We start from the raw sequence: 266132 nt of genomic DNA, 5'->3' as shown, positions 1-266132 counted from the left end.
TTGATTCCCGGGGAGATGCCTGAAAATCCTAGTGCAATAAGTAATTTTGGGAAGTGCTGGAGGTAGGTTTGCTTTCTCTGTTAGCAGCAGGGTGGATGGAAACAGGGGTTTGTTGTTCAGATTCTCTTAACAAATGAGGGTGATGAGCCGTGAGACCTTGATTTTTCCAGCTATGAGAACTTAGGAAGTGCATCACCTTGGTCCCTGGCAGTTAATAGTTGCATCACTCAGCTTAAAAGCTTTTTTATTTTGGTTGAAATACCTGACATTCATCAAGTGACCCCAGGCATTCCCTGAGCCTTAGTCACTTCAAACACCAGAGCCCTTTGACTCCCGCCGTGCATCTTCATTACGTTTGTTAAACTGCAGGATTTCAGAGCCCTGGCTGCATGCTGCATCTTCTTCCTCCCTGTTTTCCTGTAAAATCATGGAAGAATTGAACAAAGCTGGAAAATGCCCACAGGTTTGGAGAGCAGAAGCCAGTGTAGGACCGGATGCGTGGTTTCAGGTGGCGCATTAGAGGAGCGTGTGCCGTAACACCGTCTGTGCCAAGGGTGTGCACGTTCCTTACACATAAAATGGCAAGGGAAAAGAAAAATAGATCGTGGCCTCTTCCCACGTCCGAGATGTCACGTCCTGGAGGTACACGGGTGACTTTTTGTGGCCTGTTTGTAGTGAGCGAGGACAGAAACATCTCCTTGCCTGCCCTGTGCTTACCTGGCGCTTGCAAAGTCTGACTTTGATTATAACATATGGGGGAACCAGTTGAGGGGCATTAAAATGGATGAATGTGCTTGGGATGAAAATAACCATATTAAACATGTTGCAGGATCTCTGGCTCGGGGAGTCAGTAACCAGAAGGCAGGAGGAAGGAATGTCTTGGAAACAACGTGTGCCGGGAGGATTCACAGGAACGCGCATCCTTCAGGGTTAGAACCACCAGGCAGCAGAGAGGTTTGGGGATTGATCTTGTTAAGCTAAATACTCCATTTGAGATGTCTGATCTGGGGGGTTATCACTCTCTGCTCCCCCCGAGCGATGGGCACTGGCTGTGTGCGTTTCCTTAATTTTCCGAAATGGGAATTGTCAGCGTGGCGAAGTCAAACTCTATTGAACTAAACCTGCCTAGAGCTCATTGCAGCCCTGGGATGTAAAGAGTGTTGCTTAAGCAACCGTGTAATACAGGATCAATTCCGCAGCCGGTCCCCGGGGCTCCTTTTAGGTGGCTGGTACTTTTCTTGTAGTATTTATCATTTTAAAGATGATCACACGTTGTTTATCTTCACCATGGGGAAAACACTGAACAGTGACGAGTTTTATTTGTAGCTTCCAGTATAAATGAGATTGATAGGTTGGGGTTTTTCCACATTTTGAGCTTCACAGCTGCTTTCAGCGGACAAGCATCTGAGGCCAAGATCTTACCAAGGAGGTGCCATATACAGAGGAAAACTCATTTCTTCTCAGTATTTGGTATTATTAAAGAAATAAGCAATGACATGATGCAGAGTTCATGTGAGGTGATGGATTGGCAGTTTCCACTTGTTGCTGTCGAGGGAAAGGGGAGTGGAAGTTTTGCTCATCATTTGTCAAGTTTGCTGGTTTCTGGTAAATAAAGTTTCCCCTGTTGATAAACATTTCTACCACTTACGAAACAAAAGGGTCAATCACAGGGTGTGCTGTGTTATCCTCAAGTGTAGGGCTGAACTTCGCTTTGGGGAGGTGGATCCAAAACATGATATTGGTTTTGTTTGGGGGGGGTGTTTTGGTTTTGAGTGTTTTTTTTAAGGAACACAAACTTATTCAACTTCTGCTTGCAAAAAAATTGTCCGAGGCTTGTAGGCAGTGACATAATGAGATGTCATGCCTGGAAGCTGGATTTTGAAGAACACTGAGATAGGACGCAGATTTCCATTAATACGCATTAATTGCCGCATTTATTGGAGGGGAAAGCATGGGCATTGTTTGGGTCTTGGCTTCAGAGGGGAGAAAATGTGTGTGCACACGAGAGGAAAAGTGAAGCGATCATCTGTGCTGAGCTTGGAGTCGAGAGGGACTCGTGAAAAATTCAGGGGCAGTTTAGGCTTTTCAGTTTGCATTTGAGACACAAAACTCCCACCTGGGAGTCACGTAGGTTGTCACGTAGCCTTTGTAGTGGGGTGCATGAGAGAAATTAGAATATGTGGTTGGGTTTTCTTACTGCGTAAAGTACTTTGGGCGTGCTGGTGTGTGTTAGAAGAGTGTGGAACTGGAGAAAAATCCTGGGATTTCAGTGCCTGCCTGCGAGGAGCAGATAAGAGCGATTCGGGGGCAGATAAGAGCGATTCGGGGGCTGGGAGCCACTGAGGGAGGTGTTTGACTCGGGGCTGTGACGCAGCAATTCTCCTAAAATTCAATTCTCCTAAAATTCCAGCCCAGCCGCAGAGTCCCCCATCCCACCCTGAGCCCTCATCCACCTCCTCGCCCCCCCTTACTGCACAGGACTCGTTTCTTCTTTTTACAGAGTTTTTGGAGCTGTTTGTTCTCAAAGGAGCGATGAACACAGGTCTGGGTTAGTAGTAAATGTATTCTCGGTGCTGTTTTTGGTCTCGGCTCACCAGACCCGTACCTTTGTGTCGTGGCATGCAGCACTCGCAGGATACCCGAGCGTCTCCCTGTTTCAAACACACTGCTGTCTCATGCTTTCCTCCTTATCTAGAACGTGCAGAGCCCTTGCCCTGCATAATCGTTATACTAAATGGTATTTTTTTGTTATCTTGTTTGAAAGAGTAGGGATAATCCCCGCCTAATTGCTACCCCAGAGGCCCCAACATCTCTGCCTTTGGAAGCTGGGGCTGGCCTGATCTCTACCCCGTTGCCAGGGTAAAATGCCCATTCACAAACTTGACATAATTGGATGAAAACTCCCACGTTTGGATGTGAGTTTTGCTGCTGAGTTGCTCTCGTTGGCTTTGGTATTTGTCCTTGTACCCTCAAACACTCTTCAGCCCCCTCTGGGGATACCCTGAGGAAGAAGAATCGAGTGAACTTTAATGTGAGGGTTGTCTGGGCAGAGACCCTCAGGACAGCTGATACTGGGCAATAATAGGCGTGATATTAAAGTATGTTTAAAACCCGAGGTGGATGGTTGGCTTAATCTAGAGTGCTCTTTATTCTGCTGGATTCATGCTCCTGGATAATTTGAACAAGCTTTTCCATGTGTGTAACCTTTTTCATGGGAAAACTCTGCTTTATTAACCGCGGTGTCATTAAGAAGGTGTTGAATGGTGACCTTGTGTGCCGTATCTCCTGGGCAGCAGACAGGCTGTTCGCTTGGCTTTTTTAGAGCGGTTTTGTTGGAGTCCTGGGGGTCGCGTGTTCCCTCTGGCTCCGAGGGAGTTAAGGAGCCGTGATGTGCAGGAAGGCTGGCACAGGATGGGCGCGAACAAGGGCGTTTTGTCACGGCCAGTGTCACACAAAAGGCACCGTGTGGTTCTTGCCACCGAGTCCCAAATGCTCGCACGGAATTAGCGTTTCATAGATGCATGAAGAAAACTGACTGTAGGAAAGCCCGTTCCTGAACGTCTTGAAGAATTCGTGCGAGGTGGTGTGAAACTCTTAAAAAGAGAGATTTTTTTTTTTTCCAAAATTGTAAACCGTTTGATCAGTTTGGTGTAGGACCGTCGCTGTCCCATCGTGCGCACGTGGACCGAATGGCTTTGGTCACTGTTCAAATCCAGAAACGGTCACAAGGATTTGGGAGGAAATTGTGTTTTGTCCTTGGGCTGATACGCACGAACAGGCACCTCTCAACTGATTTTAAATAACTGAAAGTGGATTTGTACTGAGAAACGACAGGTACTGACAAATGCTTAATCAGAGCTAATATGGTTTATAATAGATTATGATTAATAATGGTTTATATTCATTTTAGGTTTTTGAGGGTTTTCTGCGTAGAGCTGAAGTCTTTGGGTTTTGCTTTTTTCAAACCCAAACCTGTATGTTGAACTGCTGTCAGGCACTTGGCAAAGTTCTCTAATTTCTCTATAAAGTCGTGAAGCTGTAAAGGCAACATTTTTCATGAGGTAGTTATTAAAAAAAAATAATAATTTTTTTTTAAAAAAAAAACAGAGCTCTGGAATATGGTACAAGGTGAGAGAGTTGGACCCTGTCGGTAACTCGGCTTTTGCATAACAATCTCTTCTTCAAAAATAAATTAGGCGACTGATGCCATCCTTTTTACAAACACAGAAGTCAAAGCACAAAAGTTATGGTGTGCTTGTAATGATTTACTCCTAGAAACTTCAAATGTAGCCCCTAAAGCAGCTGAAAATACCTGCTTATTAATCTAGCAGTGAGAACCCGAGGGAATATTTATGGCCATCTGTGAAGCCACTTTTTAACTAGGGCACCTAAGATTTCGCTGGGGGAAACCATCTGCCTGGATCACAGTTTATGGCAAATATTTTCCAGTTGTTTGGGCACACAGAATCTGCCTGGTAGTTTTATTTCCCTTTGAACGCGTTCGCGGAGCCGCCGCTCAAAGGCATCCATCCATCCTTCATTCGCTCTGTTCGGCTTTAGGTATTTTTGGCATATGTAGTGGAGAAGATTTAACGTGAGATCCTTCCAGCATCCTGGGATGCTGAAGTCTGTTACGGTGCCCTGCAAAGGGAATATAAACCACTTTTGTGGGGGAATTGACACCGCATAACATAAAAACTGGATGTGAGAATGTGTTTTGCTATTTAAAACAGGCAGGTGAGGGTTGTCACCGTCACAGCACAAGATGTAAGAGGTTTTCCAGAGCTCATCAGCCGTAGTGTGCAGTGCAGTCGGGGTGGGTGAGCACTCACCTTGGGGGTGGGTGCCTGAATTGGGGTAAAAAAGGTAAAAGCGGGGAGGCAACATGGTACCTTGTCAGGTGTAACAGGTCGCTGTGAAACTTCTGGATGGGTAATTCAGGTTAAATGCATTTAGCTGATCAAAGAACAAACCAGGTTGAGCCAATAAAGTTATATATGTGTGTATATGTATGTCTGTGTAACCTGAGTTAAACTGCTGCCTAACTAAACCACAAAATCTCTGGTTTCTCCCGGATTTGCTGTCCTGCTTTGCAGAGCCTAGCCCAGCTAGAGAACCTGTGCAAGCAGCTGTATGAGACCACGGACACGGCGACGCGGCTGCAGGCGGAGAAAGCGCTGGTGGAGTTCACCAACAGCCCCGACTGCCTGAGCAAGTGCCAGCTGCTGCTCGAGAGAGGGAGCGTACGTACAACATCCTTGTCCAAAACCTATCTCGGGATTTTGGGACGTCCGTAAGGGAAATAGCCCCGAGGTCTGGTGTGCCGTGTTTATATTCTGTACCCAGCGTGCTCTCCCGGAGCTCAATTTACGGGCAGCTTGTGCCAAAAAAAGCATCGACTCTTGATTGCTAATTATGGTTATTACAAATGATTGTCAGTTCTGATGTCTTGTGGGCCTTGCTGCATTCTTCACAGGCTTCCACCCAGACATGTCAAGCTTTAAGCTGAAAACATCATTACAGTGGCGATATTTCACTGGCTGTGGGAACTCCTGCCTTCTGCATGGGCTTTGGGCAGAAAATGGTGTGTGCACAGAGGGATAAAACCAGCACGGATTCTTCTGGAATGTTTCCTTGGAAAATTGCCCCTGCTATAGTGTTGTCTTAATAATCCAGCAGTTTAAAACAAGGAAAATTAGATCATGTGCTTTAGAATTAGTGTTACGGATATGCCAGCAGTAAATCCTGCCTGGCTTTTTTAGCTTTCTCCTTTTGAAGTGGCCATTTGTTCTTTACTTTGTATCAGCACAAATAATGCTTGAAATGGCTTTCCCACATGATCTTGCAAGGTTTGACTTTTGGCAGAATGTGCATCCAGCTTTCATATCTATCAGATTGGAGCCATGTCCACAAAAATAGGAAATATTGAACAGCCTGTTGTAAAGGGTGAGTCCTCCAGGAGGAGGAGAAGGGGAAAAAGAGCAACACTTAACAGGCTTAGCAAACTTACACAAAACAAATTTTTTACTTTTTTGTTAAATTTGAAGTGAATTCAAAACAAACTGATTTGAAGCTCTGCTGATGGGAACTAGTAACTGGCTCACCTGAGGACAAATAATATATTTTTCCAAGGAGAGTTCCTGAAGCCCAGTTTCATTCTCTGTGTGTGATCCGATGCTTTAAACTCAAATTTCCAGAGAGCGATTAGCTTAAAATCCAGCATCGCTACTCAACCTGCCGAAGTGTGCGCTGAACTCCTATTTGTGCTTGTTTTTTTCTCTTTGCAGTCATCCTACTCGCAGTTATTGGCAGCTACATGCCTTACAAAACTCGTGTCACGCACAAACAACCCTTTACCATTGGAACAACGAATAGATATTCGTAAGTACAAGATGTATTTTTTTGTAACCAAACTAATGTGAGTGTTTGTCGTGCGGACTTTCAGCTAACAGAGTTCAAGGCTAAATATAGAGAATTTTTCCAAATGGGAGTGACGACTCTGTGGTCTTGTGAATCAACCAGTTGCATTTAATACATAACTGATAATACGGAACAAGTTGGGCTTGTGGGGAGGAGCTCTCCCCTGTCTGTAGCACCTTCCAGATCTGCTCCACAGCCATAGTATGTTAAAGGCACAAGTAAAAGGTCAACATTTGTATCTAACCTACGACCGTGCTGATTTTATTTTTTAAAATAAGCTTTTTTTTTTTCCAAAAAGATGCTTTTTCCTGCCAGTGTTACCACCTCAGTTCTATCTGTTGAGTTTTTGTCTGCAGATCTGCCTTTTCTGTGTGTTTCAGGGAACTATGTGCTCAACTACCTTGCTACCAGGCCTAAGCTGGCGACGTTTGTCACACAAGCGCTGATCCAGTTGTACGCCAGGATCACAAAGCTGGGCTGGTTTGACTGTCAGAAGGATGAGTATGTCTTCAGGAACGTGATCACAGATGTCACAAGGTTTTTACAGGTCAGATTTTTTGTAAGATGAATACGCACCTTGCGGGATTGGAAAGTCCATGCGTTTTCAGGGTGGTGGGTTTTTTTTTTTTTGCACATTAATATCCTCTGTCCAGTCTTTCATCTGTGCATTTGTTGGTTGAACAGTGACTACCAAGGCTTAAGCAGCTGGCAACTGGCAGGACAGGTCAGTTTTTATAATTTACAGTTTGGTGAGGCGGGGATTTATATCTGGAAACTGCCACCATTACCATTCAATGGTAAGATGTCTTCTAGTGTTCCGGTTGCACAATTCTTCTTTCAAGCTTAAATACACCGTGCCAATCAGTGCAAAATGGTAAACACGTGGGCTTATTGTCTACGAGGGAAATATGCGCCGTGCTTGACTTGCTTTTATGCACTACAGGGGTGATATATCCGTGGAATATATCCCTTTAGTATTTAGCTGAGTTATCATAACAAAACGTAGCTTGAAACCGCTGTGTTACACAAGCATTATTAACTATTTTTGTGGTTTCATAAATACACGTTCTCAGCACAGAACAGGGTTTCATTCCCAACCCAAAAGCCTGTGGTGGCATTTTTATCAACAGCTGTCTCCAAACTGCAGCTTCCTCCCAGAGAGATCAGCAAATCCTCTAACACTACAAATACTGATTTATTTGCTCTGAAATTTGTCCCAAAATCCAATGTTGGAGGAAGACAGCAGAAGAGATCAGAATGACCAGAAGTTCTTCCCAGTGTGGAAAAGGAGACGTAATGTGTACAAAGCTTTATTCTGGAGCGTGGGCATTCAGAAAATAGGCCAACTACTGTTATTTTAGACATTTCCAGATGTCTGCAGTTAAGTAGAATCTATGAGGTGGTAGGTAATTTAAAGATCATGTTCCGTTCTGGGCTGGCAACTATGTCCCAAATAGTTTGCAGGTGCTGGATTCCTCACTCTCCCCGCTCATGACATGGGGAATGTGTTCTTTTTAATCAGAAACCTAATTAAATGGTGTGAATATCTGCTTGCTGTGCTCAGTTTGTGATGGTCTGTTCCTGTTTGCTCAAGTTACCTGTTCAGGCTGCACTTTTTTAAAGACTCAGGTTTTTTCCAGTGGCTGCTGTCTGGATATTATCCTGTAAATACTGAGCCAGTCGTCGAGAGATGGCCCCGGTAAAGAAGTAGCCACGGTCCCAAGCCTTAAATCTATTAGAATTTCCCTGTTGCAGATGAGTTCAGCCTTTGAAGCTGGAGTTCAGGGCAATTTGTGCAAAAGGTGCACAGCGAGGTGGAGCTGGGAAAGGAAACGTCATTGATTAGGTAGAGAACAGAAGGTGGGCCAAAGGACCAATGCAGGTTGTTCCTCTTAAATCATTTGATAAATGGACTACGGTTCCTATTGAAGAGGTGTCTGACAGACTTAGTTCACAATCGGCACCTTGTTGGGAGTTTCAAGTGCCGCCGGAGGCTGAACAGGCTGTGAAGAATAAACTCCCTTCCCAGGGACATGGACTGTTCTGCTTGGCCGGAGGGGCTGTGTCGGAACTCGGGCAGCTGCTCCTCGGGGGATCAGGTCTGGACTTTAAAAAGGGGAGGAAAAAAGATTTATTTCCCAGAGTTTTCATCTGGCAACTTTAATACTCCCCTCAATGCTGCAGAAGTTTCCACACGTTTTATCAGAATTAGGGCTTAACACAAAAATGTTGATCGAGCTATTAAATAGAAGATGCTTATTTTTATTAGCTCATGTTACTGAACTCTAGAACCCTTTGCTTTGTTAACAACATCAAGCACTTTAAAAGCAGATTTTAAATTCTCTGCTTGGTATCACTCAAGCGCTTTTTTCCAGTTGGGATACTACAAAGATAAAGGGTTTCTAGACAAATATGTCTAGAAATCTTCCAAGCAGAAGGTGAACCTTAATGGAAAGGTGGCACTGCTGACTGCTCTCCCTGTCCCTTCCCCAGGATAGTGTCGAGCACTGCATCATAGGAGTGACAATCCTGTCCCAACTAACGAATGAGATTAATCAAGTAAGTGCTACAGCCTTCCTCAGTGAAGTAAGTGTCCAATTTTCTCATTCATATTGTTGTGTCCTGCTGTGTGTCTGTGCATCGTTTGGGGGTTTTTGTTTGGTGGGGGGGGATTGTTGTGTGGTGGGTGTTTCCTTTTTTATTTTTTATTATTTTTACACAGTCACCTATTTTTGTGGTAAGATGCTGAAACCTCCCGTCTTGAGGAATTGTTTTGTTTCACTGGCATCTTCCATCTTCTCTCATATTTTGATGTCATCTTCTGAGCAATACTAATGAACTAGCTGAGCCTACCTAGCAACAAAAAAGCTGGAACGAGCGGCATTATTTGGTGCTATCAAAGTTTACATTGTTTTCCTAATCGGGCAGATTTGCTGCAGCGCCGTTAGTGGCTACCACAGTCCTAGGACAGCGTGAGAGCTGCGACGTGCGTAAATGTCTCTAAAACGCACAGATTTTTGTACAATCCTACCTGCATCTCTGCAGAGGGCCGGTCCTGCACCTCCTTGCGTCAAAGATGAGAACAAGTCTGTGTATAAATCAGTATGTGTCTGTCAGCATCTTTGTGGGGGCTACGGCTTCTGCTGCAGGAGAATGGTCAGCACAGAAACTGTCACCTGGCCCAGAGTCTCGACAGGTTGATACTCAAATAAGCAATGAAGCTAAAGACTTTGAGCAAAAATCTCTTCCTGATATCTCAAAAGTTAGATCTGCCAGTTTACTACTCATTCCTAAATGTGCTTTGTGCCAGTTGCACAGGGCTGGATTTAGTGACTCACCTTGGAAAGCCTAAAACTGCCATTACTTGCAAAATAATAAATGTGCCAACGTGCCCACCCCTCAGAGTGGGGTCATGTACATGTATATAGCAAAAAAACCCACCAAAAAAACCCTTGTGGGGCTTCTCTTCAGGCTTTTTTGGATAACTATTTACACTTGCAGGTACATTGCATGAGAGCTGGATTTTCTAGAGCTCTGTTTACTAAAGCTTTTGTTCCAAAAGCTTACAGTACAAATAAAATCAAGTGCTGGTAACTGTTCTGAAGGATCAGTTTTCATCCTGTTCATACTGCACGAACTTGCCCAGAGGTACCGAGTGTCTGCTGTATTGTAGGAGTTCAGTGATTTAAGCCATGTGACCTCAAAGTGAAAAAAGAATAAAAGGAAAAGCTCATTTAGCACAAGCCCAGAAATAAGTGAGATTTGTAATAACCACGGAGAGAGTAAATAATGGTCATTTTCTTAAAGACCCTGAGATCTAAAAGCATGAGCGCCTGATGTATTCAAGTCCAGTTCTAATCTGCCACCAACTACTGGGCGATGCAGATTTCTCGCCGATAATATAAGAGATAAGAGCGTTTGCATCCCCCATGGGGTTGTTGTGAAGGTCAGTACGTTAAAGTGAGGTCTGCGGTGGTGAGAACCATCCTGGTTCCTGCAGCACTGCGCGGGATATGTGCATATTTAAGGTTAACAGAGGTAGGATTACCAAAGCATAACAAAAATGGGAGATTTAAATTATGTGCCGCTGCAGGAAGGCTCCATCCCAGATGCACCACAATAATCCACTGCCCATCAGATAACTCGTCCTGGCCTGCATTCAAATAAATGGCAGAGATGTAAATTATCGCTTCACTTTTCTTCCTAGAAAACAGTCTATCAAGTGATATTTTGTGCTGCTGTTGGCCCGTGCTAGAATGCATTGGTTGACTCGACTGCAGATTTTGTTATCCAGTATAAAGCAATATGTGTATATTTGCCTTTTAGACCACATATCAGCTTTTTGTTCTGATAGGGTGAGAGGTCCAGAACTAGAGTTTGTAATAGATACAGCAAAGTCCAAACTGGCTGTCACTGGTTAACTCTCCTTCTAGTTTTCTTCTCATCTATGCAGGTTCAGGAGGGGCATTATAATTGCTGGTAGTTGACCATGTGTCTGCCCAGCAGCTTCAGGTAGGATTTAACTCTTAGGAGCTCAGAGCACTTTAGAAAGCAGCGTTCAAGTTGCTAAAATGACTCGAATGCTGTTGAAAATCCTGCTGTTGATCCCGCTTTGGAAGAGATTTAAATGAACTTGAGAGTAAAGCCAACCCTGCTTCCTGGCAGGGCCACAGTGAAGCTGTGCTGTAAGTATCGTAGCTGGAAAGTCCTGTCATCGGCTAGAAATATCATTTTATTTGTGGAAGAACCCCAGTTGCACATCCCCCTGGTTTACACATCACTCTGGGGGGGGAAACCTTGGTGTCCCAGTGCTTAACTGGGTTCCTAAGGGTTCTGCTGCTCTTGTTCCACCTCTGCCTGCCTGTTCTGAGCGCTGGTTTTCTCTCTGCTCAGGCGGATACTACTCATCCACTGACCAAGCACAGGAAAATAGCCTCCTCCTTCCGAGATTCATCCTTATTTGATATTTTCACGCTGTCATGCAATTTACTGAAACAGGTAAGGAACACACATCATTTAACATCTCTCATGGGGATTGTATGATGGGCCAAGAGACTTTGGGCTGAAGTTCCTGCTGATGTAACTCTCCTGGAGCTCTTGTTCCAAAAGCTTTGCTCTGGTCTTGTGTTCCAGGAAAGCTTTGGCTTAGGTTTGTATTAAGAAAAAAAAAAGTGAACATGACATAAATACAGAAATATAACTCTCTTCAACAACTTTGATTGGATGTACATGCCTGGACCATAGGGCTTGGGTTAAACTTTCCTGTCTTAAAGCATCAGGAAAGAGATGAGATGTTTGTTTTACATTTTAAATTTGATATACAGTGCTGGCAGAGAGGTTTCCTGTAAAATAAGTCCTTGTCTCTTTTTTAGCTTCAGTTTAAAACCCACCTGATGAGAGAAAAAATGCTAGTGAAGATACGTTCAGTAGATTGTGGACTAAAGATTGTCCTTGGTGTTTTAATACATGATAAATATCAGACTGTCTTGTATTTCCCAGGGGGTTTTTTTGTGCTAATTATCACACGTGAGAATTTGCTTTAAAAATACCTTGGGACAAGGCAGCAATGCTCTGCTTGCAGGTTGGTTTTTACTGCTAAAAAAATCAGGTTTTTCTTTCAGCTGAAGTAGCACATGTATCTTTTGTAAGCAGGCAGATTGTCTGAAGAAAATTCTTGGTTCTGCATCAGGTTTCTTTTCTAAAAAGAGTTTTAATGGTGCCGGGAAGAATAGCCCTTTATGAGAAAGTCTACCCCAATCAACTGAGTGGCACTGGAACAGATTTGATTAGTTTAACTTTCATCCTTCCAGCTGAGTGAAGTGTCAAAGTTGACAAATAGCACAAAGAGTGAAAAGGAAATTTTATTTTAAAGATATTTCAAAATGAGCAGCTCTGGTTCTGTCAGTAATAAAGGTGGGTACGTGGGTGTAATTTGAGCTTTTTTCTCCTCTCAGTTTCTAAAGGACGGCAGCCTCGTACAGTGATGCCAGGCAGCCTTTCCCATGCACCCATCCTGAACTGAAACAGCTCTCGTAACTTTTGAATCCATTGGCTTATTCCAGTTGCATTTAATGGTCAATCAGAGGTCTTGGAAGTAAAGGGATTCCTCTAGTTTTGTGAAAAGCAGTGTCTGGGGAGGTGCAGGCAGGGCAGGGTCCTTAGAACTGCCCAGATTTGGAGGAGATTCAGCAAGTGCATGTGCTCAACCAGGAGACATAAACCAGCCCTTGTTAACCTGCGCTTGTGCTGGTATCCCCTACGTGTCACTCGTTGCTGTGTGACATGGGGACTCGGAGACTGGAAAGACACAGCTCAGCTTGAGAGGAAACCTCTGGTTTTCCACCCTAACTCTTAATCATCATGCCTTTCTTCCTTGGGATGCTGTGGTTTAAGATGGGTTGGAATGTTTTCTATTGCCTCATGCGACATCCTTGTCCTTCTGTGATTAAACACCAACTATCCAAGATATCTCTTTTTTTGTCTAATAGTACCTGTCTCAAACTACTGTATATAAAGCAGGATTTTCTCAAGTGATCCTTTCAAGTGAGAAGGATTGGGCTGCAAGAAACCAATGCTCAAATCCATGTCCATAAAACAGGGTATATTAAGGCAGCCCGAGAAGAATAAATCTTTGTGATACAGCGGAGAGAGTGAGGAAAATATTCCAGCGACCACTGGCGCTGGTCTTGGCAGGGCTGGCACGGTGCAGCGTGTTATTTGCAGGAGACTTAAGCTGGAACAAGTTAGTTTTGTTTTAAGTACAGAGCGATAATACAAAGGATGGAGGGGCCAGCCTGTCCTTGGAGTACAGACCCAAGTGCGACATTTAAACTGCAGTGAAATGACCTGGCATTTCATGTCCATCGAGTTCTTTGTGTTACTTGAGAGTACCCGCATTTTCCCTGCCCAGAGCAGAGCGGTGTAACTGGAGCAGGACTTACACGGATCACCATACGCACTCGTTTCCATGCCAGGCTTAGGTGGAGCAACAAGATTCCCTGCTGCGAATCGCTTGTCAGGCAGAAAATGTATTCTCGTGTTTAATAAGAACTCCCTTATCTCCTGGATCTCACGGTATAATTGCAGGCTGGCAAGCCTGGCTGCTTTTCTGCTGTGCGGTACGAGCCGAGTGGGAAAGGAAGCGCTGTCTATTTATCCATCTTGTGCAAGGAGGAGTAAGCGTGTAAATACACACGCTCTCTGTGAAAGTGTGATAGCTGGGCTTGGCGCTACGATCCTACCATTGCCACATCCTGTTTAAAACCGAATTACTGCCTCAAACTCAGCTGTCGCTTTGATTTTATTATTTTTACTTTTGTAATCCAATGTATTTCATAGGCTTCTGGGAAGAACCTGAATCTAAACGATGAAAGCCAGCACGGGCTGCTCATGCAGCTCCTTAAGCTTACGCATAATTGCCTGAACTTCGATTTCATTGGCACATCGACAGACGAGTCCTCAGATGATCTTTGCACTGTGCAGATCCCAACCAGTTGGAGATCAGGTAATCTTGCAGCTGGAAGCACGGGTGCCTTGCTAAAGCCCTCGCTGTGCTTAAGTCAGTTTGGGTTGGCTACGGTGAGCTATAAAAATACTCCTCTACCCTTTCAGTCTCACACCTGCCACTTCAAGAAACAGTGAAGTGTTTTTTTTAAAAAAAAGTAAATAACAAAGAACTCAGCACCTGTTCTCAACACCCTTGCTGTTTTCACCAGGCAGTTTGGCAGATTACATTCTTAAAATATTTTCCTATAATTTTGCCCTGGTACCAAGTACCATGGGTTCGCTTTATTTCTGGTAAAGGCAATTGTGTAAAAACGTCACACGAAGCACCCCACTAGAAGAGAATTTCCAAAGGATTTTACAAGTGCTCATGGCTTTGTTGATGAGCTATGGAAAGCAGTAAATGGACGTGTTCTCAGTAAAATGCTCTGTTCTGTTTCAGCATTCTTGGATTCTTCGACCCTTCAGTTGTTTTTTGACCTTTATCATTCCATCCCTCCTTCGTTTTCTCCTCTGGTAAGTTTAGCATTTATTTTCCTTACAGATTCCGCTACCAGAAAGCATTCATAGGGTTCATCTGGGAGACTCATTTTTGGTTCAAATGCCACATGCTGACCTTGGACAGCCGCCTTTTCTTTGGTGACACTGCCTTGTGACAAAGAGCAGCCTGGGCTGGTGCTGCTGCTGCTCCTTTTGACGCATCTGCAGCTTTTGGATTTGACCTAAACCCAGTTTATTTGGTGGAAAATCCAACCTACTTCTTTATCCTTGCGTAGCTTAGGGGTCTGCCCGCTCGCTCTTCCATTTTTGAGGGATGTAGCTGGTGTCATTTCCACTGTACTGCTGAGTTGATCCTAAAACCGAACTGTGAGTAGGTAGCAAGTCTGGGAGCACAACCGAAAAATGTAATTTCTTCTTCCACACTTGAAAACTAGGCCATGTCCCAGGTGGATGAAATGGCCAATAGCACGACTGAGCTAAAAGTTGGGTTATTTCTTCTTGAAAAAAAAATTGCCTGCCAGGCATTTATCTATCAGATAAGTATTATATTTTTCATAATTAATGCTAGGATGAAAACATGCCCTTTGGTGAGGGAAAGAAGGGTCCTTCAGATGTATTTTTTCCACTGAGACTCTCAGCACTCTTCATTATGTTGAAGGGTTAGTTGCTAATTCTGAGTTTAGAGCCTCAAATATTCATGAGAGATTTTAACAGTGCGAGACACTTTTTGTTGTTGTTGTTACTGAATAGAAATCTGAAGCTATTACGCCTTTAATTGTCCTTCGTCTTTGATCAGTAAAGGTAAGAACGGCAAGAACGAGCGGCTGAGCGGGTAATCCTGACAGGGGGACGGGGCTTTTGCTCTTCAAACCCTGCTCAGCAGCCCGATACCACTGCAGCTGCACCTTTTGGGTTTACTCTTGATTTAAATTTCAGAGGTTTGGATTAAGAACAATTTACTTTTTTTTTTCATGCTTGTAGTTTGTTTTTTTTCCTTGCGTAGCATGCAGAGGATCATCAGATTTCAATGGATTGTTGTCATGAAAAGGAAACTTTCTGTTCATTTTATTGTTGTAATCCTTCCCTGTATCTGTTCTCTCTGCCCCCGTTAGGTTTTATCGTGCTTGGTGCAGATAGCCTCTGTGCGCAGATCCCTCTTCAACAATGCCGAAAGAGCAAAGTTTTTATCTCATCTCGTGGATGGAGTTAAACGAATACTGGAAAACCCCCAGGTGAGTGTTTCAGATGCGGTCAGTGGAATTGTCTCTGCTTCCTCTGCATCAAGTTTCTTCTCCAAAAAGACTTTCTAATGTAAACGTCTCGCTTGTGGCACTGGGGAGGAGGAAGCAACGTTTTGCTGTTATTTCCTTTTCCTAACATTCCATCTGTGCTTGTTGTAGCCGACCGCCGTGTGTTGTGTATGTTGTTTCTCAGCTCTTCTCTTTTCCTCCTCTCAGAGTTTGTCAGACCCAAATAACTACCACGAATTCTGCCGATTGCTGGCCCGGTTGAAAAGCAATTACCAGCTGGGAGAACTGGTGAAGGTGGAGAACTACCCCGAGGTCATCCGGCTCATCGCCAACTTCACCGTCACCAGCCTGCAGGTACCACATGCTTCTCCTTACCCTCCATGGGTGTTTGTGCCCCTTGTCTTCTCTTGAAACAAAACTGTCTGTTCTTTGCCCCTTAATTTGCTTTATGTTATTTTACCAAAGAACCCAGCAGCCCCTGTGACAGAATCCTGCGGCGTAGCATTGATTATTCTGTGAATTCCTCCTGAATGGAGCAGGAGCAGCGTGTGGGGGCAGCAGGGGTGCTCTGCCTCCGAAGTCCATGTCCTACCAGAGGGGGAAAAAAACCTTCGTTAAATAAGGCTTATTTTTAGAATTATATATCACTTCACTATTAAAATGCAGTTGCAGGGCTTGCTAGTAATATGAATATCGTGTTATATTCCCACTGAGTTTTCCACTGGTATACAACTTCTAATTACACTCTTGCATAGAATATGGCTTAAAAAAAATTGTATCGCTTACATAGTGCCTTTGTTAAATTTTAATATTTGTCTGGAAAACAACTTTAAACTGTGTATTCTATTTGGGGAGCTGTATGAGCTCGACAGTAGTTTGGGACCAAAAGCTTTGGCTCAGCTGCACAGCATGGAAACTCGGGCTTATCTTTGTCTTTACTGATAATACCCACTGAATGCAGGTGTGAACTTGAAATTCATTGTTAAAACTGGCAACCAGATCATCAGAGCTTTTAGATACTACCATATCCAGTGCTGCGTGAGTCAAAATAACATGCGTGAAATAATCAAGGCCATAACTCGCTGGTTTCTTTTCTTTTTCTTTCTCTCGGCTCCTGGCAGCACTGGGAATTCGCACCGAACAGCGTCCACTATCTGCTGAGCTTGTGGCAGCGCCTGGCTGCGTCCGTGCCCTACGTTAAAGCCACTGAGCCTCACATGCTCGAAACGTATACGCCAGAAGTCACAAAAGCTTACATCACGTCCAGGCTGGAGTCTGTGCACATCATACTGAGGTAAGGAAAGCAGAGAGACGGCAACGCTTCGGTGTCAGCACCAAAGTCTAACGCAGAGGGCTCCAGTGTGGATCTCTTTGGAGTTTGCTTTTAAAAATGGGCGTTACTGCGGGAAGTCTTGTGAGTCTCCGAAGGATTTGGGGCAGCCTACAGGACTCTGTTGCAGTGCCTCAATTTGTGTGGGATGAATTCCACCTCCTGTGTGTTTGTATTTGATGAAAACAAACGGTCTAGAAAAAATAATGTGTCTCTTAAGGAAGACTGATCAGCTTATCCCTTTTTTAGGTGTCTCGCACTGCAAGGGAGGAGCAGCAGGTTTAGCTAGTTCTGGAGTTCTCAGACTTAGTGTTGAGGTTAGTGTATTTAGAAGAAAAGGCAACTAAAACATTGAGAGAAAGGGAAAGCTTTGTTATACAAAGACAACCAGACAGAGACCTTGTTTTTGATGCCACACGTTCTGTTCAAAGACCTGGATAAATGTTAAAGACGTAAGAAGAGCTTTTTCATCCCAGGTCCTGGTGGCCTTTCCACCTGAACCACTACTGTTCTTCTGATTTACGGCTGCAATAATGATCAGATTACATTGGTCTGTGTAGCTTTTCATCATGACAAATAGTAGAGACTTTAGTCGTTGCAGTTGCTGTATAGAACCACAGAATTGTTTTGGTTGGAAAAGACCTTTAAGATCGAGTCCAACTGTTAAGCTGGGAAAGCATCCTGTACCTGATAGAAATAAGCTTGTGTTATGGGTTAGGCTGTCTCTGCAGTTCAAGTCCTTTTCTAATCTGCTCTCTCGCTGCTCAGGGATGGTTTGGAGGACCCGCTGGATGACACCGGCCTCGTGCAGCAGCAGCTGGATCAGCTCTCCACCATTGGGCGCTGCGAGTACGAGAAGACCTGCGCTCTGCTCGTGCAGCTCTTTGACCAGTCAGCCCAGTCCTACCAGGAGCTGCTGCAAAGTGCCACCGCCAGCCCCATGGACGTTGCTGTGCAGGAAGGTGAGCGCCTTCGGAGAACTGTGGCCTGTGAGCTTGGAGTAGGTTCCATGTTCTCAAAAGTACCATTTAAGAAGCCAGCATTCCTGGTGAAATCCATAGATAGGGAGGCAGATCTCACAAACGGTCCCTTGGGGATGAGACCCTATGGCATAGAATATTTTTGGCTGTGGACAGACACTCGCAACACACACAGCAGTGCTGGCTGAAGATATCGCTGTCCTACAACTGACTCCGTTCTTTTTTGGGGAAATCTAGTGCCTCTCCCTGCCCAGGCTTTCAGAGACAAGTTCTCAGCACCACCTGCCCCATCCCTCTTTTATCTCAGGCAGGATACAGAGCACGACGTGGCAGAAACCTCCAGCTGATGAGTAACCAAGTGGGGTTTCTAGCTGTTGGGTGGGTTCAGCGTGGAGGTTTTGTACTTGCACAGCTGGTTGGTTCAGGAATTGCTCAACACCAGCCATAAGGAAGCAGCGGTTCCTTTGGAGGTTGGGGTGTAGCCGTGTTGTGCCCCCCCTCTAATAATGCAACTGGCATCCCCCTTCATGGAGGAGTTGCGCACCGAAAGTATTGTCTGATCTAACACAGTACTTTTTTTTTTAATATGTTCAAAACTCAATATGATGTTGACTTCTCCACCAGCCACGTGTGCTTTGAAAGAATAAACTCCACCTGCTGGCATCTGCACATGTTGAAATACCTTTTTAAAAGAAAGTGGCTCTCTGCAGTGGAATAGCTTTAAATAATGAAGATCTTCCAGGCAGACCTGGAGTTCTTTTTCTAGTGAAGTTGTGCCTGTTTTTCACCAAGTGGAAAATTGAGTAATTTCAGTATAGATGGGCACTAAAGCAGAAAAATACTCCTTGTGAGTCCTGTCTTGGCTTCCTCCGTGTGATGTGCAACGTGCTCGGTTCTGATGTCCTCTCTTGCTTGCAGGGCGCCTGACGTGGCTCGTCTATATAATCGGGGCAGTGATTGGCGGTAGGGTCTCGTTCGCCAGCACGGATGAGCAGGATGCGATGGATGGCGAGTTGGTTTGTCGGTAGGGACGCTGACTGTTTTCTAGCTGCACTGCTCTTGAAGGCAACGCAAGAATTGCTGTTGTGGAGCTGCCACCGTGTTCTTCCCCTCTTTTCACTGAAAAGCGTGGAGTTGGCCGTCCTGAGAGCAGAGATTGGCAGCACTGGGTAGAGCCACTCGGCAAACCTCTGCTGTGGCTTGGCTAAATTGGGAAATCTGAGTTATAAGAAAGAGAATGAGAGGGGAAGAGCATGCAAAAGGGAAATTATGTTGGGGTTAAGTGCATGCATTGGAGTAGAACTAAATGCATGATTTTTTTTGCTGGTGCAGGGGAAAAGCCTTTTCCCTAGTTAATAATCCAAAGTGTGTTTTGTCTGTAAATACGCTGTGAATATTGTAGTTCTTCTACAGCTGTTCAAACTTTATAATGTCACCTAACACGTGCTGGATTTTTGGGATTGTAAAGCGCAAGCTTTATTTGATGGGTGTGAGAACATGCAGCTTACTTAGTGCTCAGGAACAACCTCAAGTCCTGCTGAATTCCTCCTGGCCCAGAGCTAGTGGCTCTGTGAGGAGGCTGGGGAAGGAGCAGGACCTATACCATCAATGTATGGAAGCTGGGCTGTTGGTGAGCCCATAAATAACATCATGCTCTCGCTTCCCATGTCACTGATAAGTTACTGAAGAGGGAATGAGACCCTGTATGTATTTCAGCTGCCTTTAGCACCAGCATATATGAGAAACGTTCACAGAAGTCTATTGACATCTTATCATCTTTCCCACTCTGTTTTGTGGCATTTGCCAAAAAAGAATATCGTTGGTTTTGCTCCCCTGTTCTGCTGCATGTGTTACTCACCCTGAAATTCCTTGCTGCAGTGGGAGAGTTGTTTAGTTTAGTTTAGGGAGGGTTTCTTAGGTGGATTTGAGAACACGATGGCCCGGTCACTGGGTAGACGTGCTAAAGCGCCCCAAACTCACTTCTGCAGCAAATTAAAACCAACCCTTGCATCTCTGTTAGAAGGGACATAAAATCCTTACAGTGGCCTTGCACAGAGGACGAATGTGTCCTACTCAGCGTTTTGTTATCAGTTTTGTCAGTTCTCAACCCAAAATGACAATGCCCACAAAAAGTAGAAACTGGAAACGCCACCGTGTGCCAGAAATCCCTGGTGTCTCCTAGTGCCCCCCAGCAAGGTGCGTGTTTCCCACCTCTGCAGGGTGCTGCAGCTGATGAACCTGACAGACTCGCGGCTGGCGCAGGCTGGGAACGAGAAGCTGGAGTTGGCCATGCTGAGCTTCTTTGAGCAGTTCCGGAAGATCTATATCGGAGATCAGGTGCAGAAGTCTTCCAAGGTAATCAGCCCCCTTGGCTACATCTGTTCGGTAATGTGAAATCCGGTAATAGCTCCCTGTTCTAACTGAAAGCAAGTGGCATTACTTATTTTCTCCTCTTTATAGCTGAAAATATTTTAAGGGACCTGCCTGCTGTGTTTTCTAGATAAGTGTCCAGTGTTAATGTTGCAAGCCCAGAGCTGTTCAGTACGTATCAGGAAGGAGCCAGTGACTATGACAGTAGCCTTGAACTTGAGACCTGGGTTCAGTTTTGTTACCTGCCAGGTCTCTGCTGTGACTTGAGAAGAGTCCCTAAAGTCTGTACAACACCTTGGGCACCTGCAAGGAGCGTGAGACACATCTGTGCCTTGCTTCCTCGGCTCTAAAGTGAAGATAAATATACATTTTCTTCATTGCAAGGCAGTTGTAGATGTACTGGGCTTTGACTGCCTTGGTGCATCTCTAGAGATGCAAAATACCTTTTTTAAATTAAAAAGTAAAGGATGGGAACATCATTAGTCTAGAATGAGCTTCTCTTCTTTTCCAGTAACCTAGGACCTGCCTTCCTCATCTCACAGACTTGGGAGCAGTGATGTGACAAGTCAAATTCACTGAGATACTGCGTTTAGGTGCAGATGGAGGAGCACAGTTGTTAGGTCCCCTTTTCTTAGGAAATCCAAGTGCTCTGGCTTCTGTGTACAATATCTGAACCCGCCATGACTAAGGAGAGAGAAGAGGCAGCGGTGATTAGTCTGGATCAGATCACAAGCATCTATGTGCGTTGCTTGACTGCTCTGGGAAAGCCCAGGGCACAGGCGCTCCCAGGCACGTGTGCCACGAAGGGAGAACAAGTGGAAAACAAGTAATCTTTGATCATTTCTTGACAGCTTTTAAATTGGTGAGATTTTTTTTTTTTTCTTTCCCCCTCCAGCTGTACCGCCGTCTCTCAGAGGTCCTGGGCTTGAACGATGAGACGATGGTCCTGAGTGTCTTCATAGGAAAAATGTAAGTGTTCCTGCTTGCAGGCATCGGAGGTTCCAGGGTTTATCTCAAGGTGTAACCAGGAAAACTGGAATATGAGGGAGTGTTGTTCAGTGTAAAACTAGAAACATCCGACTACTTGAGAGAATTACAGGCTTTTATCAGCGCTTAAGTCATGCGCAGTATCCAGGATTGATTTATCCACCGTGGAGACACAAAAATAAGCCGTACACCAGGATAATGGATTCTCTTTCCAGTGCCTGCTTAGTGAAACCTGAGTCAGAGAGGGGACAGCCTGAAGCACTCGTACCCTATCACTTGGCTATTGGCAATCACCAGCCACGAAAGCTCTATGGGGAGGGAAACTGCTCCTTCAAAGATTTTTTTTCTTTGCAAATTGTGCTGTTCAGTACCAGAGTAGCACCAGTCCTTTCCTTAAAACTCCTCCAATCTGGTAGGCAAACCGACTTGGCCTGTTCCTTGGCAGCTCTCCTCTGGACCGAACCTGTCGACTGGCTTTTTGTCGTATATTTGGCAGCCTCCTTTAGCTTTTTTGAACCAATTCGGTCGCTCTGATGCTGACGCCCAGTGCCGTGCGCCTGGTGCTGTGCAGCTGCCAGCTCCCCCTCGACTTCTTTAGCATCCCCAAGGGTGAAACGGCTCTCCTGGAAGAAGCAAGGGCTACTAGAATTCTGCAGCTGACAGTGGATGGTGCAGGTGCAGAATTGCATACGTCTGCATGTAGTCACTGCCGCAGAATTCTCTTACCCTTGCTGCAGAAACCAGCCCTGGAGTGCCACAGAATTCCAAGGGCCTGGGTATGGGCCAGTGTAGCTTGGGACCCAAGTAGTGAAGATTATCTGAAGGATAATTTTCTAGTCAACCAAATGTAAGTACAGTAATTTTATACCAATATTTTGTGGCTTGTGATGTCTGTGGTTTCGGTGGAGGGTGGAGCCGATGATGTCGGGTGACTTTTGAACTGGAAGAATCCGCCGCACAGCACATGGGGAGGCGAGCAAAGCCCTCTGATCCGTCCTTGTCCTCTTCCCCTAGCATCACCAACCTGAAGTACTGGGGCCGGTGCGAGCCGATCACCTCCAAGACGCTGCAGCTGCTGAATGACCTGTCCATCGGATATCCTTTATGGAAGAGCTGCTGGGGCTGCAGGACGATTAAACCTCAGTGTGGGGGAAGAGTGGCCCAGATGCTCGGCTGGAACAGGAGCACTCTGCGTGTGACAGATTCCTGAACCGCGTCATCTTTTGGGTAGTGAGAAGAGCAGAGTGCGAGTGGTTGGTCAACATCTTACCTGGCTGGTGAATTGAAGTGCTATAATATTGTAGTGTTTTTATTTTGGATCGTAATTGCTTTGTAGCTCACCGTCCACAAATAATTTGTGTACAGACTACCGTATGGTCTTCTACTTGTTCTTCCTGACAGAATAAAATAAAAATGGCCACTGCAGGTCTTTACAGTAGAGATTTATGCAACTTGGTTGCTCCTGAAACAAATGGAAGAGAATATTACAGACATAAGTCCCCTTTCTAGTTTTGCACTGGAAAGTGCTTTGCAAGCATTGTGAGAAGTTTTCTGTTGACTCCGCCGCTTCCTTAACACCCCGTTTACATACAGTAGCGTCAGAAAGCTGGTGAAACTCAGCGCCGTACAGTTCATGCTGAACAATCACACGGTAAGTCCTTTCACCTGCTTCTCATCTCACAGCAAACTCCTCCATCTGCCTTTGTGCAGCCGAGCTGATCCCTTAATCTTAAGAGCTGGACACACTTTTGAAGTTTACCTGTGTTCCAGATGCTTCCATCGTACTAGATGAGCCTCTGGAAAATGTGATGTGTTCCATCTCTCTTTGTTCAAAGCCTGCCCTTCGATTTTGAGGGGCTGTAATTATGTGATACCTTTCATCACTGAAAAGTTCATGTGAGGGTTTCTAGTCCACCGAAAGACAGCTATCTCCAGAGTGAAATGCAGGAGACAGCTGATGCCGCTGTGCATGCAGGCAGGCAGCAGCGAGCACTCTTTATGTAATTTAAAGCAAAATATAACGACATTTCGATGCCTCAGCTTTTGTTCTGAAAGTGCTGATTTGGAGGAAGGGCCGTGACTTGCAGTGGTCAGGGTGGCAGCCGTGTCCCTTGGTCACTGCCTGTGCGGATCTGGGGTGCTGACTGGAAATCAAAAATGTTAGAACGAGCAACTAGAAACCAGCAGCAAAGTATCACATTTCTGACTTGCCTGTGGGAGCATGTGGTCATTTGATGCTGTGACACTGCAGTGATAGCGCTCCCAGCACCGCATCCACAAGGTTTGTATCGACTGACTGAACAATACGCTGTGTTCCTTGAGCTAGAGGATATTTTTCAGACAGTCCCACATCCCGAGTTTGGCCCAGAAGCTGCATTTTCTGTGGCTGCTGTTTTGGTGGGGAGCATAGGCAGAGTAACTGGGGATCTGCCTGCAGAGAGCTGGTTTTCAGCAACCTTAGTGCCTGGAGGTCCCTGTGAGGAAGGGGAGCAGATGCTGCTCTGCTCTGGAGGCAAAGCAAGAACTCCTCGTTCGTCTGGTCCTGGGGAATTCCAAGATGAAAGCTGGGAGCTGGTGCCTTTGCCAGCAGCCAGGACGCTGCCTCGGCGCTGCCTCTGCCCTCTGCTGGCCTGTGCTCTGAGCTGGGAAGTGGTTGGCGAGATAACCGAGCAGCTGGCTGCTTCTCATCCTCACACAGGCTGAGAATCGTGGATTCGGGATCCTCAGCCTTTGATACAGGAGCCCGTTCCAGGTGCTGGTTCCCCTTTAATCCATCTCTTCTCTTCCATTTGCAGAGCGAGCACTTTTCCTTCCTGGGCATTAACAATCAGTCCAACCTGACTGACATGAGATGTCGGACTACGTTCTACACTGCACTTGGGCGTCTTCTCATGGTGGATTTAGGTACTCGGGTCTTTTTTTTTGGGAATCAGAGCAAAATTCTGTGTCTCGGGTGCTGGGTCCTGCTGTCCAGGGAGCTGCAAGCTCCTGCAGGAAAGGATGCTGGAGTGGGATAAGAAAAAGGAGGGGAAAGAAGCCCAAGAGTGGGTTTGATGCCATGTTACAGGCTACAGGTAGCCCAGAGGTGCACATTGCCAAGGCTGGGGATAAATCTTTCCTTCATAATATTGCAAATGTTTTCCTGAGGTGGAAAGGTTTGTTCTAAGTCTTTTCTCAAAGTTGGGTATTGGCAGTGGTGGATCGACTGTCTGGAGACCTGTGTTGTCCCTGCCTTTAGCTCTGTGGGTGAGCAAAGTCTGAGTGTCTAGCGCAGGCAGTACTGCAGGGCGCGGGGATCTGCAGTCTTACGCAGTCTTATTTCCTCCTCGTTTCTTTTTTTTTTGTCTTTCAGGGGAAGATGAGGATCAGTATGAGCAGTTCATGCTTCCCCTCACGGCTGCCTTTGAGACTGTGGCACAGATGTTCAGCACAAATACTTTCAACGAACAAGAGGCAAAAGTAAGTTGGGCAGGACCTTCTCTGTTATCCATGTTCTTTCCTTTAGGCGCTTTGACATTTTTGGTTCAGACAGACAGGAGAGAACAAGTAAATGCAGAGTGAGAGCCGTTCTGCCTTCTGAACGAGGCAAGTCGATGCTGGAGTGATGGGTGTTTTCCCTTCAGTACATGGGGAAGCGGTGGTGTCCCTGTACCCCTCGGGATCGAGTTATAGTTTAAAACTGAAGCAGGGAGGCTCATCTGCCAGCTTTCCTTCTGCTGGGAATGAAATACCCCAGTACTGTCACTGCACAGGCTCAAATTAGGGAGGATTTCTGGCACTGAAGAGGAAGAACTGTGTAACCTAGGGATGGCATCCGGCACAGAACGGCTGTGTTGCTCTTATGATGGGAAGAAGGGAAAAATGGCTCTGGGCAGGGATAGATCCATAAGCGTGTTATGTTTTAACATATCTTTTTGTCTGCAATACAGAGAACTTTGGTTGGTTTGGTGAGAGACTTGAGGGGAATAGCCTTTGCCTTCAATGCCAAGACCAGCTTCATGATGCTGTTTGAGTGGATGTATCCTTCTGTTGCCCTAAAACTTGAGTCATCGGAGGGGAGAACTCTAGCTCACTGCATCCAAATGCCCTGTTTTTCCTGCTAAATCCTGACTGGGGTTTCTCTTCACTTTTATAGTACTCGGTGTCCTGTCTCTAAGCCTTAGAATAGATTTGACTTGGTCTGTCTGCAGCCAAGTCAACCTAAAAATCTGCTCAAAGCTGAACTGTTGGGGTTTTTCCCAGTGGACCTGAAGAGATGTGGCCTGTAAAGCACAAAGGCTTTTAATGGGATGCGTGCGTCCCAGCAGCCACAAAAAGCTTTCCTCTTGCTCGCCGAGGCCAACAACAGTCGGTGTCTTTGTCCTCTCGCTGAGAGCATCGCTGTTCAAAGAGCACCGTGTCTGTGCTCCACATTGCTCTTGGCTGGTGAAGGTCAGACGTCTGCTCAGTGACACATCTTTGTATCTGTCTTCCCTTTCATTTTAAACCTTTTGGGTTCTGGTTTGTCTTAGTGTAAAAAGTGTGTATGCAGCTCTTTCAATTGACTCAAGATCTTTATTATTAATTTTTCTATGATAAAGCAGACCCCAGCAAGCAGCAGCTCCATTTAGCCTTATGAAGTAAGCTGCTTTACAAGGTTCGCATAGACACAAAACACACCTTTTTGGTAGAGGTTATGACCTTTTTATTTTTTTCATAGAAAGCAACCAAGTTCCTTAGCTTTCACCTTGCAGCTACCCATCCTACATGCCGATCCTACAGCGAGCGATTGAACTCTGGTACCATGACCCGGCCTGCACTACTCCTGTCCTCAAACTGATGGCCGAGCTGGTACATAACAGGTACAAACCTCCAGAATCTGAAAGCTGGCAGAGGTTTGTGTGTGTGCGCTGCATGTGCCTCTGCGTGGGTGTTGGTGCCCAGTTGTGTTGTCTCTGCTTTGGTCTGTTGATGCTGTAAAGGCTGCCAAGGGGACAGGGGGAAGCTGGTGTCGTTTCAGCAGGGAACAAAATCTTAACAGTTCAGATATCAGCAGTGTCATGACTCAGACCAAGAGACGCGATCAATAAACACTGAATTTGCTCAGCGTGCGCTTCCAAGGACAGCGCTGTAAGATGGAGGCGGGCGACTCATGTTAATTTTTAAAGCCTGGGTTTAAAGTGAGCCTCGTTCTGTCTGGCAGCCAGCTGACCACTTTTGCTTTAGAGCATCCGCTCTTTCTGCCAGCACAGAGGTACCTCTGATGCTGCTGGGATAATTCAGAAGCTGTCTAATCTGCGGTGGAAGGTTGCCAAGATGCTGCCCTGGCTCACAGCCCAGCTGAATGCAGCCCCGTGGGGACGGACCGTTGTTAGAGCCCGCTGGAAGGGACACGAGGTTCAGGCACAGTCATTTGGGAGTTGGCTCTCGGTGTGGTCAGACTGTTTGCCACATCCCAGCGGCACCTTTGCAGCAGGAGAATCCTTACTGGAATACATCCCCTTGTTTATTTCGGAGGTGAACAGGACAAGTGGCTGCGCTTTGATTGTAAGATCTGTTCACTGTAAGGGTGAAAAAATGCCAAGCTCGGAATTCTTGGTCGTGTTATGAATAGGAGTTAGTCAGCCTGCCCTACAGTGCCGCTTCCGAGATGTGTTTGTGTACAGCAGCCTAGTGACCATTGCCAGGGCAGGATTTCCAGCCTCGCTCTTGTCATATTCCTGACATCTGTGAAATACAAGCCCTTTCTTCTGCGACAGCAGAGCTCGTCTGTGCCTAAGTGGCCGTGTCCTGCCTGGCTTTGGTCATGAACAGCGGTATTTTCTACCAGACCGGGGTGTTTTGCTGAGCTCTGGGGAGGAGCGTGTCCCAGTGCACAGCAGCACATGGAGCTGCTGGATTATTGCCTTTGGTTTTACTCCCAAGTATGTTTGAGCTCAAATTTATTCCCCGTCCTTTCCTTTAGATCCCAACGGCTGCAGTTCGATGTGTCCTCACCGAACGGCATCCTGCTCTTCCGAGAAACGAGTAAAATGATAACTACATATGGTGAGTACCCAGCAGGCGGGATCTGGGCGGCCTTGCGCTGCCCTTGACTCCTCCGCTTGCTGGGGAGTGAGGGCTGGGGCACTTGCCAGCTCCGAGAGCCAGCCCAGCCTGAGAAACGGTGCCAAATCACTTGCTGAATGCATGCTTGGATACAGGGAGGTGCTTCTGCTTCGAGTGCTGGGTCGGCGGGCAGAAGGGGCAGGGTGCTTGCTGTGTAAATGAGGAAGAAAGTGATAGGAAGGGGCAGGAGCCCAGCTGAGCCCCTTGTGCGTGTGCGAGGTGACACGGGTGACCCCGGGAAGCACGTGGACGGCAATCCTGTCCTTAGGCTGTCCTGGTTCCAATGCAAAATTACATGCAGTTGTGTTCTCCTGTGGCTTCCAGCAAAGCCACGCTTCTGACTTTAACGGGTTCCACCTTTGGCTGGGGAACAAGTCTCATGGCGCTTGTGTCTGACTTCTCAGTCACTCCTTATGGCTCTACTTTCATTTTTCCTGCACTCTGGGGGAGAAAGGGTTTGGATGTGGTTGCTGAAATACTGAATCCACTTCTGTGCTCGTGCAGGAAATCGTATCCTAACGCTTGGGGAGGTCCCAAAGGATCAAGTCTATGCCTTGAAGCTCAAGGGGATTTCCATCTGCTTCTCTATGCTGAAGGCTGCACTGAGTGGGAGCTACGTCAACTTTGGGGTCTTCCGCCTCTATGGGGACGATGCACTGGACAATGCCTTGCAAACTTTTATCAAGCTTCTGCTCTCCATCCCCCACAGCGACCTTCTGGTAAGCCTACCCCTGCGATTAGCAGCATAAACACCTGGCGAGGGAAGAGAGAGAGGGCTGGGAGGTGGGACAGTCGAGGGTACTTGAACCGAAGAGACGAGGGGACTTGTGCCGCTTTCTGGGAGCTCATCTATAGGCACAGACCAGCGGGAAATTAAAGCTCCTGGAATGTGCAGCAGCAGGTGAATGGCGTGAAGGCTGTAACCCCACCAGCCCCACTGCTCGGCTTTCCAACTACAGCGTCATTACCAAAATAATTGCTCCTCTACCTGAAAAACACTTCCTGTGAGCAAAGGGTGGTTCTTTCCCACATTGCCTGTGGGCAGAGATTTGGATGCATCAGCAGTTATGGTGCAACGTGCCCACTGAAGACACCCGTCTACGGGGTCTTGCTCCTTTCCCCGCCTCATGTGCAGAAAATCCATTTTGCAGCAGAGCTTGGAGACCCTGGCAGCACAGTCCTGCTTGGCAAAATGTCGAGGAGGGAGGGCAGGATCCATTCCCCCCAAATCTTACCCATCGTATTACCATAGCAGGATCTGAAAGAAGTCCTTGCCATCTCTCTGGCTGCATTCAGCATGTTACTGACCTAATAATTCTTCTTGAGATATGCAGCTCAAATGCAACTCTTGAGATGGGGCCACTTTGCAGGACTCCCAGTAGAGTCCCCCCAGTCTGGGGGGTCTGTGGCACTGATCGCAGTGCAGATTGCTGAGCCCAGCACTGCGTATTTTGATTTTTTTTTTACGTGATCTGGCACTCTGCACTGACACCTGGAGAGCCGTTCCTATCTCTGCATCTCCAGCACCGGCAATAGTCGGCAAATGCTCCCCACTTAGAAAAGAGCAAAGCGATGGGGAGAGATGGTTTGATATAACAGCGTTGGGAACCTACTGGGCTGTTGTTGCTGGAGCCTGTTTGGAAGGTGGGGAAGAAAGGAGGAAAATACGTTGGCCCATGAATCATGCTGTGAGAGAGGTTGGTTTGTTCTCCTTCCAGGAGATGCAGTAAGCAGTTTTCAGGTGATTAATGAATGGGTTGGGTTAGCAGAAAGCTGTAACTGATGGTTACAGGGCAGCCACAAAGCCTTGAAAGTCTTTTTCTCTCTCTGCAGGATTATCCCAAGCTCAGCCAGTCATACTATTCATTGCTGGAAGTTCTTACCCAGGACCACATGAACTTTATCGCCAGTCTGGAGCCTCATGTAATCATGTATATTCTCTCTTCCATTTCAGAAGGCCTCACTGCACTAGGTAACTACTTCTCTGTTGTGCTATAAGGCTTCGATTTGGAAGTGGGAAAAGATTTTGGTGGCTTTGAACACGTGCTATTTCAGGCTAACTGATAAATTAACTTCGGGAATGGGTGGAGGAGTCTCACCTCTGTTAAACCTGGAACATTAGAGATGGTGAATGTGTCAGTGAGGAGGTTGCTGACCCGTTCGGGGTTAGGTGATTCCAGGTGCACCTGAGCAAGGAGGATGCTGGCAGCACCCCAACATCTCCCCTTTCTCCTGTTCCTGCAGACACCATGGTTTGCACAGGCTGCTGCTCCTGCCTGGACCACATTGTCACCTATCTCTTCAAGCAGCTGTCGCGCAGCACCAAGAAGAGAACCACACCTCTGACCCAGGAGAGCGACCGCTTCCTGCACATCATGCAGCAGCACCCCGAGATGATTCAGCAGGTAAGGGCCTTGATGTGGTGAACTCCCCGAGAAGCCCTGGATTCTCATGGCGTGATGCAGTACGAGGGCTGTGTGTTCCCTGCTGTAGAGCCCCAGGCTTTTCTGGAGCAGAAAGGATTTTTTTGCTAGTATTGCATCTCTCCTACACATTCGTCCTGCGGTAGGTCTGATTCAAAGCAATGCCTCATGCACGTGGTTCTCCCTGTGCAAGGAACACTGGGTTTGCACTTTATATATGAAAGGAAGTAGCCAAAAATGAGCTTTTGTATTTTTTTAAAAGAGAAATAGAGTTAGGGGCGGTGCTGGCAGTTCATAGGAATGAAGCCAGGAAACATCTCTTTAACCAGAGCACATGCGTTGTTCTGCAGCTTTACAACAAATCAGGGTTTGTTGAAATCCCTGGAACAACTGCGTGGGTACATGTGTGCTCGCAGCAGAGCCGGCGCCATGGGGTCCCCATGATTTACTGCGTGGAATTCAGAATATGGCAACAACCTCTCTGTGTCAGGACCACGTGGAAGTTGGATTTTCTGCCTGTTGGGGCATGTGCTGCCTTGGAACTCCTTCCAGGAGTTTTATTCACTTCTCCAGGATTATTCACTGCTGCCTTCAGAATGGGGTGAATAATTGAGTTTTAGACATCCTGGTGGCACATCTGTCTACATCCTCAGCACCTCCGACAGACACGGAGTTTGCTGGGATTTGTCTTCTCTCCGTGTGCTGGGGCAGGGGATCAGGCGTGAGCCGAGACATTTTCCTTGCTCAGATCAGGCTTAGCTCAGCAGAGACGTTTTCCTTGCTTAGATCAAGCTCAGCTCAGCACATACCTACACATATCGTGTAGTTTAGATACCTGCATGTCACTTAATGACAGCTGATTCTGCTCACAGAGGCTTTGGTGCTCCAGAGGGCCCTGCGTTGGGATCTAGAGATCCATGTCTCACAGCAAAACACTTTTATGTGCCTCTCACCCAGCCGCGCTGCTTGGGACATTTCTGACGGCGTTATCCAGCTTCGCTCGCTGGTGCTCGGTCAAAATGTCAGCATGACTCCCAGGGAAAGCAGGGAATATTGCACCATCCTTGCTGGTCGATCAAATGCAAAGAAAACCAGGCTTTTTTGTGAGGCTAGAAGCCATATTTTCTTGGGATAAAAGGAGAAACTGCATCTTCCAAAGCAGCTGGATTGGATACTGGCTGTGGAAGGGACAGCAGCTCCTCCACGTGCCCTTAGTGAAGTTCTCCACCAGTTCTTGGGGGCTGCAGAGCTCTGCAGTTTGAGGTTCCAACGCTGGTTCCAAGGTGAATTGTTGCTCTGGAGCCCACACGGTGCCGTGGGCTGGAAGAACCGGTTTTAAACCTCACTTTCCCTCTTCCAGATGCTGTCAACAGTGCTGAATATCATCATCTTTGAGGACTGCAGGAACCAGTGGTCGATGTCTCGGCCTCTGCTCGGCTTGATACTGCTCAATGAAAAGGTAAATGTCCCGGGAGGAGCTGTTGGGACTTAAATGATGCTGAAGGGGAGGAGAACGGTGTCAGAGCAGAGATGGTGTGTCGAGGGAAGAGTGTCCAGCCCTTGGGCTGATTAATCCTGGGCACTAGAAGTCACTTGAGGAGCTCTATGGTGTGTCCCAAAGCCAAGGTGGCTGTTCCTCTGGGGATTAACCCGTTGTGCTCTTGTCTCCCCCCAGTATTTCTCTGACCTGAGGAACAGCATCGTGAACAGCCAGCCACCGGAGAAACAGCAGGCGATGCACCTCTGCTTCGAGAACCTCATGGAGGGCATCGAACGCAACCTCCTCACCAAGAACAGGGACAGGTGGGTGCGGACAAAGCCCCGAGACGGGCCGAGCCCGTAGCCAATGCCAAAATCACAGTTGGAGAGCAAAACGCTGGAGGAACAGGAAACCTCTAACGCGTTTCTCTACCTCTTCCTCAGGTTCACGCAAAACCTGTCGGCGTTCAGGCGGGAAGTGAATGACTCCATGAAGAATTCCACCTACGGCGTGAACAGCAACGACATGATGAGCTGACGTCTCCCGGCTCCACCTTGTACAGAGCAGCATCTCTTTGGCCTGGCCCAGAGGGGTTCCCGTTTCCGATGGAAAGAAAAGAGGGCGTTTCTACATCCCTGCTCTTCCCCAGGGCTGGATTGCGGCGCTCGATTCTTTGGTTTTTTGGGCCGTACTCCACGTCCCGAGGGAGGAGGGAACAGGAGGGGTTGTTGAGCTCACCGGGTGCTTCTGTTTCCGTGGGAGGGGGTGGAAAAGGGCATAAAAGCCAAGTGCAAGAATCCAGCATCTCCCTACCTGAATGTCTGCGTGGAACGCCAGCGCTCTGCTGCAGCCTGCCTTGTATAAACATGTACATTTTTTCATAACATTTTGAACAAGGTTTATATTGACTCAGTTTAAAAAAAAAAAAAAAAAAAGAAAAAAAAGAAAACAAACAAACAAACAAAAAAATAGTGTGATTGAAATTTTTACAGAGTCCTGGTGCACCGGTGCTGGCGTGAGGGTTGTGAATGCGAGCGAGGAAAGTGTGTCCTGCAGGCCTGAAGCTTTACTGGGCGAGGGGTGGGTGTGTGAAAGTGCAGAGATATATTTAGTGACAAGCGTAGAGAGAAGCAAAAAAAAAAAAAATTTAAAAAAGAGGAAAAAAAAAAAAAAGGAAAAAAAAATCAACAAACAAATGAAAAAAAGAAGGCATTGTAAAATTCCAAATGTATATTTTTTCTTATTAAGCCCCCTGAAATCACAGCTCCCCGTTCCCATCTTGCCCTTGTTATTAGGAACTCGAAGCCATGCCGCGTGGTCTCTCATCCGTGCTTGCTCGTGGGTGTCCCCCGTAGCCGCTGTCCCCTCTCCCCCTGTCCCGTAGGGCCCTCCTCCCACTCCCCACTGCTCTCCTCGCTCCATCTTCTCTTTTTTTTCCTTTTTTCCCCCCATTTCAGTCGAGCAGTGGGATGCTGCGGCCAAGGTCTCTAGAGCCGCTGCAGCCACCCCCGGAGGGTTCTTAATAACAAGGTTTGCCCAGCATGAAGTATTTAACACCCCCTTTAAAATTCTTTTTTCAAATTTTTTTTTCCCGTAAGTCACCATAGTAAGTGTTTTGGGTATCAAACTGAGGAAAGCTGATGGGGGAGGGAACCTGTTTGCCTTGTACTTTTTCCACTATTGTTGCTGCTAGTCGTGTGCATCCCCTTGCTCAGCTCTACCCACCGACACTCACTCCTTAGGGCTTCAGTTTCTCTTCCCAGACACCACCTATTCTTAATTTTATTTCCTTTTTTTTTTTTTTTTTTTTTAAATTTTGTTTTCTTTCCTCTGGCGATTGTGTGTTGGGTCCTTTTTTATTTTTTTCGCGTGAGCAGATTGCTGGTTGACTTGTAAGGGTGTTTGCTGCATACAGTGTAAAGCATTTGTGACTGCAAATAAAACTTCAATGGTTTCTACTGAGCCGCGTCTGCCTGGGCATCGCTCTCCTGCCTGCTGGGGAGGGGGGAATTTCCCAAATCAAGTGGGTTAAAGTTTTATTTGATTTTGGGGGGTATAGTGTTCTGGGTTGGGGACTTTAAGTGGTGGAGGCAAAGGATGAGCCAAAATCACAGTGGATTCAGCAATAATTATGTAGATTTTTGGGGGCTGTTTTAAGGAACAACCCTTTCAAAACCTGCAGTAGACGGAATTTATTTTTTAAAAAAAATTTATTTACAGTCTGGAAATGGAGGAGCCAGGGGTGTTTCCCCCCATCCTCACCCCGACCCCTCGGCAGCCGCCGGCTCCCTGGCCCGACCGTAGACGATGCTGTTCCAGCCCTCTCTGTTCCGAGCGATTTCAATGGCAAAAAACTGGATCCTGGTGGCTAAAAGAGGGGAGAAAATATAAAAATGAAATGAGCGGATCCACGGATCCATGGATTCAAGTTCTTGCAGCCCCGTGCTCACCGAAGATGCTGTTCTCCTCGGTGTAGTCCTTGCTGCAGTCCAGGCGGAGCAGCGTCCCGAAGTTGAAATCCTCCACCACCCCCTCGAATTTGAGGCAGAACGGGCGCCATTTCTGGGCGGAAAAAAAATCATCAGCACCCCAGAAACCTGGGGAAAGGGGGGGAAAATTCGTGTCCCCCCCACTTTGCTTCCCACCCACCTCCTTGGCGGGCTCCGACTTCAGCTCTTCAGGGTCGAGAACGTCGATTTTAAGATCCTGGAAGGTTTTCCTGAATTCGCTGTAGATTTGGTCGTCGACTTTCGTGAGGTTCAGGAACTTGGGGTCGACGGAGGAGATGAGCTACGCGGGAAGGGGAAAGACTTAACCGGGACCCCCCCAAATGTCCCCACCACCACCGGACCCCCCCACGGGACTTACGTTGAAGTAGACCTGGGCGTGCTGATGCGCCTTCATGGCCCACGCCAGTTCCACGCGGGGCTGGGGGGCACGAGCGGGTTTGGGGGGGTCTGTCCCTCCCAGGGGGGTCCTCTCCTCCCCTCGGGGGGTGTGTGGGGGCAAAGGGAGTGGGAATGGTCTGGAGGGGTTCAGGGGCGATGCTACGGACCTGCAAACCCCAAAGCCAACCCAACCAACTGCGTGGAACCCCCGAGCTGGGAGGTGACACCCCCTTGGTGCTGGGGACACCCCCTTGGTGCTGGGGACCCCTCTCATGGGGCTGAGACCCCCTTCGGTGCCGGGAACCCCCTTTGCGTTGGGACCACCGACCCCCCCAGGACTGGGGGGATCCCCCCCTCCCCTCGCAGCACCGGGACCCCCAGGACTTACCCCCCACCCCGGGGTGGGATCCCCCTCCCAGCACTGGGACATCCCCCTCCCAGGGGGCTGGGACCCCCCAAAACCGGGGACCCCTCTCCTAGGGCTGAGCTCCCCCTAGAACTGGGGACCCCCCCCGTGCAAGGCCCCTGGGTTGGGACCACCGACCCCCCCCACACACCGCGATCCTCCCAGGCCTGGGACACCCGCTTCCCTGGGGCTGACCCCCCCAGAACCGGCCCCCCCGGGGCTGTGCCCCCGTCCCGAGGCAGGGCCCCCCCTTCGTGCTGCCCCTCCGGACTCACATCGTTCCCGAAGGCTTCGGCCGGCAGCGACAGCGCCTGAGCGGCCGCGGCCGCGTCGCCGGGTCCCTGCGCGGGGGGACGGGGAGAAGCTGCTGAGGGACCTGCGGGGTGGGGGGGACCCCATCCCCTGTGTGTGTGGTCCCCCCCTCCAAAACCGTGTTCCCCCGTGTCCCACCAGCCCCGTGGCCGCCATCGCTGCCGGAAGAGGCGCCGCCGCCCCGCCCACGCGCGCCTGCGCCCACGGGGGACACGGGGGGGGGGGGACACACGGGGCGGGGGGGGACACGGCGGGGGAGACACGGGAGGGGGACACGGGGGGGGGGGGACACGGGGGAGATACGGGGGGGGAGACACGGGGGGGGGACACGGAGGGGGGGTCACACGGCGGGGGGGACACGGAGGGAGGGGGACACGGGGACACATGGCAGTGTGGGGCTCGTCACACGCCCCTGGGGGCTTGATTGCCCTGCGAGAGCTGCTGCTGATTAAGAAAGGGTGCTAATGGGGTGGGTGGGTGCTGACTGGGAGGGGGTGCTAAATGGGTGGGTGGGGTCCTGTGCCTCCATAAGATGCTGTGGTCCCCACTTTTTTTTTTTTTTTGGGGGGGGGGGAGAGGGAGGGAGAGAGAAAGGAAGAGAAGAAGAAGAGAAAGAGAAAAGGAAGGGAAAGGGAAGAAAAGAGAAGGAAAGAAAAGGAAGGGAAGGAAAGAAAAGGAAAGGAAAGAAAAGGGAAGGAAAGAAAGAAAGGAAAGAAAAGAGAAGGAAGGGAAGGAAAGAGAAGGAAGAGAAGGAAGGGAAGGAAGGGAAGAAAAGGAAAGGAAGGGAAGGAAGGGAAAGAAAGAAAGAAAGAAAGAAAAGGAAAGGTAGGGAAGGAAGGAAGCGTTTGAGGTTCTATCATCTCCCTCTCCTGGAACAGGAGGCTGCGGAAGGGTGATGAGCTGTGGGTGCGATGGAGGGTGGGGAATGCACCGGCCCTGCCATGGAGCAGGGGGTCCCCAAACTTCTGGGAGCCCCCGCCCCTCATCCCAGCGCTCCCCTTCTCTCCCGAGTGGGAGCAAAGTGTCCTCTGAGGGCACCGCGGCAGGAGCCAGCGGGATGTCCCCCTGTGTCCCCCACTGGCCCCAGCCAAGGGGGGTGAACATCCTTGGACAGGACTGGGAGAACCTGGGGAGGAACGAAGAGGCTGTTTTGTGATGCTGAGCTCAAAAAAGGGGGGAGAAATCCAGGGACAGGTCGGGCTGGGGGGTCAAGGAGCCTGGCCAGGTATGGGGCGGTAGGATGGGTGTGGGGGTCCCGTGGGCACCCCCATTTCATAGCGGGGTCAGCCTGGGATGCCCATGAGACCCTTTCTCCTTCCAGGTGCAGAAGAGCCTGGAAAGCTGCTGGTTTGGTGTTTTTCCTTCCCCAATAAAGGGTCATTTCCATTCCTGGCTCTGGAGGGATTGGGGGGGTCCATGCGAGCTGTCTGCCTGGGCAGCATCCTTCCCCTGGGGCTGGGGGGGCGGCAGGACCCCCCCGTACCCCCCATCCTGCGCAGGGGAACAAGTGTTGCCTGTGAATAGGAGACAAAGGGGGATTAGGGAGCAGCGGGGAAATGATTATAACCCATTGACCTGGCCTCGGTCTGGGGGCTGCAGGTATTTGTGGAGGGTCTGACCCCCCCAGGAGCATGGGGGGGCTGCAGTGTCTCAGATTGGCTCTGAGAGGGGAGCTGAGCCCCCCGCAAAGCCAGGCTTTAGTCTGCTCCAGGTGTGGGGCAGGAGGGGGATACCACGGCTGGGGGGGGAGCAGGGTGCCCCATTGGGGATGCCAGGATGGGGATGGGGGGGGGACAGGGGGCCACACACAGAAAGCTTTGACAGGCGGCCCTGTCCCTCCAGCCTTTCCTCGCCCCGCAGGGGCCGCTTGCACAGGGCAGCCCCCCCACCGCTGCGGTGACAGCTCCCTGGGACCCTCTGCCCCAAACCGGGGGGGACGCTCCGGGGGTGATGACAGCTCCACGGCCATCAGTCATCCCTGCGGAGGCACAGCCCGAGGGATGCTGAGCCCTGGGATGGGGGGTTTTGGGGTGGGGGGACCCCTGGGCTGGGGGATGCCATGTTTGTCTCTATTTGGGGCTGCAAAATGAGTTTTTTTGGGGCAGAATTCCTGGCCCAGGAGGTGAGAAGGCAGCAGGGAAGGTCTAATTGGGGTCGTTAGCACTGAATCAGGCCCCCCTGCCCTACCTGCTGAGCTCCATCGTGAGCCCTGACATCCCTTGTGCTGATGGGGAAACTGAGGCACGAGTATGCAGGTAAGTGGTTTCTGTACTGAAGCCCTTGTCCCGTGCTCCTGCTCTGGGACACCCCACAGGGGTTTTACCCCCCCTGGGCATTACCCCAGCTCCCTGTGGGGCGTTTATAAGGTACTTAGCACCTCCCTGCCCAAGAAAATGGTGTGGAGGGGCGCACAGCCCCCACCTCCTATGGGACATGACACCTGATGGGGCAGGGGAAAGGGGGGGAGCTGTCGGTGTGGGGGGGGCCATGACATGGTCTCTTAGACCCCCCCGGCGCTAAGCCAGCTGTGGCGCTTTGCTCTGCGTGATGCCTGGCACCTCGGTGAGAGGAGGGTGACAAAAAGCACGCCCCGTGCCAGCGCATCCTTTCCCAAGCCCCCGCAGGGTTTGTCCCATCCCTGGTACCATCTCCCATACCCCACAGCATCCTCCCCCCCATCTCCCGTACCCCACAGCATCCTCCCCCCCATCTCCCGTACCCCACAGCATCCTCCCCCCCATCTCCCGTACCCCACAGCATCCTCCCCCCCATCTCCCGTACCCCACAGCATCCTCCCCCCCCATCTCCCGTGCCCCACAGCATCCTCCCCCCCATCTCCCGTACCCCACAGCATCCTCCCCCCCCATCTCCCGTACCCCACAGCATCCTCCCCCCCCATCTCCCGTACCCCACAGCATCCTCCCCCCATCTCCCGTACCCCACAGCATCCTCCCTTGAGGAGGCTGGGGGCTTCCCTGCCACCCAGGATGGGGACACCCCAAGCAGCTGGGCCCCCCCTGCCTCCCCCATCCCCTCCTCTAGGTCCCATCCTCCTCCTCCTCCTCCTCTCCGCAGCTCCCGGGAGAGGTTCAGCCCCTCTTCACACGGGCTCTCCCCCCATTTAAAGGCTGCACATCCCACATCTCCCATCCCCAGGCCGGGATCTGGGGGGTGCAAAAGCTCGATGGGGCGGGGGGCTGCGGGGACCACCCCTGCCCTGCCCGCGTCCCTCTGTCCCGTTAGGAGCCGCAAACTGGGGAACTAACCCAAGGCCGGGAGGCTGATGGGGTGGGGACGCGGGGGACAGGATGGATCTGGGTGTCCCCAGGGTGTAGGACGTGCAGCCCCCAGGGCTGGAGGAGGAGGAGGAGGAGAGGACCCGACCCTGGCTGCCTCCCCCATGCTCCATCGCCACCCCGCAGACGTTGGCATCGCACGTGGCTTCACCATCGCGGCGACAGCCGGGGGGTATCTCCCGGTGTCGCCTTCGCCCTCCCCAAACGCGGGGGTCACTGGAGGAAGGAGGGGACGGGTTGCTCGGTGGCGGGGAGGGAGGGCAGGTTTGCAGCGAGCCCTGTGGCCGTGCCGGCCGTTCATGCCGCTGGCCAGGGGGCTTCGACCAGCGCCATGCAGCCCATCAGCCTGCAGAACCTCTCCATGTAAGCCCCGCGCGCCGCTTCTTGCGATTCTTTTGCAACCCGGGTTTATCAGTAGTTTTATTCTTAGTGCATTAGACACAGCTGTTCCTCGCGTTGTGGGGGGGCTGGAAAAAGAAGAGAAAACAACTAACCCCGAACAAACCCCCACCCCGTTTCTCTCCCTTTTGTCTCCCGCTGCAGATGTTTCCAGCTCCTCATATTCTCCTGTCAGACCCAGGTACGTGGATGTGTTTTACTAACCCCGTCCGGCCGTGCCATCCGCCCCGCTAACCGCTCGCTTCGGGGGCATCCTTTTGCTCTGTCGGGGGGGCGTCCCTGGTTTTGGGGACCGGTGCGTGCCCACCCCGAGTTGTACCCAGCTCCGGGCAGGGGAAGGATGCTCAGAGGGATGTGCCCATCAGCACCGGCCTCGGGGCTGCGACGGGCTGGTACTGGGGTATCTGCGATGGGGAGGCGCATCCTCCCCGGACCCCCCCGGCTCCCCATCAAGGTCAGCAGGGAAGCCCTCCCGGGCAGGCGATACATTTCTTGCAGCTTTGCCAAGTCCATCAGCCTTGAGCTCTCGGGGCCGGACTCTGTAGCCGAGGCCACCGCCGAGGGGGTTAACGGGGCAGAGCGGGGTCTGGTCCCCCCCACCAGCGGGGTGGTGTGAGGTTTGACACCCCCTTCCCCTCTCCCCCCCACATCTTCTCAGGCTGCACCGTCCCTTTTTGTGCGCTTTAGAAAGGCAGCGGCTATTAAAATGCACTGTTCCATATCAGCACCCTCTGCTCCGGAGCCTGAACAAAACCCCTGTAGCTGCCGGTCCCAGCAGCCTTAATACATGCTCGGGACCTTTTTTCTTGTTTTTTTGGTGTTTTTTTTTTTTTCCTCTTTTTTTCCCAAGGTAAATGCTTTTAGCTCTTTGAAAATGAGAGGGGAAGAGAAGCGCCTTTGATGGCGAGGGGCTGCCCACCTCCTCGGCCAGCCCCAAAGGCTTTAAAGTGGATCCTGGCAGGAAATGAGTCCCCAGGCACACACAAAGGTTGGGGGGTGTGGGAGGGCAGGCAGTGCCCCCCACCACCCCACTGCTCCCCCCCTGCAAGAGCAGCCAGGGCCAGGTCCCCTCGTGCCCCCTTGGCACCCAGCGAGGTGATGCTGCAGCGGGGGGATGCGGGGTGGCTGGTCCCCGCACCCCAAAATGGGCAACCGGCTCCCAAATGGTTGTGGGACAAGCTCCTGGGGGGGCAGCAGGACATGTGCCCACCCCCCAAGAGCATGTCCCATAGCCCTTTTGGAGCTGGATTTTGGGATGGCTCAGCCAACACACACCGAGATTAAACCGAGTCTTCTCTTAAGATGCGTATTGGGAAGCACTGGTCGGAGTCCGGCGTGGGGATGGTGGGTGACCACCAGCGCTAATTCCCCATCCCCAGCTCATCTGCACTAATTAGCTGCTGCTTACCATCCAATAACCCTTGTGTGTTTGTGTTGCCCCATTAGCGTAAGCCACGGAGCTGCTTGGGGTCCATGAGATGTTGTATTCCTCCAGTGCACGCTCAGGGCAGACTGGGAGGGGGCAGCTCTGCTCCTGGGACACCCAGCCCGGCTTTACGTGGGTCTCACCCCCCATGAGAGACCCAGCGGGTGTTTCTTAAGCTCAGCCCATGTGCCCCATCCCGTCCTTGGTACCTGCCCAACAGGAGATGCTGCTGAGCGTCCGCCTGGTCCTGGGACACGGCTGGGAGCGAGAGTCGCTCTCGGGTCGCCACTCCACCCCCTTTGCCGTCGGCTGTCCAAAACAAATTTGATTTTATTTTTCCCTTTGTAAACAAAGGGGGAGAATCAACCGTCTCCTAATTTTAACCAGTACGTGAGGGACCAGGGGGCCGTGAGCGACCAGCTGAGCCGGCGGCAGATCAGGGAGTACCAGCTGTACAGCCGGACCAGCGGCAAGCACGTCCAGGTGAACGGCAAAAGGATCACGGCCACCGCCGAGGACGGCAACAAGTTCGGTAAGGGGCTGGGGTCCCCCCGGAGGGCTTGATCCGCAACCTGGGACAAACATGTTGGGAAATGTGTCTTCCTAGAGGAGTTTTGCAGAGGGAGTGGGGAGAACAGTCGTCAGGGAGAAAGGGAGAAAATTGCCCCAGCTGGCTGGTTTTGCGCCTAAAATAACTCCAGTGAGTTTTAACCATCCAGCCCTGACCTCGAAGCTTCCAAAAATCATGCATTTCTCTAATGCCACGCAGCGTTTATAAGCCCTATATTTAGGGCTTTTGCTTCCTAATCTCTTCCCGGTGTGAGACAGACACTTTTCCCCAAGGAGAATCACCTCATGCCGGCATCAGCATCTTAAATATCCACAAATACACAGGTTTGCCAGGGAGCCAAGATGCCACGCTGATGGGCATCGCAGCCCCACAAAGGCCAGGTTGGCATCTCCAGCATCAAAAAGCTTTGGGAAAGGCTTTGCCAAGGCTAATTCAGCACCTTTCCAGGTTTTTTTGCCCAATTCTCGCTGTCAGGAGCGCAGAACCCACCGGGGTCATCGGTTTCAGTGTCAGCTCCCAACCTTTGCAGCCACGGCCATGTCGCAGAGACACAATGAGGACGAGGATAATTAACCCGCTGGGTGCTGGACTCGGTCTGGCCCCGGAGAACCCATTGAACTGCCAACAATGCGGACGCGCCGGGGCGGGAGGAAGGGGCCGTTGCTCTCCCCGGCGCTTTCATCAAACGCCCGGTTTGACTCTGCTGGGTTTTAACAAAAGCCCTTTAGCATCATGGCTGGGGAGCATCCCCCGGCAAGAGCATCCTCTGGCCCCACGGGTGACGGGCAGGGAGGGATGCTGGGGAGGCAGGGAGGAGAGGATGGGGGTGGTTTGGGTACCGGTAGCTCATGGGGGGTGTCACAGCCCCCCGGGACACTGTCCCCTTGTTCCTCCCCTCGCAGCCAAGCTCATCGTGGAGACGGACACTTTTGGGAGCCGCGTCCGCATCAAGGGGGCCGAGAGCGAGAAGTACATCTGCATGAGCAAGCGGGGCAAGCTCATCGGGAAAGTGAGTCCTGGCGTGTCCCCGTGTCCCCAGAGCAGCCGGGATGCTCAGCCGGGCTGGTCCCCATGTCCCCAGTCACAGGGGCCGTGGGGGGCCTCTCCGTGTCCCCCCAAAAAGCTGCCAGTCCCGCTTCTCCTCCATCACAACCACAGAATGGTTTGGGTTGGAAGGGACCTTCGAAAGATCATCTAGTGCAACTTGTAAGGTTGCAAGGGGCTTCCACTAATGTTGCACACCTCTGAATTGTGAAAATAGGGGGTTTTTAAAAATCCCCATCTATCCAGCCTTTTTTTGCACCCAGTAAAATCACAAGGAGAAGCCCGTGGGGAGCTGGTCCCGGTGCTTTGGGGTCGGTGTCGCGGCAAACGTGGCAGAGATGGGGTGCAAAGGGGGGGCTGGGGAGGGTGTCAGCACCTCGCGGGTCCCATCCCCAAGCCCCCAACCCCATCCCTATGGGTGCTCATGGCCCCTTTCCCCCTGCACAGCCCAACGGCAAGAGCAAGGACTGCATCTTCACAGAGATCGTGCTGGAGAACAACTACACGGCGTTCCGCAACGCCCGCTACGAGGGCTGGTACATGGCGTTCACGCGGCAGGGCCGGCCCCGCCGAGCCTCTCGCAGCCGCCAGAACCAGCGCGAAGCCCATTTCATCAAGCGGCTGTACCGGGGGCAGCTGCCCTTCCCCAACAACGCCGAGCGGCAGAAGCAGTTCGAGTTCGTCGGCTCGTCCTCGCCCACCCGCCGGACCCGCCGCACTCCTCGCCCGCGCACGTAACACCCGGACTCGTCCCCTCGCCAGGCTCTGCCTTCCTCGCCCTCCAGCACTGGTTCTTCCCTACTTTTTGTTTTCTAAAATGCTCTATTTTTATACTTTATAACCCCACGCTGGGGTCCCTGCATCCCTGGAGCATCCCGTGGTACCCGCGTTTACCACCCGCTCCCCTTGGCAACCCCTCGGACACTTGTCCCCATGCCACCTCCCCGTCCCCGCAGACATCCCTCTCGGTGCCAGGGATGGAGGGACCAGCTATGAGACTGCGGGATGTCCCCACCAGAGCAGGATGTCCCCAGCCCAGGGGTCAGCGGGATGTCCCCGGCCTCGGGGGCAGCGGGATGCTGTCCCCATCCCTGCGAGGGATGCAGGGCACTGCGAGCAGCCAGGTGATGGGGAGCGTGGGGTGTCTGTCCGTATGTCTGTCTGTCTGTGCAGCTTGGAGGGTCCCTGGGCACGCAGACCCCGGGCCAGCACTTGTATCCCCGTGGCCGTGGGGTCTCTGTGTTATTTATTGGAGGGGAAGGTCTGTGCCCTCTCTGGTGGCACAGGGACACGTGCAGGTGCCCACCAGGCTCCTCTGGCCAAAGAGAAACTGCCTTTAGGTTATTTTTATTGGGGGTTTTTGATGGGTTGTCTGTGTGTTTTTACAAGCTCCGCTGTTTCCTTTAGGAGTTGGTTTTAGGCCTAAATATTTAGACTTTGGAGTTTATTTGTGTAAAGGAGGAAACCCCAAGGCAAATAAAAGTGAGTGTCTAGACTGACGGAGTTCTCATTCCTGTGATGAGGCTTTGCCGCAGGTTTTGTACCTGCTGGAATGGGGGGTGCAGGGTCCCCGAATGTTCAGGAAGATGCTGGGCAGCAGGATGAAGGTGCCCGCTGAAGGGGACACCCCGTGTTCCCATTCCTCTCTGTGACCCCCCGGTCTGTGTCCTGGGGGTGTCCCCTGCATCCCGGTGCACAGAGCATCACCCTCGGTGTGGTACCCAGAGTGGTACCCGCTGCTCCCCCCACCTGGGGCCACTGGTTGGGGTGTCCCCCCTCATCCCTGAGCTCTGTCCCCCCAGCCCGTGCTGTCCCACCTTCCCCATAATTGCTTTCCCCTCCGACAATGCCCGGGGAGGTGGCAGCCGGCTGGTGGGGAGGATGTAAGAGGATGTAATCCCTTCACCCCCAGCCCCTACAAAGCCCCGCCAGCATAATGCCAGGAGGGGGGCACGGCTGGGGGGCCAATGGGGAGAAAATTATAACAGTTTGAGTTAAATGAAGCTTTAAAGCAGAAGAGAAATGCAACACCCAGCAATTACAGCCAAACAATGCGCCCGACACTGCCTGCCCAGGTGTGGTGGGCAGGAATTAGCAGAGCTACACGGGTAATTTTTTTCCCCCCCCTCCTGCTCTCTTTGGCCCCACAGCCCCAGCTCCTTGTTTCTGCAGGAATTCGAGACATTCTTGAACGGAGAAAGGAGCCGACAGGGTCCAAACCCTCCCTGTCTCCACCGCCCCCTCCCCAATTTAGCCCAAGCTTCAAAGGTAGAGGAGTTCCCTTTGTGTAATCTCCGCTTTAATTTTTCTCCATCCTTTTTTTCCTCCCCCTCCTTCTCTTCTCCTTCCCAAGCCCTTCCTCTCTTTTCTTTCACAGTTTTCCCCTTCCTCCCCTCTCTTTCTTCTCAACCCCCCGGGATATAAAGGACTCGGAAGGGTGGGTCCTTTTTAATTATGGCCAAGGAAGAAAAAAAAAATAAATCAACTTTACACTGCTTCTTTCTTGCTTTTTGAGGTGAGACCCAGGGCGGGGGGCGGAGATGGGGACAGGAATGTCCCCCTGTGCAGAAAGTGCACTGGAGGGTGTCTCCTCCACCACAGTCACAGGATGGGGATGCTCGGGGAGGGGGTTAAGATGCTGGGGGGGGCTGAGCAGCTCCCCAGAGCACCAGCTTTGCTGCAGAGGTGATTGGTGCCAAGCCCATGGAGCTGGTACCCACCAGGGTCCTTGTCCTGACAGAGGGCTCCCATGAGCATCACTGGGGTGGCAGGGACTGCTGTCACCGGGCTCCTTCAGGGCGATGTCACCTGCAAACCCAGCACCACTGTGGTGGGGCACCAGGGGGAAATTTTGGTTCAGGCAACTGCTTCGCAAGGAGATTCAGGGGCTACATCCCCCCCACAAAAAGGCTCCTTGCCCCCATCCCGCAGGGCGGCGAGGCTGAAGGATGCTCCTGCATAGCCTCCCTTGCTCGGTGAGTTCAAAGGATGCTCTTGCCCATCCTTCATCACCCGATGAGGCTGAAGGATGCCCCTGCTCATCTTCCATTTCTCGGTGAGGCCGAAGGATGCTCCTGCACATCCTCCATCGCTCGGAGAGGCCGACGGAGGCTCCTGCACACCCTCCATCGGTTGCGGTGGAGGCGGTCGCTGTAGCAACGTGCCGTGCGGCGCAGGGGAGGGGATGCTCGGCGCAGGCATGGCTCCCGGCGGACAGACAGACCTGCCTGCAGCGGGCCATGGGCTCCTGTGAAGGTAGGGCCCTTCTACCCCGCTACAGCCCCCCAGCAGCGGTTGGCAGCTGCCTGGCTTTGAAAGGCATCACCGGGCTGAGGGGCGACCTTGCGGGCACCTGGGGAGGCTCTGGGGAGCGCATTTGGGCACGGCGGGTGCACATGAGGGTGCAAGAGCTGGTGCGCAGTGTCTGGGTGTCTGTCTGCTGCAGGATACATGTGTTTCCAATCTCCCCCCTCCCTTGGGGCACCCCTGGGTGCTGAGGTTTGGGGGCTGAGCTCCACGGCGGGTGCCACGGCCGGTTCAGACGCCCGAGTGGCCCCGGGCGCAGGTGGCAGCCGCCGAGCAGCCGCTGCGGTTGTCTTCATGCTTGAGAAACTAGGTTAGCAGGGGGAAGGCAGCCGTGATTATTCACGGGCACAGCCCCCGGGGGGGCAGCCGGCAGCCTGGGGCCGGCAAAGCCCCTTCAGCGTGGGGACACGGTGGCATCTTGAGGATGAGGCCATGATGCTCTTGGTGCAATGAGCCAGGAAGGTGCTGGCACCAGAGGAGGGTGCGTGTGTGTGTCCCCAGATGTGCATCTCCCAGATGTGCATCTCTCGACGTGCATCCACCCCAGATGTGCATCCCTGGGCATGCATCCCTGGACCTGCATCCCCCGAGAAGTGAATCCTTGGGTGTGCATCCGTGGGTGAGCATCCCCCAAGATGTGCATCCCTGGACGTTCATCCCCCAGATGTGCACCCCTGAGTATCCATCCAGAGGGTCTGGCAGCCCTTACTTCAGCCAGGAGGGGAAACTGAGGCAGCAAACAGCACGAAGCGCTGGGGAGAGGATGCAGCAAGGGAGCTGCTGTCACCAGGCAGCTCTCTCCCACACAGAGCCGGGAATAGCTGCCGGCTCCCGGCGCTGCGGCACCAACACAGCCCCCGCAGCCCCCCAGGAACTGAGGTGCTCGGGATGCGGGGGGCTCTGGGCTCTCCCAGGCAGCATCTGCAGAGCTCAGGGCTTGATTTTTAGCAGATGCTCAGCACCTCCCTGGCCCTCGCCCTTCCTCGGTGGAAATTCCTGCCGTGTTTCCCCTCCCAGGGGAGCGTGGGGTGGGTACCGTGCTCGGAGCACCCCCAAACCCAGGCTGGGGGGCAGGACAAGTGGGGGGTGCCATCCTCACCTATCGTTGGGTGCTCAGCCCCCCCTGCTCAGCACTGCAGGGCTTGGGGGTGCCAAACCCCCAGCCGGAGTGGGGGGGCAGGGGATGCCGCCCCCAGCTCCATCCCCCAATTGCAGCAGGGGGGGGCGCAGGGCCCACCCAGCACCGAGCGGGTTGTTTCTGGCAGCCGGGCAGGCCGGCGTTATTTATGTTTTCCTCCCTCTTTGTGCCGGGGAAGCGGTGGGAGCGGGAGCCAATACTGCTTCGTCATGATGCCGGCTAATTCTCCTCTTGTTCCGAAAGAGCCTGAGCCAGCAGCAGAGGTGGGGAGAAGCGAGTGGCAACCCCCCCCACGCACCCACCCACGCACCCACCCACCCACGCACGCCCTCCCCGGCGCCCAGCACCGGTTATCGGTGCGGCAGGCGGCACGGCGCGGTGCTGGGGCTGGGAGATAGGGCTCGCACGGCCGCCCGCACCATCGCACGGCCGCCCGCACCATCGCACGGCCGCTCGCACGCTCTCGGATGCGCGCGGCGGCTCGGCGGCTCGGCCGTGGCCACGGCACAGGGCTCGGTAGCCCGCGGGGTGGTTGGGTGGCCAGGCAAGAGGAGGAGGACAGAGGGGTCCCCCCAAAAAGCTCCCCGCAGCTGGAGGGATGCGGTGTCCCCGGCATTAGGTGAGTGGCCGCGGGTCTCGGTGGGGAGAGGGGAGGGAGGTGGCCAAGGGTGGGGGACCCACGGCCGGGGGGGGGCCTGGGGGGGCCGGTTCGTCGGTGTGGGCGTCTTCGCTTTCCCGTCGCTTTTCGGTGCCGCTGCTCCCCCTCCCTTGGTGTACCCCCCATCCTGGGGGGTGGGGACAGCCCCATATCTTGTCCCCTGTCCCTTCCGGGGATGCACTGTGCCCCCTCCCCGTGCCTGGCCGTGCAAAGCCAGCTGCCCTTGCCGGGGGGGCCGCGGGGACAGGAAGGGCGGTGACCCAAGGCGGGGACCTGGGGACGCGGCCTCCATCACCAAGGGGAGAAAAAACCCCTCCCGGGGCTCCCACCTGCGTCCCCTCCATGGCAGCACCCCCACTTCACCCCACACCCCCTGGGACACCCCCTGTCGCAGCAGGGACAAGGGATGAGACCATTCCCAGTGGAGTGAGTTTGGGGGGGGTCTCAGCGCCGTTGCTGGGGGGGCACCCCCATCCCGCTCCCCCCCAGTGCAGGCTGTGATGGGTTTGATGGTCCCTGTGTGCAGCGTGGTGGGGCCGTGGCGGTCGGGGTGTCACCGTGTCATGGAGTTTCGGACCCCCCCACCCCTCCCGGCCCCATCCAGCCCCACTGACGCTGCACTGAGGGGCTGAACTCCCGTCACCCACCACCGTGGGGCAGTGGGGGGAAACTGGTGTGCAAAGCCCAAACCCCAAAATCTTGGTCATGGATGGAGCTATTTCCTTGGAGTGGGGGGGACCAGCTCCTGGCCGTGGGCGTGCAGGGCCAGTGGTCAGGCAGGGCTAAGCCCAGGTAGCCCTGGGCCACCAGCTGCCACATCGACCCCAGGGACCCCCCAGCCACATCCCAGTGTCCTCCCAGGTGGGTGCCCCAGGGACCCCGCACCCCGAGGTGCTCAATGCAGGGCACCCCATGGGGCAGCACCCAGGGCCGGCAGAGCTGGGGGGCTCCTCAGGGACTGGGGGGCATCACCAGCCCCACGCCGGGAGCCCCCGGGGGCCACGGCCTCCGCGCACACCCCCCGCGGGTCCCTCCGTGTTCGGGATGAGCAGGCTAATCCCATTTTAATCCCAGATTACGTGTCACGTGAGCCACTGCCCGAAGCGGGCTGCAGCATGGCCATCGGGGCCGTGCAGGGCAGGGGGGCTGGGGATGGACCCCCCCCATCCAGGAGCTTTAGGGTGAGAACCATGCATCCCCGCTCTAAACTGGTTGGGGGGATCCCAGCATCCCGGCAGGGCTGGGGACCAGGAAAGCAGCTGGGCTGGCCCAGATTCCTTGGGTGGGAGGAACTGAGCAGCTGGAGGAGGTGACAATGTCCCCTTCATCTCCTTCTGGATGGGGTGGGTGTGTTGCTGTGACGCCCCCAGCCAGGGAAACTGAGGCACAGACCATCCTGGCGTCTGCGAGAGGGGAGATGGGCAGGGTGCACCCTCCACCCCAGGGGATGGAAAAATCCCAGGGGCCAGGCACTGGCAGCTGGTGGCTTTTAAGGCCACCGAGGCGTCCCCGTGCAGTGGCACGGAAGCAATGGGCTGTCAATAGCTGAAGGGTCGCTCCCCTCCGCCAAGCGATGCTCCGGTGGGGAGGGAAAGGGCGAAAAAAAGCAGGACAAAGGAGGAACCAGACACCGGTGAGACGTGGGTCGGGGACCCACGTGCTCCCCGCCGCGATCGAGTTGCCGGTGGGGCCCTCGCGTGCCTCGGTTTCCCCCGGCGAGGCGGGCAGGATGCTCGGTGCCTCTCCTGTGTTGTGTTTGTTTGGGGTTTGCTGCAGGAGGAGGAGGAGGAGGAGGAGGCCAGGGCTGGGCTGGGAAGCACCGGACGCCGTTCCCAGGGCTGGCGGGAACCGTCTGTTCAGGGAACTTGTGACCCCACCGTGTCCCCCCGGCCCTGACGCTGGCAGGGAGCCGGGGCAGCTGTGGGAGCGTCGGGGTGTCCGTGCCCAGCAGCATGGCAAGGGCAAGGCGGTGAGGAGGAGGGAGAGGGGAGGAAGGCTGGGGGTCCCTGCCCGTGTGCCCCCCGGACGAGGGGGTTTGTGCAGCCTGGCCCCTGGCCCGGGCACTGATGGCTTTGGCGGCTGCAAAAAGTCAAATCCGGATTTCCTCGGGGTGGGGAGGAGGGAACCGGCCTCTTCCCGCTGCAGCGGCAGCAGCTCTCCCCGCGGCCCCCCCCGGGATGTGCTGTGCAGGGGGGGCTGGCACCCCCACAGCCCAGCAAGCCCCCGCCGGCACGTGGTCTGTCCGTCTGTCCATCCCTCCCTCCATCGCTCTTTTTCCCCTGCATCCCTGCCCAGCATCTCTCCCGGCTCCAGCAAAGCACTGCAGGTACCCGGAGCATCACCCTGGGAGGGGGGCATGGTGTTACCCCCCCTTGCCCCGTTCTCCCTCAGCCTCCTGGCCAGGAAAATCCCAAACACACGCCGGGGTGGCCTTATCTCGGGGAGCAAGGGGGAGCATGTGGGGGACCTGCCAGAGAGCGCTGCGGGGAGATTGGAGGTTGCCATGGGCAGAGAGGCTGCCATCAGGGCGGTGGCTCCCTGGCTGCACCAGATAAGGTGTCCCCGTGTCCCCCAGCCGGGGGAGGGACTGTTCCTGGGCTGCTTGTGCAGTCCCGACACCCCTCGCCAGCCTTTTTGGCTGTGTCGCGGTGCTTCTCCGCACCCCCGGCTTGGGCTTGTTTTCCTTCCCTGGCGGCATCCGCATCCACCCGTCCCCGCACCCACCCTCCCGCCAGCCTCCGCTGCTTCCTCTGCCTCCTGCTCTTTGCCATCTCATCCATCTGCTGGCTGCCACCACTGCGCGTGCATCGCGTCCCCACCGCCTGTCCCTGGCCCGCCCTGAGCCCCCAGCCCCGTGGGGTGCAAGCCGCAGGCGGGGGGGCTGCCCTGGCTCTGCCGCTGGAAAGTCTGAGCTCATGGGTGCTCAGGGATCGCCCGGACAAAGCTGCTTTGTGCCGCACTTCTGTGTCAATCTGGGGGTGTCTGTCTCACCAGCACTGGGTTTTTCAGACCCCTGGGAGGTGCTGGGGATGAGTGTGAGCGGGTCAGGGCCCCCCCAGCACCGAAGCGGGGGGTTATTTGTGTCTAGGTCGTCTCAAAGGCTCAAGGCTCCAGCCTGGAGCTGCTGGCAGAGCATCCTTGTCCCTGCTCGACCCTTGGAGGAGCAAACCGAGGGCTGGACGTCGTGCCTGCAGCTGGAGGATGCTCTGGTCCTTCTCCATCCCTGCATCCCGCAGGGATGGGCTCTGTGCCCACACTGGAGCCGTGGGGCTGGGGGACAGCAGGACTGGGTGTCCCCAGAGGTGGTGGCGTCTCCCCAGCCCCACGCACAGGCTGCTGGGGGGGGCAGGTGGCTTTGAGGTCGGAGGGCTCTGGGTCTGGGTTGTTGTCGCATGAGTTTTTTTCCCCAACGCCCTCCCCTCTGAAAGGAGAAGTTTGGAGGAGAATGGGGAATTTTCCCCTTTGTGTGGGGGCATTGTGAGCTTTAAAGCGCAGGGAGGGCTCAGTCCCGGGGGGCTGCGGGGCAGGGGCTGAGCACAGCACCCCCATCCCGCTGCCGCTGGAGCCTTCTCGAGCAGCGGACAAAGAGCTTCATTACCTCTGCTCGTTTGCCAGTGCTCGTCAGCAGCCGCGGGGCAGCGGGGCCAGCACAGGCAGGGGAGGTGGGCAGCGGGACGGGGGGGTTGCAGGGACAGCGGGAGGACAAGGCTGAGCTCCACGCCGCTGTCACCCTCGCTGTCACCTCTCTCTCGTCTCCATCGCAGAGGCAGCACCCGAGCCCCAGCGCGGCGTTAGAACCCAGAGGGATGTGGAGCCACAGAGGCAGCGGTGAGTGGGGATCCAGCGTGTCCCAGCTCCTCTGCCCTGCCCCAGGGGTGACCTGGAGCCATTCGGCCACCCTGGGGACAGTGACATCCCCTGGCAAGCCTGTCCTGCTGCCAGCATGTTAATATTTGTCAGTGGGGCTGTACCAGCCTCGTGCTGCATTAGGGTCCAGGGCGGGGGGCTGCAGGTCTCAGCAGGGGTGGTGGGGAGCAGGGATGTCACCTCGGGTGCCCCAAACCCCCCGCTGTCCCCATGCAGGACCCTGTGACTGACACAGCCCCGCCAGCCCGCAGCTGAATGGAAAGACTGCAGAAGGTAAGGGGGGGGCATGAGTAGGGTGCTGGGGGGCTGTGAGTGGGTGCTGGGGTGGGCAGGGTGCTGTGGACATGAGGCGGTGGGGCTGGTGGCCAAGGACAAGGGCTGGTAGCCAAGGACAGGGATTGGTGGCCAAGGGCAGGGGCTGGTGGCCAAGGGCATCACCAAGAGAGTCACGTCGGGATGCTGCTGGCAGGGCCCTGCCTTCCTCCTCCTCCTCCTCCTCCTGCCAGCCCAGCCTGGCAGCACCATCTAGTGGCAACATGTCCTGGCCAAGCCACGGTCACCTCCCGGGTGTCCCTTGGCCTGAAGCCCAACTCTGGAGCAAAGGAGACCCCAGCACCCATCCCGAAATCCCACCATCCCCAAGGGTGTTCCACCTGGTGCACTGAGGTCCATGGGGCACAGAGGTGTCCCCAAGTCCCCCAGCCATGCCCTGGGGTCCTGACCATGACCCTGAGCCCCTTCCCAGGTTGGCCATGCCGAGGTTTGCCAAAATCTCCCCTTTTCCTTCCAGCAACCACTGACCTCCCCTGGGAGCGTCTGTTCCTCCCGCGGGTCCAGCGTCCCGGGATCGCCCTCCAGCATCGTGGTAAGTGGTCACTTGTGTCTCCTCACCACATCCCTCCATCCGGGGGGTCAGTGTGTGACTCCCCAAACCCTTTCCATCATTATAGTGGGGCCACGGAGGATACCAGCCCCAGGGAAACCCTCCCTGTTCTCCGATGTTCCCTTTCTGCACCCCAAAAATAGAGATGCTTTTCCTCCCTTCCAGGCTAAGATGGACAACGAGGTTCTGGGCTACAAGGACCTGGCTGCCATCCCCAAGGACAAGGCGATCCTGGACATCGAGCGCCCCGACTTGATGATCTACGAACCCCATTTCACCTACTCACTCATGGAGCACGTGGAGCTGCCCCGCAGCCGAGAGGTGAGGGTGCCCTGGGGCCACCCATGTCCCCTGGTTGATTTGGTGGGGGGAAACCCCCCCAGACAGAGGGTTCCTTGAGGGCAGATGTGTGGCTGCTGGAATAAATTCCTTCTTGGCTTTTGTAGCGCTCTCTGTCTCCCAAATCCATCTCTCCTCCTCCGTCTCCAGAGGTGAGTACCAACAGCTCTGGGATGCAGGCGGGGGCTCTGATGGGGGGGCGTGATGCTGAATATACTGGGGTCTCGCTGCTCACTGCCCCCCCTTGCCCGCAGGTGATCCGGGAGTGGCTGGAGAGCCGGACCCCCGGCAGTGCCCCCCATCCCACCCCTCGCCAGGGCAGCAGCTCGACCCGCAGCAGCGTCCAGCACTTCCACCGACCCGGTACAGCCCCCCCGGCACCCCCAGCTCCCCCTGAGCCCCAGCACAAGCGGGGGGGTCCAGCAAACACCTTTCCAGGACCCCATTCCTAGCCCCCGACTCCCTTTTTCCTTGCAGAGACCGACACGACGGAGCTCAACATCTACAAGAAGCCCCCGATCTACAGGCAGAAAGGTGAGCGGGGGGGTCTGTCCCACGGGATGGGGCACCCTGGGGCGCTGCCTCACCCCCTCCCCGTGCCCCACAGACCATCACCCTGGCGCCCACCATGGAAAGCATCTCATCGAGGACTTGATCATCGAATCCTCCAAGTTCCCAGCGGCGCAGCCCCCAGACCCCAACCAACCTGCCAAGATCGAGACCGACTACTGGCCGTGCCCCCCCTCGCTGGCCGTCGTGGGTAGGTGGGGAACAGGGGCTGGGCTGCACCGGGGGGGTTATCCCCCCCAGAGACCCCCACAGCACATATAACGTTCCTTTTTTTCCCCAAAGAGACGGAGTGGAGGAGGCGAATGGCCTCCAAGAGAGGGGAGGAGGAGGAGGAGGATCTGACGGAGGAGATGAAGAACCTGCGGGAGCTCCAGAGGCAGGAGCTGAGCAAGGTGAGGGGTAGAGAGGGCAGGTGGGTGCTCTCTTTCAGTCAGGCATTAACTACAAAATGTTGACTTATTTTGGTGGCTTTTGGTTTGAAATGCGGAGAATACATTGAAAATGCCACTGTTTCAAATCCCGAAGCCTTCCTTTCCATTTTCCAACACACAGCCTTTTATTTTAAAGTTAATTTTCTCCTTGGAGGACTGGTACTGCCAATTTTTGTTATCAAACCATTAAAATGTTAATATTCCAGAAGACAGAATCAATGCTTTTAGTAATAACAGAGATTTTCCTACAGTAGAATACCTTGTTTTTAAGATATTATAAAGCTGATACACAAGATATATCGATTCCCCCACCTGTGTCCCTTTGTCCCCAGATCACCTCCAACCTCGGGAAGCTGATCCTGAAGGAGGAGATGGAGAAATCTCTCCCCATCCGGAGAAAAACCCGCTCGCTGCCGGACCGGACACCCTTCCACACGTGTATGTGGGATGCTCTTCCCAAATCGCATCCCCTCCCTTCCCTAACCGGTGGCTCCGGCTGCCTGCACCCCTGACTGTCCCTTTTTCTCCTGCAGCTCTGCACATGGGGAGCTACAAGAGCTCCTCGCTGCCCGCCTCTGGCAGGAGCACCCTCACCCGGGTGAGTGGGCAGGCCAGGGCCACACGGCCTCGGCCGGGGGCCGGGGGTGACAGCGCTCTGATGCTGTCCCCTGTCCCCTTGCAGCTGCAGTCGGCAGAGTTCAGCTCGGCAGGCAGCGAGAAGAGCAGTCCGGGTGAGCATCAGCCCGTGGCGTGGGGATGTGGGGATGTCCATGGGGATTTGGGGATGTCCCAGGGGATGCAGGAGTGTCCCCAGGGATGGGGAATGTCCCCAGGGATGGGAGATGCAGGGATGTCCCCAGGGGATGGGGGCTGTCCCCAGGGATGGGGGATGCAGGGTGGTCCCCAGGGGATGGGGGATGTCCCCAGGGATGGGGGATGTCCCCAGGGATGGGGGATGCAGGGTTGTCCCCAGGAATGGGGGATGCACAGTTGTCCCCAGGGACGGGCAATGTCCTCAGGGATGGGGGATGTCCCCAGGGATGGGGGATGCAGGGGTGTCCTCAGGGGTGGGGAATGTTCCCAGGGATGGGGGATGCAGGGGTGTCCCCAGGGGATGGGGGATGTCCCCAAAGATGGAGGATGCTGGGGTGTCCCCAGGGATGGGGGATGTCCCCAGGGATGGGGGATGCAGGGATGTCCCCAGGGATGGGGGATGCAGGGGTGTCCAGGGGATGGGGGATGTCCCCAGGGATGGGGGATGCCAGGGTGTCCCCAGGGATGGGCAATGTCTCCAGGGATGGGGGATGCAGGGTGGTTTCCAGGAGATGCAGGTGTGTCCCCAGGGATGGGCAGTGTCCCCAGGGATGGAGGATGCTTGGGGCAAGCCTGGGCTCAGCAGAGGGTGGAAAACCACCTCTTGGAGCTTGTCATCACCTGGGGGAGGACGGTTTGGGGGTCCCCGGGGCTGAGCCCTGCTCCTCTCTCTTTTCCAGGCCTGCAGGTAAGCGCTTGTCTGGCTGCCCGTGCGGAGACCCAGCGAGAGGGTGATATACCGGGGGGGGACACTGGGGACACCTCCGTGATGAGCTGGAGGTGTGAGGGTGGATGTGCCATCCCCAAGCTGGAACCCATCACCTTGGCTTTGGTTCGGGAGGGAGAGGGCAGCCCTTTGGGGAGGTGGGGGGGTCACAGCTGATGTCGGGCTTTGTCCCCCCCAGAATGGCCAGCGAGGGCGCATGGACAGAGGCAACTCCCTGCCCAGCATGTTGGAGCAAAAGGTGAGCGGTCTGGGGGGGCCAGGACAGGGATGGGGGGGCTGTGGAGAGGGTTTTACAACCTCCCTGACTCCCTCTTGCAGATCTACCCCTACGAAATGCTGATGGTGACGAACCGCGGCCGTGTGAAGCTGCCACCCGGCGTGGACAGGACCAGGCTGGAGGTAGGGGCTGAACCGGCATTTTGGGGGAGCAGAGGGCACAGAGTGGGGAACCTCATCACGCCAACACCCTCCTCTCCCCCCCACACAGCGGCACCTCTCCCCCGAAGATTTCCTGCGGGTTTTCGAGATGCCCCCCGAGGAGTTCGGCAAGCTGGCCCTGTGGAAGCGCAACGAGCTGAAGAAGAAAGCCTTCCTCTTCTGAGCCCGCCGAGCTCGCCCCGTGTCGCCGTGTAACCGCTTTAGGGCTCTCAGCCGGTTTTTACTAGGATCCCCCCTCTTCCCCTCTCTCCCAGCGCCCCCCGGCTCTGCCCCCCACCTCGCTCCTCCTGCGGGAAAAGGGCTCGGGGGGCTCAAACTGCCCCCACCGCCGGGTTTGCAGGGGGGTGATGGGGCTGGGGGCAGACCCTGCGGTGGAGCAGGGACGGTTCAGCCGGGAGGGGAAGGTGTGGGGGGGTTTCTGTGCTTCGTGCCCCCCCTCTTTGCCTGGGCACGCTGGCGGGGGCAGTGCCTGGCTCTGCTTTTGGTGGCTGGGAATGTGTTGGTTTCATTGTGTGGTCAGTGGGGTGGCTTTTCTCCTCCCTGGGGGGGCGGCTGCCTCTGGGCATCCCCTCCAGGTGCCCCTCTGCCCCCCCACACCTTCACCCCAAGAATTGGTAAGAGCCTGGGGACCCACTCACTGCCAGACTGATGCTCTCCCAGCAAAGCCAGGCTGCCATCCCACCTTGCCCCCCCTCCAGCCCCTCACTTTTAACATCCCCCGTGGTCCCTCCTGTGCCAGCAGCGAGGACCGCAGGGACACGGACACTGCCAAAACCCGCCCGGCACCGGGCTGGCGGAGGGCAGGGCTGGGATGCTGGTGAGCTGGAGCATCGCAGGATGGGGCAGGGGGTCTGGCGGTGTCTCTCCTGCTGCAGACACCCCTGCAGCGGGGTGATGCATTGGGGGGGATGCAGCAGGGCCATGGGGCACAAAGGAGCTGGGCACGGTTCGGTGGGCACCGAGGTCTGGCCCCCGGCCGTGCAGGCAGGGCTCAGCACCTTCCCTTCTCTCACACCTCTCCCATCCCCTCTTTGGGCACATGTTTTGGGCAGGACCCCTCTGTCCCCGCACCCCTCATCTCCCCCACGCTCCCCAGTTTCTGTTTCCAGCCACTTTCCAGCCGCTAGACCTTGTTGGGATGTAAAGAATGTAATTTATCGGGAAATCACTGGCCCATACTTGCCTTTCACTGCTACTCTACAAACGACATATCTATAAATATATATAAAAATATGGGTTGTTTTCTGACTGGACTACAGTGATTCACTTTCTCTGTTGTTTTGGGTTTTTTTTTTGTTAGAGTTTTATTTTATTTGCTGGTGTCGGAGAATCCGCGTGAGAGTGATTTTTTGCTTACAATTAAAGGTGAACTGGCTTTATCCCGGCTCCGCTGCTTTTCCTTTCCCACTCAGTCCCGCCCCCAGCCCCGGCCCCAGGTCCCTGCAGATGGCGATGGTGCTCCGAGGAGGATGAGGAGCCCTTCCCCGCCTTCCTCCCCCCCACGCCCCTGTGCTGGGGGCCCGCGGGGCGGGTGCGAACCGAGCCGGGCCGGGCCGGGCCAGCGCTGCCCCGGTCCCGGGGCCGCTCCCGCCGCGATGTGAGCGCCATGGCCCGGCAGAGAGGTACGGGGGTGCAAAAAGCGGGGGCAAGGCTGGGTTGGGGGGGGGTGCAAGGCTGGGTTGGGGGGCGGTACAAGGCTGCAAAAGGGCGGGGGTGCCCACGGGAGTGTGAGGAGGGTGTGGGTGCTTGCAAAGGGGGTGTGGGAGGGAAAAGGGGGGTGCGGGAGGGGGCGAAAAGCGGGGAGCAGGGTGGGGGGTGGGTGCTGGGGAGGGAAGGGGTGCAAGGGACAAGGCGGGGGTGTCAGGGCTCGGGGTGTCAGTGCAGGGATGGGGTGTTTGGGGGCCGCTGAGCATGGCGCATGGTGTGGGGTGCCGTGGCTTCCACCAGCACCCTCCCTGGGGCAATTTGGGGGTGCAGCAGCCCTGGGGGGAGCACCCCCGCCCTGCAGCCGTGGCCCAGAGCCTCCCCGCAGTGACGGGTCACTCTGCGGCCACCAGCAGCTCCAGGCTCGGGGCGGCCTCCAGCCTTTTCTGAGTCATCCCATGCTGGGCGAGAGCCGCCCCGAGCGCTGGAGGGGGGGCCCCCGAGATCCTGCCCCCCGCCCCTTGCACCCCACGAGGGAGCAGGACTCTAGTCCCTCATTGCACGGAGAAAAACACACGTGGCTATGGAGCAGACGTGCCAGCCCCCAACCCTCCGGGTGCTGGCATCAGCCAGGGCACCCCTTGGGCACCCCTCTCCTTCCTCCTCCTCCCCCGAGGATGAGGATGCCGTGGGGCTGGGCTGTGTCCTGTGGGAGCGGGGCGCTTTGCTAGGAGACGGCTGTATGTTTGGGGGGCGTTTTCCTCCCGCCCTGGAGACGGAGGCAGCTGTTTTTCGTCTCGGCTGCCTTTCCCTTGGCTCTGGCAGCTGGCATGGCCTCACGGGCGAGGGCAGCTCCTGCCTGCTCCACACCGGGCGGCGGAGACAACCGCGCACCCCCAAAACACGGTTCCCCACCCAGGGCATCGGGGCCAGCTGGGGGGGAGCGCGGCGGGGAGGATGCATCGAGGGCTGGAGGGGGGCGAGTGGATGGAGATGTCATTGCCGAGGAATTCAGCCTGGGCGGAGGAGAGAAAGGGAGGGAGAGGAAGAGCCAGGCACACCAGGCACGGGGGCCAGGCCCTGTGCCCCCCCCTCAAGCTTGTGCTCTGCCCGTGGGTCCCTTCAGTCAGCCCCAGCCCTCCCATCATCCCCCCAGGGAGCTGGTCTCCCCTTCCCTACCCCAGTTTCCAGGGAAATCCAGATGTTTGGGCGCAGCTCCGGCATTGCTCAGCCTCGCTGCCCTGCCAGATGTTTCCTCTCCCCCCGGGCAGGGGTGTGTGCTCCCCAGCCAGGGACACTGGGGAGGGGGACGGTGCTCCCCCCTTGCCAGCATCTCTGCAGGGGCTTCTCCCATGTCCCCCGTAACACACATGGGACCGGTGGGCTCCTTCCCCTGCCTGCCCTCGCCTCCCCTGCGGGCCGCCGCTGGTTTTGGGAGCGCGTTACACCCCCGCCAGCCCGGAGCGATGCGGGATGCAGGGATGCGGCAGGGCATGGGGACACCGGGGTCACCTGGGGAGCCACGGGGCAGTGTCCCAGCCAGTGTGGCTCCGCTGGGGTTGTCCCTCCTCCAAATGGCAGGAGGATGGTGAGGGAGGGAGGCTGGGAGCGGCGTGGGGGAGGCAGTGGGTTTCGACAGCGGGTCTGCGATGTTTCATCCCAGCTGGGAGCAGGGAGCGGAGCCCGGAGTGCCGGAGCAGAGCGATGCAAACCACTTCCAGATGCGCGGCAGAAGGAGCTGGGGGGAGGCTGGCAGTGACCCGGGGGGACCAGGGGCATCTGCCTGCTCCTGTGGTGGCAGCTGGGGGTGCCCAGGGTGAGGGGGCTCTGTATCTGCAGCATGAGGGGTGTGCGTGGTCCTGTTCTGCCTCCTGCTCCTCCAGCACAGGGAACGCCTGCACAGACCCGGAGTTGATGGGGCCTCAACTGCTGGGGGCTGGAGGGACCTTCTCTCTGTGTCTGGAGCCCTCTGGGTCTCCCCCATCTCTGGGGACCGTGGGATGGGGACAGTGCTGTCCCATCCTGCTGCGGGACTCCCGTCTTCCATGGTGGGACCAAGGAGGCACAAAGCAGCTTCTTGTCCCGTTCCATCCCTGGCACAGCGGGGTTGGGGTCCCCAGTCTGCCCTTGAGCGAATGCTCAGCATTTTCTTCATGCCTGGAGCAGCCTTCATCAGCTGCTCCCATGTGCTCTGCCTCCTCCTCCTCCTCCCCAGCATGGAGGAGAGGCACGCTGGGCTGCCCAGCGCATCCCCTCGCCCAACCGGGAACAAACCCGCTCTGTGAGCACACACAGAGGAGCCTTCAGCGGTGCCCGTCGCCCCTCCTCATCCTCCCCCGGCACCCCAGGCCCATCAATAGCGGGATTGTGCAGAGCTGGGGCAGGTGCCCGGAGTGGGGGCATGGGGCACGTAACCCCCACGTCTGCTCAGCGTCGGAGAGCCCCGGCCAGCCCTGCCCAGCGCGGCAGGGGACGGGCATCCCTGGCAGGGTGCGGTGGCACGTCCCTGTCCCCTGCAGACCTGGACAAGCTGCTGTCAGACCTGCGGTCCTTCCTGCTCATCCTGGACCGGGAGAGCCTCAGCGCCGCGGCTCGGGCCAAGAAGAAGTCGGTGGCCGATCTCCTCTCGCGGCTGCAGAGCCCCTCGTGTGAGTGTGGGTCCGTGGGCGGGGGCACAGGGTGGTTCCCTGGTTGGTGCGGGGCTGTGACCGGGCGCTCCCCCCGCAGCAGAGGATGCAGAGTACATGATCATGCGCTGCCTCTCGCCCTCCCCGGGGACCCCGCAGGGCCGGGCCAGCCCGGGTGAGTCTGATGCTCTGACCCACACCCCGTCTCGTCCTGCGCGGCCGCGGATGCCCGGCTCCTTGCTGACCCCACACACCGCTGCCCGTCCTGCTTTTCTCCCCAGGAACCAGGACAGCGGATGCAACGGGAGGGAGAGCCTGTGAGTGCCGCCCAGCCAGCACCCTGAGCCTGCACGGAGGGGTAAGGGGGGCAGCGGAGGGATGGGGATGCTGGGGGCTCGGGCAGGGGATGGGATGGGAGAAGGGAACCCTGTGGCCAACCCTGCGCTGCGACATTGCTAGTACCGGGATCTGGCTGGGCTGGGAGGTCCTTGTGCTGCTGCCAGTTCCGGGTAGAGACCTCCGGCTTTGGGGGACCCTGCGAGGTTCACCCTGGGGGCAGCACTTTCAGAGCACCCCTTCCCTCCCCAGAGCAAGGTGCTGGGTGTCCCACCCTCCCCACCAGCCGATGACTCCTATGAAGATGCCGAACCCCTCAGCTCCAGCAGATGCACCGGCTCCGGTGAGCAGCACGCCATCGTGCCCCCCCCGCGGCACCCGCATTCCCCCATCACCGTGACACCGTCCTGGCTCTCAGGCGGCACTGACACCGACAGCAGCCACTACGAGTCGTACGGAGAGGATGAGGATGGTGTGACGGACCGTGCCCACTACCTGCGGCGACCACCAGATGCCGAGCCGCCCGGCCCCCCCGAGGCTCAGCTCTGCGGATTCCTCTGGAGGAAGCGCTGGCTGGGACGGTGGGCGAAGCAACTTTTCATCGTCCGGGAGCACGTGTTGCTGGTGAGGGGCTGGAGAAGAAGGGATGGAGGGGGGGACAAGGGTCCCCAAGCTCTGCTGACCCCCCCATGCCTCCGCAGGGCTTCAGGTGTGCTGCCGACCCGCAGCCCGTGCTGGAGCTGGACCTGCGCGGCTGCCACGTCGCCTACAAAGCCAAGCGCGGCAAGAAGATGCCGCACGCCCTCAAGGTGACAGGGACGGCGGGTGAGATGCTGGTCATCGGCTTCCAGAGCCGGCAGCAGGCTGAGGACTGGAGGAAGGTTTGGAGGTGTTGCAGCCTGGCAGAGCTCTGTGTGGGCAGGAAAAATGGGGGCACAGCCATGCTGGGGTGCTCCCGAGGTGGCTGGGGATGTTGCCATCTGTCCCCAGCTCCTCTCCCATCCTGGAGGTGCCTGGAGCCCCGTTTGATGGGGGAGCAGGAGCTGCAGCTCTCCCATCTCTCTGCAGGTGATTGAAGAGGTGAGCAGCAATACCCCGAGCGGGCTGGCAGCCATCAGCGTCCCGGCGTCACCCTCCTCAAGGCTCAGCAGGGTGAGCCACTTGTCCCCCCCTGCCCAGGAAACCCAGGTGCATGGGAAAGGGGCTGCTGGGGGTGTCAAGAGTCCACCCCCAATTCCCTGTCCTGACATGCCCCTTGGGTGACGCTGGGGAGGGTTGCGCAAGGTTAACGGTTGGGCTTGGTGATCTTGAGGGTCTCTTCCAACCAAAATTATTTTATGATTGCCTTGGGGTGGGGATCAGCCTGGGGAGGATGGGTCTCTCTGGATCTCCATTCTCAGGCTGCCAAGTCCCAGCTTTGCAAAGAGGAGGAGGAAGATTGCTCGCGGCAGAGCGCTGCCCTCAGCCCCCAGCCCGGCGAGGATGCTAAAGGAGGTGCGGCGCGTCGGGGACCAGGCGAGGGGGTGTCCGTGCACCCCGTGTCCCTGGCGGGAGTGTCCCTGACAAGGGTGTCCCTGACGGGGGTGTGCCCGCAGGGTTCCTGGCGGTGCGGCTGCGGGGCCGCTGGCAGCGGCTGTGGTGCGCGGTGCGGCAGGGAGCCCTGCGCATGTTCCCCGAGCCCGGCGCTGCCCAGCGGCCCGTCTGTGCCCTGCGCCTGGACGGCTGCCAGGTCTACCCTGGGGCAGCTGCGGGCTCCCCCCAGCATCTCCGCATCCGCATCGCCCAGCGGGGCCGGGAGCTTGCCCTGCTGCAGGTGAGCAGCCCCCATGGCACTGCCACATCCCTTGCCAAGGGGTGACCTGCTGAGCCCAGACCCTCTGCTCCACACCAGACCCGTTCAGATGAGGAGAGGGAAGCCTGGCTGAAGACCCTGCGGGCCAGGGGAGGAGAGGAGCCGGCCAGTGACAGCCCCTGCGCTGACACCCCCAAGCTGGGCGATGCCAGCAGCTGCGCCAGTGCAGGGTAAGGAGATGCTGGCCAGGACCCAGCCAGCTCCATCCCTCCCGCTTCGCTGCAGGGCTGTGGGCAGGACTGAGACCCCTCCTGCTTGCAGGGGGCTGCTGCTGCGCCGTGTCCCGGCCCCCAACACGTACATGGACGACCCGTTCAGGCAGCTCCCACCAGCCGAGGCCCCCAAGCATCTCTACTCCAACGTGGAGCGGCTGCAGCAGCTGGTAACCACTGCTGAGGCATCTTGCCCCCCCCATGCAACCCCCAGGGTGAGGAGGATGGGCTCCCGCCACGGGCTTCCTCTGGGCTTCCTTCTGCAGCAGCAGAGCTTGGACCGAGCAGCATACGGGCAGCGCAAGAGACCCGTGTCCGCTGTGCCCACCGGTGCGGGCAGCAGCGCCCTGCCTGCGCAGGCAGGTGAGCAAGGGCTGGGTGCTCCATCCAGAGGAGCAGCGGGGTCCCCACGTGCTGGGATGGAGGTTGCAGTGGCCGTGACCACGGTGTTGTGCCGTGGTTCCTCTGCTGTTCCACCCGAGCATCCTTCCTCTGCCCTTCCTCCCCAGCATCAGCAGCAGCTCTCCGGGGCAGGGCTGCCAGCCCCGAGCTCCAGAGCAGGGATCTCTCCCGGTCCCAACGCACCTTGACGCTGCCCGAGAGGAAAGGGGCTCAGGATGGGCTGGATATCCTCATCGGTAGGACCGTAGAGGGGCTCTGCCCCTGTGCCAGGGGGTGCCTGGCCCTTGCCCCAGCAGCCAGCAGGGTTGGGGGGTACTTGCAGTGTCCCCACTGTCCTTGCAGGGAAGAGAGCTTTCCCCAAGCTGGAGGAGAAGGTGGGGCAGCTGGAGAGGGCCTGCCGCGTGAAGGGCAGGCTGAAAGCCGGCTCCGAGATGAACCTGCTGGCCATCGGCAAGTCCCTGAAGGGCCACATCGCTGCCACCGCCAGCTCGGCTGGCTCCGAGGTGAGTGGGACACCAGGGACGGGCTGGAGGGAGCGTGAAGGGTTTGGGCGGGCAGGCATCGCCCTCTTTCCGCTCCTTTTTTCTGGCAGGGATCATTCCTCACGCCGCTGTTGAAGCGCACCATGTCAGCCAAGAGCGCCCTGAAGCCAACTCCATCCCCGGTCATTGTGGAGAAGGGAAGCGTGCTGCAGAAGAGAAAGGTGGGAGCTGCGCGGGGTGAAGGTGAGCCGGGTACCACTGGGGCATGGAGGGGTTGACCACCAATCTCGGCCCTTCTCCAGGAGTGGGAGATGAAGGCTGCAGGGTGACCAGAGCATCCATGGGACAGCACCTGTGTCGGACCGGGCATCTCTCAGCAGAACGGGCTGCACGTGGATCGTGCAGGACCAGCCTGGTATCTGGGTTTTTTAACCATCAGTATCGATGCTACAACTACGCACATCTATTTTTTATATCTATATATATATATATACAAAAATACATGTAAACTCTCCGCCTGTGGGTTCCTGGTTTCTCTGGCGCGAGGGCTGGAGGGTGACGAGCTCCTCGCGGACTCGCTGCCTTCTTGTCTGTCCCAGCAACTTGATTTTGGGGCACAGGTTTCCCGGTTCCAACCTCACGAGCCATCAGCTCTGTCCCTGGTGCAGGTCCGGTCAAAACAGTGCAACGGCAGCACCCCGGCCCCCCCAGGGACACCCATGTGCAGGGGTGGGTGCAGATGGACCCTGCGAGAGCAAATAGGGGGGACAGGCAGAGTGGGGGGGCTGCTTGGAGCATCTAATTGCACCTTCCCTGGTGTTGGCAGGACCCAGGCTGGGCCATGGGCTGGTTTTGGGCAGCTGTGTTTGTCTTGGCTTGGTTTTAGTTGTAGAAACTTTGGGGTTTTTTAAGGATTTAAAACAACAACAAAAAAATATTGTAAAACTTGGCGGTTGTGCCGCTGGAGAGGTGAACTGGGGGGGTCTGTTCCCATCCCAGTGTGATGTATGGATGGGAGGTTATTGCAAGGGGTCTGTTCTCACCCCAGTGCTCCCCCCCGGAGCAATTTTAGGGCTGAGGGACCTTTGCAACCCCCCCAAATACCCCTCCAACCCCCCCAATCCACCCCCTTCCTGGCCCCCCAGTTCCCCCAACCCCGCCGGAGCCCGGAGCCGGAGCGGAGCCGCCGAGAGGAGGAACCGCGGTCCGTCCCCCCCCCGCCCCGCCCGGCGCCGGGCGGAGCCACCGCAACGGGGCCGCGCCGGGGCGGAGCGCGGCGGGATCGGGCCCGGCAGCGCGGCGGGATCGGGCCCGGCAGCGCGGCGGGATCGGGCCCGGGGCCGGTGCCGGTGCTGGGGAGGGGGTCGGTGCCGGGGGGGGCACAGCCATGCTGAGCCGTCTGGGCGCTTTGCTGCAGCAGGCGGTGGAGACGGTGAGCGGGGACCGGGGGTGGGGGACACGGTGGGACCCGGGCGGGGGGTCCGTGCACCCCTGACCCCCGGTGTGCGCAGCGGGAGCCCAGCGTGGACCTGCTGGAAGCCTTCACCGAGCACTGGAAGGGCATCACCGGCTACTACCTGGAGGCCACGGGTGAGTGGGGTGTGGGGAGGGGGTCCCTGTGCCCTGGGGTGGGAATGAAGTCCCCATGGGGTCCCTATGTGCCGGGAGAGGGTCCCTGTGCCTTAAGATAGGCTCCTATGGCCTAGAAATAAGGTCCCTGTGCCCAGGGTGGGGGTGTCCGTGGCCTGGAACAGGACCCTGTGCCCAGAGTGGGGGTCCCTGTGCCCTGGGAATGGACCCCGTGCAGTAGCAAAGCACCGTGCCGACCCTCATGCACCGCGGTTGAGCTGGCACGCGGGTTTTTGGCGTGGGACACGCATTCCCGTACCCCGGGAGGACTTATCCAGCCAAATACTTGGCCCTGCCTGGCCCCGACCCCCCTGCCCACCAACGGGGTCAGCATGGGGTTTGGGTGGGTGCATATTTTCCTGGGAGCGATCGCAGGTTGGGGCACGTCCCTCTCCAGGAGCACTAAAAACAAGGTCTGGAGAACTTCAGCCTTGTCCTGGCAGCATCTCGGTCCTTCCCCCTTGGTCCCTGCTGCCCATTCCCGCCCTGGGCTGTGGTGGAGGGTCCCCCAGCCCCCCGGTCCAGCTGGGGGGACAGCCGGCAGCTTGCTAGGCCACGAGCGGAAGGAGCAGCCTCGAGTGCTGCTGGGACTCCCCCATCACATTGCCATCTAGCGTCGTCCCCGCCGACAGCATCGGAGCTGCATTCTGAGCCAGCACAGCTCGGGGTGCCGCCAGCGAGCACCCCAAATTCACCCCTGGGCTCCCCTCGTGGAGGGGACACGCCGCAGCCCCCGATTCTTGTGTCTACAGACGAGAGCATCCCCGCCAGACAGACGGACATCCCCTGGCGCCTCAAGCAGATGCTGGACATCCTGGTGCACGAGGAGAAGCAGCGCCCGGCCGGGGAGGCTGGTCCGTGCCTGGAGTACCTGCTGCAGCACAAGGTCCTGGAGACCCTCAGCACCCTGGGCAAGGCAGAGGTGGGTGTAAAATCATCAGGAAAACCACTTTTTGGGGGGCAACCCCCCCCCCGTGCTGCAACACCCGCAGCCTTTTCCAGCTGCTTTGCACGCTGCTGCTCTGTAATTTTAATTTCAAAGCTCTTCTAGCTGGGCAATGGGAGTTTGTAGAGTGTGAGCTGGTCAGGGTGCTTGTTTTTTCTGGGGAGGGGCTGGTCTGCTTAGTTTAAGATCCCCACTGGGATCCTTTCTGCTGCTCCTGCAAATGTCTCTCATGCCCCATCGCATCCCTGTGTGCGTGTTTTTCACACCAGCACAGCTGGTATGTTGCAGCTGGGGGTTGCAGGACGAGGTGTTTTTAGACAGCTCCCTCTTAAAGTAAATATTGCCCAAATATAATGGCTCTGCTGTTACTTTGTTGCTAATTATAATGAGGATCCCTATAAATAGCCTTATATAACATAAATAAACACTACCACAGTATTGGCTTCAGAAACAGGTGCTGGCCCTTCTGTGGCCCTGAGGATTTGGGTTTTTGGGGTGCTGGGCTTTAACTCCCCATCTCTAGCACTGTAGCAGGGGGAAAGGGGAATTAATCCCCCTGGTTTTATTCTCTGCAAGAGAGCTCAACTCAGAGAATTGAGTTCAGTCCCTAATTGCTAAGGGGGAGAGGAGCCCGGGGCAAATGGGAGGTCCTGGGGGGGTCCATGGGCCCTTTTGCATCGTTTTGGGGGAGCAAAACCAGGATCTCTGCTGAGAGCATTCTTGCAAAATACCCACACGACTGCTGGCTGACCTGGCAAGCAATTTGGGGCAATTACAGTGTAATTAGGTACCCAAACAGGTAACTGGGCTCTCGCTGATGTCTCTCCCCGTCTCCCTCCCAGTACCCCCCCGGGATGAGGCAGCAGGTCCTCCTCTTCTTCAGCCGGGTGCTGGGCCAGGTGCAGCACCCGCTCCTGCACTACCTCAACGTGCACCGCCCGGTGCAGGTGAGCTCGGGGTGGGCACGGGGGGGTCCCGGCTGGGGATGCCACACGCTGGGGCTTGCTGCATCCCTGCCCAAGGCTGCAGAGCAGCCCCCAGCCTGGCATCCCGCTCCCTGTCCCTCCAGAAGCTGCTCCAGCTCAGCAGCGACCGTCTGGGCTGCGGCACGGAGAAGGAGGAGGTGCAGTTCGCCGCCGTCCTCTGCGCCAAGATCAAGCAGGATCCCACCCTGCTGGCGTACATCCTGGAGGTGAGCAGCCCCTGGTGACGGTGGGAGACGTGTGGGGGCATTTGTGGGGTTTGGCTCATTTAATTGAGCTTTTTCACCTACTTTGCAGCCCCAGCCCCACTGCAAAGCTCTGCGGGGCAAGTGGGAGGAAGGTGATGGCTGAGATGCCTGTTTGGGGACTGACCTCTTGCAATAGGAGAAGGGGTGATGGTTTTAAACTAAAGGAGGGGATATTTAGGTCAGGTATAAGAAATTGTTGCCCCTGAGGGTGGTGAGAGCCTGGCCTAGGTTGCCCAGAGAGGTGGTGGATGAACCATCCCTGGAGACATCCCAGGCCAGGCTGGATGGGGCTCTGAGCAACCTGAGCTGGTGCAGATGTCTCTGCTCATGGCAGGGGGAAAAGACTAAATTACCTAAAAAGGTCCTTTCAAGCCCAAAATATTCCAATGCTACGGTGCTTTGCTGCTCCTCTTGTTTCCAGGGCAAGAGCATCCTGAACGGGAGGAGAGCCCAGGAGCTGCCGGCCAGCCCTGTGGAAGAGGGTGCAGAGCATCCCCCGGGTACCACCACCGGGTCCCCGCCAGCCGAGCCCTCCCTGCCACGGAGGGACAGCAACCTCGTCACCTCCCTGCTGGGGCTGTGCAAGAGCCAGGTATACAGGCAAGGGCTGACAAGGAGGGGACAGTGGGCACTGCCGGTTGTGTGACACCACTCCTCTCCTCCTCCTCCTCGCAGAAGAGCAGGGTCGCGCTGAAGGCTCGGGAGAACCTGCTGTTGCTCATGGGGCTCGCCCAGGAGGCGGCTGCCGCCCGCCTGGTGCAGAGCAGCGCCCTGTGCCCGCTGCTCACCGAGCATCTCTGCGACCTCTACAGCGCCGTGCCCCCCGGCACCGACCCCGCTGACGTCCTCGCCATGGGCAGGGCGAGCTGGAGGTAAAGTGGGCAACGGACAGGGAAGGGTGGTCCCCAAGCACCGCTGAGGGCTCGTCACAGCCCCACGTTCTCCACCCCGTGCAGGTCGCAGGGTGACGGTGCCGGCGATGGGTTTTTCCTGGGGAAGGAGAGCCTGGATGCTTTTTTCGGCTGGCTGGACTACCTCGACGAGCTGGTGATGGGCGCCCACCCGGTAAGGAGCGCCCAGCCGGCCGTGCAGAGCAGGGCAGCCACAAACCTGCCCCACGGCTCAGCTTCTGCCGTCACCCGCAGGTCGTGGCAGATGCCATCGCCGAGACCGTGGATGAGAAGTTTTTCCAGGGCGTCCTGCAGCCGCGGCTCCTGCAGATGTGAGTGTCCCAGGCACCCGAGAGCAGATGGGGAGAGTTTCTCAAGGAGCCCCTTGGGGCTGGGACTGCAGGGTTCCCCTTGCCTGCAGCTCCTTTTTCGTAGAATAGAATCACTGAATAATTTTGGTTGGAAAAGCCCCTCAAGCTCATCGAGTCCAACCGTTCCCCCACCGCTGGCACTGCCCCACGTCCCTGAGAACCTCATCTCCATCTGTCCAACCCCTCCAGGGATGGTGACTCCACCACTGCCCTGGGCAGCCTGTTCCAATGCCCCACAGCCCTTTGGGGAAGAAATCATCCTAAATTTCTAACCTCAACCTCCCCTGGTGCAACTTCGGGCTGTTTCCTCTCATCCTGTTGCTTGTTCCTTGGGAGATCAATGCCCCCGCAGCTCCAATCTCCTTTCTGATAGCTGCAGAGAGCGAGCAGGTCTTCCCTCAGCCTCCTGTTCTCCTTTTTCCCCGCTGTGAGATGCTGTGATGCTGTCTCAGGACAGCAGCATCCCCTCCTGTCCCACTCTCATCCCCGGCAGGTCCGAGCTCGCCATCCTCAGCGCCACGGCCATGCTGACGGGCACGGTGCGGCAGATCCGCGCTCCCCCCCTGCTTCATCGCCTCGTCCTCTTCCTCCTGGGGCCGGACCAGCACCCCGAAACCCCGGGCGATGCCCCCCACCCTCTGCGCACCCAGCTCATCGACCGCTGCAACCACCTCTCTGACGAGGTGAGCCCTGTCTTTTGGGAGGGGGGGGACACACAGGGGCCATGTGGGAGGGGACAGTGGTGGTCTCATCCCTGCCCCTTGCCGTGCTTTGGCAGATCAGCCTAGCCAGCCTGCGGCTCTTCGAGGAGCTCCTGCAGAAGCCCCACGAGCACGTGGCGCGCAGCCTGGTGCTCAGGAACCTGGAGACCAGGGGCTACCTGCAGCGCGGCCCCCCCGCGCCCGAGGAGCGCGGACCCCCCGAGACAGACCCCGATGAGGATGGGCTGTGAGCACTGAGGGGGTTCCAGGGCAGGGTAAGGGGGTGCCCACCCCCCCGGTGCACCCCCGGCTAAAGCACTGGCCCCGCAGGGACCTGGAGGAGGATCCGTATTTCACCGATGGCTTCCCAGATGCTGGATTTGGGACGGTGAAAAAGTCCCCGTCGGGGAAGGGGCATGTGAGCGAGGTGGTCAGCAGGTAGGGATTTGCATCCCACTTCTGCATCCTGCTTCCCATCCCACTTCCCCATTCCGAATCCCGTTCCTCTTCCCATCCCGCTTCCCCATCCCTCTTCCCATTCTGTTTCCCCATTCGTCTTCCCATCCTACTTTCCCATCCCGCTTCCCATTTCTCTTCCCCGTCTCTCTTCCCCATCTCTCTTCCCCATCCCGCTTTCCATCTCTTTTTCCCCATCCCTCTTCCTCTCTCCTCCAGCTTCCTCTGCCTGGTCCCCGAGGAGGCCAAGACGTCCTCGTGCATGGAGGAAGGCAGCTACGACACCTACGTGCACGACGCCCTGGGCATGGTGAGTGGCTTGTGGTGGGGGTCCCCATCCCTGGTGGCACCAGCCCTGGCTCTGGCTGTCACCCACCGTCACCCCCCGCCAGGTCCAGGCGTGCCGTGCCAGCGCGGCCCCGTGGGGGTGGCCGCTGTCCCCCCGGCCCCTCGACACCTGCCACCCCGAGGTGACATTTTACGAGGGACACTTCCTCAAGGTGCTGTTTGACCGGATGACCCGGATCCTGGACCAGGTATGGGGTGGCCAGTCGAGACGCCAGGGATGTACCTGGGGTCCCTACTGCCCCTTGGTGTGGCTGGAGGGGCTTTTCCTCCCAAAGTGCTGCCTGGACCCACCAGTGGAACATCCGCCCCCCCCCAGCCCTACAGCCTGAACCTGCAGGTGACATCGGTGCTGTCCCACCTGGCCGCGCTGCCCCATCCCCACCTCCACGAGTACCTGCTGGACCCCTACCTCAACCTGGCCCCCGGCTGCCGCTCGCTCTTCTCCGTCCTCGTCAGGGTAATGTCACCTGCTGGGCTGCAGGGGGGACAGGGACACGCTCCCCGAAATGCGACCTGACTTTTCCTCCCCGTGCAGGTGATGGGGGACCTGATGCAGCGGCTGCAGCGGGTGCCCCAGTTCAGGGCGAAGCTGCTCCTGGTGCGCCGGCAGCTCCTGGGGCTGGTACCCGGGGAGCAGTAAGTGCTGGGGGTGGCACAGGATGGGGCGTGTACCCCACAGAGCCCCCCCCATTACTCATGTCCCCCCAGGATGGACCACACGATGCTCTTCAAAGGGGTGGTGGTGCTGGAAGAGTTCTGCAAGGAGCTGGCTGCCATCGCCCTGGTCAAGGGACCGCCAGAGGGGCCCCCCTGATCTGCACCCCCCACCCTAAAGCACCTCCTCTTTGGCTGGGCTGTGGTGACCAGGTGGCCCTGCTGGGACCAGAATGTCCCCAAGAGCCGGGCACGGTGGCGGGAGCCTGGGAAGGACACGGGCACGGTGGGAGAGGAGGCGCAGAGTCCTTCACCAAGCAGGAGGTGATGCCACCTCCCCCGGGCAGGATGCGGCCCCTCGGGGTGCAAAGTGTTTCCTCCTGGGTGATGGGTTCCTGCTCCCCCCCCGCCCCATGTCGGAGCTGCCCCCTGAGCCCCCACCGACCTCAAACAGGGGGTTTTTTGGCAATAATGGGCTGCACAGACACGGTGCTGTGTTCTGCCCCCTTCTTGGCTGCAATAACTTAATCATCTCCCTGGTTCTCTGGCACGGCAGGGTGTGTTTGTGGCTCCTGCCTGGCAGGGACGGTGCCCCCCAAGCCCCCCCAACCAGGCACCGCATCCCCTGGGTGATGGGACTCTGGTACAATAAAGCTGTGAGCTCAGCTGTGCCCCTGCCACTGATACTGCGCCCGTCCCCTTTCCCAAACACCCCCCAAAACCTGTCCCCCCCCCGCTTCAACCACAGCCAGGTGGATGCAAGAAGCAGCAACCAGGTTTATTTCTGCTCTGGGTGGCTCTCAGCCTTCCCTACCCCAAAACATCCCCCCAGCAACAGGCAGCACATCCCAGGGGTCTCATCTTTGCCAAAGCAAGTGAGACCCCCAGGCACATGTCCCCATCGGTCCTCCCGTCCCCGAAACCCGGGCACTAGCTGCGGATGGGCACGGTGGCCACAGCACGGAGCCGCTGCAGGATCCGTCCCCTCCTGCTCCCATCCTTCAGCTGCCACCAGCAAAAAGCGGGGTCGCGGGGCTCAGGGGGGGCACCCCCGGGGCTGCTGGCCGGGATGCTCAGCAAAACATTGAAGCAAATCCCGTCAGCCCCCCCAAGACCCCCAGCCCGGTGCTGCAGCCCCAGCAGCCCCATGGGTCCCGGGCGGGGGGCTGAGGGCAGGCAGCCCCCCAGCAGCTGCAGCACGGGCAGGCGCAGACCCCCCCGCAGCTCGGATGGGGACGTGCCACAAGCCACCACGGGCAGGTGGGGAGTCCCGGCCGTGGCCAGCAGCACCCAAACGTCCCCAGTGTCGTTGGTGAAGGCCACCAGGAGCCGCAAGCAGAGCGGGGCGCAGGGCAGGTCCCGCGGCAGCGTGGGGGGGTGCGGGGGGCTGCGGCGGTAGCGGGCGGCCAGGTCCAGCAAGGGCAGGATGTCGGGGGCTCGCAGGGGCAGCGCGCGGGGGTCCCCGGGCCACCAAGTGGCTTGCAGGGACTCGGCGTCAGCCTCCTCCAGGGTCTTCAGGGTCCCACCTGCGGGCAGAGAGGTGGCAGGGGACAGTGATGCCCTGGTGTGGGGGGCACAGGGGTACTGGGATGGTGGGGGGTGCCAGAGCCTGGTCATGAGGCTGGTGGGGGCACCGAGACCCCAGTGTGGGGACAGTAGGGGACAATGAGACCCCAGCACCAGGCTTGCAGTGGGATGCCAGTACTGGTGCTGGCAGGGGACACTGATGCCCATCGTGGGGGTGTCAGGGGATGCTGATGCCCTGGTACAAGGCTTGCAAGGGATGTCAATGCCGTGGGACAAAGGTGGCAGGGGACACGGATCCCTGGGCACAGAGCTCGCTGGGGATGCCAAAGCCCATTGTGGGGCTGGCAGGGGACATCAGCGACCAGGCAGGGGGTGGCAGGGGACACCGATGCCCCGGCACGGGGCTGGCAGGGGATGCTCCAGGTAAACCACGTCCCGCAGCCCCTCAGAGCACCCAAGGGTGCAGACGCACCGGTGGGGTGTGCGAGGAAGGCGAAGCGGATCCAGGCCGGTCCCCTCTCCTCCAGCGCCAACAACGTGACGGCTTCGCACTCCAGCCCCGTCTCCTCCTTCACCTCCCTCCGCATGGCGGCCACGATGCTCTCACCGGGCTCCATCCTCCCCGCCGGCAGGTACCACATCCCACGGCACTCGGGTTTCGCCTCCTGCACCAGCAGCACCGCGTCCTGCGGGGACACAGAGGGGACGGGTGGGCACCGGGTGGCACCGGGGTGGGGGCCCCGTGGGGCTGGGGGGTGCCTCACCTCCTGGTTGAAGAGCACGGCCAGGACCACATAGCAGACGTTCCTCCCCAGGCGGATGGGGCCGGTGGAAGGGGGGGCACCCTCCAAACTCGCCCCCAGGTCCCAAGCGCCGCCCCCCAGCACCGCATCCAGCTCCGCCGCCGGAGCATCCCCCATGGGGGTCCCGCAGGCTGGATGGGGAGGGGTGGGGGGCAGCACCCTCAAGTACCCGCTCAGGGGGTGGCGGCGTTTTGGGGTGGGGAGGGCACCCCCCAGACGTGCAGGCGGGGGGACAGCGAGCCCCGGCGCTGGCTGGGCTGGAGGAGGCGGTGAGGGAGGGGGTCGGGCGTTTGCGGGGTGCAGGGCGGGGTGCAATGCAGGAAGGGGTCTCCCAGCAGCTGCGGGATGCTGGGGGGGACCGGCTTGCTGGACTGGGGGACATGGAGGGGGGTGTAAGAGGGGAAGGACCTGCTGGGCTGGGGGGGCACGTAGCAAGGGAAGAGCTCCGTGGCCTTGGCGATGCAGGGGGGGGTGCAATAGGGGAAGGGTCTGCTGGACTGGGGGACTCCCAGGGGGGCGCAGGAGGGGAAGGGCTGGCTGGACTGCAGCGTGTAGGAAGGGAAATAATACTGGAAGGGGTCGCTAGGCTTGGGGAGGCGGGGGGGGCTGCGGTAGTGGAAAGGCTTGCTGGACTGGGGGAGGCATGGGGGGGCACAATAGGGGAAGGGGCGGCTGGACTGCAGGGTGTAGAGGGGGCTGTAGGGGAAGAGCTCGCTGGATTTGGGGATGCAGGGGGGGCTGCGGTAGAGGAAGGGCTGGCTGGACTGCAGGACACACGGGAAGCTGAAATACGTGAAGGGCTTGCTGGACTGGAAGAAGGAGGGGGGAAAGGGGCGGCTGGACTGGGGGATACTGGGGGGAAAGGGGCGGCTAGACTGGGGGATACTGGGGGGAAAGGGGCGGCTAGACTGGGGGATGCCCGGGGTGGGGTAGGAGAAGGAGTCGCTGGGCTGTGGGGTGCAGGGGGGGCTGGCCCAAGGGCAGGAATCGGCAGGCTGGGGAGGCCAGGGGGTGCTGGACTGCAGGGCGCTATAGGGGAAGGGCTGGTCGGAGTATGGGGCGCATAGGGGGAAAGGCGCGGGGGGCTGCGGGGTGCAGGGGGGCGAGCTGGGCTGCAGGGTGCAAAGAGGGGGGGTAATGCAGCTGGGTGCAAAGGGGAGGCTGGGCTGGGGGGGGCACCGAGAGGTGCAGCAGCAGTGAAGGGCTCACAGAAGAGGTGCACTAGGGCGAGGGTTTGCGGAGTGCAATAGCAGAAGGATTTAGGGGGCTGCAAGGGTGCAACGGAGCAGGGTTTGGGGAGCTGCGGCGTGCAATGGGGCAAGGTTTGGGGTGCAAGGGCTTGGGGAGCTGCAGGGTGCAATGGGGCAAGGTTTGGGGTGCAAGGGCTTGGGGAGCTGCAGGGTGCAATGGGGCAAGGTTTGGGGCGCAATAGGAAACAGGTTTAGGGGGCTGCAGGGTGCAACAGAGCAGGGGTTGGGGTGCAGTAAGTGGAGGGTTTGGGGGGCTGCAGAGTGCAAGGGATCAGAATTTGAGTGCAATAGGAGAACGGTTTGGGGAGGCTGCGGGGTGCAACGGCGCAGGGTTTGGGGTGCAACAGAAGGGTTCGGGGGGTTGCAGGTTGCAATGGGGAGCGGTTTGGGGTGCAGTGAGGAAGGGTTCGGGGGGGGCTGCACGGTGCAATACGGGAAAGGCGAGGGCGTGCAGCAGGGGAAGGGTTCGGGGGGTGCAGCAGGGGAAGGGTTCGGGGTGCAGGGAGGGGGGCGCAGGGACCCTGCAGCCCCCCCCGAGCCAGCGCGCATGCGCCAAAGGACTCACCGCGTCCCAGGGCTCCGCCGTGCAGCCCCGCCCATCCCTCTCGCCGCTTTATTGGTCGCCGCGCCAGGCCAGCTCGCTTTCCATTGGCTAGCCGTGACGCCACTCCCCCGCAGGGTTGCGGGGCGGGGCTTGGCTTTAAAGGGGCCGGGGAGGGCGCGTGATGCGGAGGGCGTGGCGCGCGCGGAAGGGGAGGGTGCTAATTGCGCGCTACTAATTGGGCGGTGCCCTTTGGGCGGTGCTAATTAGGCGGCGCCCGTTGCACGGTGCTAATTGCAAGGTGTTAATTGCAGGGTGCACTGCGCCGGCAGCGTCTGCTGCAGTGTATGTAGCTCTGTGCGGTGGGTGGGGCAGTGCAGGGTGCTAATTGCACAGTGCCTGTTGCACGGTGCTAATTGCATGGTGCACGGCCCCTGCTGCATCTCCTGCAACACGTGGCTCTGTGCAGTACAGGGTGCATATTGCACAGCACATGGGGCACTGTGCAGGGGGAACAGCCCATTTTTCCCCCGTTATCCTTAGGGTAGAGCAATTCCCCGTGCTCCACCTGCAGTTTCTGTCCTTGGGACAGTCCTCTCTGCCAATTGCTGTCCCCCAACAGAGCAGGACGGAGCTGCACCCTGGGACCCCAAAGCTCTGGGCAGCAATGAGCTGCGATGTCCTGATGTTTCCCATCTCCCTGTGAGGCTGCCAGCGCAGAGACCGCCCCAAACTCATCTCACCAGTGGCCTCAACCAACCGCCAAGAGCTGGGAGCAACCTGTGCCACACTGCCAGCCCCCCCAACCCCGGGACATTCCTGACCACAGATGGGGATGAAAGGGCTGACACCCTGTAGGATGGAGACCCCGAGACAGATCCTGGTGCTGCCGGTGGCCCCGGCTCACTGCAGACACTTTATTCCACGGTTGCTCTGAGCCTCCCTGGATGCTCCAGGAGCAAAGCACCAAGCGAGAGGCACCCAGCCCTGGTTCCCTTCCGTGTCTCGGCTGTGAATTTGGCCATGGCTGAGCTTTGCTTGAGCATCCTCCTGGTATGCCTCACTTGCAGCCCCGCAGGACTCTCACCGCCTCCTGCACAGCGCAGAAGATCATGCCGTCCAGCTGCAAGGGTGCAAAGTGGGGGTCAGCACCATGCACCATGCACCGGGACCCCCCTGCAACCCCCAGACCACCCACCCACCTGGGCATGGAGCTGGCGTGTGGCCGCAGAGGGGTGGATGCTGTGGTTCTGAAGGCGGATGGCGTTCTCTGGCGAGAGGAACCGCTGCTCCACGCTGATGGTACTGGTGAGGGTCTGCACCTGTTCATACATGATGGCATCAGCTGTGCCTCAATTTCCCCAGGGGGCTTTGGCACAACCGCACCCCAAGTAGAGCTGCCTACCTGGTGGGGAGCCCCGGCGGGGACCAGCACCGCATCCCCCACAAACTGCAGGAGGGTCCAGCCGCTCACCCCGCACTCCTCACGCAGCCGCCTCCGCAGCGAGAGGTCCAGGTAGCGGCCGGGGGGCTCCGCCGTGGCTGCCCCCTCCTGCTCTTGGTCCTGCGGGGATGTGGGGGTGAGCAGAGCCAGGGGTACGGGGGACCAGGGCTGTTCTGGGGGGTGACGGCACCCACCTTCTGCAAGAAATCACGTATGCGGGCGGCATCCTCGGCACGGAAGATGTGCCACAGGGCGCCGGGGCGGCTGCCGGCATCCCAGAGCCGCTCCTGCAGCTGCGCGTCCATGCCGTCCGCATCGCCTTCCCAGAGCAGGGCTGGGGGGCAGAGGGATGCTCAGGGTGGGTTTGGGGTGGGGTGACCCCCACCATGCTCCCACCTTACCCTCGGGCGGCCCCGCCACGGCGTGCACCAGGATGCTGATGGTGTCGGTCGGCTCCACCGTCAGGTTTTTGGTCCCAATATTTCGGTCCCGGGGATGCACACCTGGGCAGTGGGCGAGCACTGTCACAGCTGGGGGGTGTCCGGCTCGCCCCCCCACACACACCCTGGGCATCCCCTTGCGACACTCACCGTAAGCCGCGCAGACCCGCGGGCACAGCCAGCGCCGGCCCCGCTGACCCCGCAGGTAGGCGGCCAGGTTGAGGCGGCCGGTGGCCCCGCAGTACTCGGGCAGCGGGAGGCTGGCACGCAGGTTGGCAGCGCTGGGACACAAATGGCGTGTGTGACACCGGGGCAGCAGAGCTGCCCCCGCTGTCCCCAGCCCTGCTCCTGCATCCCGCAGCAGGATGCATCCTGCATCACCCACCCCGGCAAAGCCTCTGCTGTCACCTACCGGCACAGCTCCATGTCCCCAAAGCCACTCTCCAGCTTCAGCAGGTCCCCACCACCCAGCTCCAGGGATGCTGTGGGATGGAGCATCATCACACATGGGTGTCGTGCCACCAGCACCTCCCGGGGAGGAGGGGGATGCAAAAGCTGGCTCACCTCCCCACTTTTACACCCCAAAATCACACTTGAGACCCCACAAATTCATGGCCCGCTTACCCGCGCTGGCGGTGAAGCCATCCCAAAACTCCCGGCTGCTCATGCGGAGGCGGCTGCCCGGCGCCCGCAGGTTCACCACGTCCACTGCCTGCTCCCCCCGTGCGGGGCAAAAGGACTCCGGCCCCCACAGCCCCCCCTCCAGCCTCTTCTGCAGCCCTGAAACAAGGACGGGCTGCCGGGGCAGCCGGGGCTCAGCAGGGCTGGGGGGGCCCGTGGTGTCACCAGGGGTTTGGGAGGGTCCGCAGTGCCACTGTGCGTCCCCGGAGTGGGGGTTCACCTGGCCCCGCCGCCAGTGCTCCTGGAAGAGTTGGTAGTTGCTGGCGTGGCCGGGGTCGTGCAGCCAGAGCAGCCCGCTGGGTGCCAGGGTGCAGGGGGAGCTTTTGGGGCTGGGGGGGCTCAGCTCGCCCCCCTCCTGCCTCTCCTGGATCTTCCTCTCCACCACGCGGGCGATGATGCTGTCTAGGATGCTGGTCAGGCGGTTGTCCTGGGGGGAGTGATGCAAACCCCATCAGCCCACCCCGCCCCCCCCACATTGCTGAAGAGTTTCTGGGGGGGTTCCCTGCCCACCCCAGGACTCACGTTGGGCAAAGCGGGCGAGACGGGGGCGAAAGCCATGCGCACCCCATCCTGCCCCAGGCACAGCTTGACGGCGGTGGAGGCCAGCAGGTCGCAGAGGGTGCCAGGCTGCACGGCCACCCGCGGGGGGGGCTGCCCCGGTGGTGGTGACCCCCCCTCAGGGCTCTCTGCTTGGGGGAGAAAGGGGGTCAGGGCTGCCCGTGTCCTCCTCCAAATCTCGCTCCCCACCCAGCTCCCCAGAGGGATGCTCTGCAGCATCCCCGACACCCACCCGGAGCGGGGCTGTGCCCACAGTGGGGGGGGCGCACAACCAGCCCTACCTTCCTTGATGGGGCGGGAGGTGTCGGTTTGGCCATCGCTGCTGGGTGGGAGGGTGGGCACCGCGGCTCCCGGCAGCTCCTGAAACACCCCGTGCATCTGGAGGGGACGCACGTCTCCTGTCCCCAGGGCTGCTCCCCACCCCCAGACACCCTTTTGAAAGGGTTGGGGTGCACCTACCCTCCCTTCCCCCCCAACTCACAGCCCCCCCTGTACCTGGCTGCTCCCCGGGGGCTCTGCCAGGCTCCGCTCAGCGGCCCCCTCCCCGCATGGACAATGTGACTCAATGTTGAACTTGACCCTGACCTCGTGCAGCAGCTTCCAGAGCCGGCTCAGGACTGGGGACAGATGGGGACAGGCAGGTCAGCTCCACGCCGTGCTTGGGTGGGGGGTTCCAGGGTTTGACGGGGCAGGGGGGGACACTCACCACGGGTGGGGACGAACTGCGTGGGGACAAGGGACGCGACGTGGTGCTCCTGCCCAGGGATGCACTCGGGTGGCCGCGCCAGACCCTCTGCGTCAGAGAGAGGGCACGTTCGTCCCCACCAAGCCCCCACGGCGGGGGTGACACCCCCTTCGCAAGCCCCCTTGTCCCCGTACCATGGCCGTCAGCCTCTCGCCTGCTGCGGTGGCAGCCAGGGCACAGCTGGAAGCCACATCTGGCGCAGCTCCAGTGGGAGTTGAAGAAGCCGCGCTGGCAGGCGTCGCAGAGCTGGGGGGCTCCTGCCCCCCGCCTCCAGCCCGTCACCCCTGCGGGAAACACAGCCCTCAGCCTCCCCAGTGTCCCCAGTGCCATCCCCCGCCCCGGTCCCCACTTACCCTCAGGGGCTTGCAGCCACGTGTCCCTGTCCCTGCGGATGGCCTGGCAGAAGTTGTCCCCCAAGACCCCCAGCAGGTATTTGGCCAGGCAGAGGCTGCTGCCCCCGCTCCTGCCCCCACGCTCGGGGTCGGCCACCTCCGGCTGCAGCGTCCCCCCCTCCGCCTCCCCCAGGGTGCAGATGCCATCGACAGTCAGGTCCCCGCTGTCCCCAAGGGTGAACCTGCGAGACAGAGGGGACAGGAGGGGATGCTTTGAATTGGGGTGATAAGGGATGCTCTAAAGTGGGGTAACATGAGGGATGCTCTGAATTGGGGTGATAGGAGAGGATGCTCCAAAGCGGGGTGACGAGAGATGCTCTAAAGTGGGGTGACAAGAGGAGATGCTTCAAAGTGGGGTGACAGGAGGGATACTCCAAAGTGGGGTGACAGGAGGGATGCTCTGAATTGGGGTGACAAGAGATGCTCCAAAGTGGGGTGATGGGAGAGGATGCTCCAAAGGGGGGTGACAAAAGGAGATGGTCCAAAGTGTGGTGACAGGAGGGATGCTCTGAATTGGAGTGACAAGAGATGCTCCAAAGTGGGGTGATGGGAGAGGATGCTCCGAAGTGGGGGTGACATGAGGGATGCTCTGAATTTGGGTGACAGGAGGGATGCTCCAAATTGGGGTGATGCAAGGGGATGCTCCATACATGCTCACACGCACTGGTAGCCCCCGACCCCGGACAGGGCTGTGAGCTCCTCCAGAGCCCCGCGCTCACCTGCGGAAGTGCAGCAGCCTGCAAGTACTCTCGGGGGGATCTTCCTCCTCCTCCTCCTCGCCCTGGGGGTCCCTCGGGGCGCGAGCGGCACAGGCGCAGCACCGTGGGATGCTCTCGGGCAGCGCGGTGCAGGGCACGCTCTGCAGGCACCACAGCTCCCGGCCAGCATGGCCCAATGTGGCTGGGGGGACAGGAGGTGCTTGGGGACACCGTGCATGGGGACACCGTGCATGGGGACACAGGGACTGGCGTGCCACCGTGAGGGCTGGAAACTGGGCCAGAAAGTAGGGCTGGAAAGTAGGGCTGGATTGCAGAGGTCAGGGCTGAGATGGCAGTGTGTCCCCAAGGAGGGCTCTGACCCAGCGATGGCACTTGTCACCCCCCTGGGCGTCACACCCCAGGGTGCTGTCCTGCCCCAAAGGGACATTTCTATAAATCCCCACCCTGGGAGCCGGTGCTAGACCCAGTGCTGGGAAAAAAAAAACCCAAGCACAGCAGGTTTCCCAGCCCTTACATATCCACAGCTCATATTTTGGGCACCGGGAATCAGGATGCAAAACTTCCTCCGGGAATCTGGTCCTGTCACCACCCTCTCCCCATCCCCACCATGCACCCTCCTCTTACCTCCCTCTCCCAGCTCCATCCTCCTCTCCTCCGGGTCCCCTTCGCTCTCTACATCATCACCTGCCATGGCCACGTGCTCGGTGGCATTTGTGCCCCTCTTGGCCACCCCGGGTCCGTCGCCGGTGCCGTGCGGGCGCTTGGCCGAGCGCTTGCCCTCCCCGGCTGGCTCGGGGCCGCCGTCCCGGCGGGGGCCTTTGCAGCGCGGCAGCGACTGCTCCGAGTGCCGCGTCAGCCACGTCTTCTTCAGCTTGGTGTGGTTGCTGGGGGTGCATGGAAAACGGCCCCCAGGGATGCCCAGGGGGGGCTCGAATGGGTTGAGCACCCCGCAGCCAACCCCTGGGCACCCATTGCAGCCCGGCGTGGTGCAGAGACAAGCTGGGGGGGGGTCCGACTTGGCGAGGGCCAGCGGGTTGTGCCCATCCGTGAGCAGTGGCGATGGGTCGGGGTCTCCCGGGGAGGAGCTTTGATAAGCCAGACACTCATCTTTGGGCTGGGAGGTTCGGCATTGCCCCAGCTCCAGGTGGACATCAGCACCAGGGGGCTGCGCGCCCACCCAGGGGCCCCCACAGCTCCCTGGCCTGCCGGGCTGCAGGAGGAAAAGGGGGCGGCTGGAGCTGGGGAGGGGCGTGCGGATATGGGGAGCGGGCACCACCGAGCTGCCCCCCACTCGGCCATCCCTCCACGAGGCTCCCGGCAGCTCCGGCTCCTGCTCCCCCGCTCCATCCTGCCCCTTGCCCAGCAGCTGGGACGGCGCTTGGTCCTCGGCCAGGGAGGGGAAGCCGGGCTCTTTCTTCGGGTAAAACTCCTGGAGGGGAGCAGAGGGGGTGTCAAGGCTGCTGTCACCCCAAATCGGGTCCCCGTCGCTCCTCCATCACCCACATCATCGGGAGGTGGTGATGGGGAGCACCGCCAAGCCCTGCCTCAGTTTCCCCCCGCCGCCCTCCCGAGCTGGGCAGTTGGCCGGTGCTTCCCAGCCCGTGGGGTGCCCGTGTCCCCTCTGCCCGCGTGGGAAAGGAATGGGGAGCCGCCGCGGCGTGGGGCGTGACGGGCGCACCCACGGGCTGGCAGCGCTGCCTCCTGCCGCCCCCGTGCCGCAGCTCCTGCCGCGGTGACTCAGCCCGGGGGAGGAGAGCATCATCCCCCCGGGGGCACGTTGCCCCATCCTCGGGGAGCCTGGGACCCCCCTGCCACCGTGCTGTCACCCTCCCGAGCTACAGGAGCGAGCGGGGGGCTGTCCCCGGCTCGGGGGGTCACCAACACGAGGTACAGCCTTGGTGCCAGCATCGCCTTTCGCAACCCACTGCTCCCAGCTGGGTTCAGCCGAGGCTGGAGCCTGTTGTCACCCAGGGGAGCTGGGGTGAGCCCGTTGTCACCCAAGAGAGCTGGGGCGCACTGGGGAGCTGAGCCCTGAGCATCTCTGATCTGGAGCCAGAGCCATGGGAGCCAGAGCTGTGCCACCACCAGAGCCACGTGCCACCGCAGCCACCCGGGGCTGCCTACCTTGTTCCCTGAGCTGGAGCACTCGTCGAAGGTGTTCGGAGCCGTCTTGCGCCTCGACGGGAGCCCCAGGTAGACGGGGTGGCCCCAGGCGGGCACGTGGGAGCCCAGGTGCCAGTCCACCCCAGCAAAGCGCCCGTCACCCATCACCCCTGCTCCCTCTGGTCCCCCGCTGCCAAATTGAGTGTCCCCTGGGGGTCCGGCGGGCAGCAGCGAGGACAGGAGGAAGGGGCTGTGCTTGGCATCCAGGAGGAAAGGGCAGTGGCGGAAAGTCGGGGGGTCACCGTCCCCGTCCCCTGCAGCGGCGTGGGGCTTGGGGCGCTGGCTGTCCAGCCCCGGGAAGGGCAGGGGGTAGCGGTGGTGGCTGTAGAGGGCCAGGGGGGCCAGCACGGCCTCGGCCCAGCGCGGTTTGGGGTGCTCCTTGCAGGGCTCAGCCCAGCCCGCCTTGGGCTGCCCGTTCCTGGGCAGGAGCTCGGCTCCATCCTTGGGGCGGCACAGGGCGTCCCGCAGACACGGGGAGACCGCAGGGTAGGGACAGCCCAGCCGGCCACCGGCCAGCTCCCGGCTTGTCCCCAAGCAGCCCTGGGAGCCCCTCCAGGGACACCCTTTCTCCGTTCCGTAGCTCAGCTTGCCGGGCTCCAGGTAGCCCGAGAGTCCCAGTTCGGCAGCAGCGCTTCGGGGCAAAACCATCACACCGCTCTCCATCCCGCCGGCATCCTGCGCCGCGTCCTGGGCTCTCCGCCACCGCAGCGGCGTCTCCGCCATCCTCGTGTCGCTGGCCATGATGCTTCACCGCTCATCTAGTGCTCAGCGCCGTCCCAGACCCTGCGGACAGGGAATGGGACATGGCACAATGCGCCAAACACCGCTGGGGTTGCAATGGGGGAAACTGAGGCACAGGGATGCTGTCAACCCCCCGGCTCCGTCATCCCATGCTGAGATGCAAAGCTGCCTGGTACAACACGGGGATCACAGGCTCCCGCGCCCTGCAGCATCCCACCCGGGATGGATGCACGATTCTGGGAAGGGCACGTGGGGGGAGCCGCGGGTCCCCCACCCTCGTCCCGTCCCCTCCGCGCCCAGCCTGGCCCCGCGCCCGCCCGCTGGCACCCAGCGCGGGGAGGCCTTGCCCCGCGCAGGCATTCGCCTCCGGCCAGGGCTGGGCTGCGCTTCCCAGGAGGGTTTGCAGCGAGGGGGGAGCTCCCAGCAGGGCCCCCCCGGTAGAAATGCCTGGGGAGATTTGCTGGATTAACACTGCTCTGTATCCCGGGCCACACGCAGATGCGGGGTTCGGAGCCGGGTCTTGCGGGACCCGGGGGGGGGTCACAGCCCGTCCCAGCAGAGCAAAAGCCACCTGGTGGCCCCCAGACCACCCTGCCCAGCAGCTGGAGAAGCCGAGGGGACAGGCAAGTGTCCCTGCAAACCTGCAGCCCTGCTCTGGGGTGGCACAGAGCCGCCTCGACGGCTGGCAGGCAGCTGGGATGGGGACAGGAGGACCGTGTGTCCCCAGAGCCACCTGTCCCCTATCAGGGGAGGTCAAAGTCCCCGTTCCCACGCTATTGCCTAAATCCCTGCTTGGGAAGCACCCGACGCACACACACGCCGTCCCTCGGGGACAGGGCACCCAGCTGGCCTCTCCCATCCAGCCCCATATGGGAAGATGCTCCCAGCACAGCCCTCTCCCCATGTCCCAAGCCTGTCCCACCACATGCTGTCCCCAGGTCCCCCCAGGCTCGCCGCATTGTCCCCTGCCCATCCTCCCATCCAGAGCACAAGCAGCCGGTCCCGCAGCTCGGTGAGCATCCCCACCGTCCCACAGCTACCTGGAGGGTCCATGGGGGACCCCACTGCCTCCCCTGCGGTGACAAGGACGAGCGGGGGTCTCTACCGGTGGCACCGGCTCCCAAAGAGGCGAAGCCAGGTGGGAGCACCTAGACCCACAGGCTGAAGGGGTCCGGCTCCGGGATCTGGAGGAGGCAGAAAGCCACCCGGGTGGCCCTGGGGATGTTCTTCTCCGAATGCCGGAGCTGGAGTTTTCGATCCATTGGCATCGGGGGCTCCGTGCTCCTCCTGCCGATCGTCCCACGAGCTCCGGGCGTGCTGGGTTGGGGGATCGGGGAGAGGGGCACCCAAGGGTGCGGCGGCAAGCAGGACCTTCCCGCGGCTCTAAGCAGCCTTGAGCATCTTGTGGCAAGCGATGGCAGGAGGATGTGGCGAGCGTGCAGCCTCCGCCGGCTCCGGCAGCGACTGGGAGGGCGGCTGAGCTGCCGGGGTTGCTGACGCCGGGGAACCGGCGCGGTGCCACCCAGCCCCGGAGGCACCGGCGGCCGTGCCAAGGGCAGGCAGGTGTGCTGTGCTCTGCCCCGCGCGAAGAAAGCGCCTTTTGTTCGGCAAAAACACGGCCGAGACGCCCCGTCGCCGATGAAAGACACCGGCCGCCCGCTCCAGGCCAAACTGGAATTGGGAGAAACACCGGGATGCGCCAAACGCGCCAGCCCCGGTGCCAGGGGGGTGGCGGGGACATGCCTGGCGGGGAGCACGTGGCCACCCGGGGGCTCGTGACCCCGCCAGTTTTGCCCAAACAACAAGGATCTGGCCTCAAGCGGTGCTGCCGCTTTGCCCATGTGATGGTGCCGAGTCACCCTGTCTCGCAGCTGAGCCTCGTCCCCCTGTCGCCATCCCTCCTCCGGCTGCCTGGGATGAAGGCACAGCTCCTCTGCCTCCCCTCCTGGCTGCACAGGGGGGACGGGGTGTGATCCGAGGGGCTCACACGGAGCACAGGGATGCTACAGCCGCATCCCGCTGCCCACCGAGGGGTACCCGGGGCCATTTAACCCCCTGTCCTGCAGCCACCGTGGGTGCCCACGCGGCATCCCCCACGCTGCAAACCCACGCACACACCCCCCCAGAAAGAACCACCGACCCCAAACCCACCGACTCCCCCGGGAGCGATGGATGCTCCAGCCGGGTACATGGGGCAGCAGGTCACCCTGAGCTGGGGACCCTATTTCTGGGGTCTCAGCGAGGGACACGGGGGACAACCAGTGCCGGGGGGGTTTGTATACGGTGTGTGTGTCCCAGGGACACCCCACTCGCAGCTCACATGCTTTACATAAACCGCAGCGGCTCCGCACAGCCTCCCCCGGCATGGCACGGCCCGGGGGGCCGGGGGCGACGGGGTGACGGGAGGCCAGGGCCCGCGTGAGCCGAGCAGCGTGATTAACATCAGACCTACGGGCTTCGTTACAGCTCAGCAGCTGCCGTGTGGTCTGGCCCCGCTGGGAGCCCGGAGCCGCGCTTAACCCTTGCCATGGCGCCGGGTGTCACCAGGGTCCCTTCGCATCTGTCCCACCTCCAGGACCCCCTCTCCTTGAGCAGGGGAGGGCTTGGGGGGGCTGGGGAGCCCGGCTGGGACTTGCAGCACCCACGGGTGCCAGGGAACAGGGAGGGGACCCAGACAGGGCTCGGGGCGTGGGCGAGCCCGCACCTTCCTGCAATGAGAAGGTGCTGAAAGAGAAACTCTCCTCCCGTTCCCTCCCCGGTGACGGTGGCTCCGGCGGGGCTGGGATTGAGCCGGCAGGTGGGATGGAGCCCAGGAAGGGGCGCAGGGGTCAGCGGATGCCCGTGGCCATCGGGACGAGGGAGCAACCAAGGAGGGGACAAGCAGGGACAGCGATGGACATGCCACGCTGATGCTGGCAAGCCGTGAGCAGCCATTGCTGGGACGGGGGGACGGGATGCTGGAGGGACAGGAGGGAATTTCCCACCTTGCACTGGGGCAGCATCCCTGGATGCTGCGCCCTCCCCACGCTCCCACAGCTCCTCGCCCTTGCCAAGCCCCCCGGGGTCAAAACAGCCCTCGCAGGCAAGTTCTTCTGGGGTTTGGCCACCATCCCATCCTGGGTCCCCCGCTCCGTGCCTTGTCCCTGCACGACCCGCCGAGAGTCCCCCAGGGCAACACAGGGGGGTCCAGGCTGGGCTTGAGTTTTGCCAGGTCAGGCTTTGCTGGGAGAGAAACTCTGCGGGGGTGGCTGCGCCTCGGCGGTTTGGCACAGACGGCCCCAGCGCTCCGATCTGCCTGGTTTTTCCCTTAAATCAGAGGGACGGCGAACACCCGCGAGCCAAGCCCTGGCCAGAAAGTCACCGCGGGAGGCCGGAAGAGCCCGAATTAGAATCCTTGGCATCCCTGCCCCGCTCAACGCCAGGGGACGAGGAGGGATGCTGCGAGGACGCAGGGTGGAGGAACGTTGTCCCTACGGTGTCCCCTGGCACCACAGGGGGATGCGTGGCCACGCGGGGCAGGGGGGTCCAGGATGCTCCAGCACTGGGGAGGGATGGGGGTCCCAGTGCAAAAGGGTCACTGGTCCCACAACAGCCGCTCTCTGTGCCGATGCTCTGGCAGTGTGGGCAGCTGGCAGCCTTGCCTCGGCATCGCTCCACGAAAAGGGCTCCGCAGCCCCCAGACCCACAAACCACCTCCAGCAGCCTGAAATCCAACCTTTTTCTCATGCAAAACAGAACTCGACATGCCCCCTCTCTGGCTCGCCCAGAGCCCCCTCCAGCTCGCCCAGAGCCCCCTCCAGCTCTCTACACATCACAGAGCCCCAGCCCTTCCTCCTCCTCCTCCTCCTCCCGGCCCCAGCGCAGCACACACGTACCTGCCTCCACCGCGGCGCAGGTGAGGAAGATGAAGATGCAGGCAGAGGAAGGCAGCCCTGTCCGCCCCCCCTCTGCCCGGCACTGGGCGCGATGGCCGCGAGAGCTTTCGTTAATCCGCACCCGGTGCTTAAAAAAAAAAAAAAAAAAAAAAAAAAAGAAAAGAAAAAAATAAAAAGAAAAAAACACAACACGTCAAACCTTCAGGAGTCTGGAGGCTGCGGCGGAGCGGAGGGCACGGGAGGACACTCACTCCCACACGAGCAGCTTTCTGGGAATTAGGGCCACAGCCCAAGCGCTGCTCTGGCAGCCTGCGCTCCCCTCCAGCCCCGGCTGCCGGGACGGGGGGGACCCGAAAAACCGTCCCACCGCCACCCCGGCCCCGCTGCCGCAGGGGCAGCCGCTGGTCCTGGCCCTAATCTCCCGCTTTTCCCCCCGGGGAGGTGAGTAAGCATCGCTAATCCCGCTCGCTTGGCTGCTGGGGAGAGACGAGGCGCTTCCTCCCGCCTGGGGGCTGCAACCCCCACACCCCCTACCCTTCCTGCCCCCACAGATGGGGGGAGTGGGGGTCATCCCTTCTTTGGGCACCTTTTGGGTGCTGCACGCCGTGAAGGCAAAGGCTGATGCGGAGATGGAGGCAGCTTGTCCCTGTCAGCAGGGACCAGGGGACACGGCAGCCAACCCACCTTCACCGGTGTCCCCCCCGTGCCAGCCCCACGCACGGGGTGGGGATGCTCGGGGCGGGGGGGACGCAGGGCTGGCTGATGGCTGGTGATGGACGCTCCCTTCCCCGCATCCCTGTGCCCATCCCAGGGGAGGACGAGCCATCCCAGTGAGCCCCAGCGCAGGGACACGGCACTGTGCCACCCCCTCAGCTCGCCCCGGTCCTGTGCCACCCCCTCAGCTCCCCCCCATCGCCCGGGACTCCTGTTTACCCAGCCAAGCAACCGGCTCCAAATACCTTGATGTAATTAAAAGCTCGGCCCCGGGGCCAAAGGCTTAGGACGACAGCCAGGGACACGGGCAGCTCTGCGCCACCTGCACCCCGGACAGGCTCACCCGGGGCGCGATGTCACCTACCTGGGGGCAGCCGGGGGCTCTTGTCCTCAGCCCGGTCCCCTTTGGTGTCCCCACCACTGGCCAGCCATGGTGACGGGTGGCACTGATGGGGTGACACAGGGAAAAGAGTCCCAGACGGTGGGCAGCTCCCTGCCCGGTGATGCTGCGTGATCCCCAGCACCCCCCAAGTGTGGTCCCCAAAGTCCCCAGCTGCCAGTGTCACAGCTCAGTGACACAGAGCTGGCACCACCCTGGATGCCAGGGCCGGGCTGGCTGGGGACAGACGCGTCCCCGAGGGGACAGACAGCTGCGGGGGGGTGCAGCATTCCTTCAGCCGTGTCCTCCCACACCCCCGTCACCTTGAATGTCCCCCCCTGCCACCAACCTCCTGCTCGCCATCATCTTCCTCGCCGGTGGCAGGTGTGCATTTGGGGACATGATGCTGGGGGGGGGATGCAAGAGAGGTGCTGTGTGTCCCCCCAGGATGCGGGAGGAAGGTCTTACCTGCCCAGCAGTGACAAGGGGGGGGGTCTCATCCCCTGCCCAGCCAAGCCCCCCACCCACAGCCCCACATCCCCCTCTTTGTCCTCTGGGGTGGGAGGCAGCTGAAATCTCCCCGGGGCTACCAGAAAAAAAAAAAAAAAAAAAAAAAAAAGAAAAGAAAAAAAAAAAAAGAGGCTGCATTTAAACAACAGACATAATTATGCTTTTGATACCGTCTGCTAAAAATACAAGCGCTGTGCCGTGCGGGGAGCCATGTGTGCGCGGCCTCACATGGCGCCCGCCTCCAACAGCTGACTCAGGCGGCGCGGACGGAGGGGGCCGGGAATGGGGGGGCTCAGAGGGGACAAGGGGACACCTGGACCCCCGCCACAGAGGGGGCTGCTCCACCAGGGACCCCCAAACTAGATGGTTTAGTGGGGGTGAGGCAGCCCAAGGATGGCACCAGCATCCCGCCCCCCTCCCAGCGCGCAGTTTGGGGTAAAACGAGATGGGGAAGGGGGAGGAAGGAGATGGGGGGCTCAGGGGGTACCCAGCCCTGGCAGCAGCACAGGGGGATGCGCGAGGATGCTGAGGGGTGGGTGCAGACCCAAAACAGCAGGGATGCAGGCAGGAGAGCAGGGAAGCCCTGGGAGGGTGGGGGGGTCCGGGGGGGGCACAGCAGGGCAGTGACCTGACCCTCGCTCCCACTAATGCCTTCCCAGCAGGGAAGCTGCTTACGGGGACACGAGCCACCCGGCTTAACGTGACCTCCTGCCACCCCAGGGGTTTGCTTCACCCCGCTCCGCTGGGGACAAACCCCCCGGGGCGAGATGGGGACCCCGCGGTGGTCGCAGCCCCCCAGTGCCAGCACAGCCCCCCAGAGGGGACATCGTGGTGGGCGGGCGAGCTCAGGTCAGGCAATTGCTGGGCTGGGGAGCTGCCAAGCGAGGGAGATTACGGCTTTGCTGACTGCAGCCTGGCACCGGCCCCCGCGCTGACACAGCTGGGATCAGCGCTGGCACCGGGGGGGGACACGCTGCACCACCCCAGGCAGCTTTGGTCCCCTCCTTGGGTGTCTTTCCCTGGGGAATATACTTGCCAAAAGAGGGGTCAGGCGCCAGGACGCCTGGCTCCCTTCCCAGCTTGAAGATGCTTGTGTTCTGCCTCAGTTTCCCCAAGGGACGGCGGTTGGTGCTGACCTCCCGTCCTGGGGATGGACGATGCTCCAGCTGCCGTCTCACTCACCACGTGTCCCCAACCAGCCCTGGGGACACCGCGCTGCTGTCCCCCATCTTTGGGGAACCCCAGAACCCAGCTGCGGTACCCCAGGCTGTATCCTTGGAGGAACCGCGTTCCCTAAGCAGCTTTAGGGGGATTACGGGCAGCCCCCTTGGCCCTTGCGCTGTCCCCACCCAGCCTTCCTTCTCCACTGCTTTAAATAATCGTCTCTGAGACAGTTTTACTTGGTTTAATCCAGCCACCTCCACCTAATCTGCCCCAACACCCCTGCCTGACCCCGGCCAGGCTCCCTGGCGGGGACAGACACTCTCCCTGCCCTGGGAAGACCCCCCAAAAGAAAAAAACAAAAAAAAACAAAAAAAAAAAAACCACATCAGCCAGGGGCTAAAAATAAAGGTGGCCTGAGGGGTGAGGGCAGGAAGGATTGGGAGCAAGGGGATTGATGCCAGAGAGCAGGGCACCGGGGGACAGGAGAGGCGACACGAGCGTTGTCACCTTGTGCCACCCCGCCTGCCCCACAGAGGTTTTGTGCAGGGGACGAGTCCCCAGGGGAAGGACAAAGGGAGCTGAGACCCCTGGGTGGGACTGGGGAGCCCTGGCAGGGACAGGACAGCTGCCCGTGGCCACAGGGACAAGTCAGGACGGTGGCCAGGACGGGGACATCTGTCTGCAGCCCCGGCTGTGTGTCCCAGCTGCTGCTGCCACGCCGTGGGGGACACGGCTACTGCAAGGAGGCGCTCAGATACACCCCAGCACCCACAGAGACCAAACTGCACCCTCCCGCGACCCCCCAGCACCCCGGGGGGACCCACACAGCCCCGGGGAAGGGGACAGCAAAAGGGACAAAACTCTCATTTCTCAAAGTCTGAAGTAACATTTATTTTTCCATGTACAAAACCCCCTTGTCTGGGAGAACATTAAAAGCCGCGTGGTGCCGGGCAGGGCACGGTCAGGCACTGGTACCCCAGTTTCAAGTATGGGGCGGGCGTCAGTTTGCAGTTTGGGGGGTCCTGGCCAAGGGACTGTGTCTTTGGTTTCAGGGGGCAGATGGGACAAGGCACGTCCCCTTGCTGGGAGGATGGGGGTGTGGGGACTAAGGCATCGTGGCAGCAGGAGGTGGGGCCAGCAGAGCCCGTAGTGTTCATCAGGTGGGAGGAATGGGGGGGCTTGGACCCCACGGGAGAGGCGCCGGCGCTGACCCGCAGCAGTGGTACCTGGGAAGGGGACCGAGCTGCCCTCCCCTCCGTGGGGCAGTCAGAGGTGCACAGTGCAGATGGAGAGGTCAGAAAAGGGATTTACAGTGTGATTCGGGGGGAGAAGCCCCCTCCCCAGGACTACGCAGTGGGGTGGGGGGGTGCACAAACCGTGGCTCCCTTCTGGTGCTGCAGCAGCAAATTGGCGTTAAGACTCTGGCAGCGGGTTTTCCCCAGGGCCGTTAGCTGTCCTGCTCCGGCGGAGCCGCTTTCCTCCTGATCCGGCTGCGCAGGATTCGGGAAGAGCCCTGGGCGGGGGGAGGGATGGCTCAGGGCCCCCTTGCCCCAGCATTACATCCCCAAATTTCCCCCCCCAATCCCCACGGTACCTCTTTGCTCGGTGCTGTCCTCCTCGCTGCGCGCAGGCTCTGGCGGGGCGAAGGCTCGGGAAAAATCTGCGAGTCCGACCAGAACTCCTCATCTTCCGTCTCGCTGTCGTACCGCCGGGCAGCCGAGGCCGTGCTGTGTGCTGGGAGAGGGGGGGACACACCAGCTCACATCACAGCCCCCCCCGTGAGCATCGCTGGAGCCCCAAAGCGCTGCGATCGCCCCCCCCGGCTCACCCAGCAGATGCTGGTGGTTCTCCTGCTCCTCCAGGTACAGGGGGTCCCGGTAGTGCAGGGGGGTCTCGTCCGGGATGGAGCGCAGGTCCTGCATGCTGAAGCTGCGGAGCCGCCCGGCCAGCGCGCCCTGGCTCTGGGAGGGGACAGAGAGGATGGAAATGAGCCCCCCAGGGCAAAAAACAAAGCGCCGGGGACACCCAGGGTGATGCCATCGTGCCGGGCAGGGATCTGACACCACCAAGACCACCCACGCCGGGGTGGAAGTTTCCTCCCGGATCCCAGAGGTCAGAGCATCCTCGAGGACACCCAGCATCCCATCCCCGTGCCCGGTACCTTGGTGGCCGCCTGGACCGCGGCGGTGGCCGCCAGGTTGAGGCCCCTCTTGCCGAATCGCACCATCGTCTCGTAGCTGCGCTCCCGGGCCTGGACGATGTACGTGTCGATCTCCTGCCGAGACAACCGCGGCGGTGCTAAGTGCATCGTGTCCTGGGGCATCCCAGGGTCCTGAGCCCCCCCAGGGCACGTGGGACCCCCAGAGCCAGGCAACTCTTACCTTCTCCTTGCGGGACAGCGTGGGGTGCACAAATTTGCGGTAGATCAGGCTGGAGCCCCGTGTGTAGGGGGAGAGCAGCCAGATGACAAAAGCCATCTTCATCTCGTAGTAGAAGGGAAACCTGCCAAAGAGGGGGGGGCGAGCAGATGCTGGTGGGGGCCCAAAGGCACATCCTTGTCCCTTGCAGGAGGGTCAGTGCTTCTTCCCCACGCAGCGGCCGCCCAGAGCCCTCTTCTAGCAGGCAGAGGGGGGAGACAGCCCCTTCCTTCCCCCCCCGGGCATGGGGAGCCCGACAGACCCTCACCCCCGCAGCAGCGCCCACACACCAGCCTCACCAGGAGATGAGCAGGTCGGTGAAGGTCTCGGTGGCCGAGAAGAGCGCAAAGACGATCCAGTACATCATCCAGCGGACCTGCGGGGAGGCGGCGAACCCGTCAGCCAGGGCGGGGGGGCTGAAACCCAGGAAGGTCCCGACCCTGCCAGCCACCCTACTCACGTATTCCCGGATGTTTTTGGTCCTCACAGCCTTGTAGGAAGCGTAGGCAGGGTAGAGCATCCCGAAGAGCAGCCTGGAACGGAGCGGGCCGGCATGTCCCGGCGGTGTCCCCTGCCAGCAGCCCTGGCCCCCCCGCGGCGCGGGCGAGGTGCCATCCCCAAACACGCACCTCGCGGTGCGGTGCCTCGGCCCGGGGCACCGGCGGGGAAACCGCTCGCCCGCAGCGCGCCCGCGCTCACCGCGACCGCCCCCACGCGGGGACGGGGCCGTGGGGGCCCCCGCGACGGCCCCCTCGGGTGCATTTGGCCACCAGCCACCCAGCCCAGCTGCCCGCGGGGGTGCAAGAGAGCGACCCCAGGCCACGCTCACTGTCCCCGGGATGGGCAGGGGAGGCGACCACGACACCCATCTCCGGGCTGGGGGGTCTGGCTGCCCCCATACAAGCGCATCCCCCAGCAATTCCTGCGTGGGGCGGCCCCGTTGTGCACCCTCCCGCCCCACGGGACGGGCACACGGACCCCCGCGGGGGGGGGCTCCCGTTACACAGTGACCCCCGGGGGGGCTCTGCGCTCAGCTCCCGGGGGAACCCTCACCTTGCCAACCGCCCCCAGCGCACCCCAACCCTACAGACGACCCCCCACAATGGCCACCGCCCCGGAATCCCCCCATTTTCTCACGCACCCCCCCCGGCCCGCACTCACACGATCACCCGGCTGAGTATCCAGGTCACCATGATGCGGGCGGGCCCGCAGCCCCGGGCCGTGCCGGGGAGCCCTGGGCTTGCAGATCCGCCTTGTACCCCACTCAGGTCCCCCTCCCCAAAAAAAAAAACCCCGAACCCCCCCCGCGCCGGAAATTAATGCAACAAATTAAATGTTGCAGCCGCGCGCCCCGCGCGTGCGCCGCAACGGTCCCCACCGCCCGCTCTTCAAACGGCAACGGCGGCGCTTAAAAGGGCAACGGTGGTCCTTAAAAGGGCAACGGCGGTCCTTAAAAGGGCAACGGCGGCCCACAGGCACAGCGAAGAGGTCTCACACGAATACTTGGGTTTTTTTAAATTCTGTTTTTAGAGGGAAAACCCATTTGCGTGATGCTAGGGCCTTCTTTTTGTTTGCTTGGTTTAGAGGTTTGTTTGTTTGTTTTATCGTTTGGTTTGGGTTTGTTTAGTTGGGGGTTTTTTTTGGTTTTTTGGGGTTTTTTTACGGTCAGGTGGGACGCACGTGCAGCACAGGGCGTGCTGAGCACCCCACCGCAACACTGGGGGTGCGAGAGGTCAGGGAGGGCAGGGCTGTGGGGAGACGGGGCTTTGGGCGGAGGTGGGAGCGCTGCTGGGTCATGCCAAGGGAGTCAGATGTGCTGGCACCACCCTGGCGTGTTGATTCAGTGGGGTTTAGCCTCAGCCTCTGCAAAATCCCCTCCCCGGCGCGCCTTGCTGGGGTTTACATGTGCGATTAACCTCAGGCAACCGCTCAGGAGTGTTGCTGAACCGGGGCCAGGGCTCTGCGGCGGGTGTGGATCCCTGCAAGATGCTTGGGAGAAAATAGAAGCTGTTTGCTCAGAACCAGAGCAGGGCTCCGAGGCCCCTTGGCCGTGCACCCCCAGCAGTGCTCCAGGGCACCCCAGTTCCCCCACCCCAGTCACAGGCACTTTTGGGGTGCCAGCACCCCTCTACACTGCTCCCCATGCCTTAAAATCTGCCATTTCCCAGCAGGAAGCTTCTGGTCCTGCAGTTTCAGGTCAAACCCGGCTCCCGAAAAACCGGCAGTGCCCCTGGGGTGCCTGTTACCTTTGAGAGGATCTTTATTTGTGAGTTTAATTGGTGGTTTTTCACATATGTGTTAATAATATAGCTGGGGGACAGGGAAACACTCCCCTGGAAAACCAGCCGGGTGGCTGCGCGGGTGCTGGTGCAGTTTGGGGTGCAGCAGGATCCAGCTGGGACTCCCCTCCCTGGGAAAACACTTCCTGCTTCCCCCCCACTGTGGGCATCTGCAGCAAAAAAAGAACAAGATAAGCCACATATAGGGCATGGAGGACCCTAAAACAAGGGGGTTCCCCCTCCTGGGCTTGCTGGGGCTTGTGCAAGGAAACGGGGGCTGTGGGACCCCCAGGCAGGGGACACCAGCTGCAATGTGACACAGGACAACCACGGGCAGACACAGGCAGAGCCGGGTGTCACGGTGTGTTTATTGTGGGGAGCGTTTCGGGGGGTGCACACACCTCGGGTACACTGGGTCCTGCCCGGCAGCGAGGGCACGTGGGCAGAGGGACCTGCTGGAGGTGCACGGAGGGGATGGGAACAGGTCAGCCCTGCTTCTGCGGGTGACGGCACCCCCTCGGAGCATCCCACTGGCCTGGAGCATCCCATCTGCATCCTCTTTGGAGCATCCTGCCGGCCTGGAGCATCCCATCTGCATCCTCTTTGGAGCATCCCGCCAGCCTGGAGCATCCCATCTGCATCCTCTTTGGAGCATCCTGCCGGCCTGGAGCATCCCATCTGCATCCTCTTTGGAGCATCCCACCAGCCTGGAGCATCTCATTCCTCAGGGCATCCCATCTGTATCCTCAGAGCACCCCACTGGCCTTGGGCATCCCACCCACCTCAGGCATCCCATCCACACCCACATTGGAGCATCCTGCTTGGCCTCGAGCATCCCATCCACCTGGGGCATCCCATTAGCATCCACCTCAGAGCATCCCGTTGGCCTCAAGCATCCCATCCACCTCGGGCATCCCATCTGCATCCTCCTCAGAGCATCCTGCTAGCCTTTAGTTTCCCATCTGCTTTGGGGCATCACATCCACATCCTCCTTGGAGCATCCCATTGGCCTGGAGCATCCCACCCTCCTCAGGGCATCTCATTTATATCCACCTTGGAAAATCCCACTGGCCCAGAGCATCCCATCCACCTTGGGCAACCCATCCACTTTGGAGCACCCCATTGGCCTGGGAGCACCATAGCATCCCAGGAACATCCCACCCAGCCCTGGCAGCCTGTCCCTGCCTGTGCACATCCCTGCCTGCCGCCCCGCTCCCATGTCCCCAGACCCCCCTGCCACAATCCTCCAGCCCCCAGCCTCCCCACCCCTACCAGCACCGCAAAGCAGAAACCCACAGGCACGGATCTGCGGGGTTGGGGGTGTCCCACCCCCCTGCCCACATCCCTCGGGCTGCTGGAGGGGTGGCTGTGGGTGCCGCTCGTGGGGAAACCACGAGTCCTGGGGGGAAACTGAGGCCCGTGGCTTCCCCCAGCAGCTGCGTGGGTGAATTTGGGGGGGCTGGGAGGGGGCTGCAGGCAGGAGGAAGGGGCTGGCGGGCGCATGCGTGTCCTCGGGCAGGGGAACCGAGAGCCACCTCGGGGACCCGCAAGCACCCTGGGTTCTGCCTCCCCGCTAAAGGCTGAGGTCCACCACCACGTGCCGGTACACCAGCGTGTTGGCCTTGAAGCTGGGAGCCAGGAGGAGCTGCACGTCGGCGGCCGGCACGTAGCGGAAAGCCCGGGGCGCCTGCACCGACAGCTCCTGGAACTTGACGAACTTCTGCTTCTCCTCTTCCCACAGGTAGACGTGGGTGAAGGAGAAGTCGCTGCCCAGCGCCAGGTACCGCCGGCTCTCCACCGAGAAGGGCTGCATCACCATGGAGCCGCGGGACGGCAGCGTCTGCAGCTCCACGAAGCGCTGCCCTTCCCACCGCACCACCTTGGAGTCCCCGATGTAGCGGCTGAGGCAGAGGAACTGGTCCCGCTTCACCTTGAAGTGCTTCACCATCTGCACGTCCAGCATCTCCCCCACCTCCCCCTGGGGTGCGAATTGCTTCTGCGCCCGGTTCCACTGGTAGATGACGGGGGCTTGGGAGCTGCTGGAGATGATCAGGCGGGGTTTGCCATCGTTCTCCACGTATTCCACGTCGGTGTCGCGGTGCCAGGCGTGGAGGGCTTGGTGGGAATAGAAGCCATTCTGGTTGAGGCGGTAGAGGCTGGTGGAACCCGCCTTGGAGCTGTCGGCGATGACAAAGTACCAGTCGCCTTCGATCTGGAAGGCCTCGATGTCGTTGGGCTTGCGGGTTTTCTGGCTGTCGATGTCTTGGATCTTGATGAACTTGTCCACGGCTGTGTCCCAGCGGTAGATGTAGGAGCCACCGAAGAGCTGGGCCACCACCACGTAGAGCTGGTCCTGCGCCACGATGGGCTTGCAGTGCACGGCCGAGTGAGCTGCCGGGCAGGACCACGTCACGCCGGGGCTGTGCCCTCCCCGAATCACTCCAAATCACCCAAAACGGGGGTCCCAACCCCGGGAGGGGATGCCTTACCGGGGATGCGGTCGAAGTCACGCAGCTTGCGCTCCACGTAGTCCCACTTGAGGATGGCACAGGAGCTGGCGCCGGGCTGCGCCAGCGCGATGTACAGGTCGCTGGCGTAGGTGAAGGGCTCAGCCGACACCGCCTGGAAGGGCAGCACCTGGTGCACCACGAAATCTGGGGGAAGAGGTAGTGATGAGGGTCTGGACACCCTGGAATGGGTCGGGGGGTGTCCCTGGTCCCTTACCCGTGGTGATGCACTGGAAGTCGCCCAGCGCCAGGTCGCGGATGCGCTGGCCCTCGAACTGCCCGGGGCTGCTGCAGAAGGTGGCGGGGACCGTGGTGTTGGTGCTCTCCAGCCACTCCACCAGCCACTTGATTTTGCAGTCGCAGGCCAGCGTGTTGCCACGGAGGTCCCTGCCGAAGATGGCACCAAGTCACCCCCAGCCCAAACCCCGAGCACCAGAATGTCACCTTGTCCCCAGCCCGGTGTCCCTGGTGCTGTGACAGCCTTACAGGTCACTCAGGATGTCCAGTGGCTTGAAGAGGTCCCGGGGCAGCGTCTGCAGGTTGTTGTTGGCCAAGGACCTGGGGGTGACACAGCTCTAGCCACAGCGAAGGGACAAAAGCCATCCCGTGTCCCCAGGGAACACAGGACCCCCCGGTACTCACAGGTGAGTCAGAGACTTAAGCCCGCGGAAAGTGGCTTTCGAAAGTGCCTGGATGTCGTTGTTCTCGATGAACCTGGATGGTGGCACAGCTGCTGATACCCCTGCCCTCCCCATGTCACCCCATGTCCCCGTGTCCCCATCCCACGCACAGGTATTGGAGATGCGAGAGGCCGGTGAAGGCGTCGTCTCCGATCAGCGTGAACTTGTTGGAGTTGAGCAGGCTGCAAAGAGAGGGGGTTGGCGTCAGCACCCTGGGGACAAGGAACACTGGGGGACACCAGGATGCCCGGCCAGCGGCGTGGGGGACGTACAGGAACTGCAGCGAGGGGATGTGGGCGAAAGCCGCCTCGCGGAGCTCCGTGAAGGCTGCGTTCACCATCGTCCTGCCAGTGACACGAAGCTTCAGGGCTGTGCAGGAGAGGGGACGGCAGCGGGGGGGTTCCACCACCCCCTGCCCTTCAGTGATGTCTCTGCTGTCACCCAGAGCATCCTCACCAGGGGGGGGTGCTGGGTGGGGGGCAGCGCATGGGGGAGCATCCCCAGCAGCAATGCCCCATGCTGGGGGTTGCAGGGAGGGGACAAGGTCCTCAATCCTGCAACAGCATCTGGGGGATACCCAGGTTCCCTGACACTCCTAGACAGGGTGCACACGTACACACATGCATGCATGTGCACACACATACATGCACACACATGCACATGCACACACATACATGCACACACATGCACACACATGCATATGCACACACATGCATGAACACGCATGCACATGCACACACATGCATATGCACACACATGCATGAACACGCATGCACATGCACACACGTACATGTACACACATGCACATGCACACACATGAATGCATATGCATGCCCATGCACGCACCCACATGCATCCACCACTCACACACACCCGTACAAGGCTCTGGTGTCCCCTGGGCCATGCACCAGGACGCGCCAGCTGTGTCCCCTTGGGTCTCTGTTCCCCAAGGTCACGGCAGACGGGCAGCGCGGCGCAGACGGGCTGCAGCCCCGCTCCGTCCCTGGCTGATGGATGGCTGCGTGTGCATGGAGACCTGCCACTGCCGCAGGACATGGGGACCAGTCCAGGGCGTCCCCAGCCCGCTCCGTCCCCCAAGAGACCCCCACACTGCCCCTACCCGCCCCACATGTTTGCAGCACAAAGAAAGGGGCTGTCCCTGTCACCCCGGAGCAACCAGCATCCTGCACCCCGGGGATGTGACCTGGTCCTTGTCCCCATGCCCATCCCGCTGCCGGGGTACTCACAGCGAGATGATCTCGGGGGGTAGATTCTTGGGCACAGCCTTGGAATCCACGCAGAAAGCTGTGTCCCGGGTGCAGGAGCAGCTCGGGGGGCAAGGAGGTGGCCGGGGGGGCCTGCGACCCCCCGCTGGCAGCCAGAACCAGGCCAAGGCGACGAGGAGGAGGAGGAGAGTGGAGAGCTGGTCCCTCGGCATCCTCCTCCTGCGCTGCAGCTCCATCCCTGGCCTAGCCCTGCTCTGTCCCCTGCAGCTGGTCCCTCTGTGCCCAGGAGCTGCGGCAAAGACTTTTGCTCTATTTTTTCTTTTTCTTTCTCTTTTCTTCCTCCCCCCGTGGTTTCAGCGTGGAGGAGAAGCGATGCCGGAGGCTGGCGGAATGCGAGGCGCTGCTCTGCGGCGCACCATGCTCCGGTGCTGCGGGGAGGAGGGAGGGAAGGAGGGAGGGATGCGGCTGAGTGACGGCACCAGCATCCCAGGGGACGCGGGTCCTCGCCCGCTCTGCGGGTGTGCGAACAGGGGGATGCACCCTGGCGGGGGAGCCGGCTGCTGTGGGGGTGCTCAGGGATGGGGGACAGGAGGGTACCTGCTGTGGTGATGCCACCGCAGCTCTGCCGCCCCGTTGTTGCTGCAGTGCCACCTGCGCCAGCTGCCTGCCCGCCCTGGCACCGGCCACCCGTCTGTCCCCTCCGTCCCATCCGTCCCGTCCCAGGCACGGCGCTCCCCGCCGACAATGAGCCCAGCCAGCTCCTTCCCCGCGCCGGGGGGGGACACACACACGCAGCTGCCCATGCACTAGGCTGCAGGAACCAGGGGTGCAGCACCCCCGTGCTCAGGGGGTGGGTGCGGAGCGGGGGCACGCTCTGTTTGCCTTGACCCCCCCCACGCCGCCGCCCAAATGCCGGGAAAGGGCTCTCGGAGGCTTCACGCCCCTTCCTCAGCTCCTCTCCCCACTCGGCAAACAGCACAAGTGGCACTTTGGCAGCTGAGGTGGCCCCCACTCTGCTCCCCCAGGAGCCCTATAAATCCCCCCGGCTCCGTCTGGCAAAGGGACAGGAGCCCCAGAGCGAGGGAGCGATGGACGGCAGCTCCAAAGAGCCGTTGCTGGAGGAGGCACCTCCGGTAAGGAGCACCCATCACCCAGCCCGTGGGGCTGAGCAGCCGGTGCCATCCCCGGCCCCACGCCGGCGGCTCAGGCGGGTGCTCCTCTGTGTCCCCTCCAGAGCTACACAGCCTCCACCCGCCTGCCCTGCATCCCCCACCAGCTCAAGTGCCTCCTGATCGTGGTGGTGGTGGTGGTGGTCCTGGTGGTGGTCATCGTCGCCTTCCTCCTCCTGGGGCTGCACATCACCGAGACGCATGCTGAAACGGTGAGGTGGGAACGGAGTCGCAGTGTCACCGGCTCCGGTGACACATCTGGGAATAGCACCGGCCACTGGTGCTTTGCAGGGATGGGGTTTAGACCCCACAAAGCTGCCTGAACCCCCCACTGCCTGGCAGGTCTTGCGGATGACCATCCACGGTCGGGACAGTGATGGGACCCCCCAGCAGCTCTCCATGAGCAAGAAGGAGAGGACAGGGACATTCGCCGTGCGGGACGGGCTCAACACCTCCGCCGTGGTGGTGTACAACTACGGCAAGGTGTGCGGGGACAGGGCACGATGGACGGGGTGGTGGCAGAGGGGACAAGGATGAGCTGACCCGGGTCTGTCTGCAAACAGCTGCTGGTCGGCTACAGGTCCTGGCGTCACCGCGTCTGCTATGTCACCCGCCTGGATAAGGACAACATCCCGGGGTTGGACGCTGTCACCGAGACCTTCCAGCGTCGGCAAGTGGGTGCTGGACACCTGGGTGTCCCGGTGTCATGGGCAGATGGGGCTGGTGACAAGCTGCAGGGGACACTGCCACGGCCAAGGGTGGCGGCCCCAACATTCTCTCTCCCGCAGGCTGAGATGAAGGAGGTTGGGGACAATGACATCCCCCTGGCCGACCGCTCCATCCTGGGCACCACAGTCAACATCCTCTGCAGCACTGTCCCAGTGTTCTGGGCATAGCACCAGCTGGGGGGACAGGACAGCAGGATGGGGATGTCACTGTCCCCACGGGACATGGAGACGGGGATGTCACTGTCCCCATGCTCCCCGTGTTGCCGCATCTCTCCTCCTCCATGGCTCACCATCCACAGCCGCTCGGCACCGCGGTTTTCCCACGGCACTTGCAATAAAAACCTGGGATTTGCTTTGGGATTCACGCCTCTGTCTGCAGAATAAAACTTGTGCCCCCACCTCCGAGTGCTGCTCTTGTCCTTCCCTCCCAGTGCTGCTTTTGTCCTTCCCCCTATGCTGGCCAAAGAGGTTGGCAAGGGGAGGTGACGTGGCACCCCAGGGATGTCCCCCAGGGGCAGATGTGTCCCTTGTGTCCATGTGCACAGGGCAAGGACAAGTCCCAGTTGAGGAGCACCCGCTCCCGGGGCAGCAGCACACATTGCACACCAGGCTGTGGGGCTGCACGGCCAGTGTGCCCCCCATGTCCTCTCCTGGTTTCAGAGGGAGGATGAGATGTCAGGGGGACCCTCTGCACCCCACAGGCATGGGCAGTGCAGTCAGTCAGGGTCTGGGCCACCTCTCCGGGACACGTCCCCATCCCTGTCCTCCCCACTTGTCTCTCCCCTGTCCCCTGTATCCCCCATGTGTCCCCCATCCCCAGCAGCTCCATCTCCTCTGCTCCAAAGCAGCCAGGAGCATCCTTGGGGGTCCTCCAAACGCTGCACCTGAGAATGGGGGGTCAACGGGGCTGGGAGGGAGCAAAGAGACCTTGGGGGGACCAAATCCAGCCCCCCAGGAGCACAGCAGCAGCGTGATTTAACCTTCCAACAGGCGCTAACTCGGGGTTGTCCCCAAAGCCACCGCCGCAGGCAGCGAGGAGGGTCACAGCTCTTGGAGACGACACTTTGCTGGGAACAGGAGGGAAACCACAAGTTGTCACTTGTCACCATAGGGCCAGCAGCTCTGCGCCCCTAAATCTCCAGCCTGGCCCTGTCCCTGTGTCACCCCAGTGAACAGGTGGTTACTTGTCCAGGTAAGACTGAGGCAGAGCGATGTCACCCTGTCCTGCTGATTGTGCCCACCCTGGGGTGACACGCCAGAGCTGGGACCCCCCTCACCTTGAGCAAATTTGCACCGTGGGCACCGCTGCCAGCCCCAAAAACCCCTGCACTGGCAACACGAACCCCGGCAGCGCCCAAGCATCCTCGGGACATGGTTACAGAGCCCCCGGGACGTGTCCCCACCCCGTGGTCACTCCGCTGCCACCCCCGTTTTGCGGTTCTTGGGAAAGCTTTGATGTCCCGTTTGCTCTTTGCCCACCTCGAGCAGATCCAAGTGACCGAGCCAGCGAAGGGACACGGGCACCGAGCCAGGTCTCGCCTTGGCTGTGGCCATTGCTGGATGCTCCAGCCTGGAGAGCAGCTCGAGGGTTTGCTTTGGCCCCGACACCGCGCTCCGGGCCAGTGGAGAGGTCCCCGTGCCTGGGGACAAGTGTCCTCAGAGCCTCTTGGCCAGCGGGTTCCCAGGGGAGCGCAGCCCCGGGGGAGGCGGTCGGCAAACAGAAGTGAAGTGGATTGATCGCCAGAGCCGCATCGTACCCTGGGGCCACCAACTCCTTCACAGGTGACACCCCTTTCCCTACCCCAGCACCCTGGTATAAAGCCCTCCTGCTCCGGGTGCTGCAGGGCAGCCTGGGTTGCAAGGAGGAGGAGGAGGAGGAAGAGGAAGCCATGGAGAGCAATGTGAAGGAGGTGGTGGTTGAAGAGCCGCTGGTGAGTCCCTGTGACATGCAGCTGGGTGACACGGTCACACTGGGGATGTCCCTGCACCCAGCAGAGATGCTCAGCACAGGGTTTTGCCCAGTTTATCCCAGCGAGGCACCGGTACAGGTGCGATGGAGCGGGATGCTGCATCCCCAGAGCTCTGGGGCAGCAGGGGCAAACCCATCCCCAGCCCCTCTGCATCCCCAAACTCCCACCCTCACTCTGTCTCCCTGCTTTTCCCATGCCCGTAGGACCCGGAGAAAGGCTGCTGCAAGCCGGGTTGCTGCTGCTGGCCCTGCGCCCTTTGCTGCTCCAAATGCTGCTTGCCCCGCTGCTGCAAATGCCCCAGTTGCTCCGGTTGCCCCGGCTGTGGCGGCTGCATCAAGCGGTCACTCTGCTTCGTCCCCCGCCTGCTCTGCTACCTGCCCCGCAAGCTCCTGGGCTGCACCCACCACCTCAAGTGCCTCCTCATCACCGTGGTGGTGGTGGTCCTGCTGGTGGTCATCATCGCCGGCGCCCTGCTGATGTGGCTGCGCGCTGACCAGCGACACGCCGACGCCGTAAGTAGGGACCCCGCATTGTCCCCGGGGAGGGGGTGCTGCAGGTGCTGAGCTCCCCCCCGTGTGTCTCCTCCAGGTCTCGTGGATGGGGATGACGAGGGGACCAGCCTGGGAAGAGGATGCGGCCACTTTCTACCTGGATAGCGGGAATGGAAACCCGGCCACAGTCATCTATGATTACAAGAATGTAAGTGGTGAGCCCTGCAAAAGCAGGGGGGTCGGGGAGGGGGTGGATGGGGCTGAGCCGGTGTGTGCCTGTCTGCAAGCAGCTGCTGGTGAGCTACAGATCCCAGCTCCACCACGCCTGCTACATCACCCACGTGGACAAGGACAACATCCCGGGGCTGGATGTCATCGCCGAGAGCTTCCAGCGCCGGCAGGTGAGCACCGGCTGGGGCAGATCGGGGCACGGGGAGCACACGGTGCCTCATGCAGACCCCCCGATGAAGAACTGGGGTGCAGCATCATGCTGCTGCCTCATTTTCCCTTCTCTGCCCTCCCCAGGCTGAGGAGAAACTCGCCGTGCCCCTGGCCGATCGCTCCCTCCTGGGTACCACTGCCAGCATCCTCTGCAGCATCGTCCCCGTCTACTGGGCTTAGCCTTGCTGGGTGGGCACAAAGGGTCCCGCTGCACATGGGAGGGGAACAGGTGGGCAGCAGGGACCCCCACCCACCCAGCAGCACCCTCAAAGTGCCGAGTTTGCCTTGCAGCACCCCCAAAAGCCACAGCATTGCCGCGTCCCCTCCAGGAGCATCACCGATATCTCCGCAGCCGCCCCTGCCAGCAGCCCCCCACCCACCCCAATTTTGGGGCCGTGGGGCTGAGTTGGGGGTTGCGAGCTGGGGATTTGGCGCTGGGGGGGCTTCGCTTCGCCATGCCGCGCCGCGTCCCTGCTGCGAGCCGGTGCCGGGGGGGCTGGAGGCGGTGGGTGGGTGGCTGCTTGGGCGAGCGCCGCGCTGTGCCGGGGGGACAGCTGGTTTGTCACTTAAGTCTTCTCAGCTTCGCCAAACCGAAGTGCAAAAATGAGCTTAAAAAAAAAAAAAAAACCATGACATTTAAAGAAACAAAATTCTCCGTTCCAGTTCTTCGCTCCCTGCTTGCCCGGCTGCTGGCAGCTCCCGCCTTCTTTTGCCTTAAAAATGATTTTAGGGGCTCTGAGCAGCTTTTAGGTGAATTTCTGCCGCAGCCGCAGCGTGGGGACTTGCAGGAGGAACCCCTTGAGCATCACTTGGCACCAGGGCACGGGATCCACCTAAACTGCCCCTTTCCTCCTGCCAGAGCCAAGGCTGTCCTGAAAAATGCATCTGTCCTGAAAAATGGATCTGTCCTCTCCTGCCCTGCGCAACTGAATAAAGGAGAAGGGGAAGAATCAGGTCTCAGAGCTATTCCTGGTGACAACCTGTGTCAGAGGCAGCCACGGCCAGCGGCTGCTGCCCAAGGACCGGGACTATTAGGACTGGGATGATGGTGTTACTAGGATCAGGATTATTAGGACTAGGGTGCTGGTGTTATTAGGTTTAGGCATTATTAGGACTGGGATTCTTAGAACTGGGATGCTGGTGTTATCAGAACCAGGATTATGAAGACTGGGATGCTGGTTTTATTAGGACTGGGATTCTTAGAACTGGGATGCTGGTGTTATCAGGACCAGGATTATGAGAACTGGGATGCTGGTGTTATCAGGAGCAGGATTATGAAAACTGGGATGCTGGTGTTATTAGAACCAGGATCATTAGGACTGGGATGCTGGCATCATTAGGACCGGGATAATTAGGATTGGGATGCTGGTGTTATCAGGACCAGGATAATTAGGACCGGGATGCCGGTGTTATTGGGATCAGACGTTATCAGGACTGGGGTGCTGGCCCAGGGCCGAGCACCCAGGGCAGACAGGGGGAGCGTGGAGCAGCGCAGCCCCCCCAGGACAGGCCCCGCCAGCAGCACAGCTGCCTCCCACCATCTGGGGGTGGGACCGTGAGCATCCCACCACCCCCCCCGGATCCAGCCCCCGCTCCTGGCAGCCGGGGAAGCTGCTCCCCACGGGGAAAGCACAGCTGCAGGTTCAGGGCATCCATCCAGGGCCTCCCGCAGCACCCCCCCCAAAATCTTTGTCCTTCCCCAGCCCAGCTGCACCGGCGAGCGCGCAACGTGGGGTGTTTTTTATCGGAAAGGTGGTTTGTATTGACCAGCCAGCCCCGGGTACCAGCATCCTGCCGCAGCAGCGGGGGCACAGAATTTTGCAAGGGCTCAGCACCCCCGCAACCGGCTCAATGTGCGCCCCCCCCGCAATGGAGCAGCTGACGACGAGCTGCCAGAAACTTGGCAGGACCCCCAGGTCCTTGTGCAATAATTCAAGTGGCCTGGTTTCCGCAGCCTGCGCAGGTTTGCGGAGGGTGGGTGCTGCATCCCGGGGGGAGCAGGGGCACCCGGATGGGGGGCGGGCAGAGGCATTGGCAGTGCTGGGGGCCGGGGGGGACAGACAGGTGGCTACACACTGCTCCCAACTCTCAAGCGGTTGGCGTTGCCCCCGCAGCCCCCGTACGAGAAGCATTGGCCCGAACCTGTGTCCCACCGGTGATGCCACATCGCAAAGAAGTGGGTGCAGGCACTGCCGGGTCCATGTCCAGGGTGCAGGGTCCGGGGGGGTCCTGGGAGGGGAAATCAGAGCAACCCCCCCGCAGTGCGTGCTGGAGGAACAGGACCCCTTGCTAGGAAGAGGAACCCAGCTCGTGTCACAGAAGGATGGGGACACAAGGGACAGTCCCGACGATGCTCACTCACTGCGCCGGGGGTGGCTCACTGGTCCTGGCGCCGCGGGGGGGTTTGCTCCCAGGGGCAGGAAGAGAAGCATTGGAGATGTCGGCAAGGAGGACTTGGGGATCCTGTGCTGTCGCCGGTGCGGGGTCCGTGGCACACAGAGCAGCTGAGCGCGGGCTGAGCGAGCTGGTCCCCTGCGTGGGAGGGTGCGCGTTCGGGGGCTTATTTATTCCAGGGCTCACAAAACCAATCAGATCTCCAACACGACAGCCAGGGAAGAGCCTCCCGGGCTCCGTGGGGCTGGCTGTGCCAGAGCAGGCAGCTGCTTGCTGTGGGGCACAAGCCACGGTTGCCCATCACATCCCGGAACGGTGCAAGGAGCTCATGGTGCAGGAGCCCATGGATGGTCAAGGGAGATTGCGCAGCTTGGAAAAACCACATCTGCAAAGGAGCTGGTCCTGGGAAAGCCAGGCTGATGCGGGGAGGGAAGTGGGGAAAAACCTGCGTGTCCCCAGGGCGCTCCCTGGGAAAGGGGTGATATCAGGGCTGGAAACCAGCAGCCAGACCCTGACATAATGGATTGACATCATCCGGGGACTCAGCCCTCAAACATCCTTCCCAGCGGAGGGATGGAAACAAGAAGTATTTCAAAGCCTAGCTTGTGTTTCACGAGGGATCTGTTTGTTTTCTCGGGAGACCAGCTAGAGGTTGGAGATGAGTTTGGGCGGTCACTCCCCACGTTCCCATCCCCAGGCTGCAGCGTGTAGGTTGGGGATGGCGTGGGGAAGCGAAGCGAGAGCCGTTTTCAGGAGTTTATTTATTTGCTTGAAGGGGAAAGGTTTACTGGATGGAGGTTTTGCAACGCTGGGCTAACTGGCGAAACACATCCTGAGATGATCCGCTGCTGGGGGAGGAAAATAACAGTCTGAGATAAGGAGCAAAGGAGATTTCCCCATGATCTGCCGTGCCTGGAACGAGCCAGGCCCTGAATGCGGGAGGTCCCTGAAAGCAAAAGGCAAAGAGGATTTTTTCGGGGGGGGGTTAGCGGGCAGGGGAGGGAATGGAGCCCGGATGCCTGTGTGCATCCAGCGTGTCCCCAAAGCAGCGATTGTGTGCAGTAACACCGAGCGCTTAAAAAATTAAAAGAATGATGTTAATGCAAGTTGTGAGAATATTATAAGACGATGGGGCTGTGTTTGGGAGCAGCAAGAGAGGGCAGGGGGACCCCGCTCAGTCCCTTGTCCCTCCTGCTGGGGCTGGGATGTGCAGGAGGGACCTGCCAAGGGGACAAGGGACAGGAAAGGGTGCAAGGCAGAAGGGCAAAGCCAGGCTGAACTCGGAGCTCTATCTAGCGGCGAGAGGGCGGCTGGACCCCATTTCCCTCCCGGGGCTTGAGAAGGGGACGCAGCCACCCCGACTCCCTGCACCAGCCTCCCAGGGTGGGCATCTGGGAGGTGGCAGATGGCAGGGAGTGGGGTGACATCCCCGGAGCACCGCGGGCATGTCCTGCTATGTGGTTGTCACCTGCCGGGCATGGTCCCCCCACCCGGGGGTGCAGAGCTGGGCGGCCCGTGGGGACCTCGGCGTGACAGGCTGTGCTGAAGTGGCGGAGCTGTGACGGCAGGTGTCACTTGGAGACCTCGGGCACACGCGTGCACATGTGTGAACACACTCATGCACACGTGTGCACAAACACACTTGCACACGTGGCCACGTGGCCCAGCCAGGGCTGGCAGCTGCCTCTCCCTGCCTGTCTGCCTGGGCATCCTGGGGTGCTCACCCTAATCCTGGGGTGCTCACCCTGATCCTGGGGTGCTCATCCCATTCCAGGAGCAGGAGATATGGGGTGCAGCACTGGGGGATGCGGGACAGGGATGTGGGGTGCAAGAGTGGGACACTGGGGTGCGGGAGGGTGTGTCAGATTAGGGGATGGGGGCTGTGGGGTGCAGGGCTGGGACCATGGGGTGCAGGAGCAGAGGTTGTGGGGTGCAGGGCTGGGGTGCTCTGGAGGGGGTGCAGGACCGAGGTCGAGGGGTACGAGGTGGGCAGGATTAATGCTGGGGGATATCGGATGGGGATGGGGAGGCAGGATTGGTGGGATACTGGACGGGGATGGGGGGGCAGGATTAGTACTGGGGGATACTGGACGGGGATGGGGAGGCAGGATTGGTACTGGGGGGTACTGGATGGGGGTGGGAGGGCAGGATTGGTACTGGGGGGTACTGGGCAGGGATAAGGGGGCCAGGATTGGTACTGGAGGATACAGGACAAGACTAGAGGGTGCAGCACGGGACGAGGAGGGTACGACCGGGAGCGGGACCGGGGGCTGCGGGGGGGCAGGGTCCCCGGCAGCAGCTCGGCCACGCCGCCGCCCCCCCCGGCGCTGGCCCCGCTCCCAGCCCTGAGCCCGGGGCTGCAGGGGCCGAGCTCCGCGCTTGAACCCGCCCCCGCCAGATCTCATTTCCCTAAAAAAAAAAAAAAAAAAAAAAAAAAAAAGAGAGAGAGAGAGTGAGGGGAAAAAAAAAAAAAAAAAAAAAGGAGCGAAGAAGGGAAGGAAAGAAGGGAAGAGAGGAAAAAAAAAAAAAAAAAGCCGCCGGCCCTCCCCTGCCCGCCCGCTGCCCGCGGAGCCATGGCCGGGCTGCGGAGCTGCGGGCTGCTCTGCCTGCTGCCCTGCCTGCTGCCCTGCCTGCTCCTGCCCCGGGCCCTGCGCCTCCCCGACTACTCCGATGTGCTAGAGGAGGAGGAGGAGGAGGACGCGGAGCCCCTGGACTACAAGGACCCCTGCAAAGCCGGTAGGAGCCGGGGGGATGCGGAGCCCCGGGGACGGGGGGGAACGGCCGGGCCGGGCGGGGAAACAAAGGGGAGCGCGGTGGGGGGGTGTGAGTGAGCGAGTGTGAGCAACTCGGTGTGAGCAACTCGGTGTGAGCAACTCGCGCTTAGCGAGTGTGAGTGTGCCCCGCACAACTCCACACTTCGGGGCTTTTGCAAGGGGGAAACTTGGCTCCCGCGCCGCTCCCGGCGCTCCCCGCTGCCGGGTTTTTTGGGGGGGAAGGGGGGACACACACACACAGCGTCCGGCCCCGCTCGGGGCTGCATCTGGTTGTACTTAGGGTGGGGAGCGGCTCGGGGGGGGCTGGCCCAGCGCCCCGCTTTCTGTCCCCAGCTTTGCCCGCACCGGCAGCTGTCAAAGGCTGTGGGCAGCCCCCACCCCATCCCACCCCCCAGCTGGACCCACACTCTGTGCCCCCCCTCCGGCTTTCTCCTTCTTTCCCAAACCGCAGACAGGGAAAGCTCTTTGCCCCCCTCCCCGGGGCTGCAGCGTCCTGGGACAGCCCGGCCAGGCTTTGCCATGGGCTTTGCCATGGGCTGGGGTCTCTCCGTGCTGGGTCAGGGGCTTGCTGAGCTGTTCTGCAGATTTTGGAAGAGCTGGGAGCCGGCTGGGTGCTGCGAGGGGGGCTGTCTCCGTCTCCCAAAGCGAAACAAAGGGGACAGAAGGATTTGTGGGGAGGGGGGAAACTGAGGCACAGGAGGTTCACCCAGGGCTGAGAGCAGAGGGCTTGGGTCTGGTGGGTGCCGGCTGGAGGATCACATTTCTCTTTAATGGCATTGTCTGCACTGGAAGGCGTCTGTTGATATAACTCTGTCTACATGAGGGCTTTTTTCTGGCCAAAAATCCTTCCCTTCCTGCCCTCCCGGGCTGAAACAGCTAGGCTTGCAAAACTGTCCGGGCAGAGCCGGCTGGAGCCTCCGCTCCACTCCCGCTCCATCCAGCCGCGTGGGAGAGACGAACCCAACTAATTAGGGGTGGCTTTGCCAGCCGTCCCCCCTCCTCGCCCTGCTCCCACACATCCCGAGACCCCCGGCGGGTCCCAGGGCTGGCAAGGCGCTTGTTTCCCCCCCCACTCCCCATTTTCCGCCTGCCTTTACGAGATCCTTATGTGACTAATGCAATTACGGCAGCTCTTCCCCAGGAGCCCAGGGTGGGGGGGGGATCAGGCCCTGCCACGCACCCCGGTTGGGGTCTATAGGACCGGGATGCTGAGATCCAGCAGTGGGGGCTGCTCGGTGGCCGGACCCCCCCATGCCATCCCCCTGAGCCACACAGAGGCTTGCTTTTGTTTTGGGGTGGCGAGTCCCCCCCTCCCCTTGCCCCGGAAACAGCTGAGTGCTGAGGCCTCGCCGCCAGCGCGGCCACGGGGAGGGAAAACGCCGGGAATTTGGGTTCTTGCGCACAACTCATGCCAGAGGTATCCTGAGGCCGCCTGCCCGCTCAGGATGGTTGCCCGCAGCCACCCCGGTGATGCCACCACCCGTTGGCACCGGTGCCAACGGGCCATCCCCGTCTCGGCAGAGCCACCCATGCCGCCGCGTCTCTTCCAGGGACGCCAAAAAACGGGATCTCTGGGAGATCCGGCCCTTGGACCAGCCTCCCGAGGGAGGAATTCGCCGTGGCCTCGGTTTCCCTTTACCCGGTCAGCAGGATATCCCGGTGCCCGGCGGTGAGCAGGGCACCGCTGTCTCGGATCCCGGTCGTGTTTCCATCTGGGAAAGGGCATCCGCACTTGGGAACAGCTCGGATGGGGCTTGCGGTGTTTGCAGAGCTTACTTAGTGCTTCTGACCAAACATCTCCGGCCCCTCCGTTTGCTCTTGGAGCTGGGGGGTTGCTGAGCAATTTGGCTACGGGAGCCGGGACCCCCCGGGTGCCCCCAGCACCCGTGGAGGGATGCAGCAAACTTTGCTCCCCGCATGCGGCTCCACGGCCACTTTTGGGGGTGCCTGGCTTAAGCGTGGGGCTGACATGCTTCTGTCACCCGTGGGTTTGCTGTCACCCTGCTGTGCACACTCCTGGGGAGGGCAACGTGGGGGTGCACAGCTCTGCAGAGGGAATCTGTGCTACCTGGGGGGGCTCAGCATCTATCCATGGGGTGATGGCAGAGCCGTGGGGCACATCATACGCATGGATGGGGCTGGGGGGCCTGAGCCCCCCCTCCCCGGGTGTACGAGCTTCCCAGCCGTGCTGGAGCTCTGGCTCCGGCTGCCGGGGTTTCACCTAGATTACACTTTCCAGGCGTAGTCAAGCGGAGGCTACTGGTTGCAGTCACACTTGTCAGGCTGCCCAAAAATATTTTCCAGCCGTTATATGTCACTTATTCATGCAGGGCAAAAAAAAAATCCACCCGCCGAGCCGGGGCCGGCGGGAGGCCTGCGGTTCAGGGCTCGGGACGGCGCAGAAACCTTGGAAATCCCAGCCCGATCCCGGGATCTGCTTTATCTTTGTGTAATCACCCATTCGGCGCGGCGGCATGCTCCGGCGGGGGCCGGGGGTGCCATGGCGGGGTCGGGGGGCTCGCTCGCCCGCCTGCCGTCGCTGCCCTCCCCTCCCGGCTCCTGGGAAACCCTTCGGCGGCTGATTCACGCCGGCGGGTCGCGGCGAGGGGGGTGACGGCGTTTCCTGAAGCTTTATCCGCCGCCGTGCCGGGGCTGGGAAACACATGGGATGGGGCGGCCTTGGGGAGCTGCGGCTGGACCTGGAGAGAACAAAGCAGCCGAGGGGGATACGGGGAAAGGAGAGAGGATGGCTTGCGGGTGGTTCTCCCCAAACTTTTCATCTTGGCTGTGCTGTGGAGGGCGTTTTCTGGGCGAGAACGTGCCCTTCTGGTCGCCTGCAGCTTTGCTGAGGCTTGCTGGAGGTCTCTGGCATTGTGGCAGGGAGGGAAAGCTGCATCCCACTGCATCCCACTACATCCTATTGCATCCCGCTGCATCCCCCTGTATCCCCCTGCATCCCGCTGCATCCTATTGCATCCCCCTGCATCCCCCTGCATCCCGCTGCATCCTATTGCATCCCGCTGCACCCCCTGCATCCCACTCCATCCTCTGGGATCTCCCTGCATTCTGCTGCATCCCCCTGGAGCTCCCTGCATCCCCCTGAGCTGTGGGGAGCGAGTGTCCCGTGTTGTCCCATCTATCCGGGGGCACTTTGCATGGCAAACCCCCCTCCAAACGCATGCAAAAGGCAATGAGAAAAATCCCCCCCATCTCTAAAGCTGCAGGAGGGTTTATGCAGCCCGGCCAGGGAGCTGCAAGTAAACTTTGGAAGGAGTTAATCCCTGCCTGGGGAGGGCTGGTGGGGAGAGGATTGAGCAATAAAAGCATGGCGGGGGGGGGAAAATATTTGCAGCCAGAGCTCTGGGGCAGATACACAAAGGTCTGGGAGCCCTCGAGAGCCGGTGATCCTTGGCAGAGCCGGCACCGGGTGCCAGGGGCAGGCACAGTGGCGCTGCCAGGGTCCCGTCCTGCTGTGACACCCCCAGGTGCACTGAGCTGGGTGTCGGGGGGCGTCCCCATCCCCAATGGGCTCCGGCCCCCACTGGGCTCCCCTCCTCACGGGAGAATTTAACAACAAACCCCCCCGGTCGCCTTGGCAGAGCCGTTTGCAAATATTTTCCTTTCCAGCCGCTCTCCCTTTCAGCAGTGAGCGATGCCGCTGGCCCGGGGTTGTGTTTTCCTGCAGGGGGGAGGCAGGGAGAGCCCCTACCCCCACGCAGCCCCCCAGCTCTGCCCCCGCTCCTTCCCGGGGGCTCTGACATGCCTGAGCTTTGGCATCCTCGTCACCAAGCCCCGGAGGAGGCTTTCTCCTCCGTTTGCTGTCACGGAAGAGGAGCAGAAGGAAAAATCCTCCCCTGGAGTGATCAAACCGTCCCTCCTCATCCCTCGATCTGCTCCCGGACGTTAATTAGCTGGAAGCCGTTTGCTGCCAGGGGCCGTGTTTATTAGAGGCCGGGCTCCACGGTGCTTATTTCACGCTACGCTGCAGCATCGCCCGGCACGGAGCAGCGGGCAAAGGGCTCGTACCCCGATTCCCAGGGCTGGGGAGGGGAATTGGATGCCCAGGGAAGCAGAGACGGGTGATGCTTCTGAGCGGGATGTCACAGAGGGGTGCACAGTGGGGACAGGAGGGGAACTGGGGACAGGGATCGTCACTGTGCCTTAGACATCATTCTTTAGCATCTCTGCCTTCCCCGGCTGCCTGTATTCCGCTTTCTGCCTGCACCCGGGGCAGGGATACGGGCAGGAGGGTGCCCGATGCTGGTGCAGCCTCAAGTCTTGCAAAAGCACCGGCTGGGACAAGGAAAAAGCAGGTGGGGGGGACAGTGTCTCTGTGCCAGGAGTGGCTCTTCGGGGGGTTTTCCCTTGGTGCTGACCGGCTCCATCCCTCCGTGCCTCAGTTTCCCCCCTGGCTGCAGAGGGGCCGTGATCTGACCTGGCTCCCAGCCTGGCCGCCAAGGTTTGAATTCCTGCTTTGTGCCTGCTGCGCCGCTCGGAAGGTGCTCTGGGAAAGCAAATATTCCTCGCCCCAGCATTTACAGCCTGGCTGCTCCCTCGCACTCCGAGGGGCACCGGGAGAGGGGCTGCGCCGCTGCCGGGGGGAGGACGGGGTCCAGCTCGCCCCCTCTGCGTCCTGCGTCCTGTCCCTGGGGTCTCTGTGGGGACCGCGGCAGGAGGTGGCAGTGGGGGGCTGCCCCCCATCCCGACAGCCCCCGGGATGCTCTGCGTCCCTCCACCGTTGCAGAACAGACCCCCGAGGCCATGGGGGACCCCCCAGCCCCATCCGAGCGGAGTCCCCGCTCCTCTCGCCGCGGCCCCGGTGTGTTTTGCTTCGCCGCGGGCGCAGCTGGGCTGGCGTGCGGGGGCGAGGGGCGGCGCAAGGAGCATTCCTCACATATTTACCGGCTTGTGCCGAGCCTGTGGGATGCTGCCCCGGTGACTCTGTGGCTTTACGACCCAGCAGCTCGGCTCTGAGGCCAGGATGCACCTATTAAACTGCTCTCCTCCATCCTCTGTCCCTGGCTGGGGCAGAGCAGTTTGCTCCCAGCTCCCTCGCATGCTCCAAACCCTCCCCTTGCACCGGGAGTGATGCTCGTGGCTCGACATCACACGAGGACTCGCAGCAGCTGGGCCAGAGCTGCTAAGCTGGTGAGGAAAGGCTGAGCTGAGCCTTTGCTCCGGGGCAGGGGATGCTGCTGATCCTGCCGGAGCCACCGGAGCCCGTTCTGCCCGGTGTCACTTCACCAACCAGCGGGAATCGCGTGGGGACGAGGGTCCTTCCCGGCCGGCACCGCACACGGAGGCTCGTTCGCCCCAGACTGACTTGGAACACGATCTCGCCCTGTTTATCTGCCGCCCTCCCCTGCCAAGGCTTCCCCGCCGCTCTGTTTGCTTTTGCCTGCTCACCAGAACATCGTGTTCGTGCCCCGGCCTCTTCCCGCGGGTTATCTTTTTTATTTTTTTTCTTCTACACGGTTCCCAACCTTGGTGGAGTCCAAGGTCGGGTTCATCCCGAAATCCTGGTGATGCTGGAGAGGTCAGGCCCACGGGTACCCCCCTCCCCTGGTTGCTGGTGTAAAGGATGCTGAGCAGCTCCTGCATCCCTGGCGAGGGGGACAGAGGGACCCCGCAGGGACAATGACCGAACCGTGACATGCCTGTAGCATCAGGACAGGGTTCCGCAGGGGTTGGCCCAGGTCCGAATGTAAAACCTTGTTTGTCTAAAGCTTCGGGCCCGGGGGTTACGTCACTGTTCCAAGAACCCGAAACAAAACACAGCACACAAAAAGTCAAACAGCAGCGGAGCGCTGAGTTATCTCCTGGCTGCGGGGCGAGGAAGAGCTCGGTGGGCAGGTCCCGAACAGCCCGTTGTTTTTTGGGTGCTGGGAGGGGGTGTCCCGTCCCCGTTCCTCTCTGCCCGGTGGGGATGACGATGGGGCCATCGTGTCCCCGTGGCCAGTGCCTGCCCTTGAAACCGGTGTCCTGCTGGCACCGCGTCCTCCCCGCTGGCACCACCGTAGCTCAGACTTTGTCCCCATTGCCACCACAGCCAGTGCCCCTCCGCTTGCAGGGGGTCCCCTCCACCTTGGAGGGAGGATGCTGGCTTGGCGTGGCACAAACTGGGGAGGGACAAGTGACAGCAGCGTGGCAGTGGCTCCCGCAAAGCCCCTTCGGGAGGTTCACAGCGTTTTGGTGAGCGGAGACCCCCCGAAAACCCCTCCGTGTGTCACCAGGTTGCACGGGAAGCGAGCGGGAGGTGCACACAACCAGACCCTAAAACACCGTGGAAGTTTCTCAACCCAGCTCTTCAGGCTTGCCCCCAACGTGTCCTTACAGGCTTGGCTGCCGGGACACCCCCTCGCCGCCACCCCACGGCTTCACGTCCCCTCGGGGAGCAGCAAAACCACCTTCCCCCGCCAGGATGGGGATTTTTGGGGGAGCCTCGCTGCCTCGCACCGCCCGGGCCAGCAGCCCCACGTCCCCGCGCTGGCCTGCCCGGCTCTCTCACGTATCCCAAATCCCTCACATATGGTTTCTATATCACTTGGCTCCGCCGGCGCTTGCTGGGCTGTAAGCGAGCTTAACTTTCCCTTGTCTTTCCATGCAGCTCTTGGCACGGGATGCTCGTCCTCTCTCCCTGGTCCTCCCCCGTGCTGCCCGTTCGGACACGTCTCTCCCGGCCCCGGGAGGGTGTGGGGATGCTGGGGACGGCTCCTGCCTCCGCTCTGCCCTCAAATTGCAGCCTGGCCGTGCCAGCGGCGCGGTGCTGCCAGGGGAGGTGCCGGCCCCGGCTTGTTTGCTCTTCCCTTGGCTTTGCCGCGAGGTCTGCTCCCCACCCTGGGGCTTCCTCTGCTGGGGTGCTGGGGACAGGCACAAAATGTGGCTCTTTCACCCCAAAATGTGGCTCTTTCACCAGCGGAGCGGGGTTTGGGCTCAGTGCCACGGGGTCCGGTTGAGTTGGCGCGCCCGGGGCGTTCCTCTCGCCTCGCGCCGGTTGTTGTGGACCTGTCAGGGTTATCCTCGTTGTCTCGCCTTGCTTTCGTAATTAGTGTCTCTTTTGGGACCCACTTGCTAATTGCTCGGAGCGTGGACTTGGCGCCGCTCCCCTGAGCTGCTCCAGCCACCCCGCTCCCCACCGCTGGGGCGGGCGAGCTTTGGGGGTGCCGGGGGTCCCCCCTTCACCCCAGGTACCCCCAAACCCGGGCACAGACCCTGCTCCACCCCACGCCGGCCACATCCAGAGGCGCTGGCACGGCGACGCGGCGTGACCTCAGCTCGGCCCTTGCGCCCGAACCGCCGCGTTTCCGCAAAAAAATGGGTCCCCGGGGGCTCAGCGACGGCCAAGCGCCGAAGCCGGGAGCCGCATCTTGCAGCGTTGGAGGAGGAGGAAGGGCTGCGCAGGGTTGCGTCCTCCGGCTCGGTGATGCTGAAGCATCTCTGCACCCCCAAACGCTGCGGGAGCTGTTGGGGAGGCTCCCGGCCCTGGCAGACGGACGGACAGACGGACGCCCCTCGGCCAGCTCGGTTCCCGCGGGCGCAGCGGGAGCTTCCCGGGACATATGGCAGCGCTCGGCGGCGGCAGATGACTCGGAGGTCATCGGAGCATCCCGGGGCTGTTGGAGCTCGCACGGGACCCGGGGGGGCAGGAAGGGGGTCCCAAGCTCAGTGTGGGGGTTTTTGCAAAGTGAAAAGAAGGAAAAAAAAAAAAAAAAAGAAGGCAGTTTTGCAACACAAATAATAACACTAAAAGTTGATGGAGCGGGCTTTATGCGAACCAGATGTCGGCGCGGGGCTGGCTCCAGCTGCTGGGAGAGCCGGCACGGCGGGCTGGGGAGCAGGGGGGGCACCGCGCTCGCTTTTCTTCCCGGCCCCCAGATGCAGGAAAGGAGGAGGAGGAGGAGGAGGAAGGGCTTGACTTCATCTTCAGAGCCATGCTGGGTCTGGACAGGCTGGGGAGAGGCTGGTGATGGAGACCCCAGCCCCGATGGGCTTTGGGGTCCCCTGGCAGAGTCGGGGGCGCTCAAAACTCCTTCCCCCCGCAGCTGCCTTCCTGGGGGACATCGCCCTGGACGAGGAGGACCTGCGGCTCTTCCGAGTGGAGCGGGTGGTGGACCTGGCCCATCACACCATCACCCGCCTGCCCACCAACTCCTCAGGTGCCGCCGCCATCCCAGCCCCTCCCCGCCGCCTCCATCCCCGCGCGGGGGCTGCCCAAAATCACGCCCCCCGCCTCCCCGCAGGCAGCAACGCCACCCACACCAACCTGCGCCCCGGCCACCAACCGCGCGGCCGTGGCCGGCAACGGGGACGGAGCCGCCGCGCCGCCACGTCCCGGCCGGAGAGAGTGTGGCCGGACGGCGTCATCCCCTACGTGATCAGCGGCAACTTCAGCGGTGAGTGCCGGGGGGGGTGACGCTCCATCCCCGCCGTGCCTCCGTTTCCCCGCCGCCGGGCTGACGGTCCCCGCCGCCCCCTCCCGCAGGCAGCCAGCGAGCCATCTTCCGGCAGGCGATGCGGCACTGGGAGAAGCACACCTGCGTCACCTTCCTGGAGCGCAACGACGAGGACAGCTACATCGTCTTCACCTACCGACCCTGCGGGTACGTGCTGGGGGTCCTGGGTGCGCGACGGGACCGCCCCATCCCTTGGCCGTTGCGCCACAAACGGGGAGCGCGGCGGTTCATTCGTTAGGATGCTCGGCTGATGTGTTTTGGCACCGCGGCGGGGGCAAACCGCCTGGCTCGGATTGCTGGGTTTCACGGAGGGCTGGGAGGTGACAGGGACGCGTCCCCGGGGTCGGGTCCCCATGGGCGGTTGGACGCGGGAGGTGTCGTTGCTGAGGTCGGTGGCGCGGCACCAGCCCGGGCTCACGGCGGGGCCGACGCCAAAGGAAACAGGGGTTTGGAAGAGCTCGGCGTCTTCACGCGCCGGGACACGGCCCCGGCCAAGCAGATGCTGGGGAGGAGGTTTTCCCCTGGGACGGGCTGTGCGTGGAGGCGAGGGGGTGACTGTGTCCCCCAGAGAGCCGGAGCTCACCCAGTGCCACCCACCTTCCCCCCCAGGTGCTGCTCCTACGTGGGGCGCCGAGGGGGGGGACCCCAAGCCATCTCCATCGGCAAAAACTGCGACAAATTCGGCATCGTGGTGCACGAGCTGGGCCACGTCATCGGGTTTTGGCACGAGCACACGCGCCCCGACCGCGATGACCACGTCTCCATCATCCGGGAGAACATCCAGCCAGGTAGGGACCAGACTCCCTCCTCCTCCTCATCCTCCCTGCCATGGGCCCCCCCCGGTGACATCCCCATCCCTCTGCAGGGCAGGAGTACAACTTCTTGAAGATGGAGCCGGAGGAGGTGGAGTCGCTGGGCGAGACGTACGATTTCGACAGCATCATGCACTACGCCAGGAACACCTTCTCCAGGTACAGGGTGGCTCCCCCCATGTCCCCGTCCCCCCCGCAGCACCAGGGATGGTGACACAAGGTCCCCAGCACCAGGGGACGGTGGCACTTTAGCAGCTCTGCACGGGGTTCCTGCACTTGGAGCAAGGCTCCCATGTCCAGCAGAGCAGGATGAAGCCCCACGGCATCCCTTGCCAGGGCAGGGATGCTGCTGTCCCCGCTGTCACCTCTGTCAGGGACACGTCCCCGCTGACTCACCGGCCCGCAGGCTTTAATTAGCCGGGCTGTTTTTAGCATCCTCCTCCCGTTGGCGGGGAGCAGCCGCAGCCTGGCGCTTTCCAGCCTCTGCCCGCTCTCGCCCCAGGGGCATCTTCCTCGACACCATCCTGCCCAAGTACGACGTGAACGGCGTCCGTCCCGCCATCGGCCAGAGGACACGGCTGAGCAAAGGGGACATCGCCCAGGCCCGCAAGCTCTACCGCTGCCCGGGTGAGTGTCACTGCCGGGGGGCGGTCAGATGGGGTGAGCGTGGATGGGGACGTGTCTGCCGGGAAATGGCTCTGTGTTCACCCCAAAACCTGGCAAAGGAAGGATAACCCTGTTTCCAGTGGAAGAATGCTCTTTGGGGTACTCCTTGCCATCAGACCCCCCCGCAAGGACCATGCACGTTGCCTTTCTCCATCCACGGTGCTTTTCTGGCGTGTTTGTGAGCAGAAGCGAAATACAAGGCATCGGTGAGCCTCAGGCTCTGGCTGTGGGAGAAAGAGCATCCTCAGCCATCCTCTCCTCCCAATTGTCCAAGGAAAGAGCATCGCCTAAAGAGCATCCCCCAAAAGAGCATCACCCAAAAGAGCATCCTCCAGACAGCATCCTCCAAAGAGCATCCTCCAAAGAGCATCCTCCAAAGAGTATCCTCCAAAGAGCATGCCCCAAAAGAGCATCCTCCAAAGAGCATCCTCCAAAGTGCATCCCCCAAAAGAGCATCACCCAAAAGAGCATCCTCCAGACAGCATCCTCCAAAGAGCATCCTCCAAAGAGCATCCTCCAAAGAGTATCCTCCAAAGAGCATGCCCCAAAAGAGCATCCTCCAAAGAGCATCCTCCAAAGAGCATCCTCCAAAGTGCATCCTCCAAAGAGCATCTTCCAAAGAGTATCTTCCAAAGAGCATCCCCCAAAGAGCAGCCTCGAAGAGCATCCTTGAAGGGCAGAGCATCCTCCAAGAGCATCCTCCAACCCACCCCAACAGCAAGAGGGTTTTGGATGAGGCACGGGGCCGGTGCAGAGCCAGGGATGCTCAGCACAACCAGTACATGGATCAGCACCTTGAATGGCTCCAAGGACCGTGGCCCATGAGAAGTGACATCGCTCTGAGTGCTGGGGACGCTGGCACGAGTTCCGCCACAGCTGCAGGCATGTGCTCCAGGACTGCGCTGGCAACATCTGCAAGGAGTTTGGCTCCCACACGCTCCTGCTTAATTCCAGCAACTAATTAGCAGCCTGGAAGAGGGATGCCTTTGTGAGGGGCCCCGGCAGCCAGCTGTGCCGCTTTCGGGGCCTGCCAGAGCAAGCAGGAAATGTCATTAGGTAGAGGAGAGGAAAAAAAGCCCAAAAAGAGAGCCTCCCCCCCCCAAAAAAAGTCCTTCTGCAGCCCGGCTTTCCCTTCCCTTCGTTTCCACTGTAAAGAGGGGAAAAAAGGCAACCAGCCCAGGTTTCAAGCCGCCTTTTTTGAAGGTTTCACCATTCATCTTGCAGCGCGGCCGCCTTGGCCCCGCGACAGCCGGAGCCGAGCGCCGTGTGCCGTGGCCGCGGCATCATGTGGCTTCCAGATGGTGATGCTGGGTCGGATCCAGCCGCGGAAACCTGCCCGTACCCAGGCTACGAGCTGGGGGGATCCTCCCCCCAGGGTTTGGTGCTTGCGAGGGGGTGCTGGGGAGCCGGGAGCATCCCCAGGTGCAGTTTGGGGTTTTTTTTTTGCAGGGATGTCCTGGGGGTGGTAAAAGGATGCAAGGAGGGCTGGGAGCAGCAACTGCTCCGAACCCAATGCCACCCATAGCGGGGGCTTCCTGGGGGTCTGACCCCCACTTTTTCCCCCTCGGCAGCCTGTGGGGAGACGCTCCAGGACAGCCAGGGCAACTTCTCCTCCCCCGAATTCCCCAACGGCTACTCTGCCCACATGCACTGCGTCTGGAGGATCTCCGTCACCCCCGGAGAGAAGGTACCGGCCACCAGCGCGGCGCCCAAGGCCCTCAGCTCCTCCCAGCCCTCCTCCTCCTCCTCACCCCATCTTATAATACCCTTTTTTCCGGGGTTCCTCTAACCCCAGCATCCCCCTGGTTCGGGATGCTACCAGGCATCACCACGGGTCTGGGTACCACCCGGCAGAGAGACCCGCGGGGTGCGGGTGGAGAGGCTCACCCCACGCTTTTTTCCCCCTCTCCCCGATTTTAGATCATCCTGAACTTCACCACCCTGGACCTCTACCGAAGCCGGCTGTGCTGGTACGACTACGTGGAGGTGAGAGACGGGTTCTGGAGAAAGGCCACGCTGCGAGGTAACCAAACCGGGAGCTCTCAGCCTGCCCGGCGGCGCTGCCCGCCCGCTGCCCGCACCTCCTGCCCGCCGCGGGGATGCTCGGGGTGCAGGCAGCGGGGCCGGGGCTCCCCTCTGCCTGTATCCCTGCCTGCGATGTGCCAAAGCCTTGGGGAGGGGAGGAACCACCCCCGGAGGGGTTATTGGGGTGAACGGGGCTCCCAGTTGCTGGGACACACCAGTGAAACCGGTCTGGCTGATCCCGGGGATGTGCCAGTATCTTGGTCCCATCCCCATGAACTGGGTGTTCCCCAAATCCCTGTTGACCCCCGCGCTCTGAAATAACCATTTTCTATAAAACGGACGGAAAATCCTTTTCCCTTTAGAACGCCGGTGGGGAGGGGGTGTGCTGGGGGGGCACTGGGAGGCGGTGGTGAGGAAGAGGAGGGTGCCCGGCCGGCGGCAGCCCAGCAAACCTTCATCCCCAGGCAGGTTCTGCGGGAACAAGCTGCCCGAGCCCATCGTCTCCACCGACAGCCGCCTGTGGGTTGAATTTCGCAGCAGCAGCAACTGGGTGGGCAAGGGCTTCTTCGCCGTCTACGAAGGTAGGGGAGGGCGGCGGGGGGACACGGGGCTGGCGGTGGGGCTGGGGGGCTCAGGCGGCTTCTCCTCCCTCCCAGCCATCTGCGGGGGGGACGTGAAGAAGGACAATGGGCACATCCAGTCCCCCAATTACCCCGACGACTACCGGCCCAGCAAGGTGTGCGTCTGGAAAATCACCGTCTCCGAGGGCTTCCACGTGGGCCTGACCTTCCAGTCCTTCGAGGTGGGTGAGCATCCCCCCCGGCCTTGCCGTGCCCCCCGATTTCCCTGGGAAATCTCTCCAGCAGCATCTCCCCGACCCTGGGTTGGATTAGATGATCTCCAGAGGTCCCTTCCAACCCCAACCATTCTGTGATTCTGTGACCCAATACACCGCACGGGATGCGCTTGGGGTTGTTGCTGCCCGCATCTCTCTGCACTGCCTCCGTGCCTCAGTTTCCCCACGCAGTAGACTGGCTCTTTTCACCGATGGGCGTGTGGGTCTGGGAGCGCGGACATAAGGAAAGGGGCAGGCAGGGTTTGGGGATGCTGGGGACAAAACAGCGTGTCCCCTTGCTAATTTACGCCCCCGCCTAGATCGAGCGGCATGACAGCTGCGCCTACGACTACTTGGAAATCCGGGATGGCAGCAGCGAGTCCAGCAGCCTCATCGGGCGCTACTGCGGCTACGACAAACCCGACGACATCAAGAGCACCTCCAACAAGCTCTGGATGAAATTCGTCTCGGACGGCTCCATCAACAAGGCGGGCTTTGCCGTCAACTTCTTCAAAGGTAGGAGATGTGCTGGGGGAGTGCACACGGGGGGCTCGGCAGCCCCGCTCAGCCCATTGTCCCTTCCCAGAGGTGGACGAGTGTTCCCGTCCCAATAACGGCGGCTGCGAGCAGCGTTGCATCAACACCCTGGGCAGCTACAAATGCGCCTGTGACCCCGGCTACGAGCTGGCGTCCGACAAACGCCGCTGCGAGGGTGAGCCCCCCCCGTTTTGCCACCCCCCCACACCCCACGCAGCATCCCGCATCCCGGGGGCGTGATGGGCACCGGGTACCTGCCGCCCTGCAGCCGCCTGCGGAGGGTTCCTCACCAAGCTCAACGGCTCCATCACCAGCCCCGGGTGGCCCAAGGAGTACCCCCCCAACAAAAACTGCATCTGGCAGCTGGTGGCCCCCACCCAGTACCGCATCTCGCTGCAGTTTGACTTCTTCGAGACCGAGGGCAATGATGTGAGTCCATCCGGAGCGGCCCCTCTCCATCCCGTGTCGCCTCCCGATGCCACCGGGGGATTGCAGGGGTGGCACAGCCCCGTGTCCCCCCCTAATCTCTTTGCTCCCCGCCCCAACTCCAGGTCTGCAAATACGACTTTGTGGAGGTGCGCAGCGGGCTGACCGCCGACTCCAAGCTGCACGGCAAGTTCTGCGGCGCCGAGAAGCCGGACGTCATCACCTCCCAGTACAACAACATGAGGATCGAGTTCAAATCCGACAACACCGTCTCCAAAAAGGGTTTTAAAGCCCATTTCTTCTCAGGTAGAGCTGCCCGACCCCGGCATGGGCACCCCCTGCCAACCCCTCCGAGCCGCTGCTAACACCTGCCCTTGCCTGCGCCGGGGGTGCAGCCCCCCCATCCCACCCAGCGGCAGGGGCATCCTTGGGGTCTGACCCCCCCCAGCCTCCAGCAGCCCCCTAGCAGCGCATTTTGCTGCTTCTCAAGGCTTTTCCCCTATTTTGGGGGGCAATTTGGTCCTACCTCAGACACTGGGGGAGTCCCCAAACGGCCGATTGGGTGCTGGGCTCCGGCTGCACCCGCAAAAGCGGGGGGACAACGCGCTGGGGACAGGGATGTGCTCAGCCCTGGGGGGGTCTGGGCACTGCACCCCCGCGGTGGGTGCTGCCACGGGGGGACGGCGATGCCCCCGCTCTGCTGCTGCTGCCCCCGCTCCATCCCGCTGCGCTGCACGGCCACTGGCTTCCCCGCATCCCGGGCAGGGCGGGGGGACACCGGCATCCAGCCCCCACCGCATCTCAGGTCTCCAGACTGGTCCCTCCTCCCAAAAACCTGCTTATCCCTGGTCCTCTCTCCTCTCCTGGGCCACCCCGCCAGGAGATGGTGGCACTTTCGGATGGGGATGGGGACACGGAGCATAACGCGCAATTGGCCGCGGCCAAGCGTCACCCGGGGCTGGTCCCCAGGCTGGTGTGACACCCTGGACATCAGCAAGTGGCCAACAGCACGTCCTGGCCAGGCTGGGCTGGACCGCACCACCGGCGCTTCGTCCGTCCTGCTGCTTTTTGGCCCCATCAGGATGTTTTTAAGGGACAACGTGGCCGGAGCCACCGTCCCCAGAAGCTCTCGGGCTTCCCGGAGCGGCAGAGACCCACAGGCCAGGGGGAGAGTGTCTTTGCTTTATTTTTTTTAAATTAAAACCAAGGCAAGTAAGGTGGCCCAGCCATCGGGAGCCGGTGCCCTCCAGCAAAGCCAGACCCGGGGAAAGCCCAGCGGGGCCACGGGGCAGCCGGGTGAGTCCCCCCACTCCGGGCTCCTTCCCTCTCCTCCTCCTCCTCCCGCAGGGGGGTCCCGTGGGGGCTGCTGTTATCCCAGACCACCAAACCGTCTCCCACCCGCCGTGCAGGTCTCGGGCTTTCCCGGCAGCAGGACCACGCTGGAGGACTTGGCCACACCAGGGTCTCCCACCGGGGTCGCTCCCCAGCCCAGCCCTGAGCAAAGCATCTCAGTGCTGCTCATTTTTTAGCCGCGGAGGGTCTCTGAGCTCCATCCCCGCGTGGGCAGCCTGGCCCCCCCAGGCACCCATTTCCCCCACACACACTGAAGATGTGGCCCCTTCCTCCTCCTCCTCGCACATAAGGATGCGTTGACACGGATTCCGCCACGGTGTTGGCACCCAGGTACGTGTGTCCCCCCCCCGGCTCTTTGCCAAGCCCCCGGTGCGCAGGGGGGTCTGTAGCGGGGTGACGGGGGCGGTGAGGGGGGTGAGCAAGCCCGGAGCTGTCCGGGATGCACGGCGGGATAACGGTGAGCGCACGGCACGCTGGTTAGAATAAAGGATTTGCTAAAGACACCGACCCGGTTGGGCTTCTTTCCTCTGCCAACTCTCTCCGCTCTTGTCTCGCCCCCCCAGGCTCCCTCCGTCCCCCTGGTGCTGGAGCTGCTCTGAGCCCCCCCCGGCCCATCCGAAGCCCCTTCCCATCCCCAAAATGAGCTTTTTCCGCCTCGCTTTCTCTCTCAGATCTAGGAGACGGCAGGTTGAGAGGTGGCCGTGGGGCTTGGGGCTGTTCCGAGGGGGCTGGGGGGGAAATGGGCAGGACCCCCCCTCGCTGCTGCTGAGGGATGCTCTTATCCAGCATCACCCCGTCCCCATGCCGGGGGCAAGCTTGGCACGGATAGGGATGCTCGGGTGGGTGGTACCCGCTTGCTGCTGGCTTCCCCCCCCAAAAACCATCACGCCATGGGGAGGGGGAGCAAGGAAGGGTGATGGGCTGTGGAGCATCCCACCCTGATCCCAAAACGGGGGCTCTGGGCGGGGGTTGGCGAGCCCTGAGACACCAGCAATAGGGACCTGGGGCAGGTGGTGGGTGCTGGGAGGTAAGTACAGCCAGCCCGGGGCGGGGACACACCTTGTTCTGGGTGACCCCAAACCCTTCTGCTGCCATTCCCAAGCCGAAAACCCCCTGGAACCCACCCAAAGCGCATCCTCATCCTCCCGGAGCCAGCCGTGCCGCCTCCTCCTCCTCCTCTTCCTCCCCACGGAGCCCCGGCTGCACGAGGGGTTCGGGGGGTCCCCGCCTGCTTCCCCCGCTGCCGCTCTGCATGTCCCCCCGCCGTCCCCACCGCCCCCCGCTCCCCCCATCGCTCCCCCCCTTTTCTCCTTTCTCTCTCTTTGCAGAGAAGAAGCAGCAGCTGCAGCCCCCGAAATCTCGCCCCCCCGGCCTGAAGTTCCGCCTGCAGAAGCGGCCGCGGGGCCCCTCCTGAGCGCCCCCCCGTCCCCCCCGTCTCTCTCAGGAACGCCGCGGTCCCGGTGCCGCGCGGGACTGTGCCGGGGCCAAGCCGAGCCCAGCCAAGCCGAGCTCAGCCAAGCCGAGCCCAGCCGAGCCGTGCCGCCGGCCCCGGCAGCCCCTTGCTTGACAGAACTGGTTGTTGGCCTTATTTTTAATTTTTTTAATTTTTTTTTTAATTGGTTTTAAGCCCTGTCCCCATTGTTTTTGTCATTGACCAGCTGACCTCGGTGCTTTTTGGTTTGTTTTTTTTTTTTTTCCCCCGATTTTTACCGTGTCTGTGACATTTCCCTGTCGATGAGTAAAGAGGGACTCCCGCGTCCTGGTCTTTCTTGTGCATCTTTTGGTTGTCACTGTGTGTTCTTCTGCCTTCCCCGTCCGTACCATCAACAGGTAACGGTTGTCCCCATGGGTGACCCCGGGAGAGGAGGACCTGTCCCACCCACCCACCCACCTACCCACCCGTGGGGGCTGCTCTGGTTTGGGCAAGGGACAGCGGAGCTGCTTGGTGATGGCCAGAGGCGCTTGCGTGGGGCTGGGGACCAGCAGGGCTGTGCCAGATGCTGTGCCGGATGCTGTGCCGGGATGCTGTGCTGGATTCTGTGCTGGATTCTGTGCCACGATGCTGTGCCGGACTCCGTGCTGAAATTCTGCGCTGGGATTCCATGACAGGATTCTGTGCCGGGATGCTGTGCTGGAATTCTGTGCCGGATTCTGTGCCAGAATACCATGCTGGAATGCCATGCTGGGATTCTGTGCTGGAATACTGTGCTGGGATTCCATGCTAGAATTCTGTGCTGGGATGCTGTGCCGGGATTCCGTGCTGGGATGCTGTGCCGGCATCCTGCACTGGAATTCTGTGCTGGGATGCTGTGCCGGGATTCCGTGCCGGGATGCTGTGCTGGGATCCTGCACTGGAATTCTGTGCTGGGATGCTGTGCTGGGATTCCATGCCGGGATGCTGTGCTGGGATCCTGCACTGGAATTCTGTGCTGGGATGCTGTGCCGGGATTCCGTGCCGGGATGCTGTGCCGGGATCCTGCGCCGGAATTCTGTGCTGGGATTCCATGCTGGGATTCCGTGCCGGGATGCTGTGCTGGGATCCTGCGCTGGAATTCTGTGCTGGGATTCCGTGCCGGGATCCCATGCCAGGATGCCGCGCTGGGATGCCGGACACCGCGCTTTGTCCCCCGGCTCAGCCGCGGTGCCTCTGCTCTCTCGCAGACAAGGACGAGTGCTCCAAGAACAACGGGGGCTGCCAGCACGAGTGCCTCAACTCCTTCGGCAGCTACGAGTGCCAGTGCCGCAGTGGCTTCGTGCTGCACGACAACAAGCACGACTGCAAGGAAGGTGGGTCCGCACCCCAAATCCATCCCTCAACCCTGACAGGACCCCCCCACAGCCATCACCCCCCGCTCTCCCCGCAGCCGGCTGTGACCATAAGGTGACATCCATCTCGGGGACCATCACCAGCCCCAACTGGCCTGATAAATACCCCAGCAAGAAGGAGTGTACCTGGGCCATCAGCACCACGCCGGGACACCGTGTCAAGCTGGTAGGGATGGGGAGGGGACCGAGGAGCCGGGGGGACAGCACCGGGGTCCCCTCTGAGCGCCGGCGGCTCGGCCATCGCCTCCACAGACCTTCTCGGAGCTGGACGTGGAGGCGCAGCAGGAATGCGCCTACGATCACCTGGAGATCTACGATGGCAAAGACGCCAAAGCCCCCGCGCTCGGCCGCTTCTGCGGGGCCAAAGAACCCGAGCCCCTTGTCTCCTCCGGCAACAAGATGTTCCTCAAGTTCGTCTCCGATAACTCCGTCCAAAAAAAGGGCTTCGAGGCCACCCACGCCACAGGTACCACCGTGGGACTGGGGGAAACTGCGCGATGCGGGGTGACCATAGATCCTCCTAAACCTCGTCCCCTCTTGCTTTTTTCCCCCCAGTATGCGGGGGCCAGGTCCACGCCGAGGTGAAGACCAAGGATTTATATTCCCACGCCCAGTTCGGGGATAACAACTACCCGGGGGGGTCGGACTGCGAGTGGGTGATCATGGCGGAGGAGGGTTATGGTGTGGAGCTCATCTTCCAGACCTTCGAGATCGAGGAGGAAGCCGACTGCGGCTACGACTACATGGAGCTCTTCGACGGCTACGACGGGACGGCCCCGCGGCTCGGGCGCTTCTGCGGCTCCGGGGTGAGCGGGGGGTTTGGGGGAGGGATGATGGGTCGAAATGCGAAAAAAAAAAAAATAAGGGGTGATGGGTGATGCTGAGCCAAGAGCGGTGCTGAGAAATCCCCAGCATTTTGGGGTTGTACATGGGGGTGTGATGATTTTGCACCCTCCCCATCACCACCACCACTCCCCCCACCCTGAAAAATGCTCACGCATCCCAGGGATGCTCGTGGTCCTCAGCATCCCTCTTCCCCCACTCCCCGGCAGCCCCCAGAGGAGATTTACTCCGCCGGAGATTCGGTGATGATCCGCTTCCACTCGGACGACACCATCAACAAGAAGGGTTTCCACCTTCGCTACACCAGCACCAAGTTCCAGGACACGCTGCACACGAAGAAATAAGGGCCTGGGGGGGGTCCCAGTCCCCCGCCATGGGCAGGGGAGGAGGAGGAGGAGGGCAGGGAGGAAGGCGGGGGGAGCTCTGCCCCGCACAGACTGCACAGAGGAGCACACAGCCAAACCTCAGCACTCAAGACACGTTCGCACGGGGGCACAAGGGCAGAGGGGGGTCCCCTCCGCCCCCCCGGAGCTGGGGGGGGTGCCGAGCAGGGTCTCCCCCGGCCGAGCTGACCGCAGCTCTCTGAATGTACAAACCAGTAACCGGGAAGAGCCCAACACACAAAGGTGCTGTCTCTGTCTTGTACCGACGAAATAAATAAAATACCCTTGTACTTGGAGGGGGGCAGGCCCAGCTTCTTTCCTTCCAGCGCTCCCCCCCAGCAAGGGAGACAGCACCCAAAAATGGGGCTGGATGTGGGGGGAGCACCCCAGCACCCTGCAGCACACCCCCGGCGCTGGGGCTCCCCGAGGAGCAATCAGCTAATTGCGATTTGCTGATGAGCGTCTCCCAAAAGCAGGAGCCACGGTGGGTCCCTCCTGGGTGCTGTGGGGACCCTGCTGCCCCCCCGGGGATGCTGATTTGGGCAGGTAGGTGCTCGCCCAAACCTTTATTTTGCAGCGTGGCGATGGTGGGAAGGCGCCCGTGGCTGCGCCCTCGGTGCCACCGCATCCCTCCGTGCCACCCTATTCCCCCCCCAAGCCCTGTCCCCCCCGCTTTCCCTGAGCCTGACCGGGGTCTGGAGCCACTTCCCCGGGTCCCAACGGGGGACAGAGGATGGTGACACGGCCAGCGGCGACCGCACACAGTTTATTGATAACACCGGCAGCACAGCACAGGGATGCTCGGGGTTGTTCTACCGTTACAGCGTGCATGGGGTACACAGAGACGCGGAGCCGGGGGGGGCCCATGCTGCCGACAGCTCATGCTGGGGGGGTGGCGGAGGGGGAGCCCCCCCAAACCCCGGCTCCTCCGGCCGCCCCCGGGCTGCGGGGCCGGGGGTTCGGGCGGCACAGCGATGGCGAGAGCAGAGCGAACACGGCACAGCGCTGCACGACACGGGGGGGACACCGCGCTGTCCCCCGCACCACTGCGGACACGGGCACCATGGCTGCAGCCCCAAAGCAGGGGGGGTCCCTGCATGAGCATCCGAGGGAGTAGTTCCAAACCGGGGTGGGGGCTCCAGCCTCCCCGTGAACCCCCTGAGGTGTTCGGGGAGCTTGGCAGGGCCAGGGATCCCTGGGAGCTGTGCCGTGGGGAGGGGACGCAAACCCTGGTGCAGGGGACGGGGGGGATGCAAGGGTCATCGGGGAGGAAGAGGGTCCTGCAGGGGCTCAGGCCAGCGAGGATGATGCTGGTCAACCAGTCCAGGAGATGAAGGCTTCCTCCCTCCAGGCGCAGAGCGGTACCGGCTCTGCCTCCGCGCTGGGCGAGCATCCCGCCGGCTCCGCAACGCCGCTATTTACACCAGCCGGGTCCTCCCGCACCCATCCAGGTCCTCAACCCAGCATCGTCCATGGGAGAAATGCGTCCCCCTGCCCGGCCCTGCCCGCGCCCCCCGCTCCCCTTAGCGCCCCACGCTGATGTTGCACGTCTTGCAGCTGGGGTCCTTTTTGGCGTTGGCGGTGGAGAGGCTCATCAGCTGGTGCCCGCTGATCTCCCCCAGCACCCCCAGGCTGAGGTCCACCGGCTCGGTGTATATGACCTCCAGGATGCTGTCCTGGGCATGGCGATACACCAGCTCGCCCTCCTCCACGCAGCACGTCAGGAACTTGTTGGAGGAAATGTCCAGCTGGGGCAAACGCTCCCGGCAGAAGAGATCCCCCGAGGAACCCTTGGGCGCCAGGACCAGGACCACGTAGTGGTAAGCGGTGTACATGCAGTAGAAGTCCGCAAAGTAGAGGTTGGTGTTGGGGTTGAAGAGGCGCTGAGCCGGGATTTGGAACCGGTAGCGGCCGTAGGGCGAGTCCTGGGGGGGCTGCCCGGTGTTGAACTCGGTGTTGCAGCTGAAGAAGATGCCGTGGAGCATCCCGCTGGTGGGCGAGCCGTGGCTGCCGCTGTTGTCCTTCAGCGACGGCTTCATCACGTTCCCGCAGTGCATCCTGCGTGTGCAGGGACCGGGAGGAGGAGGAAGGACACACACATACACACACAGGGTCAAGGGATGCGGTCCCAGTGAGGACTGACTGGGGGGAGATTGGGGACGGGGGTACCTGACATGCTGGAAATATTCCTTGTGCTGGTTGCGGTAGAAGACGGAGAAACGCAACATGCGGCCGGCGATGAGCTCAGCTTTCTCCTGCAGCTGGGCCAGGTGCTCCTTGGCATAATCTGCGGACAAGGACAAGGACATCAGGGCGTCTCCATCCCTCCCCGCCACCCCCCCGGCAGCCCATCCCTCCCCACACCTCCCACCTCCCACTCATCAGCTGCCGCTCCAACCCGCCCGGCTTGTGCAAGCTCCCGCCATCGCCCCCGGTTCTCCCGGTTCCCTGTCCCAGTAGCACCAGTTCGGCCGCCCCCTCCCCGCTGCCACGCTCACCCCCGGTGCAAAACTCCACCGTCTCGCTCCAGCCGGACACCAGGTACTCGCCGTCACTTTGCTTGACAGCCGTCTGCACCGCCACGCTGTACTCGGTGCGGGGGCTCAGGAACCAGTGGCCCCGCACCGTCATGGGCAGCGGCACCGCCTTGGCCACCAGTTTGGTGGGGACATCCTGTGTGACAAGGGGGGAGAGTCAGGCAGGATGGCATCCCCCCCGCCAACCCCTGCATCCCTGCCCAGGGGATGCTGCCGGGTACCACACGCCGCAAAATATCCGCGTTGGTGCTTCTGCTGGCGTTTGCCTGGCACCGAAACACCCCCAAAGCCACGTGCTGAGCCCCACTGCCCCGTCACTGCCACCCCCTCCCAGCCCCAAATACCTCCCAGTAAAGCTGTTACTGGGATGGGGGGCACAGGGGGGTCTCGGGGACCCCCCGCTCCCTGTGGCATCTCACGGTGTCAATAGGCCACCAAGCAGCACCGCAGTGCAGAGCCGTTTCTGTGGCAACGGCGGATGCTGAAGTCGGGAGATACAGGGGGAAAAAAAAAAAAATCCCCCCCCCTTATTATTGGGGAGGAGGAAAGGAAAAAAAAAATGTTAAACATTAAATAGCATCACCCTGGCAACCGCGCTGCTAAAAACGTCCTGAATTACTGACTCGCATCCAAGGGGAGGGGGAGCGCGAGCGGTTTGTGGCTTCGCTCCCCCGCGGGGGCTTGGGGGGGTCAGTAACACCCCGGTCCCCATCCTGGTCCCCTCCACAACCGCGTCCCATGGGGGAATTTGGCCTCAAATCAGCATGGGAATGGGCTGTAACCCAATTTTCCCCCCTAAAAGCCCTTCTCCTCTCCCTGGGAACGGGGGGTCCCGCATCTCCCCCCTCCCCGGCTCACCCGATGCTTGAACTTGTTGGAGTTCTTGTTCTCCTTCTTGTTGAGGTCGATGAAGTAGTGGGTGACCCTCTCCAGGTCCCCTTTCTCCATGGCCCAAGAGATGCGGAACGAATCGCAGGTGATGTTGTTGATCTCGATATTTTTCGGGGTCGAAAGCAGCTCCATGGCCGGAGGAGCTGATCTCCTGCGGGCAAAGGGCGGCAGGGCCCGGGGGGTCCTGAGCGTGGTTTTTGGGGATGATGAGCTTGGTTTTAGGGCTACCGAGTGGGCGGTTTGGGGGCGGTTTGGGGGTGCTAAGTGTGGCGGGGGTGCCCGCTGCCCACGGAGGCAGCTGCCAAGCGGGCGGCCGCCCGCGCCGGAGCCCCCGCGGCAGGAGCAGATGGCACCGGGGTGGAAAAGCAGCCGGTAGCCAGGAATAGGCAAAGGCGGGCAGGAGCAGGCAGCGGGGAGCCGGCAGCGAACAAGCCTGGCTGGGGAAAAGCGGCTGCGCGGGGGCCCCCGAGGTGCCGCGGGGCCCCGGCCGGTTGCCAGCGGGTGTTTCGGGGTTTGCTCAATACCGGGTGGGGAAAGAAAAACAAGGGGAGCGGAGGGAGTGCTGGGAGAGGGGAGGGTTGCACACGGGCGGTTGGCACCCGAAAAGCTGGATCCGCCTTCGCCCTGGCCCGCCGCCGCTCCGTGCCTCAGTTTCCCCCCACGGCCGGGGCTGCGCTCGCCCCCCTGCGCCGTGGGGAGCCGCTCTGCGGGGTGGGGGCTTTGCGTGGGGAGTGCGGGGGACACTGCTCGGCACCCACGGGGACATCCACCCCACCCGTGGGCACGCGCCCACGGCCACGCGTGCACCCCCCGGTGTGCGCAGAGCCGGGGGTGCAGGCGCAGCGCATCGCTTGCCCCCGCAGCCCTGCGGCGAGCCGCGCAGCCTCCCCCCAGAGCCACCGGATCCCCTCGGTGTCACCCCCCTGTCACCCTCAGGCGGCGCAGAAGGTCGCCGAATCGGGGACAGCGTCCCCGCGCCCGGCGGAGGCGTTTTGGCGGGGAGGGGGGCTGTTCTCATCCTGCACCGGGGGCTTTGCAGGCGCATCGTGACACCCCGTGTCACCGCGTCCCCGTGTCCCCCAAGCAGGGCTGAGCCGGTTCTCCCCCCGCTAAGGTGACACGATGTCCGTGGGGTTCTTACCTGGCCGTGGCGGGGGGGGGCGGCAGGGCAGGGACCGGCAGGGCAGGCGGCCCCGGCGGGGGCAGAGGATGCCGGTGGGATCGCGGTACCCGGTGATGCCGGTGCCTGCGGCTGCTGCGACCGGGATCCTCCCAGCCAGCTCGGGAATAGCGAAAACACCCTCCAGAGGAGGGGAAAAAAATGAGAAGAAAAAAAAAAAAAAAGGAAAAATATATATATCTAAGCAGCGAGGCGAGGGGGGGGGGTGGAAAAAGCCTTTTTCTGCCAATCGGGTGATGGGCTGTGTGCGGCGTCAGGTGATGCAGGCAGCGCGGCTCCTGCCTGCGGGGCGGGTGGGCGGCTGGGGGTGCAGCTCGTGGGTGCTTGGGCCCCCAAATTGGGGTGCGCGGGTTGCTGGGGGCGGGATGCTGGCCCCCACGCGGGACCCCCGTGGGAAGCGTGGGGGCAAAGCCCGTGCTGTTTTGCTTCTGGTGACGCACTTGTTTTTGGAGAGCGAAGGTTTTCTGGGGGTGGGGGGCGAGCACCCCAAAAAAACTCATTGTCCCCCAGATCGCAGAGTGTGTTGGGTGCCCACGCGTGCTCCCACCGTGGGGCTGCAGCCTGGTTGGGTCCCTCCGGGCTGCAGGGGACTCTGGGGGGGTGGCTGTAACCCAGGCAGCCCGGGGTGTCAAACGAAGGGGTGAGTGACCCCCTCGCCCCCAGTGTCCCCCAACCACGCATTCCCAAGAGCCGGGCACTGCCCGCCACAAAGATGGCGCCTCCACCTTCCGCGTGGCTCCGGGCAGTGCCAAGCACAAAAATGGCGGCTCACTGGCGGGCCACGGCGCGCCCTTAATCAAGATGGCGACAACGGCGTCTTTCCGGGAAGGGCGTGTCCTACAGCACGCATGCGCATTGGGTCGGCGAGCCGGTGATTGCCCGGGCTGGGTAAGGGGCGGCGTGGCGGACACGGGGGGAGCGGGACGGGACGGGGTGCGGTGCGGGGGTTTTGGGAGGGGTGTGAGCGGGGGGCTGAGCCCCCTGGGGAGGGCGGTGCGATAGGGCCTTGTTTGGGGGTCTGTGCAGGGCTGAGCACCCGCGGGAGGGGTTGCGGGTGGGTCCATGGGGGTGCACGGGGGGAGCCCTTTGGGGATGGGGGTGCATGGGGGGGAGCCCTTTGGGGATGGGAGTGCATGGGGGGGAGCCCTTTGGGGATGGGAGTGCATGGCGGGGAGCCCCCTGGGAATGGGGGTGCATGGGGGGAGCCCCTTGGGGATGGGGGTGCACGGAGGGGTGCCCTTGGGGAGGAGGGTGTGGGTGGGTCCTGTTTGGGGGTTCGGGGGGTGGCTGCACCGGGTGTCCCTGACTGTCCGTCCCCCCCGGCAGGGCCAGCCCGAGGATGGCGGAGGGGGGCTCGGGGGACAGCGGCTCCCCGGGCAGCCTGCGCCCGGGGCTCCCCGGGGCACGGGGGGTGCTGGGGAGACGCCCGACCGGCCCCCCCCTCACCCCGGGGCGCCTGCCCTCCATCCGCTCCCGGGACCTCACCCTGGGGGGCGTGAAGAAGGTGAGTACGTGGGGATGGGATCCCCCAAACCAACCCTTCGGGGGTGACCCTGCGTCCTGCCCGATTGCTTGGGGACCCCCCTGGCACAGGTGGGGTGTGAGGAGCAGCAGCTGGGGGCGGTTTTGGGGTGCTCCCTGGCTGCCTCCTCCAGCCCTGCGGCCGGTTTGGTTTCTGTTGTTTTATCTCCGCTCGTGCAGCGACTTGTCCCTCTGCTCTCGTTTGCAGAAAACCTTCACCCCCAACATAATTAGCAGGAAGATCAAGGAAGAGTAAGTGGCCTCGTAAGCGTCTCCCTGGGGTGCGGAGGCGGTTTTGCCAGCGGGTACCTGCACAGCGGGGTCTTGGTGGGCAAAAAATGCCCTGAGAGGGGAACCTGCTGCTGCAAGGGACAGGGCTGGGGGCGACAAACCACCTCCCCACTCCCCAGGCCCAGAGAGGATGTTTCGGTCAAGAAGGAGAAGAAGGAACGGGACAGGGACCGGCAGCGTGATGGGCACGGCCGGGGCCGGGGCCGGCCCGAGGTTATCCAGTCCCACTCCATCTTCGAGCAGGGTCCTGCTGAAATGATGAAGAAAAAAGGTAACGGGAACTGATCCCCCTTCCCTGGGGGGTTTCAGGGGTGTCCTGCTCACCCCGGGGCTGCTCCCCGCTCCCAGCAGGCTCCTGGGACAAGACGGTGGACATGGCGGACTTCGGCCCTTCCCACATCATCAACATCAAGAAGGAGAAGAGGGAGACGGATGAGGAGACGAAGCAGATCCTGCGGATGCTGCAGAAGGACGATGTGAGTGGGACCGGGAAGGGGGGCTTTGGTGGCACCGGGGCGGTGCTGAGTGTCCCCTCTCGTGTCCCCGCAGTTCCTCGACGATCCGGGGCTGAAGAACGACATCCGCAACAAGCCGGTGCAGCTGCCGCTGGCCCACTCGGGATGGCTCTTCAAGGAGGAGGTGACAGAGCAGGATGACACCCAGCCCTGGCTGCCCAAGGAGGAGAAGATGGAGCTGGACCCCCCAGCAGTGAAAGGTGCCCTGGGGTGGGGGGTAAACCCAGCAAAATGGGGCTGGGGGAGTTCCCCCTTCCCCATGCCCACCGGCCGCCTGTCCCCAGTGAAAGAAGAGCCGTGTGATGAGGACCCCCAGCCCAAGCCAGCGCAAATTAAGGGCCCCCCCGGTTTTCCCCGGGACGTGTCGGTGGCCGAGCTGCTGCAGCGGCTGAGCCTGTCGCCCGAGGAGGAGCTGCTGTTCCTGCAGCTGCCCGACACGCTGCCCGGCCAGCCCCCCACCCACGACACCAAACCCCTCAAGACGGAGCTGCAGAACGAGGAAGGGCAGGTGGTGGTGGTGAAGCAGGAGAAAAGCCAGGTAGGGGCTCGGATGGGGGACGGTGGGGTGATGTCCCACGGCGCTGTCCCCGCTACGTCCCACCGTGTCCCTCGGCAGGAGGCGAGGCAGGCAGAGAACACCTGCACCCTGGCTGACCTCCCCGAGGGGCAGGTGGGGAAACTGCTCGTCCGCAAGTCAGGGAAAGTGCAGCTGGTGCTGGGAAAAGTGACCCTGGACGTCACCATGGGGACCCCCTGCTCCTTCCTGCAGGTATGGGGGGGTGCTGGGGACCTGATCCCCGAGATAGCCCCTGGGGGGGGTCCCTGGGACCAGTGCAGGGAGCAGGGTTGTGCTGTCACTTAGGGGAAGAGACCTGCTCTTGTGTCCCCCTGCTACCCCTACCCTGGGGACATCTCCTCCAGGCTTAGCTCCCCCAAAGCCCGCAGGGGCCTCAGCCTTTCTCCCCCCGTGGTTAAAGGATTTCCCATGGGAATGGGGTGCTCAGGGGTGTCTCCCGTCTCCGGAACAGGAGCTGGTGTCCGTTGGCATCGGGGACAACCGGACGGGCGAGATGATCGTCCTGGGCCACGTGAAGCACAAGCTGGTGTGTTCCCCGGACTTCGAGGCTCTGCTGGAGCACCGGCACCGGTAGCCCTGGGGGTCTGAGCCCCACAGCCCGTGGGGACAATCCCTGCACAGCTCGGGGACCCTGCAGCCCCCCGGCTCTGTCCTCAGCCCCCAGCATTGCCTTGGGGACACCGAGGTGTTTTCTGCGGATGCCGGGGGCTCCTGCAGTGGAGCAGCAGTGGGGCTGGGGGCTCCAGCTCTGTCCCACTGCCCCCCCGTGCAGAACAGACGGGGGCCGTTGCTGCCTCCATCTCGCAGGTTTGGGAGACCGTGGTGTCCCCTCTGGCTCTCCAACAGCCGCACACACACTGGGGAGCAAGACACGTGCTTGAGGGGAGAAATGGAGAATAAAAAGCTGTTTTTTCCCCCGTGGGGGCTGCTGTGTGTCATTCTGTGTCCCTGCTCTCCTCCGCGGTGCCACCGTCAGCCTCCACCCCATGCCACTTGCCCGACCAGTTGCCACCAGCTCCGTGCTGGCACATGGGGCTGTGTCCTCGGCCACTTACCTGGTGGCAGGGGAGTGGGACCCCCCTCAGGGGCCAGTGCTGGCCCTGGGCACAGCTGCAGTGTTAGAGGCCAGTGAGTGGCCACCACCGCATCCCCACCATGGGGGCAAGAGTCTGCGTGTCTTGCTGGGGGCGGGTCAGCATCACCAAATCCTCCCTGCGTGTCCCCCCCAAGGCAGGGAAGCACCAGTTGCCTGTGTAGAATGGGGCTGGAGCTGAACTCAACCTTCTGCTCTTGCGTCTCTGCCCCATCCCATCTTACCTCCAACCTGCCCCATTGCATCTTACCCCTCCTACCCTATTTTACCCCTCTGCCCCATCTTACCCCCTATCCTGTCCCATCCCATCTTACCTCCAATCCATCCCATCTTAAGCCCCTCCTGCCACATCCCACCTCACCCCCCCACCCCATTTTAGCCACCCATCCCATTTTACCCCCTCATTTCATTCCACCTTACCCCCACTCCTGCTGCATCCCATCTTGCCCCCTCACCCCATTTTATCCCCCATTCCACTCCATCTTATGCCCCTCCTGCCAATCTTACTCCCCCGCCCCATTATACCCCTCCCACCTCATCCCATTTTAACCCTCCATCCCACATAAACCCCCCTCCTGCCCCATCCCATCTTGCCCCCTCACCCCATTTTATCCTCCATTCCACCCCATTTTACCCCCCCATTGCACCCCCTTTTACCCCCATTGCACCCCATCTTACACCTGATTCCACCCCATCTTCCCCCCATTCCACCCCATTTTCCCCCCTTTTCTCCCATTCCCCCCATTTTTCCCCCATCCCCTCAATTTTCTCCCCATTCTCCTGATTTTACCCCCCATATTCCCCCATTCCACCCCATTTCCCCGCATTCCACCCCATTTACCCCCGTTCCCCTCCATTTTTCCCCATCCCCCCATTTTCTCCCCATTCTCCCCATTTTACCCCCCATTTCCCCCCATTCCACCCCATTTTACCCTCATTCCCCTGCATTTCCCCCCATTCCTCCCCATTTTACCCCCCATTTCCCCCCATTCCACCCCATTTTATCCCCCAATCCCCCCCATTCCCCCCATTTTTCCCTTCGTCCCCCCCATTTTACCCCATTCCCCCCATTTTTCCCTCATTCCCCCCCATTTTCCCCCCATTTCCCCCTATTCCAACCCATTTTACCCCCATTTCCCCCCATTTTTCCCTCATTCCCCCCATTTTTCCCCCCGTTCCCCCCCATTTTTCCCCCATCCCCACCATTTCCCCCCATTCCACCCCATTTCCCCCCATTCCTCCCCATTTCCCCCCCATTTTTCCCTCATTCCCCCCCATTTTACCCCCCATTCCGCCCCATTTTTCCCCCATCCCCCCATTTTTCCCTCATTCCCCCCCATTTTTCCCCCATCCCCCCATTTTTCCCTCATTCCCCCCATTTTTCCCCCATCCCCCCATTTTTCCCTCATTCCCCCCATTTTACCCCCAATTCCCCCCATTTTACCCCCCATTTCCCCCCATTTTACCCCCCACTCCCCCCCATTCCCCACCTCACGCCCCCTCCCCATTCCCCGCCGCTGTCCGCGGTGCTGAATCCCCCCGTCGAGGGGCGTGCCCATCGCCCCGCCCACCGAAGGGGCGTGGTCCGGGGTGTGTGGGCGTGTCTGCGCCTGCGCAGTGCGCCGTGCGGCGGCGTGCCCGGCACTCCCGCCGGCTCCTCGACGTGGCGCCCATGGATCCCCCGCGGCCCTTCCGCCTGCCCGGCCCCGCCGCGGGCCTCGCTCCCCCGGCCAGGCTGCGGGGGCTCCCGGGCCGCGCCCAGCGCCTGGCCCACCCCGAGGCGCCGCTCTCCGCCATGCTGTGCGAGCTGGGGCTGGGCGAGCGGCCCTGCCCGCCGCTGGAGGCGGGGGACTGGCCCATGGGTGGGTGCTTGTGCCCCGGGGAGGGCGGTCGGGGAGGCCCGGCCAGGCCCTCCCGCACTGCTCGTTGTCCTTTCTACGTCCCACAGGTGTGGCGGAGGCTCTGGCGCAGCCCAGCCTGGCGGTGGAGGATGAGGTGGGGGTGGCAGCGCTTCCCACGCGTGGACGGTGAGTCCCCATGTCCCCATGACCCCATATCCCCATGTCCCCATATCCCCGTGTCCCCATATCCCCATGTCCCTGTGTCCCCATATCCCGGTGTCCCCATGTCCCCATATCCCTGTAACCCCATATCCCCGTGTCCCCATGTCCCAGTGTCCTCGTGTCCCCATATCCCTGTGTCTCCGTGTCCCCATGTCTCCGTGTCCCCATGTCCCCGTGTCCCCATGTCCCCACTCCTGAGTCCTGGTGGTTTAATTGCTGCTGGTGTGGCCAGCAGGCCCAGGGCAGTGACCGTCACCTGTGCTGGGCACCGGGGAGGCCAAGCCTCGAATCCTGGGGGCAGTTTTGGGCCCCCTCACGCCAAGAAAGGCCTTGAAGTGCTGGAGCAAGTTGAGAGAAGGGAACGGGGCTGGTGAGGGGCTGGAGCACAAGTGTGATGGGAGCAGCTGAGGGAGCTGGGGGTTCAGCTGGAGAACAGGAGCTGAGGGGAGACCTTCTGATCTCTGACCTGCCTGAAAGGAGCTTGGAGCCAGGGGGGGTCGGGCTCTGCTCCCCAGGAACAAGCGCCAGGACCAGAGGAAACGGCCTCAAGTTGCGCCAGGGGAGGTTGAGGTTGGAAATTTGGGAGAATTTCTTCCCCAAAGGGCTGTGGGGCATTGGAACAGGCTGCCCAGGGCAGTGCTGGAGTCACCATCCCTGGAGGGGTTGGACAGACCGAGATGAGGTTCTCAGGGACAGGGGATAGTGCCAGGGCTGGGGGAACGGTTGGACTCGATGATACTTTTCCAAACAAAACGATTCTGTGGGCTGGGGGACGCTCTGCAAGTGCCGCCGCTGCTGTGACCCAGCCGGTGGCCGCGCCACCATTGCTCTGCTCTCCCAGCAGCCCGGTGCCACAGCTGGCTCGCCACCAAAACTCGCTGTTTTGAGGCTCTCAAGGCTGGGAACACCCGCTGCGTGTGGGGCGTGAGCCTGGGAGGGGTCTGCACCAGGGGGTGGTGGGGAGGGCTGTCACCAGGGGTTTGCAGCCAGGACGTGGCCGGTGTGTCCCCAGCGTGCCGGGACTCACCTCTACCCGCACCGGGGACACAGGATCCTGTGGCGAGGCCGAGGGGACGTGCTGCCCGTGCCCCCTGGCAGAGACGCGGCCGTGCTGTCCCGCGGGAAGCCCAGCATCACCACCACGCCTGCCCTGCACCTGCTGGGATCCCGGCCCTCCCGGCCGCCCACGTCCACCCCAGTGACCCCCCAACCTGCCAGCAAACCGTGAGTGAAGCGTTTGCGAGCCCTCACCCCGCATTTTGGTGTCTGAACACTGGCTGGGGTCGTGACTGGCCACCTTGTCTCTCCTAGGGCACCGGGGACAAAGCCGGTGGCAAAGGGAACCGCTGTATCCGTGGGGCTGAACTCAGTTAAAATCCACTGCCAGAACGAAGCTGTCTACCAGTACCACGTCACCTTCAGGTACTGGCCTGGGGATGGGGGGCCGGGGTCTCCCGCAGCCCCTCGGAGGGTGGGTGTCCCCCGCTCCATCTCCCCTCCCTCCATGTCCCTCCCTCTGTCCTGGTAGCCGCTAGATGGAGCGGCCGTCGCAGCCATGGCACTGTGGGCAGAGCCGCTGCAGGGCAGCAAAGCAAATCAGCTCCGGCTTTGCCCCCTCGGGGGGTTTTTGGGGTCCCGAGCTGGGGGCAGAGGGGGGTTGGAGGACCGAGGGTCTGCCAGCGGCAGCAGATGGTGTGTCCCCGTCTCCGGCAGCCCCGAGGTGGAGTGCAGGAGCATGCGCTTCGCCATGCTGAAGGAGCACCGGGAGGTGACGGGGGACGTCACCGCATTCGATGGCTCCATCCTCTTTCTGCCCATCCTGCTCCCCCAGGTGAGAGACAACGTGATCCACCCCTGAATGAGGTTTTAGCCAATTTGGGGGCGTGGGGAAGCCCCCCCGGGTGTGAGAGCATCCCTAATGCCCCGTTTCGCCCTGCAGACCGTCAGAGTGAAGACGCAGAGGAGAAGTGACGGCGAGGAGGTGGCCATCACCATCCAGATGACCAAGGTCCTTGAGCCCAGCTCGGATCTCTGCATCCCCTTTTACAACGTGGTTTTCCGGAGGTGAGGGGCAGCAGAGACCCTCTCCAAACTCCAAGGAAAACACCCTCCTCCTCCTCTCTCCAAGCCTGAGCCCATCCTGCTTTTATTTCTCTTTTTTCTAGGGTGATGAGAATCTTAGATCTGAAGCTTGTTGGGAGAAATTTCTTCGAACCTGCCCAGGCCACCATAGTTCAGCATTACAGGTGGGTGCTGGACGCTTTTTTCTCCTGGCACTTCCCGAGCACATGAGAGCGAGACGGGGACATCTCTGTCACCCCTGGCAGCAGCGTGAGGCTGGAAATTCAGAAGTTTTGCCAGGTCGGCTCTCTTGGCTGCCTCCGGTTAGCCTGACCTCAGGGCGCCTGTTCTCTGCAGCGCGATTCAGGGGTTATTAGCTGGAAGCTGGCAGCCAGCTGGGAAATAAATCCCTGTGGGTTCTGAGCACTCCTTGGCGAGCGGGTTGGCTGGCCAGCTCCTCTGGCAGCTCCAGTTCCAACCCCGGCGCCGTTGGGCACCTTCTTCTCCGGGCACAGGCTGCAGATCTGGCCGGGATACTCCGTCAACATCCGCAGGAAAGACGGCGGCCTCTTCCTCTTAGTCAACTCCATCCACAAAGTTGTCCGCAGTGATTCCGTCCTGAATTTCATGTAAGAGAGAAGGGGGAGAATCGGCAGCCGCAATCGCTAGGCTCTCGGTTGCCAGTGCCATTTGCCAAAAGATGTTTTGGCTTTGGGGCAGCACGGGCTGGGAGCATCACCGTGAGCGTCTCCTCCTCGTTGCAGGCACAGCATCTACAAGCAAGACCCCAGCAGCTTCCAGGATGAGTGCACCAAGCAGCTGGTGGGCAGCGTGGTCATCACCCGCTACAACAACCGCACCTACCGCATCGACGACATCGACTGGAACAAGACCCCAAGGGACAGTTTCACCCTGGCCAGTGGTGAGGAGGTCACGTTTGTGGACTACTACAGGTAGGGACCTGCCGGAGCATGCCTCGGCATGAGTGTGTGGCCGTGGGGAAGGGTTCAATGCCTGAGGGGCAGGAATATCTCGCCTGATGCTGTCTCCAGGGTGTTTTTTTTTCCAGCAAAACCTATGGGATCACCATAAAGGAGCTGGACCAGCCGCTGCTCATCCACAGGCCCAGGGAAAAGCAGACGCCGGATGGGAGGGTGAGCAAGACACGGGGACCTGGGGAGGGGAGATTGAGACCCAGGGTCTTTTCTCGGCTCCTCCAGCCCCTGTCCTGCCCATAGTTTGGGGGTTCAGGGCTTGCAGCCTCCCTGGGGGGCTGATGGTGCCTGTCCCCCTCCCCACAGCGGCAGCTGGACATGGTGCTGCTGCTGCCGGAGCTCACCTTCATGACCGGCATCCCCGAGATGAGGAAGAACAGCCGAATGTTGAAGGTCAGAGCACGTTTGCCTTTGATGGCCCCTGCTCACCAGAGAGCTGTGGCTTGGGGGAGCTCAGAGGCCCCAAATCACACCTTGGGGAGGTTCCCCAACCCTCGTCCCATGCCCGCCCGCTGCAGGACGTGACGCGGGAGATGCTGCAGAGCCCCAGCCAGCACTACGCCAGTCTCACCAACCTCCTGCGCAGGATCAAGGACAGTGCGGACGCCTCCGGGGAGCTGATGCGCTGGGGGCTCCGCCTGGACCCCAACATCCACTGGGTAAGGGCCGCGGGGGGGGCAGGCTCTGATATGCCCCCCTAGAAACAGAGGCATTGGCTGCACCAGTGGTTTTCTGCCCTGTTTAGACGCAGGGCCGTGTCCTACCTATGGAGAGGATCAACCTGCGGTACAGCTCGTTCATCCCCAACGAGGAGCTGAGCTGGAACAAGGAGCTCACGCAAGAAGCCCCCATCTCGGCGGTGAGCCCCCCTGGCTCGGCCCTCACAACAATATCCCCTTGTTTGAAAACTGGGCTGGGTTTTCTTAGTGCTGCCATCCCGGCTGAGCTTGCTGGAGCTAAAACCTTTCCTTTATTTATATTGGCTTCACGCTGTTTTTCCAAAGGGCGTTAGAGGTATGTGGCCGTATCCTCCTCTTTGAGAGGCGCAAGGCTTTCAGAGCGCAGCAATCGGATATTTTCATGTGCCTTTTACTTTTCTCTCAGGCCACTTTCCCTCTCCTGAATTTCCCCCAGCTGGGAACTGCATGGTTGGGCCCTGAGTCAAGGGCTCTCCTCCTCTCCTCTCCTCCTCCTCTCCTCCTCCTCTCCATCCCCATCCCCATCCCCTCCCCATCCCCTCCCCATCCCCTCCCCATCCCCTCTCCATCCCCTCTCCATCCCCTCCCAGATCTCCGTGAACTACTGGGTGCTGGTTTACCCCAAGCGCCTGCAGGACATGGCCAGGGAGCTGGCGGCCACCATGGAGCGCTCCTGCGGTTCCGTCGGCATGCACGTGGGCCGGCCCGCCATGCTGGAGCTGAAGGACGACCGCATCGAGACCTACGCCAAGACCATCCGGGGCGTTTTGGGGAGCGAGGTGAGGAGCAGGGGGTTTTGGGGCTCGGTTTGCATGTGTCGTGGTTTAACCCGAGCTGGCAATGCAACCACACAGCCACTCACTCACTCCTTCCCCAAATAGGCAAGAGTATCAAAAGGGAAGGGAGAAACTTGGATTGAGATAAACACAGTTTAATAAAATAACAAAATACTAATACACTACTAGTAAATATATGCATAAAATAGAAATAAAAGATACTCAAAGCAATTCCTCACAAACATGCTGAGCAGCCAGTCCCAGGAAACAGCACCTGGTCCCAAAGCCGATCCCAGAGAGAGAAAAGAGAGGAAAAAGGCAGAAGGGCTCTGCAAAATTGCAAAAAGCCGAATGAAACATCCCACACCAAAACTCCCCCGCTCTGGCAAAAAAAAAAGAGTGAAGGCGCCTGAGAGAGAGAGACAGAACGTCCCAGAGGGCCCGAAACTGGAAGGCCCCGACTCCTTAAATAGTTAGCATGATGCTAATGAGATGGAATACTCTCATTGATCAGTGTGGGTGTCAGTCCAGCTCTGTCCATCCATCCATCCATCCCCTTCCTCGCTGCCTCACACCTGTGGGCAGAGCTCAGCGTGTCCTTGGCTCTCAGACCAGAGCAATTAAAAACATTAACCCTGTGCTGGGGTGTTGTCTCTTGTTCTCAAACTAAGCCCAAATAATGAGCGTGGAAAAGAAAGGTTTCTAACCACGTGAAGAAAATTAGCCCGTTTTCAGTCAAACCAGCACCACATATCCGAGGGGGAGGATTGTGAGGGTCTTTTGGGTGCTCCTGCGTCCGGTGCTGGTGTGTCGCCCTCGCCGTGCTGCGTTTCTCTGCAGGACAAGGTGCAGCTGCTCCTGTGCATCATCTCCGGCAACCGGGACGATTTGTACGCGGCCATCAAGAAGCTTTGCAGCGTCCAGTCGCCGGTGCCCTCCCAGGTGGGCTCGGCGGGAGGAGACCACCAGTGCGGGGAAGCCGTGGGCACCTCCAACATCGTTTTTTCCTCTTTTTTTTTTCCCCCCTACTATAGGTTATCAACGCCCAGACCCTCATGGGCCCGGTGGGGAAGATTAGGAGCGTGGTCCAGAAAGTGCTGCTGCAGATCAACTGCAAGCTGGGCGGCGAGCTCTGGGGGGTCGATATCCCCCTGGTAAGGAGGGAAAAATGAAAAACAAACACTGTGCACACGCGTGCAATGAGTTTGCAAATGCTGGGGTGTAAACTCCTGCGGTCACAGGCTTCCCACTGAGGTTGCGGATGAACCATCTGCAGAATTGGGGCCGGTGTCTCGTCTTTTTTGTCCGTGCAACGTCCCTTGCAGCGGGAGGGAAGCGGACAGGGCAGCTCGGAGGTGTCGGACTTATCCCAGTCTCCCACCTGCCTCTTTTATTTTCCTCGCCCCCTCTCAGAAACAGCTGATGGTCATCGGCATGGACGTCTACCACGGCCACAGCAAAGGGCTGCGCTCCGTCATCGGCTTCGTGGCCAGCATGAACCCGTACGTGCTCCCCCAAAACTGGGGCACGATTTTCCACCCTGGGGACGTGGTGGGGTCCCTTTTGTTGGGAAAGGGGTGAAGCCGGTGCCGCCCCCTTTGTGCTGGGTGTTGCCGGGGTCAGTTTTGCATTTGCACGATGTCTGGGTGGACTTTGGCTGGCGAGATGGCGCGTTTTCACCTGATTTATGTCCCCCCTTTTCCATCCCCAGCGTCCTCACCAAGTGGTATTCCCGGGTGGTGTTCCAGATGCCGCACCAGGAGATCGCCGACAGCCTGCGGCTCTGCCTGGCCGATGCCCTCCAGCACTTCTACGAGGTGAGCCAGACCCCCAGCCCTATCCAACCCGCCCCCCGCCGCCGTTTAACATCCCAAAGCCAGGGGAAAACACCCCAAATTCACCACCCAGGGTATGTGCGGATGAGCAAACGCCCTCGGCAGCCTTTGGACTGGATGCGGCACCCGCGGCCACGCACGCCAGGGAGGTTTCGCCCTTATCTGGGGAACGTGCAAACCGGCCACGGGGATTAGTTTGTGCTGGAGGAAAAGCCACGTTACATCCCTGCCCGTATCAGCGCCGAGTTACCGAGTCCCAGCCTCTTGTCCCTTGTCCCCAGTGTGAGAAAAGCTGCGTGTGACAGGACAGGGGCCACGACCCACTCGTGGGATCTTTCCCGTCCCGTTGCGGGTGCAGAAAAGTGAATTTTTCTGCCAACTGGGAGTTTGTTGTTACCAAACTCTCGCCCGCGGGTGGCATTAGTGCCAACGCTGCCTCTCTCTGCCCCGCCAACCCCTTTAAAACCTGTTTTGAGATGCATTTTGCTGAGGGCTTGAATTTACAACTTTAAATCTCTTTTTGACTTGGAAACTTGGTGGGCACCGAGCTCCAGGGCACACGCCTCCCCCCGCCAGCCATTCCTGAGCACGGGGGGTAAAAAACACTGAATTTTTCCGATTTTTTTTCCTCCCGCAGATGAACCACTGCTTGCCCAAGAAGGTGGTGGTGTACCGGGACGGCGTGTCCGACAGCCAGCTCGACACCGTGCTCAAGTACGAGATCCCGCAGATGCAGAAATGCTTCGAGACCTTCGAGAACTACCAGCCCAGGATGGCGGTGCTGGTGGTGCAGAAACAGGTCAGCACCAATTTCTACGCCCTCGTGGCCGAGCAGTTCGTGGCCCCCCCGCCCGGCACCGTCATCGACCACACGGTCACCAGCTCCGAGTGGTGAGTGGTGGCGGCGACGCGGATTTTGGGGGGCGGAAAAGGTGCATGGGGTGCAAAAGGAAGAACAACCGGTGTGCAAAAGACCCACAAAAAACTGGTGTGCAAAAAGCAGCTGGTGTGCAAAAAAAAAAAAGATCCTCATGTGGGAAAAGGGCTGGCGTGCCAAAACAAACCAGGTATCTAAAATAAAACCGAATCGCAAAACAAACCTTTGTGTGCAAGAAAATAACTAGTGTGCAAAAAAGAAAACCCCTCGTGGGTAAAAAAATGGGTGTACAAAACCAAACAAACAAGCAACCCTTGTGTGCAAAAAAAAATAACCCTCGTGGGGAAAAAAAATGGGTGTACAAAAAAGAAACCAAATAACCATTGTGTGCGAAATCCTCTTGTAGGTTAAAAAATCTCCAAAACCTGGTGTCCAAAAAAAACCCCTTGTGGGTGAAGGGAAAAAAGGGTGTCTAAAAAAAACCCTTGTGGGCAAAATAACCCCAGGTGTGCAAAGAAAAGAAAAACAACCCTTGTGTGCAAAAAAAACCATTGTAGGCAAAAAAACCCCAAAACCCTGGTGCGCAAAAAAACCCCTTGTGGGCTAAACAAACTTTGTGGGAAAAGAAAAACCCCTGGTGTGCAAAAAGACCCTGGTGTGCAAAAGGAAATCCGTGTGGGCAAAAAAAACCCTGGTGTGCAATAAAAACCCTTGTGGGCAAAAAAAAAAACCCCATGTGTGCAAATTGAAAAAAACCTTTATGTGCAAAAAAAACGCCTTGTGTGCAAAAAAACCCCTGGTTTATAAAAAGCAAAAGTGTGCAAAAAAAAAAAACCCTTGTGTGTAAATAAAATTGAAACCAAACCCCTTGTGTGCAAAAGCCCCCTTGTTTAGGAAAAAAAAGTGTGCAAAAAAACCAAAAGTGTGCAAAAAAGAAATTTAAAAGTAGGGGGGAAAAAAACACCTTGTGTGCAAGAAAAAGCCCCTTGTGTGGAAAAAAATGCTGGTGTGCAATAAAGCGCTTTGTGTTCCGTCGCTGGCAGGCAGGATTTCTTTCTGCTTGCCCACCGCTCGCGCCAGGGCTGCAGCGTCCCCACGCGCTACGTCTGCGTGTTGAACACAGCCCAGCTCAGCGCTGAGCACCTGCAGAGGTGAGGGCAGCACCCCAAAAAACGGGGGGGTCCCTAAAATCACCCCCTGGGGTTCACGGGGAGGGCGGGAGGTGCTGGGCTGAGGCTGCTCTTTGTACTGGGTTAACTGGGAGGGTTCCACGGCGGGTCAGGGGAGGTGAGTTGCACCTGTTTTGCCTCGGTTCTAGGGGGAAAATAATTCATTGCGAGGGTGATAAAGCGAATTAATTTAAAGGGCGATAAAGGGAATTAGTTGCAAGGGTCATAAAGGGAATTAATTGCAATGGTGGCGAAGGAAAATCTGTGTCACCCGGCGCTGGCCAGGGTGACCTTGCAGAGCTGCTGTGGGTGCAAATGTGGCTCAGTTAGTACCCGGGTAATTAATGCAATTGGCCGCTATCGGCACCCAGAGCCTGGGTGAAGTCGGGGGGAAGAAAATGGTGAAATGGGGGGGAGAAAATGGTGAAATGGTGAAATTGGGGGGGAAGAAAATGGTGAAATTGGGGGGAAGGAAATGGTGAAATTGGGGGGAAGGAAATGGTGAAATCAGGAGGGAAGGAAATGGTGAAATCAGGAGGGAAGGAAATGGTGAAATCGGGAGGGAAGGAAATGGTGAAATCAGGGGGAAGGAAATGGTGAAATCGGGGGGGAAGAAAATGGTGAAATCGGGGGGGAAGAAAATGGTGACATGGCGAAATCGGGGGGGGAAGAAAATGGTGACATGGCGAAATTGGGGGGAAAGAAAATGGTGAAATTAGGGGGGAAGAAAATGGTGAAATGGTGAAATGGGGGGGAAGAAAGCGGTGAAATGGTGAAACTGGGGGGAAGAAAATGGTGAAATCACAGGGGAACAAAACACCCGTGGGAAGAGGTTTGGGGAGCAGGATCCGCCCCTGAAAACACAATCTGGGGGTGTCGCAGAGCACTAACGTCCCTTTTTGTTGTCCCCAGGTTGACTTTCAAGCTGTGCCACCTGTACTGGAACTGGCCGGGCACGGTGCGCGTCCCGGCGCCCTGCAAATACGCGCACAAGCTGGCGTTCCTGGCGGGCCAGGTCCTGCACCACGAGCCCGGCGCTCAGCTCCGCGACAGGCTCTTCTTCCTATAGCCGCCCCGCTGGCAACGGGGGGGGAAAACAGCGCGATTTTTGGGGTTCCGCACCCCCGAGAGCTCAGGGTTGGATTCCCTTACGTGTGGTTTGTTTTTTGTTGTTTTTTTTTTTCATATGTTTAATTTATTTCTGCGCGCAGTTGCTTGGGTTCATCATTGGGTTTACGAGGATGCTCGGGTGGTACCCGGAGCCGTCGGGATTTAACTCCGTGGGAATAAACCCGGAGCAAAACCCCGCACTGGTTTCCAGTCCTCCCAGTAAAGGGATTGGAGTAAATAAGCCCCAAAGGTGACGCTGCTCCCGCAGCGCAGGCTGCAGCTCATCCCTGCCCCGCACAGGATGCAAAACCCAAACATTTCTGTTATTTTTTCCCCCCAAATCCAAGGTTTCTTCTATTTTTTCCCCGCAAATCCAAAGATTCCTCATATTTTTTTTCCCCCCAAATCCAAAGATTCCTGCTATTTTTTCCCCCCAAAATCCAAAGATTTCTGGTATTATTTCCCCCCAAATCCATATATTTCTGGTATTTCTTTTCTCCCCCCAGTCTCTTGCTGCCAGTTTAAAATTTCTTCCTTTGCTTTTTCGAGCTCCTGTTTCACAAACCCGGCTCCGGTTTGGTGGGTTGTCACCTCCTTAAGAATTCACTGGGTTTTCAAGAACCCTTTATTATTATTATTACTTATTTTTATTTTGTGCTGGTGGGGGAGCAGGTTGGGATCCCAAGGCAAAAAGCTCCTGTTTGAGTTCTCAGGTATTCCAGGTATTTTTTTGCTGTAGTCGAGATATTTGAGCCCATGGAGCCTGAAGTTGTTGGGGGGCTGCAGAGCAAGAGCACCCCCAAAATCACCCCGATTTCACCTGTGTGAGCACCGGTAGGATTTGGGGTACAGTGGGAGCCCCCACCCCCACCTCTCCTTTTAATGCGAAAAAGTTGAAAATATTTGCTTTTTTTTAATTTGCTGTACCTATAGTTTTCGGTTAACTTCAATAAAAGTGTTGCTGACAGCTGGTCCCTCTTGTCGCTCCTCTTTCCCGGGGGGGTCCCGGGACGGAGGGGACGGGGCGGGGGGCACGCAGCGGTGTCACCGTGTCCCCGGGTTAATCATTCACCGCCCCCCCCGCGCCGATTGCAGCTTTTATCCCCGTTTATTTGCCGACCCCTGCGGACTTTTGCCCAGCCCGGGTGCGGGGTGAAGTTTAGGGGGGGTGCAAAGTGGGGGTGTAGTGCCCTGTGTCCCTGAGGGATGGCTGGGGGGGTCCCTGGGGTGCCCTGTACCCCTATGGGGTCCCTGGGGTGCCTTCTCCTTTTGGGGAGAGGTCTGTGGGGTGTCCTGTGCCCCTAAGGGACACTTTGGGGGGTGCCGTGGGGGGTCTGCAGTGCCATTTACTCAAGTGGGGGGTCTATGGGGTGCCCCGTTGCCATGGGAGGGGTCTGTGGGGTGTCCCGTGCCCCCAAAAGATGCTTGGGGGAGCCCGAGGGGTGCTTGGGGTGGGGGGTTACGGGGTGCCCTGTGCCCCCCAGGGGTGCCTGGGGGGGCTGTTCGGTGCCATATACCCAGAGGGGGGGGCTCTGTGGGATGCTCTGTCCCCCAGGGGGTGTCTGTGGGGTGCCCGATGTTCCCAAGGGGTTTTTTGGGTGGATTCGTGGGATGCCCCGCTGTCCCTGGGGGGGGCGTCTGTGGGTGCCCGTGTAGTAAATGTTAGAGCGACCTAGTGATTCCTGTTGCTAGTTAAGTGAGATGGCAGGTGGCTCATGTTATTGATAAGGATGTTCTGAGTCTATTTTGAGGAAACCAGATGTAGCGAAACACAGGAACAGGAACAAGTAAATCGTGGACTGAAGGACAAGAAGATGACCAAATGAGGGAGATAATAGAAACGTGGGCCCAAGCCAGAAGGACAGTGATTTTTTTCTACAAGGACCCCCAAGTTCAGATAAAGGACAAACTGAGGAAGATGAGAGCCTTCATCCTGACGACCACCAGATGGGGAGAGAAGACCCTAACACCACGACAGAGCATGCGTATCTAGTAGTATGGATATGTATTAGTAGGTGGGATAATTCCCAAAAATAGAGACTTGTAATAACAAAGGGGGGTATATAATGACCACTAAAAACTTTGTCAGGTGTGCGTGTAGGTGGAACGTAGGTTCCCCACGCACCCAGCGCTGCTTTGCTTATCTCTACTACAATAAACTTCTCTTGAGCACAGACTCTGTCTGTGTCGAGTAAGTTTATTTATCACACCCGTTTCTCCCAAAGGATGTTTGGGGGGGGGGTCTGTGCGGTGCCATAGACCCCCGTGCGATGCCCCGCTGTCCCCGGGGGGGGGGTCCCGTGTGCCCCCCCCCGCGATGCTCCGGGATGGGCGGGGCGTGGCCGCGGGGGGGGCGTGGCTCCGGGTGACGCCGGCCAATGGCAGCGCTCCCCGTGCGGCCGCCCGAGCGTGCGCCCTGCGCGGCCGGAGCGAGCGGGGCCAGCGGGAGCGGCGGGAGGTACCGGCGGATGGACGGGGAACGGGCGGGGAACGGGCGGGGAACCGGCTCCGGGGACGCGGCCCCGCGGGGAGGGCGGCGGCGGGGGGACCGGGCCCCGAGCGCCGGGATGGGGATGCGGGGAAGGATGCGGGGAGCGGCGGTGGGGGTCCGGGACCGGCTTTGGGGTCCGGGAGCGGCTTTGGGGTCTAGGACCGCGCTTAGAACCGCGCCTAGGGCCGGGGGAGCAGCTCTGGGGCTCGCTTTGGGGCTGCCCGTGGGGTCTGAGGCCGGGTGGGGGTACGGGCAGCGGTGGGTATGGGGCAGAGGACCCATCTATGGTGCAGAGGACCCATCTATGGGGCAGAAGACCCATCTATGGGGAGAAGGACCTACCTATGGGGCGCAGGACCCGTCTGTGGGGTCTGGCAACAGCGGTGCAAGCTCTGGGGCCGGGCAGGGTGCAAAGGGCCCAGGGAGCAGTTTTTTGGGGGGGACACCGAGCATTGGGATGGGGGCAGGTCCAGCACGGGGGGGACTGGGGCAGGACTGGGGGGGTCCGTGTGGGTGCGATAGTCTGGGTTTTGCTGCCTGCAGCAAGGCCTGCGGGCCGGGTTTCGGGGACATTAAGGGACAAGAAACTGTCTGGAGGGCCGGGGGGGCCATGGCTCGGTGTCGGCGTGGCAGGCTGGCTGTCCCCCCACGGCGTGGAAACCCCCCCAGCCTGCGGGCACGTCCTGCCCTCGCTGCCAGACACGTGGAGCAGCTTTTGCTCCGGAAGGAGGTCGGGACCGCTGCCCGCAAACCGCCCTGCCAGGAGATGGGGTTTTGGGGGCTCCCCCCCCACCTCTGAATTTGCGACAGCGAGCCGGCCCCGTGCGGGATTTCGGGAAGCATCTGGCACGGGGTCGACGTCGCCGGGGTCGCGCTCGCCTTTGCCAGCGTTTCTTGTCCCTGGCGTCACCTTCCCGGCTGCTGCGGGGGGGGAGGCGGTTGGTTTGCGACCGGGATCGATGAGCTCTGGGAAATGAACCCAAGGGACGCGGGAAAGAAAGAGAGGCCCTGGCAGCTCCTTCGCGTTCTCGTTGCCGCTGGGCATCGCTCCCGGGCACGTCCCTCCGTGTGTCCCCCCGCTCCGTGGCGGTTTGTTCGCTCTGCCCCGTCCCGGCGGTGAGCGATAAAGTAGGTCAGGCACCGCGGCACCGGGGCTGGTGAGAGGACGCCCTTGAAAGCAATGGGTGGGAGGCCGGGGGGTTTTGGGAAGGGGGGTCCCGCTCAGCCGGCGATGATGGTTTGTGTCCCCGGGGGGGTTGCTGCAGCTCCCCCTTGCCCCCTGGGATGGGGGGTTTGGATGTGTTTTGCACCCTCCTGCTTTGCGCTGGGCTCCCCGCGGTGTTTGGGGGTCAGAGCCCCCCCCAGGCTGGTCCCCTTCATCCCGAGGGGCAACTTTTCTACCTCGTTTCTGCCCTAAAATCAGCAGCGAGCCTGTGCAAATCCCAACCCCTGCCCAGCTCTGCCTGCAAACCGCTTCCTGCCTTTTGCTGGGCAGCTGGGTGAAAGTTGAGGTCCGGTTTTCCACCCTGGGTGCGCCCGGGTTTTTTGGGGGGAGAAACCCCAGGATTTTGGTGCCGGGCACAGGCTGGTGATTATCGGTGTGTTCTGGGCACGGTGGCTCCTGGTGGGAACAGGGAAAAGCGGCCGGGATGCGCACAGGCCTTTGCCACCGTGGGCTGTGTGCCAGCCCCTGTGTACCTTGTGGGGGCCACCGTGGGCCACCCACACGTCCCACGTGGCCACCCGGGCTGGTTGCTGCTCCTGAGGGCGCGTTGCCCAGAGGGGACCCTCTGGACGGGTGGATTTGGGTAGGGGGGATGCAGAGGAAGGTGGGGGATGCCGAAGGTCCCTCGGGTGTCCCCACCGAGCAGGGTGTCAGCAGCACCTCCCTAGATGAGGTTGCTCTCGGGTTTGGGGAGGAGAAGGGGTTAAGCCAAATCATCCAAGCTAAGCCCTGGCAGGAGGAGGCTAAAACCTCCAAGGCTGGGGTTCTGCTGGAGAACAAAGCTTGCAAAGCGCGGTAAAGCTTGTAAAAACCTGCGGGAATGTGGGCGCCTGCGGAGGGGGACGGGGGGTCCCGGGGGGACGGGGTCCTGCGGGTTTGTCCTCGCCATCCCGGGCAGCACCGTGCTTCCAAAACCAGCCTCGGGTTATTTTCAGAACAATTGTTTGGCCGGGCTTCAAAAATGTCTCGGGCTTGTTTTTTTGATATCTGCGAGCTGTCAGCGCGGGGCGAGCGTGGTGGGGGCCGGGATGCAGGATGGGGTGCAGGAACCGGCCCGGGGCTGCAAATCACAGCCCCCAAAAAGGGAGAAACCACGAGGCAGCATGTACCCAAACCCCCGGGAGGGGAGCGGCTTCCCGGGCTGGCAGCGGGACGGCCGGTGGGTGCGCGGAGCCATCGGATTGCGAATTATTTTTCTCGGCGTCCCTGTGAATTCCGAATTGGCCGTCCACCTTTTGGCGGAGTTTTTCCAGGAAAGCCGCCCGGGCGCCGCTCCAGCCCCCCTGGCGCTGCCCGGGGGGGACGTGCGGGTCGTGCCTGGACCCCCACCCGCCCCCCAAACCCCTTCCTTGGCACCCCATGCCTCCCGGGGGGCGAACCCCTGATTTTATTGATCCCCGGTTTATATGAAAGGAGCGCAGAGGGCAAGGAGTGATTCTAGACAAACACTATAAAGGCGTCTACAGTTGTGGCTGGGAAGGACCTGGTTCATTGTAATTATCGTAGTTAAAATATAACTGGATGAAAATGCCACCTCTGACCCCTGGGCTCCCGTCCCTAAACGCCAGCGGGGGGCGGGCAGAGGTCCCCGAGGGGTGCGTGTCCCAGCCACGGTGACACGGGGGGGACCCAACGTGGCATTGGCTTCTTCACCGTGCGGAGAAGCCGAATTCGGCAGCCGGTGTCGGTGTTGAGTGCGCGGGGTCGCCGGCTGCAGGATCCCCATCGCAGCCCTGGTGTGTTCCAACCCCTGCCCGCTCTTCCCCAGGGACCCCCAGGTTCTGCGGAGCTGGAGAGACCCCCGGAGCCGCATCCCGGCCCCCCAGCCCTCGGCACGCGGCTGCGGTGAGCGGGGTTCAGGGAGGGGGTGGTGGGGGTCTGGCGCTGCGGGGAGGAGAAGCGGTTGGTCTTGTGTTGCTTGTGAAAAAATGGAATCATAGATCGTAGAGTTGTTTTGGTTGGAAAAGCCCCTCAAGAGCGAGTCCAAGCATTAACCCACCCCCTGGCACTGACCCGTGTCCCTGAGAAACTCATCTCTGTCTTAACCCCTCCAGGGATGGCGACTCCCTGGGCAGCCTGTTCCAATGCCCCACAGCCCTTTGGGGAAGAAATTCTCCCAAATTTCCAACCTCAACCTCCCCTGGCGCAACTTGAGGCCGTTTCCTCTGGTCCTGGCGCTTGTTCCTGGGGAGCAGAGCCCGACCCCCCTGGCTCCAAGCTCCTTTCAGGCAGTTCAGAGATCAGAAGGTCTCCCCTCAGCTCCTGTTCTCCAGCTGAACCCCCAGCTCCCATCACACTTGTGCTCCAGCCCCTCACCAGCTCCGTTCCCTTCTCTCAACTCAGTGATGTCGAGTTCCCCCTTGGCACCCGTGTGCTCTGTATCCCCCTCGGTGAATAAATCCGCTGCGGGGTGGCAGGGCGGTGCTGGGAGCTCCTGGGGATGCTCAAGCTAACGGCGGCACGTGGCTTCTCTTCCAGCATCCCCCAAACACCATGACCCCCCGCGCAGCCCCCCGGGGCTGCTGCCTGCTGCTGCTGCTCTGCCTGCTCCCCTGCCCGCGGGTCCGGGCCGGCGGGGACACCGCGCTCCCCGGGCTCTCCGCAGCCTCCTTCCTGCAGGATCTCCTCCAGCGCTACGGCGAGAGCCAAACCCTCAGCCTCAAGCAGCTCAAGGCGCTGCTGAACCGCCTGGACGTGGGGGTGGGACATGGAAACGTCTCCCAGGAGCCGCAGCGGCGCCTGAACCTCTCCCGGGTAAGGCAGGGGCTCGCAGACCCTCCCAAAAAAAACCTCTTTGCGGAGCTGCGGGAGGCTCAGGGCATGTCTGTCTTTTCCCTTTCCCCCAGTGCTTCAGCTCCGTGGAGCTTTTCGCCATCCACAACCTGAGCGAGGGCTCAGCCGTGGGGCACAGCGAGTTCAAGGAGTTCTGCCCCACCATCCTGCAGCAGCTGGAGTCGGGGGCCTGCGCCTCCGAGAAGCTGGAAAACGAGGAAAACGAGCAGACGGAGGAGAGCAGACCCAGCTCGGCTGAAGGTGAGCGGAGAACTGGGGGGTGCGGGGCACCCCAAAACCTGCGGGATAGCCCGTTCCCCTTCCCAGGCAGAGTTTGGCAGAGGCAGCTGGTTTCTCCCCCACTGGCACACGGTCAGAGCTGCCCCTGCAGTTTGCGGCAGCGGGATGATGGGGACACCGTGCTGCGAGCCCCCAAGGGTGGGAAGGGGTGATGTGGCACATTTAGGGACCCAACTGGCAGGTGGTAAATAAAATTCCAGACATCCCGGTCCTGACGATGCCCAAGGTGTTGGACCAGCTGCCCTGAGCACAGCGCCGGCTCGGGAAAACCTCTTCCAATCAACCCGGCGGTTCAATTTCCACCTGCCCCACAACAAAAATGACCGTTTGTGTCGCAGTGGAAGCGCCCGGAGCAAAGGGAGAGATGCGAGGGCGTAGACTCGGAGAGAACCTTTTCCTCCTGCCCAGATCCGGGATTTCGGGGGTGTCCCCCCCGTATCTCCCCGCACCGAGAGCCTCGGTAATGTCTGGCCCTGGTTTCTTCTCGTTCCGCAGTGTGGGGCTTTGGTTTTCTCAGTGTGTCGATGATTAACGTGGCCTCCCTGCTCGGAGTCTTCATCGTACCGTGTACCGAGAAGGCCTTTTTCAGGCGGGTCCTCACGTTTTTCATCGCGCTCTCCATCGGCACGCTGCTCTCTAACGCGCTCTTCCAGCTCGTCCCAGAGGTGCGGTAGAAAGTCCCCTCCGTCCCGTCTCCGAGGGCGGCTCTCCGGGCACCCTCTGCCTCCACCCCGCCGAATCCAACCGATCCCTCCGTCATCCGAGGCTCAGGGCTTGTCTCAGGGCTTTTCGCACCCCTCCGAGCACCAGGAAACCGTCCCGGGCAGGAATGCCGTGTCCTCCGGTCCTGCCGTGTCCTCCGGTCCTGCCACATCCTCCTGGTCAGGTCTGAGGTCCGGGAAGGCGCTGGGAGAAGCCGGTTGCTCCTGCCCACGGGCTGTGTTGGCTTCTCAATGGGGTTTTTTCTCTTGGATGCATGTGCCACCCGTCTCCAAAACCGCCGAGATAGGGTGCGAGCCGGAGAACAAAACCTGTGAGGCGTTGGGAACATCAGGGCGTAAAAGCACAGAGAACAGCCCAGAGAAACAACCAGCTTTTACAAATATTTTAATTGCCTTTTGATTTTTTTTCTCTGCCCTTTGATTTACAAGCCCGACGTTCCCGCAAGGTTTTACACTTACGTGAGGTTTCCTGGTGCTCTGATGGGACCGACAGATACATCACAAATTTAATTGTGTTGTAATTGCACAGTTCCGGAGTTGAATAAACGCGCCCATGCGCTCTGGGGTTGGACACCTGCAAAACACGCATTGCTTTCTTGGCAGCTTCGCGGAGTCCTCGTGGATGATCAGCTGGATCTGAGCTCCTGCACATCCAGCCTTAAAACTCCGAATTTAAGGTGCAATCTGAGCAGAACACCCTTTGCTGCCGCTGGGTTTTTAGCCCGGCTTTTTGGGCAGCGAATGCCTTGTCCGTGTTGGCGAGGGGATGTTTTTTCAAGGCTCCTTTTCAACTCCGGAACTGTGATTTATTTTTTTATTCGCCGAACGTAAAAACCAAGCGCCTGTTTCCTGATCTGCCAGGAATTGAAATGACGTCTGTACGCTCCATCCTCACCGGCGGTCGGAGCATCCCGGTTCTGTGGGATGCGAGGATGGAGCGTACGGGATGCTCGGGGGCACCTCGGTGCTTGGTGGCACTGGAACGGCCACCAAATGTCCCACAGGGGCTTGGGGAGGAGACCAAAACCCAGCTCTGGCTACAAGAGAGCTGCTTGCTCCCTTGAGGGCTCCTCTCCTGCTTGTTTGGTGGGGGCGTCCCAAAAAAACTTCCCCAAAAAACTTGTTTCCAGAGCCGCTCAGCACCAGGTTCACCCCCTTGAACCAACACCAGATGAACAAGCAATCACTAATTAATGTCCTCTTCTCTCTCCCCTTCCCTCCCTCCTCTCTCTTTCCTTTCGGCATGGATTCCATCCCCTCCCTCCCTTTTTCCCCACGTTGATCCCCTTTTTCCCCACGTTGATCTCCTTTTTCCCCCCTCCACCAACCTCCCCCCTCGTCCGAATTCCCCCCCGGGGTGGGTTTGGCTGCAGTCTGGGGTTACGGTTTCCTCTGCGTCACCGTCATCTCCCTCTGCTCGCTGGTGGGAGCCAGCGTGGTGCCCTTCATGAAGAAGACCTTTTACAAGCGGCTGCTCCTCTACTTCATAGCTCTGGCGATTGGAACTCTCTACTCCAACGCCCTCTTCCAGCTCATTCCCGAGGTAGGGTGAGGACCGTCGGGTTTGTCCTTTTGGTTTATTATTTTTTATTATTTTTTCTCTTTGGGGCCGTGTCTCGCTGGCTGGAGAATGGGAAAGCAGCATCAGAGGGGAGCCAAGAGCTGGAAGCCCCTCGGGATCCCCCTTTTTGAAAGGGAATCACTCCAGAGAGACCTCCCGTGCGCTTCAAGCAGATAAACACTATTTTATTGCCCTTTCCAGCCCCGCAGGCCTTTGTGCCGAGACAGCGGAGGCTTTTGAAGGCTGTTTTTAGCATCCCTGCCCCAGTGCAGGGCGGTGGATCTGATGCCTTGCGGTGCAGCCGGCTCGGAGGGGGATTGAGGGAGATTCAAGGTGCACAAAGGCGTTTTTTTTTAGTTTGGCCCCAAAGCAGCTGCTGCTTAGAGAGGTCAGGATGCGGCAGCATTGCCCCCAAGGTGCCGGGGACAAAGGAGGGTGTTCCTCAGCCCTGTCACTTGTCCCCCTTTCACCTGCAGGCGTTCGGATTTAACCCTCAAGAAGATTATTACGTTTCCAAATCCGCCGTGGTGTTCGGGGGCTTCTACCTCTTCTTCTTCACCGAGAAGGTCCTGAAGATGCTCCTGAAGCAGAAGGACCAGGTGAGGCCGAGCAGGGGCTGCGCGGGTGGGAAAGGGCAGAGACATCAGGAGTTGGTGACACCCCTGAACCCCTCGTGTCCCACAGCATCACCACGGGCACAGCCACTACGGCCCCGAGGCTCTGCCGTCCAAGAAGGACCAGGACGAAGGGGTGACCGAAAAGCTGCAGAATGGGGACCTGGACCATATGATCCCCCACATAACCAGCGAGCTGGAGTGCAAGAACCCGTCCGGGGATGAGAAGGTTGTGGTGGGCTCCCTGTCTGTCCAGGTTAGAACCTCCTTGCGTGGAAAGAAAAATGTCAGTGGAAAAAAAAAAAGCAGTTTTGAAGCCCATTGCACAAAATGTTCTAGAGAACAAGTGTGCTGGGGAGCGGCTGAGGGACCTGGGGGGTTCAGCTGGAGAACAGGAGCTGAGGGGAGACCTTCTGACCTCTGAACTGCCTGAAAGGGCTTGGAACCGGGGGGGGTCGGGCTCTGCTCCCCAGGAACAAGCACCAGGACCAGAGGAAACGGCCTCAGGTTGTGCCAGAGGAGGTTGAGGTTGGAAATTTGGGAGAATTTCTTCCCCAAAGGGCTGTGGGGCATTGGAACAGGCTGCCCAGGGCAGTGGTGGAGTCACCATCCCTGGAGGGGTTGGACAGACGGAGATGAGGTTCTCAGGGACACGAGTCAGTGCCAGGGCTGGGGGAACAGTTGGACTCCATGAGCTTGGGGGCTTTTCCCATCAAAATGATTCTGTGATTCTAAATCCTCCGTGGGTGGTGGAAAGCAAACGGCTCGCTTCAAGCCTTGCGTGGATTTAATGCATGGAGAGTTGGGTTCCCCAGCTGGTGGAGGGAGCAGTGACCCCCCCCAGAACACCTGGGTGCTGACCCCCCACTTTTGGGGTGCCGTGGCAGGACCTCCAAGCCTCCCAGAGCGCATGCTACTGGCTGAAGGAGGTGCGGTACTCAGACATCGGCACGCTGGCGTGGATGATCACCCTCAGCGACGGCCTCCACAACTTCATCGACGGCTTGGCCATCGGGGCGTCCTTCACCGTGTCCGTCTTCCAAGGGATCAGCACGTCCGTGGCCATCCTCTGCGAGGAGTTCCCGCACGAGCTGGGTACGCGCATCCTCGGGGAAAGGCGCTGCAAGAACTTTCTCAGTCCTGCCTGGTTTTTTTTTCTTTTCTCGAAAGAAAAATGTGGGGTGGAATAAACAGAGTGGTGATGGGGATTGAAGGCAAGGCTGTAAGCGACACTGAGTAATCACAGCTCTAAAAATATCGAGGTAATATGATGTCTGAGGTTTAAATTTAGATGGAGACATCTGAAGAAGAAAAAAAACAAACACCTTGTTGGTTTGGGAGGGCGGAGGCGGTTTGAGTTTGGGTTGGAATGTCCGAATTTACACGCTGGCAAGTGGCTGGTGTGGTCAGCGCTCGGCGCCGGCGGGTGCGGGGAGCCCACGCTTGGCCTGGGACAAAAGCAAATTGAATATGAGCACCTGGGTGCTGTCCCGATGCTGCTGCCCCCTCCTCACCCTCCCCTCCCACAGGGGACTTTGTCATCCTGCTGAACGCTGGGATGACCATCCGCCAAGCGCTGTTCTTCAACTTCATCTCCGCCTGCTGTTGCTATGTGGGTTTGGCCTTTGGCATCGTGGCCGGCAGCCACTTCTCCGCCAACTGGATCTTCGCTCTGGCCGGAGGGATGTTTCTGTACATCGCGCTGGCTGACATGGTAAGTGATGAGCTCGAGGGGTGCGGTGGGACATGGCCAGGGTGACAAGCGACAGGACGAGAGGAAACAGCCCCAAATTGCGCCAGGGCAGGTTGAGGTGGGAAATTTGGGATAATTTATTCACACAAGGGCTGTCGGGTGTTGGAAGAGGCTGCCCAGGGCAGTGGTGGAGTCACCATCCCTGGAGGGGTTGGACAGATGGAGATGAGGTTCTCAGGACATGGGGTAGTGCCAGGGGTGGGGGAACACTTGGACTCCCTGATCTTGAGGGTGTCTTCGTGATTTTATATTTGCCGGGATGGTGGGAAGCAGCGGGGAAGCTCCTGGTGCTGATTCCTGCCGTTGCTCTCTGTCCCTTGCCCAGTTCCCCGAGATGAATGAGGTGAGCCGGGAGGACGAGCAGAACGGCAGTGCGCTCATCACCTTCGCCATCCAGAATGCGGGGCTGCTGACGGGCTTCACCATCATGGTGCTGCTCACCATGTACTCCGGCCAGATCCAGATCGGGTAGGACCAGCCCGATGCGCAGCCCTGTTTCGTTTTTTCCTTTTTTTTGTTTTTCTTTTCAGGGGGGAAAAGGGGTTGGTTTTTTTGTTTTGTTTTAATTTTCCTGCTGCAAGCATACGACGGTACCTGTGCGGGCACTGATCACACTACAGAAGAAGAGGCATTGCTTGTAAAGCTATTCCACAGACTTTATTTTGGTTTAAGGTTGAGGGGAGCTTATTCCCCTTTGCCGTAAGACCGAACTGACCGGAGGATCTTTTTCCAGTGTCATATCCCTTCTCTCCTCCCGTCTCCTGGGAAGGATGGAACTGGGAGACAGGAGCTTCTCCTGCCGTTTTGCTCCCCTCCTTGTGCTCGGACGGGACGTGACGCTCTCCTGACCCCTTGGCGGGGGGTGTGTGATGGGGACAGACGAGGACAGACCCTTCTCAGTTTCCCAGCAGCCAGACCTCGGAGCAGGGCTCTCCGAGCACAGGGGGCTGCCGAGGAAGAGGAGGTTGAGGAGCACAGCTCGCGATTTGAGCAACACCTTTGCTGTCTTCAGAAGCGTGTCTCTGGAGCCATGTCTTGGTTTTTGCTCCCGTTCCGCCCTGGCAGACCAAACGATGCCCTGGGAAGAGCAGGGTGAAGAGGATTTTTTTTTTTTTAATTATTATTTGGAAGCACATTCTGGGTGTCAGCGCTTGGAGCAGAGGACACCAAACCGCACCTTGCACGGGCCGGACTGACACGTGGGCTAGTGGCCAGGAGGCCAACGGGATGCCCTGACCTCCCTGAGGTCCTGCTGCTGTATGGGGGTGGGAAAAAAACCCCTTTTCCTTCTGTGGGGGCGGATGCGGGTTAGAAGGGCATGAAAGCAGCACAGGACCACAAGCCCCTGCCTGGCCATGAGCTCCCCAAATAGATCCATCGGTCCTTACACTGTGACCAAGCTCCCACCAACACCTGGGAACGGACGCCGGTTTTTAAATGCTGATGCTGCTGAGGTGGGGTGGGGGAAGGTGGGGTTTTTTTTAAAAAAAAAAAAAAAAAAAATAGACTGTGAACCTCTTTAGGTTGTTTCCAGCCTCAGGGAGTAGCCAGAGGAGGGTGTTCCAGGCACTTGGCAGCTCTGCTGCTGGGCTGGCTTTCCCCAGATTCACTACGTGAATTGACTTATTATCATATTGATAACGTTGCCCGCCCCACCCGTGTTGCTTGAGGTTCCCTTGCGCCCCCTTTCCCCCCCAAAAAACCTTTATCCTGCACCCAGGAGCGATGAGTTTGTGGCCACGCCGATCAGCAGGAGGTGATTTCGGCAGGTTACCCTCGTGGGTATGGCACCAGGTTGGGATGAAGGAGCGATGGCTTTGAGAAGCGATTCAGTGTGTGTGTGTACCTCGCTGCAGTGTGTGTGTGTACCTCGCCTTGGGTACCAGTGGGATGATGTTCCTCTTGAGCTCCAAACGGTTGTCACCGAGTCCCCTGCTGAGATGTGGCACCGCCAGTGTCCCCATGGATCTGCTCTCGGTGGCTTTGGCAAGTCCAGGCGTTGACTTTGTCCCCTTGGCACCCAGGAGGTTAAATTATCAGTGTGTTGAGGAGCTGGGAGCCTCCTCGGGAGCACCCTGGGGTTGGTGATGCCTTCAAGGAGAGACAGGCTCTGCTTTATTCCACGCAGTGTCTTTTTCACATGTGGACGGTCGCCGTAAGTCACTCTGTGGGACAAAACCACCTCGAATCAGCGTGATATGTCCTGGTTTGGGCCCCTCCACAGCGCATCGTGGTCGTTTTGTGCTTTGGCTGCTATTTTTTCAGTAGTTGGGAGGAAAGCGGTGTTGGAAACTGCCCGAGAGCCGCGGCCCCGTCCGACCGGCTCGCTGTGGAAAATCTGAGTCCTCTGGACGGCACAAGTGCCCTCTCTCCTCTCTCAAGGAAGCATTTGGAAAACGCTCCCGTCGCTGGCGGCGTTCCACGGGGCAGAGCACGGCCAGGGCTCCGTCACGGCTGGCAGGAGCGGTTCGGATGGAAAAACCTCTGCCGGGGGGTGAAATCTCATCGTCTGTCCCCCTGGGATCACGGGGCACTCGCAGGCTATGGCTGGAGGGTCTTGGAGAGCTGGGAATGTGGCAAGAACCAACGTTCGGCTTCCTCGGGGCTGGTACGGGCTCCTCATCGCACGGTGGGGATCCCAAGGTTGCCGTCTTCTTGTTCTGAGTTTAATCCCGTTCCTTGAGAAACCTACAAATTGGAGATTGGGGCAACGGGGGGTGAAACCCCTCAGAGAAACGAGGCTTCTCACAAAGAGGGACCCACCAAAGGGCCAGCGGGAGGACAAGGAGGGAATAAAACGACCCGAACCGAGCTTGTTACGGATTTTTTTTTTTCATCCATGTTTCCCTTCCCGTGTCCGGTTTGAAGCTCAAGTTCCATCTCAGTGTTCCGATAACTCAGGTGTTTGTAAGAGATAACGCGCCGAAACAAAGACCATAACTTATGTCACGTGAAGTGTAAAGTTATTTGTAGGATTCCATAAATAAAAATATATTCTGTAACGACAAGAGGGTTCCGAGCCGCTCTAGCGGGGCCAGAGCTGGTTGGGGTGTGAAGGGGTGGGAGCTCCGCCGGGTCAGGATTTTTCCGAGGGGAAGGATTTTTCTGAGGGAAAAGGGTTTTTTCTAAAGGGAAGGATTTTTCGAGCTGGGCTGGGTGATGCAATCCTGCTTTTCCAGCCCCAATTTCCAGGGCTGTGCAGTGCAGCACGGCTGACAGAAGATGGCACTGACAGCTCCCCCCGCCTGGCATAGCTCTCAGTGAGTCGTTTTAAGAGTCGAAAAGCCCTTTTTAATTCGATTTTTTTCATTTTTAATTTTTTTTTTTTTAATGTATTTCCAAGCATTGGTGTTCGGCTAAAGGGAGGCTGAGGTTTCGGGATGTTTTATTCCTCTCCAGGTCACATGAGGGAGCCCGGTGCAGATCAGCGTTATTTCTGCCCTTGCTTCCCCACCCTGCGTAAGGGGAAGGAAAAAAAAAAACCCACAATAAAATTAAAAAGAGCACACTTTGCTTTTCTACTTCACTTTTTTTTGCCTTTTTAGACACCCTTAGCCTCACTGCCGGCTCTGGTGGCGAGCGCAATTTTTAGAAACCCCGTCGCAGCTAGAGAAAACAAATATTTAAATTCTGCGGCGGTTTTTAAGAATGGACACTGTGTTAAGGAGGAAAGCTCGCGGTACACGTCTGCCTGGCTTGCAGCGCTCCTGGATGTGCCGCCAGGCTCCAGGTGGGCTGGTTTTTGCTGCAAAATCCTTATGTTTTGGTGAATAGCTGCAATCTCAGTTATGCACCTCAGCAGGGAGGTTAAACCCAGCAAACCGTGCTGGCTGGACTTGGACAAACTCAAGCTCTTTTTTGCTGTTTGCGGTGGGAGTGTTAACACTTGTCTGTGCTTCCCCGTGTGCCACAAGCTGTTGGAAGCAGGCCATGGTGGTTTATTTTTACCTGGTATGGCTTCCCCCCTCCTCTGCTGGCCCTGAAGCAGGCCGGGGGGACAGAAGGGAGGCCATGGCAGGGGGATGGTGTGAGGTGAGGTGCCCCTGGGGCTTATGGAGGGAATGGGCATCGCGCCTCCTCCCCACAGGCCGCCCGCCATGTTGCCCCCCCCGTCGCCTAGCAACACCCCCAAGATGGCGGCAGGAAGGGGCGGAAGCACAGCCCTCACGTGACGCCTGGCCCATTGGGCTGCGGCGCAGGCGAGGCGGGGCGGGCGCTGATTGGCGCAGGCGAGACGGGGCGGGCGCTGATTGGCGCAGGCGAGGCGGGGCGGGCGCTGATTGGCGCAGGCGAGGCGGGGCGGGCGCTGGTTGGCGCAGGCGCAGTGGCCGTGCGGCCAGGGGAGCGGGGAGCGGGAGGAGGGCGGTGTGGCGGCGGGGGGGGGAAGCGGAGCGGATCGCAGCGCAGGGGAGCGGAGCCGCCGGGGCACCCAGCGGATCCCCAGCCCGCCCGCCGGGGCCCGCTCAGCCCGCCGGGAGCACCCCCCCTCCTTTTGGAGGCCGGGAGGGGCCGGCGGCGCAACCAGCACCATGTCCGGGCGCGGCCACAACAAGCTGCCGACCACCGAGCGCATCGTCAAGGGTGAGGGGCCGGGGGGCGGAGAGGGCGCCCCCTGCCTGCGTGGGGGGCGCGCACAGGCGGGGGGGCACCCCTGGGGTGGAAGGACGTGAGGGGGGGGGGAAGGATGGTTTTGGGGGGTATCCCCAGGATGGGGGAACCCCCGGAGTGGCGGGGGGGGCTGTTCTGCGGGGCTCTGCTCCTAAGGGAGAGCCCTGAGCGGGGGGCGTTTGTCTGGCAGAATCGTCTGCGGAGGAGCCTGGGGGGGCAGCTTTGGTGTCGGGGGGGATATCTCTGTTCTAAGGGGAGCCTGGGGGGGTATTTTTGGCCTGGTGGGGCTCCTCTGTTTAAAGAGAATGAGCAATCCTGCCCCCCCTTCTCCCTATCCTGGTGCTGGTCCTCACACTGGTGCAATGCCAGGGTGGGGGGGTGATGGGTTGGGGGGCCCCCATGGGGCTCTGGGCACAGAGGTCCAGCTATTGCCTGGCAAGGCGGGGGGGGTGACATCTGTGCTCTGCTTGGGGGGGATCCCCCAGTGCCCTGAGGATGGAGCAGTGCCAGCCCGGGGGGGGTGCAGCCAAGGCGCCTTCACACCCCTCACCAGCCCCGGGGTGCTGAGACCCTGCTTTGGGTTGTGGGGGGGCCTGTCCCTGCTTTGCATCCCCCCTGAGGATTTGGGGGGGATGAGAGCCCCCCATGCCCTCATTCCAGCAACCTGCATCCCCCTGTCTTGCCTCCCCCCCCAAAAAAAACCCCTCTGCTCTTTGGATGCCCCGAGGCGGGTGCCAGCTGGCCCCCTCCCCAGGACCCATTATAGCAGGTCCTATTTTTGAAAGAGCAGGAGACACCGAAGCGGTTAATGAGGAGAGAAACACATTTAGCCGAGAAACCCCTGGATTAGGAGGAGGCTCGCGTGATGCACATTTTGCTGCCCTAATTGATCGAGTGCCATTATCGTCCCCACGCACCGGGGAACATCCCCTGCACGCCTTCGCTTGCTGCAACTTTTGCTCGGCACCCACCGCCGTGGCCGAGAGGCACCCAGCTGTCAAAGTTACACAATCGCCCGGTTATTAAACCTCCTCGCCTGGGCGGCTCGAATCATTGCAGGCTGCCCCGAGCCGGCTGATAAAAGGAGCCGTTTCCCAGGAATAGTTATAATATTTGGCCATGGAGCTGTGCCCACCGGAGAGATGCATGCTGCCATCTCTACCTTCTCCTCCGGATGGGTCCAAGTGGTTTATTTTTTTTTTTATTTTTCTTTTAGCTTGTCATGTGGCCGATCACATGTTTAGATGTTAATAACCGTGGCCTCAAATGAGAGTGGACTAAGGTGGCAGCCTGGCCTTTGAGGCCCCTTGGGCTCTGTGCTGCCCGCGGGTGTTTTTGTGGGTGCTGCTCGCAATAAGGCTGGAGGGCTCCTAGATTTTTGGGGTGTTTCCCCCGGAGCTGGACGGTTTGTAGGTCTGCAGGCAGCCGGTGTGAACCATAAATCTGCTAAATCCCAGGCAGCTGCCTGCATTGAGGTCGGCCTTGTTCGGGGAAGGTAATGTCAACGCAGCCATTATGATTCAGCTGAGTCGTCCGTACCCACGCGCTGGCTCCGCTGCTCAGGAAACCCTCTTGGCGATCCCACCGACCCTGCTGCGTCCAGACAGCTGCTAATTTTGGTAATTAGTCCATAACCAGGTAGGGTAGAGGCTCGTGCCATCGGCTGGAGCCTCCTCGTTCCGTGCACTGATGCTCTGGGATCAGCAGGAATTCGCCAAGGAGAGCATTTGATTTCCCTGGGGTATGCTTGGAACCCTGATTTGGGTGCCTCTAGGAAATCTGGGGAGGAATAGCTGCATCTGTGGCTGTGGTTATTGTTTGAAGGTGGTGACATTGTTCTTCATGGTTATTAATAATTTAAACCTGAAGATAAAAGCTGATTTTGTTCAATGGAAATGCCTACAGTTAAGTAGGGTGCAGAATTTTAACTATGTTTAACCTATATATTTACATCTCTGGAGCCCTGCAGAAGTGTTAACTGTAATTATGTTTAGTCAGGAGAAATACGGTGTTCCCATTTGCCTCAGTTTTGTACTTAAACTTGCACTCGGGTAGCTTCATTTTCATTATTAAAATCTCTAATTTTGGAGAATGTCAGGAATTGCTTCTATTAGCCCAGTTCTTGCATCGAACCGATGGCTGATGTTAACCGAGGTTGTTAACGTCCCAACTTGGTGCTCTCCTGAGAGCACTTGGGCGGTTAAGCTGGAAAACTGTGTGATTAACTAGGTCTGGTTATCTGCTTGAATTACACACACACATATATATATAGGCTTGAATTAAGCGGTGGAACCACCACCTGGGAAATACACGTTTTGCAGGCAGGTGGGTGCGATGCCCTGAAACCCCACAGTGTTGGTATTTAGACACCTGGCTGGGCCAGAGCGAATAATCCAGAGCGATTTCTCTAGATGGGCGCGTTAGTAAAGCGTTGCACCATCACAAGGCTGGTGAAGGAGGAGCGGGTAGGATCCAGTTTGCCCTTTGCTGTCGTTCCTAAGCGCTTTGGCTCTTTCAGGCGCCTTTCTGCGTATCCAGTTTGTATTTCCCTGGCTGGAAGACACCTTAAGTGTGTGTGGGGGGGATGTAGGACCCCTGATGTGATGCTCTGTTACACATCAGCTCTCTGGTTTGTGACATGAGCCTCGCAGAGATGATGTAGATCAGCTTTTTCATACCTAACTGAGGTTCCTGGGCGTGAAGGAGCGTTAGGGGAAACCTGAGCATGCAGCATCTCCCACCATGTGCGCGTTCAGCTCGGGTGAAGTCGTCCTCGAGCAGAAAACACCCGAGGAGCTTTTCCCTTTCTCTCCATACAGCCTTTGTAGTGTGGCAGAGATGCTGCCAGAGGCAGGGAGAGAAACCCCGTGGGATTTGTTCAGCGAAGCTCCCGGTGCCTCCAACACAAGCCGTGCCTCTGGGGAGCCAAAAACCTGCGTCAGATCAATAGATTCCGTCTTCAGAGGGTTTGGAGAGCTTCCCCCGCGCTGCTGCCAAGGGAATAGGGTTTGCTAGTTCATCTTGCTGGCTGAAGGTGCTTTCAGTTTATGAAAAATCTGTAGCTTTCTACCTGGTTTTTAATATAAACTGCTATTCCTGAAATGCAGTCGGGTGGTTGAGCATTGGGCTTTCTCCATTTGCGGTAGGTTGGGGGCTGTGCAGAGTTTTTATAACAGATAATGCTGATATGAAAGTTGAAGTGGCTTTGTTATTGCATGCAAAGCAAAGGAAGGCTTATGCAGATCTTAGATACAAGGGAAATTATGGTGGTTGAGAAGAAGAAATGTGTAGCCCCATCGCTGTGACTGCTCTTCATTTTGTGTTTTGTCTTCTATAAAGCTTTAGTTGGTTTGTTTTGTTTAGTGTTGTCATTTTGTAGCTAATAAGGAACACTTGCCGGGGGATAACAGGCTGCAAAAATGGCTAAAAATGGAGATAAAGGCCAAGGTGCATGCTCCAGGCTGGAGGAGAAGTGCAAATACCGTCTGAGTCAAGATGCAGCAGTAGGATCTCTAAAAAGCAACTTGTGTCATCGTGCAGCAACTTGTCTGGACAGAGCTCAAGAAGGTCCTGAGTGTAGATAGCCCTTAAAGCAGGAACCCTGTAGAACCTCTCCAGACTACTTGGGAGACTGGTATTTTGGGAGTTTTTCTTGCAGGAAAGGTGTTTTGTTATTTGTAAACAGTACGTGCTGGGAAAAGGAGCAGGTTTCTGCCTGCACTGAGCCTGGATGTTGCAGAATCGGTGCTGATTTTGCCAGATCGTGTGGCATCTGCACCCAAAAAAACCCGAATCAGAAGCCAAAGGCAGTGCTGAGCATCACTTCTGCAAACGTTTTGGGGTGGCAAAACCTAAACCCCAGCACTTGCCTCGGGTACCAAAAACCATTTAGAAAACTGCCATAAGGCATTATGGAAAGCAGATTGGGCTGTCATTTTATTTCCTCCAAGAATAACAGCAGATGCTTCAGATTGGCGCTGGAGGTGGGACGGAGAGAGGGGAAGGTCATGTCCCTGTGGATCCCCCCGTGTTTAACATGATTTTTCTGTTTCCCTGCTCTCTGGATATCAGCCCGTGAAAGGTTAATCCCATTCCCCCCATCAAAGCCTGTGCTGGCTGCTTGGACGGCCAATTCCGTAGCAATTAGAACAAATGAGCCCCGATTAGCTAGGTAGTGTGCCAAAATAGTATTTTTCATTTAATAAAAGACGGCAGAATTGAGAGGAATTCGTCTCTTGTAGCTGTAATGTGTTTTTTGGTGCTCTTTGGTTGCGCGGCCAGGCTGTTCCTTGGGAAGTAGGGCAGGGTGCTGCCTTAAAATAGCAATAAACGCCGGGCTGCTTGTGATGAAGGAGCTATTTAGGTAAATCCTGGGGTCTCGGTGGGGGCAGAGCCGCCTGCTAATCTAAAGATACTCCTCGCAGACCTATATTTGTCCAGGATCCTTGGCCGCTTCGCCAGGTATTCCCTGTTTGATCCCTCTGCAGATCGCGTTGGGATGGCGGGCGTGTTTACTAGACGTTAATGTCTCGGACGTTAATGGAATTAGACATCATTAAGCAGCGGGAGCGAGGAAACGGGCTACGTGAAGGCATCAGCGTTATCTTATAATGCGAGACTCGGTTCCAAATGGCTCTTGGAGGCCGGTTTGCCAGGGTCACGGTGCCAAAGAGACTTGAGAGCTGGGTCAAGCGTGAAAACACGGAGGAAACTTGGTGTAGGGGCAGTGGGAGGGATGGGGAGCAGCTGGTGGGTGGCGTGGACCACAGGTGAGGTGGAGGATGAAGGGCTGGCGCTCAAAAGCGATAGGAAAAGGAAATCTCAGTGCGGCTTTTAAAGATTTTTGTTGGCAGGGAGGAGGAGTGTCACGCTATCCTGACTTGAGAGCTCCAGGAAAACCTCGCTGCCATCTCCAGCCTCAATAGGATCTTGCTGGGTTTCCATCAGTCTCCTGAGTGCCTCCCCTCCTTCAGGAAATACTTTTGCAATGCTGGTGGCTGTAAGACGTGAGTTTAAAGCTCCCAGCTCCAAGCTGGATCTGGTGAGAGAGTGCAAGGATCTCCCTTGTGTAAGATGGGGTGGATTGCAGAAAAAATGGGGAGAAGTGGTGTCAGCAGAGATCCCAGTAGGAGTCTTTGTTTCCCTAGCCTGCTCTAGAAAATAATCCTTTTTATCAGTTGCTGAGGGGTAGAGAAGATGGTAAAATGGCTTCTCAAACAGCAGCGAGAATATTATCCCACAGGTAATGTCTCGGATGTGTATTGCAAAGGTTTTCCGCAGGAACAGCCTGAAGAAGGAGTGGTTTAGCAATAACCGGGGTTTCCTGTCCTCGAGCTCCATCCCTGGCACGTGAAGCCGCTCCAAAAGCACCGCTAGAACTTATTCAGCCCATTTTTTGGGGCTCCTTACTCTTCGGTTTGCGAGAAACCCACTCTGGCTGATCTCCAGCGTGGCTGCTGGAAAGATTTTAATTAGTTTGCAGCTCCCTTCAGCCCGTCTGCACCTCTGTGTGGTTATAAGGTGACACGTGGGTATAAATGTCAAACATTGGAGTAAGCGCATTGCAAGAAATGCTTTAAGTGGGACTGTTTTGATCCTGTGAGAATATAGCTGGCGTTGAAGCATTAAGGCATGAGATGGGAAGAGAAACCGAGACCCTTATTATGTGTGAATTGGTCTTTTTTTGCCACAGTGCTGACTGCAAGAGCTCAAATCCTCGTTTATTAACGATGTGATGCAGTGGAACAGCCACTTCTCCAAGGGCCTACCGGCTGAGCTTCCACCACAGTGCTTGGCCTCCAGCGTGACTCTTTCTGGGTCTTGTTTTATCTAGATTTTCCACGCAGAGCAGCAGTTTCATGGCCGCAACGCCGTCCTGAGCAAGATCTCGGTAGTACGCAACATGCAGAATCATATCTGCTTCAAGTAGCTTTAAATCTTGGAGCCAGCACCCCCTTCGCTGCTGGCGGTGGGGTCAGATTTACGCTCATCAGCAGGTGGGGGATTTGCCTTTGACACAAAGACCCCGCTGTTCTTGTATTAATGATCTATTAGTGGCCGCACTGGCAGCTCGCGGACCTTGGGAAACAGGTGCCGAATTTCCCTGCCTGCTGACATCTCGGAATCCCCTCCTGGCTCCTTTGGCGAGCTCAGGTTTTTTTTTTTTTGAGTATCCGCAGCTGTTTGCTGTAGACCTCGACCTTTTTCTTTTCCTTCTTTTTCTCTTTTTTTTTTTTGCTCAAACTTAGCGGTGACCCCCTCGAGTCGGCTGAGAGACCGTCCCATGGATGGGAGGAAGACGCCAGGTTTGCTGTGGGTCAGTGTGCTGTCAAGTTACCCTTTTGTAGGAATATTTATATTTTTAACCGCTGGGAAGTTTATAAAGCTTTAGGATCTCAAAAGAGACTTTTTTTCCAGGTTGGCATTGAGGGCTTATGTGCTCTCCTTGATATTAGCTGGTGAGTTGGCGCTCGGGGATACGAGGAGCCTGTGTCCCTGGCAGAGGACTTGGCTTCGGACAGATTGTCTCAATGACAATCCAGGCAAATCCGCATCAGTGCCGGTCATTAAGAGGTGCTGGAAACTCGACGGACCTTTCAGGCGAGTACAGTTTTAACGTCCGCGTTGCTCCCAAGGAAATCCAGCACCCGACGAGTGCAGTTTTGAGATGGTCTTTGGCACGAGCAAGACGAACGCCGCAGCACGGATCCGGTTCAGCTTCGTTTTTGGTGCCGGGGCAGGAACCCCGGTGCAAAAAGCCGACTGATGCCGGGGAAAGCTTTGCAGACGGCTTTCCCAGCCGAGAGTCTTAAGTCGCCTCTGTTCTAATTAAATACTCCCGATTTTAATCTCTCCTGGAGGATCACGAGCAGGGTGCCAGCTCCAGCCCGGGGGCCACCGCGGCCGCCTCTGGGCTTGCCCACTGCACCGCCCTTGGCACACAGCTCTAGCACCGATCCCTCCTTGAGCAGCCGTGCTTTACTTTGCCAAAGGCACCTCTATTTTATTTTCCTCATCTGATAACACTATTTGCTGTCCGTGCTAGGTGTTATGCCAGCAGAAGAACAGTTTAAGGATAATTACCTTCTATCCCGCTTAAAGTTTTTAGGAGTGCATGAGCACAGTTCAGGCAGCTATAAGAGACTGTGTGACTTCTAAAATGCAGAGATGGGCTTTGATTTTTAGGTCGCTTTTATGGTTTTCTAGCCTCTTGGCATTGCATTTAGTATTTTAAGCGTGGTCTGGGTTACACTGGTCTGGCACACGCTATGTTTGTATTTTAGTGCACAGAGCTGTCACTTGCTTTTTTGGTTTTGGAATTAAATACACCTGGCTCCTGCACAGACTGTGTGTGCCAGGTTCTAGTAACCGACAGTCAACGTGGCCTCAAAATTTGGGTGCTGCTCCTTGAATAACCGCAAGGTAGTTGATAAGGTAAAGACAATTTGCTGATGGGAAGGGTCTGGTTGATGAGTCTGTCTCAGTTTCGCTCCGCTCTGGTATCGTGATGACTGTGTCTCTCCCCCTTCGAAGAAATCACTCAGTTTGGTAGAATTCGACGCACAGTACAGCTATTTTTAGGGTTATTGTGAGGAGGTATTCTGGTTGTGCTACACAAAGGTGAGGAGCAGAGCGAGCGCTCTGAACCGGTTACACACTGGGAGGGTGGCGTTGGTACCGCTCTGACCGCCTTCGGATAAAACTGGGCCGTTATTAATGGCGTTTAGTGCTTCTCTCTATTGGAAGGAGCTGCTGCTCAGTGGGAATTTACACTTGGAAAAATGGATGAGAAAGATCCGCAAAGCCTGGTGTGCCAGATACTCCGTTAATGGGGACGGGGCACCTGATGGTTTTGGTTCTGGGTTCTCCTGCAGCTCTTCCAGGGATGAAAAACAAAACCCGTTTTGCTCCGTTTTACAAGTGCTTGGAGCCTCTGAAGCCCGAGGTCTCTTATTCATAATGAAAAAGGGAAATTGCTGCCCTCAGAAGAGCAGAAAGAACATGCAAAGTTTGCGGGAGGGCAGGTGGAACTGGTGATAGTCATTGTTTCTGGCTCTTGCATTTATGCAGGGAAGGTGTTTGCTTTATTTGGCGACTCTCCTGAGATATTAAGGTTATTTATGTTTGCACAGCCCAGTGGCAAGGGCAGAAATTACTTATTTTCTCAGGAGGCTGGAGGAGCAATATATCTGCTCCACTTTGTGATGGTTTTCTTTCCACAGAACTTCTGTAGCTGGAGAGAGCAGTTCTCAGACACAGCAGGGTCGGGGTGTCTGTGCCAGCCCTGCTCAAAAACAATACAGGTTATTTGGCAGGGCTTGGGCCAGGCTTTGAAAAATTGGTATCCCGCATATATCTGGGCTTTTTTGCAGACTTCCACGTAAACTTGCCCTAAAACACCCGCAAGGAACACAAAATTTCACGCAGGGATTCTCAAAGCAAAGACGTCTCGGCATTGTACGACCAGAAATTTGTGTGGTTTATAATTTCAAGGAAATAAAGATTATTCCCTGGAAAAATGAGTAAAATACCAGGACAAGGAGCAGGTTTGAATTTGACTTGAGCTGCTGATGTTCAGCCCATCGTCGCTTTTGATCCAGAGCCCTAAGAGCAAAGCGCTGCAGCAGGTTGAATGTTGTAGGTAACATCAGGTGAATGTAGGTTAGGCGCAAATGGGAATAGAAATGTCTGGTAAAAATAACGTTGGGCTATTTGGAAGTTGGGAAAAAAAAAAAAAGAAAGAAAAAAGCACACAAAACTTGACCTGCTGCTCATGCTATGCAGCTTTTTCTCTGCTTTTCAAAGGGGGTACAAACGGTTCCCATGTAGATTTTTCCCCGTGAACGTTTCTTTTGCCTTTGACAACCAGGTCTGGTGTCCCTGGTGGCCAGATCTTTGCTGTGGCAGACCGACATCTGCCATTCCCAGCCGTCAAACCCTCAAATATTTCAGATGTGCCAGCACAGGTGGAGAGGGTGCAGGAATTGGAAGCTGTCGGTACCTTCCGTTGTGTCTGAGCATAAAAAAAGAGCTTTTACTTGTGCTTCGTTTTGTCTGAGCTGCTGCAGAGTGCTCAAAATGTACTTTTTTCCTCCCCAAAGTGCATCTGTAACCATCTGTTCAACTCTCGATCTGTACCATCATTCATTTGATGAGGAGCAAGCAGGGAAGGGGCTCTTGCATGCAGTGCCCTTCAGATTTGCTCCCAGGTGGGTGCCAGGAGTTGCAGTGAAATCTCCAGTTTATCACCAAACACGGTTAATCCTGGATGATTTTTTGGCCTCGAAGCCCCAGGCTGAGACGATACCAGCTTTTTATTAGAAACCCAACTCGGGGAACAAACCGAGTGTTGGTTGGAGCTGCCACTTTAGGCAAAATTGCACTTGGTCCTTTTTCAGTGATGAATCTGGCTTTGCTCTGTACAGTCATCTGAGGGACGCTCAAATGTATGCAAAATAATTTGGGGATTACTGTGTTCTCTTCCATGGTGGTGGCTGTTTCTGGGCTGTGAGTGCTCTGGTTTTGTAGAGTTGATGGTAGAGAAGCAGCTTTTTATCGAAATTTCCCATCCTTACCTATCCATATCCACCTGGGGGGCTGCAAATACCCGCTTGATCCCGGACTGGCAAATAAAATCTGTGTTAATTCTGCAGCAAATGGAGCCTCGCGAAGACACCGTGGTCCTCTTGCTTTTACTGAAGTCTCTCGAGCACAGCTGACCTTTTAATCCGTTTTATGCCTCAAAATCGCACTTGCATTTGTGTCCTTTCGTTGTGGTTTGGCGTGCAGTGAGTGGGGGAATTGTAGTCTCAGGAGCAACCTACAGAGTGTGTCTTGATGCCCTGGCAAAATTGTAAGTTCCAGACCTTCAGGATTTATTTATCTATTTATTTATTTCTCTATTTAAACTAGACTGGGTGCAACACGCGGAAAGGGAAGATGACACAAAGATGGCAGCACGTGCTGCTCGCAATTTTGTGCACGTTTTATCTGTTTTTAATGACCGTCTGCTGGCTCTGGGGGTGGGTTTAACGCACTTGGGTTCTCCATGACAAGCCACGGCGTTTTTTGGTGAGATAAGGAGTTATTTCCCCATTTTGCAGGTAGGATCAGGAAGCAGGCAAGACTCTTCCACCTTTCTCAGTGCAAGATTTCAGGTCAGTTTTTGCTCTGACAGCCGAGCCAGCGCTGCTCCCACCATCTGTGAGCACGAGTCCAACAGAATTGAGCGTTAATAAGGATAAAATTCAGTTCTTTAAAAAAAAAAAAAAAGTGGATATTTGTGCATCAGGTAACCACTTGCACCGAGTTGACTAAAGCCCTTACACAAGTTATGCCGGCTAACGAGATTACTTGCTTTGACAACACTAATTACTTAAGTACTCGTCCTCATCCCCTGCTGCGTGGGGAAATGGGCATCGCCGGGTTTGGGTTTTGTGCAGGATTCTCGTGACTCTCTGGTGCGTGGAACGATTTTATTTTATTTTCTTGCAGCCCCCATGAAGCTTTTGAAGCGCTCGATAACTCTGGGTGTCTCTGGGGTCCCTGGAGCAGGTTTTCCTCCCTGTTTTCCATCCTGAAACAGGCACAGCCGAGGAGAAGCCGATTCCTTATCGTGGGACCGGAGCCACGGAAGCCAACGAGGGAACTTACATAAAACTTCTTGGCTGCTCGCATCGGCGCAGCCTCATATTTTATCTTGCATAACTCCGCTTGCTAGGGCTACCAAGAAAAGGGAGAGCAGCCTATGCCAGGAGCTTTTCGTGGATCCCTCCTGGATTGTGTGACCGGCAGGAGAGCTCACGGTCGCGTGGCATCTCCATTCAGCTTTCTGTCCCCACCTCTGTGGGCTTTTTACTTTATTAGGGTGGCTCTGGAGTTGGCGGCCGTGTCCGAAGGCCTGGGACGATGGGGAATACGGAGCTGGATGGTTCCTGTGTCTCTGTTTCTCTTCCTTACAAACCGTTTGACCTTCAGGCGCTCTCTGGCTTCCTTTGGAGTCAGGTGGCAGATGTTAGGACAACTGCCCGGTTTCTAGAAGCACTTACAGATAATTTTCCAGCAACTTAATGGCCGCGAGTCCCAAAGCCTCCCTCGCTCCCAGTCCCACGGTTGCTCCTTTTGGCCTCTCTTGTCCCAACTAAACCTATTTCTATCAGACCTGCAGCTCCCCTTTCCTCCTTCGGCCGTGCAAATGCTACACAGATCCAGAGACGGGGGGAAAAAAATACCTGAAATTCTACAAAACGTCCAGTTTTCCACTGGTAACCAGAGAGGTCACTCATTTTTTTTCTTTTGCCTGTGGAGATGAGCTATATATACAGCAAAAAAACGTTGTCCAGCCTGTATTGGCGTAAGCAGGGGTCTTGCTTAAAGCTCTTTAATTGGCGTCTCCATGGGGAAAACTCTGCGTGTGCCCTGGACCGTTCGAGGCTCACGGGGCACTTAGTGGGTCCCCAACAGAGCGAAACTTCCACCTTATTGCAAACACTGGCTCCCCTTTCATTAGAGCCGCTCTTGTTCTCTGCCCTACATTTCACATGATTTGAAAATTGATGTTCAGCTGCAAAGAATCCCTTTTGCTGCCTCTCTGCTTTTTTTTTTTTTTCCCCCCTCTGCCCCCTGGGTTTTGGAGCTAAATAGCTGCTCTATTTGCATTTGAAAGGGATGGGTTGCATTACCGTTGTTTGACCAGCGCTATTTTGCCTGTTAAATCCAACAGGCTTTGGCATACGGGCTGTTTTACTGGGTGATGGGTGAGGACATCGGCTTCATTTGCATGTCAGATATTTTTCTTCTCTAGCTGGATCACAGTTAAGTGCAAATCTGTCTTTCAACACCTGACATGATGGCATCAGAAGATGGTGAATTATCTCGTGAGTGGGTTTCCTTACGTGTTGGAGGTACCGCTTACTGTTAAAATCATTAAAATGGCTGTGAAAGCCCCATTTCCCTTCCTCAACGGAGCTGGGTCACAATAATTTTGGTTATTCGAGGTGTTTTGCGGAGGAACTGGACCCTCAGACCTGAAACGATCTCTGCATCGCTGCGATAAGATGCAAATCGCTCTGTGGTGCAGAGGAGCTGCTGGCAGGTTTTACTTCTAGTTTTTTTCTTTTTTTTTTTTTTCCCCCCAAACATCCAGGCCACCTTCCTGGAATTTATATTGATCCACGACCCTACGTAGGCACCTTTTTCTTTTTTAAATTAGCCAGGCCCAGTAGAATGTAGATGAGGAGGTCAGGTGGGCCTCACTTGTAGCTGTTATTTTTGTTTTATAAGGTTCCTTGCTGCTAAACGCCACCTTCTCACAAATAATACAGTTGCCTAGCATGAAAATAATAAGAATGGCTGTTGATGAGGTGTTTTTCTGTTTAGATTTAAAACTTGCCTTAAATGTTGGATTCCATCAGTATTTACCAATTCCTAAGCTTGTTAAGTATTTTGAAGCGGCCCATACCGAGAGGTGCAAGGTTGTTTTCTGGTAAATGCAGCTTCTGCTTTAGGGGTACACGCGGTTTCCTGGTAAGCAAGAATTTCACATATTGGTCCTCCTATGTTAACTACCAGTTCCTCGGAACCGGTGTGTTGGTTTTCTCCTGCTTTTGCCTCTATTTGCGTGCAATCCCGTTTTAGCGCAACATTACGGTGACAAGCGTCCTCATCGAATTAGGAGACGGTTTCGGCGCCAGCACTTTCTGCGGGTGCATATGGCATTTAGTCTTTAAACACGCTGAGGGGTGTATTCAGTCGCTCTGGCAGCACAGCTTTTCTCCTTTCAGTACCAGAGCATAATTTCGGTGGAAGTATGTTTCTGAGTGTCTGCTCGTCTTGAGGCTTGGAACGAAAGCCTCCTGCTGAAAAAACTGCAGTTCTTTTTTTTGCCCTGAAAAGAGACATGTCGCTAACTTCTCCGCTTCCATTTGCAGCTGTCCCGTTCCCTCCCACGCAGCGGCTCACTCTGAAGGAGGTGTTTGAGGATGGGAAGCCGAGGCTCGACGTCCTGAAGAGCCACTTGGTGAAGGAAGGACGCCTGGAAGAGGACGCGGCGCTCAAGATCATCAACGACGGGGCCGCCATCCTTAGGCATGAGAAGACCATGATCGAGGTGGAGGCTCCGATCACAGGTCAGCTGGAGTCCTAAATAAGGGCCGTCTAGGAAAAATGAGCAGCTTAAAGCAGCCGTTTTTCCATGTTCCTTCCATCAGCAAAGTTTTTAAATTGCACGAGCTCTCAGAAGAGAGGATTTCACTTCTGTAGCTCGAGTACATCTTTGTGGGAGCTGGATGTAAAGCTTGGGTCAGGGCACAGCCACACTGGGCTCCTTGTTGCTGCCGTGACCTTTCTTTTCTTAGCGTGTAATTCTGTTCCTCTTTTGTGCTGTTCTTCCTCCCCTAGTGTGCGGTGACATTCACGGGCAGTTCTTTGACCTGATGAAGTTGTTTGAAGTCGGAGGATCACCCAATAACACCCGCTACCTCTTCCTGGGAGACTACGTGGACAGAGGCTACTTCAGTATAGAGGTGACAAATAAAGCGGAACCTGGGGCTGCTAGCACTAAACTAACCAAACTAAACTAGCAAATACAGACCTGTCATACTGGTTTTTATAGAATCATAGAATCATTTTGGTTGGAAAAGACCTTTAAGATCATTGAGTCCAGCTGTTAACCCAACATGGTCAAGTCCACCTCTAAACCGTGTCCCTAAGAACCTCATCTACCTGGTTTTTTAAGCACCTCCAGGGATGGTGACTCATTTTTGCACGCAAGGAAGAACACATTGTAGGTACCGTACAGTCTGCTTTTTGGCAGAAAAATCATGATTTTGAATTGGATCCTCAGCCGGTGGCGGAGTCGAACAGCAGCGGTGGGGTTAACGACTAAACTCTGCCTTCAGAACTCGAGTTTTAATATCACTTGTAGCTGTCAGTCAGGGGAACAAGAGGGAGAGTTGATTGTATGTTGCAGGCAACAGGATCCTACCAGGCGGTGGGAAGCAAACGTCGAAAAACTCGCAGGATTCAGCTTAGCAGGGAAAAGAAAGCGCCACGTTACTGAGTCACTGCTTCCCCACCGTCCCCTGAAAGCATCAACCTTGCAAAGAGGTCAGGAGAAAGGAGCAATGAATCTGTGCTCTGTGGGACGTCAGCGGCCAAGTGTTGGGTAACGCCGCGAGTTTTTGGTCTTAAAGGGCAAGATAATCGATGAGTCCCCATGGTTGGTGCTGGTTGGGAGGGCTGTTAGAAAACAGCGCGAACCCCAAGGGATTTCTGCCTTCTGGTTTCGCAAAGGCAGAGCTGAGAGGAAAAGGAGAGTTTATTCCAGTTGGAGACAATGTAATAGGGGTTGTTTGGGGAAACGGGGACGTGAAAGGTGGCAAAACTGGCCAGGAATAACAGAGTAAGTGGTTTTTCTTCAAAGAGGGAGGGTGCGTGCCACAGCGCAGGAGTAGCTGAGCTGCTGGGTCTGCAGAGGAATCACCCCGGTTAAATTTTGGGGGGGAACTCTCACAGGCAGCAATGAGGGCGGTTAATGCAAGTGCTGCTTTGAAGGATTCTGCAGAGGATTTAGGAGGGTTCTGGCTCACGTCCAGCCTGCTCCGGGTGTTCCTGAGGGGTGCCACTGAGCCGAGGGGTGACCAGGTCTGGGGACAGATGCTCCAGCTGGGGCTGTCGCTGTTGGGATTTCTGGCAGGAGGAGCCCAAATAACCCCTGGGGAGGAAGAGGAAGAACCGGGATCCGACCGCTTCTTTAAATGGCTTGGCTTGCGTAAATTGGGTTTGCAGTTGAAGTGTATTTACCTGGAAAAGAGATTATATTATAGCACAGCAACTTTTTTTTGAGATAAAACACGGATTTTTTTTTTTTTTTTTTTGTGGTATTAACCAAGAAACCTTCAAACAAGTCGTCTACACATGAATTTTACGGCGCTTCTCCCGCTCTTTGCTCTTACCCTGTGGTTGATCTGACGTGGGGATTTTACTCCCAGATCTGCAGAAGCGAGTGCCTGAGTTTGGGGATCGGTGCCCGAATTTGGGGATCGGTGCCCTCATCACTCCATGCTCTGATAATATGGAAAAATTCCAGGGGAGCGGATGATGAGTTCGCCTTGCATAACACACTTGGTGGGAAGAGATGTTTTGCTTTTATTTTTGAGGAGGAAGGCCTGAAAACTATGGCTAAACCTCATCAGGTCTCTGTGGCCTGACGCTCCGACTCAGGGCCTGTGCAAGGCAACGTGATAGTTTTGGGCTCAAAAGCCTTGGGGCAATCGGTCTTTTGCCAGCTCTGAGCAGAAAGTTTTTATTTTATGCTGCTCTTGACCTTCTTCCTTCCCTTTTCCCCTCTTATCTGCGGGGGCAAAGCCACTGAGCGCTCCCTCACCCCCCAGAGCGAGCATCGATCTCTCACGAATCAAGGGTGGGCTTTGATTAGCACATGCGGGGGCTGATCCAAATGTCACTGATAAAGCAGGATCTCGATTCCCTTGTTCCTATTGATGTGCGTGCCTCTGCCTTCCACCTACTGCAAACTGCAGCCCGCGTGGTTTTTAAGAGATTCCCACCTGGGTGTGCAGAAACTGGTTGCTGTAGTGAAAAAAACCCAGGTTTGCTGCTACAAGCGAAGAGTTAACAATGCCAAATGGGTTTATTTGCGTTATATATATTACTTGTAAAGACTCCTATAAGATGCAGCGCTGTAGCAGCCGGACTCTGAGGTGCAGAGATGGCTGATCTGTGATCATTTTGGGTTTGGAGTTTCGATGGGTCAGGTGATGGACGAGCACCCAGGTGTCCCCAGGAAGGTGGAAAGATGTGGTATCATCAGGTGTTTGTGAAGCCACAGCCCAAACTTGTGCATCCATGTGCTGGGCAGGGATGTGATCGAGTGTCTGCCCAGAGCAGCCAATAATCACAACCTTTTAACTGAGGGAAATAGGAGGTAATTGTATAATTGCATTGTGATGCAGGCAGCCAGGAAACAAGATGCAAAACTGGGGGCCAAGGAGGTGTTAAAGCAAACCATGTTTGTTAGCAGCCCAAATAACCCGTGCAAGCTTTCCCCGTTGCTGTAGTTGGTTGTCAAGGTGAAAGGAGATGACAACCCTTAAAAACCCCAAAAGCCTCTGTTCATCAGCTCAGCTGGATGTCTTCAGCAAATTATTTCTGGGCCTCTGGCTTAGGGAAATTCTCATTGAAAAACGTTTGTTCCCAGTAAGTGTAATGAGGCCGCGAAGCGTGGTTTGGTTGGTTTGGTTTTTCTTTTTTTAAAGAAAAAAGGGAAGGGAAGGGAAGGAAGCATGAAAGCTGAGACATCTGTGGGGTTAAGTTCTGAGTTCAACACAGGCGGGTGCTTTACAGATCCCTGGGGTTTCAGGGATCCCTGTAGAGCTTACCGTGCGGGTTCAGTGCTTAAATACTGTGATATCCAAGGTGTCCATACTGGAAACTAACTTGGAACTGGTTTATTTTGGTTCTGGAGGTGGTTTGTGTGTCCCAGCAGCTGCTTCCCGGAGATCTGCGCACCAGATCAGCGACGTTTTTAAGTGTAAAAGTGTTGACAGACTTCACGGTTCACGTTCTCGAAGCGTGTGCCGTTTCTGTAGCATGTCAGCCTAAAGGGTAAGCTCTTGTTAGAGACTTTAATCCAGATCTTCAAGCTCGCTGTCATTATGGGTCGTCCTTCCAGCACTCAAAATCAACAAGGGAAATGTGATAACATTTCCCCGTACGAGATACCGGCTGATTTAGCTGTCAGCTTGACAACGTATAGCACAGAAGGGGTAAGTGCGTTTGATTTCCAGCTGCTTCACGTAGAAAAACCACCATCTAATATTTCTGGGAGCCTGCTGAAAAGGATTGTTTCAGGTTGACTTTGGTCTGTGCCTCATCAAAGACCATTTTTTACAGGTGCTGCTGCTCAAATAGGGGATGTGGAAAGCCCAAAGGCTTTACTAAGCTCGTTTTTTGGCGAGGCTTTTCCTGTTTTGAGCTTGAACTTCACGTGACTGTAGTGTAAGCAGAAAAACAGAGGCGGGGGAAGTCAGCGGGGAAGATCAAGCTTTAATTTTTCTCATATTTAGCGCAGTGTATAAAATGTCTGAGCTGGCCGTGTGTTACACTGGTGCTCTCTGGTTTCGATTGCAGTGGGACATCTGGAGCGCACATCTCGCTGCGCAGCTGCTTTTGCTTTGCTGCTCTGAAAAACGGGTTGTTTTTTGCCTTTTTTTTTTTTTTTTTTTTTTTTTTTGCTTTTTTGCTTTGGTTTCTGCTGGAAGGAAAAGCTGCCCCCACCCAGCCCAGAGCTGGTTTCAGTTGAACGCAATCTCATCTGTCACTTCTCCACTCGAGCCTAATATAGAGAAACGCGCCGTGTGGCTTCCCCCCGCCGCCAAGATAAGATCTACTGCCGATTATGGAGCTGGGTTTCTATCAGGGTTCCACTTTGAATTCGGCTTGTTGGGTGTCTTCCCAGAAACACTTAGTGAAGTCTACGGATGATTAGTGCCTTATAAAAGGATTTTATGACGTGCCATCTCCTCCTTCCCTTTCTTGCAGTGCGTGCTGTATTTATGGAGTTTAAAGATAAATCATCCCAAAACGTTGTTCCTCCTTCGAGGGAACCACGAGTGCAGGCACCTCACAGAATACTTCACCTTTAAGCAGGAATGTAAGTATCAGCAGTGTAAGGATTTAAATCTATTAATGTGTTGTGACCAGGTGTGGGTCTTAATTTTTGTGAGTGGTATCAACTGCTCCAGAGCTGTAAAAACCTATCATCTTCTTTTCCCTGTGCATATTGCTCTTCTGTTTCAGCTCCTGCTTTAAAAAAATAATATATAAAAGTCCTGTAGCGTACTAAGTGCTTGTTGCTGTGGCCGTCTGGTTACAAAGAATGAATGTGGATGGAAGAAATATGAACAAATCTTCCCTGATGAGCCAGTTGCACGCACCCCCCATCTCCCTGACTTTCAGACCCAGCAACGTATAATTACTGCCAAACGACTTTTAGCTCCAGACTGTGCAGCTGGGATTGGTGATTACAATTGGAAGCAAATAAAGGATTTGCTCCTTGGTGTTTGCGCTGAGGAGAATCATTTCCTTTAAGATCGCTTTAGTTGAGTTAAAGATAGTTTCGTGCAGCATTGACATGTTTTTAGACAAAAGGTCGGGGAATGACCCCTCTCCTCTGAGGATGGCAGTCATTCCTCCAAGCAGTAAAAAAGGTGTGTACGCCAGCAACGTGTAGCTCTGTCAGGGAAAAGTTGCTCAAAAAATAACCTCTTAGAAATAACGAGGCCCAAGGCATAACTCTGATTTTTTTAGCCCTTCAGTTCTGGATGCTGCCGGACAGGGTAAGGAACCGAAATAATGACATCTGTTTGCTCAGAAATGGGTTGGAAAGCACCAGCCAGCTCTCTGTTGGATGCTGGAGCCATCAGATGGTGGCAGATGAGCTCCTGTTGAGCTGGGCTCAATTTGAACCAGAGAGACAGAGGTGATGGGGTTTGTTTCCCCTGTGGAAAACAGACGATAGTGCCTTTCTGCTTCCTATATCAGAGCGTGCAGCTGAAAAAAACCTGTTGGTATCTCCCAAATAAAGCTGGAGGAAAGGTGAACTTTCCATTCGTGCACTTTTTTGCTTTAGACAGAATTGTGTTTTACAGCAGTAACAAGGTTTTCTCAAAGGTCTGGCTCCGTTAACGCCTTGCTGCCCTGCAAAGGGGCTGCAGATGCCAGAAGAGACACGCTTGGTGTGCGGCGATTGCTGCTCCTCATCCCTGTTCTAGCAAAAAGCATCGAGAGATATTTCTGAACGTGCTCGGAGTCTTGCTGTAAAAGCCAAGCTGCGTTCGGAAAGGCCGTGGTGTTTCTGTTTAACATATCGAAACCTCCTCTTCGCCTCTGTTAAGATGAGGCATCCAGTGCAGGTTGGAATCACTTGTAGCTCTGGAAGATCCGGTGTGAAGATTCATTTAACTGCAGGAGTCTTGGTCAGATTCTCACTCAAAGCACCCGTGTCTGGCCGAAAAGGCAGTTTTATCTTAAGCGATTTGTGTAATATTGCTGTGCCAAATTAAACAGCTGCTGCATTTCCCGGTGTATAATCTGTCTTGCAGCTGAGGCTGGTGACACTCTTGAGTTTAGAGGGATGAATGTAGGAAAGGGATGCGATGGCTTTATTAGTCTCCCGAGTTTTCTATCAAAGTGCCAAGCACCTCTGTAATAGCCTCCTTTCTATGTTAATCTTAGTGCAGGTGTTCTAGAAAACAGCTTGAAGGGAGATTAATATTTTGACCATGTCCAGATTACTGTGAAGCCTTTTTATCTTTGTGTCCAACACGTGTTTTCACTAATACACGGGTGCAAAGTTGGACTTGCTGGGTTGTAGACACAGAGTTTCCATATCACTGCAGGCATTAAGGCCCTTATCTTATTTATCAGCACCTTGGCTGATCAAAGGTTTGCTTGATGCTGCTTATATCATGTAGGTTTGGATGCATGAATGAGTCCCTCTTAAAAAATAAAAAAATATTAAAAATTAAAATAAAGCTCTGCTTTTGGCCTGAACAGTCTTTGTTGTGTAAATGAGTAAATTAATTCAATTCTTCCCCCCTGCACCCCATCTTTCCAGGTCGAATCAAGTATTCAGAGCGAGTGTATGATGCGTGTATGGATACGTTTGACTGTCTTCCTCTCGCTGCACTCCTAAACCAGCAATTTCTGTGTGTTCACGGAGGACTGTCCCCAGAAATCACATGTCTAGATGACATTAGAAAAGTAAGTAATCTCCACGTTCGCGTAACTTATAATTAATAGCGTGGCTCGCTTGATTCCTGCATGTCCACACTGCACACGTGTGTACACTGCTGCGGTTTTCACCAGCATTATCCTGATTTTTCCTGTATGTTTTTTAGTTAGACAGGTTTAAGGAGCCTCCAGCCTTCGGTCCGATGTGTGACCTGCTCTGGTCCGATCCGTCAGAGGATTACGGCAACGAGAAGACGCTGGAGCATTTCTCCCACAACACAGTTCGAGGCTGCTCCTATTTCTACAGGTGAGTGGTGTTTTAGGTGGCTCTGGGGGACTAGAGCTTTTTGTCTCCCTCAAACTAAGAGATTTGGGGAAATAAGTTGCTGTTCAGATCACTCTCTGGGACTTTACAGCGTAACTGGCTCTGAAATAGTCTTCAATTGGCTCTAATGCACAAAATCTTGTTTGTTTTTTTGTAATATTGAGCTCTCTTTGAGTATGGTGCTGTAGGAAATGGTATCGGACAGCGGAGATGCTGCTTTTAGCTGGCCGGGTGCCTTTGGAGCGGTGTTCAGGCATTGCACAGTAGCAGGAGCTCTAGAAAATAATCTTTTCCTGTCTAAAAGAGAAGCGTTTGTGCTGACAGACCACTTGTAGCCAGGATTTGGCACCAGGGGTCTGTTTAACGGAATTAATTGCAATTAATTTTGAATGATGTAATACATACTGTTCTTGTTTGGGGACACAAACGGAATGGATGCTGCAAGCGGCTGGTTCCTGAAACCAAGAACCATGGGTGCTGTCGCTTCTCCTGTGCTACGCGCTGATGTTTGCTTGCTCTTTGTCTTCCAGTTATCCTGCAGTTTGCGAATTTTTGCAGAACAATAGTTTGTTATCCGTAATCCGAGCTCACGAAGCCCAGGACGCCGGGTGAGTGCTGCAAACTCCATCCGCGTTTGTATTATCCTTAGCGAGACCAGTCTGTTTAACACTTGACCTGTTTTCCAGGTACCGAATGTACAGGAAGAGCCAGACAACAGGCTTTCCGTCATTAATCACCATCTTCTCTGCACCTAATTACCTAGATGTCTATAACAACAAGGGTAAGGCTGGCAAGGACAGGGCTCTGCGGCTCTTTGGATGTCAGTCAATCCCTCTCCATCTTCCCTTGACCACTCTTCCCTCTCCTCCTTATGCGTGAAAGGAAAAAAAAGAGCTTTATGTGTTAAACTGACAGCAGCTGGGGAGCTGGAAGTGGCTCGATTCTCTGACTTAATGTATTACTGAGGCAATTAGCTGTCAATTTATAAAGCCTAGAATAACGCTTTTATTTCCAGCCACGTGACAACTGAGCGCTACTGGTGAATGTTGCCATAAAAGAGAAGCCACTAGTTTCGGCAAGCTTTTAACTGCCCTGTGCCCCTAAAACCAGATGAGTATTATGGGGAACTTCCCTCAGCTGTGGGGTTTTTTTTACCCCTCACTTCGTATTTTGGCCCTGGGTTCATCACATCTGATTTGTGTAAATTTAAACAGCTCTGTTAAATTGACCTTTGCTATGATGAGCGTTAGTGAAACAACATAATGGGTAAACCTAAAAAAATATTACTTAAGCCTTCTCATTTTGGAGAGCTGGGAGTTGGAGTACCAGCTCTTGTTGATAATGACATTTCATTAGCACAGGTACAAATCCCAGAACTTGTCAGCACCTACGACACGTGTTGTCTTTTCTTTTTCTCTTCCAGCTGCTGTACTGAAATATGAAAACAACGTCATGAACATCAGGCAGTTCAACTGTTCCCCTCATCCGTACTGGCTTCCAAACTTCATGGATGTCTTCACATGGTCTTTGCCTTTTGTAGGGGAAAAGGGTAAGAGAGATTGGGATTTTCGTTACGAGTCGCCCAGGGGTTTGTCAGAGTACCCCGAGTGTTAGAAACCTGTCCCGCAGGCTGTGAAATGTGTTGTAGCTCAATAATGTTAGATAGCACTGGAAATTAATTCAGGTTCAAGTTGATCTGCATATTACTGGGTAAAGCTCATGTGAAAATAATTGTCGATACCTATTTTAGAAGGCTTTTACCAATAAACCAGCCCCTTCTTGCTATTTCCGCGTTGCTGATGGAGCTGATCTTGGGTGGTGCAGCCCCACCTCAGAATTTGCAGATGCTTCCCTTGCGCCTGGTTTGCAACAGAGTTATTAACATCTCTTGTTGGCTCGTGGCCCACTGAAAAAGAAGCATTCACTTGAATTTAAAGCCTTATTTCATTCTGAAGGAGGCAAGACTGCTTAAAATATGACTGTTAGGGAACAGAACTTCCCTCACAATGACTGAGACTCAATTTCTTAGCAAAAGGGTTTTTAGATCTCCCGGTGAATTTAAATTCCAGCCTAGCTTGGTATGTTTGGAATATAGGTTTGAAGTGCCAAAGGTTTTTTTGACTTTGAGGAAGCAGAGGTTGAATCCCCCCTCCCAAGATTTGATGTTTTTGGAGCCAGGTGGCCCATGGTGGGTTGGTGGGACCTTCTGCAAGCCCAGGCTGTTCTGTATGAACGTTGGCACCAGCTCCCCGCGGCTGTTTCATCTGTGATGTGCTTGGATGGCATCCACCTCCTTGGCAGAAGGTGGAAAGCATGTCGTCTGCTGCGAGGTACCAGAACTATGTGCCTAAAAGTGTCTTTGGGCTTCCACTTGCAGAGTATAAATGACCTTGAAATGGTTTTGTTGTCCAGCTCGTCCCCCAAACACCTCTGCCTGCCAAGTGTGCGCACCAGGCTGCTCTAACCCTCCTGTCTGTGCTTCTTACAGTCACAGAGATGCTCGTTAACATCCTCAACATATGCTCCGATGACGAGTTGATTTCAGATGGTGATGAGACATTGGAAGGTAAATAAAAGAAAAAAACGCTGTTAGGACCGAGCTGGTACCAGTGGGGGGTGGAGGTGGGGAAGGTGTGTGATGTTAGTGATCAGCACTTGATTTAGAGCTGGATGCCCAGCCAGGGTCTCCAGGTACTTTTTGGCCAACTCTTGTGCAGTTCTGGGTAGAAACCACTTTTTTTTTCCTTTCTCGTTGCTATTCAGTTACAGAGAAACTAAATTATATTCACTGTGACAGGCGCTTCTCACCAACCACTCTGGAGAATGCTTTCCTGCTCCTTACAGAGACTGCTTCTCAAATGGTTGGTTTTTTTTTTTCCCCCAATTCAAAATTTTCTGCACCAAAATATCTACCCAAACTTCTCATCTGTTGCAGTGAACTCCTCTGTAAAGTGGCTTCTTGTGTCACCCCCGCCAAAAAAAAAAAAGCAGAATGCAGTTTTTGGCCCTGGTTTTAAGCTGTGCATGAAAGGGACAAAATGATGGCTGAGCAGTTCAGGTGCAGACGTGGGGTGTCAGCATGTGTGGGGGGGCCGGGGAGCGCTGGTGAGTCCAATGACAGTCAGAGCAGCAGGACACCATTGCGGTACAAGGTTGAGACTTTAACCCGCTTCTCCCATTGCATTTTGTTTTTGTTTATTTTTGTGTTGATTTTTTTTTCTTTCTCCCTCCCATGAAAATTAAATTTGTTTCTTCTATCTCTGTCTTCATCTACTTGTTTCTTGGTGTCTCCTCTCCCTGAAGATCACTACATTTCAAGCTATCAGAAAGGTACCCAGCTAGAATTTGCTACAAGCTTAATTTTCACTGCCTGTGCCACCAGATTCCTTGGAGTGGATTTGAATAGCTGACTAGTTGGGCAGCCTCTTCATCCCCTTTCAGTTTTAACATAAGCGCCGTGTGTTTTTTAACCCTTCTGCGTTCCTCCAGGAACCTGAGAAGCGGGATCACGTTTCTATCTGACTTCTGAATGCAGCCACTTAGTGCATGGCTGAGCCATCGGTGCATGTTGAACCCTCTGGTTTGGCTTGTACTGTCCTACTGTGTAGTTGGGCCATGTGAGGAATCTCAGCTGAGAGGAGATGGATTTGTTACCTCTTTCACTTTGAAATTTTTTTGTTTGTTTCCAGTTACCCTCCATGCTTTTTCTTTTATTTTTTTTCCCCTCTCGTTCGGTGTGTGTAGCGGAAAGGGGAGCTCACGTATCTCACTTTTGCGTTTGTGTGGGGTTGAAGCTGCAAAGGCTCCAGCCAAGCCCTCCGCTGTGTGCGTTTGGATGCCAAAGCTGATGCTTGCGTGACACCCCCGAGCACAGCCCGGTGTTCTGCAGCCTCCATCAGCAGTCAGATCCGTCCGTGTTCTGCCTTGCAAAACTGTGTCTACGTGGCTGAGTCATTTGTGTTACATCCTGTGTAGTGTGATCAAACCCGGTGAGCTTTGAACAAGACCTATCCGATCCGTTTCTTTTTTTTTGTTTGTTTGGGTTTTTTTTGGTGGTTCTCCTCTCTTTAGACCTTTTAAGTCCGTGTGTCATCTCGTTGGTGTTGCCCTTCTCGCTGCCATCCTGACCGCCATTCTCTCAGCACTGTTCTCTCGAGAGTGTAGCTGTGACTCTGTAAACCATGATTTCTTTTCCTGGAGTCAGGCAGGTGCTTCATATTGACATTACCTGTGCCTGGAAAAGCAGGAAAACTTAAACATGCCGGTGTTTGTTTGGGTTTTTTTTTTTTCTTCTTTCCCTAAGGTGGGACGACAGTCCGTAAAGAGATCATCAGGAATAAGATCAGAGCCATTGGGAAGATGGCGCGTGTCTTCTCGGTCCTTCGGTAAGGGAGACACTCATGATTTGGGGTCTGAGTGATGGGGGATGTGGTCAGGCTGTGAGTCCTGCTGGGGAAAAATCTGCACATTGCATTAATCTCTCAATAATCGCGTTGCCTTTTATTTCTTCGCAGGGAGGAGAGTGAGAGCGTGCTGACTCTCAAAGGCCTGACTCCCACAGGTACCCTGCCCCTGGGAGTGCTCTCAGGGGGGCGGCAGACCCTGCAGACCGGTGAGTACCAACCGTCCTCCTCCCCGCAGCCCCTGCATCCCCTCTGCGCTTCTGTACCCGTCCCTCAGCTGCCCCAAAACCTGTTCAATCAGCTCCCGTAGGACGCCAGGAGACCCGAGAGAGGGTTCAGGCACGGGGAGGGAGGATTCAGAAATAGGAGAAAGCAAAAGTGTAGGTGGGGTGTGGGGAGCCTTCCATGGTATCCCCATGTACCCTTGGAAAAAAAAAAGACAACAGCACCCTGCCTAAAGCATGTATGGCTTTATTGTACGTTTTTTGCAACAACTTCTATAGTTTATTTCCCTTCTAACACTGCATGATAAACATCCTCTGCTTCACCTCTCCGCTGCTGTTGTGCGATAGCGTATATATGAATGTAATAGTAAACCCGCCTGCTTGTTTGTTCTTTGTTAAACAAAACCCTTCCAGTTTTGACACTATGAAATTGTGAATCCCAAACCGAGGAAGCTTAGATTTAGTTGAAAGAAGGCGATTCTTCCAGGCCTGGTTGTTTCATATTAAAACTTCTCTCAGCCCCCGGCTTTTGATCCGGTTTGGGGAGTTTCTGTGCTTGCTGGCAAATACTTTTCTCCCTCTCTCGGCAGCCAACGGGTTTTATCCGCGTGCAGGACCGAGTTAGCGATCTGCGTGCCTTAAACTCACAGGGCAGGGAGGTTGGCTGATGGTCAGGGAACGAGTTATCATAGTAACATGTGTCCCCAGAGGGAATCCTGTAAATCTAGTGTTTTAATCCTTTCCTGCCGCCAGCCTTTGAATGCTGGCACCTCCCCAGCCTGCTTTCCCCTCGCTATCGGCGCTGGGTGATTTCCTGCGGGCTCCAAAAGGGCTCGTTCTGGGATTACCTCGCCTTGATTCAATAATTCACAAATGAGAAACACATAAATATATGGCTGCCCATGCCCGGGGGTGGGCAGGATGCGGCATCGCTCCCAAACTCCTGGGTTTCTCTGCCCGCAGAGGAGTATGATTTTTTTTTTTTTAATTCTATTTTTTTTATAGCGACCATCGTGGTTTCTGTCGCCCCAGTTCCACAGGCATGGGAACAGCGCCTGAGTGGGAAGGCGGCTGCTTCAGCTCCGTTAGAGCAGCCAGTTTGCAGCTTTATCCCCAGAACTGACGCAGCGGGTCGTGCTGCACCTGCCCCTCAGGGATGGGGGGTCCCTTTGGGGGTACCACCCAATGCCCCCCAAAAAGGAACCTGAGATTTGTGTGTCTCCCCAAGACAGGACAAACAAGCTGCACCTTTGCTGCCTCTGTACCCACCCCTGCCTGCTGCCTTCCCACCCCTCGCTGCTCCCCCGTGCCCCCCAGCAGCACCCCGCTTTTTTATACCCTTCTCACGCTCCTTTCCCCGTCGTACATCCCTTTTCTCACCCCGTCCCGCACGTCCCTTCGCCCCGCGCCGTCCTGGTGAACACACGGGGCTCCCTCCGCTTGGTAGAAGAGGGGGCTGCCCCCATTTTGGGATGTGCACCCCAAAATTGGAAGGATGGGGCTGCAGTGATGCGATGCTTTCCCTCCCCGAGCCTCCTGCCAACCTTCTGCAGTGCAGCTTAGCAAAACCAGCTGAATAAAACCGCTGAATCTGGAGCAAAGGCGTTCAGCCACAACTCCCTCCTTCCTCCGTGGCCTCTCGAGGACCACGTGGCCTTTGCATTGTGTCTAAAGAAAAAAAAAGTGGCGTTTTGAGGCTAAAAAGTGGGAGATCTGTTGGAGGGAAGGGCCTGGTCCCAGATGTTGAGGCAGAGACTACAAAAACTTGGCCAGCTGCTGCAGCGTGTTTAGGAAGGGGGAACCTTGCTCAGCCTTATGGTGCCTCGTTGCTTGGTAACACTTCTAGGAGGTGGAGCTGGAGCCGAACTGGATTTGAAGCATCAACCTACTCTTTTTTGTTATAAATCAAGGCTTTGGGAGCGGAGCAGCCTGGTATCCGCTGCTGAGTGTCATCGCACCCCCCAGGGTCGCTTCCCTCACATGACTCTGGGGCTGAATTCCCCATAATTTACCTTCTGAAGGCGGCCAGGGCGCCCTAAAGCTGCCGAACTGGGAGCAAGGGGGGCTCTAAATGCAGGTGGAGCCCCATGGGGTGTCCCTGTCCTTACCACAGGACACCCGCACGCCCGAGCCCTCCCGTGCACGCAGCAGCCACCCATCTCTCTGCTTTTCTGTTCCTTCCCATCGGATTTATCGGTGCGGAAAGGAGATTCCCCCGTGTCCATGCTCAACAGACGTCAAACCCGCGGGATTCCCCTTTCCAGCCTTCCTCTCAACCTCCTGTCATCTTTTATTTTCCCCTTCTTGCCAGCTGGTTTCGATTCCTGGGGCTGGGAGGCTGTGGGCTCTGCGTTCGCAGTTTAGATCACTCACTGTCACTCTTGTTCATTATTATTTTTTTTGTTTGTTTTTCTGTCTTCATTTTTGCATGCCACTGTTCTTCTGTATTGCAGCCACAGTAGAAGCGGTAGAGGCACGGGAAGGTATGGCTAGAATCCGGCGAGAGACTCAAAATCATCTCTGTGTGTGCCTGCGCTAATTTTAAAGAGCTTTATCAGCCTCGTGGAAGCTTTTTGACTCTTGCATCACCAGAAGTGGGGGAGGACGGGCCCCTCCTGGGCAGCAAAAAATACACAGCAGGCTGGTTCAAGTCTCTTTTTTTAACACTAATGAGGCTATTGCTTGATGCAATACCTTTATTCTGAGAGAGTGCTCTCTCCGGAGCAATTTGTGCTCTGGTTTCTCAAGGCCTTGGTGTTTGAGGTCCTGCAATCTGATCTCGGATGCCTCGTGGCTGAGTTCATCCCCTGGGTAGCTCGATCTGCCAGCAGGTTTCATCAAAATCATTAGAAAATAGCAGATTTTGCTGCCCCGATGCAATCCCTGCCTTGCCCACAGGTGGGCCGGGGTGGTCCCAGTGCAGAGAAGCAGTTTTTTCCCTTTAGTTTGTGTAGAAATGCAATATTTGTGAGGTTTTCTTCTCGATAGCTCCATTCATCTACTGCACCTCTGCACAGAGAACTTTCTGATTACCGAGGGAAGTTTGTTTGCAAACCAGCCAAGTCCTCCTCAAAAGATTTGACCCAAACCCTCTTTTTCTCCGATGATCTGTAAAACACAAAGAAGTGGAACATCTGGTCTGTGTCATCACCGAGGATGACGTGCTGAGCCCGGGGTGATGAAGGAGAGGTGACACGTGCCCTTGGTGGGGTTTTGTCACCCCCAGCCTGCCCGTGTGTCTCCTGGTCATGCAAGAAGCATTTGCGACTCCAGGACAAGCTGGTTCCCTCTCCTGGTGTTGCCGTGTGTGGTTTGTGTCGGAGCTCGAGCCTTGTGGTGTTGTCTTTCTTGTGTCGTTTTGATTTTTTTTGCCTTTTATTTAGTATCGTGGGGTTTGGTTGGTTTGGTTTTTTTCAGCTTTGAAAGTTTCCTTAAGATTTCACTGTTTGGGGACATTGAGCACTTGTCTGGTCTTCACATTCCTACAACTAAACTGTGTTTAAAGAGGAAGCAGAGCCAAGTTGCTGCCGTCTTAATCCTGGGCTTTGCTGCCGCAACTTAGCACCGTTTAACTTCCCGGCTGCGCTGTGGTCCCACACGTGAGCCGGCAATGCCAAAAAAAATCACCTCCGGACCCATTTCGTAGCCCGACTTGTGCTTTCTGTCCCCCCCATCCTGTCCTGTACGTGTCTGGCGTGTGCTAAAGGGCTCCCGTCCGGGGATCCGCGGCTCAGCCTGGTTCTTATTGTCCATATTTTTCTCTCCGCAGCCATCCGCGGGTTTTCGCCGCAGCACAAGATCCGCAGCTTCGAAGAAGCGCGCGGGCTGGATCGCATTAACGAGCGGATGCCGCCGCGCAAGGATTCAATGCACTCGGACGGGCCGGTGAACTTGGTAACCTCAACAAACTCTGCGGACAAGAACGGCACGGGGAAGAAAGCCCAGTAACGGTCCGGCCGCCCAATCTGCACCGCTAAAGGATCCAAAACTTAACGAATTTTATTTATTTATTATCGGGGCGGGGGTGGGGGCAGGGGAGAAACCAACTTCACCTGGAGGCACGTTCATAATCCAGTTTGCATCCATTCTGTAAGAAAGGTGACCATTTTGTAATTTTTTTATTTATGTTCGATATATATAAAAAGAAAAAGTCCATCTTTTTTTAATTTAGAAACCAATCTAACTGCTAGTGCATATATGAAGTGTTGTGCTGTACAGCTGACCTCTCCTCCACGAGAGGCAAAAACCTCCGTGGGGGGATTAAAAGAAACAAAAAAAACCCCACAAACCAGTTCCAGGCAACTTGGGTCATTGACTTTGGTACAATTCTAAGTTAGCCTGTGCTTTCAAAAGCAGGTCCTTCCCTTGAAAATAAGCGTTGGTTTGGTTTTTCTTTTCACGACTGTCTTCTCCCCAGAGTTTGCTGTTGTTTTTTTCTTCGATTTCTCGCCTACCTGCATCTGCTGCATTAGCAAGCGATTGGTGGAAGGCGCGTTGCAATGGGCTAGGATCCATCCCCCTTCCAAAGTGGCACCCAAATATTCAGGATTAAGCTCGAAAAGACCCCGGTGCATTATAGCAATCGCAGCACCTTGTCCTTTGGTAATTTAGTTTTATTCCAGTGAAGCCCTCCCAAAAAATAACAATGCGAAGGCAGGAGGGAGAAGTGCTGCCCTTTGTTGCAGTTTTTCCCGAAAATTTGGCCGTTTAGACTCCGGAATTTGTGCCCGTGTGGAAAAATCCCTCTGGGAATCCGTCTGATTCAGAGCAGAGGAATTATCTCCAGTCTCTGGCGATGGGCAGGACTTTGAGAAATGCGCACAGCCTGAATTTTAAAGGAAAAAGTGGCTGTGGATGCAAAGACCCCCCCCGCGACCACCACCCCATCCCTGTGCGCCTGGCGCTGGGATCGGGGATGTGAGCAGTGGGAGCCTGAGGGGGTCGTGATCAAGATTTGGGGATTTTTCTGTAGCGATGTGGTTTGTCGGCGAGGCAGTTTTGCTAAAGAAAAGCCCCTGTTTTGGGAAGCACACCCGGGCGGGCTGTCGGCGGGTGGAAGAACCGAGTGGATCCGGTGGAAATTTTGGCAGCGTGTTTGCGCGCGGGGCTGACGGGAGGGCTCCCTGAGGGCGCCCTCCTCGGTGTCCAGGGTCTTGAAGCTCGGATCTGTTAAGCAAAGCCTCGTTCTTTCCCTTAAACGTTGACCTGAAGCACTGAAGAAGGATTTTTGCGAGGTTCCCGTTTGGTTGTGTCGTTTGAGCCGCGTCCTTTTCCCCACGATCGCAGAGTCGAAGCAGCAGCTTTGGGAAGCGGAGCCCTTGCCAGCTTTCGCTTCTTTTCCACCCAAACCGTTCTGCTTTTTCCAAGCAGCAGGTGAGCAGGTTGAGCCTCGAATAAGGGATATTTGCCAACCCCTTCCCTGGATCTTGCTGTCTTCCCTTTGCGCTCTGGCCCTGGACTGCGAATCCAGAGGAAAACAGCAACTTTGCAGGAAGCTTTCGAATCATCTTATAATCATACGTCACTTAATTTCACGCCAGCTACTTAGGAAACCATATCTGTGAGCAGACCACTGGGGTTTCACAAGAGACTTTTGAGTCGCATGCCTCTGCTTTTTCTTTATTTTTTTTCCTTTTTTACACACCCACTGCTTTGCAAAAAAAAAGCACGAGATGTTGTGGAGCGAGCTTCTCGTAACCCCATTCGAGGCATGGGGCCAATTGCCTTTTGTCTGTGAGTATTTCTTCTCTTTTTATTTTTCTATTTAACGGCATCCTTTCCGGAACGCAGTGAGCCCGTGTGTGGTTTATCTTCCTCTGAGAGCGCAAAAAAAAAAAAAACCCGTGCAAAGGTGCTGCCCGTGCATGTTGGGGCACGTTGTTCTGACCCAGGCTGGGATCTCGCCCAAGCACGTTTAATCAGGAGCTTTTTTGGGGGCACAGCCCGTGCGGGGGCTCGGGGACCGTCCCTTTGCGGAGAGGGCTTTGTTTTGCTTGCGGTTTGTCCCCCCCCGACCTTCTTGTGCTCCAGCTCTTTGGTCCTTGTTCTCCGTGGTTTAGCTGCTGGGATGTATGGATTCCATACTGCCGGGGAAGCCATAGCAACGCTGCTGCTGGTTCCCCCCGTAATTCCCTTGGCACGAGTTTCCAAGGGAGTGAGGGGCAGCGGTGGGGCCTGTGGGTGCTAATTACCCCCTTGATTAATTAACATTCATCGATGTCACCCTCCCCGCGCTGGCATCCCCACCGCAGCGGGACACCCCATCACCTCCTCACCATTTTTGGGGGAAAAAAGGTGATAAAGACCTCGGGCAGCGGCCGGTGAGTCCCTCACTCCCCTGCCCCGCCGTGGCAAAATAACACACGCCAGGAATTCAGATTTTTCCCCTTCTTTTTCCTCCTCTTTCCCCAACTCCCGCAAAGCCAGCGCCTCGGAGCTGTGCCCGTCCCTGTCCCCCCCGCTTTGGCAAACAGGACCAGGGGGACGCGAAACCCTCCGCAACCAGCCTCGCAGCCTGGGTTTCTTTTTCTTTTTTTGCATGTTATAGCAAGGTGCATGTAACCAGGAGGGGAGTCAGCAATGGGGCGGGTGGTGGGTTGAGTTCCAAGTATTTTATATATATAAATATATATAATTTTTTTTTTTTTTTGGCGTTGGGAGAACCTCTTGCTGCCCGTGACCAGCGCGGGGGCTTTGTCAGCACCCGCGGGCACAATGTGACCTGGTGGGTGTGATGACAGGGACACACAGAGGGGCCCATTCTGGGTGCAATTACAGTGATTTTAGGGTTCTCGATGCTGAAGGATCATACGCCCATTGCCTGGAGACTGCCTCCCTTTTTCTTTTTTCTTTTTTTTTTTTTTTTAAATTTCCTTGCTTTTTTTTTTTTTTAGTTATGTTTAAAGGAGAAAAAAAATGGTGAAAATGTTATTTATTGGCAGAAATTATTTAATATAATTTCTTTTTTTTGTGAACAAGGAATGAATTTGTTAGAACTGTCTTAATGTAAATCGGAAGTCATCTTTAAGGAGAAGAAAAAAAGAAAAAAAAAAAAAAGAAAAAAATTTAAAACTTGACGCAGTCGCTCGGCTCCGCTGTGGTTTGTTCTGGGGAAGGGAGGAAGGTTTTTAGGGTTTGTTTTACAGCCCTGACGGCGTCTCCCGACCTCCCCGGCACGTCGGCACTTGCGGAGTTGCTCCCGGGCGCTTTTCTTGGAGAGCTCTTTGGGTAAATAATGTCCTCCCGCTGCCGGGAGGAAGAGAAGGGTGTTTGGCTTTGGCCACCGGCCCTGGGCTCCGTGCTGACCCTGCTCCATCCCCCGTGTCCCCCAGATCCTGCCCGGGCGTCCCCAAGGCTCCATCCCTGGTCCCTGGGGGGGACACCTGCCAGCTGTGGCTGCCACATCTGCATTCTCGCATCAGCATCTCGCTGTCGAGTTCAGCTCGGCACGAGGACAAGAAGCTCAATGCGAGCGAACAAAAAGTATTAGCAGAGACATGGCCAGCAGAGGTGAAGAAGTTGGAATATTGCGTTGGGTTTAGGTCCCTACTGTACAAAAAGGATCCGGGTGGGCTGGGGAAGGGCTGCAAAGATGATCCAGGGGCTGGGGAAAGGCTGAGAGAGGAGAAATCGCCATGTCGTGGTATTTCAAAGGTGGCTGCAAAGAAAACTGATCGTTCCCCTTTTACAAGGAATCCCAATGAAAAGATGAGATCCCGGGGAGACTCCAACTGGACATAAGAAGGAAACTTCTCACGACAGGAAAAGCCGCTGGAATCATCTCCCTGGGGAAGCGGTGGATTCCCCAACATCGCACATTTTTAAGATTAAGCTGGACAGGCTGCTGGGCCAGCTCATCTAGGCCGGGCTTTTGCCAAGACAGGCTGGACCAGGTGATCCTTGATGTCCCTTAAACCCGCTCCTCTGAGATCCTACGAATCCTTTTGCCGTCTCCTGCTCCTCGCCAGGCGCGGCCGCGGTGTCACAGCTGTCCCCAACTGCCGGAAGCGACCGGGGGTGGGATCCAGCTCTCCCACCCTTTTCCTGGGTGTTCCCACCAAACAGCGGGGTCCCCCGCATTGCTGCCCAACCCAGGGGTCCCCAGCCCTTGCTGTGGGCACTGGCACCGGTGTTGGCACCGGGGGGCTCCGGCAGCGGCATCCCTGACCATCGAGCATCGCCCGGCCGTGCCGCGCTCCCGGCTGGCATCACCGCGCTGAGCAAACAGGAAACACTCGCCCTTTGTTAGTCCCGTCCCAGGCTGTGCGTTAAATATTTATCTGCCAGCGGAGGAGGCCGGTGCTGGGAGGCAGGGCCGGCGCCGGGGGCTGCTGGCCCGGCAAGGGGACAGCGCATGGGGACACGGAGGTGAGTCCGGTCCTTGAGGGGGGAGAGCTGGCACCTGGGGTGGGCTGCAGGGGGCTGGGGTCCCCAAGCTCAGTTCCTGTCCCGCATTGCAGTTCCTGTCCCCAGCCCTGGCTTCTGTCCCCAAACCGGCTCCTGTCCCCAGTCCCAGCTCCTGTCCCCAATCCTGGCTCCTGTCCCCAGTCCCGGCTCCTGCCCCCAATCCCAGCTCCTGTCCCCAGTCCCAGCTCCTGTCCCCAAACCAGCTCCTGCCCCCAATCCCAGCTCCTGTCCCCAGTCCCAGCTCCTGTCCCCAAACCAGCTCCTATCCCCAGTCCCAGCTCCTGTCCCCAGTCCCAGCTCCTATCCCCAGTCCCAGCTCCTATCCCCAATCCCAGCTCCTGTCCCCAGTCCCAGCTCCCGTCCCAATCCCAGCTCCTGTCCCCAGTCCCAGCTCCTGTCCCCAACCCAGCTTCTGTCCCCAGTCCCAACTCCTGTCCCCAACCTGCTTCCTCCCTGCTGTGTCCCCAGCTTGCACCAGTGGCTGTTGCACGGGCATTGTGTCCCGCAGGGCTGTGACAGCGGGTAGCACACCCGCTCCTGTCCCCTTTGTCCCCCGGGTGCAGCATTGCGGCCGGGCAGGGCTTGTGCCTTCGTCCCCCTCGTCCCCAGCAGCAGCCCTGGCAGGGGACGGGTGGCTTGGTGGGGGACCGAGGGATGATGGCTGGTGGCGGCTGGCACCGAAGCCACCGTCCTGCCGCGGGGACAGAGCCCTGAGCTCACGTGGGAGCGCGTGGGACAGAGGAAGGGCCGTTTCGGGGCTGTCAGCAGTTTCGGGGAGCGGCGAGAAGGAAGCGGTGGCAGCTGGGACACGGGCGCTGCCGAGGGGGTGAGGTGGGATTTTGGGGTGTTAACGGGGGGTCCCCAATGCCCAGACCCCTGGGGGGTGGAGGTGATGGGGGGGTTGAAGGAGATGAAGGGTTATGAGTGGGAAAGCAGGTGGCAGTGGGGACAGGGACTCTGCTTTCACCGTGCCCCCCTATTCCGGGGTGTGGGGGGCTGCAGGAGCACAGAGCCCCGCTCCAACCTCCACCGGGTACTTCCCTCTTCCAAAAAAGCCCCCGGCTCCATCCCGACAGGGGGTTGGCGACACCGGGCTCACCCCGTTTCATAAGCAGGACGGGGGGGGCCGGGAACACGTGCGCGGGGCGTGGGATGAGTTCAGCCCCTTGGCTCCGTTCCCTGGATCCCATTCCTGGAAATGTCACTGGAAACTCTGAATGGGCCGGCCCCGCTCCAGAGCGGGGAGCGCTGGGGGGGACACGCGGGTCCCCACCACCGGGGAGGACGGCGGGGGATGCTGCTGGGGGGGTTTCACCCGTGACATGCTGAGTCCCCCGTTCTCCATCCCCCCGTGAAGTTTGCGCCGTGTATTTTTGCTCCGCGCCGCTCGCAGCTCCGTCCCCCTCCCCGCGGGGCTCCCCGAGCCCCCGGTGCTGCCCGGGGACCCCCGGTTGTCACCGCCCAGGAGGTAAGAGCTGAATGGGGGGCGGCGAGGAGGGGGTGACCCGTGGGGACCTGCTCCCCCAGGCCAGGCGTTGGGGGACGGTCTGTGGGAGCAGGATGGGGCTGAGCCCCACGGGGCTGTGTTGGGGATGGAGTGTTTGGGGTGCTCTGGGGGGGTGGGAGTTTGCACCCCACTTTCTGTGCCCTGGGGCAAGTCGTTCCCGAGGCCTCAGTTTCCCCGCGCTGATGATCATAATTAATTACAGCCCTGCGGGCTGCGGAGCCCCTGGTGGTGTTGGGGACAAGGAGCTGGGGGGTCCCCAGCCCGCTGTGCCCTGTGCGTGACACCAGGACACCGTCCCGGGCCTGCAGCCCCCCAGGAGCGCCCGCTGCCCTGTTTGAGGAGGGGTCTGCGCTGGGCAGGGCTGGGAAATGTCCCCTGTGCCCCCCCTGCGTCTCACGGGCGCTGCCCCGGTGGGGATGGCGGTGCTGGGGGATGAGCACGGACACGGGTGTCCCCCGATGGTCCCCGGGGGCCGCGCTTGCCCCTGCAGCCGTCCCAGCCCCATGTCACCCCGCCATGGTGTCGGGAGCCGTTCCGGGGGTCCCGTCCCCCCCGCTGCCCCCCAGCCCTGGCACGCGGTGACTCAGGGTGCGGGTGGTGCTGGGCTCGGCCGCGCGTTCCCGACGCCTCCTCTCCCCTCCTTCCCTTCTCCCTTCCCTGTTTGCGCTGCAGGGCGGGGGAAATTCTTCTGCCTTTTCGTGTTTCTGGGCCCTGGCAGCTCTCCCGGTGCCGACGCCGCTGCCGCCACATGCCCGGGCGGGAGGGCACCGGCGCCGGCTGCGTCCCACCGGGATGCCGGAGCCATGGGCAAAGCGGCGGGGCCATCGCCATGTCCCGTCCCGCCGTGTTTTCTCCCCAAAGAGCACCCGGGGGGGCTGCATCCATCTGTGCTGCAGAGACAGGGCGGGGAGAGGGGCCGAGAGTCCGGATCTGCGAGGAGAAGCCGTGCCAGGGCTGTTTCTGGCTGGGAACAGCCGCTTTCCCCAGCAGCACGAGGCTCCCCAAGCTGGGAACGGTGACACAATGGTTGTCACCCCACCATGGTGTCCCCTGCACCCTGAATAATAGGGGACAAGCCAGCAATGGGGATGGGGCTCTTGGAGCCCCCAGCTCTCTGTCAAAGCCGTGAGACCCACCGTGAGCGGCCGCTTTCCCCTGCAGGGCACGGGCAGCCCCGGGGCACCGTCCCGGCACCCCACGGCCATGGCGGGCCAGCTCCTGCCCCCCGACACCGGCCGGGACGTGCCCCCCTTCCACCCGCCACCCTGGGTGCCCCTGCAGCACACGGTGACGCGGGTGAGTGGGGCCGGGGGCCGCTGCGTGCCCGGGGGGTTTGGGGAGCCCGGTCACCTCTGTCCCTCCGGCACGGCCGCGTTGCCCCCGCGCCAGCCCCCTCCTTGTGCCGCAGGTGCCCGTCATCCGCCACCGCGGCTCCAACACGCTGAATTTCGACTTCCACGACACAGAGACCTGTGGAACAGCTGAGCGTGGCCGGGTGGCCCTCAGGAGCTCAGGTACCTGCTCCGGGCATCCGCCGGGGACACCCCCGCGGGATCCCCTGAGTGATGCTCAGCAGAGGATAAGGACTCATTCTCACCCACTTTGTCCCCAGCAAACGAGTGGTACCAGACTTGGCCGGCCAAGGAGGCGAAGACACCGAGCGCCCCGGTGTCCCTCAGCCCCATGGCCGGCCCTGGGGCCACCCCTGCTTGTCCCCGGCCACCGGGCTGGTCGGCCACCTGGACCAAGGACAGCAAGCGGCGGGAGAGGCGCTGGGTGAAGTACGACGGCATCGGGCCGGTGGACGAGACGGGGATGCCCATCGCCTCGCGCTCGGTGAGCTGGGGACACGGGGCTGGGGTTACCCCTCCACGTCACCCCCTCACCACCCCGCCGCATCCCCGCAGAGCGTTGACCGTCCCCGTGACTGGTACCGCAGCATGTTCCGGCAGATCCACCGCAAGCTGCCAGGTGAGTCGCGGCGCTGTGGCACAGCATGGTGTGGTACAGCGCCCGCTCACCTCCTCCTCCATCCCTGCAGAGCCAGACTGGGATGCCCATCACTGCCCCACGGCGAAACTTGTCCCCTCGCCCACTGCGGCACCTCCGTCCCCCGCAAAGCCGCATATGAAAGGGCTGGCACTCACCAAGCCCCACAGCGTGCCCAATGGGCTGGACTGGTGAGTGTGGCACAGGGTGGCATTTAAAGGGTGACCCGTCCCCGTGTCGGGTGCCCACAGAGCGGGGCTGAGCTCCTCCCGGCCCCCCACAGGACCAGCTGGGGTGACACCGGTGCCACCACGGAGCCCGGCAGCATTTTTGACTACGAACCGGGGAAATCCTCGGTGCAGGAGCAGCCGCGGCAGGTAGGCAGCCAAGGAACGGAGGGGTGCTGTGGGCGCTGCGGTGGGCGCACACCTAACCAGCCCCTTGTCCTTCCAGCCCCCAGCAGCGGTGCCGCCGGCGCGGGCTCAGCCCATCGAGGTAAGATGGGGTGGCAGCGGGGGTCCCGGTGCTGGTGCCGCCACAACATGGGGTGCAGGTGGTGCCAGCCTTGCCCCCCACAACCCCATCCTGCCTGCGCAGGTGCTGCTGGAGCGGGAGCTGGAGCAGCTCAGCGAGGAGCTGGACAAGGACATGAAGGCCATGGAGACGCGCCGGCATCCTCGCCAGGTACCCCAGTCCTGCTGCCCCTCGTCCTGCCTGGGGCTGGGTGGCACCAAAGGGACGTGTGGGGCTGAGGGTGCGAGCATCCAGCTGTGTGAGTGCGCATCCAGCTGTGCGCTCGGCCTTGTGTGTGCAAGGCTGGAATGTGTGTGTGTGGCAGGATGTGTGCACAGCTGGATGCACACACAGCTGGATGCAGGCATGGTTGGCTACATGCATTGGATCTCAGGAACAATTTTTTCCCGGAAAGGGCTGTCGGGCATCGGAACAGGCTGCCCAGGGCAGTGGTGGAGTCACCATCCCTGGAGGGGTTGGACAGACCAGAGATGAGGTTCTCAGGGACACGGGGCAGTGCCAGGGCTGGGGGAACGGTTGGACTCGATCTTAAAGGTCTTTTCCAACCAAAACGATCCTGTGATTCTATGCACGGCTGGATGCCCGCACAGCTGGATGCCCGCACAGCTGGATGCCCGCACGGCCTGCCAGTGGCATGTAGCCGTGGCCGTGGCCTTGACCGTGGCCGTGGGGCGCTAGGACCCTGCCTCTCCGCGCCGTCCGTCCGTCCGTCCGGCGGTTATTGGCGCTGGACTCCTTGGCTTCCCGCGGAGACTCAGCCTCTCGGATGATTAATTTTTCTCTCCCACCCCCTCCCGCTCCCCTCGGCAGAGCTCGGCGGCTGCTCCCACCGCTCGCTCCCCTGCTCCGGCCTCCCCGGCGGCTCGGTGAGTACTGCCGGCTGCTCCCCCCGCGCCCCCAGCCCCAAATCTCACCGCCCCGGGCCCCGCTCAGCGTGGGGGGGCAGCGGCGGGATGGGGCCCCCACTGCAGGGACGGGCAGGCGGGATCGTCCCTCCAACGTCCCGGCTGCTGCGCTGGGGTGGGGGTCCCCATGCAGCCCCCATGCGGACCCCCGCGGACCGCCCCGCGGCCCCCTCGTCCCCACCACGCCCTGTCACGGGGGGGGGACCCGGCGCCGGGCGGGCTGCCCGGTGGGTGGGACGGGGCTGGTTCTGTCCCCCGTGCGGGGACACGGTGTCCCGGGCTTTGGCGCGGTCCCAGGGGAGGTGACAGCGGCTGGATTCCCAGCGCTGTGTCCCCATGTCCCTGCTGCCACCAGCAACGGGAGGGGCCACCTGTGCCGGCGGGTGCCCTGGGGTGTCCCCAGGTCCCCGTGCCCTCGGAGGAAAACAAACAAACGAGGCCTCTGCTTCTTGTAGGACCTACCCTAACCCACCCAAGCGGGCGTGCGGGGCTGGCTGCCTCCCTGCCCGCCTCCCCCGCCGCCGGGCTGGGGGACAGTTTGGGCTCTTTAAGCCCCCCCGGGAGCGGGGTTATCCATTAGCCAGGGCCCCCCCCTCGGTGCTCGGCTTCTCCCGCTTCCTGCTCCGCGGCAGCCGGGACGCGCCGGGAAACTTTGGACCCGTCCCGCCTGGCTGAGCCCGGGACAGACCCAGGGGAGGCACGGCCGGGGGTCCCGGGGGTCCCGGGGGTCCCGGTCCCGGGGACCCGGGGGGCAGCGGGGTTGAGAGCAGGGAGGGCAGGGGGGAGCGTGGCAGCGGGGCTGGGCTGAGCCGCTGTCACCCCACAGGACGCCCCCGTCACCCCGTGGGCTGCAGAGCCCCCCCGGCACCCACCGCCCACCCGCCAGCCCCGGCATGGAGCGGGGGGGGCTGGGGCTGGCCAGCGACCGGAGCCGGGTGGCCCCTGGCAGAGGTGAGTCCCCCCCAAGCCGTGGCACCCCCTGCACCCCCTCCTGCCGCCCAGTGACCCCCCCTCTTTGCAGACACCCTCAGGCCAGGGACCCTCCCCAGCCTGTCCGACATGGGGGACCCCGCGGAGGCCGTCAGGAGGGAGGAGAAGAAGGTGAGGCTGGGATGGGGGGTCCGGGATATGGGGGGCCCCCCCATAACCGCTCCTCTCCCTCCACAGTTGAAAGCCGCCCGCCTCAAGTTTGACTTCCAAGCCGAGTCACCCAAGTAAGTGACGGCGATGCTGGGGGTCCCCACCGTGTCCCCACGGTCCCTTTGGTGGTGGATGGGGACCCAGGATGTGCGGTGGGGCTGGGGACATGTCGGTGTCCCCCCAGGGAGCTGACGCTGCAGAAGGGGGACATCGTCTACATCCACAAGGAGGTGGACAGGAACTGGCTGGAGGGCGAGCACCACGGCCGCGTGGGCATCTTCCCCTCCAACTACGTGGAGGTGAGCCCAGAGGATGGAGGGGAGGTGAACAGGCTTGGAGAGCCCAGCGCTGACTGTCACCCATGTCCCCAACGCAGATCCTGCCCCCCACGGAGGTGCCCAAGCCCATCAAGGCACCCACCATCCAGGTGCTGGAGTATGGGGAGGCCCTGGCGCTCTACAACTTTCGCGGGGAGCTGCCCGTCGAGCTCTCCTTCCGCAAGGTACCACCGTGCCGTGCCACGCTGTGCCACGCTGTGCCGTTTCATGCCGTGCCATGCTGTGCCGTTTCATGCTGTGCCATGCTGTGCCGTTTCATGCCGTGCCATGCTAACCCCTTCTCGTCCCATCGCCAGGGCGAGCGGGTCTGCCTGGTGCGGCGGGTGGATGAGAACTGGTACGAGGGGCGCATCTCCGGCACCAGCCGTCAGGGCATCTTCCCCGCCACCTACGTGCAGGTGCTGAAGGAGCCGCGGGTCAAAGCCACCGCCGAGGACTTTCCCCCCTCGCCCGCCTCCTCCAGCCCCCGCTTCCCGGCTGGGTCCCCGTCCCTGCAGCGCTCACCCGCTCCCCGGGGCTCCCCGCTTTCCACGGGCTCCCCGCGGGCAGCGGAGCGGGGTTCCGGTGATGCCGGCCCATCCTCACCCCGCCAGCTCAGTTTTGCCTTCCCCGCATCCCCAAAGCTGCCCCATGCTGGCACCCCAAACCCCTCACCAGCCCCGCCCCACCCCATGGCCACCCATCCCCAGGAGTCCTGGCGCCCAGAGCAGGTGAGAGACCCCCCCTTAGCCCCCCATGGTGTCCCAGCACTGCTGGGGATGCGGGTGCCGCCCCTAACGCTGCATCCTCTCCCCGCTGCAGCGCGCAGCCCCTGGAGCACCCGTCTGCGCCCGTCCTGAGCCCGCCCCATCCTACAATGGCTCCGAAATCCAGTGGACCCCGTAAGTAGGGCCAGGAGTGACACGGTGGCTCAGTGTCCCCGCGTGGGACCCATGGCAGCTCTGGCCGCCGTGTCTCGCAGGTACCGAGCGCTCTACCAGTACCGGCCCCAAAACGCCGACGAGCTGGAGCTGCTGGAGGGGGACCGGGTGGATGTCATGCAGCAGTGTGACGATGGCTGGTTCGTAGGTGCGTATCCACCAGGATGGGGACAGGGGCGGGGACAGGATGGTACCGCGGCCCCTCACCATCTCTCTTTTCCTTTGCTCCCCAAGGCGTGTCCAGGAGGACGCAGAAATTTGGCACTTTCCCCGGCAATTACGTGGCACCAGTGTGACCAAGAAGAGGAGCCTGGTGGGAAGCTCGGGGCCGGGGGCTCCCCGATGTCCCACCTCAGTCGCCCTGCATCCCTGCTGCGTCCCCTCCGTGTCTCCCCATGGGGACAAAGTGCCTCCAGCTCTCTCCTGCCCCTATGGGGCTGCCTCTAACAGGGACCAAACCCCCTATGCGGGGGGTGTCCCCCACCCCAGTGCCTTAATCTGACCCCTCCTCACCGCTCCCCAGTGCCTTATCACCCCCGTCCCAGTGGCTGTACCCCTCTGGCTGGTGCTGGGGGAATCTGTGACGGCTGTGACCTGAGATGCTGGCCTGGGACCATGCCATGTGCCTGCAAGTCGTGTTTGCTTCTTGTCCGTCATTAAAGCTCAGCTCAGCCCGTGCCAAGGCCCAGCCTGGGGGTGCCGGGACGGGGTGGGGGAAGCTGGTGGGACAGTGCCCTGTGGGACAGCGTGTGGGGCTGCGGTGGTCCCCGTGGGGCTGTGGTGCTGCGTGATGTGGGGCCGCAGCGCTGTGCAGGGTTGCAGCGCTGCATGGGGCTGCAACAGTGCAAGGGGGGCTGCAATGGGGCACATGGAGCTGCAGCGGTGCTTGTGGGCTTGCAAGGGGGTATGTGGGGCTGCAATGGTGCACGCGGGGGTTTGCAGGGGTACACGTGAGGTTGCAAGAGGGATGCAGACCTGCAACAGTGCCCTTGGGGGGTTGCAATGGCGCATGTGGCACTGCAATGGTGCCCATGGAGGGTCGCAGTGGTGCATATAGGGATGCAGGGGAGCATGTGGGGCTGCAACAGTGCATGCAGGGGTTTGCAGCGGTGCATTTAATTTTGCAAGGGAGCATGTGGAGCTGCAACGGTGCCCATAGGGGATTGCAATGATGGATGTGGGGCTGCAGGGGAGCATGTGGGGCTGCAACGGTGCCCGTGGGGGGTTGCAGTGATGCATGTGGGGCTGCAACAGTGCCCGGGGGGGGTTGCAGTGGTGCACGCAGGGCTGCACAGCGCTACAGTGGCACATGGGGCTGATGCCACGCGGGACGCGATGCTGTGCGGGGTGTGATGTTCCGAGGGGCAGCGATGCTGCGTGGGGCCGCGGCGCATCCCCCCAGCCCACGGGCAGCCCCCCAGGGCACCTCCCGCTCCCCGTGCCCTGTTCTCCCCTCCAGCCCCGCTCCGTGCGCCCCGTCGGGGCGGCCGCGCCCCCAGACGGCGCTGCCGAGCTGCCTCCCGCCCGGCCCGGCCCCGTCGGGCTCCGCCGGCCCCTTCCGAGGAGGCGGGACCCGCGGCCGCGCTCGGCTCCGCAGCCCCACGGGGCCGCCCGGCTCGGCCGCCCGCCGGTGAGTGCGGCCGGGGGGGGACGGGGCACAGAACGGGGGGCGTCCGTCCGTCGGGGGTGCAGCTCTCGGGGGGTGTCCGGGGTGTTGCTCTGCCGGGAAGGGGAGGGTGCGGGCGGGGTGTCCCGCAGGTGTGTCCCCGTGTCCCCTGCGCCTCTCGGCATCGCCTGTCACCCGCTGTCACGGCTCGGGGGGGCCAGGCGGCACTGCCAGCCGCCGCGGCCACAACAGCATCGCTGTGTGTCGGGACAGGAGCCTGGAGCGAGCGGGGACCGAGGTGGGGTGCAGGGGATGGATGGGGGCGCAGGGGATGGAGGGGGAGCGCAGGGGACAGATTAGGGGTGCGGGGGATGAAGGAGAAGGGGATGAAGGTGCAGGGGATGAAGGGACAGAGGAGGGGTACGGGAGACAGAGGGGGATGCAGGAACAGAGGAGGGGTGTGGGAACTGGAGGGGGGACGCAGAACTTTCAGGGGGTCTGGTGACCGTGCCCAGCCGGGTGTTGGGGTCCCCGGGGTGACAGACCTCGCTGCCCGGGATGCTGAGTGGGGCCGGGCATGGGGAGGGGGTTTGGGGTTTCCTCCCGCCACTGCGAAGCCCAGCCCAGGAAATTCTTCCGGGCAGCCTCTCAAGCCCCTCTTTGTGCGTTTGGGATTTTTAAAATGCCTTCCTCGGCGGTTGCGGATGGGGTGCCGGGCTCCCGCGGCCACCCCGAGGCTGTGCCAGTGGGACGGGGCTGGGGGGGAGCAGGGAGCCTGAGCCAACGTTTAGGGGAGGGGGCTGCCCATTCCCACGGATCCCACGGCGCTCGCCGGGGTGCCTTGGGGACCCTGTGCCACCCTGGGGGACGCTCAGCATCCTTTCCTGATGCGGGTTTTGCTGTGGGGTGCAGGACTCGGGGTGCCGGTGCTTGCGGTGAGCAGCAGGATCCGTCCCTCGCTGGCTGCTGGCTGCCCTCGCAGCCACATTGTCCCCTCCAAACCCCGCTGGCTTGGCCCTGCCGTGCTACAAATTGCCAAGGAGGCACCGATTTCTTGCCTTGCGCAAGGCCCCGGGGACAGCGGGGTGACCTCGCCTGCCCCGTCCCACCGGCTGCACCAACACAGCCAGCAGTGGGTCCCCAGGACCCTTGTGTCCCCCGGGGGTTTTTGGCAGGGGAGGAAGCCACCAGCCCCAGCTGGGGAAACCAGGGCGGCAAGAGGAAGCGGCGGTGGCTGCCGGCACCCTGTGACAGCGCGGGGACACGGGTCCCCTCCCCGGAAGGAAGGCGCTGCCGGTGTCTGCCACCCCGTGTTTGGGACCCTTGGGGTGCGGGGCTGGGGGGCGCGACTGGGCTGTGTCTCCCGGAGGAGCAGAGGGCACCCCGGGATTTCCCGACACCGCCACTCCCTGCCCGCCCAGAGCCGCCCGCTGCCATGCCGGTGACAGTGACCTTGGCCGGCCCAGCCCCTTGGGGCTTCCGCCTCACCGGGGGAAGAGACTTCGGGAAACCCATCACCGTGTCCAAGGTAGGAGCCCCCTCGCCCCGGGGAGGGCTGCCGGGGTGGGCGCCGTGCCGGGCTGCTCCGGGGAGCGGATCCTGTTTGGTGTCCTTGATCCTGCTCCGTGGGATCGGCCCCACGGCGGGTGACAGCACAGGGGACCGTGTCACCCCCGGGCTGGGCAGGGCTGCGCTGAGTTTCCACCTTGTTGCCACAGCCTTGGTCCCCCCTCGCTGGTGCACACCGGGGCTGGCATTGTTTTGGCAGGGCCGTGGGGACGCCGGTGGGTGGGAGCATCCCGGTGGGGTGCGATTTGGGGACCACCGCAGAGCTGGCTGTCCCCAGCCATGTGCAGGGACCTTGCCATGATGAGGGCTCCATGCTGCAATTAAAAGCTGCTTCCCACCGGTGTGCACGGTGCTGAGGGACGGCTGGTGGGGGTCTTGCTGCCCCCAGCACCTCTGAGATAACACCAGGGCTGTCCCCATGTCCTCTTCTCCGTGGAGGTGACAGAGCACGGGAAGGCAGCTGCAGGTGACCTGCGTCCAGGGGACATCATCATCGCCATCAACGGGGAGAGCACGGCCGAGATGCTGAACGTGGAGGCGCAGAACAAGATCAAGCAGAGCCCAGGGCAGCTCCAGCTGCAGGTGGAGAGGTGGGTGCTGTGATGGGGGGAGACAGCAGCCCGGATGCCGGGGTCCCCAGCCCCAGGGAAACAAAGTCCTCGCGTGGGCTGGAATTCCCAGCCACGGGTTGTTTTTCCCCTCCGGCTACTCTTGGGGCTGCGCCATCCCCGCGGGAGCCTGTCCCGGCTCTATAATTAAAGAGTCAGGCGGTAATGAGGCCAGGCAGCCCTGGCAGCCGTTACCTGGCCAACTGGTCCCAGTTGGGCGCCTGGGGCTGCTGCCTCTCGCCACCTCCCGGGGGCTGCCGTGCCATGGAGCGCACGCTCCTGGGGCAGATGCAAGACCCCCCCATCTCCCTTGGTCCCCAGGTCACTGATGCCACCTCCCAGCCACACCAATGGGGACACCTCGCCGGACAGGCTGGCCACACGCTTCCAGGTGAGCCCTGGGCAGCCCCTGCACCCCCTGACCCCCCACCCAGGGCTGATTTCAGCTGCTGGCATCTCCCCCTCCCTCCCCAGGACACGCTGCAGATGCAGGAGAAGATCCAGGGCACCCTGAGAGCATCCTACTCCAGCTCCGCATCTCTCAGCCCCCCGGCCAGCAGGTAGGGCTGGACCCGGCTGCGTGTGGGGCTGGGGGGGCAGGCAGGGGTCTGGCCAGGGCCAGGGACCCTCCTGATGGCTCCATCCTGTCCCCCCAGCTCGCAGCCCCTTCAGGAGGAGCTCGCCAGTCCCAGCCTTCACCAGGTGAGCTGGGAGCCGGGGGGGCTGTGTGGGCCCAGGCAGAGATGCTGGGGGGGGGGCATCCGTGCACCCTCAGCTCTGCAGCCCCAAAACATCTCCCCTCACAACCCCAAACCATCACCCTTTGCAGCCCCAAACCATCTCCATTTGCAGCCCCAAAACATCTCCCCTCACAACCCCAAACCATCACCCTTTGCAGCCCCAAACCATCTCCATTTGCAGCCCCAAAACATCTCCATTTGCAGCCCCAAACCATCACCCTTTGCAGCCCCAAACCATCACCATTTGCAGCCCCATTACATCCCCCTTTGCAGCCCCAATGCCACATTATCCTCCAGCCCCGTTCTGCCTTGGGGACAGTGTCTGCTGTACCACTGATGCCACCACGGGCGCCACCACCTGCCACGCTGGCTGGCACCCCCGGGCACCCGCAAACCTGCCCGGGGATGTTTTGCTGGCTCTTACCCAGCGCCTCTTGGCAATGGCGCCAGCCTGGGGAGGCCAAACCAGTTTGGGAAGACCCAGCCCAGCTCCCAGGAGCCCGGGGGACTGGGGCGTTGGCAGGGCAGGGACCCACAGACCCGGCGCACCCCGGCAGTGCCCGCCGGCCGCTGCCGCAGCGGGATGCCCGGGGGCCGGGATGCCTCCCCCGCCGCCCGGACCGGTTCTGGGGTGCCCGTGGCCGCCCCATCCGTCCCCGTCGCGGTTTCGGGCGGCTGCTGCGCCCCAAGGGGCAGCCGCTGGCTCCGGGGTTGGCGTCTCTCTCCTCTCCTCCCTCCCATCTTTCTTTTCTCTTGTTTTTCAAGCCCAAATCGGGAAGCGCGGTGGCCCTGAACGCCGCCCTTCCCAGCTGCCTTTGGCCGCGGCCCCGGCCGCCCCTTGGCTCCTCCGGCCGCCCGCTCCCCCCTTCCTCCCCAAGCCCTTTATTTGCTTTGGTGCCGGCCCCGGAGGGTGCCTCCCTGCCCCGGACCCCCCCGCTGTGGGGCTGTGTGGGATGCTGTGCCCAAAACCCCTGCCCAAAGTGGGGGCAAGGGGAAGGGCTGCCCTTGGACCACGCTTTTTATCGCATCTCAGGGCGGGCTGGTGCTGGTGGGGACAAGGCCAAGGCTCCCAGCTCCACCCGTGCCTAATTTTAGCTCATCCCTTGCCTGCTTGTGACCCCGCAGAGCCCCAGCGATGCCCTTCTCCCTCTCTGCAGGGGCTTCTTGTCCCCGTCCCCCTCCCCAGGCTCCCGCCGGGGTTTGCATCTGCGTGGCGGCTGCTCCCGAGAACATCGGCTTCCATTTAGCCGGGGTTTTGTCTTTCCTGCCTCTCTTAAGCAGGAGCAGATGTCGGGGAGGGGACGGGCGCAGGCGTTGGGTTACGGACATGGGGAGCGTTGAGGGGGCTGCCCCCGGACCCCCATGGGTCCCACTGGCCCCAGCACTGGAGGGGAGGAGCAGCAGCTGTGCTAGAGCATCCCTGCATCCCTTGGCTGAGCACCCACCCCCCGGGGGGAATAGGGCTTGGAAAAAGGTCTGGGTGTCCCTGGGGTGCCCAGGAGGAGCCGGGGGGGGTCTGCAGGTGCCTTTCCCCGTCCTCTGCCTGGGAGACACCACCCTTGCCCCCAGGTTTGGGACACACCGGGGGGGCTGCAGCAGCCCCCCCGCCACTCCCCAGGGCACCCAGCACCTCTCTCCCCCCACCAGGAGCGAGGAAGCCTGATCCATCAGAACAGCCCCCTGGGGTCAGACCTGCCTCCACCCCCCCGCCCACCCTCGCCGGGGTTCGGGGCCCCCCCAGACCCCTGGGAGACGTGCAGAGAACGGCGCCGCTCGTCACACTGTCCCAGCCCCTGCAACAGGTATGGAGCAGGCTCGGGGCTGCGGGGGGGGGACACATGGAGGCGGGGAAGCCCCCAGCCCCATGCACCCATCCCTGGGGTGCACGCTGGGTGCTGCCGAGCCGAGGGAACCCGTGCAAAGAGTTAACCCACCTGCCAGGCAGGTAGGGACATGGGAGGGCCGGGCAGGCTGGGGCAGCTCCCCAGGGCGGAGGGAGCAGGTGGCGGGGTGCAGCCCGGTGGACCCAGGCGTCTGGGTGCCGGGAATCCCCCCTTTTACCTCCCCCGGGGGTGCCATCCCGCAGCCTGGGCTCGGAACCGGCCATGAGGCGCTTGGAGGAGGATTCGGAGGTTTACAAGATGCTGCAGGAGAACCGGGAGCTGCGGGCGGCCCCGCGACAGTCCAGCACCTTCCGCCTGCTGCAGGAGGCTCTGGAGGACGAGGGCGGAGGTGAGGGGGGGACAGGGGACAATGCAGGCGTCTGGTGGGTGGGTGGCAGGTCCCTGATGGCTTTGTGTCCCCACAGCTGGCCCCGCAGCCCCCTTCCCCAGCCGGCTCTCGCCCAGCGCCCGCAAGCCCGTGGCCGGTGTCCAGAAGCTGCACGTCTGCGAGAAATGTGGCAGCACCATCGCGTAAGTGGGGCTAGGGGACGGGAGGCGGTCCCTGGTCAGGATCTGTCCCTTCCACCACTCCCAGCAGGGCCAAAATGAAAGGGGGACCCCGCGGGGGGACACAAGGTGCCCCACTGATGTCCCTGTCTCCCCCAGGACGCAGGCGGTGCGGATCCAGGACGGGCGGTACCGGCACCCGTCCTGCTACGCCTGTGCTGACTGTGGCCTCAACCTGAAGATGCGGGGACACTTCTGGGTGGGTGACGAGCTCTACTGCGAGAAGCACGCCCGCCTGCGCTACCAGGGGGGGCCCAGCACCCCCGCGGTGTCCCAGCACTCCTGAGCACCAGGCACTGGCACGGTGCAAAGGGGAGCTCACCACATGCATCCCCCCTGTCCTGGGGAGCAGAACATACCCCGTCCCATCCCCTCCGGGATGCCCCACCAGCCCTGCTGCTTTGGTAGGGTGGGGGTCTGCGATGGGGGGGGTGAGGGCATCCCTAGTGGACCCCCAGCTGCCCGCCTTTGCCTCAGCGTGTGTGATGAGCTGAGTCAGTTCTCAGCCTGGGCTGAAGCAGCAGAATGTGCCCAGGGACACAGCGGGGACACTGGGCGGGGGGGTCGCACAGGGACGCTTGAGCACTTAGGTACCGGAGAGGGGGCTGGCACCGCTTTGTACACGGACTGCAAAGGGCTTCTCCGAGGTATTAAACCAGATCTCTAATATAAATATAATATATATTTGCTCCACTCCCGTGTCTGGTCTGTGCAGGGCGGGGGGACAGGCACCTGGTTTCCTCCAGGGCCAGGGTGCAGACAGGGACCCCAGACCGCCCATCCCTCCTCCCTGCACCCATAGCCGCGCTGGGGAGCTGGGAGCAAGCCCCCCACCCGGGGGGGATCCAGGCACGGGCTCCATGGGTCCGGTGCTCTGGTGATGCCGCCGGCCTTGCCCCCCGCCCGGGAAGGTCAGGGCTGAACTGTCCCCTCCCTGCTCCGGGTGTCCCTGGGAGGTGTCAGGGCTTTATTGCGGGTTGTTAACCCGGTGCCTTTGTCCTGTGGGGGCCCAGGTGGGCTCTTATCGCTGCTCTCCGCCCTCCCGTGCCTGTTTGCACGGAGATGGGCTTTGCTGCTATCGCGGCTTTGCTGTTATCAGCCGCTCCTCGCCCAGCCTGGGGGGGGACCGGCCCCTTCCCACGTCTCCAGCCGGGCCCCCTGCCCGCTCTCTGTTGGGGGACACTGCACCTCCCTGGGTCTCCATGGTCTCCCCACGGAGGCACCGAATTCCCGCAGCCCCCAGGAGGGATCAGCCCTTTGCTGCCGGACGTGTGTGTGTCCGGGGGGGGGGTGTCCCTGCCAGGCAGGGGGGCAGGCAGGCTCAGCCCCCCACCTTCAGCGCTATCAGGACACGGTGGCTTTAATTAAACATCCCCAGGGAGGGAGGGAGGGACGGCGATGGTCCCGCCCGCCCCTCCTGCGCTCCCCGCCAGCGTGTGCGCGGGGAAAACCAGAGGAATAAACGCTTCTGCTGGGGGTACCGGGGGTCGGGACACCCCCCCGGGGTAGCCCCGCCCAGCCCCGCCCAGCCCCGCCCAGCCCAGCCCCACCCAGCCCCGCCCAGCCCCGCCCCTCCGCCCTGCCCCATAAAGCGGCGGAGGAGCCGCGGGGCCGCTCCGCCCTGCCCGGCTCCCAGTGTCCCCTCCCCGGCTCCCAGTGTCCCCTCCCCGGCTCCCGGTGTCCCCCCCAGCCCGGGGATGTTGCGCCGCCGCGGAGCTTTCAGCGTGGAGCCGCTCCGCGGTGAGTCGGTGGTCCCGGGGGCTATGGGAGAGACCCCCGAGCAGCTGGGGGGGTTCCCTGGTGTCTGGGTTGGATTGAGGGGGGGGGTCCCTGAAGCCCTCAGCCTGCTGGAGGGGATCCTCGGGGATCCCTGGTTTGGGGTGTCTGTGCTGGAGGGGAGCCCCCGCGGTCTCTAGACCCCTAGTTTGTGCCCCCCCCCTGCTGGGAGGGGCTCAGGGTGCTGATTGTGCTGGAAATTCAAACCAGGTTTTGCCTTCCAGTGTTTGGGCTGATGAGCCTGAGTGTGCACCGGGGTCAAGGCCACTGGGTCCCTGTATGCGGTGTGGGGGGCCCAAAAACCCATGGGCCATCGCTATGTGCCCCCCAGCTCAGGCTGTGCTGGGACCCCCTCCAGCAGCAAACCCTGGGGAGTATTGGGGATCTAAGCTGGAGCTGTGAACTCGGGGGACCCCCCAGCAGCTCCCACAGGGGATGTTTTTGCTCTCTTGGTGATGGGGAACCTCCTGTGCCCCCCTCACCCTGTCAGTGCCCACCACCCTGGTGGGGCTCCGAGCCCCAGTGAGGGATGGGGAGGAAAGCAGCCCCCCCGACACATGGGGCTGTCCCGTACAGCCCCTGAAGCCCATGGAAATTCGGTGTGTGGGTGCAGGGCTGCCAGGAGCCATTGGTGCCGGGGCGGAGGGGCCCCCCCACGGCATTGCTGGGATTCATGCGGCCTCTGAACGGTGGGATTGTCCTCTGGCTGCTTGTGGCCTCCCGGTGCTGCCTCCCGCACCGGCACCAGCCTCACCAGACCCACCAGGGTAGGAATTTGGGGGCGCTGGGACCCCTTGGCCATGAATTCAGCCCTGAGCAGGGTTTCCCAAAAGCGATGGGATTCATCCAGCGCTCGGCTGTCTGCCGATGCCCAAACCGCCCTCTCGCCTTCCCGGTTGGGTTGGGAAGGGAGCCCTTAACCACCGGCCCAGCCAGTATCGCCAATCCCAAATCCTGCGAGGAACCAGTTGGGAACCAGTCCTGTAATGAGGTGCCTCTGGATACAGGGCCCGTCGCCGGCTGGGCTGGTATAAAAGGCAGCGCCGGGACACGCGCCTGGCAGTCGGCTCCGGCTCTCGGCGATGTGGGGGGGCTCCCGCGCTGGCTGGAAGAGGAGGTTCAGCGGCTGTGAGTGCCTGGGGGGGGTGAGCCTCCGAGCAAGGGTTTGCCAGGGGGGTGGGCAGCTCTGCACCCCGAGTTGAGTGCCGGGAGGGTGCCAAAGCTTCGCTCCCCGCCTCGCTGAGCCCTCGCCTGTGGCCTGGCTGGGAAGAGAGGTGAGAGCCGAGACCGACGCTGCAATCCCACCCTGAGCTGTAGGGTGGTGGGCAGTGCGTCCCAGTGATGCCCCCTCTGCCGGGGGTCCCTGGAGCCATCCTGCGGTGCGGGGAGGATGGATTCCATGGCTCTGCTGTGTTTGGGGTGGGCTGGCACCGAGCTGGAGCGAGGTGTGGTGAGAACCATCGCTTGTGCAGCCCCCACCTGGTTGGGGTGAGGACCACGGGTGCTCCCCAGGAGCTCAGCAACACGGGGAAGGAGTGAGGATGGGGCTGGGCACAGGGACGTGCTTTTGGGGCGCAGCAAGAACATGTTGTCGTATGAGCATCCCTGGCACAGGGCAGGGCTGTGGGGACCCTCCAAAGCAGGGTCACCAGGCAGGGGGCTGTAACTGTGTGGCACGGGGCGCGGCTGGAGCTGCCGAAGGGTGATTTGGGGGGCCGGGAGGGGTGCCAGGCCAGGCCATGCAGGGGGTGGTGACTGTGCCCTGCCTGTGCCAGGGAACCCCCCCCCATCTGATGCCACCTGGCCTCCCTTGCCCCGCAGATGGTCCCTGGGAGACAGCGGAGAGCTGCGTGGTACCCACCTCTGCCAGCGTCTACCGGCGGCTGCAGGAGAGCCCGCGGCAGCCCCCGGGGGGCATGAGCACCTGGGGACCCCCCCCCCCACCAGCCCTCTCCCCCAGTAGCCCCCTGGCAAGCGGGGGACTCCTCAAGTCTGAATCGGAGGACTCCGGGGTGGAGATGGCCAGCAACGAGCACTCCCCCTGCACCCCCCTGGGCTCTGAGAGCAGCTTCTCCCTCGACGGCGGCCCCCTGGAGAAGAAGAGCCCCCCAAGAGAGGAGCCGGGCCGCGAGCCCCCCCGAACGCCCCGCAGCCGCTCGGCCAGCAAGAAGCTGGTGCAGGCAGCGCAGCACAGCAAGAGGCAGCGGCTGCCCGGGCGCTGCCCACGTCCGCGGGGAGAACACGCGTGGGACCCTCGGGAGCAGGAGGAGCCCAGCGCGGCGGACCCCGAGGGAGCGGTGGGTGCTGGGGAGGGGGTGGATGTGGCTGCGGGGGGGGCGCTCGGCCCCCTGGCAGGCCTTGAGCCCCCCCTCGCCCGCAGGCTGTACCTGGGCAGGGGCTGCGGTACCTGGAGCACGTCTGCCAGATGCTGGAGCGCCTGGCCCGGCTGCAGCAGGACAACCGGCTCCTCCGGCAGCAGGTGGGGGATGCCCGCAGCACCTGCCCTGACGCCACGGTGAGGGCCGGGGGTGCTCGGGGGGGTGCTGGGGGGGGTCCCAGCTCACACCTCGCATCTCCTCACCCACAGCCCACCCGGGACGCCCCGGGACAGGATCCCATGTGGAGGGGTGAGCGGTTCCGCCCGCGCTCCTGCTCGGACAGCCAAGCGCCAGGTGAGCGGGGTGGGACACAGGGATGCGGGGGCCATGCCTGGTTTAACCCCCCCACCCCAACCATGCAGCGTCTGACCCCGGCCCGTGCCAGAGGATGTGGGGACACTCTGCCAGCTCCCCCAGCCTGCTGGACCCCTCTGAGAGCGGGATGGGCGCCCCGGCGGTGGACAAGGTAGGGGTGGGGGTGACGGGGGGGGCCGGGGGGGTCCCGCACGTCGCCCCCATCACTGACAGCCGCGTCTCCCCCAGGACAGGCGCTCGCACTGGGGCCGGGTGAAGGTTCTGCTCACCCGCCTCACCCGCCGCTCGCTGCGGGGGGGCCGGTGCAGGTAGGACCGGGGGGGGTCCCGGTCGCGCTGCCACCCCTGGATGGAGGAGCCGCGCTGCACCTATTGCGTCACACCCCGCCCCGTGACGTCACGCCCACCCGGGGCCGGACCCCGGCCGGCCGCTGCACCCCCCTCACCCCCCCAATAAAACCTTTTCACTGAAAAAGAGGCGGCTCTTTGCGAGACGATGCGCTGTTGCGCGGTGACGTCACTCTCAACCCGGCGTGACGTCACGGCCGCATCACTTCCGAGCGCGTTTCCAGCCCCTTTGTCCGCCCGGCCCGAGCGGCTGCCGCCCCCCACCCTCCCCGGGTGCCCCCCGAACCCCCTCCCGGGGCGGGACGGGCACCCACGGACTTGGGCGGGGGGCTCAACCCCTTTTTCCCCCGCTCTGCCGCAGGTGGGTGGGGAGGGGGCGTCGGGACGGGAGATGCTCCCGATCTCACGGCAGGTGGGGGGGAACAGCGGGCGTTGCTGGAGGGGGGGGTCACCAGCCTGCAGGAGGTTCGGGGCGGTGGACGAGGCGGTTTTGTGCGGGGGGGACGCTCCGCCGCGGTGTTTCGGTGCTGCTGGAGCCCCTCATCGTGGGGACGGGCCGGGTGCCGCCGGTGGGGAAGATGCTGCTGAAAGCTGCCTGCAGGTGCTCTCCGACCAGGTACCCCCATTATCCCCTCCACCCCTCCTCTTTCCTGACAATTCCCTACCATGACTTGGTTTTTCCCTTCCCGCAGCCTCTCCCGAGCCCCCCGGCCCCGCTCCCCGCTGTGCCCCCCCGGGCAGCAGCCGAGCATCCCCGGGGCCCAGCGCCTGCTCCTGCATCCCGCGCCCCTTCCCGGGAAAGGTGAGTGCTCGTCCTTACCGCGGGGGACGGGTCCGGGTGGCGGGGGGTCCCTGGCTGTGAGCGCAGCAGGATCGGAGGGTGCTGTAGGTGTTTGGGTTTTCTGGAGCAGGCTCACTCCTGGGGGGTGCCGTGGGGTTTTATGATCGTTGTTCCCCCTCCCCAGCAGTGAATCTCCTCCCATCGCCCCATCTGCTCACCTGGGGAGATGCTTGGGGCCAGGACCAAAGGGCAGAGATGCAGGTGGATGATCAGGGTAGGGATGTGTCCCTGCTGTGTGTGGGGGGGACATCTGGGCAGCCCCCACCCCACTGCCCTGCACCTTTTGTGCCTTTTGGAGCACTCAACAGCCACCCGGGCCAGACATCAAGACAAGGACACCATCCCTCCTGGGTGCTCTGGCTACGCAGTGACTTTTGGGGGATATTTGTGGTCAGAGAGGATCTCTCTGGTTTCTGTCAGTCCCGGGGCAGCCGGTTCTGTGCTCCCACACATGGGGCCTGCTTTCAGATGAGCCCCAACGCCCTCGACGTGGATCTCTGCCCCCAGCCCCTTCTGCGATGCCAGGGAGATGCGGTGGCAGCATCCAGCTGCCCCACGGCTTCTGCAACCTCCGCCTGGGCTGGCTGGACACCTTCCCCCGTGCCGGTGGTACCCTGGCTGCATCCCGGTGCCTGACCCCGAGAACGATGCTGAGGATGCTCTGGGCGATGCTGAGGTGAGGAGGAGGAGGGTGCGTTGTTGCTCAGGTGATGGCCTTGGTGCTTCCCAACCCCCTGGAGCAAGGGAAAGCTCCTGAGCACCCAAAAAAGCAAATCGAGGTGAGGATCCAGGCGTGTGCTGGACTCAGCACTCCCGGCGAGGGTTAATTCACCCGGTTTTGGGGGAAAGCCCTTTGGTTTGGTGCTGCGCTGTCATCTGTGTTTACTGCTGGACTGGTTGTGTCTGCAAAACTTGGTCTTGTCCCCAAAGGGGTCAGGAGATTTGGAGAGGAAGGGGGACAGTCGGGATGCTGTAATGCAGCTGGGCTCACTGTGTGTCTCTTCTTAGCTCCTGCTGGGGAGGAAAGAGGATGAAGGTGTGTGAACGGTCCCTGTCACGGGATGGCCCCATCCTGACGCTGACCCCATGGTCCTGAGTGGGACAGGCTGGGCTGGACCCGAGCAGTTACGCGAAGCGGTGAGTGCCCCCCGATTGGGCATCCCTTCATCCCTTCATCCCTTCCCTCAGCTTTCTGGAGGTCCGAGCACTGCTGCGCTGCACTCAGTAGCGTTCCAGAAGTGCACCGCATCATCGAGTTAATTTTCCCTTTCTCCCAGCTCTCCCCACTAACGCTGGGATCTCTAGGGTGGTGCAAGAAATCCGTAATTGTCCACTTTTACTATGTGAGACGGATTCCTCCCCCCAGCCCTGCAAATCGCTGCTTGTTCAGGAGCAGATTTCCAGAGCACAGCAGCGTTTGCAGCGCTGGGAATGCTCAGGTTAAGTTTCCATGAGTGAAATTTCTTTGGTGTTTTTTTGAGCAGAACGGCAGGAGGAGCTGCTGGCCCAGAGCAGGAGCTGCGCTTTGCTGAGCAGCTCCGGGGATGCGGGGTTTAAAGACAGGGAGGATGTACTGGAGGGAGAGGGAGGTTGCTGGGGATTGGGGTCACACAGTGATGTGGATTTAGGGGAGCCCAGGTAGGGTTTAATCCAGCTGCAGCACCTCTAGGCCATGGAGCAGCCGGCCAAGAGGTCTCTGGAGCTGGCGCAGGGTCTGTTGGGGCTCAGGTCCCCAAGTGTCACCCGTGGAAGAGTGTGGCCCTTGCTGGGGTGCATGGGCTCAGCTCCATGCATGGCAGTTTATATATATATGTAAATATAGCATCCCCGCTCCGGGTAACCGTGGCAACTGGTTTTATTTTGCTTCAACCCGGCCCAGCATGTGATGTGGTGGGGAAGGAACAGCTGAGGGAGGGTGAAGTTTGGGGTGCTGGGGAGGAGGTTTGGTTGAGTCCCAGTGGGGACCGGCCAGGACTCAGGTGCAGACTGGGCAGGGGATGCTCTTGAACTGGGGCTTTGCTCTGTGTCCCTGGGGACAGTCACCAGCCCCTCTGTGTCAGGGCTCTGGTCCCATCCCCATCACTCCTGTCTTTGCAGCCTCCCTGCTGGGGAAGGTTTTATGGGGGTCCAGCTCCCCGCTCTCTGCTGGGATTCCCTGGGGCACCCCCTGCTGTGACACAGGGTCCCATTTGCCGAATTAATGGACCGGTGGGATGTGGTGGCGATTTTCCTGCTGGACATCTGGGCATCCTCGTGCCAACCCAAGGCAGAGAAAGGACCCGGAGGAGAAGCCGCGGAGCTGAGGCTTTGCCGTGGGGCCCTGTGTGGTGACACCAGGTGACATGCCAGCTTGGGTGTCCCAAAAGACGGTTTTATTTCTGCAGGTGCTTGGACAGGGCTGTGGAGAGACACTGGAGAAGATCCTGCTCTGGGTGACAGCTCCCAGCACCTTCTCTTCCCACTCCCTCCTAAACGGGGCAGTTTTTAGCAAGAAATCAAGTCCCCTGAGCAGTCACGGCTGCACGGAAGGAAGAGGAGCTCTTTGGTAGGTGTAGGGATGCTGGTGGCTCTGCTGGAGATTTTGGGGTGGGTGACGAGTTGTTCTTGTTCCAGGAACTCCCCTCTGCTGCCTCCTGCCTCCAACGTCATGATGCTCAACCCAGGGAAGTCACTGGAGAAAATGGAGCAGCCGCCTCGGCCCGGAAAGCAAAATCCAGGCTGGGTAAGCTGAGATGCGCTGGGATGCGGGGTCCCGTCTTCGCAAGCCGCCGGTCACCCCCTTTTCTCTTTTCTTCTAGACTAAGGAACCAGCATCCAGCTGCTCTCACCAGCAGAGGGTGACATCCCCGCTCGCCTGGGTGTCACACGCTGGGGATGGTGGCAGGGTCCCCAAGAGTCTTTTCTGTCCCCATCCTCTCCCTGCGCAGCCAGGGCAGCTGTAGGGATGCTCGTGGTTTGCTCTGACCCTTTTTTTGCGTTTAATGGAAGCCTTTTTGGGTAGGGAATCGTGTGTGTGTGTGTATCGGAGACAGGACAAGGACCTCCAGTGCTCTGAGCTGGATGCACAAATTGGGGGCCAGACCAGCTTTTTTTAGGATGGAGGGACTCAAACACGGGGGCTGGTGCTCGTTGTGCTGCTCGGGGGAATCTCTGGACGCTGCTGTGGCCATAGCGCATTCTCTTGCTGCGTTTACCATTCACTGTATTTGATCGTAAAACTGTATTTTTTGTGCTTTTGAACCCGTTTTCTTTCTGTGTCTCTTCGGGTGCTGCTCAGTCCCTCTTTCCCCTTTTCCAGCCCCTTAATATCGCTCTTAAAATGACACCTCCAAAGCAATAGCGTCCTGCTGTGGCCGGGGGATGTGGCAGCCCCTGGGGGGCTGTTCCCCGTGTCCCCCCCGCAGTGACAGGCAGGTGGCAGCAGAGGGCACCAGCACCCCTGTGATACTGACCCCAGCTGCCAAAAAATCTTTATTGGAGCCTTCGTGCCCTCACCCCCCAAAAGTGGCTACAGTTGACTCGGGCTGTGGAGCCCCCCCAGACCCCCTAATTTTCCCTGGCTTTGCTCCCACCTGGGTTATATTTCCCTTTTGCATCCCCCCGCTTCCTCTGCCTTGGGGTCCCATCGCCCCCTCGGTGAGCACCCATTGCTGTGCAGATGTGCACCCCGCCCTGTGCCCCCCGAGCTGTGGGGCAAGAGGCACTTTACACTATTCCTGCTTAAAATAGGAATTCATGCTTAAAATGGGGCGGATTCAGGGCATGGCATCACTTGATGCTCAGCATGGGAAGTCTGGCCCTTTCATCACCCTCTCCTGATGCCTCAAAAAATGGAATTTAAATGCTTTTACTCTCCCCCTTGAGGGGGGTAATGGAGTCTTAAGGCACAAAATAAATGTCCCAGCAGCAGCTGCAGGAGTGGCCATGTCCTCCTGCCAGAAAGGGACTGGGAAGGGCCGGCAGCGCCCAGCCTGCTCCCCATCTTCAGCTCTGCTGCAAACACCTATTTAAGGCAAAACCTGGTCTTAGGGCAGGCAGAGACAATCCAGATGTCTTTTGCAAACAGCTGGCTGGAGGGGGGAGCCGTGCTGTGCCCCCCAGGCAATACTGCAGGGGTAAAGCCCCCCGGGAGGGAGGAGGTGTGGACGAGGGGTGCTCCCCAGCCCCTTCCCCATCACCAACATCCCCCTGCGATGCTCAGTCGTCGGCCACGATGGACAGAGCGCGCAGCTCGCTCAGCTTGGCGTCGTTCTCCCGCTCCCGCTGCTCGTCGCTCAAGCCGGGCCGGTCGATCTGCGCCGTCAGGTCCCCGAAAATCTTGTGCATCTCGGTGTAGTAGACAACCTGGGGTAGGGGGAGGAGAAAGATGGGGGGTGAGTGGAGCCAGCCCCTCGCCTCAGCATTGCGCGTTCTAAAATAGCTCCCTCCCATGTGTTGGTGCCACCCCCTTAGATTATTACAACTCAACACATTTTAATAACGCGCTGCCCTTCTCTGCTCGTTTCCCATCTGGGGAGCTGCGTGCACGGGGCTGCCACCGTCCCCCCTGTGCAGCCACCGTCCCCGTGCCACAGCCGGGGTGTCACCGGTGTCACCGGGTTCTGCGACAGGTCCCTGGTCACTGCGCACGGGCAGCAAGCACGGCGAGCATTGCGCCTGGCACAAAGCAACAGGGAAGCGGGGTGGGGGGGGGTGTTAATAATGTGCTAATTAGTACCGCCAATTAACTCCGGCAGCGAGCGGTGCTTCGGTGGAGCGGGAGTTGGTGGGTCTGCGCAGGCAGATGGCACCAGTGCGGGTGCTGTGCTGGAGGAGAGCAGGCAGCGAGCCCTGCCTGCGGGCAGGGGGGCAGGATCAGGGACCCCCAGCTTGGGGGGCCGCTGTGCCCCACAGGAGGAGGGCAATGGGCGTTACCTGGCCTGGGCATCCCCCCAGATGTGGCGGGGAGATGCTGCCTCTCGGCGGGACGATGCGTTGCCCCCATTTTGCAGAAGGGCACGGGCGAGGCCGGGCGGGCACCAGCATCTCAGGAGCAGAGCCACACGCGGTCTCCATGGAGACCGGCTCCCCTAATCCTGCTCAAAATGAGGCTTATTTTGAGATGCTGGGGACCCACACGCCTTGTGCGGTCCCCATTGGAGGGTGGCACAGCTGGATGCCGGAGCTCAGTGCCCCTTGTCCCCAGCCTGGTGTCAGATGGGCTCGGTTCAGTCACATATGGCCAAGCAGCGCTGCCAATTCCAGCACAGAAAAGGCACCGGCACATTGAAATGAATCTCCCTGGGGCCTGGGGAGCTGCTGCCCCACCAGAATTGTCCCCTGTGCCCCCCAACACCAGCATCCGCAGCAGCATCTTCTCCGTATTGAATGGGCAAAGCAGAGCAAATATTTTGTTCTCTTCCCCTCCCCGCCCACCTGCTGCTGCCATCGAGCCTTTCCCGTGGGAGAGGCCGGGTCCCCGCGGGTCTCCTTGGGGACGCTCTTGTCCCCTAGTAAGACCCAGTGCCTAAACCAGCATACATCTCCTGTGCTTTATTGATCCCCTGATGCTCTTCTCCTGCTGAAACATGGGATGAAAACCATCGCTGCCTCTCTGGGGTGGGGGGTCCCCGCATTGGGGTGGGTGCTGGGGAGGGGGATGCACCCCAGACGGCGGGCGCTGATGGCTCCAGCAGCGGGGGGCCCCTGCGGCACCCCCTGCCTGCAGCTCGGTACTTTTCCAGCTATGGATGCCATATGCTGCGTCCCCATCCCAGCAAATCCCAGCTCGCCTTTGAGACCGAGCCAAGGGCCCCGAGTCCACCTGTCTTGAACTAATTCTGTTCCGGGACACCCTGTTCTCCTCATTTTCTATAGATCGCATTTACAGTGCCACAGCCGGGCAGTGTTTATGTCAGCCCTACACAAAACAAAAGCCCGGGGTCGCTGCCAGGGCTGGACAGTCCCATGGACAGTCCTGCCTCGCAACCCCCATGTTTTTCCCATTTCATAAAAAAAAAAAAAAAAAAAAAAGAGGAGTATCATGTTTTCTAGCAGGAAAACAAAGAGCACGGCGGGAAGGAAGTTTTGTTACACTCGCACCAGCGACGGGGCTCCAAATCTCCCCCTTTCATCTTCGTTTGGCCGCTTCAAAGTCCCCAGCCAGGGAAATATTTGCCTCGGTTGGCTCGGTCCCGGGCATGTGGGTGGACACAAGTATTTGGTGTTGAATGTTACAGCCCCAGTGAGCTCGGGACATGTCACACCCGGCACTGGGGACGGTGGCCAAGCTGTGCCATGGGAATTCACGGCTGCGAGGGTCTCGGTGGGTTAAAGACTTAAAGCTGCTGCTCCTGAGATGGTTTGAAGTGGGGTCCTTCCCTTTGCCATGGCTGGGTTGTTCCTGGAGGGAATGGATGTGTTCACAGCTCATCGTTGTGCTGGCCAGTGACGCTTGTCTCACTTTAACCCCTTTGCTTTCTCCAAGGCCAAAGCAAAAGGGAAAACTACAGTTTTGCACCTTCAAGTGGTGGGTTTGACCTGGGGACAAGCAACTGCAGATACCAAGAAAGAGCTGACCCCTGCCTGCCCCTTTCCCTGAGCACCCCGGACCAACCGTCGCCCCTAGAAGCACCTGCAGAAAGAAGCTGGAAACAGAAATTCCATTGAGTAACGTGAAACCCCTGAGATGCTCAATAAGCTCCAGGAGGCGTGGAGGGAGAGGGAGAACGCGGGAAGCAGTGGCGGGATGAATGAGCACAGCCTGTCCCCGTGTTCCCCATCAACATCTCGCACCTGGGATGAGGATGGGGATGCTCCAGTGTCCCCCCGGCTGTGTCCCCACCTCGGTCCCTGCATGTGAGCAGCCGCTGCGGTGACTCAGGGCTCCCCGGTGCTATTCCTGGCTCACCACTGATTCATTACATTACCTTGGGCAAGTCGTTTCCTTTTTCTTTTTTTTATTCCGGCCACCTGTGATGGGGAAAACACTGCGTAGCCCCCAGGCAAGAGCTCCTGAATGGGGTGATGCTGAACCCAAGCTCAGCAGAAAGAGTTATTGGGGAGCACTGAGCTCTCCTCCCTGCAGCAGAGATGCTGTGGTCCCTCCCCGGGGATGAAGGATGCAGCCAGTGCTGGGGGAGAGGGATGCTGCTCCCATCTAGGCCGGCGGGGAGGGCTTTAGCATCCCTCTGGGCCCAGCTTTAGTCTAGCCTAGGGGGGATGCCTCAGCTTTGTGGTGATAATAAAAACGAGATTTTTTTGCTCGCCTTTCCTAACAAAAATCCCCACCTGAAGAGGGCCAAGAAACAAAATAGAGGATTCCCAAGGAAGTGGAGGGTATGAATGGAGATACTTGCAAACAGCCCAAGTTAAAAGCACCCTGCTGGCGTCTCCCAGTGCTCCCAGTACATCGTTCTCCACCCCAGGCTCCCGACAAGCTGAGGCAGCAGCCAGCTGGCAGCCGGGACCCAGCACGAGCCGAGCGAGGGACATCGCGGCCAAGGACACAGAAAGCAAAGCCGCTTCTCTTCGGAACCCGCCGGCGGCATTTGGGTTTCAAGGTCTCGTCCAAACAACCCACCCACAGTGAGTGGAGGGTTTGCAGGGAGGCGGGGAGAAGGGCCGGCGAGATTTTTGCGGTGGCTCCAGGGTGTCTGCTTATTTCGGCTGGAACAGGGAGCCCCCCAGCAGGCGATGGCAAAGGGAACAGTGAGAACAGCATCCCCAGCACCCACCCGGCCGGGCGCTTCGGCACCATCTGGTAGGTGAATCAGCCTGCAGACAACTCGCTGGCAGCTCCATGGAGAGAGAGAGAGAGACCCCCCCAAAAAATCGGAGGTGAGATGGAAACACGTGCTCCTTGCAGCCACCGCACCTGTGTCACCGCACCCGCTCCAAAATAAAAATACCGTAGGAAAATTGCCCAGCGGCACGTGGCTTTGCCCTGATCCACCCCAAGTTCAAAGGTAGATTACATCCCCAAAATGTTCCGCTCCAGCCTAAAGAAAAGGGTGAGGGGAGAAGGAAGATGAAGGAGGAGCAGAAGGAAGCGGGAGGATGGAAACCAAAGCGGGCGGGGGTTTATTTAGGCCAGCCCTTCCTGCAAAGCTTGGTGTGGAGCTGACGGAGCAGCTGCCTCTCTCTTTGCCACAAAAGAGCCTCCACATGAGCCTCGAGCATTTCCAACAAGATCCAACCCTGAGCTCAGGACCACAAACGCAAAGAGATGACACGCCCAGATGGATAAAGCCACCAAATTCCAGCGGTTGATGTAAAACCAGGGCTTGAGCCTCGTTACAGGTAATTTCAGGGGACGGGACATCATATTGTACCAGGAGTACCCCTGATATGCAGCAAATCCATGTAAAACAGCAAAAAACTCACCTCCTTTGTATTCTGCACCCCATCACCGCAGGTACCAGCAGATGCAAACCTGCTCTTCTCCCAGGACAAAGTCCAACACCTGCCCAATGTCCCACCACTCAATAATTAAGTTACTGTATGTAACAGCATTTGGGTAGAGCTTTGCTGCGTCTTACCTGTGTGTAACGCTCAGCTCGAAGAGCAATTCCTGCCTGGGCGGGACCCCAGATGTGAGGTTGCCACCAAAGGGACACCTGGCAGAGAGGGGACAGCATCTCACCTGCGCCCGCACCAGCGACTCGAAGCTGGGTTTGAAGTAATCGATGCGGCTGCTGTAAAATTTGGGCATTTCCTCCAGGAGCTGCTTGTTTTTGGCTTCGAAGTCCTCCTTCACCGGCCTCAGCTCCTCACGGGCCTGCGAAAGAAGATGGGGGGTCAGAGAGCTGGGAAAATGTCCTTCCCTTGGGCAGAGCTGCACGGAGGCCACCCCAGGCAAGCAGAGTGACCCAAGGACAACTAGTGACCGGCTAACGGAGCCTGGTGGGACCAAATGACCAACTAATGGAGCCTGGTGGAACCCAAGTGACCAGATATTGGAGTCTGGTGGGGCAAAATGACCATCTAACAGAAACTGGTGGGGCCAAATGACCAACTAATGGAGCCTGGTGGAACCCAAGTGACCAGATATTGGAGTCTGGTGGGGCAAAATGACCATCTAACAGAACCTGGTGGGGCCAAATGACCATCCAACGGAGCTTCGTAGGACCAAATGACCATCTAACACAACCTGGTGGGACCCAATGACCAACTAACAGAGCCTGGTGAGACCCAAGTGATCATCTAAAGGAGTCTGGTGAGACCCAAGCTCTGACCCTGGACCATGGGGAAACTCATGGGACACCTAGAGAGGCTGCTGCAAAAATCACGAGCCAGTTGCTCTTCTAGGGGCAGAATGGGGACAAAAACCAGCCCCAAAGCTCAGCCAGGCTGCAGAACATCCCACCGACCTCGCTGTCCCCTGGCCCTGCTGTCCCCGAGAGCATCGCCAGAGGATCCTGTCCCCACCGTCATTTTCGCCCGTGACCTTCAGCTCAGCGCGTCCGACTGGCTTCTTTAAACAGAAGCGTGGGGAGAAAGGGAAATGGCTCCGAGATGGTGTTGGAAAAGGGCAGGAGGGGGTGGGCTGTGAAATATTAGACCGGGCTCAAGTCTACCGCTTAATCCCGGTGCCATTCCGACGGGAGGGGGACGTGGCGCCGGTCCCCAGGACGTCACTCCGGAGGGACGGCACGGACAGAGCTCTGGCCTGGCAAAGCCTTAAATCAAACCAGGCTTAATTAAGCCTGAGAGGCAAATGGGCAAATTCATCGTCTGCCGTGAAACAAGGAGCGTTTAAACTCGCGGGGTGGGGTTCACTGGGAGCCGAAGACTTTGAGCAAGCAGCGCTGAAATAAAAAATGCAATAAAAATACCTGGATGAAATGATGCTCTTTTTTTCTTTTTTTTTTTTTGGGGGGGGGGGCAGGAATTAGATCACACAGAAGTTCATTAAAAAAAAAAAAAAAAAACAACTAAACCCTGCTTAATCATGAGGACAAAAGCATTTTTGCATTTTTCCAGCCACAGCTTTAGTCAGCGAGGCTCAGCGAAATAAGCTGCTTACTAGTAAATCAGAGGGCTCTTTTGTTAAGGCTGATATTGGGCTATTCTTTAACACAAAACTTAATTTTTGAGGGGAAAGTCATCAGAAAATACATGTTCTTTAAGGCCGAGAAAGCCGACTGTTCCTGTGAGGATCAAGCACCGTTCTGCGGGAGCGACAGATTTGGGGAGAAACTCCGGTGAAGATTTAATTTAAAAAAATATATATATTTTGCTAAAATTTAGGAGAGGGAGAAAAGAATCTGGCAAAGCTTCCTGGTAACCAATTACTGCGATTTTCCGAGGTGAATTTTTGGCAACAGGTGGCAAACATACAGCCGCGAATCCCTCTGATCTTCTTTTTCCCATCCAGCTGCTCGCTGAGCCGCGGAGGTTTAGGGGGAAAAGCCTCCTTTGAGCATCCCATGGCTTTTATTCCCCTCCTCTGAGCATCCTCAGCTCCTGCGGCTTTCATTCCATTTTACTTTGGAAAAAAAACGTTGTGTTTTGTTTTTTTCCCCTTTGCTGAGCGCTCCAGTTCACTTTTCTGCTGTCACGTGCCTGACTTTACATCGACGAAAGACGTCGTGCCGCAATGGGGATATTTCACGTGGCTCGGCGGGGATGGCAAGCTAAATAAAATTTTTTTTTTTTTTTAATTCTGGGGGTGACTTTGTGTTTCGGTACCTGGTGCAGCTTGGCCAGGACGGGCCCGGTTCGCTCCTTGTCCTCGTATTTCTCCAGCCGGGCCTGCAGGCGCCTGTAATCCTGCAGCGTCTGCTCCCGGCGCTTCACGGCCACGTTCAGGCTGGGGAACACGCTGCTGAACCTGCCGAGCACCAGGCGGAGAATTGAGGGGAAAAGGGCCCAAAGAATCGGGGCTTCGGGCTGAAAATACCCCAGGGGTTAAGTACAGACTGGTTCAAACATACGAGGTTTCAGTGCGGTCTGCCAGGAGACTGGAAGAAAGGGGTTTTTTAATATATATATACACGTAAATTTTTATGTATATATATATTATATATATAAATTATAGAGATATATGTTATATATATTATATATAAAATAATAAATAGAAAATAAAATATATAAATAAAATATAGAAAATATTTAAAACTATATAATATATAAAATATAAAAATATATACACACATTAAAATATATATTTATATAAAATATAAATTGAAATTATATATTCACATATAAGTATGTGTATATATACTTTCAATATGTGTATAAATATATATAATATAAATATAAAAATAAAAATATATCATAGAATGTAATGTAATATAATGAAATGGACATTATATGATTCTAATGTAATATATAATTAATATCATATATCATATCATAATATATAATATAGTATAGTATAGTGTAGTATAGTATAGTATAGTATAGTATCATATCATATCATATCATATCATATCATGTATGATAATGGATAAAAATATATAAAATACATCTAAATTTAAATATATAAAAATAATATAAAGATAAAAAATATATAATGTAATGTAGCACAATATTATACAATTATATAATATTATATAATAATGTATTAAATATATGAAAATATATCTAAATATAAATGCATTAAAAAATAAAATAAAAATATATAATATAATGTAGTGTAATGTAATATAATGAAATGGACATTCTATTATTCTAATGTAATATTGTATAATACGATATGATATAATAATATATAATTTATGCAGGAATAATATATAATAATGCTTACAAACTTATGAAAATATATCTAAATATCTATAATACAAATATGTAATAAGAAATAATTGTTAAATTATTATCCCTAAAATAGTGCATTAAATAAATATTAAATAAGTAATCGTAATAAATATATTATATATATTTATATATAAAAATATCTATTAAAAAAATGTATATAAAGCTTTGCAAAGCCTCGCCAGGTTCCGTGTTTGAGGAGAACCAGAGGCACACGCTTTTTTTTTCCAAAGGTCAATTCACATGTCAAAGGGTGTATTTTTAAATGATAATAATATTAAAGTCCAGCCAATTTTGCAAAGGCTGTTGAAAATACTTAGAAGGTCCCAACCTGCTGCTGAGCTCTGCTGTCAGCCCATTAGTTCTTTCTTTTTCAATAGTTTTACCCCAGCAAAGAGAGAAAAAAAATCATCAAAAAAATCAATCACTGCACAACATTTCCCACATCTCTAGTTAACCCAGGTGGGATTTCCCCAATATCACGTTTGGAAACGGAACGAGCAGGGGGAGGAGTTGGCTCCAAACCCAGGAAAAAAATAAATATGAAGTGGAAAATAAATATGAAGTGGAAAATAATAAATACGAAGCGCAGCAACTTTTGCTGGGCCCACACAGAGGGATGAGGAGCAGCCAACAATCCGCTACGGGCAGGTTCATCTCATTAAAATGTGTTACAAATCGAGGAAACACGAACATGTGACGCCCAAGAGAATATATCGGGTTTTTTTGAAAAGGGAAATCCAGAAACTGGCTCCCCAGTTTCAATAAATCGAGTTATACCGGTGGCGACTGGGCTGGTGCTGGTTTGTATGAAACAGGGCACGTTATGTCTGGATATATTAAATTAATCTACACAAATTATAGGGTCATTCTGGGGGGTCAAGGCCAGGATTCGGTTGTAAAAAAATGTCTCTAAAAAGTTTGATGATGATTTTTTGCTTTTGAGAGGTGAGCAAATGGCTTCCTGCTCTCTTTAAATTATATATATATATAAATATACATATATAATCCAGGCTGGGAGGGCACATTAGCAAAAAAAAAGAACACAAATCCCAGTTCATGGCCGTTAATTTGCTTTAGATGTAGCCAGATGTTGGGTTAAAACAGAGGCATTTGGGTTCAAACAAAACCCACGGGTCTCCACAGCCCCTATTAAATTCTATTAAATGAAAAATTTTAAAAATTCTATTAAAAATCTCATTTTTTCAACACCGCGCTCACTCCGGAGGGACCTGATGTGCCAGATCAGTGGGTGCAAAAGCTTTTGCTCCTGAGATTTGAGAGTTTGCAAAGGGCAAACAGGGGGAAAAAAAGGGGAAATATTCGTATTCAAGCATTTTTATTCAAGAATTCATGTCCAAGCATTTGTGTCCAAGCTGGGCCAGTGACCCAGGGGTTTGTTCTCACAATTTCGAAGAGCAAAAAGCTCTCGTGTGCCCGCCCTGTGATATTTTCCTTCTGCCTGACACATTATCGCAATTAATTATTGCCACAGCATGAGGGACAACCTGCAAAAGTCATCAGGGACCTGCTGGATCAGATGCTGCTGCCCCAACGTTGCTTTTTATGGACACGTCCGTGCTCGGCCCCCCCATTATATTTAAAATCCTGATGATTCGCCACCTCCTGGGCTGCGAAAATCCCTCAAAATTCCATCAAAAATGTTCCGCGAGAGGGTTGGGGAAGCCGGGACGGGATGGCATAAAATCGTGGATATTCTTTGCAGTTTGAGTTGCGGCTTCTGCAGAAATTTATTATTAATTAAAGTAATAATAAAATAATAATAATTAAAAATAATAAAATTAATTAAAATTATGAATGAGTTAGCAAAATCATCCCTCCGGGGTCACCAATGTCACCTGGATGTGGCCGTCACTGTCCGCGCATCCATCAGCGCTTGGAAACACTAAGTTGGTACCCAAAAGTAGCTTTTAAATGGCTTTTTTTTCCTGACGAGCCTTTCCCCTCACACGCTCCGGCACTTCCAGGGCGTTGGAGCATTAAAAGAGCCACGAGATGCCCAAGAATTTACATTTTACAAACTCGCAGCCGTTTACATCTTACAAACCCGCTGCCGCGGGGGGAGAACAAATCGAACCCTTTAGCTCAGAAACGCAGCGGACGAGAACGCACAAGACGATCAGCGACACAGTTTCCATTTACTTTGAAGTTAAACCTTGTTTTAAAGAGGAAAAAGCCTTGATTTTCCTTTTTTTTTTTCTCTTTTTGTTCCTAGTACCAACCCTCCCTGTGCTGACCGAGCTCTCCCCATGCATCACTTGGTTTAATTTTCCCACCTCTGGCTCCTGAAGTAATTACTCCCCAATAATTAACCCAGCAGCGCTGAAATTCCCCCCGAGTTCAGCAAGAAGTGGGTTTTTTCCCCACGTTAAAGTCCTGCTCATGTTTTCCCCTCCATGTGTCCAGAAATATAACCTCAAGTCAAATAAACTCCCGCGAAACATGGAGATAGAGGTTCCCACCACTACCAAGTTAATCTGTTTTAATAAATCACTGCATTTCCCACGTCACCCCCGTGTCTACCCAAATATCTCCCCAAATATCTCCCGCGTGTTATTTCCAAACGCTCCTCGTGGAAATCCGGGCACAACGGCCGCCTGCAAACCCCCAAAAAGCTCCAGCCGCCCCCAAGCACATCCCGAGCCCTCTCTTACCCATCGCTTTATTATTTTTTAACACAAAGCCAAGAAAATTGAAGCTGACTCGAAGCAAATTTGACGCGTGCGGTGCTAAAAGCACAGAGCACAGGTAAAACAGCGGCATTAGAGCCCCCGCTGCCCAAGCGGCTTGTGGAATAAGCCAGCGTTGGTCCCTGTCACTTTTTAGGCAAGGCTGCTGAGCCGGGATTACAGGGCAGGCGGCTTAAGAGGAGCAGGTGAGGGGAGACACGCAGGGATAACTAAAGGAAAATACAAATTACTGCTGCTGGCGGGTGGAGAGGGGGAATGTACCGGTGAGCTCTTCTTAGGATGACAGTTTAGCCTTGGGAAAAAAAATATAAATCACCCAATTCTCTGAATTATAAATCATGTTGCTGCTTCGTCTCCACGCCAGCCTCTTGTAATTAAAGGATGGGGCTGGAGTGACACAGCGGCAAAGGAAAGTGCCACCAGGATTCCCGTGGTTGCCAGGTTGCTTCGTTAGTCGGCCCAGCTGATGAGGCCGGTGCTGGAAAATTGAATATTTCTCTCCTTTTTCTGGCAGGAGGCTCCTCTTTGCAGGGATGCTTGGGGAGAGGGACCTGCCAGCCCGTCTTTGCTCCAGCCCTCGCCCTGCGGCTCCTCCAGCTCCCATTTTTAGTGTCAGCCATGCAAAGAGGTGCTGGGGCTTTAGCACAGGGGAAAATAATGGTAAAACCTTTATTTCGCCCCATTTTTCTCCAGCATTCTTGTTGGCGGCCCAGTGAGCTGGACTAGGCTGGTGTACACGTGTGCGCTTTGCGTTATTTTAGGGATAACGGCCTGGATAACAAAAGCAAAAAGAAGCGGACAAGCTCTACGGCTGGCAAAACGGGAAAAGGGACCGACAGAGCTGGGGAGGATGAGATGGAAAAGCGGGCTGAGAGGAGGAGGAAGGCGCAAGGGCGGCGAGGCCGAAGCATCCCGGCTATGCCGGGGGATGCCGGCCATTCCTCAGCCCCGGCCCACACGTCCACCCACCAGGAAAGGGGGAAATTAAACCCGGCCCTTCCGCGGAGCGCGAAAAGGAGCAGAAATGAGGATGGCGGGAGAAAAAACCCAAGCGGCGAGCTGGGGATTAGGCGGGAGGGGGCCAGGCGGCCATGTGGCCGGGGCTTTGCGCGCAAAATCCTCATTAGGGGCTCGTTAAGGACATGAAAGCGGCTTTTCCCGCTTCCGGTTCCCGGCACCCCCGGGGCTGCTCGCGGCTGGTTATCAGAGGAGGAACAGCAGCTGGAGGGGTCACGGTAACGGTTGCGGGGAGGAGGAGGAGGAGATGATGAAGACAACTAAGAAGAAGAAGATGGAGAAGAATATGGAGGAGAAGAATACAGAGAAGAAGAAAGATGAAGGAGAGAGGAGAAGGAGATGACGAGGAAGACTAAGAAGAAGATGGAGATGAAGCAGGAGAAGAAAAGGAGGAAAAAGGAGAAAAGAAAGGAGAAAAGGAGAAAAGAAAGGAGAAAAGGAGAAATGGAGGAAAGGAAGGAGAAGAGGAAGGAGGAGAGGAAGGAGAAGAGGAAGGAGAAGAGGAAGGAGAAGAGGAGAAAAGAAAGGAGAAAAAGAGAAAAGGCAAAAAGGAGAAGAGGAGAAAAGCAAAAGGAGAAGATGAAAACTATGAAGAAGAAGAAGAAGGAGAAGGAGAAGAAGGAGAAGAAGGAGAAGGAGGAGAAGATTGTGAAGGAGAAGACTAAGAAGATGGAGAAGAATAAGGAGAAGATGATGAAGAAGATGAAGGAGAAGGAGAAGAAGGAGAAGAAGGAGAAGAAGGAAAAATGTGTGTCCCGAAGAGGAGAGCAGATTCCTCCTGACCTTTCCCAGCACCCCCAGCTCCCTGCCCACCCCACCCGCGGAAATATGCAATATTCTCATTGGAGCTCTGCTCCTTCCCCAAGGCTAAACAAGCCATTCCCAGCCAAGGGCTTCTTGGGGCTCAAAAAAAGCAAAATCCTGAATAACCCTCCGTCCCCAGCAGCAGAAGGATTTAAACAATACGAGCCTCCACCCCCCCTCTAAATCCACCACCGCTTTCTTCTACATGGTTTAATGAATCCTCCAATATTTGCCTGAAACCTACTGTCCCTGGACAACTGAATGGAGATTTTACTGCACATGTGCCTCTGATTACAATATATTACCACTAATGATAATTGCCTGGATTATACTTATCTCTGTCTTTGGCTAATAAACTACAAAAGACCACCAGTGAAGATGTAATAAAGTGCAGCTGTTGTAGCAAAAAAAAGCCTTTTTCTAGGTCAAAGCAAGTTTGGGAGAGGCTGGGGAGGACTTTTCTCTGCAAGGGGAAGCGATACCTAAAGTGGAAATAAGAAGAGCTCCTCAAGGCAGCTTTCATTAATCTGGAACTTTTTTCCTCCAAACGTTGCTGGGGTTTATCTGCCAGCAGGACAAGGGGAGGTGCAAGCTCCGCGTTTCTCTCCTGCATCTCATCAGCCTCAAAATGGACCCTTGGGCTGCGGAGAAAATGTTCCTGGCTGCACGACTCGGCCGCGCACGTACCTACGCTCACAAAGAGTCAGAAAAAGGGGGAAAAAAGGAACGTTTTTTCGTTCGGCGTGGAGAGGCAGCCTCTCCGAGCATGAGGCATAAGCTGTTTAAGTGGACACAGGTGCCAAAGGGCAGGAAGGGGGAATAAAAAATACCGTATTTAAGTCCAGTGGAAATTTAGGAAGTTTGAGAGAATTGCCAGGGCTGGAAAGCGGCCAGCACGCTGAAGTAAACACCCCGAAATTTAAGCAAGGACTGAACCGATAACATTTTGCCCCGTGAGATGAAACCTCCCAGCAAAACCGCACCGAAGAGGAACAAACCAACAGCCCATGTCCTGCAAAACTCCACTATTTCCCCAATATTTCCCTGCGGCAGGAATATTAATAATATAACGTGATCTGGCACAGCTGCCTCAAACCCAAACTAAGAGGAAAACGGGTCTTTGCTCCTTCTGCACCATTTGTGCTACGGCAGCATCCAGAGCATCCCCAGCCAAGGGCTGCGAAAACGTGGAATAAAACAACATGGAAAGGGCTTTATTGTCTGGAATTAACAGCCACATACGCTGCCCGGGGTCTGAAACACAAGGCGAGGTTTGCAGGGAAAAGTATTATCTTTCATTTCATCAACTAACATAAGTTGGGGGAAAAAAAACCAAACAAAACAACATGAAGATTTCAGAGCCGCAAACCCTTCTTCCAATTTTAACAGAATGCTGGAAGAAAAAGTTAATGTATCTTTCATGAGGACAATCTAGATAATAAGCAACACAATTCCACAGCACAAGCCCAAGATTTTTTTCTTTCTTCCTTCCTTTCTTCATTTTTTTTTTCTTCTCTAAATAATCAAGAATTTCTGGTCATGGATAGACGACCAAGGTGAAACTTGAGTCATCAAACATCCCCCGGATAGAAACACACTGTAACCTCATGCGCTAAGTGGTATACGAGATTTTACTTTCAGATTTGGGCAGAAACAACAACTTAAACTAAAAAAAAAAACCACACCACCCTGTGTCAAACCTAAACTCAAATTGTTATTCAGCAATTTGCAACACTTACTGTCATATTAAAGTCATTTTATTTTTATTTTCGCTCGCTTGCTCTGCTCCTGTAACAAACCGGCAAATCTCAGGATTTCAGAGGACATTTGGTGGAGCGGCTGAAATGCGGAGGGAGCTGCGAACAACGGTGGAAACGGTGCAGACAGAGGGGAATTGCACCAGAAAACCTTTTGCTAAGAGTAAATTAAAAATATTTATGCGCTTCTTTTTTTATTTAGAAAACTTCTAAACGAAAGAAACTTTTGTTTAAACAAGGAAACTCTCCCCACCCTGGGCTGGAGCTTCCCCAGTCCATTTTTCTCCTTGGAGCAAAGTGTTAGTAGCAACCACCACATAAATGGAGAGAAGGTGGATGCTTTAATGCATTCAGCATTACTCAAGTGTTCTTGAACGTACAGGTGAAAACATCTGGCAGGCTAAGGCACAATAAGGCTTCACCCTGGGCACAAAATAAGAATATGGACTCAGCTAAACCCTCCATGCCCCAGCTGTAAAGTGAGGACGATGCCATTTTGTCACAGGGATGTGCACTACTATCTCTTTACTAAGAGGTGATTTCTAACCTCGTTTGATGATACACATCCCTAAAGTACACGGTTATGACAAACACTCGATATGGCTCATAAGACAACGCTGGTACTTACTTTTTCAAAGGCTCTATGACTGTCTTTTGGATCTGATTCACCTGTTGGAAGCGAAAGGGATGATTATATGTCAGGCTTGTTGAAAAAGGCTGTTTGCACAACGGTACATGTTTGCACAGTGCTTGCCATAGGGTGATGTGGGCTTCTGAGCACAATCACAACGCCCTTTAACCGAAAAATAGCAAATTTCTCCCACGGAGCGGCTGAGGGACCAGGGGGGAGCTGAGGGGAGACCTTCTGATCTCTGAACTGCCTGAAAGGAGCTTGGAGCCAGGGGGGTCGGGCTCTGCTCCCCAGGAACAAGCGCCAGGACCAGAGGAAACGGCCTCAAGTTGCGCCAGGGGAGGTTGAGGGTGGATCTGGGGAACAATTTCTTCCCCAAAGGGCTGTGGGGCATCGGAACAGGCTGCCCAGGGCAGTGCTGGAGTCACCATCCCTGGAGGGGTTGGACAGACGGACATGAGGTTCTCAGGGACGTGGGGCAGTGCCAGGGCTGGGTTAATGCTTGGACTCTGTGATCTTGAGGAGCTTTTCCAACCAAAATGACTCTATGAGCTGAAATCCGCAGCACAACCAGAGTCAGAAGAAAAGCACGATTATTGAGAAGCTCGTGTGGGGAGTATCTTGGAGATATTCACCTTCTCCTGGTTGAAGGAGTCCATCCTCTTCATGGCCGTGTCGAAGGCCGTGACCATCTCCAGAAAGCCGGGCTCCTGCTCGCACAGCGGGTTGGACAGCAGGTCCGACGAGATTTTAACGGCCGACTTGGACATGGCTGCAGGAGCATGGGGAGGAAAGGAAAGAGGAAAGAAAGAGGAAAGAAAGAGGAGAGGAGAGCAGAGGAGAGGAGAGGGAAAGGGAAAGGGAAAAAAGGAAAAGGAAAAGAAAAGAGGAAAAGGAAAAGGAAAAGCAAAAGGAAAAGGAAAAGGAAAAGGAAAAGGAAAAGGAAAAGGAAAAGGAAAAGGAAAAGGAAGAGAGGGTGACATCTCAAGAGCTGCCTGTGGGACAGACACACAACCCCCCATCGCCAGGGCAACTGTGGGCAAAAATCAGGGATTTCAGCCACCAAAAGGGGGTTTATAGCACAACTTTTCAGGAAAATATTCACTTGTGGTTGAGAGACAAGGAAGCAAGAGCCACCAATTCATTCAAGTAAACACCCAGAGAACTGGGTTTTATCTAAGTCTGAACCACTCCGGTGTACAGCTTGTGATGTTGCCAGAAATATTCCCAGACTAACAAAAGCGCCGTTCTCTTAAAAAACATGTAGATGGGGTTTTTTTATATGCCTTTTCTCGACAGACTATTAAGTGTCACTCTCAGTCTCACTACAGCTCTTCCACAATGAGAAAAATCACAGTCCATTAAGCCTTTCAAATGGCTTTACAGAAATATAGATTTGAAGTGGGTTTAGCGCTGGTGGGAAAGGACCAGACTGACAGGACTGGAAGATGAGGTTTCTCTTTTACCCTCAAAACAGGCACTTCACAAGCAGCAGAAACACAAGCTGGACAAGCACTTTCCCCCAGTGAATCTAGATTTTCTGTCCGTGGAGAGCAACCCCACAATTCAGGGGAAAACACAAAGGCTGAAGCCTTTGCAGACCCCGAAATTGTCACCACAAAATCCAGGAACACCAGGACACACTCTGAGATGCTCCAGTTCCCGTCTCACTGAGCACTTTTGCTTGTTTTCCATCAGACACGTCCCGCTCCCTATCCACAGTCAGTTTTCAAAGGGAAAATTAAATCCCTATGACAGGACCGCTACAAAAGAGCAAGAAAATAAGGTACAGAATGGAAAAAAAAATACGAATAAAAAGGCGAGCATCTATATAAATGGGAGTAAAGAAGAAAAAAAAAAAAAGTCAGGGGTACTAAAGTAAAAATTGTTCTTTTTTGTCAGTACTGTTGCTGGAAGTTATTCCAGTTTAAGATCAGAAAGCCAGATGCTTGAGCCGTGCTGCAGAGCTTTGGAAAGCCTCCTACTGTACTCCCTCAGATATTAAAAGTTAAAGTCATCCGAATAATGGGGCTTAAGATCATAAATCAAGGGGTTAAACATTCTGATTTAAAGGTTACACACAATTATACAGCGAGCTCAGAAGTGGAATAGCTGGGAAGCTCAAGGCAGAACGAGACACTAACTACGGAATAACAAAGCTACCGTATCCGTCTATTATCCAAACATGAAGGGTTTAGGCGTTTAAACCTTTAAACAGATGGGATATAATCCATATGTGTGACCACATCTGAGGAAGGATTTGTGCCAAAACGGGACGGAGTTAAGAATGGCAGAACTCCTTCAGCTGGAGGAAAAATGAGTTTCCCTTCACAAGGAGAGGGCTGGAAGTGTTGTGCAGCGAGGGGAGCGGCGGGGTCAGCTCGAGAGGCCAGAAACTGGGGGTTTTCAGGCATATTCGGCGAGATTTTGAGCCAGGGACTTCCCCTGCATCACTGACCTCACCTGTACGGCTCTGAAAAGGAAAATGTGGCAGGTTCTGTGATTCCCGAGGCAGCTTTGCAGACCCCGGGACACGCTGCGTTGGAGAGGAGAGGAAAAATAGAAGGAGAGGATGGCCAGCCCCTCGGGGTGGGCTTCACAGGGTCTCTACTGCACTTTGCTCATAAAACATGCAGGATGAGACTCCAAAACACATGCGGGATGCGACTCCAATCAAAGGAGGTGACTTTACAGCATCACTGCTGGTTTACATCACGATAAATGCGGTGGAGAACAGGCAGGCACGCTCCAGAGAGCAAAACTGAGGTACGGTGATCAAGAAGGTCACTTGCATCAAAGAAGCTTTTGTCTCCAATTAAAGAACATCCCCCTGCTCCTTAAGATCGTATTTTGTTTGAAAAGAGGGAGGAAAGGGGGTTAGCGATCTTTAGCCACAGCACGGAGTGCTGCTAATAACCCGTACCCTGTTCCCCACCACGCCGAGCCTCGCAGGAACATTTTCCTGGAGGAATCGGTCTCATTCTGAGCTGAGTCTTTATTTGGCAGAAGGTGGAGACTTGAGCCACCAGGTCCAGTCTGCTAGGGAGTGTTTGCAGGCAGTGAATAATCAACCCCCAAGGCACAGAGGTACAGTGGAAGAAATAAGAGGCTTGGGAGATGCTTGGGAGGACACGATGCCGATATACAGCCATACGCATCGGATATGGGGGCTGAAAAATCACAATCTCCTCTTGGGAACGGGCACTGCCAGGTGAAGGAAACAGTCCTCAGTACTTGGTCACACCGACCTCCTTCTCCTTCAGCTGTCCCTCACCACACCACATTCAAAATCTTCCCTTACACTCATGATTTCATGCCTTTAAATGAGAAATCAGATCTCACTGGATCTGGCCAAGGCTCATTTGTGACTCTGCCATGTAGCAGAACGGAAAAAGAAAGTCCTCCCACAGCTCCTCTGGGACTTGAAATGCTCCATATAAACAACGCCCACTGCAAGGGAGGGGAGGGGAATCCTTAACGAGGAAAAACTTACCAAGGATCCCTGACAATGACCGAAGTCCCCAGAAAGAGCAGTTTTGACCCTGGAAAGGAGTCCTGGCAGCGCCGGTTACTGGTGCCTTTCCCACCGCCCTCCCCATGCACGCACTGGGAAGGGTGGGAGAACGCGGGATCTGTTTTTACGCCTGGCGATATCCAAGTGTGCAGACGCACAGGTGAAAACCTGTAGCATGGGAAGCCCCAAATTCACCAGCCCTCCCACTGGCAAAGCACCCGCTGGGGCTCCTTCCCACCCCGCTGCGAACTGAACTCCCAGCAGACGATGCTGGACCAGTCCAGCCCACACCTGTTTGCGCTGGTGCATCTGCCTTGGCCGCCGAGCTGCGGGGGCCCCGCTGCAAAGCGGGAGGGCTCCAAACCGCACGCTGAGAAAAGCCATCTGGGTATAAACCAGCCCCTGGCTGTGTGTTTCCATAACCGGCACCCACAAAATCCACCTCTGTCTTCTCCTCTCTCCCATCCCAATTCAAACCTGCACCACGTGGCGTGGTCACACCGCATTCCTACTGGAGAATCACAGAATGTCCTGTGCTGGAAGGGACACACAAGGATCATCACAACCCCTGTCCCTGCACAGGACAACCCCAAAATTCAAATTGTCCAATTGTTTCTTGAATATTGTCAGGGTTAGGGCTGGAACTACCTTCCTGGGGAGCCTGTTCCAGTGCTCCACTGACCTCTGGGTGAAGAACCTTTTCCTAATGTCCAACCTGAACCTGCGCTGGCACATCTGCCACAAGGGCAGTGGTGGAGTCACCACCGGAGGGGTTGAACAGATGTGGAGATGAGGTTCTCAGGGACATGGGTCAGTGCCAGGGGTGGGGGAACGCTTGGACTTGATGATTTTGAGGGTCTCTTGAACCAAAATTATTCTATAATTCTATCTTCCTACCATTCCCTCGGGTCCTATCACTAGTCGCTAGAGAGATCAGCGTCTGTCCCTCCTCATCCCCTTGTGAGGACCTGCAGATCACGATAGGGTCTCCCCTTAGTCCCGTCTTATCCAGGCTGAACACGCTGGAATAACTGCACCTATTTTTTGGTTGTGGAAACCGAGGCAAAGAAAAGGGAGCGACTTGTCCAAGGCCACACAGCAAGGCGCAGCTCCAGAGACAGGGACTGAGCCCATAACATACTTTCTGTTCCCTCGGCTGAGATACGGCTCGACAGCCCTCGTGCAGATGGCCTTGTAACTAAGCAAACTGAGTGGGACTGAGAGCGAGATTTGTTTTCCAGACTTGTCACAGATTACTCATGTGATCTCGAGAAAAGTCACTTCGTCTCTCTGTGGCCAAGTTCACAGTCTATGTATCCTACAGTCACATACCCAAGTCTGCATCTGTGCTTTTCTTCATATCCTTCTGAAGTTTTTTGGTCTGATCTTCCAATCTGAAAGATGGGAGAACAAGGCAAAGTCTGAATCTTGGAAAGAAACAAACCGAAGTGTATCATACATGCAACAAATCATTTACAGGCTGAATATGCTGGCTTCTGTTGTGAGTTAAAAATATCCAGGCGAGGCTCTGCGAAAGTTCAGTGCTGCCCAACCTTTTCTGGTTGTTTTCAGACGGTTTTCAACCTTTTCTCTTATTCAAAGTCACACATTTTTTTAAGTCTTACCAGAAATGGCAAAGCCAAATGCTTCCAGGTGATAAGTGTGAGCTTATGTGACACAATCAGTACGGTAAAACCAGTATTTGTCCTCAGAGGTGTTGAGCTGGCACTTTTCTGGCAATTTTACACTTTTTACTTCAGAGCTGCCACAATCTGCAAAGCTCAACACTACCGCAAATACTTCTTAGGCCACCTTTGAACACCCAGAGAAACTCTGAAGAATTAGAAATTACAGGGCAGTGAGTGATTTGCTGGGAAGAGCACAACCGGCTGACATTTCCCGGGAAGATGCAGTGAGAGGGCACAAGAGAGAACTATGTCGCTGTTCCTGTTGGACCGGTGTGGTTGATACTCACTGCTGCAGCTTTCCATATTCCCTCTCAAAGTCTCTCTCCACCTGCGGAAAGAAGAGATGGAAATCAGCTCAAAGCCACCGCAGCAGAGCCTGGAGCAGCAACCACCTGTGAGAAACGCTGCAGCTAGAACGGGGGTTACGCTTCAAAAATAAATGAAGTTTTGTCCTCCGGTCTCCGCATTATTTGCCCCCTTGATACTCTATTCCTGCGACAGCTCCCTCCGATGAAACGTTTCATCTGGAGCGCTGGTCCAAGCAGCTTGAGCTAAGGAACAGCCTTCTCCCGATGCTACATCAATGACTGCTCCCTCCTACTTGCTATCTGGCAGCAGATCTCCAGCGATACGAGATATTTTAAGGAATTTTCCTTCCATGCTGACTGTTTTAACACACACACACACACACACAATGTTTGACATTCATTCCACACCTCGCCGACCAAATAAGCAAATGCATTTCAATTGACCAGCCAAGAGTAAATACATGCGCTTTTGTTGTCATGGGATCAAAACTGGGTTCGTTTGTGTTGTCAAGCTACCATGCTATTAAGGAAATGCTAATATTGCGAGCAGCCAGGACTAGAAGGATCCAAAGGTTTGTTCCAAATCTTCACGCTGTCCTCGGGATTTCACAAACCCAGGCTCGATGCAACAGCATCATGTGAAACCAGAACACTTAAAAGGGACATTTGCTTTTCCATCAAAACTGCTATTAAAAGAGCAGTATTTTAAGACCGAGCACAGGAATATGAGTTTTCTCGAAACCTCCGTTTCTAAATATCTTTTTCGTCTGCGCTTTCGGATACACTTGAACTCCAGAGCGATACGAGAAGCCCGATGTGAAGGCAGGCGGTGACCGGCAATCCTGGCCAGCTGTCCGCACCATCAGCTCCCACCATCCGGGGGATGCGTCCTGGCTCTCCCCGCCGCAAAAAAAACCCCCTCCGCCGAGCTCCAGCTCCCTTTGGTGCTGCTAAAAATGGTCTCGCTGGGGAACAGGCACGGAGCAGCGTGGGGGCAGCTCGCACGGCTCCTGCCCGGTTCGCGGTTCTGCAGAAATCCGCAGCAGCTGGTGCCTGGAGGTCAGGTAACCAGCACATAGGAAAAAAAAAAGAAAAAGAAAAACAAATCACCCTCGATTTTCTATGGCTATTCCGGCTGCTAAAATAACCAGGGAGTTATTTATATGCCTTATGTGTGAATTGTTTTGGTTGCAAAGCAGAGAGGGTCGGGCAGAACTCAAAAAATATGTGCTTTGAAGGGTGGTGATGTCCTGCCCCGGCACGGAGCTCCAGCCCTCTCCGTGTTCTCTGGTGTCTCCTCCACAATCGGTTCCTCCAAAAAACAGAGGGTTTGGCTATGAAATTAAAAATTCACGGTGCACGCCCCTCTCTTTTTTGCTGTTTGTGCACAACGAGTGGAGACAAGCACAAATGCCTAATGGACACGAACAAGGCAAAACATCCCCACCCTGCGACCCCTGGGTGACGCGAACCCCCCAAAATCTCCCCCAAAACACCCATTTCAGTTTGCCCGGGCGCTTTCTCCGTACGATGGAGGTGAATCTGCTTCAGCTGCCCGGCCTGACTCACGTCTCCAGTGCCATCGATGCAGAGACAGCTGCCCAAGGATTGCTCTTATTTTTCACGCCCACAGTAGCAACTGGCTCCCAGTCATCGCCGCTCTCGTTTGCGTCGCAGGAGCCCAGATATATAACAAAAAAAACCCGCTCTCACGTGCTCCCACCGTGTAGATTTCCAGGCGGCAGCGACCCGCGGATCGGAGGAGAAGCTGCGAGCAAAGCGAGTACATTTTGCAGAGCACACAGTAATTCCCTCTCCCAGTCGTGATCATCAATGGCCACACGTCCCCAACACTCACGGCAAAAGGCTATGGATAGGATTATCACGTTAAGGGTAACGAGAACAAGAAGTACAGGCAAGGAAATTACAATATCCTGAAGGGAAGTTTCCGTGATATTAAAATAATCCCACTTCTGTGCAGTCTCTTTCTGAAAACTCAGAAATCAAAACGTGTTTCTGTACCAAACGCTTTTTCTTCTGGGCATACGGGCTCGTTAATGCGAGATCGCTCGGCTCTGGGTTTTTATTTAAATCTACATAGAGAACGATGAGTTCTCAAAACCATTGAAATAAACGACATTTTCCTTTTTCACCCGGCTATTTCTGTTTGCAAACACTGGGCCTTCCACCTGCGATAACAGCCCTGCCGCTTTAAGGGCAATATCATAATCAACACCATGGTTACAAGGCAACGAAGAAAGACCAAAGCCAACACTACAAAGAGATGGAAATAAGGGACTGTGATGAACCTTCTCATTCCCCTGAGGTTCATTTCTTTTCCTGGAGGAGGACTAGCTGATTTCTACACGTTCCAGTGGTCTCAGTCTCTTCGTGGGTCTTGGGAAAAAGGGAAGCAAATTCTTCCTCCTCCTTCTCCTCCAAAAAAAAAGAAGCCCATAAAATTAGGCCAAGAATTCTGCTATAACCTGGAACTTCTGCCATGCCATCAAGCAAGATTCGAGGCAGAATTTGTGCGAGTAACATGGGGGAATATTTGCTTTGTGTGCAAGAGCAACGCAGCAGAGTGCAGATGTCTCTGGGATTCCATGGAGCACCCAGCGAGCTCTCCAAACCCTCACCTAGCAAGAAAGCTTTTAAAACAGGTCGCTCAGGGAAAAAGGATGCACCTCTGAACCGCAGAGACTGCTTACGTCCCGCTGAAGATTGAAGGAAGAGAGTGAAAATGAGTAAACTCATTTAACTGGTATGGCTTGATTTCGCCCCAGCATTTCGGCAACGTTTCACTTGGCTATTTGGGGATTTCCAGCCAGCCGGTGGAGCCCGGCGGAAAGGCTGCAGTGGAATCCTCCCGCTCGCAGAGCTCCCCGGGGAAGGCAGCGCTGCAGGGATGACTCAAGGCGGGAGGTTTGGCAGGGTCTGCGCTCCCGGCCGAGCTGACTCACCCGAGGTTAAGCCAGCGAGGAGGAGGAAGGCGAATCATCTGAGTCAGCCCAGGGAGGGAGGAAGGAAGGGGGAAAACCTGGGGGATGCGAAGGGGCTCTGCTGGGTTGCCCCATCCCAAGAGAGGGCTGATTTCCACAGCTCTGTGCCCCATGGGGATGCGTGGCCGGTTCTTCTTCTCAACTACCTGCCGGTTCGGATAACCCGAGCCCCGGTGAAGAGCGGGGAACAAGCCCCGGGTGACGCAGGTGAACTTCAGTGAGCTCGGAAAACAACCACAGCGCTGGTTCCAGTGTAACCTCTGCTCGGACCCTGGGGAAGAACATCTCTGCCATAAGAGGCTTCATCGCTGCAGCAGCTTTGAGCAATAAACATTCTGCAAGAGAGATATAATTCTAACAGGTTTAAGTCCTATCACTGGGCATTAGTTTAATTGGGCTGTGTTGCTGTGTCCTCTGCGGCTGGGCTGACAGCAGGTCCCCTCTCTTCAGCAGATCCTCCCACCGAGCCCGGTGACAGCTGCTCTTTTCAGGAGAGAGGAGGGGAGAGATTACGCTGTCTGGAATTGGATTTGCCCAGGTTAAGGTGGAAACAAAGCAGAGGCATGTCTGGGAGGTGGGAGATCACTTCAGTTCACCAGCCGATTATTTTTCTATGGGGGTTTTTCCTTCTACCTGAAGAGCTAAACCGCGGCTGACACCATGCCCTTCTTCAAAGGATCAGAAGCGAGTGGGCATGGGGAGTCATGACTAATTCCCTCGGCAGCCTAAGCAAATTGCTTTTCAGTACTACTGCCGGCCTAGATTTGACACCAACCCCAGCATCGTTTCATCAAGAAAAGGGAAAAAAAAGGCTTGCCGGCGAGCCAAGCCTCTCTCGGCAAAGCGATTCTCCCCTCTCCTGTGCTTGAGTTATGGAGAGCCAAAGAAGTTAGATCCTAACAAATGCTTTCTTTATTTTTTTTGCTCCCCTCTCCTCCTCTTTTGTGGTCCAATCTCTGCGAGTGGGAGAACCTCTACCCACAACCACTTCCCCTCCGCGGGGCTGGGGACGCAGCCCTGGAGCTGCCCCACCTTCCCACTTCCTGCAGCGGCTCCAGAGGCCAACATCTGGAACACCCCACATCTCCCCGGCGACCGCAGGTCCCCAGGCCCGCACAGCTGGAGCGTCTCAGCCTGCGACTGGGAGGTAAAGCCGAGAGCCTGGAGCTCACCAGAGCTACAAAGCAGCCCCGGCGCTGAACCCCGGGGGGATCAGTGGTTTCCTGCCGTTTTGTTCTTCTTTGAAGAGCTGTGACTTTACACTTGCTGTGGGGTTGCGGAGCTTTGGGCTTCCTGTTTTCTGCTCTCCACGTATCTGCTGTATGGGAAGTATTGTTGTCGTCAACACATGGCGAGTGGAAGCCGTTTAAAAATCAGCATCCGACTCTGAGCTACCGAGTCATCGACATAAAAACTTCTTGTTCTTCTTGGGGGAGATAGAAGGAAGAGAAGGAAGAGAAGGAAGAGAAGGAAGAGAAGGAAGAGAAGGAAGAGAAGGAAGAGAAGGAAGAGAAGGAAGAGAAGGAAGAGAAGGAAGAGAAGGAAGAGAAGGAAGAGAAGGAAGAGAAGGAAGAGAAGGAAGAGAAGGAAGAGAAGGAAGAGAAGGAAGGCCTGGAAGCACTTGTGCTGCTGAATGAACCTCTGCCTGCTGGATATTCTGAGCTGTTCTATTAAATACACACATACATATATAAAAGCAATGCCTGCCAACTGCCCCAGCAGCTCAGGGAAAGCTCTCGAAGGTGCAACCGTTCATCTACACCGAGTCCAAGCTCCTGACACGGCTCTGGGACGGCTGATTTCACGGCACAGGGGAGACGAGGTCTCCCAAACAAACCTCTCACAACAGCAAACGCAGCAGGAGTGGACAAGAATCAGCAAGCGCTGGCAAGAGAAAAAAAATATAGTTGACTCGTATGTGAGAACGGGTGGGATGGAGATGTCCAAGAAAGGCGGCCAAGACACCCGGAGCTGCAGAGCAGTTGGTTCGTGCAATCGCCTGCAAGGACAGCGGTGTTGGAAACACCAGGAAAGAGGCCGAGAGGCACAATCTCGTGGAGCGAGGCGATGTGGGGGCTCCCGAAATGAACTGGAAGGGGTGTGAAGAGCTGAGGCTGGTGGGCTGGATGGCCCAGGGACCGCAGACGGCAGCACCTTCCCCCCCCGGAGAAAGGGCAGCTGAAGAGACGCAAAAACCATTGAGGAATTTTATCAGCCCTTGTCTTCATCGCCTGCCTGGCTTAAATTTTGTACTGACAGTTTGGAGCCGTTACAGAAAATTGCTGCTCTACGGCAGCAGACAACTAACCAAATCCTTTAAAATAAAACACGACAATCAAGACACCAAGGGAGTGGCAGAATTAGCCCTCTGCCTCCGGGGGAAAATGTCATGTCCCAAGGAGAAACTGCCCCATAAACACGAGTGCCCACGCAGGCTGAGGAATTAGCAGCGATGAGCGTCCCGGAGAGGAAGGATCAGAGATGTCAGTCTGTTGGAGGGATTAGGTCACCAACGCCGTTATAAAGACAAAGTCTCCGCTGCGCTTGCTGTCGGGCACTTATTTTAGAGCAGGTAGGCAGGTTAGTTTTTCAGGGACAGCTACTGTGAGGTCCCACAGCTTTTTTTTTTTTGCACAGGACAAAGGCAAAGACCATCTGCTTAAGGAGGGAAAATACCACAGCCAGCTGCGAGCAGCAGCACTTGGGCTAGGAGTCTCAAAGACACGAGAATACAAAATGCTTTTTTAATTTGCTTTTAAAGCAAATGCTGTGCAGCACAAATTAATTCACGCCCGAGCACTAAGCATCTCAGCTTATAAGCCTTTCTTTGGAAACAGTTATATTCAGCGATCTGAACCACTCCTCCTCCTCCATCTGCTCAGAAAGGATGAACAAACAAGCCATTGCTGAAAGAAGGAAGGAAGGAAGGAAGCCCGTTCAGCCATCTCTGAGGAAAACTGTGCCAGACCAAAAGAGCTCTTCCCCTCGCCACCCCCCAAAAAGAAAAAAAGAAAAAAAGAAGAATTAAACAAAATTAAACAGATCCCAAACCCAAAATACTCTCCCCGGTTGGGGCTCCCCCTCACTCGTCGCACGAGGAACCGAGAGTTGGTCACACGCGGCAACAGGTTCTGCTCGCTCACATCTCCCACCCACGCGCGCACAGGCACACGCTGGCAAAATGGGACGAGTCAAAGTGCCGGCTTGACTCATCAGCCACATGATCAAAAAGCTGGAGCTAAAAAAGGGGCAAAACTGGTTTACTCACAGTCTTGGGTACAAGCTGTTTCTTGGGCTGCCCGATCTTGAACGGTATCCTGGAAAAGAGAGGAGAGGGGAGGTGTGAGCGAGCGGTGCTGGTTTCAAACAGGCAGCCCCGCGGGTCTCATGCTGGGTAATGGGTTTTGGGGTGAGAAGGGCTCGTTTCGGGGCAGCAACACCCCTTTTTTGTGCGGCGTGGTCCCCCTCCGAGAGCTGCTGCCTCCCAGCATCTCCATCCTAGTAAAGCAAATAAACGCGATGGATGCTCCAGGCGTTCCTTGGCAAAATAAACCAGCTGAAGAACACGCTCTGTTTAAAAACAAATCCGAAGGGGAGGGAAAAAAATAAATAAAGAAATAACAAACCCTGTAAATATTTAGAAAGAGGGTATTAAAAAAAGTAACAAGGCGAGTGTCTGGAGCTGTGAGCTGCTTCAAAGGATTTCTCTGGTACAACAGCTGTAGGAGCAGCTCACCTGCCAGCACAACCACCTTCATTCTTAAAATCTTTAATATGGTTGCTAGTCAAATCTGGGTTACCTGAATGCTTTTCCCCACGCGAGCGAGCTCAAAGGTGAAGAGTACTCCAAATAAATTACACAACATATGTACGGGTGGCTGGGTCAGATGGGTACAGCCACGCAGCCGTCCTGGAAATAATTGGATTTCTTTCACCTATCAGTGCACTAAAAATCCAGGAATTCAACTGCTGTTTTCAGTGTATTTCAACGCGCTGTTCGGCTAAAGCATCTCGTCCAAAATCTCCCAACGTTTTCTGCACCGTACTGCTTTAACTAAAACAGGAGAATTGGTCTGGTAATGAAATGCAAGTATCTTTTCCCAGGGATGCCTCAGCGTCCCATCCCCAATCCGCACCACGCGCTTCTTGGGATGGTACCCAAGTCCCTCTTGGACCAGTGCGAACTCTCACACTAACCCAAAAACGTGAATTTTAGAACATGAATTTTTTAAAAGCATGAACTCCCCCGCACCGGCACTGCTGTAACACTGCTCAATGGGACAACTAGAACCCCCAAATATTTTTATTACTGTAATATGATCGGTGTGGATCTATCTGGCATTAACCTCACTCCTCCTTTTACTAAGTAATGGTCCTCAAGTCCCATTTTACTTCTTCTTGGAGTTTACCACTACAGTATTTCACACCAAAAGCAATGCTGTGCCATTTTCTGCCTTCAGATTAAACATAATGGCCAGAAAACTATTTGACCACCAACTCTAAAAGGGTCAGAAGAACATGGATCTTAAAGACCAGAACACGAAAAGCAGAGATGACCGATTTATCGCCTAAAACCCCCAAACAAGCAATGCCACGCAATGAGAGAAAGCGTTTGTGACGAGGCCACACGTCATCCACGCGGATGAAGCAAAAATCCAAGATTATCCGCCAACCCGACCCCCGTTCTTGGCCGCTGTTTTCCACCCAACGGTGTAATTACCGCCGGTAATGAGCCGGGGCTGCAGCCCGTGCGCACCTAAGGCAGCACCAGCCAACCTGAGTCACCAGGTTTAAATTTAAATTTTTTTCTGGAGAGCTTCCTGTTTATGGTTCTCCGGTCGGGCCGATATAATTTGAGGTTGTTAACCCTTTCCAGCCCCCTGAATCACGCTGCTTTTATAAACAAACACTCCTCTGGGGTATAATTACTCCGTCAATAACCGGCTGTGTGGTGCCTTACAGGAAGAAAGCAAAAAAAAATATGGATTTTTTTCTTTGTGTTTTCCTCCACAGGCCAAATATAAATCAAAATGAGGCACCTCCCAAGCACAGGCTGTGCCATCCGCAGCCAGGTGCCGTCACTCGACGTTTTTGGAAGCGATGGCATCAACTTATCTTGGTGGAAGGAGAAGAAAAAGATGGTTTTTACCCAGAGGTAAAAACCAGAGAAAAAGCATTTGCAGGACGAGCCGCGGCGGCTGCTGGGTTCGGGACGGAGCTAAGCTGGTTCCTAACGGGAAAACACAGTTAAAATTAAAATTAAAGCGTTACCTGTGCTCAACCTTCCTCTCTGCCTTGTCTGGCCAACCCTGTCGAGGCATATTTAGAGAAGCAACCCTGACCATCGTTCTCTGCTGGCAAACTGGGTTAAATTAAGGCTATTTTGGTGATAAACGAGGGATACAGGGAAGGTGAATTGGCGTTGGCGAGCAGGGGGGACGGGGAAGAGAAAAAAAAATCCCAGTTACTTTCTTCCAGAACAAAAGAAAAGTCACTGGAGCACTTCACAACACCGCAAACACACTTTGAAGCAGTAAATATCTCTATTAGCATTGTGATGCCGCTTGGCTAATTATGTCTGTCTCGGTAAAACCTCTAAAAAATAACCCTGCGCAAGTAATATGTATTCGACAATTTTTTTTTTTTTGGTTGCTATTTTACAATTTGAGATAATCTTCCTGGTTTCTGAATCTTTGCCTTTTAATATGGTTCTGGGGGGGAGTGGGGAAGATGCATAAGCAGGAAGAAAGGCAGTAAAGAAGAAAAAAAAAATATGAGAAATACGGATTTTATCTGAGCTTTTACAACAAATGGATCCACCCCGTGCTTCGAAACTGCTGCGGGCACCCAGAATTTTTGTCCTTCCATGAGCTCCTGTCCCAGGCTCCGAAATGGGGGGGACAACACCTGCCTGATTTAGCAACGTTACAACTATTCGCTTAAAAATCAAGGGCTGCCGGGTGTTTTATTCTGGTTAGGAAATGTATAACGGGAATTGTATAAGCTGGAGAGATTTGGGTTGTTGTCTCTAACTGGATTACCAACGCGGCACCGTTATCACCGTTACCTTAAAAGCCGAGCACGTGTCTCCAGACGCCGAAGAAAAACCAGAATTGGCGCATTTTTTTATGGGTTTTTTTGATCTCTCATTTCTGCTGAGCGAGAGAAAGCCGGGGTTGTGTTTGGGGTGTGAAATCCCTTGAAATGCTGTTCCTGAAGAGCGCGAGCTCCGCTGAGTCACAGCCGGAGCCTCCCCAGCCCCGTCCCCCCAAGCCCTGCACCCCCCAGGGACGTCAGTCGGAGTTTGGGGGTTCAGCTGGGAGGGAAAAGGGCAAAACACCCCAGGGAGGGGTGGGAAAAGCTGAAAAGTAGGAAAAAAAAGTGTGGGTGGAGAGAATCCTGCAAGCTTCTACGCACCATGCTCAGGAACCCCAGGGAGGGGAAGGTGGGAGAAGCTGTGGTTGATTTTCTCTGAAGTTTCCCCGGCAATGTCGTCTATTTACTCGGCTTTTCCACGTGCAAACCCAGGGCAGCACGCACCAAAGTGGTTGATTCTCCTCTGGATGCACAGGAGAGCTGCGAACAAACCTCGCAAGCAGAGAAGGGGGAAACGCAGCTCGTTGAGGTCTGCGGGGAGCTGGAGTTTCAAACATCGCTCCTCCTCCCACTCCCCTGAAACGCAGGCATGGAGGAATTGCCAGCGTGAATCACACTCAATCAGTGATAATTTAGGGAGGTGATGGTCCTTTTGCCGCATTGGACATCAAACCTTTGCTCAATCCCCTGCGAAGGGATGGATGGACAGACAAGCAGCACAAGAGAGAAAGGGCAGGGAGAGCTGTGGCCGGGCCAACGTGCTCGCTCACTCCACATTTCAGAGGTTAATCACCCAGAAACTTAGGAAAAGTGACGCCAAAGCTCTGGCAACCGTGCACCATCCAAATCAATATTTCTGCCGTGGGTGTTTGCCAGGAACCGGCGGGTCTGCGTGTGGTGTAAACCGGTGGTTTTTATCGGTAACGCCACCAACCAAACTCGTGTTTTGTGAGAAGTGCCCGCTTCCCGTGGAAACTTTCAGGGCTTTTTTTCTTTTTTTCTCCCATCGAAACCCCAGCCAAGCCAGCGCAGCCTGGATTTCCACCAGAGCTTTTCGATCTTTGAATGTCCACCCAAAATCCCAATTCTTTCACCAGAAAGAAACATCTCTCTTGCCTGCAGCCAGGAAAACAATCCCCAGCCCCCCGCGCTGCCAGGGGTCACCCCAACCCACCCAGGCTGCTCTTCCCAAAAATTTCGTGCCGAGGGCTTCGACAAAATCATCCATGGATAGCTGCTCAACTATGAAGCCCAAAACTGGCCCAAACTACCCCAGAAACGGCCCCTGGGGCCCTTCCCTGCCCATGGCGAGTCCTTCCCTTCGTCCATGCTGGGCCGAGCTCCAGCGCTGGGACACGACTCGACTCAAGGTGTTCGTGTTCCTGCAAACACCCCCACAAAGGTCGGGAGCATCCGAAGAAGGATGAGAACATGGAGGGCGTAACTTTCATTTTCTCATTGCCGTTACTGAGTTAATTGGAGGGAGAAGCCAGAGGGAGCTTCTCCTTCTCACACCGTGCCCTCTGCACTCAGGTGCGCACAGCTACAAGACATCGGTGTTTGGAAAGCGTTCCGAGGTGTGATATGGGAAAGCCAGGACACCCTGGAAGTTCAAGGGCAGCTGTGCCCATCATCGGTACCTGCTGAAATGGGACTAATTATCTCATTAGTGTTCCTGAGTCCTAACAAGCGCTGAAGGCAGCGCCCGAGGAGAGGTGACGCGCCGAAGGCCGGCAGGACCAACCTGCACGCCCGGACCGCAGGTCTTGCGGCTTTTGGCTTCCCAAAAATCATGAAAAGCTGCAAATCTGTGGCCCCCCGGGATCTGATGGGGGATCCAGAGGGGATCCCAGCCCTGCCCAGGTGAGAAAGGCAGGAAGGCGAGTGCGGGTTAGACACAGATCTCCAGCATCGCTCCGGATGCCTCGCTGGAACCGTGTCCATGGAAACCGCATGCACCGTCCCACCCCGCTCCCCCCGCCTTGCAGGGACTCATGGCAACCGCTCCAAACACAGTAAAAAAGGGAAAAAATTATTCAAACGGATCACAAACAGCTTATGTCGAGGGAGATTCTGCGCCAAATTCTGGTTTGGGTTTTCGGTGGAGAGAAGGGAGGTCACGGGGTGGCGAGGGGCAGGGAGAGGAGCGATGCGGGGAGATAAAAGCGCTGTCCCTATGAACTTGGAGGCATTAAGCCACAAAAAGGTGTCGGGGAGAGCCCCTGCAGCATGAGAGAAGGGAAAAAGATGTAAACACCCATTTTATGTTGAGGAAAACGAGGTGCTTTCCTCGACTTGGGCAGTGGAGACGTGTGCCCGAGCTCTTCGGGGCAGGGGCCGCTCGTATCTCTGCATCTCGCACTGAGCTGAGCAAATCAAAAATAATGTCAGAATCCACTCTCCCACCCATTCCAAGATGAGCATGAAAAAAAAAAATAATGATATTTTACTCACCCATCAAAAGAAAATTACTCACGCCAGGCGCGTGGGCGAGCAGAATTTTGCAAGGCTGTTTTAGGCCTTGACTGTGCTACAAAAATATCCATTTTAAGCATAGTTGTGAAACACGGTTGTGGCTCAATTATAACACTGGTTTTTTAGCTACCTGTACAAAGAAGGCGGAAAAAAATAATAATTAAGAAATAACCACGTGCTAAGTGTGCTCCGAAGACCACGCCAGGTCCTGCGATGTCCCCGCGATGGATGCTGTGAGGAGCCGAGATGCCAGCAATTCAGTTTTGCCATGAAAATACCTCTGGGATGTGCAAACCACCTTGCACGGGTGCTACATGGTGTTTGGGATGTGCAAACCACCTTGCACAGGTGCTGCGCGGTGTTTGGGATGTGCAAACTGCCTTGCACGGGTGCTACATGGTGTTTGGGATGTGCAAACCACCTTGCACAGGTGCTACATGGTGTTTGGGATGTGCAAACCGCCTTGCACGAGTGCTGCGCGGTGTTTGGCATGTGCAAACCACCTTGCACAGGTGCTACATGGTGTCTGGGATGTGCAAACCACCTTGCATGGGTGCTGTGTGGTGTTTGGGATGTGCAAACCGCCTTTCATGGGCGCTGTGCAGTGTTTGGGAGCCGCGTGCACCTCGCTCACTGCTTTGGTATCCGGTTGCTTCATCCGATCTAATTTTATCCTGTGCTCATCTCCACATCCCAGTTTCATTGAAACCCGGAGCAGGGGGAGCGTTGCTGTTGAGCACGAGGCGATTTGGGCTCTGAAAAATATCAATATTGATTCGCCGGGAAGAAAACAGCGCCTTGGTTTGTGTTTGCATCGCACCTGCCCAACGTGGCCACAGCACAGCTCCAAAGAACCACGGAAAATAAAATAAATATCGAACAAACCCACTTGTATGCTACAATATGCTACAACCCACCTATCCCTGCCACCTCCCTGCACTCTCCTCTTTCTTCCCTCGCAAAAATCCACCCAGCCAACCACTGAGACAAGCAGCTCCTCTTCGTCACCTCCATCCCTAAATATTTCACAAAACGCATTCACAATAAGTCTGGATCCCATCCCATAAAGATCCGGGGAGTTCGATCTCGCACAAGCACACAGTCCCTCTCCCGATTTCAAAGCGGTGCCAGCTCCTCAGTCCACTCAGCGAGAGCTCTCTGCCAAGAGACATATGGTTTCGCAGTCCGGCATCGGCAACCCCCCCGTGCACAGCAATAATCCGCTGCGGTGCAACAACACAACACGTGCTTCGCGCCGCCTCACTATCAACATTTGCTTCACATATTTTTTTTCTCCTTGTAAATAACAGCTGTTGCAGCGGTGCCGAGAGGCAGCACTTGGATATTGAGCTGTCATGCCGCTAAAAAAACCCTTTTTTTGTTTGTAAAATCACCTGCAGGAGCTGGGAATTTAGGAGGTATTTAGGAGGCTGGGTAGGAGTTGCAACAGCATTTGGTTTTACACGGTTCCATGAACCTTAAAAAATCCTTTAGATCCTCACAAATTAGACACGTGGTAATTGAGGGTGATGATACAGAAAAACCGTCACTCTATTTCTCTTATTTTTTTAAAAGGAGTGATGGCCATGGTAATCCATGGAGTATTTTCAACTTTTTCCTCCAAAACGTGTGGCTGTGGGGGACTGGTGAAGAAGAGGAGGATGCGGATGTGCTCAAGGGACCCCCATCCATGGCGTAAAACCTAAAGAAAGCCACCAAGATTTTGAAAACATCTTATCTGCCCATGCTAGGCTGTCTCCCAAAACAAGCCTACTCCTGCTCTAAATAAAGCTCAGCCTAGAAAGACAGCACTGCCTAGTTGCCTTGGTGCAGGAGTCGGGAATTTGGGGGTTTGATCTGGCCCCTGGCGCCAGCAGATGACGCTTTGCTCTCCAAACAAAGTTTTCACGTGTCGGTACCACGAGCAAAAAATTAATTAAGGTAACAAGCGCACAGAAGCAAAATTGGAAGCAGAGTTATGCATTGCTTCCCCAGCATGATCTGCAGGACAGCGCTGAGGATGAAGCTTCGTCCTCTCTATCGGGTGTGACAGGCGACCCCTGAAAAAGGGAGTTTTTAATCAACGCTGCCCTGAACTTAACGCTGGAGAGAGACACACGCGCGAACTAAGCAAACACAAAGCAACCTCCTGCCCCGCTGGGCTGGAACAAAGCTCCTGCCCCTCTGAGCAGCGGCATCGCGGCCGGACACGTTTCACTCTGACGTTTGAGGAGCAGGACACGACCCCGGCACAATCGGTTCCCCCTACGCCGGCATGTATTACCGGGAGCATAACCCCTCGCTGCGGGGCGGACGTCACTCTGGCCACTCCCCGTGAATGGGGCGATTCATCCAGCTGCAGGAACTGTCACCCAGGAGGGCCGGCGGGGACAGACGGACAGCGAGGCCGAACTGAGAGCGATTGTGTCCCTGCCACGCCGCCGGGTCCCAGCCCCTCGCGTTCGCGCGTAAGCAGAGCTACGAGGCGCCGAAGCAGTGACGCTGCTGGGGAAGAAAGAGGAGACTCAGATTTCAGCAGAATATCAAGTCCCCCCTCCCTCCTTCCAGCAATGACCTTTAATTCTTCCCCAGAAAAAGGCAAAACCACCCGATCTCTCAAAAAAACACATGTATCGTAGGGAAGCCGTAAGCTCCAGTCCCCAAACAACGTCCCTGGGGAGCAGCATAGTCGGGCGGATGCTGAGAAGCACAGGGGGAAGCGACACCGCTTTGCACCCCAATTATTCCACATCCATCATGTGAAGGGAATATTTATTTCTTATATCTCAAAGCAGGAGAGTAGAGCAGGTCTCTTCTACCACACAGGGTTTTCCAAAAGCAGAGCTCACGAGGGCAGCCCAGGTGAACAGCGGCTCCGAGACCCTCATTAACCAATGCTGGCTAGAAATGCAGCTGCCCCAAGACGAGTAAAGCAGAATAAAAGTGGATAAGTGTGTCTTTATAACCAAAAGGTCTCATTTTAATAGGAACCTGCGTGTGCATCGTTATACTGCTGAAGTATGTTTCCAGAACACAACTTCCCCCACTCCCAACACAAATCTTCAGTTTTCACCAAACTCAGCCTGAGACCGCCAGGCAAGGGAAGGCCTTTTTCTTCTCAAACCACCACATCCTCCACCTGTTGCCCTACGTGACGATCTGGGATGAGAAACTGCACAGAGCGGCCAAGATTAATTCCTAATATAATGGAATAAGCGCTGAGAGGACGTGCAGGAGCAGCACACCAGAGACACCACCACATCCAACCTGAGCCCTTCGCAAGTCTCATTTAAACACACATGGGAACTTATTTCTTCTTTAACAAAAAAGCTTTAACTTTAGCGGAGCCGCAGGCGGGTTTTACAGCGATTCAGACTCGTGGAGCCACTAGGGACCTTTGGGGACCCCCTCCAAATCCCCCAGCAGTGCCTGGGATGGGGCAGGAGTCCGGTTGTGGGGAGGTGAGGAGACATGGGGAGATAACAAGGGACAAGGGGGCATAACAGGGGACAAGGAGGGGACCAGGGGGGATAACAGGGGACAAGGGGGGATAATGGGGGACAAGGGGGGATAACGGGGGACAAGGCGGGGACACAAGGAGGGACAAGGGAGGAACAAAGCGGGGGACAAAGAGGGGGACAAAGGGGCTGTGCCTGTGCTCCTCGCTCACCCGGGATGAAAGCCGGGCCGGCCTCGGGTATTAAACACCCATATACCGTATCTGTGCCTACATGGGCAGCTTCGGGGCAGCTACACCGGGATCGAACCCGGAGAGAACCGGGCCCAGCACCGGGGCCTGCTCGGGCCTACACCGGGCCCAGCACCGGGGCCTCCAGCTCCCGCGCTGAGAAGCCGAGGCCTGGCGCCCCGAGCGCCGCGGGGGGCCGGGCCGAGCCCCGGGGGGTGTTGGCGACCCCCGGGCCGGTCCCGACCTCGCTCCGCGCTGCCGCCGAGGGGTCCCCGAGGGCTCCGGGCCCGGCCCGGGGGTCCCGCACTCACCAGCTCATGGTCGCCCAGCGCCGCTCCCGGAAGTGCCGCCGCCTTGGCCCCGCCCCTTCCGGAAACTCTCTCCGGGAGGGGCGGGGCGTTAACCCGTCGCTTGTGACGTCACGGAGGGGGGCGTGACGTCACGGGGCAGGGCGGGTGGCCCCGGGACGGGTCCGGGGGGGCGAGTGGGGAGGAAACGCTTAAAATCGTCCAGTTTTGGTGCAGAGTGTGGCAACGGGGCGGGCGGTATTGCAATAAAATTAAAAAAAAACCCAAAATGCCCCCAAAAAATGGGATCGGCGGGGGGAGGGTGTTGGACAGGAGCACCCCGGGGTGGGCGAGGGCGCGGGGGGGACAGGGCTGTCCCCAAGCAGGGGAGCCCAGGCAACGGCAGCAAGGGTGGGTGCCACGTTTGGGGGGGCAGCAGCACCCAGATTTGGGGAGAAAACCCCCAAATCCGGCTGCAGGAGGTTGAGCAAGGGCGGGGAGGGGGGGGCAGCGAAGCTGTTTTGGCGACCAAACCCCCCCACTCCCACCCCGTCCTCAGCACTGTCCCCAGCAGCCACCAACAGCTGCGATCCTGGGGGCTCCCTCCCCCGGTTTTGGGGAGAAACCCCCCAAATCCAGCTGCAGGAGGCTGGGGGGGGCGGGGGCAGCAAAACCACTTTGGTGACAACCCCCCCCATCCTCAGTACTGTCCCCACCAGCCATGACCCCGGGGGGTGGCAGGACGAAGCCAAACCCCCACCCCGATCTCTGGGTGCCCCCGGCCCCCCGTTGCCAGCCCGGGGTGACGTCCCCACGGGGGACACGGGCTCGGTCCCGGTGACACCGGCACGTGCCAGCGCACGGGGAGGAGGCCCCGGGCTGGGTGCCAAGGGGTGGCTTTATCAATTAGCAGGTGGAGGTAAACAGCGCGGTAATTACAGGCGGGGAGGATGATGCTAAACTGGGAAGGTGTCACCGACACCGGTGAGGACAGGGGATTAGCCCAAAAGGGACGGGGCGGGGGGGACAGACCTGGGCGGCATGGTGCCCAGGGTGGCCGAAAAGGGACAAGGGAGGGGAACAAACCTGGGGGGACGGTGGCACAGAGCCCAGGAAACGATTTTGTGCCAGGATGGGGAGAAGGAGCCGGCGTCGGGTCATGGTCAGAAGGTGGGAAGGGGTGGATTTTGGGGTGTGTCGGAGGCTGGTGCTGGTGGTTCCCACCACCCACTGGGACACGCTGCTCCTCCTGGTCACTGTCCCCACCGTGTCACCCCACGCAGGTCAGGGGACGCAGTTGCAAGGGGCAGAGCTGGGACAAGCAGGTCCCGGGTGTCGCCATGGCCACGGGGCTTGAGGAGCATCTTCCGTGGAGGCTCTGCCACATGTCACCCTGTCCCCAGGCTCTTCCTCCAAAAGGTTCTGCCGAGAGCGGAGGTTGGACCCAGGGATGGGGAAAAAAGGGGGGGATGGATCCGCGTGGCACCGGCACAGGGAGACGAGGTTTGGGCGATCCAGAAACCATCCAGACCTTCTGCAGAAGATGTGTCCTGCTGGGGCAGCAGGAGAGGCCAAGCTGGTGGCCAAAGAAGCTCAGGGAAGGATCCCAGCACCGTCGAGATCCACCAGCTGCAAACCAGGAGCTTCTGGGTGCGGGTCCTTGTTGCTCCCAGCCCCGGGAACGGGGTCTCAGCTCTCGGTGCTGCTCCTCAAAATAAATCCCATCCCTTGGAGAGCTCTTGGCTTTCAATAACAACTTGCAAAGCCTCAGCAGAGAGGAGCGAGGTGTTGGTGGCCTCCTCGGGAACCCGGAGCCGCCGTCGAGAAGGGAAAGGCAGCAAGTTGTGTTGAGCTGGTACGTGACAGGCAAGCCCTTCCCTCCTCCCCAGAACACAGATAGCCCAGAACGGGGATGGAAAGTGCCGTGTTTCCGTAGCAACCAACATTTTTCGTGCAAGGTGCCGCACGCTCTCCACGCGTTTCGCCACCCAAGGGTGCTCCTCACCTTCCTGCTCCGTGCACGGGGGGTCCCGCACGGCGCCCGGGTCCCCAGCCCGGGGCCACGATGCCCCATCGATGCCTGATGGGCTCCTTCCCTCCTCCTCCTCCTCGCCTGCAGGAAAGGAGCCCAAAGCGTTGGAGCCACCTCGGGTGGCACCTTGCCAGGGTGCGGTGACGCTGCTGTGGCACGTCCCGGCAGCCTTTGCTGTGCCACCGCCTGCCCATGCCCGGCATCTCCAGTGTCTTCCAGCACCAGGCACCAGTGGAGATGGGTGCAACCACCACCACGGCACCCTCAGATGGTGCTGGTGGCCGCGGTGGCTCTCCCTGTGCCAGCAGCTGGTGTCCGTGGCATCTCCGGCTCCTACGCACCCGCCTTGGCTTGTCCCAAGCCGCACAAGGGGACACCAAAACCAGCAAGCAGCCCCTGATTACTGCGGGACCTCCGAGATGCTCGGAGCACCGAGGGAAGGGCTCACCCCGACCCCACGCCGCCCCTGCTGTCCCACACCGAATCCGGCAACCGCTCCGGCCTCGTCTTAACAGTCACCAAAGGCTCGACCACCCAGGAATCCACTCGGGGACACGGGAGCCGATTCCCCCAACGCCACAAGATCCCGTCCCCAGCTGGGACAGGCTCCGTGAGTCACCAAGCAGCCACACCAGGCACCCTCCTCCCCTGGGTTCTCCCCAAAATTAAAGCCTCTCCAAGGCGGGGAGCTCGGCAGAACCCCAGGACAGGCGGAGCTGGGGAGCAGCTGCTCCTCCATGGCCCGGCTGTGGGTGCAAATGGAAAGACAGGGAAATTTGGCGACGGTGCCGGTGCCTCCACACCCTAGAAACAACCACGGTGCCAACGCGGCCGCCAGCATCACCAGTGAGCCCTGGGGAAGGGGAAGCCTGTGGGATGCTCCACCACTCTGGTTGTGCTCCAGCCCAGCAGAACCAGACCCACGCGGACCAAGGAACCCCCAAACCATCATCATCCTCCAGCCTTCAGCTCCCGCTCCAGGAGAGCCGGGGTTCCAGCCCATTCCTGGCAAAGGGTTCAACCATCGTGGGCCACCAGCCGTGCGCCCACTCTCCAAATCTCCAAATCTTGTCCCGCTCCTTCTCCCACCCGTACAAGCGCCGGCTGTGAAATCCAGCGGGTTATTTTTAACCCGAGCCACCCGGCTCGGCAAAAATCCCCTCTGGGCTGCGGTACCTGGGCCGATTTGGGCGGCGAGAGGCGCGGGCGCATTACCGGCTGAAGCGGCACGATCCTCTTTTCGCCCACCGTTATCCGACAGACGCAACCGACGGCGGAACGGTGACGGGGTCAAGGCAGCGGTGGCACAAGCGGGGAAAAAAATAAGACGCGAGGTCAAGGGCAAACCAAGGATGTGGCGGTTTTGGGGTGGGGGGGCTTCGGGGTTCACCCCATCCCTGCGCGGCCGGGAAAAGGGGGAGATGTAAGAACACAGTCGCCTTCGGGGTCACCCGGCGTCCTGGGCAGCTGGTCTGGGCTTGTCCTGCGAACAGAACTGAAGGAGACGGGGGGGCTGAGAAAAAGTTGGGTTATTAAAAAAAAAAAACATAATTAAAAAAAAAAAAAAGTATTTAAGAAAATACAACACTAGGAAAAAAAAGTACAAACAGGTTTCAAAGAGGCACAGCACCTACCGTCCGGCACATTTCAAGCCATTTTAACATCCCTCTGTACATATTAGAGACTTTTTTTTTTCTTTTTCCAAACCAATATAGATCTTTTTTAAGCAAGGTAAAATAAAGATATTTACTACAGATTTTGATTGTCAGCAAACACAATATATTTACTGCATTAGCATTTGCTCACAGTGCAAATGGTACAACAATACATCAGTTCAATATTTCTGATTTTTTCCCTTAAAAATGCTGTATGCATTAACTATCATATTTGCATTACAACATGACAAATGAGCAAATGAAATGTGTGTGAAAATTATCACCTTTTCACAATATCAAGCATAATTTTTTTAACCTTAGTATAAGGTACTATAAATCCAAGAAATAAAAACATCCACAAAATATATTACATCTGGTATGATTTTTTTTTCTCTAAGTACTCAACTTTATACAAAAGTCTTTCAAAAAATATCATTCCCTTAGGTTTGTGTGGTTAAACCTGATTGTGGTTTTTTTTTGTTCCTTTCGGTTCACATAAATTAGACTGCATTCTTTCTCTTCTCTTTATTTTTTGTATGTTTTTAATTTTTTTTTTCACATGCAGACATCAAACCTGGATAGCACGACCTTTTGGCAACAAAGATTTTTTTTTTAAAGTCATTATTATTTTTGCTTAGTTTAGCTTAAATGTCTGAGCACAGTTTTATTAAAACAAAAGAAGAAAAAAATCAGAGCAGTCATGCAATGACATGCACATACCAGAAGGAGAAAGAAAAAAATAAAATAAAATAGAGGACTAATTGATTTTTCTCCTCCGTAGTCGGTTGGTTGTTTTAAAGTGACCAAATAAAATAAAATAAAAACATCTCACATTATAAAAAGTATTCAGCAAAATACTGGGGTTGGTTTTTTTTCTGCGTTTCTGTAAAGAATTTCCCTTCTGCTGAAAAAAAAAAAAAAAAAAAAGGGAAAAAAAAAAAAAAAGGAAAAAACAAACCCAAAAGCTGCTGCCGGGACGTCGCTCCCCGCTGTCCCCCGAAGTTGTGGGGGACCCGCAGAGCCGCCCCCCGCCCAGTCTGGGGGACCCGAGCCCGCTTACCTGCGGTGCCTGGGCAGGGGGGATCTAGGAGGGGGGGGATCCAGGGGGATCCAGGGGGCCGGATCCAGGCCCAGCGAGGCGGAGAGGAGCCGAATCGGCTCCATCCATCCACCCCACCCGCATCCAGGCGAGCCCAGCCCCGGGCGGGGGGAACCGGGTGGGTCGGATCCAGGAGGGGCCCGATCCTGCCCAGCCCAACCCTTGGGGAAACCGGGTGGGTCGGATCCCGGGTACCGGGAATCCAGGTCAACCGGGATCCCCGGGACCTGCAGCCCCCGGAGCCGGGAAAAGCTGCGTGCGGGTGGGCTGGACCCCGGGGGGATGCGGGGTGCGGGCGGCCCCGAGAGCCGGAGCCAGGGAGCCGGGGCTGGGCAATCCGGGACTGGGTAATCCGGGGCTGGGCAATCCGGGGCTGGGCAGCCCGAATCCGGGAAGTGCGGGTAATCCAGGTGCGGGCAGCGGGGATCCGGGTGAGCCGGGTCCGGGCAAGGAGGGTGCGGGCAGGACGGCCCCGGGCAGTGCGGGAACAGGCAGCCGGGATCCAGACGGTGCGGGTCGGGACAATCCGGGTGCAGGACGCGGGCAGTGCGGGCAATCCGGGTGCGGGCAGCCCCGATGCGGGCAGCGCAGGTCCGGGCAATCCGGGCAGTGCGGGTCCCGGCGATCCAAGTGCAGGCAGGATCCGGGTGCGGGCAGCTTAGACCTGGTCAATCCGAGTGCGGGCAGAGTGGACCCGTGCAGCGCAGCCCCCGGGCATCCTGAACCCGGGGGGCGAGGCCATCCCCGGGGCCCCCCCGGGCACAGAGCGATGCGGAGGGCAAGGAAGGAGAGGGGGTGCCACCGCGCCGGCCCCACAATCCCTCAAGCACACGTGGTGACGGCGGGGGCGAGGGCGACGGGGGGCGAGGTGGCGGTGGCGGCGGCGGGGGGCACAGCGGGGGGCTGCCCGGTCGAGCCCTTCTCGGCCTTCTTCTCCTTCTGCTTGAGGTGAATCTTGGCGTGCCGCTTGCGCTCGTCGGAGCGGGCGAACTTGCGGCCGCAGAACTCGCAGGCAAAGGGTTTCTCGCCGGTGTGGGTGCGGATGTGGGTGGTGAGGTGGTCGCTGCGGCTGAAGCTCCGCATGCAGATGCGGCACTGGAAGGGCTTGTGGCCCGTGTGGATACGGAGGTGGCGGGTGAGCTCGTCGGAGCGGGAGAAGCGACGGTCACAACCCTCGGCGGGGCAGGCGTGGGGCCGCTCGTGGAGCGGCGTCTTGCTGGGCCGGTTGGGGTACTTGCGGGGTCGGATGGGCTTGAGGGTGAGGGGCGGCTGTGGCAGCCCCCCGAAACCCGGGTGGATCTGCTTGTCCTTGAAGGCCTTGATGGTCTCCAGCGGGGTGATGGGGGGCGGGTTGACGCGGATGGGGTCCAAGCTCTGGAAGGGTTTGTGCTCTGTGATGGTGCCCATGTCGTTGGGGTGGTGGTAGAGGTTATAGTCTGGGATCATGGGGAAGAGGTTGCTGTCCAAGGCGGGCTTGGCGGCCTGGTAATCCTGGGGGGAGTAGGTGAGGCCGGGGTTGCTCTGGGGGTCGTGGAAGGAAACGGGCTCCGGGTAGAGGTCACTGCAGGAGGAGTAGGGCGGCAGCGCGGGGTACATCTGGTCCACCTCGCCCTGCGGCGGCCCCATGCTGCCCGCCGAGCTCTGCGTGCTGGTGAGCGCGCCCGAGGACGGTGGGACCCCCAGGATCCCCGCGCTCATCAGGCTGATGATGTTGTCCTGGCACCAGTTGGAGGGCGAGTCGAAAGCGAATTTCCCCAGGTAGGTGACAGTCTTGTTGCCCGGGGCAGGTTGAAAAGTCCCCGAATAGGAGGACAGTTCCTGACCGGCCTTTTCGTTCGCTAAGCCAATGTCCATAACATTATCTGCAAAGTGCGAGAGAAGCGGGGCAGGGTGAGCCGGGAGGGCCGCGCCGCCCCGGCCTGGGGTGGGGGAGACACCGGGGACGCGCCGGGGATGCGCCGGGCCCCCCCCCGGCCCCGCTCCCTCCTACCCCTCGCTGCTTCCCTCCCGCTCCGCTCTCCGCGTACTGCGGCGCTGGCTGCCGAGGGTCCCGGCGATGCGGGGCCGAGCTGCCGCCCCCGCCGCCCCCGCGGGGAGCGGACCGGGGCTACCCCGAGGGGGGGGGACGGACGGACGGACGGACCGCCGCCGCCCCGCGGGTGGGGCCGGGGGAAGGAGGTACCTGCGGCTACAGGTAGGCTTCCTCCCCGTCCAGCCCCCGGCAGCGCTGGGCACTCCGCGGAGCCGGCTGCGGCCGCCGACGCCGTTACCGACTCGCCGCCTTCCCTGCGCCGAGCCCCGGGCGAGGAGAAACACGAGAGGGGGGGGGTTTAGCCCGGCGAGGCTTAAGGGGACCCCCCTCCACCCTCGGCGCTCACCTGTGCCCCCCACATCCCGTCGTTCCCCCCCCTCCGCCAACCCCGCGCTCCGGGAAAGTCGGTGCCGCGTCCCGGGGAGCCCACGCTGCGGGGATTGGGGGGGGCGGCCGCCACGGCCACACGCGGCCGCGGCGCCTCCGCGCCCGCGCGGATCCCGGCGCGGGCGGGTGGCCCCTCCGCGCCACGGGGACCCGGGGCCGTTCTCCCCTCGTCCCGTCCCCCCGCTCCCCGCAGCGCCGTGTCCTCCTCCCCGCGGAGCCCGGCCGCCGTCCCCGTACCTGCCGCGGCGGCTCGGCAGCAGCGCTCGGCGGAGCCCTGCAGCGATCGCGCGGAGACACGGCGAGGAAAGGGGTGGGTGGGTGCGGGGGGGGGGACGCTCCCCAGCCCCAGCGCTTCCCTTCCCTCCGAGGCTCCATGACACCCTACCCACAGCGTCCTCCTCCTCGCCCCACCGGCTCCCCCCCCCTCCTCTTCTCCCCATTTTCCTTCCCCCCTCTTTACCTGCAGCCATCTGGTTATAGTGAGCCACCGAGTCGCTGCTGCTGGAGAAGATATTCAAAGAGTTGGGGATCTCCTCTGGGTACAGATTGTCAGGCAATTGGTTCATCAAAGTGTTCATGGTCCCCGGCAGCTTCTCCAGTAGTTTGCCTGTCATAGCACTGGAGGAAAAGGCTGGTTCAACGTGGCTCCGAGCTCAGCTCCCGAGGAAACAACATCCGAGTGGCAAATCCGTGCGAGGGAAATCATGCAAGAGAAAAAGTTGGGGCGGGGGCCGGGGTGGGGGGGGGACCGGGGAGGAGGAGGAGGAGGGGGGGGGGGGGGAGCCGGGGGTGGCCGCGGAGGAGGGGGCGCGGGGGGGGCGCGGTCCTCCGTGGGTCCCTGGTGGTGTTTCCTCGAGGGGGAGGGGGCGATCTGGCTGGCAGATGTGGTTGTAGAAGCGGGTGGGAGGATTTAACCCCTCCTCTCGCTCGCTCCCGCTCCCCGGCCCCGGCCCCGCTCCCTCCCGCGCTCGGCTCCGCTCGCAGGTTCCCTCGCTGCCGCCCGACTGCTCCGCCGGGGACTCCGCAGCCCATTTATCCGGGCGGCGGGAGCGCTCCGTGACGTAGCTGCCCATATATGGACAGACAAAGCCGAGCCGAGGCCGAGACGTCACAATGGAAGCTCCGCACAATGGAACATTAGAAAGCAGGAAGCGGGGCCGGCGAGCGTGGGGAACGGGCAACCGGGAGAGCGGTACCGGGCATCGGACACCTTGCACCGGGCACCGGGCATCCTGCACCGGACACCGGCGCTCTGCACCGGGCGGGGGTCTCCCGCTCCGCACACACCCCCCACCCGCCGAGCGGTGCCGTTTTCCCCCGCGGAGGGGCCGGTGCCGGTCCGGATCGCTCGTGTCCCCCCCGGGAAGGAGCGGGGTCAGCCATGCCCGTCCCCGCGTCCTCCCGTGGGGATGCTCAGGGACAGGCTCTTACCTGGAGGTTTTATCCCACCTCCCCTCCAGCTCCCTGGAGAGCAGGAGGAGGGGGGAACCGGCCACAAACCCCATTCCGCAGCCCGGGAGAAGCGGGATGGGTGATGTGCGGGGGAAACCACAGCGCCAGGCAGAGCCTGGAGTTCAGTGGGAAGGAGATGGTCAGCGGGGAAGGCGCTGGAGCTGCAGAAGCCTAAAATTCCCTCCCTGGCTAGTGGTGACAGAGGAGATGGCATTGCACCGAGCTGCCCCCTCCCCATGCCGCGGGTCCCACGGAGAGCAGTGCTTTGAATACTTTAAAACAGGTAACACTTGTTGGTCGCCTGTGATTTTTAACCTCACCTCCCCCCTTTAAAAGTTTGGCACTTCCAAGGCGTCAGTAATTAGGTGGTTTCGTGCTAAGTGTGCCAACTGATGCTATCTTTAAAACCCTCCGAGTTATATAGCAAATGTATGGAAAAATGCTGTGTTGCAATAGCTCCACTTACCCAATTCCTGCAGGGCCGGCTTTGCAATGGGAGTGAAATCCGTGCTACGGGAGTGCTGCAGCTGGAGGGGCCCGGGCACCCGCTGCCGGCTGCGGGGGGGGCCGGGGGGAGGGTGCCGGTGCTGCGGGGCCCGGGGATTTTGGCCCTGCAGTGCCAGCAGCCTCGGGGTTTGGGGTGTGGGGGATGCCGCGGTGTGCAGGGATCGGGGCGGGGAGCATGTGTTGGGTGTGCGGGGGGCCAGAGGGCCCCCACAGTGGCCTGCTTATGAGTGCGGGGGGATGCTGGCCCGTGTGCTCTATCCACTTCAGGTCCCTCCATCCATTGCAGGCCCCCCACCCATTGCAGCGATGCCCGTCCATCGCAGGACCCCGCTTTCATTAAAAGCACCCCCACCCTCCGCAGAGCCCCTCCATCCTTCCCAGAGCCCGCCCCCCCCCCCATCCCTTCCAGCTCCCCTCCACCCTTATCACACCCCCATTTGCAGGTCACCCCTCTTCCTTTGCACCCCCAGTCTACTTTCACCCCCCCATTGCCACTCCCCCCGTTGCACCCTTTCAACCGCAGCACCCCCCCACCCCAGCGCACCCCCCGCCCCTCCCGTGGCCCGGCGCGGCCCGGGGGAGCGCGGCGGCGGCGGCGGCGGCTGCGGGGGGGGGAACGGGGCGGCGGGCGGGCGGGAGGCCGAGGGGAAGCGCCATACAAGGTCTGGATCCGGCCCCGCCTCCGCTGCCTTCTTTGGCGGCCGGTTCCGGTGCCCCCGGCGCTGGGGAGGTGCGGAGCGCTGCGCGGAGGGGGGGACCCACCGCCCGCACCCCCCCCCGGGGCAGCACCAGGGTGTGTGTGGGGGTGTCCTGCCGAGCCCCCCCTCCCTCCCCGCTCCTCCATTCCCCATCAGCGCATTCCCACGGTCGGAGCGCGGCTGCATCCTGGGGATGCTGCGGGTCTCCCGCTGCGTGTCCGGCTCCCACGCCCCCCCACCCAGAATCGGGCCGCCCCTCCCGACCCATAACACCCCCACTACTCCTTCCCAGTTCCTTCAGACTTTATAGCGGGGAGGTGAGGGTTTTCTCGGCCTTTTTTTTTGGCAGGCACCGGTGGGGCTTGCGTTGGGAATCGCTGCACTGGAGCAAGTGGGTACCGACCTGATTCCTCGCCCCGCAATGGAGCATCCCAGTTTCCCCCCTTCCTGAGGAAGCCGAGTCCTGTATTTGGCTCATACTGACCCGGGTGGGTGTTTGCCCCCCACACTGTGAGCAAAGGGGTGACGGTGCCATAAGCATCCAAATGTGCACCCGTATCCCTTCCCTGAGCGGTACCTGCTCCTCACTGGGACCCCCCCCAAATTGGGGCAGCTGGGGCTGCGGGTGCAGTGATAACCCCAACTCCTGACAGCAGAGTTTAAGCCTGGTTCAAAGCTCCTGAATCATAAGGGCCCTGGTTTAGACCAGAAGCCTGGCTAGGAGGGATGTGTGCTGCTAAGCC

General features: G+C 57.7%; 23 protein-coding genes and 1 long non-coding RNA gene across 40 annotated transcripts in view; 16 read left to right on the top strand and 8 right to left on the bottom strand.

Moving 5' to 3' along the window:
* Positions 1-33260, top strand: part of XPO7 (exportin 7) — a 39902-nt gene extending 6642 nt beyond the window's left edge. Inside the window, exons 2-28 of the mRNA XM_065651529.1 lie at positions 5097-5243; positions 6288-6381; positions 6801-6967; positions 8914-9006; positions 11314-11418; positions 13759-13924; positions 14366-14439; positions 15537-15656; positions 15882-16028; positions 16796-16968; positions 17773-17966; positions 18903-19008; positions 20204-20339; positions 21250-21323; positions 22356-22439; positions 22932-22992; positions 24137-24245; positions 24694-24800; positions 25271-25359; positions 26075-26182; positions 27286-27368; positions 27933-28147; positions 29262-29400; positions 29673-29833; positions 31212-31310; positions 31527-31654; positions 31775-33260. Coding sequence (XP_065507601.1) covers positions 5097-5243; positions 6288-6381; positions 6801-6967; positions 8914-9006; positions 11314-11418; positions 13759-13924; positions 14366-14439; positions 15537-15656; positions 15882-16028; positions 16796-16968; positions 17773-17966; positions 18903-19008; positions 20204-20339; positions 21250-21323; positions 22356-22439; positions 22932-22992; positions 24137-24245; positions 24694-24800; positions 25271-25359; positions 26075-26182; positions 27286-27368; positions 27933-28147; positions 29262-29400; positions 29673-29833; positions 31212-31310; positions 31527-31654; positions 31775-31868 — 3273 coding nt within the window. The 3' untranslated portion in view covers positions 31869-33260. The remainder of the gene's footprint in view (positions 1-5096; positions 5244-6287; positions 6382-6800; positions 6968-8913; positions 9007-11313; positions 11419-13758; positions 13925-14365; positions 14440-15536; positions 15657-15881; positions 16029-16795; positions 16969-17772; positions 17967-18902; positions 19009-20203; positions 20340-21249; positions 21324-22355; positions 22440-22931; positions 22993-24136; positions 24246-24693; positions 24801-25270; positions 25360-26074; positions 26183-27285; positions 27369-27932; positions 28148-29261; positions 29401-29672; positions 29834-31211; positions 31311-31526; positions 31655-31774) is intronic.
* Positions 33261-33522: 262 nt separating this feature from the next.
* Positions 33523-35108, bottom strand: PBDC1 (polysaccharide biosynthesis domain containing 1). The gene is made up of 6 exons (XM_065651532.1): positions 35076-35108; positions 34901-34966; positions 34200-34259; positions 33981-34121; positions 33782-33893; positions 33523-33699 (listed from the first exon to the last, which is right to left on the bottom strand). The coding sequence occupies exons 1-6, from the start codon at positions 35091-35093 to the stop codon at positions 33590-33592; spliced, it is 507 nt and encodes a 168-aa protein (XP_065507604.1). The 5' UTR covers positions 35094-35108; the 3' UTR covers positions 33523-33589.
* Positions 35109-37186: 2078 nt separating this feature from the next.
* Positions 37187-42411, top strand: FGF17 (fibroblast growth factor 17). The gene is made up of 6 exons (XM_065651649.1): positions 37187-37192; positions 38181-38596; positions 38777-38813; positions 40413-40590; positions 41532-41638; positions 42121-42411. The coding sequence occupies exons 1-6, from the start codon at positions 37187-37189 to the stop codon at positions 42409-42411; spliced, it is 1035 nt and encodes a 344-aa protein (XP_065507721.1).
* A 3972-nt stretch (positions 42412-46383) lies between these two features.
* Positions 46384-56212, top strand: DMTN (dematin actin binding protein). 4 transcript variants are annotated; one of them, XM_065651761.1, is made up of 16 exons: positions 46388-46736; positions 50540-50603; positions 50859-50915; positions 51433-51507; positions 51691-51846; positions 51972-52016; positions 52119-52227; positions 52342-52398; positions 52472-52624; positions 52717-52826; positions 53198-53303; positions 53399-53463; positions 53548-53610; positions 54584-54643; positions 54724-54804; positions 54893-56212. In XM_065651761.1, the coding sequence occupies exons 3-16, from the start codon at positions 50898-50900 to the stop codon at positions 55004-55006; spliced, it is 1212 nt and encodes a 403-aa protein (XP_065507833.1). In that variant the 5' UTR covers positions 46388-46736; positions 50540-50603; positions 50859-50897; the 3' UTR covers positions 55007-56212. The 4 variants fall into 4 exon arrangements, with proteins under 4 accessions (XP_065507828.1, XP_065507833.1, XP_065507832.1 ...); XM_065651756.1 differs by lacking the exons at positions 54724-54804; positions 54893-56212 and having other exon boundaries at positions 46384-46736; positions 53548-53596; positions 54359-54621; XM_065651760.1 differs by lacking the exons at positions 46388-46736; positions 54724-54804; positions 54893-56212 and adding an exon at positions 48607-48744 and having other exon boundaries at positions 53548-53596; positions 54359-54621.
* A 158-nt stretch (positions 56213-56370) lies between these two features.
* LOC135998529 (actin filament-associated protein 1-like 2) lies at positions 56371-62886 on the top strand. Of its 2 annotated transcripts, XM_065651740.1 has the most exons (17): positions 56371-56465; positions 59007-59135; positions 59215-59289; positions 59396-59472; positions 59703-59793; positions 59869-60074; positions 60152-60331; positions 60519-60602; positions 60851-60944; positions 61046-61263; positions 61342-61472; positions 61564-61684; positions 61781-61877; positions 62024-62152; positions 62259-62419; positions 62509-62619; positions 62701-62886. In XM_065651740.1, the coding sequence occupies exons 1-17, from the start codon at positions 56450-56452 to the stop codon at positions 62725-62727; spliced, it is 1947 nt and encodes a 648-aa protein (XP_065507812.1). In that variant the 5' UTR covers positions 56371-56449; the 3' UTR covers positions 62728-62886. The 2 variants fall into 2 exon arrangements, with proteins under 2 accessions (XP_065507812.1, XP_065507813.1); XM_065651741.1 differs by lacking the exon at positions 56371-56465 and having other exon boundaries at positions 59050-59135; positions 59218-59289; positions 62701-62885.
* A 719-nt stretch (positions 62887-63605) lies between these two features.
* Positions 63606-70289, top strand: FHIP2B (FHF complex subunit HOOK interacting protein 2B). The gene is made up of 17 exons (XM_065651598.1): positions 63606-63830; positions 63910-63988; positions 64780-64949; positions 65816-65920; positions 66043-66165; positions 66626-66796; positions 66880-67076; positions 67161-67269; positions 67350-67426; positions 67959-68148; positions 68244-68413; positions 68497-68604; positions 68842-68932; positions 69015-69158; positions 69287-69427; positions 69506-69606; positions 69679-70289. The coding sequence occupies exons 1-17, from the start codon at positions 63786-63788 to the stop codon at positions 69782-69784; spliced, it is 2127 nt and encodes a 708-aa protein (XP_065507670.1). The 5' UTR covers positions 63606-63785; the 3' UTR covers positions 69785-70289.
* An 88-nt stretch (positions 70290-70377) lies between these two features.
* On the bottom strand, positions 70378-73818 carry NUDT18 (nudix hydrolase 18). Its single transcript, XM_065651844.1, has 4 exons — positions 73770-73818; positions 71916-72085; positions 71624-71837; positions 70378-71150 (listed from the first exon to the last, which is right to left on the bottom strand). Exons 2-4 carry the CDS (start codon positions 72069-72071, stop codon positions 70555-70557), a joined length of 966 nt encoding a protein of 321 aa, XP_065507916.1. The 5' UTR covers positions 72072-72085; positions 73770-73818; the 3' UTR covers positions 70378-70554.
* An 829-nt stretch (positions 73819-74647) lies between these two features.
* On the bottom strand, positions 74648-85565 carry HR (HR lysine demethylase and nuclear receptor corepressor). Its single transcript, XM_065651648.1, has 19 exons — positions 85504-85565; positions 80849-81670; positions 79349-80153; positions 78725-78905; positions 77967-78187; positions 77748-77897; positions 77575-77661; positions 77364-77485; positions 77150-77246; positions 76833-76996; positions 76531-76737; positions 76254-76425; positions 76042-76111; positions 75780-75910; positions 75591-75692; positions 75384-75523; positions 75151-75309; positions 74948-75067; positions 74648-74868 (listed from the first exon to the last, which is right to left on the bottom strand). The coding sequence occupies exons 2-19, from the start codon at positions 81626-81628 to the stop codon at positions 74806-74808; spliced, it is 3771 nt and encodes a 1256-aa protein (XP_065507720.1). The 5' UTR covers positions 81629-81670; positions 85504-85565; the 3' UTR covers positions 74648-74805.
* A 4066-nt stretch (positions 85566-89631) lies between these two features.
* On the bottom strand, positions 89632-91937 carry REEP4 (receptor accessory protein 4). Its single transcript, XM_065651691.1, has 8 exons — positions 91849-91937; positions 91148-91220; positions 90987-91063; positions 90652-90772; positions 90432-90545; positions 90099-90231; positions 89865-90004; positions 89632-89783 (listed from the first exon to the last, which is right to left on the bottom strand). Exons 1-8 carry the CDS (start codon positions 91878-91880, stop codon positions 89718-89720), a joined length of 756 nt encoding a protein of 251 aa, XP_065507763.1. The 5' UTR covers positions 91881-91937; the 3' UTR covers positions 89632-89717.
* A 2463-nt stretch (positions 91938-94400) lies between these two features.
* On the bottom strand, positions 94401-97615 carry LGI3 (leucine rich repeat LGI family member 3). Its single transcript, XM_065651718.1, has 8 exons — positions 97401-97615; positions 96426-96497; positions 96264-96335; positions 96116-96187; positions 95960-96031; positions 95691-95860; positions 95456-95620; positions 94401-95357 (listed from the first exon to the last, which is right to left on the bottom strand). The coding sequence occupies exons 1-8, from the start codon at positions 97613-97615 to the stop codon at positions 94540-94542; spliced, it is 1656 nt and encodes a 551-aa protein (XP_065507790.1). The 3' UTR covers positions 94401-94539.
* An 852-nt stretch (positions 97616-98467) lies between these two features.
* Positions 98468-99664, top strand: LOC135998574 (surfactant protein C-like). The gene is made up of 5 exons (XM_065651813.1): positions 98468-98512; positions 98614-98760; positions 98891-99031; positions 99112-99222; positions 99337-99664. Exons 1-5 carry the CDS (start codon positions 98468-98470, stop codon positions 99442-99444), a joined length of 552 nt encoding a protein of 183 aa, XP_065507885.1. The 3' UTR covers positions 99445-99664.
* Positions 99665-100647: 983 nt separating this feature from the next.
* Positions 100648-102463, top strand: LOC135998469 (surfactant protein C-like). The gene is made up of 6 exons (XM_065651647.1): positions 100648-100770; positions 101121-101207; positions 101450-101758; positions 101835-101945; positions 102028-102138; positions 102263-102463. The coding sequence occupies exons 1-6, from the start codon at positions 100648-100650 to the stop codon at positions 102356-102358; spliced, it is 837 nt and encodes a 278-aa protein (XP_065507719.1). The 3' UTR covers positions 102359-102463.
* A 4608-nt stretch (positions 102464-107071) lies between these two features.
* On the top strand, positions 107072-126792 carry BMP1 (bone morphogenetic protein 1). 4 transcript variants are annotated; one of them, XM_065651619.1, is made up of 20 exons: positions 107072-107308; positions 115389-115502; positions 115587-115739; positions 115829-115946; positions 116409-116587; positions 116665-116770; positions 117114-117238; positions 118849-118964; positions 119198-119300; positions 119767-119883; positions 119959-120104; positions 120458-120653; positions 120724-120849; positions 120943-121103; positions 121226-121406; positions 125115-125240; positions 125318-125445; positions 125532-125745; positions 125835-126085; positions 126332-126792. In XM_065651619.1, the coding sequence occupies exons 1-20, from the start codon at positions 107146-107148 to the stop codon at positions 126464-126466; spliced, it is 2958 nt and encodes a 985-aa protein (XP_065507691.1). In that variant the 5' UTR covers positions 107072-107145; the 3' UTR covers positions 126467-126792. The 4 variants fall into 4 exon arrangements, with proteins under 4 accessions (XP_065507691.1, XP_065507690.1, XP_065507693.1 ...); XM_065651618.1 differs by having other exon boundaries at positions 115389-115739; XM_065651621.1 differs by lacking the exons at positions 125115-125240; positions 125318-125445; positions 125532-125745; positions 125835-126085; positions 126332-126792 and adding an exon at positions 123782-124882.
* LOC135998431 (uncharacterized) lies at positions 121413-123088 on the top strand. Its single transcript, XR_010607532.1, has 3 exons — positions 121413-122396; positions 122510-122783; positions 123017-123088. It is a non-coding gene; the product is annotated as an uncharacterized LOC135998431 (long non-coding RNA).
* Positions 126793-128028: 1236 nt separating the features above from the next.
* On the bottom strand, positions 128029-131199 carry PHYHIP (phytanoyl-CoA 2-hydroxylase interacting protein). Its single transcript, XM_065651753.1, has 5 exons — positions 131075-131199; positions 129901-130084; positions 129004-129178; positions 128675-128792; positions 128029-128563 (listed from the first exon to the last, which is right to left on the bottom strand). Exons 2-5 carry the CDS (start codon positions 130063-130065, stop codon positions 128029-128031), a joined length of 993 nt encoding a protein of 330 aa, XP_065507825.1. The 5' UTR covers positions 130066-130084; positions 131075-131199.
* A 773-nt stretch (positions 131200-131972) lies between these two features.
* On the top strand, positions 131973-134936 carry POLR3D (RNA polymerase III subunit D). 2 transcript variants are annotated; one of them, XM_065651693.1, is made up of 9 exons: positions 131973-132001; positions 132440-132617; positions 132843-132886; positions 133045-133196; positions 133277-133401; positions 133475-133640; positions 133725-133978; positions 134057-134209; positions 134469-134936. In XM_065651693.1, exons 2-9 carry the CDS (start codon positions 132453-132455, stop codon positions 134589-134591), a joined length of 1182 nt encoding a protein of 393 aa, XP_065507765.1. In that variant the 5' UTR covers positions 131973-132001; positions 132440-132452; the 3' UTR covers positions 134592-134936. The 2 variants fall into 2 exon arrangements, with proteins under 2 accessions (XP_065507765.1, XP_065507764.1); XM_065651692.1 differs by having other exon boundaries at positions 133274-133401.
* A 236-nt stretch (positions 134937-135172) lies between these two features.
* On the top strand, positions 135173-146653 carry PIWIL2 (piwi like RNA-mediated gene silencing 2). The gene is made up of 22 exons (XM_065651646.1): positions 135173-135208; positions 136729-136972; positions 137059-137137; positions 138224-138397; positions 138485-138595; positions 138887-139004; positions 139113-139237; positions 139339-139419; positions 139750-139863; positions 139999-140187; positions 140304-140388; positions 140536-140622; positions 140748-140888; positions 140975-141088; positions 141518-141706; positions 142544-142645; positions 142738-142857; positions 143117-143205; positions 143415-143520; positions 144176-144429; positions 145459-145566; positions 146497-146653. Exons 1-22 carry the CDS (start codon positions 135173-135175, stop codon positions 146651-146653), a joined length of 2823 nt encoding a protein of 940 aa, XP_065507718.1.
* A 5531-nt stretch (positions 146654-152184) lies between these two features.
* Positions 152185-161140, top strand: SLC39A14 (solute carrier family 39 member 14). Its single transcript, XM_065651808.1, has 9 exons — positions 152185-152255; positions 152889-153164; positions 153257-153443; positions 155578-155747; positions 156242-156364; positions 156450-156635; positions 157267-157474; positions 157909-158093; positions 158458-161140. Exons 2-9 carry the CDS (start codon positions 152904-152906, stop codon positions 158602-158604), a joined length of 1467 nt encoding a protein of 488 aa, XP_065507880.1. The 5' UTR covers positions 152185-152255; positions 152889-152903; the 3' UTR covers positions 158605-161140.
* A 1357-nt stretch (positions 161141-162497) lies between these two features.
* PPP3CC (protein phosphatase 3 catalytic subunit gamma) lies at positions 162498-194462 on the top strand. Of its 5 annotated transcripts, none has more exons than XM_065651538.1 (15): positions 162498-162713; positions 175670-175867; positions 176139-176263; positions 180300-180411; positions 182377-182522; positions 182660-182799; positions 183348-183425; positions 183504-183598; positions 184241-184366; positions 185306-185383; positions 186121-186147; positions 187121-187202; positions 187332-187429; positions 189898-189927; positions 191214-194462. In XM_065651538.1, the coding sequence occupies exons 1-15, from the start codon at positions 162662-162664 to the stop codon at positions 191390-191392; spliced, it is 1566 nt and encodes a 521-aa protein (XP_065507610.1). In that variant the 5' UTR covers positions 162498-162661; the 3' UTR covers positions 191393-194462. The 5 variants fall into 5 exon arrangements, with proteins under 5 accessions (XP_065507610.1, XP_065507607.1, XP_065507608.1 ...); XM_065651539.1 differs by lacking the exon at positions 162498-162713 and adding an exon at positions 164286-164359; XM_065651535.1 differs by lacking the exon at positions 186121-186147 and having other exon boundaries at positions 162577-162713.
* Positions 193661-203861, top strand: SORBS3 (sorbin and SH3 domain containing 3). The gene is made up of 21 exons (XM_065651645.1): positions 193661-193764; positions 194776-194926; positions 197208-197318; positions 198519-198653; positions 198766-198871; positions 198970-199193; positions 199265-199328; positions 199399-199537; positions 199630-199723; positions 199800-199841; positions 199944-200030; positions 200691-200746; positions 201612-201736; positions 201807-201886; positions 201953-201999; positions 202110-202224; positions 202302-202427; positions 202560-202973; positions 203065-203144; positions 203225-203331; positions 203418-203861. Exons 1-21 carry the CDS (start codon positions 193661-193663, stop codon positions 203477-203479), a joined length of 2469 nt encoding a protein of 822 aa, XP_065507717.1. The 3' UTR covers positions 203480-203861.
* A 903-nt stretch (positions 203862-204764) lies between these two features.
* On the top strand, positions 204765-210807 carry PDLIM2 (PDZ and LIM domain 2). Of its 3 annotated transcripts, XM_065651717.1 has the most exons (10): positions 204765-204813; positions 206211-206317; positions 206797-206948; positions 207288-207357; positions 207441-207526; positions 207623-207668; positions 209354-209508; positions 209793-209938; positions 210015-210120; positions 210256-210807. In XM_065651717.1, the coding sequence occupies exons 2-10, from the start codon at positions 206225-206227 to the stop codon at positions 210440-210442; spliced, it is 1041 nt and encodes a 346-aa protein (XP_065507789.1). In that variant the 5' UTR covers positions 204765-204813; positions 206211-206224; the 3' UTR covers positions 210443-210807. The 3 variants fall into 3 exon arrangements, with proteins under 3 accessions (XP_065507789.1, XP_065507787.1, XP_065507788.1); XM_065651715.1 differs by lacking the exon at positions 204765-204813 and having other exon boundaries at positions 205295-206317; XM_065651716.1 differs by lacking the exons at positions 204765-204813; positions 207288-207357; positions 207441-207526; ... (2 more) ...; positions 210015-210120; positions 210256-210807 and having other exon boundaries at positions 205295-206317; positions 209354-209468.
* Positions 210808-213014: 2207 nt separating this feature from the next.
* Positions 213015-214937, top strand: C25H8orf58 (chromosome 25 C8orf58 homolog). The gene is made up of 6 exons (XM_065651848.1): positions 213015-213060; positions 213754-214229; positions 214313-214447; positions 214520-214604; positions 214673-214776; positions 214854-214937. Exons 1-6 carry the CDS (start codon positions 213015-213017, stop codon positions 214935-214937), a joined length of 930 nt encoding a protein of 309 aa, XP_065507920.1.
* A 2790-nt stretch (positions 214938-217727) lies between these two features.
* BIN3 (bridging integrator 3) lies at positions 217728-255603 on the bottom strand. 2 transcript variants are annotated; one of them, XM_065651742.1, is made up of 9 exons: positions 255552-255603; positions 246250-246298; positions 239959-239999; positions 239316-239377; positions 235105-235241; positions 234467-234507; positions 226485-226626; positions 224437-224571; positions 217729-220157 (listed from the first exon to the last, which is right to left on the bottom strand). In XM_065651742.1, exons 1-9 carry the CDS (start codon positions 255557-255559, stop codon positions 220011-220013), a joined length of 762 nt encoding a protein of 253 aa, XP_065507814.1. In that variant the 5' UTR covers positions 255560-255603; the 3' UTR covers positions 217729-220010. The 2 variants fall into 2 exon arrangements, with proteins under 2 accessions (XP_065507815.1, XP_065507814.1); XM_065651743.1 differs by lacking the exons at positions 239959-239999; positions 246250-246298; positions 255552-255603 and adding an exon at positions 239836-239940 and having other exon boundaries at positions 217728-220157.
* Positions 255604-260973: 5370 nt separating this feature from the next.
* Positions 260974-263720, bottom strand: EGR3 (early growth response 3). 2 transcript variants are annotated; one of them, XM_065651707.1, is made up of 3 exons: positions 263193-263263; positions 262496-262599; positions 260974-262175 (listed from the first exon to the last, which is right to left on the bottom strand). In XM_065651707.1, exon 3 carries the CDS (start codon positions 262165-262167, stop codon positions 261136-261138), a length of 1032 nt encoding a protein of 343 aa, XP_065507779.1. In that variant the 5' UTR covers positions 262168-262175; positions 262496-262599; positions 263193-263263; the 3' UTR covers positions 260974-261135. The 2 variants fall into 2 exon arrangements, with proteins under 2 accessions (XP_065507779.1, XP_065507777.1); XM_065651705.1 differs by lacking the exon at positions 262496-262599 and having other exon boundaries at positions 263193-263720.
* Between the last annotated feature and the right edge of the window lie 2412 nt (positions 263721-266132).

This window comes from Caloenas nicobarica, chromosome 25 (genome assembly GCF_036013445.1).
Source record: "Caloenas nicobarica isolate bCalNic1 chromosome 25, bCalNic1.hap1, whole genome shotgun sequence".
NCBI lineage: Eukaryota > Metazoa > Chordata > Aves > Columbiformes > Columbidae > Caloenas > Caloenas nicobarica.
This window is presented reverse-complemented; position numbering and strand designations above follow the sequence as displayed.

Bases quoted from the DNA above. Each gene is read 5' to 3' on its own strand.
- HR (XM_065651648.1), bottom strand. From the start codon at position 81,628: ATGGCCAGCGACACGAGGATGGCGGAGACGCCGCTGCGGTGGCGGAGA. The intron at 75,524-75,590 runs GTAAGGTGGGAG...TCTGCCCCCCAG, and splicing joins CGTGGCGGGGCCGCCCGAGG to CCCTGCTCTGGGAAGGCGAT. The intron at 75,310-75,383 runs GTGGGTGCCGTC...ACATCCCCGCAG, and splicing joins TACGTGATTTCTTGCAGAAG to GACCAAGAGCAGGAGGGGGC.
- LGI3 (XM_065651718.1), bottom strand. From the start codon at position 97,615: ATGGAGCTGCAGCGCAGGAGGAGGATGCCGAGGGACCAGCTCTCCACT. The intron at 96,336-96,425 runs GTACGTCCCCCA...CTCTCTTTGCAG, and splicing joins ATCCCCTCGCTGCAGTTCCT to CCTGCTCAACTCCAACAAGT. The intron at 96,188-96,263 runs GTGCGTGGGATG...GCCACCATCCAG, and splicing joins CTCTCGCATCTCCAATACCT to GTTCATCGAGAACAACGACA.
- C25H8orf58 (XM_065651848.1), top strand. From the start codon at position 213,015: ATGTGGGGGGGCTCCCGCGCTGGCTGGAAGAGGAGGTTCAGCGGCT. The intron at 214,230-214,312 runs GTGGGTGCTGGG...CCTCGCCCGCAG, and splicing joins CGGCGGACCCCGAGGGAGCG to GCTGTACCTGGGCAGGGGCT. The intron at 214,448-214,519 runs GTGAGGGCCGGG...CCTCACCCACAG, and splicing joins GCACCTGCCCTGACGCCACG to CCCACCCGGGACGCCCCGGG.
- EGR3 (XM_065651705.1), bottom strand. From the start codon at position 263,346: ATGACAGGCAAACTACTGGAGAAGCTGCCGGGGACCATGAACACTTTG. The intron at 262,176-263,192 runs GTAAAGAGGGGG...CGCACTTTGCAG, and splicing joins CTATAACCAGATGGCTGCAG to ATAATGTTATGGACATTGGC.
- POLR3D (XM_065651692.1), top strand. From the start codon at position 132,453: ATGGCGGAGGGGGGCTCGGGGGACAGCGGCTCCCCGGGCAGCCTGCGC. The intron at 133,641-133,724 runs GTGCCCTGGGGT...GCCTGTCCCCAG, and splicing joins GGACCCCCCAGCAGTGAAAG to TGAAAGAAGAGCCGTGTGAT. The intron at 134,210-134,468 runs GTATGGGGGGGT...TCTCCGGAACAG, and splicing joins CCCCCTGCTCCTTCCTGCAG to GAGCTGGTGTCCGTTGGCAT.
- FGF17 (XM_065651649.1), top strand. The intron at 38,597-38,776 runs GTAAGCCCCGCG...CTCCCGCTGCAG, and splicing joins AGCCTGCAGAACCTCTCCAT to ATGTTTCCAGCTCCTCATAT. The intron at 38,814-40,412 runs GTACGTGGATGT...TTGTAAACAAAG, and splicing joins TATTCTCCTGTCAGACCCAG to GGGGAGAATCAACCGTCTCC.
- LOC135998469 (XM_065651647.1), top strand. From the start codon at position 100,648: ATGGTTACAGAGCCCCCGGGACGTGTCCCCACCCCGTGGTCACTCCGC. The intron at 100,771-101,120 runs GTGACCGAGCCA...CGGGTGCTGCAG, and splicing joins CCCACCTCGAGCAGATCCAA to GGCAGCCTGGGTTGCAAGGA. The intron at 101,759-101,834 runs GTAAGTAGGGAC...TGTCTCCTCCAG, and splicing joins ACCAGCGACACGCCGACGCC to GTCTCGTGGATGGGGATGAC.
- BMP1 (XM_065651618.1), top strand. From the start codon at position 107,146: ATGGCCGGGCTGCGGAGCTGCGGGCTGCTCTGCCTGCTGCCCTGCCTG. The intron at 107,309-115,388 runs GTAGGAGCCGGG...TTCCCCCCGCAG, and splicing joins CAAGGACCCCTGCAAAGCCG to CTGCCTTCCTGGGGGACATC. The intron at 118,965-119,197 runs GTACCGGCCACC...CCCCGATTTTAG, and splicing joins CCGTCACCCCCGGAGAGAAG to ATCATCCTGAACTTCACCAC.
- NUDT18 (XM_065651844.1), bottom strand. From the start codon at position 72,071: ATGGGGGATGCTCCGGCGGCGGAGCTGGATGCGGTGCTGGGGGGCGGC. The intron at 71,838-71,915 runs GTGAGGCACCCC...GTGTCCCCGCAG, and splicing joins CCGTGCTCTTCAACCAGGAG to GACGCGGTGCTGCTGGTGCA. The intron at 71,151-71,623 runs GTGCGTCTGCAC...CTCTGCCCGCAG, and splicing joins CTTCCTCGCACACCCCACCG to GTGGGACCCTGAAGACCCTG.
- REEP4 (XM_065651691.1), bottom strand. From the start codon at position 91,880: ATGGTGACCTGGATACTCAGCCGGGTGATCGT. The intron at 90,546-90,651 runs GTAAGAGTTGCC...TTGTCTCGGCAG, and splicing joins CGCTGTCCCGCAAGGAGAAG to GAGATCGACACGTACATCGT. The intron at 89,784-89,864 runs GTACCGTGGGGA...CCCCCCGCCCAG, and splicing joins GGACAGCACCGAGCAAAGAG to GGCTCTTCCCGAATCCTGCG.
- PDLIM2 (XM_065651715.1), top strand. From the start codon at position 205,367: ATGGGGAGGGGGTTTGGGGTTTCCTCCCGCCACTGCGAAGCCCAGCCC. The intron at 206,318-206,796 runs GTAGGAGCCCCC...TTCTCCGTGGAG, and splicing joins AACCCATCACCGTGTCCAAG to GTGACAGAGCACGGGAAGGC. The intron at 209,939-210,014 runs GTGAGGGGGGGA...GTGTCCCCACAG, and splicing joins TCTGGAGGACGAGGGCGGAG to CTGGCCCCGCAGCCCCCTTC.
- PBDC1 (XM_065651532.1), bottom strand. The intron at 34,260-34,900 runs GTGAGTCCGGAG...CGTGCCCCCCAG, and splicing joins CCGAAGCCTTCGGGAACGAT to CCCCGCGTGGAACTGGCGTG. The intron at 34,122-34,199 runs GTAAGTCCCGTG...CTTCCCGCGTAG, and splicing joins ACGCCCAGGTCTACTTCAAC to CTCATCTCCTCCGTCGACCC.
- LOC135998529 (XM_065651740.1), top strand. The intron at 60,075-60,151 runs GTGAGGGGCTGG...ATGCCTCCGCAG, and splicing joins TCCGGGAGCACGTGTTGCTG to GGCTTCAGGTGTGCTGCCGA. The intron at 62,620-62,700 runs GTGGGAGCTGCG...GCCCTTCTCCAG, and splicing joins GCGTGCTGCAGAAGAGAAAG to GAGTGGGAGATGAAGGCTGC.
- BIN3 (XM_065651742.1), bottom strand. The intron at 239,378-239,958 runs GTGAGTATCAAC...CCCATCTTTCAG, and splicing joins GAATATGGAAAGCTGCAGCA to ATTGGAAGATCAGACCAAAA. The intron at 234,508-235,104 runs GTGAATATCTCC...CGCTTCCAACAG, and splicing joins ACTCCTTCAACCAGGAGAAG to GTGAATCAGATCCAAAAGAC.
- SLC39A14 (XM_065651808.1), top strand. From the start codon at position 152,904: ATGACCCCCCGCGCAGCCCCCCGGGGCTGCTGCCTGCTGCTGCTGCTC. The intron at 153,165-153,256 runs GTAAGGCAGGGG...CCTTTCCCCCAG, and splicing joins GGCGCCTGAACCTCTCCCGG to TGCTTCAGCTCCGTGGAGCT. The intron at 158,094-158,457 runs GTAAGTGATGAG...TCCCTTGCCCAG, and splicing joins ACATCGCGCTGGCTGACATG to TTCCCCGAGATGAATGAGGT.
- PPP3CC (XM_065651538.1), top strand. From the start codon at position 162,662: ATGTCCGGGCGCGGCCACAACAAGCTGCCGACCACCGAGCGCATCGTC. The intron at 183,426-183,503 runs GTGAGTGCTGCA...CCTGTTTTCCAG, and splicing joins CACGAAGCCCAGGACGCCGG to GTACCGAATGTACAGGAAGA. The intron at 186,148-187,120 runs GTACCCAGCTAG...TCTTTCCCTAAG, and splicing joins CATTTCAAGCTATCAGAAAG to GTGGGACGACAGTCCGTAAA.
- SORBS3 (XM_065651645.1), top strand. From the start codon at position 193,661: ATGTCACCCTCCCCGCGCTGGCATCCCCACCGCAGCGGGACACCCCAT. The intron at 200,747-201,611 runs GTGAGTACTGCC...GTCACCCCACAG, and splicing joins CCGGCCTCCCCGGCGGCTCG to GACGCCCCCGTCACCCCGTG. The intron at 203,145-203,224 runs GTAAGTAGGGCC...CGTGTCTCGCAG, and splicing joins TCCGAAATCCAGTGGACCCC to GTACCGAGCGCTCTACCAGT.
- LOC135998574 (XM_065651813.1), top strand. From the start codon at position 98,468: ATGGACGGCAGCTCCAAAGAGCCGTTGCTGGAGGAGGCACCTCCG. The intron at 99,032-99,111 runs GTGTGCGGGGAC...GTCTGCAAACAG, and splicing joins TGGTGTACAACTACGGCAAG to CTGCTGGTCGGCTACAGGTC. The intron at 99,223-99,336 runs GTGGGTGCTGGA...TCTCTCCCGCAG, and splicing joins AGACCTTCCAGCGTCGGCAA to GCTGAGATGAAGGAGGTTGG.
- PIWIL2 (XM_065651646.1), top strand. From the start codon at position 135,173: ATGGGGGCAAGAGTCTGCGTGTCTTGCTGGGGGCGG. The intron at 138,596-138,886 runs GTACTGGCCTGG...CGTCTCCGGCAG, and splicing joins CAGTACCACGTCACCTTCAG to CCCCGAGGTGGAGTGCAGGA. The intron at 141,707-142,543 runs GTGAGGAGCAGG...GTTTCTCTGCAG, and splicing joins GGGGCGTTTTGGGGAGCGAG to GACAAGGTGCAGCTGCTCCT.
- FHIP2B (XM_065651598.1), top strand. From the start codon at position 63,786: ATGCTGAGCCGTCTGGGCGCTTTGCTGCAGCAGGCGGTGGAGACG. The intron at 68,933-69,014 runs GTGAGTGGCTTG...ACCCCCCGCCAG, and splicing joins TGCACGACGCCCTGGGCATG to GTCCAGGCGTGCCGTGCCAG. The intron at 69,428-69,505 runs GTAATGTCACCT...CTCCCCGTGCAG, and splicing joins TCTTCTCCGTCCTCGTCAGG to GTGATGGGGGACCTGATGCA.
- DMTN (XM_065651761.1), top strand. The intron at 52,017-52,118 runs GTGAGTACCAAC...CCTTGCCCGCAG, and splicing joins CTCCTCCTCCGTCTCCAGAG to GTGATCCGGGAGTGGCTGGA. The intron at 54,805-54,892 runs GTAGGGGCTGAA...CCCCCCACACAG, and splicing joins TGGACAGGACCAGGCTGGAG to CGGCACCTCTCCCCCGAAGA.
- PHYHIP (XM_065651753.1), bottom strand. From the start codon at position 130,065: ATGGAGCTGCTTTCGACCCCGAAAAATATCGAGATCAACAACATCACC. The intron at 128,793-129,003 runs GTGAGCGTGGCA...CCTTGTCCGCAG, and splicing joins GGTGGAGTTTTGCACCGGGG to ATTATGCCAAGGAGCACCTG. The intron at 128,564-128,674 runs GTACCCCCGTCC...CTGCACACGCAG, and splicing joins GAATATTTCCAGCATGTCAG to GATGCACTGCGGGAACGTGA.